Consider the following 288,358-nt stretch of genomic DNA (forward strand, 5'->3'; position numbering starts at 1 on the left):
TGGGCGTCCTTGTCAAGTTTAACTTCCTTTACACATTTCCCTGGGGCAGTTGATGACAATCCTGAGAACCTGGGCCCTTTTGATTCTTGGATTGGGTCTGCTCCCCCAAAAGCCCAATTTTACCCATTCCAACTCTCTCTCTTTCACACACACACACACACACACACACACACACACACACACACACTGCTGGCTTAGAGAGCTGGAATCGCTTGTGAACTTTGATGTTTAAGGAACTGATTTTGCTTTCTTGGGGATCCGTTTTGGGGGACTCGCCTAAAGGACCCCTCTTTCCGAAGCACTTGATAACACCAAGTTTCATTGCCAACAGAGGATCCTTGGAGAGGTGGGGTTGCCATCTCAGGCCTGTTAGCAATCCCTCTCTCTGAGCCTCAGTTTCTCCATCTGTAAAAATAATAGGGTTGGGCCTCTCATGAGTTGCCTATTAGCCAGTTGTTTGTGTGATTAAATTGCATTTCCGGGCTGCTTGGGGAAATCTGCTCCTGGCAGCACTGGGCCCAGCCTGCTGTGCTCTCTGTGCAGGTGTGAACGAAGGAAACATCGGAGCTTGGGTGGAAGCTACGGGCTGCTCCCCTTTTCCCCTTCCTCATATTGTCCATGGGGGGCATCACTAGTCAACCCCAGAATGCGCCTCAATACCGCTCTCGCTGTTTGATGCTGTCTAGGTGGTTCAAACTCACGGTGCCTTCTTCAAATTGAGTCTACTCATGGATGCACGTTAACGAATGGAATGAGACCCTCTGACCCTTGAAGATTATAACCACCTTGCAGCTCAGAACTTTTACGAATTGAGCAGAATGGCTGGGATTTTTTTAAATCATTTTATTAGGGGCTCAGACAACTTTTTTCACAATCCATACCGACATCATTTGTGTCCAGCACATTCGTACATATGATGCCACCATCATTCTCAAAACACCTGCTTTCTACTTGAGCCCTTGATATCAGCTCCTCGTTTTTCCCCTCTGTCCCCGCTCTCTCCTCCCCGCTACCCCTTGATAATTATAAATAATTATTATTTTATCATATCTTACACCATCCGACGTCTCCCTCACCCAGTTCTCCGCTGTCCGTCCTCCAGGGTGGAGGTTACATGTAGACCTTATCATCTGTTCCCCCTTTCTCCCTCACCCTCCCTCCACCCTCCCTATATCGCCACTCTCACCACTGTTCCTGAGGGGCTCATCTGTCCTGGGTACCCCATATTTCCAGTTCCTATCTGTGCCCGTGTACATCTTCCAGGCCAGCCGATTATGTAAGGTAGAATTGGGATCATGATAGTGGGGGATAGGAAGCATTCAAGAACTAGAGGAAAATTGTATGTTTCATCGTTGCTACACTGCACTCTGACTGGCTCGTCACCTCCCCACAGCCCTTCTGCAAGGGGATGTCCAATTTCCGCCAGATGGGTCCTTGGTCCTCACTCTGCACTCCCCCTCATTCACAATGCTGTGGCTTGGTTTTTTTTGTCTTTGATGCCTGATACCTGATCCCTTTGACGCCTTGTCTTCTCACAGTGCATTTTCCATATGGGCTTTGTTGTTTTTCAGTTAGAAGGCCCCTTCTTTATCTTCCAGCCTATGGGACCCCAGATTCTATATATTTTGACAACTGGGCACCATCAGCTTTCTTCAGCGCATTTGCCCATGCACCTACTTTGTCTTCAGCCTTCGCGTTGGGGTAGGCTGGTGTGCTTCTTCCTTGTGGGCTGTGTTGTTTCTTGGCTAGATGGCCACCTGATTATCTTCAAGCCTTTAAGACCCCTGATGCTATATCATTTGATAGCCGGGCACCATCAGTTTTGTTCGCAACTTTTGCTTATGCACCCACTTTGTCCTCAATGATCAAGTTGGGACAGGCCGATGTGCTTCTTCCATGTGGGTTTTGATGTCTCTCAGCTAGGTGACTGCTGTTTATCTTCAGGTCTTTAAGACTTCGGGTGCTATATCTTTTGGTAGCTGGGCACATTTGCTTGTCCACTTTGTTAGAACAAAGTGTTCCTGTGTTGAGGGAGTACTTGAGCAGGGGCCCACTGTCAATCTGTTTCCTTAATACTAAACCTATAAATATATGTAGATAGATCTATTCCCCCCTTGTCATAAATAAATATATTTACATTTTATGTCTGTATTTAAATCTCTAACTACCCTTTGCCTCCTAGTTCTTTCCTGTTTCTTTGTACTTTCCTCTTGTCCCACTATCATGTTCTGCCTTCATTTGGGTTTTAGGAATTCCTCTCAGTTACATTGCCCTTGATCCAGCCCTGCCAGACCTCCCACACCCTACAACAGATGACAGTTCCGGGGGGGACATGGGGGTAGAGGAGGCGGGGGTGGGGGAGGAAAAGAGTGTTAACAAGCCCAGGGACAGGAAATAACAAGTGATCAAAATCTGGCTGGGAATTTTTATTGAGGCTGACAGACTACTGTCAACTGGTGAGGGAGGCCGGCAAATTCCAAGCCCAGGCAGAAAAGGAAGATTGGGCAGTGCCCCAGGAAGGCCCAGGGCCACTCCTGAGTGAATCATTTTGCAATGAAGGTCAGATGCCCATGATGCAGACTAAGGAGTGGGTCATCATGAGACCCATTAACAACCAATCCTGCTGAGTAGTCCCAAGTCTGGGGGGTGTTTCTGGCGCTGGCAAAGCTTCATGGGCTAGTTTCACTAGGAGATATCCCAGGCTGGATCAGAGATTTGCAGAGGGAAGTGTCGCTTAGCCCTTTGATATCACCCAAAGACAGTAGGATGACCCATTGGGAAGAACAGTGGCAGAGGACAAGGGGTGGGGGGGAGGGAGAGTTAGATTGGCCAGAGGCAATCTTCTGCATGTAGACCCTTCTCTACAATAGGGCTCTCTCTTAGACTAATACAGGAGGCTAGGTGGTGAACAAGTGAACCAGAGAAGAGAAATAGGTTGGCAGAGACGGGAGAGGTGGGCAGGGCAAAAACGTGAGGGGTTTTGAATGCCAAGAGGATGAGTGTGGTAGCTCCTGAGCAGTGGCCTGCTGGCCCTTGTGCAGCAGGAAACCCTCCCTGCTCTCAGACCTTGGTTTCCCCACTACAACACGCCGGCTTCAAGAAGACCCGCCGAACATGTCCTGTGGCCGTCGGTGTCGTGCAGTCGTTGCAGCAAGAAGGAAGAGTAGGGAGCCTCGCATGGTGGGTGGGAGTTGGAGAGGGATGGACGAGAGTGATAGAAAGATGTGGGAGAGGAGGAGGTCCGTGTACTGTGCTGGCAACGTGGACTGTGCTAGAGGCCTTCCAAGGAGGGGTTGAGCTTGTTTATTTGTTTGCTCCACCGCATTTACTGAGAACTTCTCTCCTGCTTTCATTTTATCATGACCCTATTTGCAATAGTGACCTCGCGTATTCCTCCCCGAAATCGCACGAGGAAAGCATCGCCAATGGTCAAGGAAGGAAGCAGGGACCTCAGAGAGGTTCGATCGCTTCTCCAAGACCACGCGGCCAGTAAGTGGAAGGTCGAATGCAACGTTATAGGAAAGAATGTGTCACCACGAATGATAAATGGTACTATCAAGAGCACTCACATTTATGAAATACCTAATACGGGTCAAGGAGCCCTGGTGGCATAGTGGTTACGAGTCAGGCTGCTAACTGCAAGCTCAGTGGTTGGAAACCTTTACCACCCCACCCCACCCCGCAAGACAAAGATGAGGCTTTCTACTCCCATACAGAGTCACAGCCTTGGACCCGTAGAGGGTGGTCTACCCTGCCCTATAGGGTGCTAGGCAGTGGCATCAACTAGATGGCAGTGAGTTTGGCTTGGGAATATGCATCAGGTAGAATTCCAATTGTTCTTTGTGGAGTATGCGGTTTAATCCTCGCTCTTCTAGGAGTGAGAAACTCGCTTTACCCCCATCTTCACCAGGAGACTACTGTGCACAGATGTTCAGCCATCAGGCTTGATTAGAACTCAAGCATTTGCCTCTGAGATCACTGTGCAAGGTGGGAAGAAAAAGAGAGGGAAGTCGGAGGGAGCTGGAGGGGGAAGGAGAGAGAAAGACTGGAAGGGTCATGAGGCTATCAGGTGACAAATAAGGTGTGTGGAGGGAAGAGGTGAGAGAGACCATGTTCTTATGAATACTGTCTCTCCTGTGCTGTAACAGACAGGTACAGATGCAGGACTGGGATCCGTAGGCCTTGAGACCAGGACTGGGAGCTCATTCCAAGTACCCTGGGGTAGAGACCCTCAGGACGCTTGGGACTTACGTAGCATGGTTTCCACCCTGTCCTTGAGCTTCTGGTGTGCTGTCAGCAGCAGGCTCCTGGCAGTGGACACTGCCTGTCTTGTCCCCTTGCTGGTAACCATGGTGGAACTTATATGACAGTTCTCACAGAGTAGGCTCTGGGGTGGGAGTGCTAGGATACCGAGGCACTCCATCCAACACACCAGACTATCTAAAAGGTTAGAGTCCTTCTGGGTCATTTTACAGATTAAAAAACCTGAGACCCAAAGAGGGGAAGTGGCTTGCCTGGGAACACAGTGAGTTACAGACTGGGCAGTCGGCCTCGTGATGTTCCCTCCCGACTCATGACTTTGTGGAAGGAAGGAAGGACTGGTTTGGGAATGTGGCACCTTGAGGGAGGGATTATATGGTGGGTAGGGAGGTGGGGGAAGAGGTTGAGTAGTTGGCTGCTGGGAGGAGACTATGGTGTGGGCAGCTGAAGGGGCAGGGGTTCTGGTCTTCAGGTGGGCCTAGGAAATAGGGGCAAGACACCTCCCCTTCACACCTGATGGCTGTTATATGGTGCAGCCGTTGTATAATTACCACTTGAGGGCAGTTCAAACAGCTCATTGTCTCATAGTTGGGTGGGAGACTGGAAGTCTGCCCCCCAGTGGAAGGTTTTCCCTCTGTGTCTGTTCTGGAGGAAGGTGCTAGTCTCAGAGTGAGCTTCTGGTCTGTGGCATAGCATGTCTCTCCCCTCTTCTCTGTTTGCCTAATCTGCTCTTCTTCTCTTGTATGAGATACTCCTTCAAGACACCCTCCTACACTAATTCTGTCTCCTTAGCCTAACAGACACTCATTCCCAAATGGGAGTATAATCCCAGGCACCAAGATTAGGCTCTGTGACACATATTTTGGGAGGAGACACAGTTCCATCCATGGAGGAGCCTTGGTAGTGTAGTGGTTATGCATCAAGCTGCTGACCGCAAGTTTGAAACCACCAACTGCTCCAAGCAAGAAAGATGAGGCGGTCTATTTTCCTAAAGAGTCATGGTCTCAAAAGCCCACACAGGCAGTTATTGGCTCAGCGATGGTGAATTTGAGGTTTTTTATGATTCAATCCATAACACATAACCCTCATGTCTATCCTCGTCCCAGCCAAGGATCAAGGACACGCTCTCATTCATTCAACCAGTGTGCACTGAGCACCAACTATACCCAGGGCCCAAAGGCAGACACTGATAGCTCAAAGTATTACTAGAACCCCAAAGAACTCACAGTCCAGTGGAGAAGACAAAAACTAAACCTGAAGCCATTTGCTGTGGAGCCAACTCTGACCGTAACGACCCTATGTGTCAGACTAGATCTGTGCGCCGTTGGGTTTTCAACAGCCGGTTTCTCAGAAATAGAATGCCAGGCCTTTCTCCCAAGGTGCCTCATCATGGACTCAAACCTCCAACCTTTCGCCGGGGACCTAAGGGAAGAGTTTTCTTCGCTGTCATTGCGTTCATTCTGAATCACAGTGACCCTGTGAACACAGAACTGCCCCTGTTGGTTTGCAAGGCTGTAAATCTTCATGAGAGCTAAAGGTCTCCTCTTTCTCCCACAGAATGGCTGGTGAGTTCGAACTGCTGTCCCTCTGGTTAACAGCCCAGCCTGTAACCCCCTCCACCCCCCAGAGCTCCTAGGGGAAGGGAGAGACTGATAAATAAACAAGGATCGCACAGATCTTTGACGGCTAGTTTGGGATGCGAGCCTTTGTTTCAGAGAGAAGCAGCTGGCCTGAGCACTTGGAGGAGGAGCAGTTTGGTTCATTTTCACAGGGGCGTTTGGAAACCATCCAGGTTCATGTCTATCTTCTCACCTTGCTTGCTCTATCCTTAGCACGCCCTCACCTGTGTGCGTCAGTTTCCCCACCTCTAATGAGGGTTGGAGAGAACACTGGTTGGGGCACAATTGAGCTGTGATTGAGCTGTAATTATCAGAATGGTTGCTTCCTCTGCAGAATCCTGCTCATGCCAGGCCGTGGGGCGTGATGCTGGTGAGTGTCCACCGCTTATGTCATTCATTACCAGAGGAGCAGCTCAAGGACAGGTTACAAGGGGACCAGGACAGCGGCCTCCTGGATTGTAGAGCAGGTGACGCGTTGGGAGCGGTAGAGCGTGGCCTCTCAGTCAAACGTGTGCAAAACCACGCAGATCAGATAGGCGTTTTCTGGGGCTAACAGAAGGCGAAGGTAAAGGGCCAAAGGAAGAACTCTCTAACCTTTGGCAGTGGGAAAGCTGCTCCTCCGAGGCAGCCAACCAGAGCGGTGACAAAGTGCCCACCAAGCGCTCTCTTGGGGCAATTGATCCTAGGCAGGAAGTGGTGAGAGCTGGGCCCTGAGAAGTGAGTCAAGGAGAACAATAGGCTTGCTGGCTCACCCACCTCTCTGCCCTTCTGCGATGTGGACGCACATCTCTCCCAGGGTGGCAGCTGTTGGCTTGGGCAAGGAAAGAGGAAATCCAAGCTGACTCTTCAGGGCCTGAACCGTGACCCACGGTCCAGAAACCCTCACCCAAACTAAACCCGCCCGCTTGCATTCAGCCCTGGGCCAGCCAAGGTGGAGATAATTACCACCTAATAGCTTCATCCTCTGCTCCTGAATCACCCCCTACAAAAATAAAAATAAAACAAGACGATCGCATCCTGTTGTGGCCTGTCTTCTCATAAGTTGTGGCTTGGCGAGGCACACCCCACGGGAATGCCGGGGATCCCAGCTGGTCTCAGGCAATAGGTCACTTTCTTCTCACTTCTGGGGCTTCGTGTCTATGTCCGTATCATGGAAAGCGAGGCTTCTAAAGGGGGGGTTGCAGCTCTGCTGATGAGAGTGATTGCTGTTAGCTGTCTTCAAGTCAACTCTGACTTATTTCGTACAACAGAACAAAAGGCTGCCCTGTCCTGCGTCATCCTCACCATCACCGGCCTGTTTGAATCCATCGTTGTAATGATTGTATCAATCCATCCCCCTAAGGATTTCCCACACCCTCATTGGTCCTCTGCTCCATCAAACAGGATGGCTGGCATTTATTTGATCCCCGCTGATCACACGTTCAAAACAAGAGAGTCGGGAAATGTTTTGTTGTGATTCAGAACTGGCTTTTCTTGGCCTGTTTTTCGAATTAAATTGCCGGGCCTTTCTTTCTAGTCTGTCTTAGTCCGAAGCTCCACTGAAACCATGAGTGACCCTACTGGTATTTGGAATCCTGCTGGCATAGCGTTTGGCATGATAGCATCCCACACATTATAATAGTAAGGCAAACTGGCAGATATTACCCTTGACAATTCCATGTACAAGGTTAATGCTACTCCTGTAAAGAGTTAGAGTCTCGGAAACACACAGGGACCATTTTACCCTGTCCTATAGGGTGACTGTGAGTCAAAATAGACTCGATGGATGGCAGTGACCCGTGTTTTCATTCTAAACAGGCTTGAGAGTCTGTTCTACCCTGAAATGTGAGAATTGGCAAGTCTGGTGGCCAAGTTCCCTGGTACTGTTGTTCCGGATCCTGCCCCAGGGGCGCTGTTGAACACTCATTCTGTATGATTGTTTCTCAGTCATATGCCCCCTCTTGAAATGAATGAATACGGACACATTATTTTGGGGTACAGTCAAGTCTTTTTGATACACAGGTAAAGTCTTGCAGAAGGTAATTTAAAAACAATTTCAGGAGTATATTGACAGGGAACTTCCAGAAATTTGATGCAGATTCAGAAAAGGAGCTGGGAGCAGGGCGACCATTGCTGATATCCAATGGACCTTGGCCCAAAGTAAAGACCACCAGAAAGGTGTTTGCCTGTGCCCTATCGGCCACGCAAACTCTGTGGATCAGAACACACCATAGGCAGTCTTGAGAAGAAAGGATTGCTAGGACACGACACTATGCTCCTGCAGGACCTGGACAGAGTAAAAGGCAGTCAGTCTTCTGACCAGAACAAGGAGACACTCCTGGCATAAAATGGCAACACTCTGTGTCCTGCTGAAGTCCTCTCACTGCACGTATTCAATCCAGGTGCTGGGCAAATACGGAGAGAAGTTGGACTCTAGGAAGAAGAACCTGGCATTGGATCCGAGGAAGCGTCATTGAGAAGCAACAGCATGCAGCTGACACCACCGCCTTGCTGACTGAAAGTGATGATGACTTGAAGCGCTTAGGACAAAAAGCAGAGACTGTCGCTTCAGTCTGGGTTATACCGCGACACGAAGAAAACGAACTCCAACCACTGGATCAATAAGGAGAAATATTGAAACTGTGAAAGATTCATTTTACTTGGCTCCACAATCAGCGTCTGGGGCACTTGAATAATTTCATGGCAACTTGATAAATCAGTGTAGGGGTGGCGTCTAGCCTGTCAATCAGGTCGCAGCCTGATGATGCCTCTGTGTGGGCGTGACCTTCTCATGAGGATTCTGGGAACTTCCTCTCTCTCTCTCTCTCTCTCTGCTTTCATCTCCTAAGCCCTGCGAGAGCCCTGAAGATGCTTCCACCACCAATGAATCCTTAAGACTTTGCTCCCATTGGGCTGCGATCTTCCTGCATTTTGCATCATTGCATGTGCTGCATAAGTCTGAAGAGGGACTTATGAACTAGCTTTAGACTTATGAGACAATCTAGGACTTATGGGATTGATCTGGACCAGGCTGGAATTTTTTTCACAATATCCAATTGCTTTTTGATATAAAGCTCTCTCTTACACATATATGAGTGTCTCTGGATTTGTTTCTCTAGTCAACCTGGCCTAACACAATGCCCATGGAGACAGTAGTCAAGAAACCAAGTCACATGGTACATTGGGCAAATCTGTGCCAAATATATATTTTAAAGTATTTTTAAAAAGCCAAAGATTTCAATTTAATGTATAAGGTGCCCTGACCAAAGCCATGGTATTTTCAATGACCTCCCAGGCAGGCAAAAGTTGGAGGATGAATAAAGAAGATTAGAGAAAAATTAATGCATTTTGAACTTGGTTTGGGTGAAGAATGTTGACAATACTAGCCTGCCAGAAGAACAAAGAAGTCCGTCTGGTGAGAAGTACAACCAGGGCGCTCCTTAGTCCTGAGCATCGTGAGCCTCCACCTCGTGGACTTGGCACATGTTATCAGGAGAGACTTGTCCCTGTAGAAAGACATGATGCTTGGTGAAGCTGAGTCAGCAATAAAGGGACAAGCCCCTCAGTGAGGTAGTGGAGGCATGGACGGGCCTAGCCGTGGGGGTGGTTGTGAGGATGCGGCGGTGGCTTTTGTGCCCGAGGCCACTACAAGGGCTTGGTGGACCTCTAGCAACAACATCACGTGCAGGGAGCATGGGAGCTCCCAAACTTGAGACACAACGTTTGAGTCTGTGTGTGTAGCCTACTCACATGGTCAGTCCCTATTTCTAAAGCACGGAGCCAGGCTAGGACTCTCAGCCTCGACCAGCCTAGAACAAACCTGTTCCCAGGGATCCCATGGCAACTGTCTAGACTCCTGAAGAGGCTGCTGCCAGATCTTGACTGAGAGGGTATAGAGGCGGATGGAGACATGTGGATAGATTGGGGGCACATTTTTGGGGGTACTGTCATTTGGACTTCCTGGTCCAAATTGGATAAGACAGAAGAGGGTATGGGGGAATGAAAAAAGACCCCTTAGCACAAGGGCCAGTGGGATGCCATTTCCTGAGATGGAGAAGCTTAGGGGAGGAAAGGGCAGGCTGGTGTGACGGAAAAAATCAAGAACTCTGCTCTGGGCATGTTAAGCTGTCGACTTTGCGAAGGCGACAACGAACGGAGATGTCAAGTGGCTGGTCGAACATAGCGTTTGGAGTTCAAAGAGAAACTTGGAGTGAAGGTGTGAACTTGGATGAGATTAGCAGCAGATCTCAAACAAGAGCACTTTATTTTACCAAGTAATAATAATAACTTCCAGTGATATTGAACCACAAAAAGTAAGCGCTTATGAGCCCCATTCTTTCCCTCCTGAAATGCTCCTTATACAAATTGTCCCACCTCTTCCCAGGCTTTGAGGAGCCTCCTTTGTTGAGCCACAAGAGATCCCTTATCCCAGAGACAGAGGGATGTAAAGGAGACCACTCAAAAGATCTTTTTTTCCCCCAAAATCAATCTGTTCTAAAGTGACTCTCTTCACTTCTTGAGGGAGACGAAGCTGGTGGAATTTCTGAAATTCTACCTCACTGTGGCCGCCTGAAAAATCACCCAAGACACTGGCTTCAAGCAACAGTGATTATTTCATGCTGTTATCATTCATGACTCTGGGGATGAACTTGGCTTGGCTAGGCAGCTCCTGCTCGGGGTCTCCTGGTGGTTGCTGTCAGACTATGCTCAAGGTAGGGGCATCCCAAAGGCTTCTTCTCTGGTACCTCTGACACTGGTGCTGGGAACCTCACATGGCTGCGGCTTCCTCTTGTATCTCCATGTGGTCCTTCTTTGTGGCTTCTCCTGTGTGGTTGTTTCCATATCGGACGTCTTCGATAACAACTCGAGACAAATATTTATCTTGTGCTTTTCCTGAGGGAGAGATTGCCAGTGAGAAAGTGTTTCCTTTTTATATCCTAGTTTCAGAAGCCATATATAGCATTCACATTATACCATATGGATTAGTCCAATTAGACCCAAGTCCCTGCCCAGAATCAAGAGAGGAAGGATCTAGATTCCACTCCTCAGTGTGTGTGTAGGGAGTGCGGGGGGGGGGGGGTGGCTAACACATTGGAAGAACCTGGGTCGTGGAATGGATCTATGCCAATGTCTATATCTATGTCTATGTCTATATCTATGTCTATCTCAAGCTCATGACTGTCAAGTCAATTCCAATGTGATGGTTTTCTGAGGCTGTGAGTCTTTACAGGAGCAACGGGTCTCATCATTCTTCATCACAGCTTGGGGGTTCACAAAACTGATCTTGCTGTTAACAGCCCAACACATGGTACCACCAGGCCTCCTTGTTTGTACCTATACTTATATCTAAATCCATCAATTAGGGGACTCCAAAAGATTCATGCAAATGAAGTTAAAAAACCATGGAGTTCTTTTACAGACTTTTCGAAGCCTCTTCTGTTTATATCTATGTCTTTGTATCTGTGGCTTTATCTGCCATGACTATGTCGATCCATACATTTATATTTATCCAGCTATTGGTGACGTTATCTTTAAAAAATACAGTGGACTACACATGCCATGTGACAGAAGAAGAAAAGGAACAGACATCTGTGGAGAAGCCACTGTGTGTGTGTGTGTGTCAGGTGTTGCTCACACAACCCTCTGACTCAATCCCGTTCTTAAATCTGAGAGCGCTGTGGTCATAACCATTTCTTGGACATGAGAATGAAGTCACTCTCTTATGACACACGGTGAGAGAGTGCATGTCGGTTCTAGGATTCTGACCCAGATCGCAGGGACGCCAGGGTTGATAGTTCTGCTGCACTAGAATCCAGAGAGAGAAATAAGAGGAGCACGTGGGTAGACACAGAGGAGCCTCAGAGAGATGGGAAGGGGCGAGCCTCATGATGAGGTTCTCAAGAATCAGGTGGAGGGGTTGCGTCTTCTCCTCGGGGAAGAAGAAGTACTTGAAGAAGTCATGAAAGGGCCGTTTATGGGGCCGTCCACAAACGTTGGACGACGTGAATGGTGACCCTGGGACCAGTTCCGTTCCACTTCTGAAGTAGGACTGGGAAGAACTCGCGGTAGGGCCCTCCTCAGGGCGCCCAGCCTATGCAGAGGGTGGCGGGCATGGACCGTGGAGAGAAGTATCAGGGGAGTAGGCAAGGAGTGGAAACACATAGTATCAAAGAGTGGCTCTCACCTACCCCAAAGAGGCAGGAGAAAATGCTATTAGCTGAGTGTCTGTTTTGTGCCAACCACCATTCCACTGGACTTAACCGGGGCAGCTGGCTTGAGTTGGCCCTGTCAAGAATTCTGTGCCGTTGGACCTACAGTTTCTCTCCATGCTTAGAACAGGACACTGAGACTTCGAAAGGTGAAATGCCACGCCCGACGTCACAAGAAATCACGGCAGAACTAGGATGAGGGCTCTGCTTTGTGTCGCTTCAACGCCTTATATTTCCACTTGAACCTCTGATGACTCAAGAGTGAACCATTCCTGGTCTTCACCCATTATCGCCAAGGAAGCAAGGAGCAAAGATTCTTGGAACCACAATTACTAGTTGTACGGCCCCGACCAAGTGACTTAACCTGTAGGGGCCTCGGATTCCTTATCTGTAAAAGGGGGCATGATCATAGTATTTACTGCATATGATGGTAAAGAAGATTGAATAAGTTCGTAAATACAAAGTCACAGGAGAACAGTGTCTGGTTCCTGATGAGTACCATTGGGAAGGCTAGTCATAGGATTCTTATTCTCATAGATGGAGGGAGATGATCTTCATGCCACTGGGACCACCTCACCCAGCCTCTGAGTCAGGTTATGCAGCTCGGAAAGAAGAGCTGTTATTACCAGAGAAAGGTCCTGAACCCTACCCAGTCACCAGAGTTTCAAATTGAGAAATTCAGCGAGCATGAATTGACCGCCACAAATCTGGATGTGGAAATGATGTCATGTTTGCAGATGCCACTTAAATCAATTAACTGAGTAGGAATCTCACTTGGCCCTTTGGTAATTCGATCCCAGTTACAGGGGCTCCCTCCATGTTTCAGGCGTACACTGCCATGTCACAAGCTACTCCAACACTCTGTGGTCCAAAAGAACAACCAGCATTCTTTTGCTCCGGGGTCCGTCATGTGGACTCAGCAGGGCAGGTTCGTCTCTGCTCTGTCTAGCACAGCGCTACAGCTGAATGGGGAGAGCAGCCTGGGGGAAAGGATACTGATGGTGGCTGTACAATCGGTTGAAAATAGGACATTTCATTTTATAAAAGAGAAAGAGTGAGGGATCAGGGGGAACCTCATTGAGAAGGTACCTGAAGACATGAAGGAGCAAGTCGTACAGGTATCTGACTGGAGGGGGGAACAGGGTAGGAAAAAGCTCTGAAAAGGAGGGTACCAGGAAACAGTACCCCAGCCAGAGTGGCTGAACAGGAGAGGGGGTGTCTGACCCATCTAGATCCCACCGACCACATCACCTCCCCAACACTTCCAACTTTCTCTCAAATTTTAGAAGCTGCCAGGCTGCCCACTGCCCCACCTTCCATGGTTCTTCCTAGAGGTCAAGCCATGAGAGCCTGAATTCTGTGGTCCCGGGCCTCCAGAGGCCACGCCCTTGTGTAATATTCCCAAGCTTATGCTTGAACGTTTGAGATTGTCTGCTTAACGCCCACTTCCTCTGCTGGACAGTCCGCTGCCTGAGCACGGGGCTGGAGTCTTTGTTGCATTCCTGTGTCTGCCTCACGCGGCATGATGCCTAACACATATTCAGGTTCCATGTACGTTTCCTGAATAATAAACTCGACACAAACTGGAGAAGGATACTTGGACTGAGGTCAGATGTGCCTTCAAGTCAAGACTCTCCAAGTCAAGACTCAATCTTGCTGCCACCTTGTCACCCTGGGGACATGGTCAGGTCCCCGGGTATGTTCGTTCCACTCAGCCTCCTTTGCCTTGATAGCATGGATGGAAATGATCACATGTCATCTGAGGGCCCCTCTGCGTGGCATCTCTCACACCTGCTAGGCTGGAAGGTAAACGCTCTTGTGCTCAAGGAGCTCTAGATGACCTGCAGTGATCTTCATAATCACCCCACAAGAGGTATTGCTAATCCCATTCTACGAAGAGGAGAATTGAGATACGGAGAGATTAAGTAGAGGATAGTTCAGTCCCTAGATGGCTGAGTCGGGACTGGAACCTAGGACCGCTGACCCCAACTACTGGGTCCGTGCCCCCTGTTCCACGTGGACTCACTGTCCCTTCACTTTGACCATCAGTGCCAGACACCGTCTTGGCACAGAGCACCTATGTGGCAAGCAGTGGCAGAATTAGCAAGTGACTGGCTGAAAGAAGCAAATAAAATGGAAAGTCGGGCGACAGGTGAGTCACATTTCAAGGGCTCAGCCTCATGTCTCTGTGCTCTTCCTGCCCAGGAGTCAGAATCACTAAGGTGGACTGGCAGCGGCAGAGGAATGGCACTAGCCACCACACCCAGGAGTTCCCCAGCCCCAACCTGGTGGTCCGCAGGGGTCAGGCGTTCACCATCCTAGTGAATTTCAGCAGAGCCCTGGAGAGCGAGGAGGCCCTCATCTTCACGGTGGAAACAGGTAACTTCTCAGCGCACCTGCAGCTGGTCTGCAGTCCAAGAGGCTTAGCTGTGACTCATCCAACATCCTGTGTCAGCGCTCCAAGCGAGCACGTGGCGGAAAGCAAGTCCTTGTGGGTGGTCATTGATAACCGCTTTCTGGGGATGGATGAGATGGGATCTGTGGCAGCGAGGGCTCTGGAAAAGGACATGGAAAACCATTGCACACCTTCAGAGCCCAAGCTTGTCTACCCTTTCCTGGTTAGACCTAGTCCTGAACTTTGGTCTCAAGGATCCTTTATTCTTTGGTTCAGGAAAGGCAAGGAGCCAGGGCAGCCTGGTATAACTTGGGCAAATCCTTTTCCCCAATAGTCTATCCATTCAGGCCCACAGCTTCTCCACTTCTCAGGAGCCAGGCTTTCTGACCCTCTTCCCACCTCCACCAGGACCCCAGGCTTCTGAGGCTCTCCACACCAAAGCTGAGTTCCAAACCTCGGGGACGGAGCAGGACACTGCCTGGAAAGCAGCTCAGGAGACTCAGACCCAGAGCACCATGACCGTCAGCCTCACCAGCCCTCCCAACGCTGCCATCGGCCACTACCAACTGAGTGCCCGGCTGTCCTCCCACCGCAAGCACAGCAACCGGAAACTGGGCGAGTTTGTGCTTCTTTTCAACCCATGGTGCCCAGGTAGGAGTTGCCTGGCCCAAGGCAGATACATTCCTGGAAGCTGTTTGCAAAAGTAGGCCTGCTTTGGGGAGAGGCAGAAGGGGCCCAAGAGGCATGTTAGGGGCAGGGAGGTGACTGCCAAGAGCTGGGCCAAAGGCTGGCCTTGGCAGTGGTGGACACTGGGTAGAGGAGCCGGCAGCGGGTGCTACAAAGGAGACATAGAGCTTGGGGGTGTCAGGGGTGTGTGTGGGACGGTTAGAATCTAATGTGTAGTGAGGGGTGCCAGATGGCCAGGAGAAGCCCAGGAGTGGGTAAGAACCTAGATTTGGGCATCTGGTAGACCTTAATCAGGTACGGCTCCTCTATGTTACTTGCTTCCTTTCTGAATCTTAGTTGGTTCGTTGCGATGTGGGAAATAATCACAGCGCCTACCTCCTAAGATTGTGGAGAAAAGTATAGAGTTAACTCTTGTCAAGTGCAAAGTACACTGTAAGGCCTCCGTGAAGGGAAGCTGGGACCTTATCATTAGCAGGGAGTCTCCTTCTTAATACTCCAGAAATCCAAGGTTGCCCTGGACATCGAGGAGGGTGACCCCAAAGGTGTCACGACTCCGAGCTGGGCTGGGGTTCGCCCCATGATAGAGTGGGGCTTGGAGACTTGGCAGAAGTGTCTCTTCCTGTCCCAACAACCTCCAGGCTGACCCCCTGCTGTAGCCGCTTCCCCAGGCCACCACGGCCAGAGCCCCAGCCCTCACGGGGCCTGATGACTGCTTTTCAGAGGACGATGTGTTCCTGGCCTCGGAGGAAGAGCGACAGGAGTACGTGCTGAATGACAGCGGCGTCATCTTCCGAGGCGTGGAGACGCACATCCGAGCCCAAGGCTGGAACTACGGGCAGGTCTCCAGGGGCACAGGCCAGATGGGGCGCGGGCTGGGCGATGAAGTCACTGCTCCCCAGATGGAGACACGCTAGGCGGGTTCCTAGCACAAACCCATTCATTCGTTCAGCTATCGACAGTGCCAAGGGGAGGCACTTTGGACACAGCCTGGAAGCAGACTAGCCCTGTTCTGCTGTGGAAGGAATGAAAGTTTAGATGAGAGGATCTCAAGCCTTAATGGGTCCTGAAATCCCCTGAAGACCTCATTGACACAGGTTGCTGGGTCCCTGCTCCCAGCCTCACTGATTCTGTAGGTCTGAGGTGGGGCGGGGCAGAGCGGAGCCGAACAGAAATTTTACATTGCTAACAAGCTCCCAGGCACTGCGGATACAGCCAGTCTGGGAGTCCACGTCTGAGATCCGTTGGCTTAGATGACTAGACACAGTTCCGAGTGTGCTGGGGGGAGGACAGGCAGAGAGGAGGAGCATGGAAGGAAATTCCATCCAGGGACTGGGGCAGCATCTTTGAGCCAGGTCTCTGAAGTTGGACAGGATTTGGACAGGCCGAGGGAAGAATGCGTGCATGGAGGTGGGAAGCGTGAGGGCTAGCTGACAGGTTCTGTTAAAGGTGGATCTCCTGTCTGCCCGAGCCCAGGTGCCTTACAAAAAGCAGGGTGGAACCTCAACAAGCATCAGGTTGTGAGCACAGTCAGCATTGCCCTGCGTGCCAGGGGTTGAGGATTTGGGGTGTCGGTGTGGGGCATGGATGCAGTGCTCTGCTAGAGAGATCAGGGCCTGGCTAAGGGACTACTCAGTGCCCACCGGTTCCTGGGCCTTCCAGATCCTCAGAGGCACAATCTTCATTTTTGTGTAGAAATCCCTCCTTCAAACCAAAGAGTAACTCAAACCTATGCATTTGAAAACATCAGGTAGAACCAATGAGTATATTGGTGAAGTACATGGGGCTCAAGAGTTGTTGTGACTGCCCTGTGGGCAACGAGCAGCCACGGGAGGTTCATGAGCAGGAGAGAGGCATGAAGAAGATTGAGCTTCGGGTCCTGAGGTGACGCTGAGAACGGACTTTGAGACTTGCTCTGTGACATCCCTGGGGCTGGGGTCAGCGGGAATCCTCCACACTTCAAGTGACCTGGGTGAGGTCTTTGGGAGGGTCTCGCGTATGTGAGAGGCACAGGCCCCTAAGCCCAACTCTCTTGGGGTGGGGACAGTTTGAGGAGAACATCTTGAACATCTGTCTCTCCATCCTGGACCGAAGCCCCAGTCACCACGACAACCCAGCCAGCGACGTGTCCCGCCGCCATGACCCTGTCTACATCACCAGGGTCATCAGTGCCATGGTGAGGCGCCCCCTGCTGGTCCTGCATGCACTCTCTCATCCTGGGATTGTTCCCAAGGCGCTTCTGTTTGTATGCTCTATTGCTACTTAGCAAACCACTCCCAAATTCATAAGCATAAAACTGCCCTTGATTGAGCTGATGAGTTTGTAGATCAGGAACTTGGGCAGGGTGCCATGAGGGTGCCTTAGGTCTGCTCCATCTTGGAAGGATGACCTGGTATAGAAGCCTGGGGTCGTTCGATCTAGGCTATATATATATATGAAGCCTCAGTTCTGGCTGCGGTGCCTCCTTGGCTGTCTTCCATGTCTTGTCTTCTGAAGGTGGAATCTCCAAGATGGCACTCATGTCTGGCAGCAGGGCTGAGGTGGTTGGGGCTGGTCAGCCACTGCTCTTTCTCCGCATGTAGCCTCTTGATGGGCTGGCTGAGGCTCCCTCGAAGCATGGCTGTCTCAGGGTGATCGGACTTCTATAGTTCCAAGAGAAAAGAAGTCGGCTCAAGGTCACAAAGCCTGGGTTTGGAAACTGGTCCACCATCAGCATTGGTCAAAGGAGCTATACCCCTAACCAAAACTAGACCCACTGCCATTGAGTCCATGTCAACCCACAGCAACCCTTGAGAACAGGGTAGAACTGCCACTGTGGGTTTCCAAGACGGTAACTCCTTATAAAAGTAGAAAGCCTCCTCTTTCACCCATAGAGCTGACTGGTGGTTTTGAGCTACTGACCATGTGGTTAGCAGTCCAATGCATAACCATTATGCTACTAGGGCTCCACCCAAAGCACCTATAGCCAAGCCCACATTCAAAAGGAAGGGACATAGACCCATGTTTCCATGGGAGAAGTACTCTCTTTAACCCATCACTACACTCAAGCCAGAATGCTTCCTCCTTGAAAGGGAACCAGCAGGTCAACAAGCTCTATCAAAGGCAAGTATCAAGGTCAGGATGGGCATCTACGATGCCCAAAGTAGACAAAGCTTAATTGTTAAAATGTTTGATATTAAACCTCAGTTCCTAAAAAGCAATGATTAATCCAAGCAGTAGAACCCTGAAGTCCTAAATGAGACCTGGGGGCATAGTGAGTTAAGTGATGAACTGCTGACCAGAAAGCCAGTGGTTCAAACCCACCAGCTGACCTGCAGGAGAAAGATGAGACTATTTGCTCCAGTAAAGATTTACAATCTCCAAAACCCTACCAATCAGTTCGATTCTGCCCTATAGGGCCACTAGGAGTTAGTATTGGCTTGATGACAGTGGATTTGTTTGGGTTTGGAGACAAAAACCCAGGCTCCAAATCAAAATGCTAAATCTTCAAAAGGGGGTCACCTTTTTAACTAACTTGATGTGCGATTTTGGACTAGCCCCTTAACCCCTCTGAGTCATGGTTTTCTCATTGAAAAGGGGGGGGGCAACAGGGGTAGGGGTAGGGGGTGGATATCAATAGATGCTACATCATAGACTTAATCAGGCTAATTTGTCTACAGAGTCCCTAGGTCAGTGTTGGCACTTAATAAATATTTACTCACTGTTAGCTGTCTCTCGAATTACAGCAGCATCAGTCCCAAGAGATAGATCACTTAAATCAGGAAATATTAAAACCATACATCAGAAGATGCAAGTGGAAGATAATTGAGAAAGAAAAATGGTGCTTAAAAAAAGAGTAAGCAATTCAAGACAATAGATGCCCTCCGTTTTAAGGCAATTTCAAAATAAAGAGTGGGCTCATGCCATTGGGTAGGCTAAGGTTGGAGATGCTTGAATGGTGGTAAGGTTTCTGGAGGGGAAGCCAGGCAGCAACCTCGAGGGAGCCCTGGACGGTTGTAGGCCTGTGCCCACCCCACCACCCACCTCACCCCTCTCCCAGGTGAACAGCAACAATGACCGGGGCGTGGTGCAAGGCCAGTGGCAGGGCAAGTATGGCGGTGGCACCAGCCCACTGCACTGGCAAGGCAGTGTGGCCATTCTGCAGAAGTGGTTCAAGGGCAGGTACAAGCCTGTCAAATACGGCCAGTGCTGGGTCTTCGCTGGAGTCATGTGCACAGGTAACCTAGAAAGAATGTCTTATTGCCTCCCTCCAGCCCCCCAACACACACCCAGAGTCTGCCCCTCTTTGTATGTATTTGTATATATTTGCAGAGATCAAAAACTGCATTTGAAAACATTTGTCATATGATGAAACAGAAGCCTGGTTGATGAGGGGAAAAACCGGGTAGTTCATTTGCATGATTTTTTATCTTATATATTGGGGTCACACCTCCCATGTTTCCACCTCGCCATATGCCCTTGGGTGAGTTCTGTGGACGCCTAGATCTTAGGTTCTCCCCTGGAAACGGGACAGGTTCTAGTCCGTGCCTTGCATGGTCTGCCAGCCTCAGTCAGTCAATTCTAACAGAGATGCCAGTGTCCCCCAAGACCCCTACAAGGGTGTGTTAGACGGGAGGCCCAGCTCAACCAAAGCAGACTAGCCAGTGGAGACGGGGAGGAACTTGGGCCTGAAAGGAGGCTCTGTCCCCTGTATGTTGTCCCGGCCTGCCCCTGGCGCCTTCCCAGCCTCTTGCCCTTCAGTCCTTAGGTGCCTGGGGATCGCCACGCGGGTTGTATCCAACTTCAACTCAGCCCATGACACAGACAGGAACCTGAGTGTGGACAAATATGTGGACTCTTTTGGGCGGACCCTGGAGGACCTGACGGAAGACAGCATGTGGTGGGTTGGGTATACCTGACCAGGGCTCCCGGGGTTCCTCAGCAAGAATGGCCGGGCCTCGTCTTCCATCAGGTTGACTGTGCCACTCTGCTGAGTCCAAGCCAATTCTGTGGAGAGTGAGTGGGGCCTGCTGGAGAGACAGGTGGGGCCCGGAGAGGCAGGACTCCTTTCTTTGTGAGATTCACAGGGAGCCATTGGACACACAACTCACACGTTAGAACAGACCCCAAGATTCAATTGCCTGGAAACTTGACCCTGAGCTCTGCACTCTGGGGATTGGAGGGCTCCCTAAGATTCCTGGGCATTCCGGGGGGGGGGGGCTTATTTCCTCCACATTGTCACAGGACTCCTGCTCCCCTTCCATGCCTGGGCTAGGGGGGCTGTGCTCCCTGGGTGCAAAACAACCTGCTCCCTCCATTTAAACAAACCAAGACTCTAGACACAAAATTTAACAACTCAGTTTGGTTTCATCGATAAACACAGGAAATGCATCCATGTGGGCTAATATTTTAAAGGTTCAAAGTGGGCCACGGGGAAAAGTCTCCCTCCCAGCCTGTCACCCAGGCACCCAGCATCCTCTCCAGAGACAAAGCTTGGCTCGTTTCTCACACATCTTTTCCAAGAGAGGCTGCACAGAGAACAGGGTATACGTGTCCACAGTGGCCCTCCCCACTTTTACCGAGCTGCGTGCTATCTGCGGTTCTTCATTGTACATTCCACACATCCACGGCAGTGCACAAAGGGTCTCCACAGAGCACAGTGTTCAGAGTCGACATCTCTGTGAAGACCCTTACCCAAAATGACGATTCACACACAAGAAAGTCCAGCACACGAACATTTCCCCCTGTATAGTCAACTTCCAGAAAATCAGGGCAGATGATAGACAGACATGCAGACAGCCTCTGTATGCAAACCTTAGAGCGTCCTGCAGCCATCCCCCGGGGAGCACGCCCAGTCATCTTTTCTTCTACCTGATCTCCAGCCTTTCACCTCAGTTCCTCTCTTCCTGCCCTCACCCCCCTTCTCCTCTTCTTCACACAGGGGCAACCCCCACCCCAAAAGGAGAGACCACCTTCTTTTCCCTTCTCTATGCACCCTGGACAGATACTCCTTTATGGGGGAGGGGGGCATCTGTCACCACCCAGATTGTTCACAAACGCTTCGGAATCAACTTAGAAGTTTCCCAGATCAACCCAGTCTCTGTCGCTGGCTGAAACCAGGACAGGCGATCCCGGTCCGTGTTCCTGGCAGCCAGGCCAATGAGTTTGGAGTTTGAAGCTCTTGCTCATGTAGGTCTCACTTCCGATGAGACAATCTCCTCTTGTGAAGGTTCGTCCCCCAAATCCCCACTGAGCCAGGCGGAGTGGGTTTGTTTTCGGGGATTTTTGGTTTTGATTTTAAGATGTCATTGATCTAAATAGCTATCACCAGCGGTTATTCTCTGACCCGAGGGCCCCTCTTTCTTCCCAACATCTGGGGTACTTACATGTCTTTTACTTACCTACATCTGCCTGCCTCCCCAGCAGCGGGGCAAGGTCTTCTGTCTAATTCGCAGCTGGATTCCTGACACCTTGAACCGGGTCCCTGACACTTTTGGAATATGTGCTTCTTGGAAGGGTGAATCAGTGACCCAGAAGGTCTTGGCAGGACCTCCGGCAGAGTGCCAGGCCCACATAGAAGCTCCCCATCCTTCGGGCTCGGGTGCTCAGCCTCGGCCACTGAACCTGTCCTCCTTCTGTGGCAGGAATTTCCACGTCTGGAACGAGAGCTGGTTTGCCCGGAAGGACCTGGGCCCCTCGTACAATGGCTGGCAGGTGCTGGATGCCACCCCCCAGGAGGAGAGTGAAGGTACGGGCTCGGTGGGCAGGTCCCAAGGCCCCTGAGCTTTCCCACCCACAGTGCGCATGCCCACCCTGTCTGCCCAGGTGTGTTTCGCTGTGGCCCAGCCTCCGTCACCGCCATCCGTGAGGGCGATGTGCACCTGGCCCACGACGGCCCGTTCGTGTTTGCGGAGGTCAATGCGGACTACATCACGTGGCTCTGGCACGAGGATGAGAGCCGAGAGCGCGTGTACTCAGACACAAAGAAGATTGGGAGACTCATCAGCACCAAGGCGGTGGGCAGCGACGCCCGCGTGGATATCACCAGCCTCTACAAGCACCCAGAAGGTAAGGGCAGCGTGGTGGCCTCTGTCACCTCCCCACGCTACCTCTCCTCAGGAGGACAAGGGCGGGCCAGGGCCAGGGTCGGTCAGGAAGGGATGACAGCAGCCTCCGCTCGGCATTGTCTTCTGACCACAGGAAAGCCATGCACTCTGTCAGAACAGAAGCAGAGAGGTTTCGGTTGAGACCGTTTGAACCAGAGAAACTCAGCGTCCACACGGGAAACCAAGCTCTTCAACATGTTGGAGGCGAACAGGCGCATTTATAGGGGGAAATCGGGGATTTAAAAACGCACGACTTTTCATTGGAGTGTTGACCGTTAGCGAAGCTGAAGGCAGCTTGTCCTGAAACAAGAAAGGCTGGGCGGATGTCTAGCATGGGCTGCAGACCTTCGTTGTAGAAGGGCATGACTGTCCCGCAGTTGCAGGATAGCCTTTGCTGGGCTTTTGTAAGTAAACTATCTCTTGGCATGAGATTGCTGACAACTACTTGCCTCAAGACCACCGAGGCGATGCCGTGCCAGCCTGCTTTTATCTGAACACAGAGAAAACCATGTCCTTAGATCACACTTATGTCTGACCGCAGGGAAGTACAAGGACTACACAGTGGTGTCTAGGCTCAGCTCCGGGCCAGCCGTCCCTGCTCCATCGAGTGTTAGGGGTTAGGGTTAGTGTTAGGGCTCTCTCATATTTCCTCTTCTTGATCAAGGATTTCAGGGGAAATCCTACATAAAGAGCATCATTTGCCGCATGGACTTGTTTTCTCAGGTTATTAGATGGCTGTATGTTTTAAATAGGCCTTTTAGCTGCTAGATACTATCCTTGTACCAATCGCCGGGCACCATCTTTCTCGTCTTCGCCGTGCCATTGCTGGGACTTCGGCTTGTGTTCTCTGAGGAGGGACTGGGTAGAGAGCCTAGCTACATCTGAGGAGCAACTGACTCCTGAGAAAGGGGACTTAGAGTCATCAAATTCAGCAGAAAAGTTCCTGTCTTTTCAAGCCATGTGTGCATGGCTTTACGTTTCCCTTTCCTTTTAGTTTATTTTTAGTAGCTGGCTTGGCATATCCATGCACACGCCGCGTCATCCCATAGTTCGATCCTCGTAAGCAGGGTCGCGCAGTCATCTGCCACACGGACTGGAGAGCGTGGCCTTCTTTCTTGTCTGCATTGCGGCGTGTGCGTGACTTTACTTGGAGACACTCTTTTCACATCCGGGGGTGAGAACATTGATGCTGTGTTCCAATCGCATTTCATCTTTCCAACGATGACAATGACCCACCATTAGCATCGTTACTCTCGTTAGTAAAATGGACCTGATCCATGAACCAACTCCTTGAGGAGCCAACTACGTTGAGGAGGGTTGAATCTGGCACAACGTGTATAGAGTAGAACTAAACAGCTACGGTGGGCTCTGAGGATGTCTTGGGTTTGGCAAGGCACAGGTCTCCGTGCTCCATGACCTGACTGGCTCTGTGCATTGGGTTAAACTCGAGCATGCCACGTGGGTTGATCCAGTTATCCAGAACGATGCCACCGTCTAGCTTGAGGGGCTTGTTTACAGGTGAGAGAATCTTTGATAGCAGCACCTGCAGTAGAATTATAGTTTAAGATGGGTGCTGCTAGACGACCTGAATTCTCCTGCACAGACTTGGGAGGAGGATGGCATAATCAGTATTTAGTAAGGTTGCTGGCACTACCAACAGATTGGCCTAATTTAATGAATATTTTCACATGCCTTATTAATATGGGTTACATCATAGAGTAAAATACTTCAGGAAAACTTCATACCAAAAAAAAACCAAAATCACTGCCATAGGTCAATGCAGACTCATAGCGACCCTGTGGGGCAAGGTACACCTGCCCCTGTGGGTTTTCAAGAGTAGAAGGTCCCATCTTTCTCACAGGGAGCAACTGGTGGTTTCGAACTGCTGACCTTGCTGATAGCAGCCCAACGCATAATCACTATGCCACCAAGATGCCTAAGGAAAACTTCAGAGTGGAGAAATAATAATAATAAATGAGACAATAAGGCAAATATCTAAAAACAATACCTGTGATAAAAATTATTCCCCCTTTACTTACTTTCATGGAAAAAAATAAGATATCAAAACAAGGGAAAACTTGTAATCAGTAGCTGACAGCTAAAAGTCAGAATAGCTGCAATGAGAAAAAAGAAAGATAAAATATCAATGTGAGTGATTTGCATAAATTGATCTTACCAATAAATAAAAACTAACCAGAAGTAATACAGGGGAGAAAAAAAAGGCCTGACACTGATTTGATTCAGACTCATAGTGACCCTATCTAGAGTTTCCGAGGCTATAAATCTTTGCAGAGCAGCTGGCTGTTTTGAAATACCAACCTTGCACTTAGTAGTACAACAGTTATGCAACAGTGTCACCCGGCTCCATGGAACAAAACTGTTGGGTTAATGATATGAATTTGGCATGCAACATGAAACAAGATTCACAGGTTTCAGGTGATTTCATAGAAATAAAGTATACTAGAGAAACGTAGTAGAGAATTACAGACCAAGCTGACATTGGAAAGTACAGTAACTTGCAGATCTATCTTGTCCTGTGGCTGGGGCTAGAAGTCTGCTTCTCAGCTGTCTGCTTCTAGCCAGTAGAGCATTTAGATGACCAGTGTCGTCCTTCTGGGTTCGTTAACATTCTTAAGTTGAGATAGGTGGATATAGAATTCCCTGGAAAATATTCCAGGGAGTATTTTTTTTATTTTATTAAGGACTCTTACAGCTATTATCACAATCCATACATCCATCCATTGTGTTGAGCACATCTGTACATTTGTTGCCATCATCATTCTCAAAACATTTGCTTTCTACTTGAGCCTTTGGTATCAGATTCTCATCTTTTTTCCTCCCACACCTTCCCGCCCCCTTGATAATTTATAAATTATTCTTTTTTTTTCATGTCTTACACCCGACCGCTCCCTCCTTTCACCCACTTTTCTGCTGTCCATCCCCCCGGGATGGGGGTGGTGGTGCCATAAGTTGATTATTGTGATCGGTTCCCCCTAACCCCCACCCCCCCATTCCCTTACCTTCCTTGTGTTGCTGCTCCCTTTATTGGTCCAGAGGGGTTTATCTGTTCTGGATTCCCTGTGTTCTGAGCTCTTATCTGTACCAGTATACATGTTCTGGTCTAGCCAGATTTGTAAGATAGAAATGGGGTCATGGTAGTGGTGGGTGGGTAGGTGGAGGAAGCATTAAAGAACCAGAGGAAGGTTGTGTGTTTTGTTGGTGCTATACTGCACCCTGACTGGCTCTTCTCTACCTTGTGACCCTTCTGACAGGGGGTGTCCAATTGACGACTGATGAGCTTTGGATCTCCACTCTACCCTCCCCCTCATTCCCATTGATGCAATTTTGTTGCTGTTGTTCGTTTGTTTTGTTTTGCATCTTTGATACCTGATATTTGATCCCATCGTCCGTAGATAAAACTACCTGGACATTTTTTAAATAAAGATTGAGGTTCCGGTCTGGCTTCCTTAAAAGCCTCCTGGCTTTGAGAAAAATATGTTCTAGAATAAAAGGCAGTGTGTTCGTGTGACTAGTTGTGTTAGGTTAGAGTCCAGATAGGACATAAGCCTAAGTCTTCTAGTCATTATTTCATGAGAGTTGAGTTCATGAATTCCAAGTAGGTTATATTTTAAATTCAAAAGGACTACAGAGAGAACTTTAGTCGAAGGCAATTCTACAGACTGTCAATTTGGCTATTTGCCACTTTGAGTTTATAAAATTCCATTAGTTTCTCTACTTATCCACGAGAAATTAGTAGAGGCAATATCATCTTTGACCGATTAGAAGGATTTTACAAATTTCTTGAATTATCTGGCCCAGAACTGAAATCGTTTGTCCCTACAGAGGGTTTGGGGGCTCTCCAAATCAGAATAGTGTTTTCTAAATGTTTCTTTGCACAAAGGTCCCCCTGCCATCGAGTCAATGGTGACTCATAGTGAGCCCTGTGGGTTTCTGAGACTGTCACTATTTATGGGAATAGAAAGCCCAGTCTTTCTCCTGTGGAGCTGCTGGTGGTTTCAAACTGCTGACCATACAGATCGCAGCCCAACTCGTAACCACTACACCACAAGGGCTCCATAAGGTGGAAGTAGCATTTTACAAGGAAAAGTTTGATCCAATGTGAGAATGAACAAGTCATGATTAGCACATAGTTACATACACTGGATGAGCTATTTGCTCAGAAGGTAAAGGGTAGCGGCAAGGGGACATGTCAAGATACTTTCCAGGATTGTAATAAAGGAAGCGAGAATATGATTTATCAATATTCTCAACAGCCTTAAAAATATCACCCGCCAGTATTTCTTCAGAGTTTCAATTGTTTTCCCATGTCTCGTGTGAAAATTTATGTGTGAGGCTTGAGCCATGGGAATGTGAAGAAATTTTGAGAGAACGACTCTTTGGTTAGATCCTATCTATATGCCAGTTTTTTGGTCTTGAAGACTGAGACAGTTTATTGTGCCAGCCTGGCCAATAAACACAGTGGGATTCATTGAAGGGAGGAGAGATAAATGGCTTAGTGAGCCTCGCCTTTCTTGTCTCTCGCTCTTTGATCATCGGACCATTGTGCGGCTGCCTTGCTTGTTCTGTGCCTCAATTTACAGGCTGCACTACCTGTGGGACGCCTAGCCTGTGGACTGTGTCGCTGTAAGCTGAGGCCCCTTTAAGACCACATGATTGGAATGTACATCTCTGGATCTGGGGTCTGACGGTTGGTGACCTGCCTTGCTGTTTGCTGCCTATGCTGGGATAGCCTAGCTCTCTCTCTCTGCAGAGGACTACCTGATGGCCCTCAAGACTAGAAGGAATGCCAGTGTCTCACAACTCTCTCACGGGAGTGAGTTGCACTGAGCCATTTGTACTGCTTTGTAATTTAACTGTTCATTTCTTGTATTACTTATCTATCTGTATATAATCTAACAGTTCACTTCTTGTGTTGCATCTATATATATAAATTACTAGCAATCTGGTTTTGTCTCTCTAGAGAGCCCTGTCTAATCAAGGATAGCCCAGCTTCCCCCAGTGGAGAGAGCTAATGACTGCCGTCTGAGGACGCTGTCAGAGTTTACTTCAGTAAGAGTGTAGCCCTCCATGAATATATTATGGAGACCAAACTCTTGTTCTTCCTTAGTGAAATCCTGTTTAAATACTCCTTTAGTTATTTCTAGAGGAGCCCTGGCGATGCAGTGGTTACAGAGGCCAAGTGATAACTGAAAGGTCACTGGTTCAAACCCACCAGCTGCTCTGCCGGGAAAGATGTGGCCGTCTGCTTCCATAATGAGGTGCAGCCTTGGAAACCCTATGGACACAGCTCTTCTCTGATTTACAGGGTTTCAATAAACTGATAGGGACTCAATCGCCGTGGGTTTGGTTTGTTCTTTTAGTTATTTGTGGAGCAACTCAAGTTTGGGAAGCAACTTGTATCACCGCCATGTCAGCCAATTTATTTCCAGTGTGGGGTATTTCTTTAGGCGGAATCACTTACATTTCTATTGCTGCAGTTTCCGGAGGGAGCGAGGGAGCCTCTAGGAGGCCTGCCGCTAGAGGATCATATTAAATCGGAGTTCCAGGGGAGGTTAAAATTGTCCGTTTCCATATCACTCGAGAAGACTGAATGACTCCAAACCCACACCTTGAATCTCTATAATTTTGGCTGACTGTTCTGCTGCTGATTTACAGGCCCTACTAAGGGCAATCAATTCAATTTGTCATACTGAGGTCACTTCGGGAGGTGTTCTGCTTGCTAAGTGAAAGAGGTGAGTTAATATCCTTCTTGATCATGGGAGCCGGTAGGGTTTATTTTAATACAAGAATCATCCACTCATTGAATTAAATCAGAGTTAGGGAAAGGAGTCTCTTTTAAAATCCTTTCTAGGGAATAAACAGTGTTCTGTACTGTCAATCATAAGTAGGGCGCTTCTTTTTGTTAGAAGCAGGGAGATGTCTGGTTGGATTTAAACAAGCTACTATGTGCAGCCAAGTACTGTATGCTTCCGGGAGAAATATCTCATACCATGTAAAGTGCTGGGTTGGTGTTGAGTAAAGAATAGCAAGCAGACATGCAAAAAGGTGACGAGGTCTCCCCAAACCAGCCGCCATTCTTACCAGAGTGATAAGTGATACTGATGGGAAAATCAGGTCAAGAGGGGGAAAGACAAGGGAACTTGTGTTGGTAGAAAAAGGGGGAGGACCAACCTTCTAGTGGGGAAAAATGACTAATGATATTTTGTGAACCCCAAGAGGGGAGGATGTCTGGTACTGTGCTCCCACAGGGTCCATTGGTCCATTGGTCCAAATATCTGCATCACCATAGGTCATAGAATGCTAGGCATTGAGCCCTGGATCTTTGAGGTGCATAACAAACCCCAAAGGCCATACCAGAGGGATGTGATGCGGAAACGCCACTAGGGGAACTGAGCTCGATCTCAAGCACATTGGTTCCGTGAGGCCTTAAGGCTGAAATTACAAAGAATATGAAGAAGCACAAGGCAGCTGTACGAAGAGCATGGATCTGTCGGAAGGCAGACCAGCATTCACTTACAACTTCCATGGCACCCTAACCGATTTGTTAAGATATGTATTATTCTGGCAGCCCTGTGCCTGAAATCGTCGGTGAATATACGGTAAGCTTTGTGCTACCACCAGTTCCCATTGTTTATGCAAATAGTGTCCAGGCATGTAAGGCCTTCCTCTGTGCAAGTCACTAGTCCGTGAATTAGGATTTGTAGTTAGCCCACCGTGTTTAACCTCCCTTTCTCAATTCTGGCTTAAATACATGACCATGGGCTAAATCAATTACGCTATAAACAGAAGGGCCGTTTCCTCTAGGGAGATGAATCAGTAAGATGGCGAACCAGAGGCAGATAGAAAACAGAGATTTAGGAATAGATTTGGAGGTTCCACTCAATACTAGCTCTAAGAATAATAGTTCTTATGACATGGCCCAGCTTGACAAGCACCTCCGTGAAGTCAACATGAACGATATGGTGGTCTAGCAACGTGTGGTGGAGAAATTGGATGATTACCAGTTATCAGAAAGAATAGTCACTGTGGTCTTAAAGGCTTATTATCAACCAAGCAGCCACCTGATGATTGAAATGTCAAATAAGCCCACATGGAAGAACCACACCAACATCTATAATCCAAGGAGTGGAAAAGACGTCATCCAAAGCTGAAGGAGGGAATGGTATCGATGTTTAAATTGTGAAATTCTGGCCTGCAGAAGGCAATGCCAGCGGGAGCCCAAAATACATTCACGGGATCTACACGAACAAGCCTCCAGTGATTCCCCTCCGACCATAACTGAGAGACGGGAATAGCCTGGTTGTCAGACAGAGAATATTGGAGGGATGATTCGAGTAGATTCAAAGGTAAATCTGACTTGAATGGTTAGTACCTTGTCATTTGATCTCCCTTTGCATACATTTTGAGCTTTATCTGGTTTATTAATATTTTCTGGGGTTTTTTGGTTTGATGTTTACAGATTAGGGTTTATCTCTGCTGTATTTTTTGTTATTGTTGGTAGTGTTTTTTTTAATCTCTGCTACGGATCTTTCTATGCTTTTTTTGGTATATGAAGCCCAGGTTGGGTGAATATTTAGAGACAATAACTGGAACAAGGGTTCCCGGCTGGTACAGCAGGGGAGCGAGGGAGATAATGGGGAGCGGATATCAAGGAGTGCAAGAAGGAAGAAAATATGTTGAACTTACTGTGGTGGTGATGGTACAACAGAACCTGATATGACTGAACTGTTAAATGGTATGACATCTGGATAATATCCTAATAAAATGATTTGGGAGGGAGAGGGCTAGGAATGACAGAAACTTCATGCAGCACAAGAACCTCAAGGAAATGTCTAAGTACTGCCTCTGCAGTGGCTACCACCAGCCAGCCAGAGCTGCAGCTTCCCTGAGGCAAAGGGTAACCTCAAGCAATGAAACATAGATAGTGGAGCTTCGGTTGAGCTGAAATGACTGAAGATCTGTAAGCAGAATCTGGGAAAGATACGTTACGTAGGGAGCTCCATGAACTATTGAGGCACCGCCATCCAAGTTACCTGCTGGTTGTCCCAGGTAGAAGTAGACAAATACTGGTGTTCATGGTGCATGGGGATCCTGAAAAGTGCACCTCAAAGATCTATGACTTGAAAGCAGGTTTCATTGGAAAAGACTTTAGAGAGCAAGAGACAGGAATTAGGGAGTCTTGGGAATCTAGAAAGCACTATGATTAATTGCCTGAAGATCTTGTAAAACCGTCCAGCCTTAATTGCTGGGCTTTTTTATGGGTAGACATTACCAGGGGAAAGGGGTATTGCGTAATCTGGTACAAGGAGCAACAATTTATTTTAAAAATGAAATGATGAAAAATCGCTACACAGCCTCGTTAGCCTCCCTTCTAAAGGGATATTGGGAAGTCTGGGGCGAGAGTTTTCAGGAGTCAGATCTTAACGAGCTCAGTGGACAGAATTCAAGTAGCATCTGTGATGTGTGACCCACATCCACAAAGAAAGGAGAGTGAGTTAGAGACCCATGATTGTGGGGTGGGCAGTTGGGTGAGGGGACACAAGAAGGTCCTGCGTATAGCAAAGGGCCTCTTCTGTCTGTGAGCCATCTAAAGCGGTAAGAAGCCCTGGCGGTCTTGGGGGCTCACACTGAGCTGGTAACCACACTCTGTGGTTTGAACCTACGACACACTCCAGGGGAGAAATGGGAGGCGGTCTGCTCCAGAAAGATGAAAAGTCTCAGGGACCCGCAGAGCAAGTTTTGGTATGAATCAGAGTCCACTCTATAACAGTGAGTGTGGGGGTGGGGGTGGGGGTGGAGGGTGGTTGTTTGTTTGTTTGATTGATTGATTGATTGATTGATTGATTGATTGAACTGTAAGTGGTAATTCCTTTTTGACAAAAGAGTTGCTGTGGTGTCTGGATTAAGTTTAAAAAAAAAAAATGGATGTCTTGACAAGTACCCGTAACTGGAACACAGAACTTGGAAATAAGAAGAAGGGTCAGTATTTGAAAATATATATAGCCTTAGTTATAGAAATCATGCTAGGGATCATGATGGAATTTTGTAAGATCAATGACTTATTCATTGCAAATACCTTTTTTCAATAACATAGATGACAACAATACATGTGAAGTTCACCAGATGAAATGCACAGGAATCAAATTGACTACATTTGTGGAAAGAGAAAAAGTTCAATGACAGTAAGAATAAGGCCAGGGGCCAACTGCAGAACAAATCATCAATTGCTCTTATGCAAGTTCAAGTTGAAGCCGAAGAAATTTGAAACAAACCTGCAAGATCCAAATGCAACCTTGAGTATATTCCATCTGAATCTAGAGGCCATCTCAAGAATATATTTGACAAGTTAATCCTAATAACAGAAATCCAGAAAAATTGTGGAATAGCGATAAGGACATTATATGTGGAGAAACCAAAAAGTCATTAAAGAAAGAAGAGACTAACATAGACGTCAGAAGAGATTCTGCAACTTGCCCTAGAATGCACAGGAGCTAAAGCAAACGAAGACATGGTGGAATGAAAGAGCTGAACAGAAGATTTCACGACAAAATAAAATATTTTAATGACGTATTCAAAGACCTAGAGGGAGGAAAGGAAGACTACACTACATATTCCTCAAGCTGAAAGAGCAACCAAAAATAACTGAGCCTTTAGTTGCAATATTGAAGGATTCCATGGGCAAAAAAGTTAATAATGCAGGAAGCATAAGAGGAAGGGGGAGAAGTATATACAGACATCACTGTACCATTTAACCATTTCAACAGGTAGCTTATAATCAGTTGTATTAAGGGAGGATGTCCACGGTACACTGAAGGTATTGCTGAAATCAAGGCTCCAGGAATTAATGGGGGACCGATTGAAATGTTTCAACAATTGGATACAGTGCTGGGAGCACTCGCTTAGATATGCTAAGAAATTGAAAAAGCAGCTACTTGGCCAACTGACAGGAAGAGATTCATGTTTGAGCCTATGCACACATACACACACACACACACACACAACAGAATGTGGAAAATATAAAATAGTATCATTAATATCACATAACATTAAATATTTTCTGAAGATGGTGTTTACATGGTTGCAACAACACATTGACAGGGAACTACAGAAATTTAAGGCAGATTCAGAAGAGAACATGGAACACGGAATATCATTGTTCATGTCAGCTGGACCTTGGCTGAGAGCAGAGAATAGCACAAGGATGTCCACCTGTGTTTTTGGACTATGCACAGACACTCGCTTGTGTGTATCATCAGAAATTATAGAAATCATGTAAGGAATGAGAATTCCCAAATATTTCATTGTGTCTCTACAAAGACCAGGAGGCTGTTGCACAAACAGAACAAGGGGGCACTGAACGGCCTAAAACCAGGAAAGGTATGTGCCAGGGTTGTATTTTGCATGACATTTATTCAGTCTGTAAGCTAATAAGTCATCCAAGAAGCTCGTCTATGTGGAGAAGAATGCAGCATTCAGAGTTGGAGGAAAACTCATTGATAAGCTGAGATATGCAGATGACACAATTTTGCTTGCTGAAAATGAGGAAGACTTGAAGCACTGACTGGTGAAGATCAAAGACTGCAGTCTTCAATGTGGATTGCAATTCAGTGTAAAGCAAACTGAAATTGCCACAACCTCAAGATAATTGGAATTAAGAGTTCAGAAATAAACTTATAATTATGTTCCATTGACTTCAAAGGTACCGAGAGTACCAAAGGGACTTCAAGAGGGAACCAAACAATCCAATAGGAAAGGAATAATCGTCTTCCCAACAAATGGTGCTGGGGTAACTGAATCTCCACATGCAAAGCATGAGGTGGGACCCCTATCTCACATCACACATCAAATTAATGTAAAATGAATTGTAGACCTATCTATGAGCTAAACTAGAAAGCTCTTAGAAGCAAACATAGGAGTACATCTTTGGAATACTGGGTTGGACAAGACTTCTTAGATACAACTTCTGGATGAATACAATCAAATTGATCTTTTAGTTAGTAGATGCTTACCCTGTTTCCTCAAAAATGAGACAGTGTCTTATATTAATTTTTGCTCCCAAAGATGCGCTAGGTCTTATTTTCAGGGGATGTCTTTTTTTCCATGAAGAAGAATACGGTACACATTTATTGTTTATTGTTTTATTAAAAGAGACCTCGTACTTCCTGTCTGCTCCGGCTGCGCTGCGGCCAACAGTGAGCTGCGTGGCAGCACCTGCTGCTACAGTCCAGAGTCCAGCGTTACGGTAGCTTTGGGGGGGCTTATTTTCAGGAAGGTCTTATTTTCAGGGGGTGCCTTATATTTCGGTGAGAGACAAAATTGTAAGTAGGTCTTATTTTCTGGGGTGTCTTACTTTTGGGAAAACAGGATAACTATGATACCCAGGGACTTCTCCTTAGTTATTAGGGAAATGCAAACCAATGCCACTCCATTGGAATACCACTTCACACCCATTAGAATGTCTATAAATTTTAAAAAACAGATATTAATAGGTGTTAGTTAAGATGTGGATAAACCAGAACTCTCATGCATGGCTGGTGGGAGTGACACGTCCCTATGGCAACAATCATGGCATAACTCTAGAGAATAGCCTGACAGTTTAAAATGTCAAACGTACTTATCATGTGCCCCAGCATTTCTACTCACTGGTATACACTCAAGTGAAATAAAAACATACATGCCAGCAAACCTTGAGTATGAATGTGATGGCACAAACCTTGAAAAGTGATGACACAAATGTTCATCAATGCATACAGAAAATGTGGTCTCACCATACATTAAGGAATTATTTGTCATTAACAAGGATGAAATGCTGGCATGTACTACAACATGAATGAACCTTGAAAACATTCAAGTAAGTAGGAAAAAAATGAAAAGCCAGTCATAAAAGACCACACATTGTAGGTTCCTTTTACGTGAAATTTTCCGAATAGGCAAATTAGAAATACGAAGTTGTGAATTAGAAATTTAAAGTTGTGAATTAGAAATACAAAGTTGTGAATTAGAACTGGGGAACATGTGGGAGGAGGTGGGGAAGAAAGCAGGAAGTTACTGTTAATGGTCATGGAGTTATGGGGCTTGGGGGGGATCCCTAGTGGCATAGTGGTTGCAAGTTGGACTGTGATCTGCATGGTCAGCAGTTCAAAACCACCAGCAGCTCCTCAGGAGAAAGACTGGGCTTTCTACTCCCATAAACAGTTACAGTCTCACAAACCTACAGGGGTCACTACAAATCGTCACTACAGATCAGCAGTGACTCGGTGGCAGCGAGTTTTGTTTTTTGAGTTTTGCAACAAATTAGATTTTGGTGACTGTTATATGACTGAAGAGTCTGAAGAAAGCAATTGATTGTCCTCTTTAAATGGGTGAATTATATGTCGATACTTGAGATAATAAGTAACTTAAAAAATCATTTTATTGGGGACTCACAACTCTTATCACAATCCATACATCCATCCACTGTGTCAAGCACACTTGTACATTTGTTGCCACCATGATTCTAAAAACATTTGCTTTCTACTTGAGCCCCTGGTATCAGCACCTCATTTTTCCCCTCCCTCCCCTACCCTCTCTCCCTCGTGAACACTTGACAATTTAGAAATTATTATTATTTTGTCATGTCTTACGCTGTCTCATGTCTCCCTTCACCCACTTTTCTGTTGTCCATGCTCCAGGGAGGGGGTTATATGTAGATCATTGCGATCGGTTCCTCCTTTCTCCCCCACCTTCCCCTTACCCTCCTGGTATCACTACTCTCATTACTGGTCCTGAGGGGTTTATCTGGATTCTGTGTGTTTCCAGATCTTATCTGTACCAGTGTACATCCTGTGGTCTAGCCAGATTTGTAAGGTAGAATTGGGATCATGATAGTGGGGGTGGGGAGGAAGCATTAAAGAACTAAAGGAAAATTGTATGTTTCATCAGTGCTATACTGCACCCTGACTGGCTTGTCTCCTCCCTGTGACCCTTCTGTAAGGGGGTGTCCAGTTGCCTACAGATGGGCTTTGGGTCTCCACTCCACACTCCCCCTCATTCACAATGATCATTTTTTGTTCTTTGATGCCTGATACCTGATCCCATCGACACCTCGTGATCACAGAGGCTGGTGTGCTTCTTCCATGTGGGCTTTGCTGCTTCTCACCTAGATGGGCACTTGTTTACCTTCAAGCCTTTAAGACCCCAGATGCTATATCTTTTGATAGCCAGGCACCATCAGCTTTCTTCACCACATTTGCTTATGCACCCGCTTCATCTTCAGCGATTGTGTCAGGAAGGTGAGCATCATGGAAGTCAGTTTAATAGAACAAATTGTTCTTGCATTGAGGGAGTACTTGAGTAGAGGCCCAGTATCCATCTTCTACTTTAATACTAAATCTATAAATATATGCACACAGATCTATTTCCCCATCCTCATATATAAATATATTTACATATGTACATGCCTTTATTTAGGCCTCTATAAATGCCCTTTGTCTCCTAGTTCTTTCCTCTATTTCCTTTTACTTTCCTCTTGTCCCACTATCATACTCAGCCTTCATTTGTGTTTCAGTAATTCCTCTCAGTTACATTACCCTTGATCAAGCCCTACCAGACCTCCTACACCCTCCTCACCATCGATTTTGGATCAGTTCTTGTTGCCTTGTCCCTGGGTTTGTTAACACCCACTTCCTTTTCCCTGCCTCCCCCTCTCCCATGTCCCCCCTGGAACCATCGGTCCCATTGTTTACTCCTCCATATGGTTTTCTCCTCCAGATTGTTTATCCCACCTGTCTTATGTAGATAGAGTAGCAGATATAATAATATACACAAAACCAAGACAGTGCAAAGCAAAGCAAATAAAGAAAACAACAACAACAAAACCAAGGACTAAAAAAATGAAAAGCCTGTAAATAGTTCAAGGTCTGTTTGTTGACCTTTAGGAAGGTTTTCCGGTTGAGTCTGATGATAGGCCACACCCTGGCCCCAGAGTCTATTTTTTTGTTTTCTCTGGGGACTTTGTTGCTCTGTTCCCCTTGCTGTTCTGTTGCACGTCCTCAGTGTTTCTCGTCTGTGTGGTGGGGTCAGATCGGGTGCAGTTCCTGCACTGTATCTCCAGTGTTGTCCCCGTAGCGCTATGGGTCGAGTCTCATAGTGGGGCCGGCCATACAATGTATCCTGTGCATTGGCTGCTCTGAGCGGGAATATCATCCTCAGAGCTTGGGAGGCCAGGATGTGCTCCACTCTCTCTTCCTCTCCCTTCATTTGCTCCTGTGTGCTCTGATCAGACATGTCCCTCTCACTCAGCTGTAGCTTCAGTGCTGTCCTCTGAAGTGAATTCTTCTGGGGAGAGGGTGCTGTCCACGTAGTTGGGATTGGGGCCATCCCCTCAGACCTCTCTATTGATTCCCAGCTTCATGCTGGTATGTTGCATTGACTGACTTCTTGGAGCACTGAAGATAGTAAGCAACTTTTTTGTCCCCATGGAGCCCTTCAGCACAAGGTCAAGTTTTACTAGAAACTTTGGAGAATATGCTTGGGAAGGAATGGTGTGAGAGAAGCTAAAAAGCTAAGCAAGTGGAATGAGCTAGAGTTTGATTTGGGAGTGGTAGGGGGCAGAGGCAGCCTGGACTGGTGATGGAAGTTGGTGGTTGGCTATGGGAAGGTTGCCACCACTGTCTCAGAAGTGTCATAGTCCCTTGAGCATGAATGAGGTTGGAAAAAGAATTCAAGACATTGAGGAGGACTTAGCTCTGGTGGTGTAGTGACTATGAGTTGAGGTCAACAGTTGGAAACTACCAATCACTCCTTTGGAGAGATAGGACTTTCTACTCCCATGAAGAATTACAGGCTTGGAAACTCACAGGGGCCAGTTCTACCCTGTCCTATAGGGTCACTATGAGTCAGCATTGACTTGATGACAGTGAGTTTGTTTTGTTTCGTTTTAGTGACTAGTCAGTTGTCAGTCGCAGGTGGGTTTCTGGCTTGCCCAACCAAGCAGCTAGTGGAGCCCTTTACTGGAGAATGCTTCAGCAAAAGATGGTGTCATTGGTGAGATTTGAAGCACCTGTAGTCATTTGGTGTAGCTGACCTGTTTATGGATATTGGCCTGAAGCTGAAGAGAGAGTTCTGTGTGAGCAACGAGAAAGTATGAGATCAGATATTCTAATTCAGGTCTTCAGGAGTCTTGCAGATGGCACCCAGTAACTGAAGCAGAAGCCAGAGCTTACGTGGTGGAGACCTGTGAGAACTAGCACATACATTCCCTTCCAAAGCGGACAGCACTCACCTGCGGGCCATCATTGCCTTGTTGTGTGTCCCGGAGGCCATTCTAACTCAGTGACTCGATAGGGCAGAACTCCAACTGCCCCATAGGGTTCTCCAGACTGAACTCTGTAGGGGAGAGGAGCACCAGGCTGGAGTGGCTGGCGGGTTCAAATTATTGTCCTTTTGGTTAGCAGCCGAGCACGGAACTATTGTCACCCGTGATTTTTAACTGCTGCGTAGAGAGATGGTAATGGAGCCTGTTAAATGACCCCTTTTGCATGTGGAGCCAATCTGCAAGGTGCAGCCCCTGCCCCCTCACTCAGTGAGCTTTCTGGTAAACAAGTCGCTCTACTTCTCTGTGCCTTGGCTTCCTCATCTGTGAAGTGGGTTTGAAAATAGTACCGACCTCCTAGGAGGGGGAAAAAATAGCTCTCAGGGTTGTAGTGCTTGGCACGTGCAATTGTATGAGAACATTAGTTACTGTAATCGTGTGAGTTCTTCGGGCCGTGGTCAGGGAAGACAGAAGTCTGTTTTCAGGTAAAATTTCTTGACTTGCAATTGTTGGCAACTGCATAAAACATTATTTAAATCGTCTGGAAACCGGAGTGGTCTGAGGGATGCATATGGCCTGGGGTGGTGGGGGAGAGTGACGGTCTCCCCCCTGAGACAAAGGGAAAGGAGAAGAGAAGGGAGTGGGGTGAGAGGAAAGAAAGATGCTCTGCTCTGACGTCATGTGATGGCCTGCAGGGTCCCGGAAGGAGAGGCAGGTGTACCGGAAGGCCGTGCGGAAGCTCTTCAGCGTGGAAGCCTTCGGAAGAAGGGACCGCGTCCGCAGGGCCGGAGGGCGCGGTGTGTGGCGGGATGACCTCCTGGAGCCCGCCACAAAGCCCAGCATCACCGGAAAGTTCAAGCTGCTGGAGCCTCCTGTCTTGGGCCACGACCTGAAGCTGACCCTGTGCCTGGCCAATCTCACCTCTCGGGCCCAGAAGGTCCGGGTCAACCTGAGTGGCACCACGATCCTCTACACCCGCAGGCCGGTGGCAGAAATCCTGCATGAATCCCATGCTGTCCAGCTGGGGCCTGAGGAAGGTAAGGCCATCGCGCGGGCTGGGCTTCCTCTCTGCCCTGCATGCCCAGGGAGGGAGAGGGCATCCATGAACATTGTGCTCAGTGCCCGCTCTGTGCGCCGCTGGCCTCCGTGGTCCAGATGAGTGGCTGGCGGGTTCGAATTCCCAACCTGTGGACTAGCGGTCAAGTGGTTTAACCACCGCTCCTTCTTCCAAGTCAGAGCGGCCCTGTGAAACTGAGTGGAACTGCTCCACCGAGGGGTCCTGGCTTTATTCGGAACAGGAGCAGATTGCCAGCTTTTTTCTGCTAGGGGGCTGCTGGAGGGTCCAAACGCCTTACCTTTTGGTTTTGCAGCCTGTGTGAGGGATGGGAGACGCCAGGTGTAGACGTGTTCTACAGAGGCTCTTTAGTGAAGCCGTAAACATCACAAAGTCATCCCAGAGGCGTGAAACCATCCGCAAACACAGGCTACAGAGGCCAATGGACTCCACTGACACACGGCCAGAGGGTCAATTAGAGATGGTCGCAAACCTAGGTGATGATCACAAGATGATGATGGGCAGCAGGTCAAGTCGTCACTGCTGCAGGTAGGACTATAGAAGTGGAGAAGGACCATGGCTGGGACAGGTACACAATCACAGATGTACAGGATTACAGGGTAGTTCTAGACCTATCACGTGACCGTGTAACCATACGCCCCTGAATCTTAGTCACCAGGACCTCAGCTCTTAAATTAACATGCAGCTATTTTTATAAATCATTAAGGACATGACCAGACCGGTTCCCTGCCCCTCCCTGGCTTGCCTGGGAGGTGTAATCTTCTTTCAATCACACTCTGCATAAGTGCAAACAGCTCCTCCCTAAATTTGCCCCTGGCCTAATGGTCAGAAAGAACTCAAGTGGCATCTGACTCTATGAACAGACTTAACCTAGAGTTGAACTCCTGCTGTAGAACTTAAGCACTAATACACCCTTTCTCTAACCTTGGGTTTTATTTACATCTTTGATCGCCGTTAGGTTGGTCTACTTTCTTCTGTAAGCTGGTTGATGGCTCCTTTTAGCTGGTTCTTATTTTAGGAGAAGGATTTTGTTTTGAAAACAGGTGTGTTGGGCACATAATCTAGACATCATGCAACTTAATAGTTCAGTCATATCAAGAAGAGTTGCGCAATCATTAACACAATCAATTTTAGAGCATGTTTCCCTTATACTCATTTTTCTTAGTTCGACAGCCCGCCCTCCCTACACCCCTGCCAAACCTCCAAGAAGCCATTAATCTAGTTACTATCTTTATAGATTTACCTGTCCTGGATTTCATACACAGAAAAAAACATACACATAAATAAATAAAACTGACAACAATAACAAAGGAAAACTTCAATCAAAAGAAAAGTAGGAAATACCAAAAACCGAGAACAAATGTAAAATGGATCAAAGGGGACCCAATGATAAGATTACACTGTAGCTTAACTGCATCTGCCATATTGATTTTGCAATGCTTCCTGCCTGGCAGCAAGGCGATTCACATCCTTCAGCCATATGGTCACGGGGAACTCCTCAGAGACTTAATCCATGTGGGGACCCTGAAAATGGATTGGGGGCTTCCATTGTCGTCCATAACCTTCTGCAAAGCAAGTATGCACAATTTAAGCCCTGATACCATTCCCTCCTTCGGATTTGGATTATATTATTTACAATCCTTGGATCACACAGACTGGTGCACTTCTTCCGTGTGGACTTAGCTGATGCCTTGCTTAGATGGCGGCTTGTTTGAACTCAAGCCTTTACAACCACAGACACTATTCTTTCTGATAGCTGGGCACCATCTAGTTTCTTCACCACACTTAGCTATAAACAGTCGTATCTTTAGTGAGCTCTTCCTAAGGGTGAGCATCAAGCAGGGCCAAGTCCTAAGGACTAATTGCTCTTATATTGGGGCTAGAATGAAGTTGCTTTTACTGGGGACTCTTACAACTCTTATAACAATCCATACAATAATTGTATCAAGCACATTTGTACATATGTTGCCATCGTCCTTTTCAAAACATTTTCTTTCTATTTGAACCCTTAGTATCAGCTCCTTTTCCCCCCCTTTCCCCCTCCCACCCTCATGAACCCTTGATAAATGATAAATTATTATTATTTTCATAACTTATACCATCCACTGCCTCCATTCACCCACATTTTTGTTGTTCATCCCCCTTGGTGGAGGTGGGGGAGGGGGTGTTTATGTGGATCATTGCAATGGTCTCCCCCTCCACTCCCCCACTTCCCCCTACCCTCATGGTAGAGGTGCGCCCATTACTGCTCCTGAGGGGTTATATGTCTAAGAATCTAGACACTATCTTTTTGTTGAAAGCTGGACACCATCTAATTCTTTCACCAAGCTTTACTCCAACACCCAGTCTTCAGTGATCAGCTTATGACGCTAAATATGTGACAGGGTCACATTGTAAGAATTATATGGTCTGTGCTTAAGCTACTAACCGTAAAGTGGGAGCTCAGGTCCACTTATAGTCTCTATCATGTGTGTGTGTGTGTGTGTGTGTGTGTGTGTGAGAGAGAGAGAGAGAGAGAGAGAGAGAGAGAGAGAGAGAGAGAGAGAGAGAGAGAGATAAGAGAGAGAGAGAGATAAGAGATCCCATCATGGGCAGCATATTAGCTTTCTGAGAAATTACATCCAAAGCAGCCTTCATACAGCATCTGATCATTCTAATATTATTAATCCAGTAAACTGTATAGCTTCAAATACTAAGGGGAAAGATATACAGAAAAAATTGGGGGGTTAAAAGCTTTACCTATACAAATGAACAAAAATATGCCAATAGTCTATAAGGAAAACATAGACTTACCAGTCAAATAAACCCAAGCTGCCAACATAAAGCAACCTCAAAAACAATAACGATTTCAACCAAGCCAAATGAGCTCAGAATGAGCAGTCTTGTCCACAACTTTGGGAAAGCTACTGAGGCGTTTCAGCTTCAAGTTTAAAGTTTCCAGGTGACTGGCAAGTTCAAAAGAGGGCATTAGTTCCTTGAGCTGATGGCAGTGTATGAGGACAGGTCCAAAAGTACTGCTACGAAATCCTGGAAACCTTTCTTAAACAAAAGTTTGGGGGAGCTAGCCCACAACCAGATGGGTCCTAAGGGACAGTTGTGTAATTGAAGGGAACAAATAAAAAGACAAAAGGTTTGGGGTGCTCGCCTCCTGCTTGAAACCACGTCCGAGTGGGAGAGAGAGGATGTGTTATTTCACCAACTTAGTCTCGAGCACGCAAGGCCTCTCCCCTCCACCCCCCCCCCCCCCGCCCCAGACAAACACAGACACCTACCTACGTAACAAGGTGGGCAGTATCTTAACCCTAGAGGCCCCTGAGATCAGAAGGGGAGGAACCTGACGTCAGTGCTGAGGGCAGGTTGAGGGGAGGGACGGTCCCCTGAGCAGGGAGAGCAGTAGCGAGAACTCTGTTCCTGTAGATAAAGCTGCCAGCACATCGTGCTGAGCCCCTGTGCTTGTAACAGGTACCATCAACGGGAGCATCGTTGATCATTAAGAGGTATCTAAAATGGGAGGATATTGTGGGTATGATAGTTTCAAAAGTAGGAGAGCGTGACTGGGACTCCTCTCTAACTCACAAATGTGAAGGTCACCTTTCCCCCAGAATCCTGGCCTCCCAGGCTACCTTAATTATGAGCCTGGAGAATTGGTCCGCCTACACTCTCTCTTCCACAAAATATCAAATTGTGAAGCTGTTGTTTTTCAACATAGACTCCATCTAGGTGCACACACTCCTGAAGATGGTGTTTCCATCGCTGACTCTTCCCCATCAGGATTCTCTGCTCTTCCGTCTGCACTGCCTCAACATTTTTTGCATCTCTGAGTGACTCAAACCATGTGACTTTTGAATGTTCATTGCACTTTCAGAACAGAAAAGGGGGTTGGGGGAAAAGAGCAGGGGTATAGGGTAGGTGGAATAAGATTTCCCTATGAAATTCTCCTAGAACAACCCTAGTAGCAAAAAAATTTTTTTTACTTGCCCTGTTAGCTAAGGTTTAATGCCCTCCAGTTTAGTTGCATGTGGATTAGTGAAAGAGCAAGGTTCATTCTTCTCTAGCAGAATTCTAATGAGTCCTTTAAGTGACGGCTCCTCCAATACATATAATATTTTGGTGTGAAAGCAGGCAGCCTTGGAGATTAAAGGCCTCTTCTACCTATGAAAAATGTTATGATATTTTTACGAGACAGTCTCAAGCCCAGGTAGCCTAACGCCTAAAACCTAAGTGGAAGGCTTTTCTGTCGAGGATTATAAAAGGTGTATGTTCACCACATTACACAGGGTGGACTCCTCTTGCTAGAGACCCAACCAAAGCATGTGGTGTGTTCTTCCCAAGGACACACTGCCCTTCCCTTGTGTGCCTGACAGCAGGTGTCACTCCCTCAAACAAGAATAGCACCTAAAACAAAATGGAGTCCAAGCCATGCCTTGTGTCATCCCCTCCAGGTAGGCCAAAGGTTCTAAGATTTTAGGTGCCCTCATATATTTTCTCCTCCTGTGATCATGAATCCCCACAAAAATTCTCTGATCACTAGCTCGAGAGTGCCACTGCCCACCCAGACACACCGATTCTCTTATTTTAAATTAGGGTAACTGCAGAGCAAGGTCATATCTGATGGATCATAGTTTCCCCAAAGACTGATTCAGTGGGGAGGAAAATCTCTGAGAACTTCGTTTTGTCGAGATATGTAATTTTCTGCACAGCCAGGAGAGTGTCCATTTGATTATATGCATTAGATAAGCATGTCATATAATATTGTCTTGAAAACCACTTAAAATCATCCTTGCTTTACCCTAACATCCAGTCTGATTTTTGGAGTCAAGGTCTCTTAAGAGCAAAGTGGTCTTATCAGCATATCAAGGACCACTGTTTGAAGCAAACGTGGTTTCTAGACTCTAGTTTTTCCAAAGATTCGAGTTCCAGTGGTCTGTGTTGGTTCCACAAAAGCCAGAAATCCAAACCCATCAACTCCCATCGAGTCAATCCCAACTCATAGCGACCCCATCGAGAGTTTCGCAGGCTGCAGACAGCCTCCTCTTTATCCAGAGGAGCAGCTGGTGGGTTGAACCACCAACCTTGCAGGTAGCCATCAATGTGGCCCCAGACTCCTTAGGAATCTGAACAGTTAAGCAATTAGCATAAGAACCCAGGAAACTATGGCCGTAAGGTCTTTGTACAGAAGGAAACAAGTCCCATGAGTGGTCCGTCTATAGCTAAGCAGCATCGGTGACTGCTTTCATGTGCCTGGAATGCCAGGGCCTTCTGCAACACCGCAGATCGGATATGGATGTGGGTACAGTGATGTTCATCTTGTAAGGCACAAAGCTGTTCCCCTGACGACTGAGCGGAAAACCTGGTGTCAATCTATTTTATAACATTTTAACTCAAGCTTCGGACTGGTCCTAGCTATGCTGTTGAGAGTTTTGCTAAGCTTGGCCACACAAACCTCTAAGTGGAAAGTTAAAATACTTACACCCACTTCAATTCCAGTTATTTCCTTTAGTACAAGAACCAGCTGTCTCGTTAACTAACACCACCATGCGGGCTATAACATAGTCTACAGTAAAAAAAAATCGTCTCTTAATTCCTCAAATTAAAACACATATATTCCTTCTCTGGGCTCAGTCTTCTCATATTTAATAGCGTAATAAGAACCAGTTCAAATCTACAAGTAAAAACAACAAACCTACTTGTTAGATAATTTAAAACAAAGGATGAAAAGGGGGGTTTATACATCCAGAGACTGGGGCCTTAAAACACAAAGAGTATACCCACTTAAAACACATCTTAAATTTTGGTCCATTAATTTCTATCTCTCATGATTTCGGATCAGCTACAAATTAGTAAATCCATCCCCTTCAACACCAGGGTTCTGGGAACCTGGACTCTTGTCTAATAGGAACCATTCCCAACACCACCCACAGTGCTTTCTTTAGTCCGATGCTTGCTTTTCTGTTAGAATGTTGTGGTGGGATGCTTCCACAGATCAGCAGTGCTTGTCTGGAAATGACAAGGCTTGATTGGTCCAGGATTCTCTCATACGGACATTTTTCAATGAAATACCTGATGGAAATTAATTGCAGACATAATGTGAAGCCAAGTGAAGTCAATGTAAGATCAAAAGGAACCTTAGATGAAAATATCTCTCAACATAGCGATTAACTTTGCTTGTTTAAAGCTTCCGATACAATAATAGAGGACCAGACATAATACCAGAGGATGGGCCAGTGGTGGCCAAATAATATGTCAAAGGTCATCCCGTTCTCTAAACACCTGAATGAAGCTCTGCAAGTGATTCCTCCCAGGTAATGCGCCACTGGACCGTATGCTGCCAGATTCAAAAGAAACAACGTTGCCGTCAAACTAGCCATCTGAATTATACCTACTATCTTGTGTTTGCCATCTAATATTAGGGGGAAACACAAAAGGAAACTCTAGCCTATAATTTTCTAACTCCAAGAGTTTCACGTGATGTAGATGCTTTCATCAGGTGCCATCGCGTCAGGTCCAAACTGTAACCACCCTGTGCACCACAGCTGGAACCACTGCCCGGTCCTGCGCCCCCGCACACCTGTGGTGCACGAGCTATGCACCTATAATACCTTTCAGAACTTTCTTTTTATAAAACATTTTATGGCTTTCCATGAAGCTTCAAGTTGTCAGGAGTTTCTCGTAGGCCACAAGAAACAGCACCTAAAGTATTTAACTAATGTATGAAGGGTAAAAGCCCTCGCTCTTTTTCAAAAACCATGTGGTTTCATGAGCCATGTGATTTGTTCTGACTCAGGAATCTACTCTTGCCTTACAGTCAGATTACATCAGTAAGGAATGAACTCGTCAAGTCAAAGAAAATGTTACTACTTTAATGACAAGAAACCCAATTTTTTTGTCTTATGTGCTATTGAACATTAAAGGTCCTAAAAATCTTATACTATTAAACTTTACCCAGACAGATGAAACTTTGACTATATCAAATGAATTAAATTTCCTTTAATAAATCTTTTAAACAGTATCCTTAATTCTTACATCTTATAACATGTGAATTGGTAAAAGTGAACACGCAGAATAGCAGATTAGAATGTATACATTCGTCCTTTAAGAAACAAAAAGTATATGAACTTAAATTATATTTATTGCCTCAAATATAAATTGCCTAAAGATCTTGAAATGATTTATATACCACAACATATCATTACAGCTGAAAACATACCTTTAACTATTCCAAGTTTTCATTCAAGCCTTTGCCATTTTTCCTATTTTCACAAATGTAAATTTGGGCCCTCGAGATTCCTTTCTATGTTTACACCTTGTTCGGAGTCTTTCAAGTTTCCGTGGGGCTGTCTGGCCTCAGACACTGGCTCCCAAGAAGCCTGAATTTTGCCTCGACCTACTTGTCTTTGGTTCACATTCAAAGACAAGCATTAGTTCTCTCAATTCATATGTTCACTTTCAACCAAATAGTTTGAAAGACGAAAGATAACCAATTCCTTTCTCTTGATAAGCAGGATCTTTGCGGTTTGTTTTCGGGTTTGCTTTATTTTATGGCTAGGGGAAAAACAAAACAAAAAGCTCCTTAGCTATTTCTCTCCCCCATTTAACCTTGCTCTGTGTAGAGGCCTGGTCGTGTAGTGGTTACACATTGGGCTGAGATCTGCATGGTCAGCAGTTTGAAACCACTAGCAGCTCCTCAACAGAAAGACCAGGCTTTCTGCTCTCTTCAACAATGCAGTCTCGGAAACCCACAGGGGTCGCAGTACATCAGCATTGACTCAATGGCAGTGAAGTTTGATAGGTTTTGTTTTGGGTTGTTTTTTTTTTGAGGGGGAGGGAAGGGAGGAGTTTGTTCTGTAGGAGCCCCGATAGTGCAGTGTTACTTGTTGGGCTGCTAGCCACAAGGTCAGCAGTTTGAAACCACTACCTACACGAGAGAAAGAAAAGGCTTTCTAATCCCATAAAGAGTTAAAGTCTCAGAAAGCCACAGGGCAGTTCTACCCTGCCCTACAGTGTTGCTATGAGCTGGAATCTCCTTGATGGCAGTGAGTTTGGGGAGTCCTGGTGGTGTAGTGGATACTTGTAAATAGTCAGCAGTTTGAAACCACTAGCCACGCTGCAGGAGAAGGATGAGGCTTTCTACTCCCATAGAGTTACAGCCTTGTCTCAGTGTCATAGAGCATCAAGTGGATGGTCTGCTCTCTTTCCCCCCTTCTTGAAAGAGTGACCCAACCAATGTGAGGTCTCCTCTTTCAATGTGGTTCTTATGAAGTGCACGTTAGGGGAGGGGGGCTGGTCGGCAGGCATTCTACCCCTTTCCTTGGGAATTGATCACTAAGATTTGTTTCATTGGTACTTGACTCACAATATTTGTCCCTCCGTGATTAACTTCACTCGGTGCAGTGGTGTCCAGTCCTTCCACGTCATGCCGTGTTTCATGCTCTCACCACTGTTTTAGGGATGCATGGCATCCCATTGTGTGTATGTGCCAGTTTCTTTAGCCATTCCCCCACTGTTGGGCATTTGGGCTGCTTCCAGTTCCTTGCTGTTGTGAACTGTGCTTCTGTGCACATGGAGAGCACGCTTCCACTCGTGTGGTGTCTCTTATTTCTTTGGGGTCTATGCCTAATTGTGGTCTTGCTGGATCATACGGGATTTCAAGTCCCAATTGCATGAAGTATCCCCATATTGTTTTCCGTAGTGGTTGGAGTGTTTAGACATCCACCAACAATATATAGGAGTTCCAGTCTCTCCACATCCTCTCCAGCATCCCTTGTTTTCTGTTATTTTGGATTGGGCCAGCACTGTGAGTGTAAAGTGGTATCTCACTGTGGTCTTCATTTGCATCTCCCCGATGGCTAGTGAGCGTGAGCATTCTTCCATGTGTTTGTGAACCGTTTGCACGGCGTCTTTGGTGAACTGTCTGTTCTTTTTCCCATTCTTAGTTGGATGTGTGTTATTTTCTTATGGAGCTCTCGTAGAGTTCCGTGCATTTTGGTAATTAGATCGCTGTCCGATGCGTTGTCCTTAAAAATATGTTCCCAATCTGTGGGCTCTCATTTTATTCTCCGGATGAAGCCTTTTGATGTGCATAACTGATGTCAGCATGTCCCAGTCATCAATCTTATCTTCAGCTGTGCGTGCCTCCTTCATGGTACTTGGTAGTCTATGTGTGCCCTGCAACGAGACTCTTAAGTTTGCGCCAGTTTTCTCATTGATGAGCCTGTTAGCTTTACATTTAGGTCTTTAATCCACCTTGCGTTCGTGTCTGTGCATGGGGAGAGATATGGGTCTTGTTTCATTCTTCTGAACATATAAATCCAGTTTGACCAACACCATTTGTTGAAGACCCAGTCTTTGTCCCATTGGATGTTTCGAGGTCTTTAGTTGCTGATGCATTTATGTCTGGGTTTTCTGTTCTGATCCATGGGTCTATGCATCTCTCGCTGTACTGGTACCAGGCTGTTTTGACTACTGGGCTGTGTAGTAGATTTTTAGGTCATGTAGTGGGAGGCCTTGTGTTTGGTTCTTCTTTTTAAGAAGTTCTTTGCTTATCCTGGGTCTTTGGCCTGCCCATATGAAATTGATCATTAGTTTTTCCATTTCTTTAAATAATGTACTTGGGATTTGGATTGCCTCATATCTGTAGATTGTTTTAAGAATTATTAACACTTTCAATAATACTAAGTCTGCCTATACATGAGCATGGGGAAACCTTCCACTTATGTGGGTCTTTTTAGAGTTTATCATAATAATGTTCTATAGTTTTCTCTGTGTAGGTCTTTTGTGTCTTTAGTTAGGTTTATGTCAAAATATTTCATCTTTTGTGTGGTCATTGTAAGTGGTATTGTTTTCTTAATGTCTTTTTTGTAGCTCTCTTTGCTGGAATATAATTTATTTCTAGTTGTTAATTTTATATCCTACTACCTTGTCGATTGCCTTGATTGTTTCAGTAGGCTTTTTGTGGGCTTTTAAGATCTTTGCGTTTTTACGGTGATCAATAACAGCATAACATTCTTAAAACAACACAATACAAAACAAGGCAACACATTCACATATCCAAGTGGCTACATAATTTCAAACTATTTCTTTGAGTCAGCCAGTCTTCAAATTATCAGAGCTCTCTCTTGGATCCAGTATGAGAACCCTTGCCTCAAACCTGGGACAGGAAACCCTTGCCCCAAAGGTGGCTGCTAGCTTGACACAGGATTTGGGGCAATTGAATGTTCACTGTGTGAAAACAGTGCCTATGGTGCTTGCATTCAGCCACTGAAGTGCTTGAGAGAAGCCTAGCCTGGCCTTTAGGTGTGACTTTCCCCATCTTACCAAGCAACAACATGTGTCTCAAAGCTTCTTTAAAACAGGCCAGGGACTGCTGGTACCTCCTGCTAAGCTAGTGCCTGGCTTCCCCTGCAAGGTTTTTGTTTGTTTGTTTTGAGGGGTTGTGTGTGTGTGTGCGTGTGTGTTGTTTTGTTTTTGCAAATTTAATGACTTCGCCCCATAGCTACGCACACCAAAAGTCAAACAGTAACACTCGGCAGCAGTGAAATACTGCATTCAGTTTCTCGGCGTTTCCGTCAAAGGCCGAGATTCCTTGTCGTGACCTTCACCGATGTGTATAAAATCTAGGTTAATAAAAGCAAAGCCCTAGACCAAGCAGCTACAGAAGAGCCAGCTAAAGAATGAGCAAGCCATCATTCTCCCGAAGCACACAACACAAACAGCAAACAAATCTCCCAGGGGAAAGAAAGAACACATTTTCTTTCTGAAAACACAACCAGACAGTCCGCTCCAAAAAACCACTCAAAGCCGGGACACTCATTTTCTCAGGGCGATCACTGAAATTCTACATTAATTCTAGTATTCTCAGGTTAAAGTGCAAACGCCAAACCAGCATCCCAGCAGGGGGCGGAATCCAGGCTCAATGACCAAGGATGTTAATAATTAGGCTGAAATTCAGTTTCTCGTGTTCAAATGAAATTGCTGGCAGGGAGTTGACCTGAGATTCTATTTTACTACAGTAAGAGCTTCAAGTATGGCCATTTGTTTTTCCAGATTGTTCTTAATGAGTCTGTGCCATGCAGGTAAGTACAGACAAGTGGCGGTCTGTTTATCAAAGAGGAATCCTATCATGGCACGCTGCATTGTCCCAAGAGAGTTCATTTCCATTGGGAAAGAAGGCTCAAGTCTCTTCAAAGTTTCGGACTCTGAGATGCCATAAAATGCTGACTGGGGGGCACCGCAGGGTTTGAGCCGTGTATTGTTGAAACCATGTGCACCTAAGAGCTGCGGAGCTGTGGTTTTGAGCCTCTGAAGCAGGCATCCTAAGGCGCCGGGTCTGTTCTCTGGACCTGCTTCTCCTGACACGGAGTCTTTGGTGCTTTCCTGGCTGCCAACCACCCAACTTGCATTTACTGGTCATCCTGTGTCCTTTGTGTCTGTGGCTTGTAAGCTTTGAAGTCCATGAACTTGAAAATATCTAGGACCCTACTTCTATTCAGGAAGAACCTTGCCTGACTGTCACCAGTGGCGAAAAATGAAACTCTCATAAGAGACAGGTGAGGGGGCAGCAAAGGAAAGCGTACCAGGCTAGGCTTCAGTCCTGAAATGTGAAGATCTGAAAATACCACAGACAGTCCTCTCCAAGGAAATGCTCGAAGCCATCGCGTCGATACCGACTCGTAGTGACCCCATAGGGCGGGTAGAACTGTATAGGCAGGGTGAGATTCGGAGACTGTCTCTGTTTATGGAGGAGACAGCCCTGGAGGGGTTAAAATGCAATGTGAAGACATATGCAAGAGCTACATCCTAGAATCTAATTTTTGTTTCTTACAAATCCAACAGCGGCTTTTCCCTGCGTCCTTTGGGAAATTGCAAAGACCGCCATGCCCACACCAGTCAATGACAAGCCATCAGACAAACGGAGAGAATGAAGAGGTCTCAGAGAGGGGGAGCCAGCAGACACGCAGAGCATGCACACTTCATAAGGGTTTTAGGGCACTGCACCAAAGCACAGGCTTCACAACCCAAGAACCTACCAAGTGCCTGAAGCCTGTGGAAAACATTGGGGTGCAAGAAACCCCTCACCCTGAGCCCCAGGGGTACCTCTGAGATAGCTGGCTTTGGATTTCATCCTTGTTGTCATTTATCCTCATGGGGGAAAAGGTCCCAGTTTTAAACATGTTCTCTAGAGACCCTTTGATGAAGCCTTAAGCAGAGCTATGTTAGTCTGGGCTGACTAGAGACACTCATAGGTGTGTGAGAGAGATCTTTATATCAAAGAGTAATTCTACATTAAGAAAACCTCGCAGCCCTGCCCAGATCAAATCCATAAGTCTAATATTAGCCCATGATATTAGTCCAATACCAATCTCTAAAGTCCTCTTCAGACTCGTGCAACACAAGCAATGACTCCAAATGCAGGCAGATCGCAGGCCAGTGGGTGGAAAGTCTTGTGGATCCAGTGATCGTGGAAGCATTTCACTGCTGCCAGGGATCTCCACATGGCTTCTTCAGCTTCAGTATAGCTCCTTGTGTCTTGTCAACAGGAATGTCTCCCAGGGAGAGAGAGAGAGAGTGTGTGTGTGTGTGTGTGCGTGTGTGTGTGTGTGTGCGTGTGTGTGTCCTGCCTCCAGCGAGCTGTTTTTCTCCTTAGCACCTCCATATGAGGTCATCGAGCTGTGACCTGATTGACAGGCTAAACTCCACCTCTTCACTCTTAATAGTCTCAAGTTGGCACCAGATTATGCGACTACCACAAGAACAAGGACAATCATCCAAGATAAGGGACATTGTCAACATGCACACCGTAGTTTGCTGACTCGTGGCCATTGAACTGGTTCTATTCAGTGGAAATCATCACAAAGTCATGACTGGTGGCAGGTCAATTCAGCAGTGCCACAGGTGGTGGGGTGACAGAAGTGGGGACAGGACCATGTTGGGGGCAGATGCAAAAATGTTAGAGGTTTGGTTCCACGCTTTGATCACATGGCTGTGTGGTAGTCGGGCTATGGACCATGCAGTCTTGGCTCTTAGTCGCCAGGCCACAACTTGTAAAGGGAATACCATGATCTGTGTAACTCATTAAGGACGTGCCCAGGCAGGTTGCCTGGTTCTTTGTGCAAGCCGAAGGATAAACTCTTCTCCTCCCTAGCTTTTCCCTGCACATGCCTCAGCATAGCTACCAAAACCACACTCACGGCCGTCGAGTGGACTCAGAACGACCCAATAGGACAGGGTAGAACTAACTGCCTCTGTGGGTTTCCGAGACTGACATTCTTTAAGAGAACGGAAAGTCTCATCTTCCTCCCATGGAGTGGTCAGTGGTTGCCAACTGCTGCCTGTGGTTGGCAGCCCAACACATAACCAGCCTGCCGCCAGGTCTCCTCAAGCACAGCCACGTGGCTGGTTTAGTGGTCAAATGGTATCAGGGCACATATCAAGACTAGCAGTGGAGTTAGGACTCTGGCTGTAGACGACAGCCTTCCACAAACCAAGTGCTTCCTAATTGAAGCCCCCCAAACAAGCCCAGCACTTAACCATTGCACCACTAGGGCCCCATCTCCTTATTAACACTCCTTAAAACCAGGGAGACGGCTGTGTTAACGGCTTAGAGGTTCTGAATTTTATTGCTAGCTTTTTGTTTCATGACCAAGTTAAAAAGCAAAAAAGCCCTCAATATCAAAGTAAGATTTTCCCCACTTTGACATAGTAATAAGCGACTACAAAGCACCAGGTAGTAAAGTGACCCAATGGGAAAGGAGGTGAAAACCTTTATTTATCCCACTCAGTGTGAATACTTCCTTGCCAAGTAGAATAAAACCCTGCTGGGAGCTGAAATATACCTTGTGTCTGTCACCTTTCTGAATCCCAAAAATCCTGGGGCCCCGCTGGCTCCCTGTGACCTGTAGGAAAGGAATGGGCTTGTACCAAGTGTTTAGGAAGTACTTGCACGTGCCAGGACCTGACTGGAGAGGTCTCCATGCAACGGCTGTAACTCCCCCAACCAGCCTCTGCCAAGCACTAGTGAGGACTCCATCTCTCGGGAAGAAGAAACAAGCCCAGTGTGTCGCAGTTAGTGCATGTGGTAGTAGCCAGGCCACGCCTGGGAGTGTAACGCCTAACACAGGGCACACCGTAGGGAAATGGCAAAACCAGGGTTCAAAGCCAGGGATGCTAACCCCGAGAGGACATTTACCCCACTGGTTTTGACTCCTGCCTGCTGTGCTTGGTCAGATGAGCTGAAGCTATCGATTTATTTTTTATATGCCTAATGATAATGTATAAAGAGTCCTGGTGGCATAGTGGTTACTCATTGGGCTGCTAACTGCAAGGTCAGCAGTTCAAAACCACCAACCAGCTCCTCAATAGAAAGATGAGGCTGGCTAGTACCCTGAAGAGCTACAGTCTCGGAAACTCACAGGGGCAGATCTACCCTGCCCTATAGCGTCACTAGGAGTCGGCATCGACAGGATGGCGGTGTTTGCTCTTTGGTTTTTGAAAGACAGTGTTTAAAAGGACCCCTGATGGCCTAGTGGTTGCTGGTTGGACTGTGATACACAAAGCCAGCAGTTCGAAACCATCAGGGACTCCTCAGGAGAAAAACGGGGTTTTCTCCTCCCATAAAGTGCTAGAGTCCTGGGAGCCCACGGGGCCTTCTACCCTGTCCCCTACGGGCCCTAGGCGTTGGCATCCACGGAATGATGAGGAGTGCTCCAAAGGATGTTCCCCTTAAAACTTTTCATTCCTACTCCACTGCAGAATGGGGGCTTCAGTCTTTCTTTCTGGAGGGTTCGCATCATTTTAAGGACCCCTTTCTAGAGGCATTAAAATGAATAATAATTCCAGGGAAGTTCTTTTATTTCATCGCACTTGAACACAACCCAGTGTCTGAGTCAATCCCGACGCCTTGTGACCCCTGAGCGTCAGGACAGAACTGTGCCCCCCACGCTTTGCAATGACTGACGGTCCAGAGGTAGATCGCCGGGGCTGCCTTTCCCGGTGACAGTGGATGGAGCCAAGAGCAAAGACCTCTGTGCGAGCCAGAGACCGAAGGCACTTAATATACCAGATGATTAACTAGACTGGTCCCATGGGGTCATCTTTGCCTTCGCTTCAGAGTCTGTCTCTCAAGTTTTGCATACCTTTCTGAATCCCGAGGATTTAGCTAAATAAAGATACTGTTCCTCTGGATATCAGTTTCTCAGGGCTGGAGCGTATGTGTTTTGACAGGGTATGAAAACATGTGCAGCAGGTGTCACGCACATTTTCAGCTTTTTTGTCATTTATTTCTCTAAATCACAAAAAGTAGCACTTCATAACCAACTACTAATTAGCATACGCTCTCTCCTGACGTTATTTTTTTCGCTCTAAAAGCCATACATATTCATGAAAGATTTAGAAAGCGCAGAAAGAAAAGGGGAAACGTCACCTCTGATCTGCCACCCACCTGCAATGGTGAGCATGTTTTCCTCCCAATATTTCTGACTGTTTGCTTTTTGGAAAGCATGGCTCTAATGATATTGCAAATACTCATTAGTACCTTGCTCTTTTCTCGTTACATTGTAATTTAAATATATATTTTAAGCATTTCATAAACACTCTACCAGACGTTGTCATCTCAAACTAAATCGGTGCATGGTGATTTATTTTATCCTTTCGTTTTGGTAATTATCAGCTTATTGCTACTAACAGTAACGCTGAAGTAAAGATCTATGTGCAAAGACTCCCCAAGCTTTTTTTCTGGGTGTTGGGCTATTTTGTTGCCATAGATTCAAAGTGGAATTACTGGACCAAACGGTGTGGCTATTGAAATACACGATTTCATCTTTGCAGAGTTGGCCAAGGATCCCCAATCTATGAAAATAACTGCTTTTGCCGGGGTCCTCTCAGCACCCAGTTCCACTCTCCAGGGTAACCGGGGTCCCCCCACCACTCAGTTCCACTCTCCAGGGTAACCGGGGTCCCCCCACCACTCAGTTCCACTCTCCAGGGTAACCATGAAGCTAGTTTGTTGTGACCTTCTAATATTTTTCTCTTTACATAAAAGTACATATGCACATCTCATAAATGTTTATATTTGTTTTAATTCACATCTATTTGCTTTTCTCTTAAAAATCTATCTTGGAGATTTTTGAGAACAATTCCATTTTTCCTTTAACGTCTTCACATGCCACTGGATGGGATGAGTAGGTATGTGCCTAGCAGAGTCTCGGTCCATGGATATTAAAATTGTTTCTCTTCTTCTTTTGGCGATATGCCTAATGCCCGCCCGTAGCCTGCATCACTTTGCACATACCAGAACATTCATAGGCTAACCCAGTTGCTATCAAATGGCTTCTGACTTGTGGTTACTTCGTGTGTGTCAGAGTGGGACAGTGCCGACGGTCTTCAAAGGTTGATTTCCAGCATTAGATTACCAGGCCTTTCTTCCAAGGTGCCTTCAGTTGGATTCAAATGGCCAACTTTCCAGTTAGCTTCCGAGTAGAGCTAACCACTTGCATCCCTAGGGGGCTCTTGAGACTAGATTCCCATCATTGCCCACAGAGAGTATGTGAGTGTGCTCGCCCCACCCTCCTTGAAGTGGCTCCAACTTGCATCTCCATCCTCAGAGTGTGAGGGCACCTGCTTCCCCACATCTTCGCCAGCACAGTGGTTTGATTTTTTTTTTAACTTTTTAAAAATCATTTTATTAGGAGCTCATATAACGCTTATCATAATCCATCCATACATCAATTGTGTAAAGCACATTTGTACATTCGTTGCCCTCATCATTCTTAAAACATTTGCTTTCCACCCAAGCCCCTGGCATCAGGTCCTCATCTTTACCCCTCCCTTCCCACTCCCTCCTCCTTCATGAGCCCTTGATAATTTATAAATTTTTTTTTTCATATCTTTCCCTGTCTGACGTCTCCCTTCACCCACTTTTCTGTTGTCCGTCCCCGAGGGAGGAGGTCACATGTAGATCCTTGAAATCAGTTCCCCCTTTCCAACCCACTCTCCCTATGCCCTCCCAGTATCGCCACTCACACCACTGGTCCTGAGGGGATCATCCGCCCAAGATTCCCTGTGTTTCCAGTTCCCATCTGTACCAGTGTACATCCTCTGGTCTAGCCAAACTTGCAGGGTAGGATTTGGATCATGACAGTCAGGGGGCAGGGAGGACAGGAAGCATTTAGGAACTAGAGGAAAGTTGTATTTTTCATCGTTACTACATCGCATCCTGACTGGCTCGTCAACTCCCTGAGACACTTCTGGAAAGGGGATGTCCAGTGGCCTACAAATGGGCTTTGGGTCTCCACTCTGCACTCCCCACCTCATTCACTATGGTAAGAGTTTTTGTTCTGATGATGCCTGATACCTTTGTTCTGATGATCCCTTTGACACCTTATGATCGCACAAGCTGATATGCTTCTTCCATGTGGGCTTTGTTGCTTCTGAGCTAGATTGCTGCTTGTTTACCTTCAAGCCTTTAAGACCCCAGATGCTATATCTTTTGATAGTCAGGCACCATCCGCTTTCATCACCACATTTGCTTATGCACCCATTTGTCTTCAGCGATCGTATCAGGGAGGTGAGCACACAATATGATTTTTTTGTTCTTTGATGCCTGATAACTGATCCCTTTGGCACCTCGTGATCACACAGGCTGGTGTGCTTCTTTCATGTGGGCTTTGTTGCTTCTGAGCCAGATGGCCTGTGTTAGGGTTCTCTAGAGAGATAAAACCAGATTGCTGATAATTATATATGTAGATATATAGAGAGATATAGATAGATATATAACAAGAAATGAACAGTTAAATTATAAACAGATAGATATATAATACAAGAAATGAACAGTTAAGTTATAAACAGATTGATATATGATACAAGAAATGAACAGTTAAATTATAAAGCAATACAAATGGCTCAGTGCAACTCACTCCCATGAGAGAGTTGTGAGACACTGACAGTCCTTCAAGTCTGGAGGGCCGCCAGGTAGTCCTCTGTACAGAAAGAGAGCTAGGCTGTCCCAGCACAGACAGCAAACAGCAAGGCAGGTCACCAACCGTCAGCAAGGTCACTAACTGTCAGTCCTCAGCTCCAGAGATGTAAATTTCAATCATGTGGTCTTAAAGGGACCTCAACTTACAGTGTCACAGTCCACAGGCTAGGCGTTCCACAGGTAGTGTGCCCTTTAAATTGAGGCACAGAACAAGCAAGGCAGTTGCACACCTGTCTGATGATTAAAGAGCGAGAGACAAGAAAGGGGAGGCTCACCGAGCCACTTATCTCTCTGCCCTTCAATTAATCCCACTTGTGTTTATCGGCCAGGCTGGCACAATAAACTATCTCATGGCTGCTTGTTTACCTTCAAGTCCTTAAGACTCCAGACGCTATATCCTTTGATAGCCAGGCACCATCAGCTTTCTTCACCACATTTTGTTGTTCATCCTCTTTGTCTTCAGCGGTTGTGTTGGGAAGGTGAGCATCATAGAATGCCACTTTAATAGAAGAAAGTATTCTTGCATTGAGGGAGTACTTGAATGGAGGCTCAATGTCCTTCTTCTACCTTAATACCAAACCTATAAATATATGCACATAGATCTATTTCCCCATCCTCATATATAAATATATTTGCATATGTACATGTCTTTAGCTAGACCCCTATAAATGCCCTTTGCCTCCCAGCTCTTTCCTCTATTTCCTTTTACTTCCCTCCTGTCCCACTATCATGCTCAGTCCCCACCAGGGTTTCAGCAATTCCTCTTGGTTACATTACCCTTGATCATGCCCAGCCAGGCCTCCCATACCCTCCTCACCACTGATTTGGATTGCTTGTTGTTCCCTTGTCCCTGGGTTTATTAACACTACTACATTTCCCCTCACCTCCCCGTCTCCCATGTCCCCATTCCCCTCCAATTGTTCATCCAGCCTATCTTATGTAGACAGACCTGCGGAGATAATAATATGCACAACAACAAGACAGAGCAAACCCAAGCAATAATATACAACAAAACAACAACAAACTAATGACAAAAACAAAACAAGAAAGAAAAGCTTGTAGTTAGTTCAAGGATTGTTGGCCTTTAGGAGTGTTTTCCAGTCCAGTCTGTTGTGGCACCACGCCCTGGCCCCAAAGTCCACCTTCATCATTCTCTGGGTACCTCACCACTCCATTCCCTTGCTGTTCTGTTGCACCCTCTTAATGTTTTGCCTCGGTGTGGTGGGATCCGATCAGATGCAATTCCCTCACTGTGTCTCCGGTGTTGTCCCCTGTAGGGCTATGGGTCAGTGAGAGATGTCATGTCTCATAGTGGGGCCGGCCATGTGGTCCTCTCTGTGGACTGGCTGCTCTAATCGGGAAAATGGACCTCACAACCAGGTAGGCCAGGATGTGCTCCACTCTCTCCTCCTCTCCCTTCATATACTCCCAAGTGCTCCTATCAGACAGGTCCCTCTCCCGGAGCTGCAGATTCAATGATGTCTCTTGAAATAAATTTTTCTGAGGGGAGGGGCAGGTGTCCACTTAGTACTTGGGGTTAGGCCAGCCTACCAGACCTCTCCACTGGTTCCCTACTCCACGCCGGCATGTTGCATTCACATCTTGGAGCACCGGGTTGAAGTCTGGTCCCTCTTTCCCTGGCCAGCACAGTTTGTTATCCACCTTTTTTTTTCTTAATTAAAAAAAAAAAAAAGAAAGAAACTATTCTAAGGCAACAGCTGGTGCTTACTAATGTGAAATTTCCTTCTCATAAGGGTAGTGATTTTTCACATGCTCAAAAGCCACCTGTGTGATATAGAATTTCTGTGAACTTTATGTTCCTACCCTTAGACTGTTCTTAGACTGACGTTTCGGTCTTTATCTACAGAAGAATAAAAGAAAGCAGCTCCTGGTATGTGATACGTGGTACCTATTCCCTGTCCCCAATGTTTAGTTCCTTTTTTGATTTTGTTCGTGGTACTTTTGTAGAAGCAGTTTCTATTTAGATCCAGTTCCCTAACTTTGGGAGTTAAGGAGTTATATGTTTCAAAGTCCCCCTCACTCTGCACTTTTCAAACACTCTCCCATGTGTCCTCCATGTAAGAGGTTTAAGACGGCGGAAGCATCTTTACACTGGGTTTTTAATGAGAAATGTCTTTCCCCAAAGCCTTGATTGTCATATTAATTTGGGCTTCGTCTTTGACAAGAATAAATGTTTACTTTTTGTGTGATTAAATCTGGCGTGCATTTTCTCTATGATCCGTACGTACTATCTAAGCTCTGGAAATGTACCATCTTCTGAGATTCGATGCCCGTCTGTTATTGTTTAGCTTTCCTGTGGTGTGGTTTTGGGGGGGGGGGTTTCCACAAAGTATAATTTACATGCATTAGAAATTCACTTGGGGTAATGTCCTGAGAGTTTAACAGATGCACACAGGCGCACGAAGCACCACGACTCTAGCGGGCAGGAATAGCTTTAGGAGGACTCTGAATCAAGCCCTCCCTGACCCCAGCCCCCGGCAACCTGTCTCCATCCATGGAGCTTTGCCCGTGCAGAAGGTCATAGATGCAGAGTGGCCGTGTGGATTAAGCCTCCCTTGAACTCGCTCAGACCAAGGACTCGGGAGGTGACTAGCCTTGCCCCCAGACAGAGTGCGTTGGAAAGTGGATTGCTGCCTGTCTGGTTATGTTAACATTTATCAGATTGTCATTTTTCCCCCCTTTGGGCCTGTTTTTCATTTGGTCTAGTTTCTAGTCTACTGTGTTTGGGGGTAAGGTTTGTCTGTGTTTTATTTTGTTGCCCTTGTTGGGAGTTTGTGGATGTTGTCTACTTGCTTTTGTATGATTTTCTCTATAGGATAGGTCCTTCATGGGGCTAGGAACTAGATAATAGGTGTCTGTCAGACTCTGTGAGGAGCTACCAAGCTGTCTACCCAAGGGACTCCTCATCCCTCGGGAGTGCGCGTTTCCAAGTGCCTCAAACCCTCACCAGCACTAAGAGTGTCCGTTTGGGTTGATTTTGTTTGTTTGTTTGTTTGTTTGTTTGTTTTGGGATTTTCTGTTTTATTTTTTTCCTGAAACAAGTGTTTTGTGTCTTCAACTGGTACAAATAGTTAAATGCTCAACTCCTAGAAGACAGCTTCTAAGTTCAAGTCCACCAGAGGCAGCTTGGAAAAAGAGTGATGATCTGCTTCTAAATGCTGAGGCATTGGAAATCCCCTAGCACACAGTTCCATGGGATGCACTTGGCCTGGAGATGAGTCACAAGCTGCTCCACAGAAACAGGTGTGATTCTTTTGGTAACAAGTACACGTTAGTTGCTGTCAAGTTCAGACTCAGGGGCCCCAGGGTGTGCAGAATAGAACCGTCCCACAGGGTTGTCAAGACTGTGGTTTTCACACACAAGTTGCGGGTCTGTCTTCTAAGACCACAAACAAACAAATACACTGCCATCTAGTGGACACTGACTCATAGCCACCCTGTAGGACAGGGTCCCACTGCCCCTCTTAAGTTTCTGGGAAGGTAACTATTTTATTTCTCTCTCTCAAATAAATAAATCATTTCATTGGGGCCTCTTACAGCTCTTATAACAATCCATACATCAATTGTTTCGAGCACATTAGTACATATGTTGCCATCGTCCTTTTCCAAACAGTTTCTTCCTGTTTGAGCCCTTGATATCAGCTCCTCTTTTATCCCTCCCTTTCCCACTCTCATGACCCCATGATAAATTAAAAATTATATATTTTTTCAAATTTTATGCCATCAGTCTCCTTCACCCGCACTTTTGTTGTTCGTCTCCTATGGAGGGTGAGGCAGGAGGATTATATGTCAATCATTGTGGTTGGCTCCTCCACTTTCACCCCCTTCATCCCCCACCTTCCTCCTACCCTCATGGTATCACTACACCCATTACTGTTCCTGAAGGGTTTATCTGTCCTGCATTCCGTGTGGTGAGAGCTTATCGGTACCAGTGTACATGCTCCAGTCTAGCCAGATTTGTAAGGTGGAACTGAGGTCATGATAGTGGGAGTGGGGAACATTAAAGAACTGGAGGAATGCTCTGTGTTTCATTGCTGCTATACTGCACCCTGATTAGCTGTCCCTTCCTAGTGACCCTTCTGTGAGAGGATGTCCAATTGTCTACAGATGGGCTTTGGGTCTCCACTCCGCCCCCCTCATTTGCATCAATGTTTGTTTTTGGTCTTCTGATGCCTGACACCTGATCCAGTCAGCATCTCGTGATCACATAGGTTGCTGTGCCTCTTCCACTTGGGCTTTGTTGCTTCTCTGCTAGATGACCGCTTGTTTAACTCCAAGCCTTTAAGAGCCCCAGGTACTATCACTTGAAATAGCCAGGCACCACCAGCTTTCTTCATCACTTTTGCTTATGCCCCCATTTTGACTTCAGCAATTGTGTCGGGAAGGTGAGCATCACAGAATGCCAGGTTATTACAACAAAGTGTTCTTGCATTGAGGGAGGACTTGAGTAGAGGCCCAGCGTCCGACCCAGTAACTCTTTACAGGGGTAGAAAGTCCTCTTTCTCCTGTGGAGCAGCTGGTGGCTTCAAACTGCCGACTGTGGGTTAGCAGCCCAATGCATAGCCTCTATGCCACGAGGCCTTTCAGCTAGTAGTTGAGTATTGGAGCCCAGGGGCTCCAATAGGTCCAAGGGGCTTCCAAAAGTTCATGGGAAAATTCCATTACCTTTTAATTCTATTCTTCCATGAACTTTTTGAACCCCCCTCCGATAGGTGGTTGTGGATAACGACTCACGATGACCCCGGGGAGGTCGAGTGAGAACTGCTCCCGCCTGTTCCAAAGCTGTGACCTTTCACAAGCAGGGTGCCAGGCCTGTCTTCCCAGCGGCCACTGGGTGGGTTCGGACTATCAATCTTTCAGCCAGCAGTCCAGTACTTAACTGAGAGCTCTGTGCAGGTTCATAGCCATGTACCACACATCGTATGTCTGGGAAGCACTCAACTGCATGCATGCCCATGGTCCCAATTGGAGAAAGGGCCATAGCAAATGCAGTAGCTTCCTGCACACAGCGCGTGTATCTCCTGCCTCTGTGTACAAAGAAGTTGTGCTGCCAGGTGGATAACGGTCTGTCCTGATAGTCATAATAAACACCTGTGTAGCTGGTTTATGTATGTACTGTATTGTACTTTCTGTCATTATTTTATTGTAAGCTTTCGCTACTTGCAAATAAAATGTGGGCTGCGTAACAGTGTGTGCTTCGATTTGTAGGCAGCAGCAGCCAAGCTCATGTATTAAAGCATCATTGCTTCTCAAAATATTGCCATAAACTGTATCAAACACAGCACATCCAACGCTGGCGAGAACAACAAGAGGCAAAGGAGAACTACTGATGTGGGCGAGAAACAAAGGTTATAAAACAACACAAAGGCATGAGATCAGTGGTGTCTATCGTTTGTGATTTAGGCACGTCTGTAAAAATAATCCTCTAACCATGCTCCTTCAATGTGTGTGCTGAGCAAATCATCCGAGGAGCTGGAGGCTCTGAAGAAGAATGCAGGATCAGGATTGGAGGACGGCTCTTGAACAACCTGCGATGTGCAGAGGATAAGACCTTGCGTGCTGAGAGGGAGGAGGAGCTTCAAGGGAGGAGGACTTGAAGCACTTGCTGATGAAGATCAGGGACTACAGCTTTCAGGATGGATTGCGACTCCATGTAATGAAAATGAACATTCTGACAACGGGGCCCATAGATAATCATGATAAATGGAGAAAAGATGAAAGTAGTCGAGGATGTTCCTCTTGCTTGGATCCAGTCAATGCTCATGGAAGCAACAGTCAAGAGCTCAAACAACACATTGCATGAGGTAAATCTGCTGCACAAAACCTCTTTGAGATAGTTAAAGCTTATTGTGCCAACCTGGCTGATAAACACACGTGGGGTTAATTGAAGGGTGGAGAGATAAATGGCTCTGTGAGCCTCGTCTTTCGAGTTCTCAGGTCTCTTGCTTTATGATGGTCAGACCATGGTGCAGCTGTCTTAGACAGTTCCCTGCTTCAGCAAGGCTCACTTCCTGCAAGACATCCCCAAGGAGAAGCCGCATGGACCTGTATCAGATGCACGCAAATTGCTTACGTCATGGATTGAGGCCCAAACACAAAGCTGAATCCCTCCCACCATGTTCGCCATCACTGCTAAGGCCTGAAGCTTCTTAGAGATGCTTACAGCAAAAGCAGAGCAAGACTACGATGTGGAGTTTGCGTCAGCTCTGTGTGGTTCAAGCACACTTCAAACCATTCTTCACTGTCCAATGTGAAAGTGAGTCTAATCCCCTTACAGAAGGGTCACAAGGAAGAGACAAGCCAGGCAGGGTGCTCTGTTGAAACATACAACTTTCCTCTAGTTCTTTAATGTTTCCTCCCCCCACCACCACCACTATCATGACCCCAATTCTACCTTACAAATCCAGCTAGACCAGAGAATGTACATGGGTATAGATAAGAGCTGGAAACACAGGGAATCCAAGACAGATAAACCCCTCAGGACCAATATTGAGAGTAGCAATACCAGGAGGGTAAGGGGAAGGTCGGGGAGAAAGGGGGTACCAATCACAATGATCTACATATAACCCCCTCCCAGAGGGACAGAAAACAAAAAAAGTGAGTGAAGGGAGACATCAGGTCAGTGTAAGATATGAAAAAAAATAATAATTTATAAATTATCAAGGGTTCATGAGGAATGGAGGTTGGGGGAGGGAGGAGGGAAAGGAGGAACTGATACCAAGGGCTCAAGTAGAAAGCAAATGTTTTGAAAATGATAGCAACAAATGTACAAATGTGCTTGACACAATAGATGGATATATGGATTGTGATAAGAGCTGTACGAGCCCCCAATAAAATGATTTTAAAAGTTTAAAAAGATAGAAAAGAAATAAAAGATCAAAATGTATGTTAAAAAAAGCGAGTCTATCTGCGAATGCAGATTTGAAGGCAGAAGGAGAGTTCGTTTCAACTTTTGTTACTGTTGGGCGCCATTGGGTCCATTCCAGCTGACAGCCCCGTGTGAACTGGAGACTGAACCGCGCCTGGCCCTGCCCCGTCCGCACTGTCCGTCGCCGGCCTGTTGGAGCCCCTGGGGCAGCCATGACGTCAGTCCATGTGGTTGAGGGGCTTCCCTTGGAAGCCTTAGATACACTGCTTGTCTGGGAGGGTATTTGTCCCAGAGCATCTTTTCCTGTGGACGAAAGCCTCCCTGTTCTGGACGGGAGTGTCTGAAAGGGCCACGCCAACACCAGGCTGTCAGGCTTTTACAGACAAGAGTGACCGTGTGTTCCGGAGGCACTGTCGTTGGCTGCAAGTTAAAGCCATTTGTTATTTGGCACCGTGAAAACCCCAGGGCTTTCAAGAACATTGATAAACAGACTTGACCCGTTTCTTACAAGTGCAATAAAAAGCCCTGGCCGGTCCTCACGCGGTTTCCGGGTGTCGGTCTCAATTTCTGTGCCAGTGGGAGTGGAGAAGTACTGCCAGGAAGAGGTGTACCTTCCAAGACTTTGCTGAAGGTAGGAAATGTTCCCGGACCTTCGCATTTCATCAAAGTGTTCTTCCAACACCTCTTACGCAGCCAGTGAACCAAGGACTCACGGCCAAGTGAAGAGGGGCGACCTTTACCCAGGCTGTGCTGCGACCAATAGCAGTGGCAAGACACTGCTGCAGCTTGGGAAGTAGAACCTTGTGTGGGCCTGAGAGGGTCTCGCCAAAGCAGGCACGAGTGGCCTGAGAGCCGGGGTGAGATTTTTTTGGGGGGGCGGGGAGCAGGGACTGCAGAAACAGTATGGGTATGACTTGGGAATTTGGAAAGGATGATGAAGTTGCGAGGATTAACAGAGAGGCTTTTTACGTGGTTAAAAACAAACAAACAAACCTGAACCTGGCTGTAGATCTACAGATGATGAGAACATTGAAGAACTCCTAAAGGTGGTTCCTGGGGGAGCTAACAAATGAAGAACACTCTCACTAGCGCACGCGCAACGAGCTGGAGAAAGGGCAAGGAAAAGAGAGGGGCACGGTGCAGAAGAGGTTGACTGTTATGCAGGGAGCCACAGTCATTGCAGACCTCAATGGTTTGCTGCAGAATCCTGAAGAGATGGGCCGGAACGCCGAATGGCTGTCACTGACAGATCAGTGCTCATGCTTCATGCAGTGGCTGCTGCACATGAAGAAATCCATGAAGCAAAGAAAGAGAAAGCCACTCTGGACATGGCCCTGAAGAAACAACATCTCCTCATGGAGCTCCCTCGGCCATTGCAGGAGGACGCATTACCAGCGTTGGCGACATTCCATCCATGGCAATGATTCAACATGACCCTTTCAGTGAAACATTATGAGAGGGTTGAGGACAGTGGATGTGGACGATCCTGTGTGTGTGACTGGGAAGTTAGACGATTGTAATGTCAACTTGAAGAGGTATGAAGGTGTAGGGGTAGAACTAACCTGTCCATCAGGTCACAGTCTAATGATGCCCCTTGGGTGTGTGGCCTTCTTGTATCTAGAGAAAGCAGGGACTCTCTCTCTCTCTCTCTCTCTCTCTCTCTCTCTCTCTCTCTCTCTCTCTCTCTCTCTCTCTCTGTCTGTCTGTCTGGCTTGGCCTTCCTGTTACGGGGATCTGCCACCAGCCCGGAAAGCTGTCAGCACGCTGCCATGGATACACCAACGTTTGATCCCTGCGACTGCACCCGCCAGCCCGTGATTGTCCCGGCTCCCACCTCACCATCTGTGCCACCAGTGTGCAGCTGCGTGAGTCTGAGGAGGGACTTAGAGACTAGCATCGGACTTTCGGAATTGAATCGAACTGGGCTGGGATGCCTTCTTGATAGACAACTGCTTCTTGATACAAAAGCTCTTCCTTACACGTAGGTGAGTGTCACTGGATTTGTTTATCCAGGCAACCCAGCCAGCACAGTGATATAGGTTACGAAAGTTGGGAGTTCATTTTAATTTTAAAATGAAATAAAACCTTTTTAAAGTTTATGGAATTGGTTTATAGAAACAAATTGTTGTCATTGTTGTTAAGCACCACCGACTCAGTTCCGACCCATAATGACACACTACACGGTCCTGTGCCTTCTTCACAATTGCTCCTATGCCCAAGCCCATTGTTACAGGTCAGTCCAGCTCCTTGATGACCTTCCTCTTTCCCATTGTCCCTCTATTTTCCCAAGCATGACATCCTTCCCCAGAGGCTGATCTCTCTGACAGTTTGTCCAAAACATGTAAGACAAAGGAGCGCTCTCACTGCACTTCTGAGACAGAGCAGTTGGTCCTCCTAGCAGCCCATCGCACGTCCGATGTTCTTCTCCAGCCCCACAATTCAAATCCATCGATTCTCCTTTGGTCTTCCATATAAATCAATAAGGAAAGAATGTGTTGTACACTCTGGCTCAATCAGCTGTAGTGTGTATTATAGTGCAAATACAATAAGGGAGACCGGGCGGTGGAGTGGTTACACAGTGGGCAGTTCAAAACCACCAGCTGCTCCCTGGGAGAAAGGTGAGGCTTTCTACTCCCGTACAGTTACAATCTCGGAAACCCACAGGAGCAGTCCTACCCTGTCGTCGAGGGTTGCTAGGAAACAGAATTCATTCCATGGCGGTAGGTTTGGTTTTACAGTGACTTATCACAAGTTCAATGACTTGTACAGTCAGAACTGTACAGGAACCCCCTCCAAGGGCACCCAAAGTTGTGTTAACCCTGCAGGCTCCAATCATTATAGGTGCAGACCACATGTCAGCCTATGTATACAGTCGTGCATATTTAAAGTGCATTATCCTATTCTACAGAAGCCTTGGTGGTACAGTGGTTAAAGCATTCATTTGGCTGCTAACCAAAAAGTCCAAGGTTTGAACCCAGCTATTCCGTGGGTAGCCGGTATGGCTGTCTGTGTCCATGAAGATTTACAGCCTCGGAAGCCCAGTGGGACAGTCTACTCTGCCCGAAGGGTTGCTGGGAATGTGAATCAACTCAGTGGCAACGGGTTTGATTTTGTGTTCGATTGTGTATACACTACTGTACAGCACACAATACTAGTGCACTTCAGAGAGCTCATGGGAAATTCAAATGAAAAGATAATGGAATGTTCCCATGAACTTTTTGAAGCTCCCTAAAGGTACTTCAGCATTTGAAACCACCAGCAGCTCCGAGGGAAAAAGACTGGGCTTTCCGCTCTCATCAAACTGTTACAGTTTCAGAAACCCACAGTGGTGGCTATGAGTCAGCATTGGCTCGATGGCAGAGAGTTTGGAGTTTTAAATGTATTAGCTTATTATGATACTTAGGTTTATTGTGCCAACCTGTCAATAAGAACATGTGGGGTTGATCAGGTCACAGTTTGATTGGAGGGCAAAGAGCTAAATGGCTCTGTAAGGCCCACCCCCATCGCTCTTGCTCTCTGGTGATTGGACCAGTGTGCTGCTGCTTCAGCTAGTTCTCTGCATCAACAGCTGTGCTACATTACCTGTGCACCAAGACAACTGTGAATCAGGTCGCTAGAGCTTGGGGCTCCTTTGAGACCTGCTTCGCCACGCTGCTGTTGCCTACATCACTTGAGCTGGAGGCTGTTGGATTCTGTCATCTTGCATGGCTTAAGTTCGATATCCCATCTGGGCCTGCTTCACTAAGCTCCCGAGCTACTGACTGTGCTGACCCACCCTGCTGTTTGCTGGCTGTGGGCAGGCTGCCTGCCTTGCCTGAGGGAGGACTCTGCTGTCTGCTTCCTTGGCCTTGGACTTGGCAGCCCACGTGAGTTGAAAGATTTCTAGTATATTAACTGTTCCAAAAGAGTGAGTTGAACTGAGCCCTCTGCACTGCTGTGTGGACTAATTAGCTGTTACACTCCTTCTCCCTGTATAAAACACACAAACACACACACATATATACATACATATATAATCATAAGTATCCTGGTTTTGTTTCTCTAGAGAACCATGTCTAACACACCCATATACAAGGGGACTTCAACGAATTTGTAGAAAATAGAATTGAAAGATACAGATCTTGGATTGTGTGTGTGTGTGTGTGTGTGTGTGAGACGATGTTAAGCCCTCTCATCATAATGTACCTTGCCAGATACATTAGCTAGTACTATATATAATATCTTTTCTATGTATTCAATAGAGGGGCACTATAGTGTCCCATATAGCTTTGCTAAGTCCTGTCGGTCTGAATTATGAGTGAGTTCCCTTCCTAAGTCTCTCTTTAGGTCAAATTTGCACATAAGTTAGGTCTGGCTCACTAAGATCAGTGAAATGTTTGACTTAGTACTTAATATGGCAAAAAATCTTTAACATATACTACAGTGTTAATAATAATAACATTTTGATACATGTTGCAAAGTTGAACCCTTTTTATTATAAACCATTGTAAGCACCGGATTTTTAATGTCATAAGTTTTACAGGGGTTGATTCACAACTACAGGTTGTATATAAATAAGATGTTTATTACCCAGGGCTGCCTGTATATAAAATAGTGTTCACCCAATGTCCAAGGTACATGATGTGAATGGTAAGTGATGTATGACTGTAGTGGTATCTTATTGGGGTTTTAATTTGCATTTTCATAATGATTAATGACGTTGTGCATCTTTTCATATGCTGGTTTGCTACCCATATATCTTCTTTGGGAGTTATCTGCTCAACTATTTTGCTCATTTTAAAAAACACATTGGTTATTTTCAGTTTCTCTCATTATTATTACGGCTATTTATATATTCTGAATACAAGTCTTTTATAAGATGTGCAATTTGCAAATATTTTCTCGCAACCTGTGGGTTACATTTCATCCTATTACAGTGTCTTTTGAAGTGTAGTTCTGAATTTTTATGAACTCCAACCCCTGTGGGGTGATTTTTAAATGCATACTGCATAACTTGGTCCATTGATTCCTAAAAACCTCTTTAAAGATGTTAACATGCCGTAGACCCCAGCTAGCCCCATGAGTGGGAGTCTCCAGGTAAGAGGGCCAGGAGAGCGTCTGATTCTGGAAGAGCGCTGGTACCCTAGTGGTCACTTGCTGTACTGCAGTCCACAAGGTCAGCAGTTCAAAACGACCAGTCATTTCTTAAGCGAAAGACAGGGCTTTCTACTCTTGTAAAGAATTATAGTCTTGGATTCTACCCTGCCCTGTAGGGTCACTATGAGTCGGCATTGACTGAGGAACACTGTTGTTTAACCTTTCTGAAGTAATCATGTCAGAAGCAAGGTCTCATTCACCCTGCCGGCCAGCCAAGTGCCCTCTTGCCTCGCATCTACCTTGTCCTCCAGCTTAGTAGAAATCGTCTTCTACTTTAACAGCGCAGACGTCTTAAGGAAGACAGGGGGTTCTGGGGCTGTGCTATGAATTAAATTGTGTTGTCGATAGGCCATGATTCTCAGGATGATGCTCTCATCCTCCGTTTTCATGACCTGATGCAGTGATCCTTTTGTGGTAAATTCTAACCTCTGTGAAGTTAATGAGTGAGGTTGCCATCTAGAGGACTCGGGGATATTTTGTGCCATTCTCTTGTGAGATTTCAAAGAGATCAAGTAGCAAGCATTGATCAGAGAGATCTACTACCACTTAGAAAGGAGAGCCATGAGCAGAGCATGTCCTTTGGACCTGAGGCTCCTGTGCTGGGAGCCTCCTAGACCCTGGAGACTCACAGAGAAAGTCTTCCTCTAGAGCCGACGCTCTGAATTCAGACTTCGAGCCTCCTACACTACGAGAGACCCAGTCTGCTTGTTAAAGCCATCGAGCTGCGTCTTCTTTTCATCTCTAAGCCTCAACCTTTGCATTGGTAAAAGGGAGACATTTTCTGCCAGCGGTTTTCAAACCTTGCATGCATCTCAGGGTTATATGGAGGAATCATGAAATTACAGCTTGCTGGGTCCACCTTAGGAGTTTCTGATTCAGTAGGACGATGGTGGGGCCTGAGAACTTGCATTTCTTTATTATTATTATTAATCATTTTATTAGGGGCTCATACAACTCTTATCACAATCCATACATACATCAATTGTGTAAAGCACATTTGTACATTCATTGCCCTCATCATTTTCAAATCATTTGCTCTCCACCTAAGCCCCTGGCATCAGCTCCTCATTTGCCCCTCCCTCCCCTTGATAATTTATAAATTATTATTTTGTCATATCTTGCCCTGTCCGACATCTCCCTTCACCCACTTTTCTATTGTCCATCCCCCAGGGAGGAGGTTATATGTAGATCCTTGTAATCAGTTCCCCCTTTCCACCTCACCCTCCATCCACCTTCTTGGTATAGCCACTCTCACCACTGGTCCTCAAGGGATCATCTGCCCTGGATTGCCTGTTTCCAGCTCTTATCTGTACCAGTGTCCATCCTCTGCTCTAGCCAGATTTGTAAGGTAGAATCGGAATCATGATTGTCAGTGGGGGGGGACATATAAGAACTAGAGGAAGGTTGCATTTTTCATCATTGCTACACAGAACCCTAATTGACTCATCTCTTCCTCGTGACCCTTCTGTAAGGGGATGTCCAATTGCCTACAGATGTGCTTTGGGTCTCCACTCCATATTCCCCCTCTCATTCACAATGATAGGATTTTTTGCTCTGATGGTCCCTGATAACTGATCCCTTTGACACCTCGTAATCACACAGGCTGGTGTGCTTCTTCCATGTGGGCTTTGTTGTTTCTGAGCTTGATGGCCGCTTGTTTGCCTTGAAGCCTTTAAGACCCCGGATGCTATATCTTTTGATAGCCGGGCACCATCAGCTTTCTTCACCACATTTGCTTATGCACCCATTTGTCTTCAGCGATTGTGTCTGGAAGGTGAGTGATACTGATGCTGCTCCTCTCAAAACCCCACTTTGAGAATCACTGCTCTACTAGCATAAATTGTAGCAAGGAGTCAATGATCAAACATACGTATAACATATGTTTCTATGCCTTAGTGCACATTTGAGGAGCCCTGCTGACATACTGGTTATGCAGTGGGCTGCTAAAGGCGAGGTCAGCAATTCAAAACCACCAGCTGCCACTTGGGAGAAAGATGAGGCTTTCTACTCCCATAAAGAGTTAAGAGTTACAGGATCCACAGTAGCCTGTGTGATCATGAGATGTCTATGGGACAAGGTATCAGGCATCTAAGACCCAGAACAAAATCACACCAAGGTGAATGGGGGTTGGCGGTGAGGAGTGGAGACCCAAAGCCCATCTATAGACAATTGGACTTCCCCTCACAGAAGGGTTACAGGGAAGAGATGAGCCAGTCAGGGTGCAGAATAGCAATGGTGAAACATACAACTTTCCTCTAGTTCTTTAATGCTTCCTCACTGCCGCCCCCACTGCCCCACTCTCATGACTTCAATTCTACCTTACAAATCGGATTAGACCAGAACATGCTCACTGCCACAGATAAGAGCCTGGAACACAGGGAATCCAGGACAGATAAGTCCCTCAGGGCCAACAATGAGAATAGAGATACCAGGAGGATTAGGGAAGGGTGGGGGGAGAAGGGGAGAATTGATCACAAGGATCAATCTATAACCCCCTCCCAGGGGGGTGAACAACAGAAAAGTGGGTGAGGGGTGATGGAGGACAATTTAAGATATGAAAATAATAATCTATAACTTATCAAGGGTTCATGAGTGAGGGGGGGCAGGAAGGAGGAAAATGAGGAGCTGATACCAAGGGCTCAAGAAGAAAGAAAATGCTTTGAAAATGATGATGGCAACATATGTACAAATGTGCCTGACACAATGGATGTATGGATTGTGATAGATGTAAGAGTCCCCTATAAAAGTATTTAATTAAAAAAAAAAAGGTTATAGGCTCAGAAACCCACAGCGCAGTTCTGTCCTGCCCTACAGGGTCACTGTGAGCTGGACTCTACTCGATGGCGGTGAGGGAGGGAACATTTACTACCGATGATTGCATTGTTAATATTTTTATAAAGTTAACTTTTAAACCCTCAGTAAAAGTTAGCTCTATAATGATTAATTGTTGCTGTTGATGTTAAAATTCTCCCAGCGATGGACTTAGAGAGCCCAGAAACAGGCAGAGCTTTAACACATGGGTCACCCCACGAGCATTCAGAAAGCGCTTGTTATGTACAAAGCCCTGTTACAGAGAAGGTGCCCCAAGTCGTTGCCCTTTAAGAACCTCGGTCATGGGTTGCAAGCTCAGATGGCTTGAGAGGCAGAAAGGAAGTTGTGGTGGGAGCACAGTAGGGAATGGTAGGGCCTGTGGAAAACAGGTGGGACACATTGCACCTCAAGGTACTTAAGAAAATATAGGGGCTAACTTACACATACATACGCAACACACTTGGAAAAATAGTGGAATTTTCCCACTAACTTTTGCAAGCTTTGCCCCCCCACCCCGTGTGTGTGTGTGTGTGTGGAGAGAGAGAGAGAGAGAGAGAGAGAGAGAGAGAGAGAGAGAGAGAGAGAGAGAGAGAGAGAGAGAGAGAGAGAGAGAGAGAGAGAGAGAACGAGAACGAACGAACCTGGGGTAGTGACCGGTGGTCACAAGAATACATCAGCGAGGTGCTTGTGATTAGAGGGAAAAGGGAAGGAGGGAGAGAAGGCCAAGACCGTGGAGCTCAGAGTGCAGGAGGCATGAGATCATCAGGTGTGGGAACCAAAAAGGACCCTCCATAGCTGGTGGGGGTGACAAGTACCGCACTGCATAGCAGGACTCATTGGGAGAAGCTAAGTAGAAGTTGACCTCCTCACTGGATCAGGAGCTTGAGGCAGGCCTTGGCCTCCCTCTTCACTGTGCCTAGCACATAGTAGGTTCTAAACGAGTGACCTCTTGAGGTGGTAAATGATGGCGCTGCCTCAAATCATTAGGGAAAGTTTAGCTATGTCTCAGGGAATTTTTCTGCTATCAAAGTACCTGACTGGTGGGGATGTATCCCCTCCATCTTGATTCCTTGATTGATTTGCTTATGTGATTTTGGAACCAAAAAAATATCCTCTCCAAGCCTCAGGCTTCTCCATGTGTGAACTGAGGATTGTAGTGCCTCTCTCACGATGGTTGCAAGGACCAGAGATGAGATGGCTATTGGTTGGGAGTTCCCCTCCTTCTCTGGGGTACCAATGAAGACTACTGGTCTCTTTCTTTCATTTGCTCACTCTTCTATCCATCCACCCATCCATCCATCCATGTACCCACCCACTCATTCATTTACTCACCTACTCGGTTTGGACTTGTTCACTCATGCGCTCCTTCCTTCTCTCACCGCCCCGTCACACGTTTGCCTTCACTCATTCATTCACTCGTGTATCCATCCATTCCTTCCTTCATCCACTTGCAGTCACTCATTTTTCCTTCAGTCATCCACTCCCTCCCTCAGATTGTTTTTTTCCTTGATCATGCAAACTGCTGCCTCTGCTGTCTCTTCCAGAGACAAAGATCCCCATCACAATAGCTTACTCTCAGTATAAGGAAGACCTGACGGAGGACAAGAAGATCCTGTTGGCGGCCATGTGCCTTGTCACCAAAGGAGAGAAGCTCCTGGTGGAGAAAGACATCACTCTGGAGGATTTCATCACGATCAAGGTGACTCCTACCCTCGTGCCCCAACCTGCTCCCAGCAGCCCTCTTCAGGGCGAAGGAGGTCCTAGAAGCTGGGGCCAGGCGCTTCTCACTCCAGCCTCAGTTCTCAAGGGTGGGAGGAGTCCTATGAAGGCAGGGGCTTGGTCATGATGATGAACATAGGGGTAGGTGGAGGTAAGGCGCAAATGTCCCCATTTTCTGAGCCGGTGAGGACCACAGGTTCCCTGAGAGTGCAATGTGAGGGAAGAGGGTGACTCATGGGTATTGCCCCTGCAGGTGCTGGGCCCCGCTGTGGTTGGGGTGGCCGTTGTGGTGGAAGTGATGGTGGTCAACCCCCTCTTGGAGAGAGTGAAGGACTGTGTGCTGATGGTGGAGGGCAGTGGCCTGCTCCAGGGACAGCTCAGCATTGAGTAAGTACCTTCCTTCCTTCCTTCCTTCCTTCCTTCCTTCTTCCTTCCTTCTTTCCTTCCTTCCTTCCTCCTTCCTTCCTTCTTTCCTTCCTTCCTTCTTTCCTTCCTTCCTTCTTTCCTTCCTTCTTTCCTTCCTTCCTTCCTTCTTTCCTTCCTTCCTTCCTTCTTTCCTTCCTTCTTTCCTTCCTTCTTTCCTTCCTTCCTTCCTTCCTTCCTCCTTCCTTCATGGGATGGGCCAGAGAGAAGCTGCCAGGGTGGAGGAGTAGAAGGAGGCTTCTAGACCCCAGGAGCCAGCTTCCCACACGCATCCGCCCCCATTCGTGTGTTCATGATCTCATTCAATCACTCTCTAAATCACAGAACTGATCACATCTATTTACTTATGCATCCCCTCAGTCTCTCCCATTTGCTCACTCTTCCAGCCATCCATCCATCCATCCGCTGATTTACTCATGTATCCACTTACTCATTCATCTACTCGTCTACTCAGTTTGGACGTGTTCATTCATCAATTCCGTCCTCTCACCATTCCTCCACACGTTACTCCTTCACTCAGGCATCCGTGTGTATCTATCTATTCCTTCCTTTATTCACTTTCAATCATTCATTTTTCTTTCATTCATTCACTCACTCAGATTGTTCTTGGTCATACTAACCCTACTCTGGGCCACCGTCAGTTGCTGAGAATGCCAAGGTGAACCAGACAGAGTCTGCTGGAGAAGGGCTCTGACAGGCCCATCAAATGAGAATAGTACAGATTCAATAAACAGAAGGATGGGCTCAGACCTTGGGTTGGATGGAGTGACCTCAGTGAGGAGGGAAATCTTTTATATTATTATTAAATACTTTTATTGGGGCTCTTACATCTCTTATCACAATCCATACATTCACCCATTGTGTCAAGTACATTTGTACATATGTTGCCATCATCATTTTCAAAGCATTTTCTTTCTACTTGAGCCCTTGGTATCAGCTCCTCATCCCCCGCCCTCTTCCTCCCTCATGAGCCCTTGGTATCAGCTCCTCATTCCCCCCCTCTTCCTCCCTCATGAGCCCTTGGTATCAGCTCCTCATCCCCCCCTCTTCCTCCCCCATGAGCCCTTAGTATCAGCTCCTCATTCCCCCCCCCCTCTTCCTACCTCATGAGCCCTTGGTATCAGCTCCTCATTCCCCCCCCTCTTCCTCCCTCATGAGCCCTTGGTATCAGCTCCTCATCCCCCCTCTTCCTCCCCCATGAGCCCTTGGTATCAGCTTCTCATCCCCCCTCCCCCCTCCCCCATGAGCCCTTGGTATCAGCTCCTCATCTCCCCTCTTCCTCCCCCATGAGCCCTTGGTATCAGCTCCTCATCCCCCCTCCCCCCTCCCCCATGAGCCCTTGGTATCAGCTCCTCATCCCCCCTCCCCCCTCCCCCATGAGCCCTTGGTATCAGCTCCTCATCCCCCCCCCTCTTCCTCCCCCATGAGCCCTTGGTATCAGCTTCTCATCCCCCCCTTTTCCTCCCCCATGAGCCCTTAGTACCAGCTCCTCATCCCCCCCTCTTCCTCATGAGCCCTTGGTATCAGCTCCTCATCCCCCCCTCTTCCTCCCCCATGAGCCCTTGGTACCAGCTCCTCATCCCCCCTCCCCCATGAGCCCTTGGTACCAGCTCCTCATCCCCCCTTCCCCCCTCCCCCATGAGCCCTTGGTATCAGCTCCTCATCCCCCCTCTCCCCTCCCCCATGAGCCCTTGCTAAGTTATAGAGTATTATTATCATGATTATTATTATTATCATATCTTACATCGTCCTCCGTCAGCTTTCACCCACTTTTCTGTTCTCCGTTCCCCTGGGAGGGGGTTATATATTTATTGACTCTTGTGATTGATTCTCCATTTCTCCCCCCACCTTCCCCTTACCCTCCTGGTATCTCTATTGTCATTGTTGGCCCTGAGGGGCTTATCTATCCTGGATTCCCTGTGTTTGGGCTCTTATCTGTAGCCATGTACATGCTCTGGACTAATCTGATTTGTAAGGTAGAATTGAGGTCATGAGAGTGGGGGAAGCAATAAAGAACTAGAGAAAAGTTGTGTGTTTCATCGTTGGTATACTGCACCCTGACTGGCTCATCTCTTCCCGGTGACCCCTCTGTGAGGGGATGTCCAGTTGTCTACAGATGGCTTTGGGTCTCCTTTCCCCGTCTCCCCCGCATTCATATGATTTTCTTCTGGGTCTTAGATGCAATACCTTAACCCATTGACATCTCATGATCACACAGGCTGGTGTGCTTCTTTCATGTGGGCTTTATTGCTTCTCAGCTAGATGGCCACTTGTTTATCTTCAAGCTTTGAAGACCCCAGAGACTTTTTTTATTAAATACTTTTATTGGGAGTGGCGCTTTATCTTTTGATAACCGGACATGACCAGCTTTCTTCACTACATTTGCATATGCACCCATTTTGTCTTTAGTGATATCAGGGAGGTGAGCATCATAGAATGCCAGATTATTAGAACAAAGTATTCTTTTGTTGAGGGAGTACTTAAATAGAGGTCTAATGTCCAACTGCTACCTTAATTCTTAGCATATAGATATAAGTACATAGATCTATTTCCCTCTTATTATATATAAATATATTTACATACATACATGCCTGTATTTAGACTTCTATAAATGTCCTTTGCCTCCTGGTTCTTTCCTCTATTTCCTTTTACCTTCCTCTTGTCCCACCATCATGTTTGGCCTTCATTCAGGTTTAGTAATTCCTCGCTGCTATATTGCCCTTGATTAAGCCCTATTAGGCATCCTACACCCTTCTCTCCATTGATTTTAGTTCACTCACAGTTCCCTTGTCCCTGGGTTGGTTGCCACCCCCTTCCTTCCTCCCATCTCCCCTTCTCCCATTTCTCCCTGGGACCGTTGGTTCTGTTGTTTTCATCTCGGAATTATTTATCCCACTTATCTTAGCTAGATGGACATGCAGAGTCATTAGTAAGCACAAAAACCAGGCAATGCCAAACAAACCAACAAAGGAAGACAAAACCAACAAGACAATATCAACAAGGACAAAAAAGGAAAAGCCTATCAATAGCTCCAGGTCTGTCTTTTGACCTTTAGCAGTGTTTTCCAGTTGATGGGGTGACACACTCTGTCTCCAAAGTCTATTTTGATATTCCCCGGGGATTTCATCCCTTTGCTCCACTTGCTGCTCTGTTGCACACCCTTGGTGTTTCACCCCAGTGTGAAGGGGTCACATTTGGCACAATTCCCACACTGTGTCTCCAGTGTTGTCCCCCGCAGCACTATGGTTCAGTGAGAGACATCGTGTCTCATGGAGGGGCCAGCCCTGTGGTCCTCTCTGTGCATTGTCTGCTCTGAGCAGGAATATTGTCCTTGGGGCTTGGTGGCCCAGGATATGTTCCCTTCACTCTCCATCGAGGAAGGAAATCTTAAGGTATATTCAGGGTATGGGGATGAGACTAGCCTGGTGGGGTGGGAGGAGTGGGAAATGGAGGAAGGAAAGATTCATTTGGAAGCAGGGTATCCAGGTTTGAATGTCAAACCAAGAGGTATGAACTTGAGATTGTGGGAGGCCTGGCCTGCAGGCCAACCAGGAGAGCAGACTAATAGTCTCCTCTTTCCTTGTCCCTTTTCCCCAGTGTGCCCAGTCTGGAGCCTCAGGAGAAGGCCTGGGTCCAGTTCCACATTACCCCCTCCAGGAGTGGCCCGAGGCAGCTGCAGGTGGACCTTGTCAGCCCCCACTTCCCAGACATCAAAGGCTTCGTGATCATTCACGTGGCCGAAGCCAAGTGATGGAACAGAATGAGGAGGAGATGGCGTCTGCCTACCTTTGTTTCTACCACACGACAGCCAGGAGTCTTGGGGTTCAGGCCTGCTTCAACCTCAGCCTCCATTGGTGAATGTGGCAAGTTCCTTTCCCTTCTGAGCCTCAGTGTTCCCATCTGTAAAACGAGGTGCTGGGCTCAGGAAACCTTAGACTTTCTGTCAACTCTGGATGATGTAAGTACCATGGGAGCCTCTGCCCCCCGTCATCTCTTCATTCTTGCTGCTGGGAGGCTGGCGGAACCCAGCCACCTTTGGCTGACCTACCCCGGTCAACTTACTCTTCCCCTGGCCGATCACCCAGACTCCTCGCTTCTCTCTTTGCTCTTCAAATTCCCCAACCACATCCCGACCCAAGAAGCTTTTCCCAAGCCCTTAGAGAGAACCTTTAGTTGTGAGAGCCGAAGCCTTAATAGCCCCACCACTTCCGTTCTCCAGTACGGAAGAGCTGCAGCCCAAGGTTATACCACAAGTGAGAGGCAGAGTTGGGCCATCTACTCCATGTCAGTTTGACACCAAAGTCACGTTCCTGCAAGTAATTCGGTGTAAAGCAATTGGGCGATTTTCTCATCTTGAAGAGGCAGGCCCAAGGCCAAGAGACTGCTTGCTGCTGCCTGGAAAAAGCTGAAGATGAACAGGGGCCACCAGACCCAGATTCCAGTCCCCCAGAAGCTGCAACCCCAAATCTGACCTCATTCTGCTCACAGAGATCTCACCCAGCCAGCCCAGCTCTGCCCACTGGCCCTTTATGCCTTTGAAGTTTATATGGGGTCAACTCTGCAAGACATCCTCAACAGCACAAGCCTTTCATGTCAAAGTGGAGCAAGGACCACTGGGACAAAGGCCAAAGAAAGGCCACCAGGCCCTGCAGACAACTGCATTTAGAATTCAACTCCCAACATTTCCCAGGCAGCCAAAGGCATTATAATTAGCCATGTGATTTAAATTATGGAAACGGCAACCCAACAGGCTCATCTGCAGATCGCGTCTGGAGTAGCTCTTGCAAGAAGAGGGTCAGGTAAACACTCGGGAGACCCTCACAACTAAGCTCCCTGCCATCGAGTCAGTCCTAGCTCAGTGAGATGCTGTCAGGCAGAGTGGAGCTGCCCCTGTGGGGGGGTCTGTGATTGCCGATCCTTACGGGAGCAGAGAGCCTCGTCCTTCACCCTAGTGGCAGCTGGTGGATCGGGATCACTAACCAGGAGGCTAGCGGCCTCACCAGGGCAGTGCAAATGGTCAGTGTGCTCTACATCTGACTGAAAGTCCTTACAGAGGCTCCTCGGGTGACCTACTTGCAAAATCTCAGTCACCGAAATCCCTTTGAAGTACAGTTCTACTCTGATCCCTAGGAGGTTGCCTTAAGGAGGAGTCAACTCAACATTAACTGGCTTGGTGAACACACACGGTGTTTGGTGGAGGCGCCTGTGCCCAAGACTAAGGGACTAGTATCCACCAGGAAGGCATCTCTCTAGGGGCTCACACAACTTGGGGCTCACTCAACAGGATTGAGCTCCCAGGGGTGGACTTGGAAAACCCAGGCTCATGTAGCAAGTCATGACCTTGGCCTGCTTTGGATGGCCCTCTCTAAGGGGCAGCTGGAGGCCTGAGCAGATAGTCACTTCCTCAGAATCGTGCGGTAGAAAGGGACGTTGGAGAGAACCTGGTCTCCTGGTGTGAGTGGGGGGCACTGAGGGGATCAGGGTTGCCTGTGGGTGGCTGAGCTTCCACACAGCTCTTTTGTATTGGGTCCTCATAGTTGAGTTCAGGTACTACTTTAATGGAACAAAAGTGACCCCAGAGATTATTCCAACCATGTTGAAAGCAGAGGGCTCCTCAGCAGCCAATGGTTGGGGATGGACGAGGTAGGGGCATGGAGAGACTCAAAGACCAAAGGGTCATTTTGGAAACTGCTAAGACCAATGTGCAAGTGGGGATTGCCTTTCAGGTGGAGAGCGACAGCCTGGCGATGTCCTAAAAGGGAAAGGGCAGAACAGGTGAATCCAGGACCAAAACAAGTCATCATTAGGGTTGGCTGGTTGAGGAAACCTGACGGGACTTTACTTGCGGCTCAGGTATCTTACTGCTTCCATTCGGGCTCCCCTTGTCTCTTCAACTCCATCTGAACCTTAACAGGGTTTCTTGACACCATCAAGCAGGGATAGGAATTGGCAAACTTTGCTCAGTAAAGGGTCAGATTGTAAATGTTTCAGGCTTTGTGGGCTACCGAGTGTCTGTTGCAGCCACTGGGTCTGTTCTTGTGGCATGAAAGCAACTGTAGGTAATAAAAAGAAACCGCCTGGCTACATGGTGATGAGGGGCTCTGGTGAGGCCAGGGTAAAGCCCTCTGTGGCTAATCAAGAGGTCAGTGGGTACAACCCACCAGCTAGCTGCTCTGTGGGAGAAAAGACCAGACAATCTGCTTCCATTAAGTTTGCAACCTAGGCATCCCAGTGGGGCAATTCGACTGTCCTACAGGGTCACCATGAGTTGGAAGTGATTCAGCAGGGCATAGCAAAAACGGATAGCAATAAAACTTTCTTTATAACTTCCATATCATTGTGTGCTCACCTCCCTGATACGATCGCTGAAGACAAATGGGTGCATAAGCAAGTGAGGCAAAGAAAGCTGATGGTGCCCAGCTATCAAAAGATACAGCGTCTGGGGTCTTAAAGGCTTGAAGGTAAACAAGAGGCCATCTAGCTCACAAGCAACAAAGCCCACATGGAAGAAGCACACCAGCCTGTGTGCTCATGAGGTGTCGAAGGAATCAGGTATCAGGCTTCAAAGAACAAAAATTCATATAGTGAATGGGGGGTGTGTGGAGTGGAGACCCAAAGGCCACTGGACATCCCCTTACAGAAGGGTCTCGGGGAGGAGACGAGCCAGTCAGGGTGCGATGTAACAATGAAGAAACATACACTTTTCCTCTAGTTCCTATAGCTTCCTCCTCCCCCACTATCATGATCCAAATCCTACCTTGCAAGTCTGGCTAGACCAGAGGATGTACACTGGTGCAGATGGGAAGTGGAAACACAGGGAATCCAGGGCAGATGATCCCCTCAGGACCAGGGGTGTGGGTGGCAATAGTGGGAGGGATGAGGGGGGTGGATTGTAAAGGGGGAAACGATTACAAGGATCTACATGTGACCTCCTCCCCTCTCCCTGGGGGACGGACAACAGAAAAGTGGGTGAAGGGAGACATCAGACAGGGCAAGATATGACAAAATAATTTCTTAATTATCAAGAGTTCATGAGAGAGGGGAAGGGGGGAGGGAGTGCAAAAAATGAGGAGCTAATGCCTGGGGTTTAAGTGGAGAGCAAATGTTTTGAGACTGATGAGGGCAATGAATGTACACATGTGCTTGACATAATTGATGTATGTATGTATTGTGATAAGAGTTGTAAGAGCCCCTAATAAAATGATTTCAAAAATAAAATACAAAGAAACAACCAACCCTTTCTTTATTAAACTAGCCAGCAGAGCAGACTAGGCCCACAAGGGGTGGTTTACTGGTGCTGCTGTAGAAAGATGTGTTGACTCAGCTGTTTGTTCCAGGACTGAGCTCTGACACCGGAGGGCTCCCTGTCCCAGCTGAGGATTAAGCCCAAACCTAGGCAAAGGCCAAGTGCTGAGCAGACTCCACACCAGAACTGAAACAAGGTTGGATTTTAGCCCTGGTCTCAGGCAGTGCTAAGACATGGAGCCATGACTGATGAGGCTGGGTCCTGACCGTGAGGCCAGACTTAGCTGTGACTATCAGCCTTAGCCCCTACCACAGCTAAATCCTGATTTAATCTTGGCCCTGGACTGAGATCTGACCCTGAACTGAGCAGTGATCCAGCCCCAGATAACCTGAAGCCAGCCCAACCCAAGCTGAGCCTTTTCTCCAGTCTACCTCCGACCTTAAACTGTGCTCTTACTCCTGATGAAACCCTGACTCCAGACTGAGCCCTGCTCCTGACCTGACAGCCCTAATCCCAGACTGAGCGCAGACCCCACACTGAATGCTGATCCGGTCTCAAACTGAGCCCTGACCTCAATCAGACCCCAGCCATGTCAGGCTTTAGGCCTGGACCCCGGACCTCTCTTCCCTGTCAGAATTTCTCAAGTTGGGCCCCGTGCACCCCTCTGATAGTCTAGATGTCATGGACCAGGGGTCTCCGTTCACCTTGCTTTCCCCTTGAGTCACTGTGGCAGGAGCATTGAAGTGTGGCGAGCCTCCAGGTCCTCCTGACTCCTCCATGCTGTGACCATTCACGTGCATGACCTGGTCCTCAGGGAGGAAGTACGTCTCCCATTACCAGGCTGTGTTTTCCCTCTTAGTAGACATTTGTCAGAAGCAAAACGAACCCTGCCATGTTCTCGCCAGCAGAACAGGAGCCAGTCTATGGTGGGCATAGAAAAGAACAATCCTTTCTAAGGGGTCTCTTAATCTCCATCAAGGTGCGCATCACCCCGGTGGGCCCAGACCCCCCAGTCCCCCATCTTTCTCAGTTGCAGCTCTCCCAAGCTGAGTTTTCCAGGCAGCTGATTCTGAGCTGGAGTGTAGGACAGACAAGCTCACTACCCTCCTGGGGAGGGGATTGCCATCTAGTTTGTGGAGGGAGAGATACATGATCCCAAACTTTTCTGAATACCTGATGTGGCGGTCACCTAATCTGGTGTCAATTTAAGGATTAACAGTGTAGGGGTGGAGTCTAGGCTAGCAATCTGGAGATAGCCAATGAGACAGGCTTCTGTGTGGGCATGGCCTTCCCCTAAGAATTCTGGGAAATCTGGTACTTCCTCCTTGGAGGCAGATACCTCTCTCTCTCTGTCTCTCTGTTACTCCCTGGGAGACATTGCAGAAGACAAGCCACATGGACCCAACCAGACTTCTGAAGCTGGAGAAGCCACAGAGAGACCCCTGCCAGCACTGAGATGCTTACAGCACTACTGGACCCAAAGACTTTCTACCCACTGGCCTGTAATCTTCCTGCTTTCAGTGTCATTGCATGTGTTGCGTGAATCTGAAGAGGGCTTTCTAGAGTGGTATCGGACATATAGGCTAATATTGGACTTATGGCCTTGGACTGTACTGGGCTGGTATGTTTTCTCAATGTTCAATTCTTATGTATATAAATATCTTTCTTATACACATGTGTGTCCATGGATTTGTCTCTCTAGTCTATCCAGACTAACATATCTAAAATGAGGAATCTATTTCCACCAGTAAACAAATTCATGAATAAATAAGCCAATTAAATTGAGTGAGAAGTACCAAGAAATAAAACTGACAGGCACCTCTTGTCCCCACTAGTGGAGAAGCACTCCCTTAAACGAGGCATCGCCGACAGCCTCTCTGAAGGAGTGGCATTGGCGCTGAAATGTGAGTGACCATGAAAGTGATAAAAACAAAATGTGTGTGCTTGTTGTTTCAGGTGCTTTACATAAGATGGTAAGTGGAACAGATGGCTACAAAAAAAAAAAAAAAACTCCGTGAAAAATATCAAAAGGTTCCCAAATTGAATGTGGTAGGGTCTGTACAACTCTTAATGTGATTGAATGATCGGATTGTACAGCATGTGATGTATGTGCCAATAAAATGATCCTTTAAAAATATCTCAACGTGTGAAGCAGTTGTTGGTCGACCTCACTCCCCGCTGGACCCCGGCGCTCCTGAGGCGGTGTTCCCATCTTGTCGCCCTTCCCTGCAGAATTCTGCGCTGCAATTTGCACCACGTCACGGGGCAGCTTTCACATCTCGAGGGACTCACGTCGTGGTCCTTGAAATGTCCTTATAGCTTAGGGCTGTACACTAGATGGGGTGAGGTCTCCCAATAAATTCTCCCGGACAGCACTCGCGACCTTCCGAGAACGAGCAGGTGCCCGGGACGGGAATAAATTCCTCCTTGCAGCTTCCCTGACCCTTTCCTCGCCAATACAGCTTTCGATTTTCTTACACCGTATTCATATGCAGTGCTGTGCGCATTCTGTGTCCCTTTAGAAAAATCGATCCAGACTATCCCTCTGGCGCCCCCCAAATCCATCGCCATAACCTTCGGCGCTGACCTCTCTGCCAGGAGTTAGCAAGCACTGAAAACTGGGGGGCAGGGCCATGAAGTCAAGTCCATGCATTTGCTCATTCCCCAAGGGAGCAAGGGTTGCCGGGGAATTATTAGAAAATTGGAACTTATCCGTTCCACGGTCCTGACTTTCCTCCTTCAGACCTCTTTTGGTCCCTGAAACTCAAAGAACAATTGGAGTTCAAATTAAAAAAATAAAAACACTGCCACAGAGTAAATGCCACTCACAGTGACCCTGTAGTCCTGCCCCTGTGAGTGTCTGAGAAGGTAAATCTCGAGGGGAGTAACTCCCCTCTTGCTCCCCCAGAGTGGCGCTGGCTTCCCTGTTGCCCTGGCAGTGAGCAGCCCCGAGCTAACCACCATGTGCCAGGGCTCCTGCAGTTGGGGGTAGAGGGTGCAGACCAAATGCAGGCCATGCCAAGAACGCCGGCTCATATTCTGATGTTTCTCTTTCACAGAGGTTCCTATGAGTTTGTAGCAAGACTTTTACTTACCGGGGGGGGGGGGGGGGGGGGGGGGAAGAGGACCTGATGCAAGGGGCTTAAGTGGAGAGCAAATGCCTTGAGAATGATTGGGGCAGGGAATGTATGGATGTGCTTTATACAATTGATGTATGTATATGTATGGATTGTGGTAAGAGTTGTTTGAGTCCCTAATAAAATGTAAAAGAAGAAAAGAGAAAAAAATAATTAGGGCAAAGACTGTACAGATGTGCTTTATACAATTGATGTATGTATATGTATGAACTGTGAAAAGAATTGTATCAGCCCCAATAAATTGTTAAAATTAAAAAAAAAGACTTTTACTTACCATTGTACGAAGGATAAAGTTGCTGTGAGCATTCTTGCACAGGCTCTCTGTAAAAATATGTCAGCTTTTCTATTTATAAATTTGTAGGAGTACAGTGGATGGGTCATCGGGTTTACATGTGTTCAGCTTTATAAACCAACTTCCTCCAATCCCTATTCCTATATAGGTCTTGTAGGAAGATCAGAACGACAGAAAAATGAGGGAGAAAAAATAACTCAGAATCCCCCACACCTGTGTTTACCGACAGAGTAATACTGCCACCTACTGGATTGTTAGATTACTTTCACATTTTCACCGTTGGCATTTTTTTAATACCATTTTTAAACTAGGTAATACACCACGAGGTTCAATATTTATAAGGTTTAGATTGTACTCATTGGAAACTCTCCCTTTTTGCCAGTGGGCATAAATAAAGTGTTTTTATAATACAATCAAAATACATATGAGGGGGCTTCAAAACATTTATGAAAAAGTTGAATTAAAAGGTAACAATTTGTCTACAAATTTTAAAACAATTTTTAAAATTCTAAAGATTTTGACATAATGTACTTACCATACAATTTAATGTTTTAGATATCTTAAAGAGAATTGTGCAATCACCACCACAGTCAATTTTAGAACATCTTCTTCATTCTTTTTTTTCCCCCAATCACTCTTATTGGGGGCTCATACAACTCTATCACAGTCCAAACATCCATCCGTGTGTGTCCAGCACATTTGTACATTTGTTGCCCTCAGCATCTCAAAACACTTGCTTTCTACTTGAGCCCTTGGTATCAGCTCATTTTTCCCCTTCCCCCGCCTCCCCACTCCCTCATGAACCCTTGATAATTTATAAATTATTATTATTTTGTTATATCTTATACTGTCTGACATCTCCTTTCACACACTCTTCTGTTGTCTGTCCCCCAGGGAGGGGGTTACATGTAGATCCTTCTAATCGGTTCCCCCTTTCCACCCCACCCTCCCATCACCTTCCCTTTATCGCCACTGTCACCACTGGTCCTGAAGGATCCCTTTTACATTTGTTCCTTTGGAAGTAACAATCTTCCCTATAAGCAATGAAACCGGCCACTCCTTGCCGACAGCTTTCCAGAGAAACGTTATGCGGATCATTGCCCAAAGTTGTAGAGTCTACGGTCAACGTTGATATGAGGTGAGGGTTGATTTCTCACATGTCCACGCTGCCCGAGCTTCTGCAGCAGCCCATCCCCTCTGACTTCACAATTACTCTTCCTCCCTCATGACTCCCCTCCTGCCGTGGGTGCCCTGCTCACTGTAAAAGCTCACAGAATTCACACAAGGTCAAGGGCATGGCTTCACACAGTTTAGGGGGCTGGTAGGTCCTCAAACTATGAGTCAGTGATCAGTCTGGAGACTATGAATTCAAATCAGCTAATGAATGCTAACAACCAATTGCTGTCTCCGCAGGCTGTAAAACCCACCTCCCTGCCATCAAGACCATTCCTGCTCTGGGAACTCTCCAGGACAGGGCGGAACTGCCTCTGAGCATTTCTGAGACTGTAGCTCCTTCCAGGAGTTGAAAGCCTCATCTTTCTCCCGAGGAGTGGCAGGTGGTATCAAACCACTAATCTTGAAGTTAGCACCCAACTCGCTATGGCACCAGAGCTCCTTCAGCAAGCTCTAGAACAGAGGTTCTCAACCTGTGGGTCTCGAACCCTTTAGGGGGTCAAATGACCCTCTCACAGGGGTCGCTCAATTCATAGCAGTAGCAAAATGACAGTGATGAAGTAGCAACGAAAATAATTTTGTGGTTGGGGGTCACCACCACATGAGGAACTGTATTAAAGGGCCACGGCATTAAGAAGGTTGAGAACCACTGCTCTAGAAGTTGCCGAATCAACTTGGCTCAAGAGCCAGAGGTCAGATGATGGTGATCCAGATGCCAGATCCAGAGTGAGAGAGAGAGCTACGCTGACACATCCATGCATATTGGATGGAGACCACACCCTCAAGGAGGGGCCTTCCTTGACCGAGGCAAGGCAGGGTGTGAAGGGTGGTGCCTGGTAAAGATACGTCCCATCGTAACCAGCCTCATTAATATGATGGACAGCTGCTTCCAAATGGCACCATAGCCACGGGCACAGAGGCAGGATTTACAACACATTACACCACGGAGGACTGCGGGGAGAATGGAAGGCTCCCCGGCGGTGTCGTGGTGACATGTTAGGCAGCAGTCCACATGGTCGGCAGTTTGAAACCACCGGCAGCTCCTCGGGAGAAAGACTGAACTTTGTGCGCCTGTAAACAGTACAGTCTCGGAAACCCACAGCGAGCGGCTGTGAGTCAGCGCTGACTCGCTGGCAGTGCGGTTTGGTTTGCTTTTTGGAGGTTTTTTAGGGTTAGAAGGCCGTACTGAGTAACTCATTGCACGATATGCATCCACCTGGGTTTAGTAAGTGAGTTCTTCCTTTCTAGTTCCCATCTTTGAATCATGAATATTACTCCTAAGATTTTAGAAAGCCCAAAGAAAAAATATTTCTACCCAAAATAGTTATCGCTGCATGATTTTCAACAAGGAAACTCTGTGATATGTTGAACTCCCAAAATAAGAATGGCCAAGTTACATCACACCCACCAAATGTACATCCAGGAATGAAGACTTACGTAACGACATAAAGAGTATCTACCATAGAAGGTTTGTGTGTGTTTTTTAACCCTAGATGTCACCAGGGATCCCAGACGCGCAGTGGTGATGCATCAGCTACTGTCTGCGAGGTCACCAACCAGCTCGGACCACAGCTGCTCTGGTGGAGAAAGACGAGGCTTCCTACTTCCTTAACCCACAGGGACAGTTCTACCTTTTCCAGTAGAACTCCAGTGAGTTGGAACTGACGCCATGGGAGTGAGCTTGAGAGCTCACCAGAAGCTCCACGCACTGTGTCCCCCCCCCCTTGTGTTTAGGAATCACTGAATCAGTTCTAACGCAGTGACCTTGCACAGTAGAACCAAGCCCCGCCTGGCCACGCCCCATCACAACCATCGCGAGTCGGAGTCCAATGTCTCAGCCACTTTGTCAAGCCATGGCGCTGCTGGTCTGCATCGTTTCTGCCTACTCTCTACTTTACCACGCATAGTCCTTCTCCAGGGATCGGTCCCTCCTGAGAGTGCGTCTAAAGCACATCACAGTCATGTCATCTCCATGGGAATATTAAAAATAAAAAACAAGCAGACACCCTCAGGCAGAAGCATCAGACTGTGCTAAATAATCAGAGATTGTTAGCCACCCAGGACCTGCTTAATGAAGAAAACAGTAGAAAAGGCAGCAGCAAGGACACAGTAGGAAAGCTGTGGCCTTTTGTTACCGGAACACATTCCCCCTGGGCCGGGTCAGTACTACCTCGAAGCGGCAGCCTGCATGACCAGCATACAGCCTGGCCTTGGTTCTGAATGGAGCAGACCACTCCTCTGCAGGAGGACGTTTGGCCAAGCCTGTCATCTCGCTGACTAAAATACGACAGCAAATACGCTTGCAGTGCCCGTCCTAGCAGAGAAAGGAAGAGGAGACAGGTGCAGGGAGAACGGAAATCCTGTAATTGCCTGATGCGAGAGAGGACGCCGTGTCCCACCAACGGGACCACAGAGCCAGTCTGCAGACTAGAAGGGGCCTTGCCTGTTGTTACCAAGACAGGAAACTAACTTTTACAAAGTTAGTAAACCAACAGATTACTTAAAGGAAACCAAAAAAAAAAAAAAAGCCAGAAAACATTGAAGAAGGGAAAGAAGCTGATTTCCAAAGTGCCCATCTATGAATTCAAATGTCCTATTTTCACACATACACACACACACGGCACATAAATAGGAAAGGATAGCCCAGTCAGAGGAACAAAAAAAAGAACCAGATACCATTGCTTGAGAAAGTCAAAGCATTGAATATAATAAAGATTTTTTTTTTAAACTTTGAAACACAAAGGCCCAAAGAGAACGAGGACAACAACGTCTGAACCAAATGAGCCTGTTGACAGAAAGTACAACAGAGAACCACACTCTGAAACACAGATCCCACTGGAGCAGTTCACCAGCAAAGTTGAGCGAAAAGAAGAAAAAAATCAGCCAACTTGAAAGTAAGTTCATTGAAACAACTCAACATACAAAAGAGAAAGAAAAATGAGTAAATAAAAATGAACAAATCCCAGCAGACCAGCATATGCACTATGGAAGTCACAGACAGAGAATAAAGAATGAGACAGAAAATCTATATATAAAGAAATAATGAATGAAAACTCATATTTGATGAAAGACATGAATTTATACTTCTAATAAATCCATCAAATTCCAAGTAAGATAAACCCAAAGAAATCCACACCAAGACACATTATAATCAAAATGTTAAAAGGCAAACATAAACATAAAAAAGAGAAAATAAAATATTTAAAGTGATAGAAAAGGAAATTGTCACACACAAAGAATTCTCGATAAGATTAAGTGCCAATTTTTCTTCAGCAACCAGTGTCCAGATGGCAGTGGGGTGACATATTTAAAGTGTTGAAAGAAAGAAAAAAAAAACCCTGTCAACCAAGAATTATGTAGCTGTCAAAACTGATCTCCAAAATGAGGGTGAAATTAAAATATTTCCAGATAAGCAAAGCCAAGGGGATTTGTTACCATACAAACTGTCCTGCAAGAAATGTTAACAGGAAACTTTTAGGCTGAAATGAAAAGATACTAGAAAATATTATTGTAAATAAAACTACACGACTAAATATAAAAACTAGCATCATTCTATTTTTGGTTTGTAACTCTACCTAAACAAAATATAATTCTACCTCTAAAGTGAACCAGGGATCTATATTAACTTTTAGATCTATATTAACTTAATTTTAAGCCCTAATCTAAGAACAATTAGTTCTTATAATGTGGCCCTGCTCAGCACATGCCCTCATGAAGTGATCACTGATGACATGGGACTACAGCAGAGTATAATGAAAAAAATCAGATGATGCCTGGCTACCAGAAAGAATCGTGTCTGAAGTCTTAAAGACTTGTCTTAAAACAAGTAGACATCTAAGTGAGGTATAGCTAAGTACACCCTGAAGGAACACACCAGCCCCTGGGATCCTAAGATTGTATTTAATAAAATCCAAGATCAGAGACGAAAAACGTAAAGCTTATTAAAGCTTAAATTCTGAGCACCCAGTTTACCGAAGGCTGTGGCTGATGGTGGAAGTTCAAAAGCCATTTGCAGACTAAACCTACATTGCATTCCTTGGACCCATTCATTGACTAGGGATGTGAACAGTCTTGCCCTCAGACAGAGTGCATTGGGAAGCAGATGCGTGCAGACATGTTTGCTGTTGCCAGGTGCAATTGAGTTGGGTCAGACCCATAGCGACCCTTTTAAGCACAACAGAATGAAACACTGCCCAGCCCAGCACCACCCTCACAATTGTCCCTGTGCTTGGGGCCCATTGTTGCAGCCACTGTGTCAATCCATCTCCTTGGGAGCCTTCCTCTTTTTCCCTGCCCCTCAACCAAGCATGATGTCCCTCTCCAGGGACTGGTCCCTCCTGACATGTCCAAAGGATGTGAGATGAAATCTCATCGTCCTTGCCTCTAAGGAGTACTTTAGCTGTACTTCTTCCAAGACAGACTTATTCGTCCTTTTGGCAGTGCATGGTACTTCCACTATTCTTCACCAACACCGTGCAAATGCATCAGTTCTTCTTTGATCTTCCTTATCCAGTGTCTGACGTTCACAAGTATAGGAGGCAACTGAAAAGACCATGGCTTGGGCCAGGTGCACCTTAGTCCTCAAAGTAACATCCTTGCTTCTCAACACCTTAAAGAGGTCTTTTGAGGAACTAGAGGAAAGAACTAGGAGGCAAAGGGCATTTATAGAGGTCTAAATACATACATGTGCATATGTATATATATTTATATATGAGGATGGGGAAATAGATCGATGTGCATATATTTATAGGTTTAGTATTAAGGTAGCAGATGGACATTGGGCCTCCACTCAAGTACTCCCTCAATGAAAGAACACTTTGTCCTATTAAACTGGCATTCCATGATGCTCACCATCCCAACAGGATCGCTGAAGACGAAACAGGTGCATAAGCAAATGTAGTGGAGAAAGCTGGTGGTGCCCGGCTATCAAAAGATGTAGCATCTGGGGTCTTAAAGGCTTGAAGGTAAACAAGCAGCCATCTAGCTGAGAAGCAACAAAGCCCACATGAAAGAAGCACACCAGCCTGTATGATCACGGTGTCAATGGGATCAGGTATCAGGCATCAAAGAACAAAAAAATCATATCATTGTGAATGAGGGGGAGTGTGGAGTGGGAACCTGTGGTAGTCACCTAAATTAATTTAAGGATTCAGTGTAGGGGTGGAGTCTAGGCTGTCAATCTGGAGATGGCCAATGAGGCTTATAAGTGGGTGTGGCCTTCTCCTGGGAAATCTGGTAATCCCTTCTTGGAGGTGAGACACTATCTCTCTCAGTTCACTCCCTTGGAGACCCTCTACTGACAAGGCTGACTTCCTACAAGGCATCCCTGAGGAGATGTCACATAAACGTACGCTGATGCTTCTACCACCACTGACTTTGCAGCCACTGGCCTGTGATCGTTCTGCATTTGGCGTCATTGCATGTGTTTCGTGAGTCTGAAAAGGAGTTTATGGATTGGTGTCGGACATATGGGCTAATATCGGACTTACAACTTTGGACTGGACTAAATTGGGATGTTTCCTCAATGCTCAATTCCTCTTGTATATAAATCTCTCCCTTATATACATATGCATGTTTATGAATTTGTTTCTCTAGTCTACCCAGACTAACACAGGACCCAAAGCCCATCTGTAGGCAACGCACATCCCCTTACAGAAGGGTCGTGGGGAGACAAACCAGTCAGGGTGCAGTGTAGCAACAATGAAACATACAACTTTCCTCTAGTTCTTAAATGCTTTCCATACCCCACCACCCCCCACTATCATGATCCAAATTCTTTTTTTTTTTTTTATCCCAATTCTACCTTACAAATCTGGCTAGACCAGAGGATGTACACTGGTAAAGATAAGAACTGGAAACACAGGGAATCCAGGACAGATGATCCCTTCAGGACCAGTGGTGTGAGTGGCAATTCAGGGAGGGTAGAGGGAAGGTGGGATAGAAAGGGGGAATCGATTACAAGGACCTACATATAACCCCCTCCCTGGGGGACAGACAACAGAAAAGTGGGTGAAGGGAGATGTTGAACAGTGTTAAGACATGACAAAATAATAATTTATAAATTATCAAGGGTTCATGAGGGAGGAGAGTGGGAGGGAGGGAGGGAGGGAGGGAGGGAGGGAGGGAGGGAGGGAAGGAAAAATGAGCTGATACCAAGAGCTCAAGTAGAAAGCAAATGTTTTGAGAATGATGACGGCAACAAATATACAACTGTGCTTGACACACATGGATGGATGGATGGATGGATGGATGGATGGATGGATGGATGGATGGATGGATGGATGGGTGGATGGATTGTGATAAGAGTTGTACGAGTCCCAATAAAATGATTTTTAAAAGAAAAAAAAAAGAGGTCTTGTGCAGATTTACCCAATGCAATATGTCTTTTGATCTTTTGACTGCTGCCTCTGTGAGCATTGATTTGGATCCAATCGAGACGAAATTCCCGACACCTTCAACCTTTCCTCTACTTATCATGATGTTACACAACGGACCAGTTGTGAGGATTCGGGTCTTCTTTGCACTGAGTTGTAATGCACACTGACGGCTTCAATCCCTGATCTTCATCACGTGCTTCACGTCTTCCTCACTTCCCGCAAGCAAGGTTATGTCATCGGCATATCCCAGGCTGCTAATAAGGCTTCCTCGAATTCCGATGCCGAATTCTTCCTATCATCCAGCTTCTCTGATGATTTGGATAATTATGGTGACAGAACTATATATAATGAGGCTAAAATTTAGCATATTACCATTTGTTTCCCCTTTTGATCCATTTTTAATTTGTTCTAGTTTCTATTATCTTCTGCTTTCTCTTAGAAAAAAAATTCTAAGTCCATTATTGAACACATAATGTACAAAGATATAATCAGTGGCCTGGGGTGATGAGCTATGTGAGAGCAGAGTTGTCATATAATATTGAAATTAAGTGGGTAGCAATTCAAACGAGACTGTTAATAGTTGGGGAGGTTCAGAGTCATTCCCATGGTAACCACCAAAAAATTGAAAATTGTGATAGAAGTCCATATCAACAGTCCATCAAAGGCCTGTGAGAAAAGCTGGGGTTTCTTGGGGGAATGAGGGCAATCACTCATGCAAGGGAATTCACAACTTGATGTGTGCACCCGGGGTCACACGCATGTTCCAAGAAGACGGGAGAAACCCTAAACCTTCACCTCAAGCGAGTCTCTAGGTTTAGTGCGAGCAGGGGCAAGGGTAGAAGGGCGGCCTCAATCTTCACACTGCTCTCAAGACTGAGAGGTGTTTTCCCCCTGGCACTCAGGGACATCTGGTGTCCAGAATGACATTATAATATTCACATAGCCAGATCTCAACGGCAACAAAAAAAGATCACATTTCCTCTACTAAAAACAACCCTCCCAAAAAAAAGCCTAAGTAAGATATTATTTCCATGAAAAAAAAAACTATCACCAATATTTTATTAATACCTCAGTGGCTATAATGACAATCTACTGTTTAAAACATAACTTTTTAAAAAATAAAAGATTTTTAAAACCTTTATTTTTTCATTTAGAAGTAGAATTACATCTTCATAACTGACACAATGATCATAGGTTCCCAAACTTATTTGACCTACTACCCCTTTTCAGGGAAAAAAAAAATTTTTACTTGGGGCTCCTGGCCATTAAAAAGTTATACCATATATAGCCCATAATCCAGAATAAAGTCAGGGTGTCTGCTTTTGTAGGGCTCCTAGATCGTTCCAGAGCCCCCAGGGAGACAGTATGGCCCACTCTGGGAAACACTGCACTAGATGATAAACTTAAGAACAGAGCATGGTGGTTACATAATCGGGTGTCAATTTGGGATTTGAGAGGATTAAGAGTGAAGGGGTGGAGTCTAGTCTATCAATCGGGTCATAGCCAATGAGGCCTCTGTGTGAGCATGGCTTTCTCCTGAGAATCCTGGGAACTCTGGGATTTCCTCCTTGGAGGCGGAAGACATACTTCTATCTCTTGGCTCACTCCCTTGGAGACTCTCTAAAGACAAGGCTGACTCTCTGCGAGACATTGCTGAGAAGCCACATGGACCTACTGATACAGCCCTGGGTGCTGGATAAGCCCTGCCAGCACTGAGATGCTTACACCACCACTGGATTCACAAGACTTCCCACCCACTGGCCTGTGATCCTCCTGTCATTACATGTGTTTTGTGAGTCTGAAGGTGTTATGGATTGGAGTTGGATATATGGGCTAATACTGGGCTTATGGACTTGATCTGAACTGGGCTGGGAGGTTTTCTCAATATTCAATTACTCTTGATATAAACCTTTCTTATACAAGTGAGTGTCCATGAATTTGTTTCTCTAGTCTACCCAGACTAACACAGAGATTGCACCTTTTACATCTGTACTCTTCAAGCCTGAAATAGTAAGTATTAATAAGGTTGCTATAAGTCCTAGTCCATCTGAGCACAAGCCAATAACTTGAAATTGGCCCTAAGTTGCGAAGAGACCAAAGAAAGACACTGGCAACTCCTTGGTAAATAGAATGCAATAAAGGAGTTTTAGTTCAGACTTCCTGAGGCAAAGCCCAGAGTGGTGAGGGAGATGGGGGTTTTATAGCCGCGATGAGCAGTGACCTCCAAGACCATCTGGCAAGTGTTACATAAAAACGACTGAGTAAGCGGATGTGAGCCAGCAGCCAGCCAACGGAGCTCTCTATATCCAGCTTTGCCAATGCCTATTCCCCTACAGTCTACCACTTGACGCCAGCTTCCCAAACTGGCACACACTCCTTCTTGTAAAAGGTTCCTGGGGGCCTGAGGGGAGGCATTAGAACTTTGTAGGTAGGGGCAGCAATCTAGGCAAATACAACAAAGCAATGCCAGACCCAGGAAAAGACCGACACCAACAACAGCCTGTACCAGGAGAGGAAAAGGAGAGTCTGTCGGCCACAGCAGACCAGCAATCAGTTGTGTTCAGGGTCACATCTGCTTCATCTTGCAGCCTAACAGATTGGTAATGTGGCCTAAACTCACTGCCGTCAAGGCAATTCTAACTCTTAACACTGAGGGACAGAGCAGAATGGCCCCTGTAGGTTTCCAAGGCTGCACATTTTCACTAAAATAGAAAGACTTGTGTTTCTCCTGCAGAGCCGCTAGTGTTCTGGTGGTTTGTCACCCAATGCATAACCCACTACGCCACCTCACTATAGCACGTGCCCTGAGAAACTGTCAGAATGTCCAGTTGGTCCCATCATGTCTACATAGGCAAAGGAGGGAGCAAAAACAGCTACATGATAATCTCACCACCAGAGAGCACTGTGACTGGTCCACCTGCCTGTGACCTCAGAGTAATTCAGAGGTTATAATATGGACTCCCAGAGGTCCTTGCTGTCAGCATTATCCAAAAAGAAGGCTCCAGAAATTGGCAGAGTAACAATTGAAATGTTTCAACAAGCTGAGGAAGCCCTGGAAGCACTCACTGGTCTATGCCAGGAAATTTGGAAGACAGCTACATGGCCAACTGACTGGAAGAGATTGCTATTTGCACTCATTCCAAAGAAAGGAGACCCAACAGAATGCTCAAATTATACAACAGTCTCCTTGATAGCACAAGCAACAGTGCATTGACAGGGACCTGCTGGAGGTCCAGGCTGGATTCAGAAGAGAACATGGACCAAGGGGTATCATTGGATAGTTTGGACATGTTGTCAGGAGAGACCAGTCCCTAGAGAAGGACATCATGCTTGGTAAAGTGGAGGGGCAGAGAAAGAGGAAGGTCCTCAACAAGATGGATGGACACAGTGGCTCAGACAACGGGCTCGAGCACAGGAACAATTGTGAGGATGGCACAGGACTAGGCGGTGCTTCCTTCTATAGTGCATCGGGTCGCTATGAGTCGGAATCAGCTCAATGGCACCTAACAACTTCCCTGTAGCACAGGGCCAACCCCCACATACAGTGTCTTCTCCGATTGCATGGCAGCCAGGGCCACAAGGAGCCGCCCTCCAGCCTTCGGGTGCTGTTCGAAGCAAGGTCTGCCCATGTGGTTTTGAAGCCATCTAGCATCTCGTCTGTTGGTAGTTGGACACAGGAGCCCAGCCTACTACTTGGCAGGGGGACCTGGAGGGAGACAAGGGAGCCCATGGGGTTTTACCCATACGTAGCCCATTTGGATACTAACCAACCCAAACCATACCAGTGTGATACCTTCTTGTGGCTGCACCCAGGAGGCCTTGCAGTCTCTCAGCAAAATGTGGGTTTCTGCAATAGTCTAAGGCCAGGAAGAGGCAATGCTGCGCCCCTGCCTCTGGTTATATTCCGCTTGGTCAACGAGCCAGGACTGCACCCACATTTCCCACAGCAACCCACCCGACTGGCCAGAGGCTTCCCATTCCCTGCCAAGTGTTGAAGGCAGGCTCTGGAAGGGTGAAGCCTCTGGCCAGAACTGAAGGGGTTGCTGTGAGCAGATAGACTTCATAAGCCTATGACGCCACCCGCACGATGACGACTGGGGGGCTACTTGGGGCTCTAAGTCTGGCACAGGGCCAAAGACACCCTCCTAAAGAAGCGAAACCCATGGCCACCAAGTCTATTCTGACTCACAGCGACCTTTCAGGGTGCTTCAGATTCTAATTCTTCATGGGAGTAGAAAGCTTCATCTTTCGACCATGGAGTCGCTGCTGATTTTGAACTGTTGACCTTGCAGTTAGCAGGCCAACACATAACCACTATGCCACCAGGACTCCAAAGGCTGTCTAGTGGGTGCTTAATGCATCAACCTCAAAGCTTCAGGTAGCACTCTGGCCCACGCTGTCAGGGAAACGGTGCCTGGTAATCCTCCCGCCTCTCCGCCACTGGCTGAGTTCACGGACTGCAGTTAGCTTGCGAGTTCAGGATGGTGGGACAGGTGCAAGCACACCAGGCCATTTTGTGCAGCACTGAATCACTTTATTGCTATGCCTATTTCCTTACCAACTGTGCTGGGGGGGTTGTGCCAACATGGCACCTCTAAGATATGGGTGGCGTTTAGCCTATCAAGTTGCAGCTTGATGACCTCCTTTGGAGGTGCCCCCGAGAGAAACGGCTCTCTGGAGGCTTCCCCGCCCCACCCTGGTCCACCCTGCCCCGCCTTCACTGTTCTGCTAGCAGACCCTGATGGTGGCCAGAGCACACCCTGCAGATGCCTTCGCCGCCGTTGGATCTGAGACTTTGCCCCCACCGGCCTGTGATCCTCCTACAGTGTGCATCATTGCTCCGGACTGCTGATTCAGAAGAGGGCCTTATGGACCAGCATCAGACCTCGGGGCTTGAGTTGGACTAGGCTGGGCTGAGGGGCTATGGACCAGCATCAGACCTAGGGGCTTGAGTTAAACTAGGCTGGGCTGAGGGGCTTATGGACCAGCATCAGACCTAGGGGCTTGAGTTGGACTAGGCTGGGCTGTTTTCCTGATATATCCTACTTCCTGATATATAGCTCTTTCTTTTTTTTTTTTCTTTTTTTTTTCTAAGTCTAATTTTGATACACAATTGCTCAGTCTCCGTAGAGACTGTCAAAAATTGCCAATGCCGACTATATTTCAAGTCGTCACGGCGGGGTATTGGGAAAAGTTTTCAATTAGCAATAATCGCGCCTCGGATAAACCTCACTGGCTACGATATTGCCACTGCGCAAAGCTAGCTCTTTCTTACATAAGTGTCACTGGATTTGTCATCCCAGCCAAGCACACCAACCCAGGCACCATGGTGCCCACTTTTCTGGCAAATAGCCCCCCTTTCTTGCTACAGTGAACTAGCGTGTCCAACAGCATCTGCTTCTTGGCTCCCCGATGGAGAGGAGCAGACTGGATTGCTACGTGGAACAGGTCAGCGTGCAAGCTTCAGGGGGATCCCAGATGTCCTGCAGCAGGTTTCCCCACTGTGTCACTGCTCCTGGCCCTTGGCCAGTAGTTACCCACAGGCTGCCTGCCACACAGCTGTCTGTACAGAGGGTCAGGGCCCATGGGGGATTCATATAGACTTCAATTCTGCCCATTGGCTCTGTGCTCTGAGCTTGAACTGTGTACTGGGTACCTACCGGCAATGGGCCCTCCGCACTCTCAGCAGAAAGGGAAGGATGGCCTATGTCCAAGGTCCATCTCAAGATTAAGCCCTTTGTGGGTGGCACCCAGTGTTTGCACTCGTACAACCAACACTCACTTTTTCACCAGCTTGCTCCTGTCCTTGGCCCCAGTTCAAGAACTCAGCTCTAACAGTTGGAAAAGTGGCTTCTAGTACTGGGCCCAAACCAGAAAAACAAACTCAGTCACCAAGCCAATTCCGACTCACAGGGGCCCTAGAGGGCAAGGTAGAACTAACCCGTGTTTCTGATTTGTGAAACTGCACCTCTGCTATGGAAAGTCTCCTCCTGTGGAGTGTCTGGTGGTTTCAAATTATTAAACTTGCAGTTAGCAGCCAAACGTGTAACCACTACACTCCCAAGGCCCCTTACTGGACCAAGTGTATATAAATGACCAACACCCCAAGACTCACCAAGAACTGCCCTTCTTCTGGCTTCCTAGGGGTGAAGGGAGCCTGCATGCAGCACATGGCTCCTACTGGACAGATGACTCCTAGGGGTTTTACACATCCCCTTTCCCTGCACCTTTTGGGGACTCATGGGCCACCCTCTCTGAGGGGGGGTTATTAGAGCCATAGGCCAGTGTTTCCCAAAGTAGGTGATAGCACCCCCTGGGGAGCACTGGAACATCTTCTGCACCCCCCTACACTGGATTATGAGCGCCAGTACAAGTTTTTCATGGTGCAGGCGGGGTGGGGGCAAGGGGAGATGTATAAGGTCAAAGTGCTCCTTAGAGGCAAGGATGGCAAGACTTCATCCGACGTAGTTTGGGAGAGACCCGTCCCTGGAGGACATCATGTTTGGGAAAGTGGTAGGGAGTGAAGAAGAGGAAGGCCTTCAACGAAATGGATGGACAGTGGCTGCAGGAACAATTGTGAGGATGACACAGGACTGTAGGGTTTTGCTGTCAGAGCGGACTCCATGGCACCGAACAAGGGGGCACCTAAGAACATTCCCTTCTGAAAAGGGGGCAGTAGGCCACACAAGTCTAGGAACCTGAGGAGACACCTTCAACCTTTTAATCTTCACTGTGTCTCAGATATCCGAAACGGAGCACATGACCTCCCCACTTCCCTTCTTCTCAAGGGTAAGTGCTCTTTCCATGGCACCAGAGGACATACAGTAAAACCGTTAAGGTGGAGGCTGACCACCACGCTGACTGGTGCTCACAGGTTTCTCCATTGTGAAAGTACAACCCCCACCCCCTCACCCACCTTCCATTGTGTACTACTTGTAAGGGCAGTCCAGCCTACTTAGTGGGGGCTGGGCACACAGCTAAACTTTCTCCGTACTCTAGCTCAAGCTCACTTGCCTGTTTCCTCTTCCACCTCCATGTCTGCACACCTAGCTGCTCACCCTGTGCTACATCAGTAATGCCCCCCCACCCCCCATTGCCCACCCTTTCTAACTGCAGCTCCTTTCTGTGCCTTTACTGGGCAGCAGTGAACAGGAAACCACCCAGAGGTGCACAGGTCTAGCCGCTTCGACTCGCTGCCCACACTTTGCTATCACCACCTTGTATGCCTTCAAGTTTCCCAGGCATCTTCATATTCGAGCACGGCCCAGGAGCATATGCCAGGTTTCCTGATGGGTGCACGCGGGTCAGACCTGCCCCCTGGAGACAGCTAGCCACCAGGGGTCTCCCCCAACAGGTCACATCTCCCAGGATCAGTGGCCCCTACGTGTACCTCTAGCAGGTGCTTTTCCCTTATCAGCTATCTTTGATCTATCAAATGGACTAACCCCAAAACCACTGCCACGGAGTCAACTGACTCTTAAAGGGCCCTACACAGTATTTTCAAGACTGTAAATCTTTATAGGACAAGATATTATCTGTCTGCGGTGTACGGGTTGCTGGGTTTGAACCTCTGACCCTGTGGTTAGCAGCCTAACACCTAACCCACATCAACATCAGGTCTCCTCAGGCACAGATCAAGAATCTTCAATTTACCGTAAGGTGTCAAGAGGCCCAGGGAGTGTGGCAATGCCATGATGGTAATAAAATTACCGAGGCAAAGCCCTGGGGGTGGGGGTGGATGGGGGCAGGCTTGGGGTCTCCACACCTCCGTCCAAAGGGAAGCAGGGACTTTTTGTAGCTGACAAAACTGGCATGAGACCAGGGCCCCAGACCGCCAAGGCTACTCTAGCAGTGAGATAAACATGACAACAGCCAGTGTAGTCAGTTGGCCTTACAAAAGCCTGCCCCCCCCCAAATGGCGAAGAGGAACCTACAACAGCATGGCTCTAAGGAGCTCTAGTGGCCCAACAGTAAACGCTCAGCTGCGAATCGGAAGACTGGTGTTTCCAGCCTACACGGGAGCTCCACGGAGAGAAAAGAGCCTAGTGATCTGCCCCAGGAACTCACTAGTGGTTCTGCCCACGGGGTCCCTGTGCCCCAATCAACCCGACAGCACTGAACTGTGCTGCTGTGTCCACCTCACCTACAAAGCTTTTGGGTGGAAGCGGAGGTCCACGACCCCAAAACTCAAGTCGCCTGTATGAGCGTCACACAGGAGTCATCCGGCCTGAGTGAATTCCAGCATCAGTTTATTGAATGCACAACAAAGTCTCCAGTGTTCCTATAAAGAATCAGCTCTTTTTAGTTGAAGCTTCCTCTTGTATACTTTTATAACATCTATAAGTCTTATGTATAATGTATGTAAGCACAAACACAAAATGATTTATCTATGTATTTTTAAAAATCCTATTCGGATTCATGGCAACTTTATATATAAACCAAACGCAAACCACTACAATAGTCAATTCCTAGTCATATTGATTCTGTCGTGTTTCCTCAACAATCAGTCTTTCCAGGAGTAGGTAGCTTTGACTCTCCCCCCCGCCCCCCTCGCAGAGGGGCTGGTGGTTTGGCACTGCCCACTTCATGGTTAGAAGCCAATCCTAACCCACAGCGCCCCCAAGGTTCCTTACCTTATGTACGAGTCTTGACCTAAGGTTCCCCTCTATGTACAAACCTAACGTATAGACATCCTTAGAACATGAAAAGCGGCAACATACCTACCACAAGCCGACTCATACCTATTTTAATGCCATGTCTCCTAACATTCTCCATGCTCTTGTATGAATGTGCTACATTCAGCAGTCCCCTCACTTCGTGGCCATCTTTAAGATAAATTACTTAAAGTGAAAGTGTTGGGCAAAAACATTAATTTCAACAATTATCATCTTGCCTCCTACTACTCACCAACAGTATGAATTTAACAAATTCAAAGTCTCATCAAATTGGGACCTTTGTCTATTTGATGGGTGAAAATATCTCACTGTAGTTTTTTCTAATAATGAAGTGTATTTCTGAGAATATGCGATTAAAAACCCTTTCAAAAAGCAGTTGTAAAGAGTAGAATTATGTTTTCCAAAGTAATCCTGGGTTCTATTGCACACTGAATATACCAAAGACTTTCCTAAAAATAACCAGATGCATTAATAATATTCTCTGAAGAATTTATTACAAACTGTCGTAGGCCACAAGGAAAATAAAAAGAACTATGTACAGCCTTACAGGAAACAGGCAGGGAGCTGAGGAGGACCAAGATGAGTCTAGGGCCTTGGTGGGCGCATTCCTGGGGGAGGGGGCCCTGCAAGGGAAAGCAGACAATCCGGTGAGACTCCGTCAACTACAGCTTAACAAACAAACAGGTCTGTGGTAAGTTGGCCCTGGGGAGGGCCCACGCCTCTGTAGAGCTACCTCCACAACTGTGGCCAAGGGCCAAAGGAGGCCTGAAGTAAGAGCAAGAAATTTAGTCAGAGCCTGATCTGGAACTTGGATGCTCCCACCTCCCCCACTCCGGAGGTGTATCAAGTGCGATGGATACAGTGTAAGTGCCTGCCTGCCGGGGATTTCCCTAGGACTGACTGGGCTCCTACCTCTATAAAATCTACTCATGGAAAACCTGAACTAGAAGCAAAGGAGTCACCCGATTTGGCAATGGAGTATTTAGGAGTATGTCTTAGACTGGACTGGGCACCAAGACACTGAACTCTGCCTAAGACTATTTCCTCATCTAAAAAATAGGGGACTGATCTGCCAGAATTTCTCAAAGAGGAGTGAATCAGATTTACAAAACCAATAGTAAAACCAAATAGATAGCTACTTCTAGAGCCACCTCCTAAAAATGTCATATGATCAAACCAAAGGGCATGAGGCAATTCTATCACCTGTCTTGGGGACCCTTCCCAATGTCCTGTGCCTTGGAGACACAGCCTGGGGTGTTGAGAAGTACCCTGAGCACTGCTCAATGGGTTCTAAGAGGGGGGGTATGGCCAACTTTTAGAAATGTTTGTTTCTGCTTCCTTTTCTGGACAGTTTTCTTCTAAGACTTTTATTTCCTAGGCTTCAGGCCTGAAAGCTCCAGAGGACGTGGTCTAAACCCATTCTTCCCTCCCGTTTCCACCCCAGCAAGGCTCCAGGGGAGTCAGTCACAATCACCAATACAGACACTCACCTCGCATCCCTGGGGGAGGTGGCCGCATCCCTGGAGGGGGCATGCCCATCGGAGTCCCCCGTCCAGGGGGAATGCCCATTGGGGGACCCATGGGAGGCCTCATACCAGGAGGTGGGCCCATCATGCCTACAAAGAAAAAGTCACAGAAGAGAGCTCAGGGGGAAGTTTGAGAAGGCAGCAGGCACCATAAAAGCTAACCATCAAGTTCTGAGACAGATGGACCATTCCACCCCCCACCTCCCCCCAGCTTCTTTTAGCAAACTGGGATTTCAGCCAGAGCTGGAGCTCCCACTGACTCCTGTTCATGCTGATCAGCCAGCTGGATCTCAGAGTAATCCTGCTTATTTACACAAACTCATCATCAGTTTCAGACAAGGTTGCATTTCATCATAAATCCAGCTAGGGCATCGTGTAATCAATTAGCATGAGTCTCTTTCTGGGAGGCTCACCTGGAGGGGGTGCCCCTCGGCCCATAGGCGGTGGAGGACCTGCACGGCCGGGTGGGTACTGGGTCGGGGCCCCTGCAATACTGGCTGTGGCAGCAGCGGCGGCAGCAGCAACAGTGCCTCTTCCTTGGGGAGTCATCACCTAGGAAAGTGGAGTGCAGTGAATCACCCCTTGCCCTTCCCCATTTTAATAAAGAAACAGCAACATGCCAAACCCCCTCTTCTGAAGCTTTAATGCACAGCTTTAAACCCCCTATCCGAAAGCTTCTGCCTAGAAAGATCAAGCTCGAATGCCCAGTCTCCACCTTCTACACACTGTCCAATTAAATGGGGAAACCTACATTTTCATAGCCAACTGACAAGAGGGTCCCAAAATCCTCCCAGCAAATTGATTCTCAGTGACCTCATACGGGGTTTCCAAAACTGCCCATCTCCATGGCTACAGCCAGCCTCCCCTTTTCTCCAGCAGAGCAGCTGGGGGCTTTAAACTGCCTTGTAGTTACGTTGTCCAAATGTCGCTGTGGAATCACTTTGCTAACTGGCTTCTGTACATTTTTATGATCTCTTTAACACCGTCAATGTTATTTATTATGAGGACAAGCCAGAAAGTGTTGCTATTATAGAAACTTCTATCAAACAAAAATATAAAAATACGAAACTATTATTTCGGCAGGCTCCAGAAGTCCAGACATCTCTGAATGCTAAGCTTACATGTCTAATACTTCCCTGAAGAAGTCAACTGATACCAGGTACCAGACTGAAAGGATAATTTGGGGATCCTTGAGGGACTCAAACAGCTGTCCCTTTAAGATGTTTTCAGTTGGGGGACAAAAAGTCTGAAGGGCAAGATCAGGGCCAGAGGGTAGAGGGCCAAGGTTTCCCAATGAGAGCTCCTCAGCGTGGCGCTTGCCGACAGATGAGAAAGCACTCGGCAAAGGAATTCAATGCCCCGACACGACTCCCCTGGCCCCTTTCTCACCACCTCGGCTTTCAATCTTCTGAACACTTCAGAAGAAGCAGTCATCCTACAGCCTTCAAGAAACCTATCAAGATGATCCCTCTGGAATCGCAACTACAGCTGCCACAACCTGAGCTGACCTCTCTGCCGTGAAGTGCACTGGCCCAGCAGATACCCCTGAAGGTTCTTTTGACTGGACCTTGTTCTCGGGATTGTATTGGTAAATCATAGACTCATCCCTGCTGAGAAAAACATTATATAAAAGCACCCCCTTTGTTTCGATCATGCGGAACAGGACTGGAGTGCCAATCTGTGCGGACTGATCGCACTGTGCTTTTGGCACCCAGCCAGCACAAGTGCTTGCTCAAAACAGAAAATGCCAAACTCCGAGATCCGCAACTTCAGTACTATTGCAGCACCTGAAATCCTAGTCTCCTCCAGCCAGCTTCCATCTACATTCGGCCAGGGTGACGGGCTTCCACCGACTCACCTCCGGGTCCTCCCAGCCTTCCTCAAGATACTCACTCCACCCCCAAACGGTCTGAAGTGGGGCATTCCTATAAGCTTGTTACAAAGTTCCAATCATTTGGGGAACTGTCCACTTGCATTTGGTTAAGAATTTTACATCAGCTGTGATCCTGAAATAGGTTTTCCATGGCACAACACGCATCTTCCTCTGAAGGTGCTTGAATGAGTGTAAGACGAGCGTATAACTGAGATAACCTTTCTTCAGTTTCTGATGGTGGCAGTGAAATGTTTAGACATAACTTGTTTGGAATAAACCTATGCATGTTAAACGGGAACCTTTATAGCAATACTTTTTGACTCACCTTTGTATAATGACAAATTTACCTTTTCACAGTTGACACTAAAGGCCACAAACAAAACACAAAGAAATACTGAGAGCCCGAAAGTCAAAGGATGGTCATTCTAGCCACTTCAGTAACTGGAGCCCCTCTATGGTCTCTTTCAGACTACAGGTTGGTACCTCCCCAACTCACCTGTTGGGATGGACCACCAACTCCACGGACAGGACCAGCAAGTCCTGCAGGAGCTTGGGGCATTGGAACGCCCGCTGGAATTCCTCTGCCAGCTGCCCTACCGATCCCCGGGCCTCCAGCAGCTCCAGCGAGTGGGACTCGGGCAATGCCAGTCTGAAAAACAAAGCAACCTCCTTAGATGCTCCGTAGTCTAGAGAACTGGACGTGCAAGGGAACTCCAGCCAGTTCACAGGGAAATGGAATTAAAATATTGTGGGGAAAACTCTCTCATGCACTTTGGAAATACCACTGCCAAGGCAAAACCCTCAGACTTAGGGAGCATGAAAACAGCTCTCTCCACCCATTTGTGCTAAAACCACTACTTCTCTTCTGTATAAGGTTCTGTGCCTAGCAGTCACCCAGAATCAGCCTAGAAGAGCCTGTTAAGTCTAAAGAAGCATGCTTCAACTCAACCACATATATGCATGCCTATGAAAATCAAGGCAAGAGCAAAGGGCCAGGGCCCCGTTCAAATGGTGCAGTTGATAAGCACTAAACCTAGTAAAAAGAGACAAGTTCAGTGCCGGCTTTGACCCTCATTGGCCAAGTTAGAGTGAGTAAATAAGCCCAAGAGGCTGAGACAGTTTTCCTGAGCTGCACAAGATGTGTTATGGCAAAAATCAGAAGCTCATAATGGGCTACAAATAAATTAGCCAATTCATAGTGGAAATAGGTAAGACGTCTCACAGTGAAGGCTATTTCTTTAAATCAGAAATGCCTGCGATCATTCCTTTCACAGTAAGTATCATGAGAAAAACTAGAGGGTAAACCCTAAACCCACTGCCACTGAGGCCATTCTGACTCAGAGAAAGAATTCCTCCTCTGGGCTTCTGGAGACTAAAACTGTTAAGTGCACAGACTCTTCTGGGTTTGAACCCAAACCTGTTACCAGAGGAGGCCTGTGAGGCCTGTGCCGAAACCGAGATCCCAACGTGGAGCCTCCAAGGGCCTCACGGAAGGCTTCCTGGCTGGCTCTCACTGGCACCCTGGGCTGACTTACATCTTTGGGAGGCGGCCCCTCCACAGTCATCGAGACCAGGTTCTCTCCTCGAAGCAGCACCAGGCCAAGGACTCGCTTCTCTTCTCTTTCCGCTTGCTTAGAGTTCTTTGGTCTGAAGGGAGATTTAGAAGAAACCAAAAAAACAAAGTGAGAGAGAAAGTAGAGTTTGGACTCACCTGCTACGGAATGCCCAGATTTGCTCTTCACCAAAAGACAAGGTACAGCAGGCCTTTGGGTTTATGAAGCTTTAAGTCTTTATGGAAGTAGACACATTCCTCTTCTTCCCATGGAGAAGCTGGTGGGATCGAATCTAAGATCTTTTGACTAGTAGCTCAGTGCATAGGCCACGACGCCATCATCTTTCCCCAGACTGCCTTGGCAAGGGCTCTACGATGGCTACGTTTCACAGGACTTGGGTCTTTGGTTTAGGTTTAGTCACGGCTTCAAGAGATATCCAAATCAACTGGCCTAGTATGGTTAGTGCTTCTGTTCTGCTTCCTAATTAATCATGTAGTGCCTGGGGTCTTCAAAGCTCGCAGTGGCCAGCCATTGGAACACCAGAGGATGATCAGGAACAGGAGGAGGACATGGAACAGGTGGCAAACTGTCTCCCTGACTGCCTCCTTTCTTCTGAGACTGGAAGAACTACATGGTACCCAGCAGCCAGTAATCATTCTGATCAAAGATTCCATCTCAGAATCCTGCTCCGAAGGGAGAAGTGCCGAATCATATTCCTAATTCTGTGGACCCTGGACTTTCAAGAGCCATCAAGGGTACCTGAGCCCCTAGAAACTATTGCCACCAGATGTTTAACCTCAAAATAAAAATATTCCCACAAGTCATCTTAAATCCAAACATTACTTCAGCCTAACTAGTTACAAAAAAAGGTCTACCCATCATGCCTTTATACAAACTATTTACAATGGATGAAACTGACGACAACGACTTGAAGTATTAGACAAACCTTAAAGCACAGTGAGTTTATAAGGTGGAACTCAGAAAAAAGTGAAACTGATTGCATAACTTGAATATAATCAGTGTCATTGAACTGCGTATTTACACACCGTTTAATTGGTATACGTTCTGCTATGTATATTCTCAACAACAAATTGGGGGGTGGGCCCAGGCCTGGCTCAAGGCTTCCACAGAGCCACCGCTATCATCTGTCAACTTTTCTTTGCTGTTACTGTAACTTTCTGCTCCATAGGCATTTGGGGCCTCTATTTTTTCTAAAATATGAGCAGGCATTATCCTTTTCATTACGAAGAAACTAAAAAGTCCTTCTGGGAATTTAATTTAATTTTTTTCTCATTAAGACTTCCGATATTTTAAAGGCATATTTTCCCATGTTTTTTTTTTTTTAAAGAAACAGGAGACTCTGGGGGGCTAGTTCTGCATTGACATCCAGCCTGCCCGAGGTGTGGCTGGCACTGCAGCAGTGCATCCCTACAGCATCTCTGTCCCATGCCCCATGGCTTGAAGCCACAGAAGAAACCGCACGCCCAAAGGGAATCCAAGGGGTTCATCACCACGAGTAAAGCCATCTCAACATGCCTCAGATGGATAGCAGTTAGACTATCTTTGAATGAGCCTGCAGCTTAAGCTCTGTGACTCTTCAGGCAAGGGAGCCACCCAGTGACCTGGGAAATTGCAGTAAAAGTAGAAAATGTCTCCCAACGTTTTTATATACGCCAACAAAAATCTTGACCACAAGCCCACTTGAGCAGCTCAGCACTTACGCTGAAGAGGGTCAAAGGCTTCTTAAAGAAGTTTCAGACCAGGCTGCAGTGGGAAAGGGTGTTAGGCTACAGCTTTACAGAGGCACTGGGGTCAGAGCCAAGCTCTACCCGCTCTTACACACTTGTGGGGAGAACCAGACGGCCCTTTACCCCAGTACCCAGGGGCAGCCAAAGTAGGGGGGAGGGGCCCTACCAGGCCCCTTACAACTTTTACTTTATAAGATTTAGAACACAAGACTTGCTGGACTAAGGTCAATTTTTTTGTGGCTGATGTCCCCACATAAACCTGCCCTCAAAAAGAGAGCCATGGGGAGGAATAGGCTGGCTACATCAACACCTGTCACTGGGTTCACCCACTCAATTTCTTCCTCCCCAGTGCCGCTGATTCACCCCTGCCCCCAGTTTCTTCCTCACTTGATCTTCCGGAACTCATCACAGTCACAGAGGATCAAGTTCATGTGTTTGTCGAACGCCTTGAAGGTGCCAATGAAGATGCGACCATCTTGCAGGATGCACCTCATCCTGTAGTCGATGTGCTGCAGCATCTTGCTGCTCTTGCCGACAGTCTGCAAAGAGAAGCCAGCAAAGATGAGTCTCCAGTTGGTTTTTAAACCACACCCCTCAGCGCTTCCTAAACTTTGGCCATGCTGTTTTTCATCCACGGATCTATCTTTCTTGACAAGTCTCAGCTTTTCCTGCCACCCCTCCCCTGGAATTCTTTTATGCCAACTGGTGTTCATGCTAGATCACTGCCCACTGCTCTACTATTCTCTTCATTAAAACCAATTTTCACAGATTATAACTTCCTTCACAGTGTGTCCAAATCAAGTCATTGGTAGTGAAGTTGAGGTTTGTTTTTTGGGGGGTATTTTGTGCTATGGTTTTCAGGGGTGAGAATAAACATTTTCCCCAAACTAATCAAATCCACACTAGAGCCAAGCCATGTGCCATGGTGTAAGTTATAGTGTGTGGCAAGTGCTCTGACACCCAAATCCCATTAAAAAGACCGAGCAAAGGAGAGCTGGGATGGTCCTAAGGAGGCAGAAATTTAATCAAGAAGCTTGACATCAGAAAGGAGCTGATACTCCTAAGAGGCAAAAACATGAGAACCTCTCAATTCAAGCCTGCCTCTGGTTGAGGTAAGCTTTCTAAGGGCCAGGGTGCTAGTCAACTGAAAACACAATGGCCTTTATGAATACCATACATACTAGCGTATAAGCTGAGTTTTCCAGCACATTTTTTATGCAGGTTTTGTGGTAAAACTAGGTGCCTCAGCTGATATTCAGGTCAGCTTATACTCAAGTATATACGGTAGTTTTGTTACACAGTTGACTGTGAAAAACACACATTTCAATTTCCTGATGCTATTTTGGTAAGTTCTGTGCATATCCACGTAAGAGGCCGAGTGCTGGTAATCATGAGCAGTTTGTCTCTCCTCAGGCAAAAGTGAAATACTAGCAGCATTTGTGCCACTGTATTAGCGACAAAGGGGGAAGGGGGATCTGCATGTTAGTGGTCCCACACAGCCGAAATCTGTTCAAGGCTCAATGCAGGTATCTCTGCCACAAAAAGAGAAAAAAAAACACAGAGCTTGCTACATATATTTCTAAATTAGCCCAATCATCATCTACTTTATATTGTGGCTTCTCATGTGATATCAGGTCTTCTCCAATGTAGCTTTGCTAAAATAAAAGGTCTAAAATTGCTTATGGCAATTACAACTCTTTTTAAAACATTTAAACTGTTGAATTGTATGGCATTTAACATACATGTTATGAAATCTGTTAAAAAAATTTAAACAAAAATTTTACAGACATCCCAATGTGAGCCAGGGGCTCCAGGCAGTTGTATTTCTCTCCAGAAACACATGGCCTAGCATTTGATCTACACACGGGCCTCTAACTCATCCAATTATTGAGTGCCCCCTCTATACCAGGCTCAGACAAGGGCAAGTTTCAAATCTACAAATGTATAGAATGTATACATCAGAAGCCTGACTCTGCCAGTCCCTGCCCCATCCTGGGGATGTGATTCTTCAGTACCCCCTTCTGGGACTATTCCACCAGAATGAACTGAGCCTTTGTGGAAACATTCAGTGAACCTTCTGCCTTGTGTCACGAAAAGCACTGATCATTCGTTGTCTCACCTACTCTTTGTCATGGATCCGTGATGAATTCTACTTTAGAGGTGAAGGCTGGGAGGGAGTTCAGGCGATCTGGCCTGTCTCACACATTGGAAACAGAGCCCGAGTAGTATGCCTTTCTTTCCAGCAAAGCTCCAAACAGTATCCCAACAGATTCCCGCCTTCCAGCCTCACTCATGATGGAGCAGCTACAGTGGGCTTTCCCCAGGGAGCTCGTTCATAATGAGCCAGTCTTGGTCCAAACCATTTGTGACATGCTCCATCACAAGGATCAAGAACACACAGAGCTTTATTATCCAGCCTCCGGCGAAGACCACCCTCCTCCTTTTCCACTCCAGGAACTCCGCTCAAGGTGCCTCCACCAGGAGAACCGTGCCCCGCCCCTCCACCCGCGCCGTTCCTTTGACCTAACCCTGAAACACCGCGTTGCACTGTGAGGTTGTGTGTACCAAGGCGGTAAATAGACTTGATTCTGCAAGTCAAGAGTCCGGAGCACTCGAGACTCAACCACAGAAACGCGGAACAAGTTCAAGTCTCCTTCCAAGCCTTCTCAATCACCGCCCGTTGCCTCTTCCCCATTCATTAGACCATGGAAGACTCCGGTTTTCTGCCCCCAGCTCCACTTGCCCCGGTCTCTACAACTCCAGCCCAGCTCGCTGGTCTTTTTCGTAAGTCCGAGCCTTTTCTCAAGTCCACAAAGGCATTCCCTGCGATTCTACTGCCTGGGCATACAACTACCTATTCAGCAAAAGTTTACTTAGTGCCCACTGGGTGCCTGGCACTGTGGCTAGGGACGCGGCGCTACTCCCACCCCCGCCGAGGGTCCTGAGCGATCACGCCTGATTCTGGCCTTCCCTTTCACCAACCCGCCAAAGGACCCGGCTCCGGGTGTCTTCCGTTCAGACCAAGCGGCTGCGGCCTTCACCGCCTACCGGGGCTCCAAAGCACCCTTTCCACCCGCCATCTATCTCTACAACAAACACACAAGACCCCAAGTTATCGGCCCGCGAACTCTTACCATGGTGGCGGTTCTGATGGCTCAGATTCTCCCCGGATTCGCCTCAGCAGAGGCCTAGCCGGCCCTTAAGAATCGGATTCCCGCCGCCGCTACCGGAAATGCAGCCTTCGGCAAAAGGCGCTCGGGTAACGCGACTTCCGGTCCCGGCGTAGCTTACTTCCGGTCCCGGCGTTTGCTTACTTCCGGTCCCGGCGCTTCCGTTCCGGGCTCTCTGCTGCTTTGTAAGTTTAGCGCGGGCCTTGGGTTCTGGGCGCTAACATCCAACCATTCATCTTTCAGTTTTGCTGAGAGAGCTTTCGGATCCTCTCGGGACACCTTCCCTCCTTAGATCCGTGTACGATCTGCTCCGCCCCCTGCTTACCTCCCTTTCTTCACCTCCTAAGCCTGTACTCCTTCCTTGTCCTCTAGCCACACTGCCCCCCTTGCATTCATTTGAACATCTTGAGATGCTGACCCAAGTCGTGTGTCTTTGCTGTTGGTGTGCCTGTTACCCAGGCATGGCATTGTACATGCCCTCAGCTCCTTCAAAACGTAAGCTCAAATAACAGTGCCATGCTGATCCTCTTGAAAAGCAGCCCTCTGCACCCACCGCAGCCCCTATCCCAGCTTTATTTTTCTCCTTAGGTTTGTCATCTGAACACTAAATTAGGAGTCTGGGAGTATAGCCTGTGGGAGAAATATGGGGCAGTAGGCTTTGAGACAGGTTAGGAAAATAACCCCCTTTTTCAAACTCGGGTGACTTTAAGGTTACTGCCCCAAGCCAACCACACCTGCACCCAGTTATCTTTAAACTTCATGGCATTTTACAGTAAACTATGGCATCTTAAATTTCATCAGAAACTCACAGGGACGGTTCTACCCTGCCTTGGAGGATCTCTGAGTCAGAATCGAATAGATGGCAGTGATTTTTGGAGTTTTGCAGGATTTTTATTTTTAGTTCCATTCCTTTGCCCTGAAACATTCAGCATTTGGCCAGCTCAGATTGGACACATGGGCAAGAGTAAACCAGCTATCTGTAATCTCAAGCTGAACCCAAAGCAAGAAACATCCCAGCAGACTTGAATCTGAGAAACTGGCTACCCAGCACGTGTATCATTCCATAAGTGAAGATGCCCCACCCAAAAGCTTTTGATGTAGATTCTACCCAAATTACCTGTGGATTCAATTCCCAGAATTCTCCACTGACTTCCATGAATACAAATCAGGTCCTTCGCCCTTAAACTCCCTTAAAAATCTCTTCTCTTCCGTTGGTAGGAGCCCTGGTGGTGTAGTGGTTACACATTTGGTTGCAAGGTCAGTTCAACACTACCAACAACTCCACTGGAGAAAGATGAGATGTGGCTTTCTATTCCTCGTAAAGAGTTCCAGTCTCAGAAACCCACAGGGCAGTTCTACCCTGTCCTATAGGGTCACCATGAGTTGGAATCGATTTAATGGCGAGATTTCTTTCTTTCATCCCTCGTTCAGCGAGATGTGGTCTGTGTTACATTGGGCCCCTCCAGGACTCACCTTGCCAGGTGCCGCTCAATCCAGTAGGCTTTTCCACATCTCCCCTTGCAAGGTGCTTCTCTCATAAGTCTTTTTGCTTGCTCCCTAAACTTGGCTCCCTGCTTTGTTATTTGCAAGGAACCTTGCAAGCTTGCTCCGCTAGCAGTTTCCGCAAATACTGCAACCTTGGTTAGCCACCAGGAGCGCTGTTGGTTTACTGGATTATGTATTGTATTGCTGACAGCAAAGCAGCAGTTCAAACCCACTGATCATTCCACCAAAGACGGATGATGCTGTCTGCCCCAATAAAACCCTAGGGGCAGTTCTACTCAGTCCTAGTAGCAATTAATTGACTCCACAGCTCAGAGGAACACTATTTTTTTTTATTTTATTTATACCCACACACTAGAATCTAAGTTCCACAAGGGTAAAGATTTTTGCATATTGCCCACAGCTACAGGGCCAAGTCCCCAAGATCAACCTTCAACTTTCTCCTCCATTCATTATGCTGCTGCCACACTGATCTTAGCATTGGGCTTCCGTTAAGGACAGCAAGAAGTTCAAACTCACCAGACCACCCTGAGGGGAAAAGATGAGGCTTACTGCTCCCATGAAGATTAAGAAACCCCAAGGGGCAGTTACACTATCCTTTAGACTAACTGAGTTGAAATTGACTTGATGGGGGGGTTGTTTGTTTATTCAGCCCCCCCCCCCCCAGATCTTCGTGTCTCTGCTCCTAGACAGCTCCTCAGAAGGGCTTTTCCTGACCATCAGGCCAAAGTGGCCCCCATCACTCTCAGCCCTGGTTCCAGCTTTTTCTTTCTTCATGTCAGTTATCACTTTAATGTTACATTGTCTCCTTCCTCATTGGGTTCCTGGTCCATCTTCCTCATTGGAATATCAATCCTAAGAGGGAACAAGGAGCCCTGGCTGCCAACCAAGAGATCAGTCATTCACTTACCGACTGCTCCTTGGGAGAAAGGTGCGGCTGTCTGCCTCCATAAGGATTACAGAAGCCTTAAGGGGGCCATTCTACTCTGTCCTATAGGGTCTCGGGGATACAATGAATTCTCGAATGTGAGTTTTCCAGCCATGGTCTCTGTAATTCCCACCAAATGACCCTTTCTTGGTGGGTCTGGGTGAGATAAGGTGGGGAGACACAGACAGGATTCAGTTGTGTGACTGTTAACAAGGTTAACAATTTAGGTTTTACCAAAAAAACCACACTCGCTGTCATTGAGCCCATGCTCATAGATCCCCGTGGTCCTGAGACTATAACTGTTCATGGGAGTAAAGAGCTCAGTTTCTCTCCCACCAAGCTGTTGGTAGTTTCGAACTTCCAACCATGTGAATCACAACTACATGTGTAACCACTACCCCAGGGCTCTTAATTTATATTACACGTAAGTAAAATTTTGCCCAAGGTAATTAGAAATGGTCATAGCAGTACATAGACAGTGAACTTGGATTTCCAGGCCAGATTCAAGAGAGGCAGTGGAAGGAAGGCTATTACTGCTGATGTCAGATGGATCTTGGATGAAAACAGAGAACAGCAAAAAGGTGTATAACAGGGAAAAAAACTGAAATGAATTGTCTTTCTTCCAAATTCTTGCCCATGCTCCCTGTCCCTGGATAGCTTCTGTCTGTGTCCTCTGGTGGGTGAGGTGGGACTTGCAGCTAAAACAATGGCCACACTCACTGCAAACAAAACTTCTCAAAGGCGTGTGTCTTCTGATGTCTGAGGAGGTTTGACTCTAGATAAAGCAGTGGTTTCCAGACTCGTTTAGCCTACCACCCCATTTCAGAAAACAGATGAAATGATGAAACAGAGATAAACAGCTTCTCAGACTTATATTTTCTTCTTGTCTTCAATTCCCCCAAGGCTACTGGCAACCACCCTTACCGCCCGCCCCACTCCTGATCGTACCAGAGCCCCACCGGGCGCAATAGCATCCACTGTGGGAATCACTGGGTTCGGGGGCAATAGCGTCCACTGTGGGAATCACTGGGTTCGGGGGCAATAGCGTCCACTGTGGGAATCACTGGGTTCGGGGGCAATAGCGTCCACTGTGGGAATCACTGGGTTCGGGGGCAATAGCGTCCACTGTGGGAATCACTGGGTTCGGGGGCAATAGCGTCCACTGTGGGAATCACTGGGTTCGGGGGCAATAGCGTCCACTGTGGGAATCGCTGGGTTTGGGGGCAATAGTGTCCACTGTGGGAATCACTGGGTTAAGCCTCAGCCACACTCACTGTAATCACAGGGTTTGCTCTTGTGAACCCGCTGATGTCGACTGAGGTTTTGCTTAATCCTGAAGCCTCGCCCGCACTGCTTGCACACATAGGGCTTCTCCTTGGAGTGTGTCCTCTGGTGCCTAAGGAGGCCTGACTTCTGGGTAAAGCCTTGGCCACACACACTGCACACATGTGGCTTCTCCCCTGAGTGTGTCCTCTGGTGAATGATGAGATGTGCTATGCGCCTAAAGTCTCGGCTGCACTCCTTACACGCATCCAGCTTCTCCTCTGAGTCCTCCCTCTGGCGCATAACTAGGCCTGACTTCTGGCTGAAGCCTCGCCTGCACTCCAGGCACAAGGACGGCTTCTCCCCGGAGTGTGTCCTCTGGTCTGTAATGAGATTTGACTGGCAGTTGAAGCCTCGCCCACGCTCCCTATACACATAGGGCTTCTCCCGGAAGAGGGGCCTCTGGTTTGTGATGAGCTCTGGTTTCAGGCCACAGTCTGGTCCATCCTCTCCAGAGGTGACTCCTCCAAATCTTGAGGTCTCTAAATCCTTCAACCCCGTGTCTGTTTCTGCAGAGCTCACCCTCAGGGCAGACTTGGGCACTATTCCTACCACTGTGCTGCCTCCTTTGGGGCTTGGTGAGGATCTCTGGGGTGGCCTGGAGAATGCCCTTGAAGTCTCTCTCTCCCACAAGTATGTCGAGACATCTTCTGTCTCTGTGTTCTCACTCCTGCAGCTCTGAGGAGACTCCTGCTGCTCTGGCGGCTTCTGTTCCCTGGGCTGGAGCTCCCTGGATGGAAGTGATGTTCTACACAGAAGCCTGAGAAGAGCTGAAGCTCCTGCTGGCTGAGGAACTGCTGACAGGAGAGAGCCAGCAGGTGGGAAGCACAAGGGTCAATTCCTGGCTTTGGATCTGCTGGAGAGAGAAATCTTCCATTAGCGTAGCCGTAGTGGGTTGGCTGGGCTGTCCCACCTTCTCTTAAGACACATGGTATCGTATTGGTGGAGCCACCGATGAAAACAACAGTGAAAGTGCTTGCCTCCCAACGGAAGGGTTGGCAGTTTGAATGACCAACGCTGCTAATCTGCTCCCCGAAGGTCACAGCCTTGACATCCCCACGGAATAGTTGGAGTCACTGGGTGTTAGGATGTACTCAACGGCAAGGCCAACACAGTGCTTCTCCCCAAGGCTTCACTGATATAACATTTCTACAAGTGCAGTCCACGTGGAGCCCTGGGACCCAATGGTTAGAGGACTTGACCACTAACTGAAAGGTCAGTGGTGCCACAGGGGAAAGACGTGCCAGTCGGCTTCTGTGAACCTTTACAGCCTTGGAACTGCACCCTGCGGAGCAGATGTCCTGGGATCGACTGGACCGTAGTTGGTTTGGGTGTTACACTAGAGGTGATCCATAACCAAGCCCTACAGTAAGTTAGCCCGGCTAGAGACTGGCTTCTGCCTGGCACACCGTGGCTTCTACTATGGTGAGCCCCTTTCTTCTGCGAACCCCGCATTTCCGTCACCTCGCATGCGCGTGCAGAATGGGTGAGCTGAATGACGGTGCTGGCAATGAATGCCGAATGTAGTATGACTGCCCAAAGACGTTAGGCAGTTCCTGTCTGGGAGGAAGTACAGCCAGATGCTCCTTAGGAGCCAGGATGGCAAGAGTTATCAGGAGCAGCCAGCCCCTGGAGCAGGACACCCTGCTTGGGGAAGTCGAGGGTCAGTGGAAAAGAGGCCCTCCACAAGCTGGAATGAAACTGCAGTGGCAACAACGGGCTCCAGCCCAGCAGGGATGGTGAGGGTGGTGCAGGATCAGGCAGTGCTTGGTGCTGGTGTCCACAAGGTCCTACGAGGGGGCGCTTAAAAAAAAAAGGACAAATGCGCCTTGAAGGAGCTTGTGTAGTAGACACTCTTCCCCCAGGCGAGCATTGAGCAACTCGCTCTGAGTTAGTGCACCCAGTGGCATTGCCTGGGAAGGTTCTCTCTGGTCATTCATAATTGGAAACCATCTCTATGATGGATGTGGAAATTCCCTTCATGACTTTCTTATTACAAAAGAGGATTAATAGAAAAAGTCACTTAGGGTGGCAGCCTTCCCAATATAGGACACAGGATATACATGGAAATGGCATCTAAACTCGGGGGGTGGGGGGGGGGGTGGTGAGGCTGGGGAAATAATGACCAGGATCAGCCCAAAGTGGATTCCCATTGATTCCAACTCCTAAGTGAACCAAAGCAAACAACCAAACTCACCTGCTAGTTGACTCTGACTCATAGTGGCTCTATTGGACAGGGCAGAACTGGCCCCATGGGTTTCCGAGACTGTCACTCTGTATGCGAGGAGAAAGCCTCATCTTTTTCTAGTGGAGCAGCTGGCAGTTTCAAACTTCTAACCTTAGAGCTAGCTGCCCAACAGGTAACCCACTACATCACCAGGGCCCCTATTCATAACTCATAACTGAATGTAGTAGATTAACGTGGCCCTGCTAGTCATAATTCCTGATGTGGTGTATTATAATTATGGATTCTATGTCTGTGGCTATCTTCCCATTTTGGAGGGTGTCCTCTACTATACAAATGGGCAGGATCAGGGTGTGACTTCAATAGAAGGTACAAACCAAGTGACATCCTTCATTTCCTCGAGGGCATCTTTAAAATCACTTTAGTAAACGTTGCGACTTAAAACACCATCCTTCATTTTCCTTGTGGGTATATGGTTAACTGAAAGACAGACCTGCCCCGATCAAACCATTTCTCGAGATAAGAGCCATCTGGGATATAGAGCAAAGTCACAGAGACATTTGGAAGGGCACCTCCCAGATTTCTGTCTGAAGTGGCAGAGGCGGCAGGGACTGGATGAACCAGAGACTCAGTGAAGCAGCAGCAAGACTACCCTGCTATGCCGTCTCCTGATCTGGCCTGAGACTGGGAGACAGAGCTTCCTGGCCCACAGAGGCAGAAGCCAAAGAACCACGTGGCTGAGAGGCTGAGGACCAGAACAAGGCTTGGTTTCTGGCTTAAAAGTGTTGCTGAGGACCAATGACTGTATCCTTACTGTTTGCTGATCCTGACTTGTGGCGACCTATTAACTTCCCCAAAACCCCTTAATTGTGAGTGTTGTCCGTGAGTTCTCCGTGGCCACTGCATCGAATGGTCCAAGCCAGCACTGAAGCAGAGTGCCGTGGGAGATGTCTGCATAGGGAGAGAAGGATGGAGTGAGGAGGCATGTCTGACCCCTGCCTCGTGGCAGCAGGAAAGCCAGAGGAGGTCAGCTATAGCCCTGGTGCTGTTTATGGCAATAACAACCTATTGGATAGAGAACTATGGAAGCAGACAGTCTGTCACCTCTTCGCCTGCACAGTGTTAGGTGGCTTCACACTGCTGAGTGCTTCACCACTGTACCACCAGGGCTCCTCTGGCACTTAGTAGGAGGTCAGTAAACACCTGCTGCATTATTATAAAGGAAAAGGGGAGTTTATCCTCACCCAAGGAGAGCAGATCCCTGCACACCTGCAGCATCACTTCTCTGTAGAGGCTCTTCTGCTGAGAGCTCAGTCTCTTCCATTCAGACTCTGTGAGGACCACTGTGACGTCCTCGAATGTCACCGGCTACTGGAATAAGGAAGGAACCCGTGCTCAGCACATCACCATCAACTTCCCCACTGAGAGGCGTTTAACTGGTGGCCCTAAAGAGTCTGGATCTGAAGAAGCTCATCAATTTCCACAGATTTTATCACAAAGCCAAGTGGTTACCAGTCATGTCCAGAAGAATCGAGAGTGTTAAGCCCTGGGCTTTACCTTAAACACATCTTACAAGTGCACTGTCATCTCATCGGGTTGGTGCTGATAGCCACCCTATAGGTGTGGGTTTCCGAGACTGTAACTCTTCACAGGAGCGGAAAGCCCCCTCTTTCTGCCAAGGAATGGCTGGTGGTTTCTAACTGCTCGCCTTGCAGTTAGCAACCACTATGCCACCAGTTGCAGATTAAAGGAACTGAAATGCTCCTTTGGACTTCAAGAAAGTGACTTTGGGAATTCATGATGAAAGAGCTCGACAGGCCAGACTAGAAAACAAAAGGCCCCGTTGGGTTGGTTTATGCGAGGCATAAAGATGGTGAAGATTTAAAGGAGAAGATGGGAGGAAACTTCAGCTGTAGAGAACAGAGAGAGTGATGAGGTCAGTTAACTCAAGGGGGTCTACAACATCACTACTTTTCTTTATCTATTTCAGTAGCCTTTTCTAGCAAGGCCCTAGCGCTTCACTCATTACGTAAATCTGTACTTCACAGATGCAAAACATTTGGCAAAATAAGGCAGTAACACTGCACAAAGGGCCCTTGCAGATAACAAAATTTCAAAATAAAAACAGGCACTTTAACTAGTTAAGGTGGAATCAACTCTGACTCACGGTGACCCTAAGGATGGAGTAGACCTGCCTCTAGGCTTTCCACGGCTGTAGCATGTATGGAAGCAGGCAGTCAGGTCTTTCTCTCACAGAGAAGGTAATAGGTTCGAATCACCAACCATTCAGTTAATGCCGAAATGCTTGGTCAGTTCAAACTACAGTTAACAGACAAATGCTGGCTTACTGCAACACTAGAATTGCTCCAAACAGTTTATTGAGGTATAGTTTATAATTCACCCACTTCCAGTACCACAATTCCTCACTTTGCACCCTTCCAACAGGTGCGAATTTCCGTTACCACGGTTTTGTAGAAGAACCCCCACAATGGTTCAAAATTCAGTTGCTTTGGTACATGAACTGTGAGTGATTGCATAAAGTACAAACTTTTCTGCTAGCTCTTCAGCTCACAGCCACTACTTAAAATAGAGGTGCACAAGTGTTCAGTAATGAATCACACCTTTCAAAGTCCAACTGACCTCAGGGGAGGGGGGGGCCGTTCACTCCATCCCAACCACTGAAGGAAGCCACACACCAAGAGCTTCCCAGACCTTGCCCTATGCATTTATTTACATCCCTTCTGCTATCGAACGCTGCCATCATGAACACAATATTGTTTCTAAGTTCTGTTCATTGATCCAATAAATTACCAAAAGGAGCCAACATGTCAGAAGGGAGGGAACCCAGTCACCCTAATTTAATAAGTACTCTTACAACAGTGTTCTGTGAATTTCTATGGAAATTCATGATCAATAGTGGGAGAATCTCTTTCTCTCTTCCCCTCTCTCTCTGGGAAGGTAATTTCCCTTCTGTTGGTTGGTAAACTAGCAAAGGGCAATGTGGTAGTTACATAATCTAGTGTCAATTTGAGGATTCAGAGTGAAGGGGTGGAGTTTAGCCTGTCAATCAGACCACAGCTTGATGACCTCATTTGGTTGCACTAAGGAGATAAATCGCTCGCTGGAGGCGGGACACATGCTCCCTCCCTGGGAGACATTCCTTCCTGTTGACACGACACTGGAGCTACACTAGAGTCCTGAAACTGAAGAAGCCACGTGGAGACCCACACCAGCACTGAGATACTTACACCACCACTGGATCCACAAGACTTTCCACCTACTGACCTATGATCATCCTGCATTCGGTGTCATTGCATGTGTTTCGTGAGTCTGTAAGAGAACTCTATAGATTGGTATCAGACATATGTGCTAATATTGGACATATGGATTTGATCTGGACTGGCTGGGATGTTTTCTCATTATTCACTTGCTCTTATATATAAAGCTCTTTTTCATACACATATGTCTGTGAATTTGTTTCTCTAGGCAACCCTGACTAACACAGGCCTTAGCAATAAGAGAAAGCCCTGGATCCCCAGTGGGAGAAGAAACTCTGTGTTGAGCGGATAATCACACCATTTTGACCAACTTCCTGTTCTGCCTTTGGTTACCTAGGCCTCATGCTATGAGCTACCTGGGTTTTAGATGGCGTCTCTTTGAGGTGTACAGCAGTCTTCATAGGTCCCATCAGAAGGAGCCAATTTGGAAACCCCACAAAGTGAACTGGACTTTACGTTGCACACACCTGTTGCAGATTAAAGGACCAGAACTACTCCTTTGGGCTTAAAGCTGGAACGCTCTACTGTGAGAAGCGGGGAGCTGGCTCTCCCAAGGTCATGGACTTCAAAGTCAGTGGACTTGGGTTCAAATCTCTACTGCTCTGAGGTTGTCCTGTAATCGATAACTTAAAGACTACTGTATATTTCCTATTTTCCTATTTGCTTTTTATGAAGTGTCTTAGTTCTGCAGACAGAAAGTTTCACCTTCGTCAATGTTTTCCCAGAAGGCTACGGATGACAGTGAAAACCCAAAATTCACTTTCAGAGTCCCCAAGCAGACTAAGCCGCCATTGAATTCCTTCGGATCATTAACCACAGGTGTAGATAACCTTGCCCTCGGGAGCCCTGATGGCATAGTGGTTACGAGTTGGGCTGCTATCAGGCAGGCCAGCATTTCAAAACTATCAGTCGCCCAGTGGGAGAAAGACAGGGCTTTCTGTGCCCAAGGACAGTTAACGGTCTCAGAAACCCACAGAGGCAGCTGCACCCTGTTCTGTAGGGTCACTGTGTGTCAGCATCCACTCAAGGGCAGTGTTTGTTTTGGCTTTTTCCTTTGTTTTGTTTTGTCACAGTGCATTTAAAAGTGGATTACCTCCACCCACTCCAGCCAGTCCAGGGAGAGGCAGACTCTCTTAGGGACTTCCCTGGGCGTGTCTTTGCTGGACAACAATGGAGGTTTATAGTCATCAGTCATGCCCTGACTGCTTTGGTTGGAAGGCCCTGGACCATTCTCGTAACAAAATATAACTGGGATGTGTTGATTGGCATCAATCATGAGTTTGTCATGGCTTCCTTTGTTCCGTGCCTTATTTAACCAGTGTCCTGAGAATGACTCCTTGGATGCCACTGTGACCTCATGCTAATGGTCTCCCCCATCCAGATGTGTCTTTGGGTTAGCCTTGTCCCTGAAGACTTAATAAATGTTCTCCTTTAAAAAAAAAATCAGAACAAAAACCAACTTGCAGTTGGCATCCTGAAGGGATACAGGAAAGCCACCATGCCAGAAGCTAGAGAGCCTAGGAGGTTTCCCAAGCTTATGGTTGGCATCCGAAGGGATCACCAAACCCCAAACTAAATGCACTGCCATCAAGTGGCTATCCAGTCAAAGCGACTCTACATGATAGGGTAGAACTGACCCTGGAGTCAGGGGGTGGAGACTGTAAATCTTTATGGTAGCACAAAGCCTCATCTTTCTCTCCCGTAGTGCTGGGTGAGCTCAAACAGCTGACCTTGGGGCTAGCCGCTCAACCTGGAACCCATTACACGCCACCAAGGCGCTTTGAAGAAGTAACTGACCCCCCAGACTTGTAGCCAGTAGATCAGAAGGGAGTGTCGTGCGGACTCTTAAATTTGGAGCTGGAATCAGCCTACCTGGCAGTCTGAAGAACGTTAACCTGTGGGACTGGGCCTAGTTCTAGGAGGCCAAGGTCACCGAAAGAAGTGCTGTGTGGACAGCTGGTGTCAGAACTAAACAGAAAAGATGAAAAGTGAATATTTTTATATTTCGAGATTCAGCAACACAATACCATATTCCTGTCAGTAACACTGGCCATTAGAGATGATTGTTGAGACTACATGATGGTACCTAAGAACCTATTGTTATGATGCTACTTCTGGAGGTTAAAAAAGTGCCATAATTTAAAAGTAAACACGTCCAGTATGCCACATGGTATCATTAGATCATATGTGTTTAAATGTGTAGTAAAATTTAACAAGGCAAGTAACAATTTTAGTAATCTCTGTTTTTCAAAAATATTCCTTATGTCATGAATTTCCTGGATTCTTACTATTACCTATAATAATATTTTCCTAAAAAGATAAACAGAATGCAGAATCTATTCTAAAATGCCTAACATGGTACTGATGCCAAGGCACAGAATGGCCAAATGTTGATCGCCTTCTGTCTTCTCCAGACAGAGAATATACGCCTATCCACTGGGAAATGAGCCGGCGTTTTAGAACAGTAAGGTCGCTCCCACTCACCACTGTTGCGGGCTCCCCTTCTCCTCTGGGGCCAGCCTGTCTCCTTCCAAGACAACCCTAAGGGAAGAAAGACAAGCTGTGAGGAACCAGACCTCCCATAATGCTCTTGGAGTACCTCTTCTGAACCAGGGGACGCAAGGAAGGAACCACATTACTCAGCGAAAACCATTTAAGCATTCTCACCTGAACCTGAGGCTTTGGTCCCCTCTTCACTTCTCCAGCCCCCCAGCCACTCTCACCTTCTGCCTTATGTTTGTGAGTCCATTTCTTCACGTTCTGCATATCCTCCCTTTGCTTTGCAGAAGAAATCTCCCAGTCCTGCTCTGCTAGGGCAGAAGAATACGGCTCCATGTTGGCCCCAGATTCAGTACAGCCACTGCTTTGGAAGTCTGCTGCAAGCCCATTGTACGTCATTTCATCTCCAGATGGAGTTCTGCTGCCTGGGCTGACTTCTTCACACCTCAGTCTGAAGGCATCTCTGGTTTCCACACATCCAGGTCCTTCCTGTGGGACGGAGAAGCCGCTTGACCAGCCGTGGACCTTGGAGTGCTCTAAGCCCAGGCCTCTCCAGCCGGGATCCTGGCCTATCACACCCTCCCCTCCTCATTCAACAATCACAGAGCCTCTGTCTGTGGGGACCTGCCTCCACAACCTTATGGGCCCAAGGGGTGGGGCGCAATTGAGGGGTAAATGAAAGTGACATCAGACAAGATAGCGCGTGCAAGGGTTCACCTCTTTCATGTTGACCGGAACCAAAATGAGGGAGTAATTGAAGGGAAGAAATTAACAATAGGGGGATGAACTAGGGGTACACACGAAATAGGAAAGGGAGGCACTTGAGGCATACATGTAACAGGAAGGCACATACATAACCAGATGGGCGGGCTCTAGAGTCAAGATAGCGACCTAACCTTGGTTTTCTAAGCTAGCTTGACCAGAGATGTCTTTGAGCGCTTCTCCAGGGGCACAATCTATGGTCCTTCTCAGAAGGAAGTAGGCCTTACTTAGGGTTAGATGGTCTGATTGCCTTTGATGAAAGTCTATTTCAAATGAGGCAGCTCTATCTTCTTTAAAAGCCAACCACAAAAGTCTCACATCTGGCACAGAAGAATGCGGGCAGCAGCTGGCGCACAAAGTCAAGTATTTACATCAGAATACAGTCAGTCCTGACATCTGGCTGCTCTTGAATAGAGATGTTACCTTTTGTGCCACAAGCTGTATTATTATTTTTTAAAAATAATTAGCACTTGTTCGACTCTTACTACATATCGAAAACAATTCCAGACACTGTTCTAGTTCAGAGGACTAGTTAAGAGCACTGTACTAGTTAAGAACAAACATGAGGTGCTTGACCCAACCCAGTCAATTTCAAACCTGTGGTAAACTTCATGTCCTAGTCAACTGGAGCTCAGCCAAAGTCGCTGCTGCTCCTGTTCTAAAAAGGCAGGGGTCTGGTCTTCCACTTCGGTAATCAGCGGTCCGCTAACAGACATTGGTCAAGAACGTCTACGCAGCTTGTCCTGGTGAGAAAGTAGACACTGAGTCCACAGAAAGTCACCACACAGAAGTGATCGTGTTACATTCTTTTAAGATCCTCCTCTGTAACTTTTATCCTCTTTTCTGAAGTCTCTGTGCCTGTTAAGACCGTCCTTTTTTAGCTCTGTTTGACAAAAACCGGAGTTCTCCGGCAATTCGGAAAACTGCAACATCCTGCCTGGATACTGACCTTTCTTTCTTCCAGTCTTGCCAAACGTTTTAGCATTCAATCAAATTCTTTATTTTATTTCTAGCAAAGTGTAAGTCTGGAGCTACATGACAGCTCCCCAAAGCCCCGTGAGTTAGGTATTGTGGTAAACTGGCACCAAGGTCATAGGAGGGTAAGTAAAAAAGTGTTCCCACAAAATAATTCAAACCTTTATTGAACAAAACTATGAAAATGTGAAGCTGCCCCTTTGTCTCGCTCCATGCACTTCTGCATGCGGTGTTTGAGAGACTGGACAGTGTCCTGACCAAGCCTCAAGGACGACATTCCTGCTCAGAGCAGCCAATGCACACAAAGGACCATAGGGCCAGGCCCACCATGGGACACGACGTCCCCACACTGACCCACAGCACTACCGGGGACAGCACTGGAAACACTGTGTGGGAAGTGCCCGGTCTGACCCCCACAGCGGGGTGAAACAAGAAGGGAGAGCAACAGAGCAGCAAGGGAGCAAAGTAACAAAGTTCCGAGGGATCCTGAAAATAGACTTTTGACTTGGGGGTAGGGGGGTGGGGGTGTGGGGAACAGAGCTTGGCACCTCATCAGACCCAAGACCTGGAACAATTTATAGACTTTTTTTCCCCCCCATGACTATATAAGATAGGCCGGATTGTTTACAATCCTGAGGGGAAACAGGACCAATGGTTGCTGGGGTGGGGGTGGGGTGGGGTGTGGAAACACATGGGAAAGAAGGAGATGGAGGAAAGGGAACAGGGAGCCAACAAACCCAGGGACAAGGGAACAACAAGAGATGTAAAATCATTGGGGAGGAGGGGTAGAATGCCTGGTGGGTTTGATCAAGTGCAAAGTAGCCATGAGGAATTACTGAGAGCAGAATGAAGGTCGAAAGTGATAGTGGGATAGGAGGAAAGTAAAAGAAAACAGGGGATATGACAAAATAACAATCTGTGGATTATCAAGGGCTCATGAGGGAGGGGGGAGCGGGGAGGGAAGGGAAAAAAAAGAGGACCTGATGTGGAGGGCTTAAGTGGAGAGCAAATGCTTTGAGAGTGATTAGGGCAAAGAATGTAGGGATGTGCTTTATACAATTGATGTATGTATATGTATGGATTGTGATAAGAGTTGTATGAGCCCCTAATAAAATGTTAAAAAAAAGAATAAATGCATAATCCAAGAAAATCTGAAAAAAGAACCAGGGGAAACAATCACCATAATCGACATATTAACACACACGCACACACACCCTGAGGACGAACAACAGAAACGTGGGTGAAGAGAGACAGCAGACAGTGTAAGACAGGAAAATAATAATAATTTATCAAGGGTTCACGAGGGTGGGAGGGTAGTGGAGGGAAAGAAAAAAAGAGCTGATACCAAGGGCTCAAATTGAAAGAAAATGCTTGAAAATGATGATGGCAACATGTGTACAAATGTGTGTGATACAATTAATGTATTGATTGTTTTAAGAGCTGTAGGAGTCCCCAATAAAATTATATATATGTAAAAGCAGTGCTTCCATTACTAATTTTTGCTGAGGATGACAGTTTGGGCATCCTTGAGAGACTCAAAGCATGTTCCTCCTAACTATTCATTCCATTTGGGGAACAATAAGAAGTTTAAAGGAGCACCATCAGGGGTGGGGCTGGATGGGGTTCCGCTTTCCCGTGAAATCCTCCTAGTTTAGTCCTTGCTACCTTAGACGAATGTGCAGGTGCAGCATCAAAACCAAACTCACTGATGGCTATTGAATCAACTCTGACTCTTAGGGACCCTACAGCACAAGGTAGAACGACCCCTGTGGGTTTCTGAAATCCGGGTATAAGGCATCATGCAAAAAAAAAAAAAGATATAAGTGTGTGTATGTATGTGTATATATGTGTATATGTATATATGTATGTATATATATATATCATATTAAATGAAGGGGGAAGTGCAGAGTGGAGACCCAAGGCCCAAGTGTCGACCAATGGAGATCCCCTCATAGAGGGGTTTAGGAGAGGAGATGGGTTAATTAGGGTGTGAGGTAGTATCGATGAAGAACACAGCTTTCCCCCGGATCCTGGATGCTTCCTCCCCCCAACTACCATGATCCGAATTCTGCCTTGCAGGGCTGGATAGGACAGAGGCTGTACACTGGTGCATATGAGGGTTGGAGGTACAGGGAATCCAGGGTGGATGATACCTTCAGGACCAAGGGTGTGAGGGACGATGCTGGGAGAGTGGAGGGTGAGTGGGTTGGAAAGGGGGAACTGATTACAAGGATCCACATGTGACCTCTTCCCTGGGAGAGGGACAGCAGAGAAGGGGGGAAGGGAGACTCCGGATAGGGCAAGATATGACAAAACAACGATGTATAAATTACCAAGGGCATATGAGGGAGGGGGGAATAGGGAGGGAGGAGGGGAAAAAAAAAGAGGACCTGATGCAAGGGGCTTAAGTGGAGAGCAAATGCCTTGAGAATGATTGGGGCAGGGAATGTATGGAAGTGCTTTATACAATTGATGTATGTATATGTATGGATTGTGGTAAGAGTTGTATGAGTCCCTAATAAAATGTAAAAGAAGAAAAGAGAAAAAAATGATTAGGGCAAAGACTGTACAGATGTGCTTTATACAATTGATGTATGTATATATATGAACTGTGAAAAGAATTGTATGAGCCCCAATAAATTGTTAAAATTAAAAAAAAACATTAAAAAAAAAAAAGAACGCCTCGTGGTTCTACTGAGGAGGGCTGGCGACTTGGAACTACCGACTTTGCCGTTAGCAGCCCAAGGAGAATCCACGAAGACACCAGGTCTACTTGTGGGCACTGTCAGTCATGGGGGAAAAAATCTCAGTGCAGCTTTCCTGGTCAAACTCTCCGATGCAGTTTCCTGTTTTTAAAAACTCCATAAGCTCTGCAATCATCCCGTGTCCTTCAAGAAAATCTATCAGATGATCCCTGTGGAGACCCCCTAGTCGCCTTAACCTTCTGAGATGACATCTTTGCCCCAGCAGATGCCCTTGGAAACCATCATCTTGATTTATATATTTTTTGGAAGGCATGCTACTTACTGCCACTGAGCCGATTCCCAAGCGGGACTCAAAAACCAAACTCACTACCACGGAGTGGATTCCGACTCATAGCGACCAACAAGGTAGAACTATCCCTAAAAAGCTCCATCTTTCTCCAGGGGAACGGCTAGTGGTTTCAAACAACTGGCCCCGTGGTCAGCAGCCCAAGAAGGAACACACTTCGCCCCTCAGAGGGAAGTCCCTCGCAATCTTACTGCCACCTATTGCGACTCCCAGCGACCCTTACAAGGCAGGGTAGAACTGTCCCTGGGTTCTGAACTGTTAACTGCTTACCAGAGTAGGAAAAAACCTCTCAAACTCTAAACTCACTGCCTTCTAGTCAATGCTGACTCACAGCGACTCTCAGAGACTGTAAGTGTTGATGGAGTAGAAAGCCCAGCCTGTCACCCTCGAAACTGTTGGTGGTTTTGAACTGCCGACCATGCAGATCGCGGCCCAACGCTGAACCACACCACCACCAGGAGTCCACTGAACGGGATAGAAAGCCCCTGTCTTACTACCAGGCGAGCTGGGTGGTTTCAAACTGCTGTCCTCGAGGTTGGCAGCCCAGCGCATAACCAGGAGGACCCCAGAGAAATCTCTCACCCCTACCGAAAGGAAACACACTTTGACAATCACGCTAAATCCTGGATTCCCCAGGGAGGATGATCCCTTCAGGACCAGGGGTGTGAGTGGCCATACTGGGAGGGTAGAAGGAGAGTGGGTTGGAAAGAGGAGACCGATTACAAGGATCTACATGTGACCTCCTCCCTGGGGGGCCGACAACAGAAAAGGGGAGAAGGGAAACGTCGGACAGGGCAAGATATGACAAAATAACAGTTTATAAATTATCAAGGGTTCATGATGGATGGGGGAGCGGGAAAGGAGGGGGAAAAAAAGAGGACCTAATGCCAGGGGCTTAAGTGGAGAGAGCAAATGATTTGAAAATGATGAGGGCAATGAATGCACAGAGGTGCTTTACACAATTGATGTGTGTATGGATTGTGATAAGAGGTGTATGAGCCCCTAATCAAACGTTGAAAATAAAAATCCTGATTCCCGTCAGGGCTCCGAACAGCAGGAACGACTCCGTTTTACCCTCCCTCCCCCCGCATCTCCCCCCACCCAACAACCCGCCGAGGTCGTACAGCCCTGTGAGCGCCCCCACCCACGGGGGGTGATAGTCTATTTGCCCCCGGCTGACCCAATTCCTTTTCCCGCAGCGGGCTGACTTCCGCCCCCGCCCCTTCCTTGAAAATACCGCGCCACCAACCCGGAACGACAGTCCCCAGAATCCTCGGGGCCGGCCGCTCCCATTGGCTGGCGCAAGACCTCCCCACACAGACCAGAGCAATCCAGTCCGGAGACAACCGATCCCGTCTCTCCGGAAATACCTCCTCGGCAGACAGGCAGCGCTTCCGGGAGTTCCGGGAGTTCCGGGAGCGGAGTGGCCCTCGGTCCTCGGCGCCCGAGGCCACGTCCATGAGCGCGTCTGGACGGCGCGGCTCGTCCTCCCAGATCGCCACCCGGAAAGCACGTTTTGACTTGACCGTGTTGCCTGAAGCGCAGTTAGGTTCCGTGCGTTGACGCTCTGTCGATGTAGCCACGCCCTCGCCATCCCCGAGCGCCACGTGGGCTCGTTCGCGTGCTGCGCACCCGTTTGTCTTCAGCCACCTGAGCGTGCCTTGGGGGAAGCTCGACTCCCCAAGCGGTCTCCCCCAAATCGTCGTTGAGCCCGCCACCCTCGAAACAGGCACTTTGCCCCAGCTGGTTTTGTGGGTTTGTTTCCCCACTGGTCCAAGTCCCTAAAGTTAGTAAACTCGCCCTGCGCGTGAAGAACCGGCTTCTCCTAGTCGGACCCCGGATCTTTGGTCTTTTCCTAGGGCTAAGCCGGCCTTTCTGCATCCCAGCAACTGGGGTTCTGGACAGCAAGAGTGTTTTAGCCCATGGAAAGAACGCTTAAATGGTGTATGAAAGCTTAAACTCCGAGTTTGCAGACTGTTATAGAACAGTGAAAGCCCCAAATCCATTTGCAGCATCTCCACACGGATTAAGCCTCCCTTGTATTTCTTCTGACCATGACCCAGGGCTATGAACAGTCTTGCCTCCAAACGTAGCGCATTAAAAATGGGTGACCTCCACGCAGCCTAACCAGCCCAGGGAGGAACATTGTTCTTTAAGGTCTTACTTAGGTGGGTCCTTGATTGAAACTGCCATTAACTTGTTGAATAGTTCAATTGATAAGCCATCATTTACTGAAGCCTTGTTTTGGGCTAATGCATTCACGTGATTTAAACTTCTTCCTTCAGTACCATTGGTGGTGTTGAACAGTTGTCCTTACTCATGCTACCTCTTGAAATGGTTGAATGTCAACAGTTCTTTCTGGTAAAAGAAACTGTGTATTTGACATTTTGCCCATAGAATCTTTCAATATTGCAACCTAAGACTTGACTTTTCCCTTTCTTTAATTCTTTCAGTTTTAAGATAAACTGAACATATCTTACAGAGTATCTCAGTGTGTTCCTCCTTTGGGGGCAGAGTTCTTTCCCATCGGGTGGGACAAAAAACAAACAACAGCCTGGCATTTGTCTTTCCCAGTATGTGCTTGCCTCGTGTCTGATCTTCTAACTCAGAAATCTCTAGGTGTAAAACACATCCGACATTGGTTAAAGGAAAACAAAGCAAATCTATTGCTTCAGAACTGATTCTGACTCCTAGCAAACTCATAATAATAGCGTGAAATTGCCCCATACGCTTTCCCAGGCTAAGTTCCTGCAGCCCTACTGCCACCCCTTGTCTCCAGAGGAGCAGTGGGATCCAACTGCTGATCTTTTGGGTTAGCAGCTGAGGACTGAGCCCCTGTGCAACCAGGCCTCGTTAACATAACAAAAGCCCGGTTCCCAAATAGTATCACACCGCAAATAGAAGGATTAAGATTCCAGCACATTTCCATCTTAGAACACCACCCTCCTCATAGTACTAGCCCAAAGCTTGCAGGGATGCCCAGCTACCCTCTAGGTCTCCATAGGCCCTGTGTTGTGCTCTGCACCACACACCTCCCCTAGCAGTGAGCTCTTCTGTGTGGGTTAGTAGGTGGAATGCAGCAGCCTTGTGATCCCTCCAGCTGACATGATCCCTGGGGTGTAACCTCTCTGTAACGGAATCCTCTCCATTGTGCTGGTTTACAACGTGCACTGAGCAGCCACGGGGTGTTTTGTAAGCAGATATCCATAGCTAATTATGCTCATATATATATATATTTGTAATTGGAGACATAAATTAACATGATGCACCAAGAAGCCTCTGCATTAACAAGGGGCGTTGTGACAAAGTGGGCTACTGTAACTGCTGGGTGAGATTTTACATGTATTTTTATTGACGTTGACATCTTGGGTCTAATTTTCTCTGTTCAAACCAGAGCCATGAAAGGGAATTACAGCAGAGCTTCTGGCTTTAAGCCTTTGCAGAGGAATATTATGACCCTTCAAAAGAATGATCAGTTTTGTTGAGGTCCAATAAATGTAGCTCAAGTATTAGTGAGCTAAAATCCAATGGTAGGCAGAACGAAAGTAAATCAGAGCATGATCTTACCCGCTAGGGAAGCAAGAAGACTAATGGGGACCATTGGTAGCCATGTGGGAATCACAGAGAGTGGCAGAATGGAGGAAGACCCCTAAATAGTGAGACCAACCAACTCCAGCTTACTGCCATCAAGTAGATTCTGACTCATAGTGACCGTATAGGACAGGTTCGAACTGCCCTTTGGGTTTCTGAGGCTATAATACTTTACAAGAGCACACACCTCAAAAAACAACTCATTGCCACATTGATACTAAAGAATCAGAGAGGGAAAGGATAAGGAAGCTCAGCATTTGGTACTTCCACCGACTCAGCTCTATGTTCCATGTACTTGCACTGTTGGTACATTTTAATCTATAGCCTTTTGTCCTGTAATAAGCCATAAACCCCCCCCCCCCAACTACCATGATCCGAATTCTACCTTGCAAGACTAGATAGAGCAGAGGTTGTACACTGGTGCAGATAGGAGCTGGAGGCACAGGGAATCCAGGGTGGATGATACCTTCAGGACCAGGGGTGTGAGGGGCGATACTGGGAGAGTAAAGGGTGAGTGGGTTGGAAAGGGGGAATCGATTACAAGAATCTACATGTGACCTCTTCCCTGGTGGATGGACAACAGAGAAGGGGGTGAAAGGAGACACCGGTTAGGGCAAGATATGACAAAATAATAATCTATAAATTACCAAGGGCTCATGACGGAGGGGGAAGCGGGGAGGGAGGGGAAAAATGAGGACCTGATGCAAAGGGCTTAAGTGGAGAGCAAATGCTTTAAAAATGATTAGGGCAAAGAATGTACAGATGTGCTTTATACAATTGATATATGTGTATGTATGGATTGTGATAAGAGTTGTATGAGCCCCTAATAAAATGTAAAAAAAGACAACAGAACTAAATAAAACATTAAAAGAAAATAAAAAAATAATAATAAATAAATAAACCATAAGATATCATGAATGATATTTTTTAAAAGATTATCTTATGGAAGATAAAATATATGTATTTTAGGACATGTGATTTGGTTTCATTACCTTAAAATTAGGATTTTGTTTTCCTTTAAAACTTGCAAATGTACAAAATGAAAAAGTTTCGCATCACAGACATGGTGAGATCACAGAAAGCAAAGAAAGGGCACTTTTGTTGAGGCAATGCCCTGAAAGAGAAACAAAAGAATGAAGCAGCAGTTCTCATCCTGTGGGTCGCAACCCCTTTGGGGGTCGAACGACCCTCTCACAGTGGTCGCCCGATTCATAGCAATAGCAAAATGACAGTGATGAAGTAGCAACAAAGCTAATTTTATGGTTGGGGGTGGTCATCACAACATGAGGAACTGGATTAAAGGGTCACAACATAAAGGAATCTTACCACAGGCTTGAAAGATCTCAGACACCAGATGCCACCTGACAATAATTCTGATTTGTCAAGGATGAACTATTGACTCATGCTATTCTATATTTCACCATAATAAAGTCTCCTATCAGCAATCCTTAAGGAACCCTGGCAATTTTTGTAGTAGGTTACACGTTGGGCTGCTAACCACAAGGTCTTATGGACTTGACCTGGCCTTGGCTGGGATATTGTCTCAATACTCAATTGCTCTTGTATATAAAGCTCTTTCTTATACACATGAGTGTCTGTGGGTTTGTTTCTCTAGTCTACCTAGACTAACACAGATAGCAACCAAACAGATGCTACATGGAGACCATCAAGGAAGCAGGGAACAAACATGCCACAGAAGCTGGAAGGAAGCAGGATCCTCCAACAGAGAGCGAGAGCTGCAGAGAACCTTCACCTGTAACCAGTGCTCTGAATTCTGACATCTAGCTTCCCAACCTGAGAAAATAAACTTCTGTTCCCTAGAACCACCCACAGTATTACTGTTTCTATTATAGCAGCACCACATAACTAAAAACAACAACAAAACTTCAGTGCCATCAAGTTGATGCTGACTCATTAGCAACTCTAAAGGACAGGATAAAACTGCCCCTGTGGGTTCCCGAGACTAATCCTTTATAGGAGTAGAAAGCTCACTCTTTCTCCCAAGGAGCAGCTGGTGGTTTTGAACTATGGACCTTGAGGATCTGAGTCCAACACATAACCACTACACTACCAGGACCCCACTACACAACTAAGAAATCCTGTCAAAGGAATTGACTACCTACTCCAGGGACATGGTATGTCCAAGATCAGGAGTATCCCACCTCCATGGAGCAGAATGTCAATGGAAATATAAACTAAAATCACATTTGGAAAATTGATGACTTGATCCCAAGTGGACTCTGAAGAGTCACAGGAAAGGGCTATAAAGAAACGTGGACATCAGTGTGATTGTGATCACTAAATTAGCTAACAAGAAATATTTCCCATAGGTGTACAACCCCACTGCCATGATATCATTGGAAACCACTAGGCAGGTGGCTGGAGTTGGAAATTGTTTTGGGGCATTCCATATTCAGTGGATAAAATTTCTGAAGGGCAGTAAAACCTTTTGGAGTTGATAACACCATGAAAGTTATTATTCATCTTTGGCTTCTAACCCTCTGTTTATTTGAGAGTTTTGTCCCCCTGCTCGACACCTTGAGTGTTTTGTGTCCTTAACAAAATGCCTTTTGTTTCCTCCATAGTTTGCCTAGACTGGTCATTGGTCTCACCCTCCAGTTGGCCTCCTTCACATTTACACACTAGCAAAGCAACACCAAATGACCATGCCAGGTTTCTTACCTAGTTTCTTTCATTACTTCCACACAGAATGCCTAGCCTTATATCTTCATTTTTTAAAAACTCAACGCAGCATACTACTTCCAGGGGGTTTCTTCTTAAAGGTTTAGATGTGGATTTTCTGGTCACTGAGCACATCCAGGTGAACAAAGCCCCCAAGCTGGGCCGCTGGACTTACAGAGCCCATGGTTGGATCAACCCATACGTGAAGTCCCCCTTCCACATTGATAGGATCCTTACTGAAATGGAACAAATCGTTCCTAAACCAAAAAAGGAGGTTGCACAGAAGAAAAAGATTTCCCAGAAGAAACTGAAGAAGTAAAACACATGACTTGTGAATAAATTAAGTTTTTTTTAAAAAGCTAATGAAAGTAAAACAATAGGTTTTAGCTTCGAAGGTAAACAAGCGGCCATCTAGCTCAGAAGCAAAAAAGCCCACTTGGAAGAAGCACACCAGCCAGTGCGATCACGAGGTGCCAAAGGGACCAGGTATAAGGCATCATGCAAAAAAAAGAAAAAAAGATATATGTGTGTATGTATATATGTGTGTGTGTGTGTATATGTGTGTATATGAAATGAAGGGGGAAGTGCAGAGTGGAGACCTAAGGCCCAAGTGTCGGCCAATGGAGATCCCCTCATAGAGGGGTTTAGGAGAGGAGATGGGTTAATTAGGGTGCGAGGTAGTACCGATGAAGAACACAGCTTTCCCCCAGATCCTGGATGCTTCCTCCCCCCAACTACCATGATCCTAATTCTACCTTGCAGGGCTGGATAGGGCAGAGGCTGTACACTGGTACATATGAGGGCTGGAGGTACAGGGAATCCAGGGTGGATGATACCTTCAGGACCAAGGGTGTGAGGGGCGATGCTGGGAGAGTGGAGGGTGAGTGGGTTGGAAAGGGGGAACTGATTACAAGGATCCACATGTGACCTCTTCCCTGGGAGAGGGACAGCAGAGAAGGGGGGGGAAGGGAGACTCCAGATAGGGCAAGATATGACAAAATAACGATGTATAAATTACCAAGGGCACATGAGGGAGGGGGGGAAGGAGAGGGAGGGGAAAAAATGAGGACCTGATGCAAAGGGCTTAAGTGGAGAGCAAATGCTTTGAGAATGATTGGGGCAGGGAATGTATGGATGTGCTTTATACAATTGATGTATGTATATGTATGGATTGTGATAAGAGTTGTATGAGTCCCTAATAAAATGTAAAAAAAGAAAAGAGGAGAAAAAAAATGATTAGGGCAAAGACTGTACAGATGTGCTTTATACAATTGATGTATGTATATGTATGAACTGTGATAAGAGTTGTATGAGCCCCTAATAAGTTGTAAAATAAAAAGAATTGTATGACCCCCAATAAAATAATTTTTAAGTCCAAAAAAAACAAACAAACAGGTTTTAGCTTCTAGATCAGTGGTTCTCAACCTGAGGGTCATGGCCTCTTTAGGGGGGGGGGGGTCTAATAACCGTTTCACAAGGGTCGCCCGATTCATAACATTAGCAAAATTACAGTTATGAAGTAGCAACAAAAATAATTTTATGGTTGGGGGGAGGGTCACCCAACATGAGGAACTGTATTAAAGGGTCGCGGCATTAGGAATGCTGAGAACCACTGTTCAGCTTTCTTCACTACATTTGCTTATGCAACCATTGTTGCTTCTCAGCTAGATGGCTGCTTGAAGGTAAACAAGCAGCCATCTAGCTGAGAAGCAACAAAGTCCACATGGAAGCAGCACATCAGCCTGCTCACTTTTCCGGTACAATCACTGAAGACAATGGTTGCATAAGCAAATGTGGTGAAGAAAGCTGATGGTGCCCGGCTATCAAAAAATATAGCATCTGAAAAAAATATATATATAGCATCTGGAGTCTTAAAGGTTTGGTAAACAAGCAGCCATCCAGCTCAGAAGCAACAAAGCCCACATGGAAGAAGCACACCAGCCTGTGTGATCACAAGGTATCGAAGGGATCAGGTATCAGCCATCAAAGAACAAAAAAAAAAATCAAACATTGTGAATGAGGGGGCGTGCGGAGTGGAGACCCAAAACCCATTTGTAGGCTACTGGACACCCCCTTACAGAAGGGTCTCGAGGATACCAGTCAGTCAGGGTGCAGTGTAGCAACGATGAAACACGCAACTTTCCTCTCATTCCTAAATGCTTCCTCCTCCCCCCGCCCCCCACACACACACTATCATGATCCCAATTCTACCTTACAAATCCGGCTAGACCAGAGGTTGTACACTGTTACAGATCAGAACTGGAAACACAGGGAATCCAGGACAGATGATCGCTTCAGGATCAGTGGTGAGGGTGGCGATACTGGGAGGTTTAAGGGAGGGTGAGGTGGAAAGGGAGAACTGATTACAAGGATCTACATATAACCTCCTCCCTGGGGGATGGACAAAAGAAAAGTGGGTAAAGGGAGGGGGGAACAAGGAGGGATGGGGAAAATGAGCTGATACCAGGGGTTCAAGTAGAGAGTAAATGTTTTGAGAATGATGATGGCAACAAATTTACAAATGTGCTTGATGCAATGCATATATGTATGGAGTGTGATAAGAGTTGTATGAGCCCCCCAATAAAATGATTTATTAAATTTAAAAAAATTTTAATATCCCAATGTTTGAAAACTTATTGAGGCTTGTTTTGTGACCTAACATATGTTCTGTTCTGGAAAAGAAACATTGTGCTGGTGTTCATTGGCATATTCTGTATAAGTCTATGAGGTCAAGTTCATTGTGTTGTTTCCTTATTTTATGTCTTTGTTAAGTTTATCTCTGTTTCATGTCTGCCTGATCTGCTATCTTGATATAAGTTCTGTGTGTGAATCTTTTATAAATAAGCCATAAGAATAAATGACCTCAACAGCCAGTGTTGTGCCACAGTGGAAAGAGCAGTCTTACAGAGAGAATCAGCTTCCATTCCTGGACATACGCACATCACACAGACTCACACAGCATTGCTTCACGCCTGCAAGAACCTCACACTCCTCCAGGAGAGAGGTTGCTGTTGGTACTAGGTGCCATCGAGTCAGTTCTGGCTCAAATGTAATGTATAACAGAACAAAAGAATGTTCTGTCCTGTGCCAACCCATGATCATTAATATGTTTGAATCCATTTTTCCCCAGCTGTTGTGTCAATCCATCTAATTCGGGTTTCGCTCATTTCTATTGAACCTTTACTTTAGCAAGTGGACATGAGAAAAACAATATGGTGTGGAGTGATGTGAACTCAACACAGAAATAGCATTTGAGACGACCCCATATGGACCCACAGGACACCCTGGTGTGGACATATCTGCCCTAATACAACTTTTGCCTCTTTAAGAAGGATGTTAAGAAAAGTCGAACAAACTTCATTTCCAAAGGACAAATCCGTCTGAAGGGCCTCAGTTGCCCAGGTGCAGCTTTCTGGCTTGGTGTGGTTCTAGGTGCTTCTTGAGAGTGTTAGTACTGCTCCCTCTGGACCTTGACATCTCTGTGACAGGGAGGGAAAGAAAGAAGACATTTTTGCACACCCACCGCATGCATGCATACAAAAGCAAGGGAAGAGAGCACGGACTGAAGGGGTCTAAAAGGGTCCAAAGCATGCAGCTGGTACCTCCTGCAGGTGCTCAGTGGGGACACCTTCCGTTTGTTGGGGTTTATCTGCCCTGGGAAGATTCTCTGGCCAGCTTTAATTTACTTAACCCTCACAATAGAGGATTGTATCAAGCAGGGTTCACCACAGAATCAAGAGTAAGGGATATATCCCTATAAAACCCAAATCCACTGCCATCAAGCCAATTCTGACTTATACTGGAGGTTGGAGATTGTGTGTGTGTGTGTGTGTGTGTGTGTGTGCATGTTTTCTGGGGCTGTAAATTATTCTGGGAAAAGACAGCTTCTCCTTTCTCCCTCTGAACAGCTGGTGGTTTTGAACTGCCATCCTTATGGCTTACCCAACAGTGCTCTTATACAAAGGAGTTTCAAGAAATTCATTACTTTTCCGTTTTCCCATGGACATGTGTGTGTGTGTGTGTGTGTGTGTGTGTCCTACAGGTATTGTCTCTCTGACTTATCCCAGTGCCTTGTCCTAAGCAGGAAGTCAAGGCAGTTGTAGGGAAGAGCCCTGGGCTGTGCCTCTGGCCTGCTCCTCACACCTCCCTGGGCCAAATGCAAGTGGTGCAGTTGCCCAGGGAAGAGCTGGCACTCCAGGCCTCTCCAGGGCCCCTTCATGTTTAAATGATGCCTGAAACATGAGGCTACTCAGAGTCTTTGCAGGAAACCCAAGCAGAGGAGTGAGCAGTTGGATTGATGGGCCAGGAACGTGCCTCCTCCTTTCCCTGACTCTCTCCTAAACCTCACCGTCAGACACATTCAGTCGCACCCAGGTCAGGCTGCCTGCCGTCAGGCCCAGGAAGGGAGGCCTGCCACCATGGGGCCAGCAGAGCACCTTAGACTACAGGTGTGAGCAGAGGAGTAGGCTTTGAGCCTGTGTGCGGAAGCAAGCCCAGCTCACCATGAGCAGCCAGCTGAAGGTCCTGGAAGGGGAAGGTGAGTCTATATCTCCCTCCCCTTTGGACGCACATGAGGGGGTCTTGCCAGCTGCAGGGTGATGGGAAAGCAGATGGGATCCTTCCAGTCCCAGGGACTGGGCTGAGATGCAGCGTCTGACAGCTGCTCTCTGTGTGACCTCAGTCTGGTGATCTGAATTCTCTCTGTCTCATTCGGGAGCTGTAGATAGCTATCCTGGCAGGGCTACTGTAGGGATTTAAACAACTGAGAAGTCCTTGTAGGGAGAGCAGCAGACAGATCTCCTGATTCAGGTTCCAGATGTTCCGATGTTTAGAGTCCCTTGTCCTAGAAATCTCTTGGCATATTTCCGAGTGTATGTCTGTGGCCCTGGATGGTACAACTAGTTAAGTGATTGGCTGCTAACTGAAAGGCTGGCGGTTGGAAGTGACCCTGAAACACATTGGAGGGCCTGGAGACTGGATTCGGAAAGGTCACAGCCATTGGAAACCCCGTAGAACACGCTTCTACTCCCAAATGCATGGGTCACTATGAGTTTGAACCAACTTCAGGGCAAAGAGGTGGATTGCCTGTTTGGTTTGGTTTTTCTATCTGGGGCCAGGGGCCAGAGGCTGTGGGGGATGTTCTACCTTAATGAGTTGTTCAAGATGTCAGGGACATGTCGCAGACTAGAGGCTTGAGAACTGGTTGAGTCCAATAATTGGAGCCAGATTTCAGTCTGAGGCCACTGAGAAGGTCCTACAATGAAACAGGGGTATTGCAGGGGTATCCCAGGGGTCAGCACTTATCCCTGCTCCCCTCTCTTACAGCAAAGGGTGGAGCCAGAGGACAGGCCAGGAGTGGCTCTCCAGGCACAGGTAAGGTGGGTGTGTGAGTCTGGGTGGACTAGAGAAACAAAGTCATAAACACTCATGTGTATAAGAAAGAGCAATATTGAGAAGATATCCTAGCCCAGTCCACATCAAGTCCATAAGTCTGTTATTAGCCCATCTGTCTGATACCAATCTATAAAGTCCTCTTGAGAATCACAAGACACACACAATGATGCTGAGTACAGGAAGATCACAGGCCAGTGGGTGGAAAGCCTTGTGGATCCAGTGGCAGTGGAAGCATCTCAGCGCTGACAAGGGACTCAACGTGGCTCCAGAGTAGCTCTTTGTGTTTTATCCACAGGAATGTCTCCCAAGGAGTGAGCGTGTGTGTCCCGCCTCCAGTGAGCTATTTATCTCCTTAGCATCTCCAAATGAGGTCATCAAGCTGCGACCTGATTGACAGGCTAAGTCCCACCCCTTCACTCCTAAGTCTCAAATTGACAACAGATGATGTAACTACCACAGCGGGGCAATGTGTTCTTGAAAAGCCTGCAGCACGCACCCTCTCTGGTCCAACCTGACAGCCTGACACCTCCAGCCAGTTATTCTCTTTCATCTTCTTCATCCCCTCCCACCCTTCCTCTCACCTTCTTGTTCAACACAATGCATTGACCTCTGAGAGACAAGTAATTAAGCTGGGGAATGGGTCAGAATCCACATTGTTGTGAGAGGAGACATGAAAGCAGGGTCCTAGAGCAGTAACCCCTTAAGTAAAGCCCTGAAAAACTATGACTACTCACAGACTGTGGATACGGACACCATTCCAGGACAGACTCCAGAAGAGACACTCCTCACCTCCCCAAACTACTAGGTGTCAGTCACCCTCCACTGGGATATCAAATGGCCTCAGCTCCTCAGCAAGCAAGGGAGGGCTTGACTCCAGCTGGGCTAGATGGAACCTACTGGCCCAAGAAGCAGCTAGAGAGCTCAAGGAATCCCCACGAGGAAGAGAAGCCCTCAGCTGTGACAAGGAGGGGTCAGAAACCATATCCAGGCTGTGCATCTCATGTCTCAAGAGATGGTGTGTTATGATCCCGTTCTCCCACACCCGAGACACAGTCAGGTCTCCTCCTCACTTACAGGGGAAGAAGCAGGCTCTTTGTTAGGATGAATTCTTGGGACTTAGAAGCTATCAAGCACCTCTCTCATTCTGAGGGGGAGGGGCTTCATCCTGGCACCCACCCTAGTGCATGGAACATGGAGGAGCTGGGCCCAGGATCCACCCCAGCAACCTGCCCTGGCAAGCTCTTTCCTGTCTATCTCTCCTCAGTGCTCGCCCCTTGATGGAAATCTGAGTCACTGGTGAGGCAGTCCCATGACAAGGGGAGAGACTCAAGGGCAGGTGGCTCCATGGATCTAAGCGGGGAGGACAGTGGTTCCACTGTTGGGCCTTACTTAACAACACAGAGGTTATATCGGACCTTGTCTGGCTTCCCTGTGCCACAAGGCAGAGGTCAAAGAGCCGCCCCCCCCCTCCATCTTTCTGTATCTCTTCTGACAGCAATCATTCCTCCCACAGCACGACTTTTCTGCTGGGGTCGCTCATTTGTTGCAATGGCCATAGAACTCAGACAAAACTCCCGATTGTGAGGGCTTGTGGGGGAAGTTAACAGGTTCCACAAGTCAAGACCAGTGCAGAGTAAGATACAGTCGCTAGTGCCCGGGAGCACCTGTTCTCAACCAGCAGCTAAGTCTCTTTGATCACCAGCCTCTCAGCCACATGGCCCCATGTCTTCTGCCTCTGGCCCAGAAGGTCCTCCATCACTCTTCCTCAGTCTCATAGTCTCGACACTGCTCCTAGGCTCTGTTTCCCAGTCTCCTTGCCTCAACCTCTGGCCTCAGCCTGACTCCTTTGTGATGTCCCATGGTTTCTACACCACAGCCTCTGGGGCCTCTGGTCTTGGCCTCCACCACTTCAGACAGAAATCTTTTTTTTTTTCTTTTTCAGTCTCCCTTATTCATTGTCCAGCTTCCACATGCAATATGAAGTGATTGAAAATACCAAGGCTCAAGCCAGGTGCATCTTTTTAAAAAAAAAATCATTTTATTGGGGCTCTTATAGCTCTTATCACAATCCACATATCCACCCATTGTGTCAAGCACATTTGTACATATGTTCCCATCATCATGTTCAAAACATTTTCTTTCTACCTGACCCCTTGGTATCAGCTCATTCCCACTCCCTCCCTCATGATCCCTTGATAACTTATAAATTATTTTTTTTTATGTCTGACACTGACCACTGTCTCCCTTCACCCACTTTTCTGTTGTCTGCCCCCCTGGGGGATGTTATATGTTGATCATTGTGATTGGCTCCTCCTTTACACCCCCACCCCCCCAATCTTCCCTCTACCCTCCTGGTATCATTACTCTCATTATTAGTCCTGAGGGGTTTATCATGACAATATATGTGGGGGTGGTGGGGTGGTGGTGAGGAAGCATTAAAGAACTAGAGGAAAGTTGTGTATTTTGTTGGTGCTATAGTGCAGCCTGACTGGCTTGTATCTTCCTTGTGACCCTTCTGTAAGGGGACAGACCAAAATCTTGAGCATACCTCACTGATGTCTGTTCCTATGGACCTGAGATCTATCTCTGAGATGGCTCTTATACACAGGCTTTGAGGGAGACATGGTTTTGTCTTTCAGCAGACAACAGGAAAGAAAGGAGGGTGACTTCGTTCACACCCTCGAGTAAAGTGGAGACTCAGAATACATCCTACCTTAATCTTGTCCGTTGGCATAGCAGAGACCTCTCTCCAAAAAAGCGATTATAACCACAGGCCTAGAGGCTAGAATTTATGACACATCACATAGGGGATTCTTCTTAGAAGGGCCATGTATATTGATGACATCTCAGACCTCGATACTCTTTTCTGCACCCTTGACCCTCCAGCTCCTCCCTGAGCTGCTGCTGGGCTATGATCCCTCTTCCACACTTCACCTGTCTTCCCTGGCCACTCCTTGCCTCCTCAGACAATGAGAAAGAGTGAAGGAAGTACACTGTGCTCCAGTCACCAGGCAGAGAGCTCCCTTGGTGCAGGCCTATGGAGGCGCCCATCTGGCTTTTTGGTTTTTGGTTTATTCCCCCACGTTCTAGTCCCCTTGTTCTCCAGTTACAACCCCAACCCAACCAACCCAACTCTCCTCTGTCCAGCTGAAGGGGCTGGGTGACCCCTAGGCAAATAGTCTCTGAGTAGCACTGATGAACCAATCTATCTTAGAAAACGTACAGCCAGAATGCTTCTTCGCAGCAAGGGTGGTGAGACTTGGTACTTTGAACATGTCTTCAGGACAGACCATGTCTGGGGAAAAGACACCAGGTGTGGTAAAGTAGAAGGTCAGTGAAAAGGAGGAAGACTCTCAGCGAGATACAGTGGCTGCGACCGGAACAACACTTGGGAGGCTGGTGTAAAGCCCGGTCATGTTTGGGGCGGTGTAAACAGGGTCGCGATTGGTCAGAACCAACCCCAGGCGCCTACTAACAACAAAGGAATCACATGGAAAGCCACTTTGCCTACAATGGAAACATTTTCTCACTGAGATAGGCACCTAGACATGTTCTTCCTTTCCCTAGGGAAAAGGGTAGCTGGGAAATGCAGTGAAGTTAAAAGTTAGAAATCTATTAAATCAATGGAAACAATAAAATCAAGATTTCTACTTAAGGATTTAAGGATGGGGGAAATGGCAAATGAGGAGTTACAGTTGAATGAGTACCAAGTTTATATATATATATATATATATATATATATATATATATATATATATATGCCATTGAGTTTCATGTCCATCAAAACAGAACTCTGCTCCATGGGGTTTTCCATGGGGTTTTCTTCAGAAGCAGGTTGACACTCAGTTTTCTTCAGAAGTGCCTGAGTGGACTCCAAACTCCAGTTTTTGGTTATCAGCTGAGAATGTACCACCCAGGTCTCCAAATTTCTGTCTAGGGCAATTGAAAGATAAAAGATGGAAATGTATAGTGGTGGTGGCTACCAAAAATCCTAAATGCAATCCACTGCCAATCAAATTGATTCTGATTCATGGTGACCAAAGAGCAGAAGAGAACTCTGTGGAAGTTGAGAAATGAAATTATAACATGAATTACAACTTGGAAAAATTAATAACTTCTAAGTTCCATTAGCAATGCCTGGAAGAATGTTTGGTACGACTAATAACAAAAAAGAAACTTATTTTCTGAGTGGATTGACACATCAAAAATTCAGAAGATGATGTAAGCAGGCATTGAGTTTCTTATCCAGGCTTTCCACACAATGTGGACCTGGCTTTGGATGGAAGTCCAGGATGCCCTTCATCCGTGTCCCTTCCAGACACCACTCAATATTGTAAGCTCCTGTGGCTTCCCAAGGGGCTGGCTTAACCCCAGAGAAGCTCTCCAAAGGCGACCTCCCTGGTGATACTTGTTTCTGCGTCCATCTCGACTCTAAGGGCACACGCAAGCCTTTTAGAGCCAGAGATGGTGAGGAAGCATCGACAAATCCATCTCTCGTTGCCTATTTCTGCTAAGCTTCCTATCTGGGATGAGTTATTATCATGCTCACATGGTCTTTCTGTCCTCGGTCTGACCAAAGATCCTCTTTCCACACAGGTTGAGGAGGAGAGGGGGTTGGGGTACAGGAGGGAATGAAGAAAGCTGTTCCATCACACATACAACGAACTATCTCGGAATTTGTAAGTAGTACTCACCACTTTTCAAAGCAGTTATCTGATCGGTTCCTGCAGTAATTGCAGTAATCGTTTGAGAAGGGCAACACTGTTCCTGACGGCTCGTTTTACAGCCGAGGATATCAAGTGCCCAGGAAATGGAGACTGTGCATGGTGGGATCCGACCAAGAAAACAACCACAGCAAACAGGCTCTCAGGGCCCTCCGGGGACAGAGGACAAGTGTCTCCCACTTTCCATCAACCGCTTCCATGTTGCTAACATGGCCCTTTGAGGTTAACCGCACTCTACAAAGTGCATTACCAATCAAGCGCCCCTTTTAGGGCAACCTCCTTGTGTTAGTTTCCTAAATTACGGCAAACGGAGCGGCTGAAGACATCGGGAATGTACTCCCTCATAGCTCTGCAGGCTAGAAATTGGGGTAGAAGAATTGGTAGGGCCAGGCTCCCCTGAAGGTGCTAGAGGAAAAATTTTCCTGGAGTCTTGCAGCCCCTGGTGGTTCCAGGAGTCCCTTGATTTCTGAGAGCATAACCCCATCTGTGCCTCAGTCATGATTTTCTTCCCTCTAGTCTTCTTGGGAGGACACCCGTGACATGATGGGATCGCTCTATTCCAGTGTGATCTCGTCTTAACTAATTACGCCCACGGTGACCCTGTTTCCAAAGAAAGGCACGTTCTTTTTTCCCCTTCTTTTTAAAATCATTTTATTGGGTGCTCATCCAACTCTTTTCACAATCCATCCACGCGTCCATTGTGTCAAGCACACTTTTATATCTGTTGCCCTCATCATTCTCAAAACATCTTCTTTCCACTTGAGCCCTTGGTATCAGCTCCTCATTTTCCCCCTCCCTCATAAACCCTTGATAATTTATAAATTATTATTATTTTGTCATGTCTTACACTGTCGGATATCTCCCTTCACCCACTTTTCTATTATCTGTCCCCCAGGGAGGGGGTTATAGGTCGATCCTTGTGATCAGTTCTCCCTTTCTACCCCACCTCCCCTCCACCCTCCCAGTATCGCCACTCTCACCACTAGTCCTGAAGGGATCATCTGTCCTGGATTCCCTGTTTCCAGTTCCTATTTGTACCAGTATACATCATCTGGGCTAGCCGTATTTGTAAGGCAGAATTGGGATCATGATAGAGGGTGGGGAAGAAACATTAAAGAACTAGAGGAAAGTTGTATGTTTCATCATTGCTATACTGTCCCCTGACTAGCTAGTCTCCTCCCCGAGACCCTTCTGTAAAGGGATGTCCAGTTGCCTACAGATGGGCATTGGGTCTCCACTCTACATTTCCCCTCATTCACAATTATATAATTTTTTGTTCTTTGATGTCTGATATCTGATCCTATCTACATCTCATGATCACATAGGCTGGTGTGCTTCCTCCACATGGGCTTTGTTGCTTCTGAGCTAGATGGCCGTTTGTTTACCTTCAAACCTTTAAAACCCCAGATTCTATATCTTTTGATAGCCGGGCACCATCAGCTTTCTTTACCACATTTGCTTATGCACTCGCTTTTATCTTCAGGGATCATGTCAGGAAGGTGAGCATCATGGAATGCCAGGTTATTAGAACAAAGTGTTCTTGTGTTGAGGAAGTACTTGAGTCAAGGCCTAATGTCCATCTGCTGCCTTAATATTAACATAAATATAGGTACATAGATTTATTTCCCTATCGTTGTATATAAAATTATTTACATAAGTACATGCCTGTATTTAGACCTTTATAAATGTCCTTTGCCTCTTGGTTCTTTTCTCTATTTCCCTTTCCTTTTCTCACAAAGTCATATTCTAAGATCTGGAAATACATGAATTCTTGGGGGACACTCTCTAGCTCAGGACATTCCCTTCTTCATTCTCTCCCAACCTGACCACTGAGACTCAATTCTGTTTTGCTCACCCGCACTCCAAACCACTAGGCATTTCCATCTTGACTTCTCATGCCCCTGTTCTAAACCCCCATTCCTCTACCAAAACCAACACCTTTCTACCTCTACCGCCTCTTTCTTTGGGCAAATTCCTACTGATCCTTCAAGATTTAGAGAAATCATCAGCTTTCTTGGAGCGTTTCCCACCATCCAAGCCAGAATTCATCAGGCCTTCTCTGTAGTCCCAGTTTTTCTATTAGTCCATCTTTATCCCCTCTTTTTACAAACAAAATACTTTTAAATCTAAGTTATGGTCAAAGACTAGCTCCCTAAATATCACCAAGGTGAGAATAAGAAAAGGCTGAACTGATTGTCTTCCATGGGCACAGCATTGTCCGTGTCTCAGAGGGAGTGAAGATTGGAAGTTTTATTTAAGGAAGAATTTTCACAATGGAGGCTGATTAGGACTGGTGAAGAAACACAAGACAATGATCCAGGATGAATGACAGCAGCAAGGCGAGGAATGTAAGAATCTTTGGGTGCAAACGTACGAATGAATCTTATCATTGAAGACTCGTTGGATCTTTGGGGAAAATCCTGTAATGAACAATCCAACCATTTGTCTGGGTAGAAGAAAATTGAAGTCATAGTGAAGACCAAAGGAGATCTGATGGCATGGTAGAATAAGCACCGTACTAATTGCAAGGTTGCCAGTTCAAACCCAGCAACCGATCCTCAGGAGAAAGTTGAGGTTGTCTACTCCCATAAAGCGTTACAGTCTTGGGCACTCTATCTAGGACCACTGTAAGTCAGAAATGACTATGGCAGTGGTTAGTGAAGATAAAGGAATAAAAAAAGGTCGCCTTATGTAGAACAGTGTGGTTTCCGTTCTGTGTTCAAGCTGAGTGTAGGGTGTTTGATTTTTAGTCACCAATTGAATCATTCTTCACATCAAACTGAAGAAGGAGCATTAATAGCTGGAAAAATTAAAACCATATTTCACTATCGTTTGAGGTATTAAAATCAAGTATTTGTCAATAGTTTCCAGTGCTTTCAACCTCTTTATCGGGTGTTTTCTACATAATTGTGTTGTGCTGGGTTCACTCTTTGTTGGCTCACTTGGCAGACAGTGGTTACGCGACAGCATTTGAAGCTCTGTAGATGACACGTCCTAACACTGCCATGCAGACAGATGCCAAGAGAATTTGTATCATCTACTTCTCAGCTAGACGCCAAGAGTATCCAGATTCAAACAAGAGACTGGATCTCATTTCCAAGCCAAGGAGTCCACAGAACGAGAAATGAAGTAACACATGCGTAGAATGAAGATAGCAGTAATGGCAGAACCTTTTTAACGTCCGTAGAGGGGCTGGGGGGGGGGTGAATAATGACCAGGGCCAGCCCAAAGTTGATGCCCATGACGTAGACGTGAGCGCCTCTGCTCTCCAAATCTTTTTTCCATTTTGACACCAGCTGCCTTTCCCACAGCACGCTCGACTCCTCTGCTGGGCCCAATAATTCACTGCAATGGCCACACCGAGCTTATAGACCATAGTTGCAATTAAGTGGTTTCTTAAGGAAGTATCAGGGTATAACTCGGGATCAGGAAACATGCAGGCCAAGTCTGGAAGGCTTCTCCAAAGAGGAGAACACATCCTCCCTTCTTCTGGGAAGGACAGCTTCCTCAGGCCTCCACCAGGTAAGCAAGAAGGCCCGTCTCTCTGTGGGGCTAGTCTCCTCTTGGCTGCCTGAGCACAGACTACCTCTGGACCCTAACAATAGGTGGGTCTGCTTTGGGTGTTACTGCCATCAGCATCTCCGCTGCTAACTGGCCCCGCTCATAAACGGTCTAGCAGTTTTGCCAGTGCTTACAGCTGCGTTCCCAGCAGCAGGTTCCTGCCCTCGGTCACCACGGACTCTGCCATAGAGACCCTTCCCAGCTATTACCACTGGCTCTGCTGCAAGGTCCCTACAGGCCTCTTGCTGTCTTCAGGGTTACAGCCTTGACCCACGTCACAGATCTTTTAGGAGCCTCTTTTGTTCCTCTCAGCTTCTTTTCTTGTCTCTTTTCCTTTCTGATTTTCTCCTCTTTCTCTCAGCTAACTTTGGTGAGTTGGCTGCATAAGCAATCTCCTGGCCAATATCAAGATAGAGCCCTCTCGCCATGATCACAAACTGATCAGTCCTCCTCCGTAGTCTTCAGACACTCTGTCTGCATCATAAACCCAGTGCCGTTCCAACTCGAAACAATTCTATATAGTTTCCAAGACTAAAGCTTTACAGGGCAGAGAGCCTCATCTTTCTCTCACAAAGCAGTTGGTAAGTTTGAACCACTGACTTTGTGATTAGAAGGTCAATGTCTAACCCACAGCACCACCAGGCCGCCTTTCATCTGCACAGTAAGCTATAATAATTTACTTGCCTAAGTTTATTGAGCAATCTTGGCCAGGTGCACAGAATAGACCAATCACAAGGCAGGCTGCATTGTAGGCAGAGGTGGGGAGCATCTGCCCTCAAGCTGTGAAAGGCCCATGAGATCAATGCCAGCTAACATCTTGAGTCTCACCAGGAGAAACTAACTCTACCAGTCGTCACATTAGGGATGTGTTAATTAAATGTTTGATCAGTATGGCCTGAGAATGACGCTACGTATATCCACATGGCCCTTGGCAGAAATAAGGGCCCCCTGCTCTAGGGTCAGACAGAAAGTATCAAGCCCAGATAATATCAACCAACCTGGACAAAAGTAACAAACTTTCTGGGGTAGAAACTAGTACAAAGGGGTTGGGGTGCAGGGGGCAGTGGGGGGGGGGCGTTGGTTGGGGGGATGCGAGCAATTTTTCAAGCTGCTTTTCCAAAGAACCAAAGCAAAAGGTCACATAAAGAAACTCAAAAGTCTTGAGTCTAATTATCTGATTTTTAAAAAAATCTATATTTCCTGAATCATTGCTTGGGGACTTCTTCAATCTAAACGTTGTGTTCATATGAAAGATGTCAGGAAAGATTGCAGGGTTGTAAGTAAAACATCCCTCCCCTCAGAGAGCACAGCACCCCCCCTCAAGAGAGCGTAAGTAGTGCAATCAGTTGCACACTGGACTACGACCCAAAAGACGGGCGTTGGAAACCGCCCAGGAACGCTTTGGCCGGGCCCTGGCGCTCTGCTTTCACAAGGTCGCAGCCGGGAAAAGCCTACGGAGCCGAGTCGGAATCAATTCCATGGAAACTGGTCTGGTGTTTGTTTCCCACTGGAAGATTCATCTTCTATCTAAGGTACCCGTGTTCCGAACCTCCGCCCATCCAATTTCATGAACTTCTCAGAAGAGGAATCCGATGGTTTTAGTGGCATTGTCTAAATCACCAGCTATTTTTGAAGTCTGAGCATGTAGGACTCACCCTACTATCCAGGCCTCTTGCCCAGCATGGCATGAAGAATCCTTAATGGACCAGTGAGAAATTCAGAACTTCTCCAGAATAGTTAAGGCTTCGGTTCTTGCACCAGGGCCCCGTTTTTCTCTTCCTGAAATGAAATTATCTACTGATTTCTTTTTTCTCAGAGGGCAAACAGATGAGCCAAATTGTATGCTTGGGTGTGCCAGAGACAACCTTGAGATTAGGTATCAATTTGTCAAGGTGACAAGTTCCTGTTCAGTTGTGGGTAGTAGCCAATTGGTGTCTGCTGCCACAGATCCAATGCCAGTCATCGAGAGCCATGCAGATAGCTGTGTTTGAATAGAATATGCCAACGAGATGGTCAAATAACGCTGGTAACAGTTAGGCACCGCGCATCAAGAATCATTTGGCCTGCTCTGACCCCACCACACCGAGGCGAAACACAAATGGCATGTAACAGAACTGCAAAAAAAGCAGAGAAATGAAGTCCTCAGGGAACACCAAAAATAGACTGTGGGGGCCAGGGTTGGGCACCCCATAAGATTAGCCAGAAAACACTCATAAGAGACAACAAATATACCTTGAACTATTTATAGACTTTTCTCTCTTTTGTTGTTGTTGTTGTTATTGTTGAAGCTTTTGGTTGTTTTCTATTGTTGCTTTGCTTTGCTCAGTCTTGTGTTTGTGCATATTATTATCTCTGCATGTCTATCTAGAAAAGATAGGCAGGATAAACAAGTCAGAGGAGAAAACAACAGGATGACAATTCTGGGGGGACATGGGAAAGGGGGAAACGGGGGAAAGTAAGTGGATGTTAACAAAACCAGGGACAAGGAAACAATAAGTGATCCAAAATCGATGGTGAGGAGGGTATCAGAGGCCTGGTAGAGCTTGATCAAGGTCAATGTACCCTAGAGGAATTACTGAAATGCATGTGAAGGCTGAACATGATAGTGGAGCAAGAGGAAAGTAAAGAACTAGGAGGCAAAGGGCACTTATAGAGGTCTAAATACAGGCATGTACATATGTAAATATATTTATATATGAAGATGTGCATATATTTATAGCTTTAGTATTAAGGTAGCCGATGGACATTGAGCCTCAACTCAAGCACTCCCTCAACACAAGAACACTTTGTTTTATTAAACTGGCATCCCATGGTGCTCACCTTCCCAACACGATCAATGAAGACAAAGCCAGTGCATAAGCAAGTGTGAAGAAAGCTGATGGTGCCCACCTATCAAAAGATACAGCATCTGGGGTCTTAAAGGCTTGAAGATAAACAAGCGGCCATCTAACTCAGAAGCAACAAAGCCCACATGGAAGAACACACCAACCTGTGTGATCACGAGTTTCCAAAGGGATCAGGTATCAGGCATCAAAGAACAAAAAATCATATCATTGGGTGCACACTTCCCTGATACAATTGCTGAGGACAAACAGGTGCATAAGGAAATGTGGCAAAGGAAGCTGATGGTGCCCGGCTATCAAAAGAGATAGCGTCTGGGGTCTTAAAGGCTTGAAGGTAAACAAGCGGCCATCTAGCTCAGAAGCAACAAAGCCCACATGGAAGAAGCACACCAGCCTGTGCGATCACGAGGTGTCGAAGGGATCAGGTATAAGGCATCATCAGAACAAAAAAAATCTTACCATAGTGAATGAAGGGGGAAGTGCAGAGTGGAGACCCAAAGCCCATTTGTCGGCCACTGGAGATCCCCTTGCAGAGGGGTCTAGGGGAGGAGATGAGTCAGTCAGGGTGCGATGTAGCACCAATGAAGAATACAGCTTTCCTCTAGTTCCTAAATGCTTCCCCCCACACACACACACACTATCATGATCCAAATTCTACCTTGCAAGTCTGGCTAGACCAGAGGATGTACGCTGGTGCAGATAGAAGCTAGAGGCACAGGGAATCCAGGGCGGATGATCCCTTCAGGACCAGGGGTGTGAGTGGTGATATTGGGAGGGTAGAGGGAGAGTGGGTTGGAAAGAGGGAACCAATTACAAGGGTCTACATGTGACCTCCTTCCTGGGTGCAAACAACAGAAAAGTGGGTGAAGGAACACGTTGGACAGGGCAAGATATGACAAAATAGTAATTTATAAATTATCAAGAGTTCATGAGGGAGGGGGAGAAGGGAGGGAGGGGGCAAAAAGAGGACCTGATGCCAAGGGCTTAAGTGGAGAGCAAATGCTTTGAAAATGATTAGGGCAAAGAATGTACAGATGTGCTTTACACAATTGATGTAGGTATATGTATGGATTGTGATATGAGTTGTATGAACCCCTAATAAAACGTTTTTTTAAAAAAAAAGAACTGTAAGAGCGCCCAATAAAATGATCTTTAAATAATGAAAAAGTGTATGTATAGTTTAACATAAATAGAAAATAAATTCTTCTAACCTAAAAAAGAAGCAAAACAAAAAAGTCAAAATACACAAGACTTGTAGGATTGTTGAAAGGATAAGACAATGGATATCTAGCACATAACAGAGTATCCAGCATACAGTAAGCACTCAATAAAGTTATTCTTTATTTATTAAAAAAAAATCAATGTTGCCCTTTTTCTCTGCCACGCTAGCTTGTACTTGGAGCCTGTAGTCTGTAATTTACATCCTCTGTAATTAGTGACAAAAATTACTTACGCCATTTTTTAATTTGGTTTCTTATGTGTCTTGAGCTTCTAGAGTCACTGCGAGTTAGAATTGACTGATGGCAGTGAGTTTGATATTTTTTTAAGCCTTGTTGGTTCTTCTCCTTCACTACTGGAGGCTTTTATGTTTTATTAGTTTATTGTCGTGAGCCATGTTTGGGCGAAGGAGGAAGGCACTGGCCCCCTCCAAACAGACCCCAAGGGACATCTGCCTTATTGAGTTTAGAGCAGAAGATTGGGATCCTCTCTCTTTCTACAGGCAGGGAGGGTGGTGGTGAAGGAAGACTGGGGTCCTATCTCTTTGTACAGGGAGAGTGTGTGATGGTTAAGAAAGGAAGCTCTTTTACTGGGGTTGTTTCCCAATTCACATGCGCCATCAGCCTGCCTGTCTCCAGATAGGGGCAGGGATGGTGAGGGAAATGGTTTTCCAGGCCTACATAGTTGGTGGTGATTTGCTGACTCTTGCCTGCCTACAGCTCCCCATTGCTCCCTTAAGACTGAGCCCTGCTTCCCTGTTGTATTTGTGGGGAGTGTCAGAACAACAGTCTGTTTATGCTACTGTCTTCCCAGAAATTCCCCGAAAAATTACAGAGGGTTTCTAGAAATGGATAAATACAAATTTTACAGAAAAAAAAATCTTGAGAGAAAACATGATTATTGGGAGATGTAATACACCTAACACACCAAGAATATACCAGGCATATAAGATAAATATGTCAAAGGAGAGAGATTCCGTGAATAAGGCTAGAGTAGATTCTAAGCATCTGTATTTTAATAAAACTCCATTGTTAATGATGTACACCCCCAAGGGAAAAGCACAGGCCTGGAAGATTTTACATTCAAATGAAAGAAGTAGGATTGTGACCAAAGACAAAAATTTAATGATCTATAAGATTGAGATTGCTAACTGTGTTGTTGCTTCCTTGCATCAGGCAACCACAGGTTTCTGATAAATGCAAACAGATCCCTGACAAGGACACTAGCACGCCTCTGGGACCTTCTCAGATAATTTCTGAAACGTTTCAGCACGTTGCCTGTACAAGTTACCTCGACAAGATGAGCCTATCGTCCGATCTGAAACCTCTTCCCAAGCAGCTCCAATAGTAGCATATCTAATCATTCTCGGGGGTTCTGACACCCTCTTTTAAATAGGAGAATTAACAAATAAGTGACACACAAGGTACATGAGTTCTTTTGCTCCATTTTGCATTGAGGATTCAATCGGAGGAAGAAAAAAAGGAAAGTTGTTGGATTGGAACACTTAATTGGGGGTTGTGGGTGCCTCAGACCCCATATTTTACTGTTTATCTTAAAGCTGCCGTTGAGTTGGCTCCCATGCCCGGTGATCCCATGGGTCAAAGTAGATCCGTGCCCTGCAGGGGCTTCAGTGGTGGATTTCTCAGAAGCAAAGCAGCAGGACTTTACTCCAAGGCCCCCTGGGTGGGTGGAAACCTCCACGCTTTGGGTTAGTATCCAAACACATTAACTGCTTCTTCCACCCAGGAACTCGAACATAGATGGTGACATCATGATCAAGAATCTCGGTGCTTTCAGTTTCAAAAGTTGTCTTCTACCCATTGTGTGTACCTTAAAAAAGAATAGCATTCTGCTCTTGTTTCACCATTCAATATTTTATCTTATCTCTATAAGGATATGTCTTCTTCATATGTAGTCTGAGCTTTCTAAACTGCTTTTTAAATTCAAATGGGTTTTGTCCATTTTGGATGTTTTATAATCCTTGGTTGCTTGCTCATATTGAAGAATGGGAAGCAAAAAGCCAATGGAAGCTCTGAGCAAGTGAGTTGGGTGCCATGGCTGTGGTCCTCGTCTAGAGGGAGCAAGCAGACCCTTTGTTGGAAAATGTGCACGATCAGCCCTTCTGGCTAGTCAAGTTCTCCAGCGAAGACCATTTCCACTTCCTACTTGAAAGGCAAAGGTCTGGCTGCCATCCTGGGGTCTGATGCGGATTCGGGTTGACTATGAGATATTTAATAATGCATTGCTTCTATCAGGCTGGGTTCTCTGCAAAGCTTTATAAACTTAAACCTCATATGGAATCACATAACTCATTGGAGGTGGTGGTGAAAATTTTGGCAACAGTAGTAGGTTTCTAAGTGCACAGTGACCAAAAGGTAATTCAAAGTAAAATGCATAATGCAGCTGAGGTGTTTCTGGCAGCTCCGGGCCATGCTTCAGTGCTTAACTTCACTACAGCCTCGATTCTGAACACACAACATGCTCTGTCACAGACGCTAAGCTTCATATTTATTAATGTCCACTCCCACTTGTATCACCCATTGCTATCAAGTCACTTCTGACGCAGGGCTTCTTAAACAGTCCCATGTTCAGCCTGTGTTTCAGGCATTTCCATGCTGTAGACAGGAGCTGCAGTGCTTCTGCTGGTCAGGTTCAAGTAGCGTCTGTGTATTGGACACGTTTCAAGTAGTGTCTGCATGATATGGCAGGAGGGGCGATCATGGGCAGTTGATTTTACTTGTGCCTTCAGATCATATTCAAGCCCAGTCTCCTTTAATGATGGAGGGCTGCGGTGCATGCTTTATTTTATGACTTTGTAGAATAAACCATACTCAGTTCATTATGACCAGCTCAGGCCACATGGTGACTTAGTTGGCTCATCATTAGGCATCCAATCTCTGCTAATGTCCGTAATCCGTGGAGCGGATTACCAGGACTTTCTCTTTCAGGGTTCCTTAGCACATATATTTGGGGACAAAATTCACTCCGTAACAAATGGCTCAGCTCTGACCCCAAGGAGCTACAAAGCCTGGCCAAGAGGAAGACACATGCTTCCCCCACTCAGGTTAGAGTGTTTGGGCCTGGGGGCTGGGGTGGAGAGGCAGAGGTGAGACAAGGGAGACAATTTTTTCTAATTCCGGAACACAGGATTCCGCAAGACTTTATTATTATTAATTGGGGTTTCATACATATGTCATCCCATAGTTCAATCACGTCCAGCAAAATTGTACAGTGGTTACCACAATCAGTTTCCAAACATTCTTTTTCTACGTGAACAACTTGACACCACCCCCCTCACCCCGCCACCACCACTGTGGTCCACAAGACTTTTTTATTTTTATTGTGAATTAGGCAGGAGCTTGCATTTCATATCATCAATGGTATGCAACCGTTGGTTGCTCTCTGGACTCGAGGTGGCTGAGGTTTGAACTGTCCATTTTCTGCCCCTGCAGGTGACAGGCCTGAGAGAAGACCCTCAACGAAGCAGGCGCCCAAGGCCGAGGGGACATCGGTCAGGAGAGGAGCCCAGTCTGGCAGGAAGGAGCAGCCTGTGGGCAGCTCCAGGCCAAGGTCTCCCAAGAGGAAGCACGCAGAGCATAAGAGACGCCCAGAGGACCGGGGCCCAGCAGAGAGGACCTGCAAGGAGAGGAGGAAGAGGGATGGGAAGGCTTCCTTCAGGGAGCAGAAAGCAACCCCAAAGAAGGAAAAAGAGGTTCTGAAGAAGGAGGAGATGTGGAAGCAGCTGAAGAAACCCAGGTTTGTGCCGCTCTAACTCCGGGGTGTTTCTGCCCTGCCTCCTCACTGCCCTTCAGGGTCCATCCCCCTCCTGGTAAGGGGCTGCTGCCATCCTGGTTGTGAATCAAGGCTCCCTGCTTTTTCTAGTTCCCAGTCGTTCTCTGCCTTTGTCATTGCCCAGCATGCTGGGGCAGAAGCAGGACGAGGATCCCAAGCCTCCTGAGCTGGGGTGGTCATCGCACACTCTCTACCCCGGTGCCCAGCTTGCCGCGGTGCAGATGGACGCGCTGTGTGGGGAGGTGATGGGGTGGGGGTAGGGGTGGGGGGGTAGACAAGGTCCCGTTTCTCATACATTTTAACTGGTGAAAATTGGATTAGCCTCACCTAGATAGGGATAGAGGGAGGGAACTGAGTGATGGAGGGAGGGGGAGAGTCAAAAGAATGGTGGAGGCTTTACATTTTCTTTTGGGATAAGAAATATTTAGCCTGCTGATATAACAGTGGAAAAATTGGAGGGAGGTATCCATCTTTGAGAAGTTTCCCATAAACATCAATGTATTGGATGATTAAAAAAAGAAAGAAAAAATATTGCCTGGTGACTCACTGCAGTTCTGGAAGAGGAGGACTGGGAGCCAGGAACAGAGTTGGATCTGGGACGTCTCCGAGGGCTAAACAGGAGGCCTGGTGGTGTCGGAGTGACATGTTGGGCTGCTCACTCCAAGGTCAGCAGTTCAAAACCAGCTGCTCCTCAGGAAGAAGCTGAGGCTTTCTACTCCCATAGAGATTTACCGTCTTGAAAACCCACAGGCGCAGTTCTGCCTTGTCCTCCAGGGCCGCTCTGAGTCAGAATTGACTCGATGGCAATGAACTGAGAGGGCTTTAGACACCCCCTTCTTTCCCTGTTGAGACCTGTCTCTTCTATGAAATGTGGCATCCGTCTAGACCAGGGGTTGGCACATGTTTGAGACAAAAAGGCCAATCCTATTCCTCCCAACAATCTAAAAATTATCCGAGAGCCATAAAAAATATTCTTACAAACCAATGAAGTCACCATTAGCTGAATAATCTCCTTGAACTGTTTTCCATTTTACTTCAGAGCCCCATGGACGCACCGAAAGAGAGCGGCAGTTTGCCAGCCCCTGGTCTAGAAGAACATCAAAGGTTCTACCACAGCTCCGAAAGGCTAGGGTTCTGTGCTTTGGTTGACTTGTTTTGTCTCCTTGGTTGCATTAGCTCTAGCACATGTGTGCTCGTGCATAGAATCAGTTTATGGTATCAGAACGTTGGTACCAGCCACTAATGCCGATGCAACATCTCCCTCTTATTGCTAAGCTATGCCTACCTGTGGTTTAGGATGTGAGACTCCCCTGCAGTGGTACTTTGGGCGTAGCAGGTCGCAGGATTGTGGTGAAGAGTTGTGCCCAAGCCCTGAGTTAAGTGTGCTTCTAGATCCCTGCACAGTTACAGAGAGACCGTCGGGGCACCACCATACTGCTCCTCTTTACAGAATCCCTCAAAAGCAGCCACTCACTTATTTTGTCACCCCCGTCAGTCATCCCTGGCCCACGTAAGGCTCTCCCACCCCCACACCCATTATCTGGTTGTCCTTAAGGAGTCTTGATGGCACCATGGATTAAGCATTCTGCTGCCATCTGCAAGGTCGGCTATTTGAATCCACCAACTGCTCCGTGAAAGAGAAACGAGGCAGCTGCTTCTGTGGATAGTCATCACTCCAGGGGCTGTGGAGCAATTCGACTCTGTCCCTAGGGACCGTTTTCCATTGGAATCAACTCAAAAGCCATGGGATTTGGGAGCTGATTATCCTTGGACATGAGGTAGAGGAGTCAAGGATGAACAACGTCCTTCACAACTTAGAGGAAATGTGAGTCTTTCGTGGATGGTCTGGGGTCGTCCTGGACTTCAGAAAGAGGCTGCACCATCCTAAGTGGATAACAGGTGTATGGATGGCTGATCGAAAGTAAGGGGTACAGAAAAGGAACAATTCCTGCAATTCTCAGCAAGTGTGTCCCGAGTGCCAAGGCGGGGCATAGAGAATGGACAAAGTCCCTGTTCCCCAAGTGTTGACAGATAGCAGGGGAGAGCAGAAGTGAGCATCAGTAGTCAAGACAACAGCAATGTGTGCACAAGAAAGGATTTAATGGGTGATTGTATTGGTGGGATGATGGGCATCAGGTCTCCTTCAGGGAGTGAGTGACCCCCGGTCTGAGGAAACACCTCATGCTAGGACTAGCAGGTTTTAAAAACCACTACGTTCTAGAAATTCCAGTGTTCAAGGAGTGGAATCGCTTCCTCCCCTGAGTCCCTACTAAGGGCTTCCCTTTGCTTCTCAGAAGTTCACCTGAAGCTAACACGCAGAGGCTGCTTCAGTGCAAACGGGCCTCTCAAACCTGAGGTCACCCACACCTGCTTCCAGAGACCTCCATTAATAGAGCTTTCCGAGGTTATCCAAGCACTGCCTTTATCTAGCCCCGCCTTCCCTCACCCTTCTGGCCTCCGTCCAGCTGAGCTGAAAGGCTGCTGTTGCTACTGCCTTTGTGGCCCTCCCAACACAACTGGACACAACGCCACCCCGTCCCAAGCCATCCCCGTGGCTGGTGTCCGGTTCCCATCGGCTCATTGTCAGAAGTCGGTCCAGGCCTTCCTTCTGACTCCACCTGCGCCTGGAAGCTCCACTAAAGCCACTCAGCAGCGTGGCAGCTCCCAAGCACCCACTGCCCAATGGCGGTGGCTGCGCATGAGGTGCTTTGGCTGGTAATCAACTTTGGGTCTGTAGCGTGGAAGGAGAGAGGTTTGTCAGTGTCACCAATGTCCCCAAGCTGAGAGCCAAGAGCCACCCTTTTTATCAGTGAAGAATCCAAAACAGCCTGGCAGCTTTCTCTCTCTCTCTCTCTCTTTCTCTCTCTCTCTCTCTCTCTCTCTCTCTCTCTCTCTCTCTCTCTCTCTCTCTCTCTCTCTCTCACACACACACACACACACACACACACACACACACACACACGCACACACGGATTGTGTGGCAGCTGAGCACAGTGCATTGTCTGTGGAAAACAAGGATACCTTCTAACAGGAAGTTTTCTAGTTTTACTATCCACCGTGGGAGCTACGAACTACCTGTGCCTGGGAAGCCCTTGAAACGTGGCACCTGGGGCCACAGAACTGAACTTCCTGTTTCCCTAAAATTTAAGTTGATGTTAATACTACCAGGTTGGCACAAGAGTTGGTAAATTTACTTAACATGGATAGATGTACTTTGGGAACTGATTGGACTGAACTCTGAAGCTTAAGGGAAACAAACTAGTCTTAAGGGAAACAAACTAGTCTTAAGGGAAACAAACTAGTTTTTTGCAGATGCAAATATCAAAGGGAAATGATGTTCTTGTATGTTATCCAGTTATTGAACACTCTTAGAAGAATTCAGGTGTGCTATACCTTTAGCTCAGATAAAACCCCCGAGAGTTGGGAGCCTATATATGGCAGATATTCAGAGAAGAGACACTCAGATATTTGCCTTCAATAGAAAGGACTAGAGAAGGGCTAAGACTGCACACTGCCAAAAGTGGGAATTTTGCAAGACCTGGAAAAGCAAGGCAGTCCCCCTGAGCTCCAGTTCTCACAACTTTCTCTGTATAAGTTGTGTAGAATCTAAGTACAGATCACACAGGTCTGGTGCAAACTTAGCCTCTGGATTCAGATGGACTGCAAGTGCACAGGAGCCCGGGGCTGGGGGTTGGGGGGCGTGTAGTGGGTGACAAAGTGGGCGGCTGACTTCAAAGTCACCCGTTCCCAAACACCAGTTGCTCCGCCACGGAAGATGAGACGTTCTGTCCCCGTAACATTTACTGCCTTGGGAACCCAAAGGCCAGTGCTACCCTGTCCTATCGGGTCGCTCCAGTCAGAATCCACTCAAGACACGCAGTTCTTCGTGCTTGTTTCCAGGAAGTGAAAAACAAAAGCTAGACTTCAAACACAACATCACAAAGATGGCAAAGTATCTCGTTAATAATTTTATTGACCACAAATTGAAATGGTCCTGTCCTGGTCTCGCCTGAAATAAAAGATAAAATTGATTTTATCCATTTCTTTTATATTAGTTTGATGTGGACATTTTAAAATCACAAGGAGTGGCTTGCATAGTATTCCTTTGGGGTAGCTCTTTGCTAGACCCACCTGTCTGGGAAGAAGTACAGCCAGCATGCTCCTTAGAGGCAAGGCTGGCAGGACTTCCTCTGACATAGTTGGGTGTGTTGTCAGGAGAGACCGGGAAAGTAGAGGGGCAGCAGAAAGGAGGACGGCCCTCAGGGAGCTGGATGGACACCGTGGCTGCAACAATGGCCTCAAGTGTGGGAGCGCTTGTGAGGAGGGCCAGGGCTGGACAGTGGTCTCTGTGGTGCGTCAGGTTGCCATGGGTCTGACCAACCTGTGGTCCCTACCAACAGCAATGCGAGACTGTGCTGGGGGGACATTCAGAAAAGTGGAGAGTAAGGAGGCGACCCTCCCTAGGGCTCAGCTTACAGGACAGTTTTGTCTTCCCCTGGCAGGCGGTGGGAGCCACCGATGGCTTCCAAGCAGGGCAGGCCATGCACAGAGCTGTGAGCATCAGTCACACAGCCTCGCTGGCCTGCCTTCATGCCGCCCCACCCACCGAGCCTCTGAGAACCAATGAAGAAAGTCACTGTGGAGTCATTCCCAACTCCTGGCAATGCCACGTGTGTCAGAGCAGAACTGTGACCCGTTGGTCTGTCAACTGACGTTGATCGACAGTCCCTTCTTCTGGGGCACTTCTGGGTGACCTTGAACTCCATTCACAAAAGATCTCCGATCTGTTGGTGAACTTCTGAGCATGATAACCATCAGCCCCATCCAGGGACTCCCACCTCCTTCTCCATTCATCTGTGTCTTCCCTGATCCCCCAATCCCAGTTCATCCTCCTTGGCTTCCAGTGCCTCTGGCGGGGAGTCTCTGTCTGAGGAGGAGCTGGCCTGGATCCTCGAACAGGTGGAAGAAAAGAAGAAGCTCATTGCCACCATGAGGAACAAACCCTGGCCCATGGCCAAGAAGCTGACGGAGCTCAGGTAGGCAGACTGGTCGGCCAGGGCTTTGCTGCTCCAGCAGAGCCCATAATGTCCAAAGGCTCCGCTCCTTCTGAGGTGAGTGGGTGTCCTTTACTTCTCCTCAATCCCTGGGGGCTTGACAGGTACAGGGATTCACGTTCCACTCGCCCTTAGTCCCTGGCTGTCCTCAGCATTAGGTATAGTGCTTTAAGGGACACCGTTAGCGCCCTGGCAGACATGACCATGGCTGTCCATGAGGCCCTGTTGTCCAGCAGCACAGAGCGGGGTTTTGGGGAGAGACCGAAGACTCATAGCACCCAGGCATCCCTCAGATTCTTACCTGACCATCTGTGCCATCCTATGTCCACCTCGTCTGTGCCTCCCGCACAACCCAGCACATTCATCCGTTCCTAAGAAGTGGCTTTCTGTGGCCCAGCCTCAACAAGTTCTGATCTCTTCCTGTAATTTAAGCCTCAGACCGTCTCTGCGTGACTCGCTCACATCCGTAATGATTTAAACAGTGATGGGAGTGGGGAGAGGACGTCTTAGCTAATCTCAGGGCCCCACGAAGCAACCGAGGGCCCAAATGACCCTGGAAAAGTAACATCCTATGAACAATTACAAGCCACCTAGTCATGCCACTTGACTTGATTTTATCGTGGTGAAACATGCGTAACAAAACTGGTGCCATCTCACCCATTTCTACATGCACAATTCTGTAACACTGATGGCATTTTTCCGCTCGTTCCCACTGTCTATCCTGCCTTTCCCAATCACTCCCCCGCCATCAGCGTACCCTCAAAGCTCCCACGTCAAAACTCCCTTTCCCACTCCATCCTGCCACGGGGAGCCCCCAATCATCTTTGGTTTCTACATTTTTTTTATATTACATAAATGAGATCAGGCATTCTTTGTCCTTTTGGGACTGACTTATTTTGCTCAGCATGATGTTAAGGCTCATGCGTGTGCACTTGACTCCTCTTTCAACTTATAGGAAAGGCTGGCACCCCAGCACTTATGAGCTGACTTTGTACGGGAGAAGGATGGGGGGAAGACTACAGAGAAATACAAGGCACTTATTCAGCATGTCTCTGCTGAAGTCTTTTCATTGTGATTTGGGTGGAAGTTTAGAAAGCAAACTGGTTTTCCATGTGACAGTTCATCCACGTTTTGATTTTTAACCTTTGACATTTGCAGCCCCACAGAGTGACAGCCTTCTTCCCACTTTCTCCCTGTGTTTTACATCCCTCCTCCTTGCCTACCTCTCCCCGCCTTCTGAGCTTCATCCCTGGTAAAATGCTGACCTTTGGGCTCCTATGGTTGGTTATTCTAAGGAGTATGTTCCCCCATGCCCGCTCCATGTTACTGCTCATCTTAGAAACCTATCACTTGGCTGAAAGTTGAGGCATGCGGGTGAATTCTGTTCTAGACTTGAAGAATGTCCATGAAGTCTTTATCAGAGCAGCAAGCCTGGTCTTTTTATTATTTATTTTGAGTTCTCTTGCACATTCCCCGCCCCCTCTACCTAGGACCTTCTCTGTGAGTGCCTTTAGAGCAGTCAACTGTGGGAGTCGGGCACCATCTAGTTCTCCTGCTCTCAGGGTTGTGGAAGCTGGTTCACGTGGTTCATAGTCCTCTGGCTTTGTTGTAGCTTCACATCTTGGATTTCCTCCACATTTCTTTGCTCCAGGCGGGGAGAGATTTCATCGTGGCCTCTCGGATGCCCACTCACAATCTGCTGGCATTTTAAGGGCAAGGGCAAAAGCCCCGTTGTTTTAACTCCTGATTTTCTATTAAAATGCTTCCACCCTACATTAGAACTTTGTGTGGGAGGGAGGAATAAAGTATGGTACGAAGACTATAAAGACGCTGTTTTTTTTAAGTCAAGGAATTCTATGATGATTTTAGCCATTCAATTCTGGACGTGTATAATTTGATTTAAAAGCAAACATGAAATGGGCAAACGACTTTTAAGGAAACATTTCTGCCCTCCATGACCATTGCCCCCAGACCCCTCTTTTGTGTTCCTGCCACGGGATTGGGAGCGATGTTTGTTCTCCTCTTTCCTCTGTGCCTCTTGTTGGCGCCATGACAGTGGCGCTTCACCAGGTTTTCAGTGACTGTGATTTGGGAAGCAGATTGCCAGGTCTTTCTTCTGAGGCACCTCTAGATGAATTCAAACCCCCAAGCTTTTGGTGAGCTGCCCAACTGCTAATTCTTTGAGACACCTCATCTTCCTGGTTCCTTTCCTACCTTCGTGTCCTCCGCATTTGCAAAATCCTCATTCTTTATTAAAACTGAACTTTTATTTCAGACAATAGGTCACTCCTAGGACATTATCTCAATAGGTTCCCTAAAAATATCTGTTAAGGGGCAGGGAAGAGCCACCACCCATCCCAGGCCATCACGGTATTCCAACCACTACCGTCCTCACTTAATAATTGCCACATAATCCGCTCCCCCTGATTTCTTTTCAAGTAATTCACTCTCCCTTTCTTCAATAGTATTTTTTCTTTTTTAAAACATTTTATTGGAGGCTCTTACAACTCTTATCACAATCCATAAGTAAAGCAAGGACGGCTATTTTTGTTAACCCCATGCACTCCAGGCAGCATATTAAAGAGTCTGGCTTCGCATACACACTCCAGACCGGACAAGGGTTCTGTAAATACTGCTTGCTCCTCAGTCGATGTGAATGGTCTCCTGCCGGTCATGGTGGGCCTCCAGGCCCAGGGTAGACCAGCCAGCGCTGTCCAACAGAGCATTCTGCCAGGACGGGAACGGGCTGCCACTACGCCATTGGACATGGCAGTTGCTGGCTACAAGGGCTGTTGAGAGATTGGATGTGGTCAGCGCTAACTTTTTCTCATGTAACTGACATGCACATGGTTGCCTGGGACTAGAGGCGACAGTTTGGAAGCCGCAGCTCCACACAGTGGACTGGCTTCCCTCCCAGTCTCCTCCTCCAGAGCCCCTGCTCCAGCTCCCTCAAATGGTGTCATTGCTGCCACACCTTAAACACATCTCTGGCTGGAATCCCCCCAGCAAGAAGTCCCCCTGGCCCCATCACGATCGGGCCGAGTTACACGCTGCCCCTTAGTCCTCTTGTTTGGCTGCAAACTCTTCTTTGCAGAACGGCCTTGTTCCACTTTTAATACCGGTTCCCGCAACCGTCAGCAGGGATGGCGCGGCCAGCTGTCACTAACAGAAGCCCATCCTCGCTCGGGTGTCACCTGAACACATCTTTTATTAACGGTGGGAAAAGAGCAGCCCTGGCATGTGTGGAAATGAGATCTCCAGCTAGCTGGAAGTCTCGGGGGGCCTGGGAATCCCTGGTGACTGGTGGGATGCCCAGAGAAGAATCTGACATCTCTGCCCTGCGTCTGCAGGACCGGGTTCTGCCCCTGTGGTGGGCACTGCGGAAAAGGCCCATGTCTCCTCCTCATGAAACCAGGTCCCCGTGAACAGTGGGTCTCCTCTCTTCAGGCTGCCTCCTTTCCGTTTTCTACTCTCAGCGTCTCCCACCAGACTCCTTCTCCTAGGCTCAAGTGTAAGCTCTTGGGCATCTGGGTCCCCAGGGGTTCTGCTTGGAAGACCTTTGCTTTCTGCCAGCTCACCTGGCTAATGCCTGTTGTCGTGAGTTGGGACCAAGTTGGCGACACTCAAGTATCTCCCAGTCCTTGGCTACCTTCCCCAACCTGGGAAGCAGAGTCTCGTCGATGGAAAGTAGTACCGACATCGCACCCCTGCCGAGGTGCAGGGTAAGGAACACGCAAAGGCCCTCTCTACTGCTGGCCCCTCCGCCCAGCCACACTTCCAATTACAGCACGGATCGATGTTGATTGCAGCAAGGTGCCAACACCCTCTGTGTGGCTCCCTCAGCCAGGCACCTTTCATGTGTGTGGCACCGGAGAATGTCCTTAGGTGCTTTCTCTGATACGCACTTGGACTTGTTCCCTTAGGTGAGGGGCTCTCTTCCGCATGATGGTGTCTACCGTGCCGGGAGAAGGACTTTGGGTATACCTGAGTTAATAGGAACTGCTCAGTGGTGCCCCTTCAAATGATGCCATGCCTGTGACACCTTAGATACACCTCTGATTGCAATCCCTTCGGCAAGCAGCCCCCACGGCCCCTCCACAGTCAGGAGGAGGGACTCGCTGCCCCTCAGTCCTCTCATTTGGCTGCCAACTCAGCTTGGCAGAACTGCTTTATTCCCCTTTTCATACTGCTTCATATATATATATATATATATATACATGTATATACATATACATACATATATGTCAACATTTGGTAAGTGCTCTTTATGTACCAGGCACGGCTCTGAATGCTGCACGTATGATAGCTCATTTAATCCTTACAACCACCCTGTGACGCTGATGCTATCGATGTCATTGTCGTTGTCGTTGTTAGGTGCCATTGAGTTGGTTCTTACCCATGGCCAGCCTGTGCACAGCAGAACGAGACACTGCCCAGTCCTGTGCCACCCTCACAACTATTCCTGTGCCTGGGGCCGATGGTTACACCCACTGTGTCAATCAATCTCCCTGGGCGCCTTCCTCTTTTTCCCTGCCCTTCTACCAAGCATGATGGCCTTCTCCAGGGACTGGTCCCTCCTGACAACATGTCCAAAGGACGTGAGACGAAGACTCACCATCCTTGCCTCTAAGGAGCACTCTGGCCATGTTTCTGCCAAGGAAGATGTGCAATGCTCTCGTTACTGCCCCCCTTTTTCACTGGTGAAGAAATTAAGGCACAGAGGCTGCTTGAGGTCACATCGTGAGTTAAAAGGCCAGGCCAGGCCATGGTTTGAACTCGGGAATTCCGGCTCCAGAACCTGCATTTTTCATTCATAATCACTTCTCCAGAATGACCAAATATTCTGGAATGTACCCCGTTGCATCCCGCATGATTTTCTCTCTGGAAGAAACCAGAGATCCTCTTTGCTAGAAACAATGGAATGGGGCTTCCCTGCCTCGAGCCCAGTCAGGCAGCCAGCTGGTCTGGGCACAGCTGTTGGAAATACTGTTAGAAGGCTGGCATGACGGCAAACCTGGGTTCATGTCTCTGCCACCTGGGTGGTCTTGCCTTCCTACTCAGTCCCTCTCGGTCCGCTTCCCTTCCCTTGACCTCTCTGAGCTCCGTCAAAGCTGTGTCTGATAGTTGCTCTGATGGAGAGAGGAGCAGGAGATCAAGTACCCAGTGCCCACCGTGCCACGAGTAAAGGGCGGTTGCCGTTATTGTTACAACTTGAACCTCTTTGGTCCAGACACTGCAGAAATGAGGCTACGGTACACAGGTGACTCAGAAGCCCATGGACGTCCCAGGCAACAAGTGGTGCTGGTGTCAGAGCTGCTAGTACAAGTAGCTCGGGGATGTTTGCCTTCATCCTGCCTTCCCTCTTGCGCCCCAGCTCTCTGACCCTGCCACCCCCCTTCTCGATGTTTAAGGACACATGTGATTACGTTAGCCCCCTGAGAACAAGTCAATATTGTGTCTGTTGTATGCTATTCTGACCCATATCAACCTTACAGGACAGAGTAGAACTGTCTCATAGGGTTTCCAGGACTGGACGCTTTACTGGAGCAGATGGGCAGGTTTATATTGGGCTGCAGAGCCACTGTTTGGGAAGCTTCAATGGACAGACAGTCAAAATGGTCTCCCCTCGTGGAACTTACATTCTAACTAGGGGTATTAAACCGCATGAGGCTTTCCGTCACAATGCAGCCTCAGAGTTCACATTTCTTTGGGGTAGGTATGAATTCCTGCCTTTGTTTCCTACCCAGGGAGGCCCAAGCCTTCGTGGAGAAGTATGAAGGAGCCTTGGGAAAGGGGAAAGGCAAGCGACTCTACGCCTACAGGATGCTGATGGCCAAGGTATGTGGTGTCCCCGCCCTGCAGAGGGGCTCAGCTTTTGAGTCTGTACCACTGACACAAGGACCAGCAGAGCCTCCCCAGTGTGTGTCCAGTAACCTCAACAGGGGTAGATTAGCCAATAAGCAAGGTAGGCACCGGCTGAGTTGTGCTTACTTACTAATCTGTAGTGCACAATGTTACCTATTATGTGTTGTTGGTTTTAAAAAAACAACTGGTGCATACCGTGCTTACTAGATAATCCATCCTGGCCCCAAATCCTGAGTTTGAGGCCCAAATGACCATTCCAGTTCATCAAGGAATGGAATCCAATTCTATCTGACCCATTTTTCTATATTTGTCTGTGAGACCTTCAGTCTATCTGATACTTGTTTCCTCCTTAGTGAATACCTCAATTCACCAAATTAATGATTTGAAAACCACCACGATCTATTTTCCAAATCCCGAGTCAGGATACATTGGTTGATTTGATGAAGTGCCCAAAGGTCCTGGCATCACTGGGGTCCTATGGGTAAGACGGAGTTCCCAGGTGGTGCAAATGGTGAAGGCCCTCAGCTGCTAACAGAGAGGCTGGAGGTTTCCACCTGCCCAGAGGTGACTTAGAGAAAGGCCTGGCTCCCGACCTTCCAAAGCTCAGTTGCTGCAAAGCCAATGGAGCACAGTTCTGCTGGGACACATGTGAGACGGCCCTGAGTCAAAGGAGATGAATGGTAACCGAGTGAATGATAGCCAGTGATACCCATAGGTAATCAGCAGGGCTTTTGATTCTAATTGGACATTTAATATGTGCCTTAATGAAATGCCCTCCTCTACCCACTAATTGGGGGGAAACTATCCTTTTCATTCTCTTAATTTCTTGCATCTGGCCAGTTTGGGGGTTTCCGTGGTGAATAATTGTTGGACCCGAATGGTTTAGTCACTGAGTAATTATAGTGCTTGTTGATGCTGGCTGCCCGATTGTCCTTGTTATGCAAATGGTCCTTAGCTACACTTCTGGGTGGACTAGAGAAACAAATTCATAGACACTCATATGTGTATAAGAAAGAAAACATCCCAGCCCAGTCCAGATCAAGTCTATTAGTCTGATATTAGCCATATTCTGATACCAATCTCTAAACTCCTCTTCAGACACACGAAACACACGCAATGACGCTGAGTGCAGGAAGCTCACAGGCCAGTGGGTGGAATGTCTTGTGGATCCAGTGGAAGTAGAGGCATCTCAGGCTGGTGTAGGCCTCCACGTGTCTCCTCCAGTTTCAGGGCTCTAGCTCTCTCAGCCTAGCTCCATGTGGCTTGTCAACAAAAATGTCTCCCAGGGAGAGTCTGTCCCACCCCCAGCAAGCTATTTATCTCCTTAGCCCCTCCAAATGAGGTCATCAAGCTGCAAACTGATTGACAGGCTAAACTCCACCCCTTCACTCTTAATAGACTTAAGTTGACAACAGATTATGTAACTATCACAGCTTCCATACCCATCACATTTCAGTTTGTCACACTGGTGGCTTGTGTGTGGCTGGGATGCTGGAAGCTGTGTCACTGGTATTTCAAATGCCAGCAGGGTCACCAAAGTGAACAGGTTTCAGTGGAGCTTCCAGACGAAGAACAGACTATGAGGAAGGACTCGGCTGCCCAGTTTGGAGAAAGTAGCCCCCCAAAACCTTGTGCATAGCACAGCTTTCCAAAATAGAAGAACACACTCAGCATATCTTAACCTGAAAGAAATCGTTAAAAAAATTCAAGCCTCAAGTTGCGATCTTGAAAGATTCTAGGGGCAAAACATTGAATGATACAGGAAACACCGAAAGAAGATGGAAACAGAATCCCTATACCAAAAAAGAACTAGCTGACATTCACCCATTTCAGGAGGCAGCATACGAGCAAGCACCAATAATACTGAAGGAAGACGTTCAACTTTGCGTTGAAAGCTTTATCAAAAAAAAAAAAAAAAAGAGCAAGGTTCCAGGAACTGGGAGTACAATACTGGGCTCGAGCACAGGAACAACCGTGAAGATGATGCAGGAGGCAGCAGTGTTTTGTTTGGTTGTGCATAGGGTCTCTATGGGGTTGGAAATGACTCAATAGCTCCTAACAGCAACAGCGTCTCCATACAGGGAACCCCGGTAGTGTAGTGAGTTTTGCGTTGGGCTGCTAACCACAGAAGTCAGCAGTTCCAAGCCACCAACTCCTCCAAGGGAGAAAGATGAGGCTTTCTACTTGCATAATGAATTATCATGGCCTTGGAAGCCACAAGGGCAGTTCTACCCTGCCTTATAGGGTCACTCGATGGCAGTGAATTTTTGTTTGTTTGCTTTTCGTTGTCCACTTAGCAGTTGTACACTGAACCCGTTTTTCCACAAAGAAGATTATGTTCTTCAAATATACCTCTGACAAATATTTCCGTTCAATCACTTTTCTGTCCAAATACTTCCAGCTTCTTCCTTAAGGATGACTCCCTATCGTCTGTCCTCTATGATTCTCTTCTCTGCTGGTTTTCAGTTCTTTGCTGTCTCTCTCATGGCATTCTCAGAAATGTCTCCATTTATTCTCGGCATCCTTGATTCATTGCTTCTCAGCATCAGGGATTGTCTTCGTGATGTACAATGTCTATTTTCATTCTGTTACTGGACTTTGAATTTCCTTGTAATCCTTTCTTGCTTCTCCTATATTCCTTCAAAACCCCCAAATTGTCACCCTTTGCTTTAGAAGTCATGTTCCTCACATACTGAGCCATTTGATAAAAGTATTTTTATCGATCCTGGAGGCAGTGCAGGGTGCCCAGTGCCACAGTAGGTTAAACACGAGCTGCTAACCACGAGGGCAGCTGGTGATTCAAACCTGCCAGTCTGGAAGGGAGGCCGGTGAGCTGCTTGCTCCTGTAAAGATTACAGACTGGGAAACCCTCTGGGGCAGTTCTACTGTGTCCTTAAAGGTCACTATGAATTTGAATGAACTCAATGGCAGTGGGTATAGAGGAAATGCATCAAAAATACCAAAGGGTTCTATCCTCTTTCCCTTATTCTTATTTTTTCTCATGTATTCATCCACACCTGGATTTCATCCACAGGCCCTATGCATAGCTTTCAGTCTGCCATTTGGCTAGACTGCTATTTGAACCTCCTTTCCTGTGAATAATTGTGGGAGAAAGATGAGGCTTTCTACTCCCGAAAAGAATTACAGACTTGGAAATCCACAGGGGCAGCTCTGCCTTGTTCTACAAGATCGGCTAAGTGACTTGACTTAATGGCAGTGATAGGTAGGTAGGTAGGTAGGTAGATAGATAGATAGATAGATAGATAGATAGATAGATAGATAGATAGATAGATAGATAGATAATTTTCACTAAACTCCCTGCCATCTAGGCCATTCTGTCTGTCTTCTGATGGCCGTGATCGTGGTTTGCTGCATCCAACTAGAGAGCATAGCTCTCATTCTGCGGCTTACTCGGCGGCTGTTTGAAACCCTCTTTCCTAATAATCTATATACTCAATCCATTCCAAGTTCAAACACCAAAAAGTTCAAGGAACTGACTATATATTTTTCCCATAAAAATAATGGAAAACCAAATAATTGCTTCTGAGGCCCCAAAATTACACCTACGAAGTCTTCTTTCCAGGACTTTAAATCACCACGGAGGATTTCCGCCTTCTTGACTCTCACTGTCTCGGGACGCTATCTGCTAACAGTAACTTTTCAACCTCTTCAATGGTCTGGGTCTTTGTTTCGTGGGTAACGATGCCACACCTTTCACAACGTTAGAGGCTTTAATCACATTTACTCCCCCCAAAAAGTTGATTTTGTCCCCTTAGCCAGAGTGTCGTCAGCTGCCCAATTAGACAAGCGGCCACCTGACTTCACTTTACCATGAGTCCTTTCGTTATCTCTGCGGTGGCTCCCAAGGCCTTCTGGGCTGTACTGCTGGTACCACTGACTCTCTTTGGACGGCTATGATCGCTTGCCCAATGCGCAAACACGACGCACCACGACGGATGCGTTCACCGCGTGTTGTGAGTGAGAGTGGCGCTCAGAGTGGAGCATTGGTCATTTGTGTCCTGGTGAGACTCCACGGCTCTCAGAGATTCACTCTGGGCCGGTACAGGGTTTTTTGTCCAGTGAGTTTTCAGTTCAACTATTGAACAAAGTTACTAACACTGAGCAGATTTCCCCCCATGGATTTTTCTGTTCCAACAATACAACTGAGGTGCTGCTGTACAGAGGAGCCCTCACAGGGCAGTGGTTCCGAGCCGGTTTGCTGGAACCGCAAGGTCAGCAGCTTGAAACCACGAGCAGCTCCATGGGAGAAAGACAGGGGGCGGGGGAGGGGGGCTTTCTACTAAACCCACGGGGCAGTTCTGCCCCGTCCTGTCGGGTCAAGATGAGTCACCATCGAAGAGATGGCAGTGCGTTATTAGTGACGTTCCTGCGCATACCCGGAGAACAAGGCAGCATCCTCAACTAGCAATCTGGTCCCACGGCCAGCAGCTGCCACTCCCAGCACGCAGGAAGGGAATTGGGACTTTCTCCTGCGCACAAACAACCCAATTTCCTGACTCTCTACACGAGGGAAGGCTAAGAACTTCAACATCAGAAGTTCTCCCAGGCCTCGCTCCCTGCCTCTGCCTGCCTCTAGGGTGGTGGTTCTCAACCTGTGGGGCGCAACCCCTTTGGGAGGGGGTTGGTGTCAAACGACCCTTTCACAGGGATCACCTAAGACCATAGGAAAACACTTATTTCCAATGGTCTTAGAAACCGAGATACGGCTCCTCTCTCTGTCTCCATGTGGGTCCGTCCACATGCAGACACGCCCACTTATGACACTGTGACCCACGCTACACCACGCGTCCAGACAAAATTTCATTTATCTGTAATTAGAAAGAAATATTTCACAATATAGAATGACATTGTTTTTGAGGTTCAATTTGTAACAATGAAAATGCATACTGCATATCAGGTATTTATATTATGATTCATAACAGTAGCAAAATTACAGTTATGAAGTAACAATGAAAATTCTTTTATGGCTGGGGGTCACCACCACATGAGTAACTCTATTAAAGGGTCGCGGTATTAAGAAGGTTGAGAACCCCTGCTCTAGAGCATCCCTTTTCCGACAGAGCTACCTCCAGCCTAAGGGCCCTCTATAAGTGGCTGCCAAGAGACTAATTGGCAGGCTGACTCTCCAGAGGCCTCCCTTGGCAACGTCCCTTACTCAGGCTGGTCCTCTGCCTTGTACTGATTTTATCAGCACTCTGAGAGGGGATCTACCTCTCAAGGGACGGCTCACATTAATAAAGCTTATGAGACTGATATATAAAACCAAATGCCAGATTATTAATTTACAAGGAGAAATAACTGGTGCAAGAACCGGGAAACTTGAAGCCCACACAGTAGTACATTTTATTTTTGATGGAAGAGTTCATGGTATGGGAAACAAAACCATCATCCTATTTCCAGTACATCAATTTACAGTAAAAAAGATATACTGTCATAGAAACAACATTCTCACAGTCCAGGTGACTGGCAAATGCTATCCGTATAGGTAGCACTCCAAAGGAAGCCACATAAACAAATGGTCTTTTAAAATCTTTATTTCCAGTATTGCTTCTTTATATTTATTTATTGTTTTACTGTGGTTTGGATGAACATTTACAGAGGAAGCTAAAGCAGTTTATAATTTTTTTGTGTTTCATGGCATTAGTTGCAATCACATCAATGTAACAGACACACGGCATTTTCCCCATTCCCTCCCCAGGCCCCTGCTTCCATTCAGTCCTTATTTCCTGCCTCTTCCTAGCTTTTTGTTGTTGTTTTAATTTCTTTGGTTTTATTAGAAAATATGGCTCTTGTGATCTCAGATAATTATGTGAAACAAAAAACAGCAGCATTACAAAACATAAAATAACAGCAATAAATATATTTATATATATCTCAATAATTACACTGCATGAGAATGGATTAAATACACCAGTCAAGAGATAGGGAGTGGTGGATCATAAAACAAGACCCAGCAATATCCTGTCTGCAAGAGACACACCTTAGACACAAAGACAAAAATAGACTAAAAATCAAAAGATAGAAAAAAAATATGTCAAGCTAATGAAAACTTAAAAAGAGCAGTTGCAGCAGTATTGTTTAATGAAAAAAATGACCATAAGGCAAAATCCAGCATAAGAGACAAAGGACATTATGTAATTATGTGATTATTAATTGAACCAGAGGACATAACCATCATTAATACTTATGCATACAGTGAAAGAGCCTCAAAATGTATTAATCAAACTCTTACAAGATTGAAAAGAAAAATAGATAGTTTACAATAGTAATAGGAGACTAACAATTTCAATGAAAGATAGAACAACTGAAAACTCAACAAGGAAACACACACACAAAAAAATACAATCAACCAAATTGACCTCATAGACATATACGAAACACCCACCCAACAACAACCAAGAAGCAAACAAGTCATATGTTAGGCCACAGAGCAGGATTTGATAAACTTAAAATTATTGAGATAAAGCATCTTCTCAGATCACAATACTATAAAACTAGAAATCAACAATTGGAAGTTCAAGGGGGTGGAAATCAAATCCACGGAAATTTAATAATATCTTGTTTTAAAACTACTAGATAATAGAAGAAATTTTAAAAATTAAAATTAAAAATGTCTTAAATCAAGGAACAATAAAACAAAGCATGACCTTTGAGACATAGCAAAAGTAATACTCAGAGATAAATCTATTGCAACAAATGCGCACATTAAAATAAATAAATAAGCACCTTAGCCCAACATTTCCAACAATCTGAGAAAGAAAAATAAACAGTGAAATAAGCCTACAACTGCTAGAAGAAAGTAAGTGATAAATATCAAATCTGTAACATTGAAATAGACAGCAGAGAAACAATAGCATCAAGGAGACAGAAGTTGACTCTGTGAAAGGATTAGCACAATCGGCAAACCCCCAACAAATCTAACAAAAGAAAAGAAGGGAAAGATGCGAATGTGAATCAGAAATGAAATGGTGACATCACAACAAAACCAAGTGAAACAAAAGTGATAACATCGGAACACCATGAAGGGCTGTGGGCCAGCCAACTTGAAAGCCTAGAAGAAATGGACACATTTCTAGAAGCACACTTCGTTCTTACACTAACATGGACTGAAGTACCAAATCTGAACAGCTCCATAGCAAAAGAAGAAATTGATTAGGTTATTAAAAAAAATTGGGGGGCCCAGTTGGCTTCATCGGTGAAATCTATCAAACATTCAGAGAAGAACTGGCACCAACTTAAACTATTTCAGAGTATAAAGAAGGATAGAAACTTCCTGAGTTCATTTTGGGAAGCAAGCACAGCCATGATAGCAAAACCAGACAGAGACATTACCAGAGTGGAAAGAGATAGACCACTGTCTCTCATGAACACAGATGTGAAATTTCTCAATAAAACCCTAGTCAATAGAACGGATCCATTTTTTTAAACGTTTTATTAGGGGCTCGTACAACTCTTATCACAGTCCATACATATACATACATCAATTGTATAAAGCACATCTGTACATTCTTTGCCCTGATCATTTTCTTTTCTTTCTTTCTTTTCCCTTTTCTTTTTTTACATTTTATTAGGGACTCATACAACTCTTATCACAATCCATACATATACATACATCAATTGTATAAAGCACATCCATACATTCCCCGCCCCAATCATTCTCAAAGCATTTGCTCTCCACTTAAGCCCTTTGCATCAGGTCCTCTTTTTTTTTTCCCTCCCTCCCCACTCCCCCCTCCCTCATGTGCCCTTTGTAATTTATACATTGTTATTTTGTCATATCTTGCCCTATCCGGAGTCTCCCTTCCACCCCTTCTCTGCTGTCCCTCTCCCAGGGAGGAGGTCACACGTGGATCCTTGTAATCAGTTCCCCCTTTCCAACCCACTCACCCTCTGCTCTCCCAGCCTTGCCCCTCACACCCTTGGTCCTGAAGGTATCATCCAACCTGGATTCCCTGTGCCTCCAGCCCTCATATGTACCAGTGTACAACCTCTGCCCTATCCAGCCCTGCAAGGTAGAATTCGGATCATGGTAGTTGGGGGGAGGAAGCATCCAGGATCTGGGGGAAAGCTGTGCTCTTCGTCGGTACTACCTTGCACCCTGACTGACCCATCTCCTCTCCTAAACTCCTCTATGAGGGGATCTCCAGTGGCCGACACTTGGGCCTTGGGTCTCCACTCTGCACTTCCCCCCTCATTCAATGTGGTATATATATAACGGATCCATTTTTTAAACGCATCATGACTAAATGAGATTCCTACTTCATTGCAAGAATGGTTCATCATGAGAAAAAGAATCATTGTACTTCATCACATAGATAAAACAAAGAAAAAGAATTACACGATTATATCAATGGACAGAAGAGGTATTAGACAAAATCAAATACCCATTCCTCATAAAAACACTCAAGAAAATGGAAAGAGAAGAGAAAAATCCTTAATAAACATCAGCCTGTATATCCTGAGACCAGAAGTAGACGGTGCACGGCCACATTAGTGGTGTAAGATAGTGGACTGACTGGAAGGAAAATGTGGGACAAAACTCAAAATCATAAAAAAGACTAGAGCTACTTAAGAGAAATTGGTGGAACCTGAGATTATGGCCCTTGGGGACCCTCCAGGCCTGAAAACCAAACCTCCATGACTTGCTTTCCTGCCAAATAATAGGGGGGGAAATCTATAAAGTTAACAATAATACTAGGGAGGTAAGCACCACTTAGAATAATCAATCACTTGAGGACAAATAGGCAGCATTTGCCCCAAGTTCAGAAGACAGGAAGGAAAAGCAAGGAGGAATATAAGTGGAAATGCAAGAGGAAAGTGGAATCAGTGATACTCCATTGCGGTGATTGCAGTCTGATGTGAAAGAAACTATGTATGAATTGTTCAATGGAAAAATTATTTGATTTGTAAACCTTCACCCAATTCACAATAAAAAGAGTTTTTCTAAAAAATCTTAAACAACCACTTCTTGCAGCTTGGATCATGAACGAGAGGGGAGGGAAATGTCAAGATGACAGCCTCACCTAGACATCAACCTCATGCAGACGCATCATCAAGATGCCTCTCCAGGTCCCAAGTCAGCATGTTAATGTACTGAGGGTGTTGCCCCTTTTATTTCAGAAATGGGTCAAGTTTAAGAGAGACTTTCACAATTTCAAGACTCAATGCATTCCCTGGGAGATGAAGATCAAAGACATTGAAAGTAAGTATTCTGGCATCATTGTTGTTCGGTTGTGTTATTGATTAATTTTCCAATGGCCTCGATTGTATTCTTGGCCTTATGATTAGAATATTTTGTAACCTCCATTATACTGGGGCCAAGGGAGCTTTCAGCCAATCAGACTAAGATTTAAATTCTGGTTCTTAATTACTAATGATGAGAACTCAGACATATTGATGAATCCCACGGAACCTTGGGTTATTTGTCTAGGGAGAAAGGAAGGTCAGGATGCTGGTTCCACAGACTGGTGTGAGAATGAAATGTGTACTGCACATAAAATGTTTAATGCACGTTAATTTCCTTCTGCAGCACTTACAGCCCAGCATAATTCCTCTCTCTTTACAGGTCACTTTGGTTCTTCAGTGGCATCATATTTCATCTTTCTTCGATGGATGTATGGAGTTAATCTTGTTCTTTTTGGCTTAATATTTGGTCTAGTCATAATCCCAGAGGTAAGAAAGTAATGTCCTATATCTTTGGGTAGTCATAATGTGATGGGTTACATCTTAGGTTGCTAACTACAAGGTCAGCAGTTTGAAGCTACCAATTGCCCCACTGGAGAAAGAGAAGGATTTCTACTTCCATAAAGAGTTATTCTTACAAACCCACAGGGGCATTTCTACTCTGTCCTATATGTCCTATATATGCAAAACCCAGCCAGATTCCTTTACACTGTTGCAGGAGAGAAAATATCTCACAAATTCAAATACAATATAGAGAGACACATTTGTTAGATCTTAAGCATGATAAGTAGTCTGCATGAGGAAGACCATGAGCATGAGGCCATCATGGCATCTAAGGATTCACAGAAACATGACCATTTATATAGGACATGGAGTGCAAAATAAACGGTCCCCAAATTATGATTGGTGGCAGATCAGTTCATCACAGTTGCAGGTAGGACTATAGAAACAGCAAAGGGACTTTAATTGGTATTGGTACACTCTTGCAAATAAAAAGGCATACACGATTGGTACAGGCCTCTCTAACTAAGGCAGCCATGATTACGGGGACCCTATGGTTGGGCTTGAATACATGGCATAAGTACACTACCAAACATAACTAAAGATGCACAAATAGTAGATGACAAACTACATGAGCAGAACCGCCTGAAAATTAGACCCTTTCATCAAAAGATCAATAATAGAACTCAAATATTGGGGGGAAATTTGGGGCAATTATATCTGGAGAAAGGGAGTAATCTCTAAAATTTATAGAAACTTCAGCACCTTAAGAATTGTAGGGGGAGGTCAGATGCTTACAGACGTCTCTGCCAGACTGCTGTCTCACCCCACCACAGGGGTGGGCCTGCTCTCTGCTGCTGGAGACAATGGATTACTTCTCCCTGAAGCTTGAAACCATTAGCTTGGTTGCTGTAGGTGGGGTTTCCAATGGAAATCCAGCTGCCATCCTGACTCTGGGACCCGCCCATCTTGTCACATGCACACCCCAATCCCTCCTCTTCTGATTGCATGTGTGTCCCTAGACATACCCCCTCTCATTGCTATGTAACCTATAGTGCAACCCCTTCCTGTGACGTATGTCTACAGGCCCGAGTTAGCAATAGAGATTCTCTCTTCCTCTTGCCCCCGCCAGCTCGCTCTTTTCCCCCTCGCCTCTCTAGTCCTCTGTTCCCTTTCTCCTTGCCCTCCTTCCCCTCCCCCTCTCTCCATGTGGACCACCAAGCAGGGCTGAGGTGAGCAATGCTACCATGTAATGTGTCTGACTGCATTATTGTAATGTCTCTCCTATCGCTCATGCTCTCGATGACTTTAATAGGATATTTATATATCTCAACTGTACAATTGTGCTTACTGAACCTGTGGGTAGTGGTAGGAGGCTGGCCCCCCAAACTCTTACCACAAAGAATAAAACAATTCATCCTTTTTAAAAATGGGCAGAGGACATGAACAGACAGTTCTCCAAAGAAGGCATTCAGGTGGTCAACAAACATGAAGAATTTCTCATAATTATTAGCTATTAGAGAGATGCTGACCAAAGCAGCAAAGATAAATGATCATGTCACCCCATAACTAATAGAAAAGCTAAAAAAAATGTTAAACACAACAAATGCAGAGAGAGTGTGGACATACTGGAACCCTTACATACCGCGGGAAGTACTATAGAGTGGTGCAATCACTGTGGACAGTGGGATGGTGCTTTCCTACAGATGGAACTAGAAATGCCCCATGATCCCACAGTCTCACTACTTGGTATATATCCTAGAGAAACAAGAGTCCCGACACAAATAGAAAGGTGCATGCACAGCCACGTTCATCATAGTATTATTCACCATGGAAAAAAAAACTTGGAGGCATCCTAAATGTCCATCCGCAGTAGAATGGATAAGCAAATGATGGTACAATGGAATACTCCATAGCCTCAAAGATAATGAGGAATCTTCTAAACTCCTCATAATGGGGATGAACCTAAAGGACATTATACGGAATGAAATAAGTCAATTGCAATAGGAAAAATATTGTATGAGACTACTACTTGGAGTGGGTACTGAGGTGAAGGAGAACAAACTGTCAACTAAGAAAGATATCAGCAAAAAAAAAAAAAAGATGGCAGCAGAGGAAGGGCCTGGAAGGAACGCAAGAGTTAAAGCCAACAAAGGTCAGTAATGTCATAAATATACAATCCTGAAATATGGGTGACATACACGCAGATGCATAGGTTGACATGAAAGCTGACCAGGTTTGGCAAGGAGAATGAAAGCATACTCCAGAATAGATTCCCGTTTGACAGTGAATTTTTCACACCTGTATTTACCTCTGTAGCCTTCAGTGTGGATTACTACTCAATGTGAAGATGAACAAACTCCTCGAAACTGGTCTAACAGGTCACATCATGATCCATGGAGAAAAGGTTGACGTTGTCAAGGATTTTGTCTTGCTTGTCTCCACAATCAATGCTCACGGAAGCTGCAGTCAAGAGATCACAAGATGTGTTGTATTAGATAAATCTGCTACACAGACCTCTTGAGAGTATTGAAAATCAGAGTTGTTATTTAGAGGACTAAGGTGCGCCTGATCCAAGCCATAGTATTTTCCATGGCCTCATGCATTGTGAAAGTTGGACTTTGACTAAAGAAGAATTGATGCATTTGAATTGTGATGCTGGTGAAGAATATTGAAAGTGCCATGGACTACTAAAAGGAGAAACCAATTTGTCTGGAAAGAAGTATGGCCAGAGTGCTCTTTAGAGGCAAGGATGGCAAGACTTTGTCTTAAATACTTTGGGCATATCAGGAGAGACCAGCCCCTGGAGAAGGACATCGTGCTTGGTGAAGCGGAGGGGCAGCGAAAAAGAGGACAGGTCCTCAGGGAGATGGACTGACCAGTGAGGGCAACCACGGGCTCAAGCCCAGCAACGAGGATGAGTCTGGCCAAGGACCGGGCAGTGTTTCGTTCTGTTGTGCATAGAATCTCTGTGGGTCGGAACTGGCCAATTGGATCTAACAAAAACAAGATTTACCTTTGCTGTATATAGATCCATGAATACAGTGGAACATCTGGGGAACAACGTTTTAGGAAAACTTCTCAGACATAATCAAATATCTTAAAAGAATGAGTGGCTGGGCCTGGGGGCTCAGGACTCTGGTCTCAGGAGACCTCAAGTTTGACTGTCATAATATAAACCACAAAAACAATATTCGACAGCCTACTTTGTAGGATGAGTAGCATGTGGAGACTTAAAAGTTGGGAATGGCCATCTCAGGTGGAATTATTGACGCTCCCCATCCAAAGGAAAGAATGAGGGGGAAGTCAATGCTACATGGGAACAATTGAGTCAATGGACTAATGGAGTCAACGAATATCAGTCTCCGTGATGCCTGACGAACGAGACAGTGCCTGGCTACCACTGCCAACTACGCTGCAAATAATCATTTAGAGGGTCCTGTGTAGAATGGAAGACAAATACGAAGCAAAACTCAGAATCATATTAAATTGTGAACACCAATTTTGCAGAAAGCTATGGATGACAGCGGAAGCTCAAAATTCATTTGCAGGGTCCCCCCACCTGGATTCAGCCTCTGGTGAACCCCTCTGCCCATAGACCAGGGATGTGAATAGAGTGCAGTGGGGGATGTTTTGTTTGTTTTTCTGTATTTCATTTTCTGTGTTTTCCTGCATATGAAAGCTAGGTTGGGTAGAGCTCTTGAGAAAGTGACTACATTGATGGTTTCTTGGGTGGAGTGGCGGGGCGGGGGGGGGGAATGGGAGGTGCAGGGGGGGAGTGGGGAGCTGATGACAATGAGTACAGGAAGAAGCAAATGTTTGTGCTGCTCTTTGTAATGTGGAGGACCAATTGAATTTCCAGATCTGTGAAGTGTCTGCTAAGAAACTGTCTTAAAAACTCATAATCTTAAGAGACCAGCCTGATTGGTCAGACAGAGACTGGTGGCACTCCCAAAACTATGACCCCTAGACATCCTTCTGTTCTGGAACGGAACTCACTGCCAGGGTTTAATTTCCAGTCCAACAGTAGCTAGATCGATAAGAGGGACAATGATAGACCTTAGACTAGTCCATCATTCGAGATAAAAAAAGGACAGCGTTTACACAAGGACAAAACTCAGATGGATTAAGAAAGTAGAATGGAAACAAGAAACACAAGGAAGAGGTGGGGTAAGTGATGTCACACTGTGGGCATTGGAATCATTACATGAAACAACCATTGTAGGAATTATTGAAAGAAAAGTTGATTTGTTTTGTAAACCTTCACTTAATATAGCATGCAAAGGCAAAAATCTATATCTGTAATATGTTGGAGACAACCTATATCATATAACATTAAAAATAGCTCATAAAGTTATATTAAGATAAATAATTGGACTAATATATATATATATGACTAAGAAGGAGCTGAAATGAACTATATGACTAATAGTAATTATCTTTGGATTATGATTTAATAGGTAATTAAAATTTTTCTCTGTATATACAAATTGTTCTTCTGTACTTTAAATTTTTTTCTACAAGGAGTGAGGGTTACTTTTAAAATCAGAAAGGTACGATGCTATTTAAAGAAGAAAATGGGCATGCCCTGTGCTAAGAAGAAAAGTATTTAACCCAGTATGTAAATGTCTCTGTTTGTTTCCTCTAGTTACAGTTGTGTCATTCTGTCCCAACACCAGGTCCTGATGGGCATGCCCTACGGAAGTATACCCAGGAAGACGGTGCCTCGAGCTGAGGAAGACAGAGCCATGGACTTTTCAGTTCTTTGGGATTTTGAGGTATTATTCCCAACATGCGACTGCATGCACCTCCATTTTCATGATTGTTAAAGCCTCACGGTTATCTGGAGAAGGATGCGATATTGCCTTGAATCTTGAAAAGCCAATGCTTTAATCAAGGAGAATCTCCGCACTATGCAAAACGAGCTGCCAGACCATGTCCCCAACAGCCCTTCTGGAAAGGCTTCATAGGTTCCTCTCTCCAGCCCTGCTCTGATGGACGTGAGTTCCATCATTTAACACCTCTGTGTAGCATAGTCTTATCACGTGGTTCTATCTCCCATGTTCACATCCAGACCCACAACTTCCACTCCAGCCTTGCCCCGCTTTCACCTGCCATCTTACACCGAACATCTCACTTGTTAAACAAATTCAACATCTAGCCACCAAAATCCACTTCCCTTTCCTCCCTTTCTGCTTGATTGGCACCACCATTCATGGAATAATCAAAATCTGAGTCTCGTCTTACACTTCTCACCAGCTTCTTCACCAACACATCCCCCCACCACATCTGATCGATCACTAAATCTGAACGGAACGACCAGACTCTTGAATCTGTCCCCCTTTCTCTATTCCTCTTACCTCTGCTTTACTTCTTTCTTTTGTTCAACCTGTTACCTCACCGTGCCCAAACTGCTCACCGCCATCTAAATTTACCCCTGCCCTTTGTGGGTTCCTAACACCCCCAGTCCTTCTAGAATATTTACCCCTGCCCGTTGTGGGTTCCTAACACCCCCAGTCCTTCTAGAATGCAGATCTGACTCTGCCACTCCCCTACCTGCTATGCTCCCTGATTCCCTGCTACCCAGAGGGATGAAAATCAGGATCTGGCCATTACCTCCCTCGCTGGTCCCCCTCTACTTGCTCCCACTGAATGCTGCTGTTTCATCGAGTTTCGGGGACTTCTCTGGCTGCATCGCACTCTTCTACTGCCTCTCTGCCTTTTGCTCTTGGTCCTCTGCCTGCAGTGTCATTGTTGCTAGTTGTCATCGAGTCCAATCTGACTCATGGCAATTCCAAACGCCAGGAACTGTTCCGTAGGGTTTCCAAGCTGTGGCCTTTCAGAAACAAATCGCCAAGCTGTCTTCCAAGGCACTGCGTGAGCGGGTGCAAACCACCATTCTTTCACGTAGTCGCTGTTCACTCAGCTCTTGCACTAGCTGGGGCTTCCTCTGCCAGCGACACCCACCTCCTTTTTCAGATCGTCGTACTCACGGGTGCCTGGGAATTTGATTCTGCAGCTCCAGGGAAGCCGCCGGCCTCCTCCCATCTCAGAGATAGATTTGAAATCTCTCAGAAACTGGTGAAAGCATGTTGGAGCATTTCCCCAAGTTACTTAGGACAGTGATGTCCAATTATACCACTACTAAGTTGCTCCTTTAGTCTTCAGTTCCCAAGGACTCCAATTGAAGCATCCTATCTACCAAAAGCAGAAAGATATTTTCTCAACAATAATTATGTTCCTATTTTATACAGGCAAGGAGGTGCCCAAGTCCCAAATTAATATAACTATATACAAATAATTGCCCCTAAGAGGTGTACCTAATTACCCCTAAACCTAATTATACCTAACTAGGGGTCCTCAAACTTTTTAAAACAGGGGGCCAGTGCACTGTCGCTCAGACCTGTTGGAGGGCTGAACTGTAATTAAAAAAAAAAAACTATGAACAAATTCCTATGCACACTGAACATATCCTATTTTGAAGAAAAAAAACAAACAAACTGGGCAAAATCACTCAGGGGGCCGGCTAAATGTCCTCGGCAGGCTGTATGTGACCCGAGGGCCATAGTTTGAGGACCCCCTGAAAACCAACTTTAAAGGCGGTTTAGACTCTGAGTCTCATCGTGTATAATTTTCTTTAGAAGCTTGGATATGTTGGGAATGCTCACCTGGCTGTGGGGTGAAAGAATTTGAACCTATATGCGTGTCTGATCTCCAATATCAACAACACTCCTCTTGCCACTATATCTGTATAGATTCCTTATGGTGGGGGAAATCAAAGAAAAGACAGAGAGGGGGACATAAAGGAACTCTGGAGAAACTGGGATAAGTCAGGGAGCAAAGGGTGGGGGTCAAGGCCATCCAGACCCCTTCTCTTGACCCTCGCGCCCTGAGATTCCCATTAGAACCCCGGCAAAGCAATGCCTGACTGATGACAGTCCTTGCTGAGCTCACAGATCTAACTCCTGTGGCTTTGCTGTCACCCAGGGCTACATCAAGTACTCTGCTCTCTTCTATGGCTACTACAATGACCAGAGGACCATCGGGTGGCTGAGGTACCGGCTGCCAATGGCTTACTTTATGGTGGGGGTCAGCGTTTTCGGCTACAGCCTGATGATTGTCATTAGATCGTAAGTATGACTAGTCAGGCGTTTGCTTTTCTTCACACCAACGGACCACTAGCTAGGCTACTCCTCTACTGTTTCCCTTCTTGTGGGGTGTGCAGAGAGGAGAAAAGCAACCAATTGAGCAAACAAGACAGATGCCACTTGTGACATGTGGTCTGAAAGACAGAAACAGAATAATGTGGAAGTTCTGGAGAATGGGATAGAAACTCCTTTTGATACAGTTGAGCTCCGAAACCTCTTCCCATGCTGGAAGTTGGAGGCAGAGCATTTCGCCAGAGGAAGACCTTGTACAAAGGTCTCAAGGCAACGACTAACCCAGTAAGTCCCAACCTAGTGAGATCCACAGACTGTCCCAAGGTCAGTGAGGCTGAGAGGGGGCATGGTTCCCCTGCACAGGTTGGCCAAGCCTATGTATGGAAGCACTCTCCTGCTCCTCTGATACTAGCTGACATGTCAGGACCAAGCCCGGTGCATATGAAGATGACCAAAATCATCGCTGATGAGTCAACTCGGACTCATGGCAGCCCGTTAAGTCCATGTAGAATTGAGCTCCACAAGGTTTCCAGGGACAGGGACTTTTGGGGTTTTTTGGTTTTTTGTTTGTTTTTTAGAGTAGATTGTCAAGCCTGTCTTCCAAGGTGGCTCTGTATGGTCTCAGACTTCTAGCCTTTCCGTTAATAGTGAAGCTTGTTAATTATTTACACCACTCACGACCTCCTCCTATATCATAGAAACAGGAAAATCTGTGTGCAACACATAGATCTGACTGTGATGAACCATAGAGCCTCTGTGGCCCCAAGTTTTCTTGTCTCAGAACAGAAATGATTGCTCTATATGTCTGTGCCTCTTAATTCATATCCTCTGAAGACAGAATTCAGCCCAGTTCCTGAATGGCCTTCTTCTGAGGCAGGGGACCCCAGTGAGCTAAGTCTAGGGGTGGGGAAGCACCGTCTCCTGCACAAACCTAAACACCAGCGCCCATCCGTCAGCAGGAGCACAGGATCGGCTTAATGACAGTGGGGTGTGTGTGTGTGTGTCTTATAGGATGGCCAGCAATAGCCAGGGGAGCACAAGCGAGGGGGAGACAGATAACTTCACATTCAGCTTTAAGATGTTCACCAGCTGGGACTACCTGATCGGGAATTCAGAGACAGCAGACAACAAATATGCCTCCATCACCACCAGCTTCAAGGTAGTCAACTCACAGCTGTCCCCACTTCCTGGGGGAGCTCTCGGTCCCATCAGTCATTGGGCATCGATGGAAATAAGATGCCCAAATGACTTGTAGCAATGGTTTTGCCGGAGATCCCAACCCTTCCTCTCACACCTGAGAAAGAATGCTCATGGCTGGTACGCCCCATCTGTCACAGGTGTTGGGATCTTATCCCATCTGTTGCTGCCTGCTGCTGTGTGCAGCTGGAGGAAATGGAGAGACTCCCTTGCAGCAGCAGTGATCAACCTTTATGCATGCCGGAATGATCGAAGGAGCTTTAAAAATCTCCTGGTTCCCACCTCAAAGATCCTGATGTCACTGGTCGGGGAGAAGGTCCTGGCTTTAGTGTTCTTAAAAGCTCCCCCAAGTGATAAGAACACCCAGAAAGAGTCGAGCACCTCATTTGGGGGAAATGGAGATGAAGGAATCATTCCTATGCTACTTAGCACTTCATTTATCTCAGGTCCAAGTAGAGGCAGGTGGGAACTTTGGCTCTTCCTCTAAAGCAGGGTCCTCAAACTTTTTAAACAGGGGCCAGTTCACTGTCGCTCAGACCTGTTGGAGGGCTGGACTATAGTTTAAAAAAAAAACTATGAACAAATTCTTATGCACACTGCACATATCTTATTTTGAAGTTAAAAAATGGGGCAAAAACACCCGGCGGGCTGAATAAATGTCCTCAGAGGGCTGTGTGTGGCCCGTGGGACATTGTTTGAGGACCCCTGCAGGCAACCAGAAAGGAACAAAGAAGATGGATGGATGCAAGATAGTTTAATATGTGGGAAATATTGGGCCTTTTCTCCTAGTCTATTAGCAATGGGTCGAACGTACTTCCATAAGAGTGTTCTTACATATCGCTTCTCGGCCTTTTGGCTAAGATCAAGTGTGAAGAGTATTCTTACAAATTAGTAAAAAGTATGGACTCGGGAGACCGGCTGAAGCTAGGGGACTCCTTGAGACAATCACCCTGGGGCACTCCTTAAAACTAGGACTGAAATGATCCCCTGAGGTCACCTTTCAGTGAAATAACAAATTGTCACAAAACAGTAAGGGGTTTTATCTGTAAGTATAGAACTCCATTACAAAGCCATCTGTGTATAGCACACAAAAGTAATTTACTTCAATTACTTTGAAGTAAAGATGAGAAGATGAAGGGACAAGGAAATGAGAGTCCTGGTAATAGAACAACTAGATGGTAAATAAAGAGAATGTTGACACATTCTGAAAATGTTACTAATATCACTGAACAATTTTTGTAGAAACTGTCAAATGGAAATCTAATTTGTTGTGTAAACTTCCACTAAAGTGCAATAATTTTGTATATTAGAAAAAATGTACTTACATATTATACAAACTATGTAAGTTTATTTGTATTAAGTACCTGGTGAGCTAGTTAAACCTGAACCCAGACACTGTAACTGTTAGTCATCAGAAAGTCTCTTGCCAGGCCTCGTGTGCCATCTTGGCTCCACCCCTGACTCCTTATGTCCTTTTAGAGAGCTACTGAAGTAGGATAGATGGTTAATAAAAATACATAAATAAATCAGTGGGGGTTTTGTATAATAACAGTAAACCACTAGCAGACAGCTTTTAAATGTAATTCAAAATCGCATAAAATAAATAACATAAATTTGAACAATAGCCAAGGCAAAAAAAACCACAGAATTGCTACACCAAAAAGACCAAACAGAACTGCCGAAATTAGAAACCAGCTGCCCTCCTGTCATGATGACGAAGACAGCCGCAGGTATGTTGAAAGAACGTGCTCCGCGGGGCTTTCAAGGGCTCCCTTTTCCAAAGTGGACCCCCGAGCCTTTTTTCTAAAGCATCTCTGGGTGGATTCCAACGTGCAACCTTCCAGCTAGCCGCCAAGCGCATGAGCCATTTGCACCACGAAGGGATTCCTGGAAGAATATAAGTAGAAAGATGTTCCCTGCTCGTGGATTAAAACAGGGGTCACAAATGTCGTCTGCTACAGATTTCTGTAAATACAGCTTTATTGAAACAAAGCCATGCTCACTTGGGAATGCATGGCTCAGCCGTGCTCATTTGCGAATGCGTGGCTCAGCCATGCTCATTTGCATATGCATGGCTCTGACCGCTTGCATGCTGCAACCGCACATTGAGTCATTGTGGAAGCAGTATGTGGCTAGAAACGAAAAATATTGGTCTGCTCCTTATAAAGTTTACTGGGCCTGGATTACAAAACCCAGTGTTATTAATATTAAATTTTAGGCTATTTCCCTGACCTAACTCATTGGGTCTCGGAACCTGCCCAGGGGCTCAAGATAACCCCGTCCTTCTCTGCTCTCCCTTCCCTCCTGGGAGTTCTTTGCCTGCCTCAATAAAATCTTTCTCAACTCCACAAAAAAAGAAAAATTAAATTTTAATCTAATCCAATTTGTTACTGAAGTCTCCCTGGACCTTACTATCTATAATACGGTTAATAGTCGCACCTTCCCTATTGATTAGTTGCTGGGATTCAGAGGAATAATATATGGAAAACGTTTAGCCCACATTTGCCATATGCTATGCATTCAACAAATCTAAGTTTTTGTTGTTGTTGTTGTTGTTGTTAGGTGCCATCCATCAACTCGGTCCCAACCCATAGCGACCCTATGCACAATGTAACAAAATACTGCCTGCTCCAGCTTCATCCCTACAATTGTCCCCAAGTCTGAGCCCACTGTTGCAGCAGCTTCATTCTATTTCTTTGAGGACCTTCCTCTTTTTCGCTGCCCCTCCACTTTACACAGCATGATGTCCTTCGCCAGGGGCTGCTCTCTCCTGACAACATGTCCAAAGTACGTAAGACAGAGTCTTGCCATCCTGGCCTCTAAAGAGCGCTGACTATGCTTCTTCCGAGGCAGATAAGTTTGCCCTGTCAGTCGCCTGTGGTACTTACAATATTCTTCTGCAGCAGCACAAATCAAATTCGATTTTTCTTTGGTCCTCCTTGTTCAGTGTCTAACTTCCACATGCATGTGAGGCGAGGGAAAATGCTATGGCCTAGGTCAGGCGCTCCTTAGTCCTCAAAGTAACATCCTTGCTTTCGGTACTCTAAAGAGGTTTTGTGCAGCAGATTGACCTGATGCAACATGTCTTTTGATCTCTTGACTGCTGCTTCTATGAGCATGGATTGTGGATCCAAGTTTTGATTAGGACAAATACCAAAAGAGTAATACTCACAACAAAACAGGTGTTCTTAAAGAAAAGAACTAATTCTCCCTAGGGTATCAGGTCATTGCATGTATTTTTATTTCACTGATGGAAGTATGGGAAGCACTATTCTTGGGAACCCAACCGCAGTGGTTCTGGTTGGGTCCTGGTCTGACATTATTCCCTCCTGTTTAAGGAATCAATAGTGGATGAACAAGAGAGTAACAAAGAAGAGAACATCCACCTGACAAGGTTTCTCCGTGTCCTGGCCAACTTCCTCATCATCTGTTGTTTGTGCGGAAGTGGGTACCTCATTTACTTTGTGGTGAAGCGGTCCCAGGAGTTCTCCAAAATGCAGAATGTCAGCTGGTATGAAAGGAATGAGGTAAGAACATCTCTGATGATGTAAATGTGCAGGGCAGATGCTGAAAGAACAGCAACCCCACTACTATTGAGCTGATTTATTGCAAATTTTAATTACAGGATCTGTTTTGAAAAGTGAAATTGCATCCTTTTCCACAAACATCTTGAATAAAAAATAAATGCCTGTTAGTAAACCTTGGGGAAGAAGCCCCAATGAAGCAGTGGTTGAGTGGAGCTCAGAGGTGTTACATCATTGGGGGGTCACCCTCTTGAACTTGTGTTAAATGTTTTATTCTGTTCTTCAGTACATGAAACCCAGGATGGATGAACCTAGAGAGAGAGCAAGACAAATAAGGTCTTGGGGGAGTACAATGGGGAGGTGAAGGGGAGAGATGATGTCAAGGAGTCCACATATATCAGTCTGGGTAGACTAGAGATACAAAATTCATAGACCCTCATATGTGTATAAGAAAGAGCTTTATATAAACAGTCATTATATATTAAGAAAACATCCCAGCCCAGTTCAGATCAAGTCCATAAGTCCGATATTGGTCCATGTGCCAGATATCAGTCTATAAATTCCTCTTCAGACTCATGTAACACATGCAATGATGCTCGATGCAGGAAGATCACATGCCGAGGGGGAAAGTCTTGTGGATCCAGTGGCGGTGGAAACATCTCAGTGCTGGCATGGTTCTCCATGTGGCTCCTCTAGCTCCAGGGCTCTGGCTTCATCAGTGTGGCTCCATGTGGCTTGTCAACCGGAATGCCTCCAGGGAGAGGGTGTGTCCCACCTCCAGGGAGGAAGACAGGAGTTCCCAGAATCCTCAGGAGAAGGCCATGTCCGCACAGAGGTCTCATCGGCTGTGACCTAATTGACAGGCTAGACCCCACCCCTTCGCAAGTTGACAGATTATGTAACTGCCACACCATATACAAAAAGAATGTTTGGAAACTGATGGTGATAGCAGTTGTACAATTCTGCTGGACATGACTGAACTATGGAATGAGATGATATATGGATTAAATCCCAAGTAATAAAAAAAGAACGGCATCAGTTGCTAACCAAAAGTCAGTGAGTAGAACCCACGCTGCTCAAAATAAATAAATAAAATAAGATCGTTTGCAGCCTGGGAAACCTTACGGACGGGCCGGTTCTACCCTGTGCTGTCAGATCACCATGAAAGCTGCACATCGGCACACAACACAACAGGCTTTGCGATCCCAAGGCCACTTTCTCGCTCTCCTATCAAGTCTACCACTCGACCAGCACTCCACTGTCTGTGTGCTCATTTCCCTAAACTCATGACTATGTTGCATGTTTCTTCCATGCAAGGAAGAAAACAAGACAAATGACTCTTTGCCGCAGAGCAACCACCTTGTTTCGCTGCTTCCCTGTAGAGCGAACGTAGAAAGAGTCCCTAGAAAGAGTCGCTGTGAAGTCGATTCTGATTCATGGACAATGCTGTGTGTATCCACTTACTCAGAGTCTTTCCGTCTTGAATCCACATCTGTCGGAATTATAACGATGAATACCTGTATGCTCTCTTTATCCTAGTAGCCCCACTATTGAGATCTGGTCTAAAGAAATCAGAAGAACTGGTGTGTATTTATCATAGCATTGTTCTGATGTATGTTTATGGTCAAATGGGTGTTAAGCAGACCTCCTCCTCCCTGACACCATGTGTTTCTTCATGTAGTCCATGTTTGGGGAGTGTTCGCTTCGCCACCTTTCCCGATTTGAAACCACGCAGTAGATGCTTGTTCTGTCTGAGCAGCTGCCTCTTGATGTATGTACGGGTACCCTATGAGTGTAATTAAGGCTTCTGAAATTCCCATTTTTTTCCACTGATGTCAGCGATAGTATCCCGAGTTCTAAATCCACTTCTGAATCTGCTTAAATTTCTGGCAGCTTTCTGTCAATGTACAACTACACTGATTTTTAATTATAGTCAATAAAATTTTATTTGCATATGATAGTAGTCAATAATTTCCACGCTTTATTAGGTCTTTTTAAAAATAGACACAAATATGAATCTCTTCCAATCAGTTGGCCAGGTAGCTCTCTTCCAAATTTCTTAACATACACTATTGAGTGCTTCCAGCGCTACATCAGCTTGTTGGAACATTTCAATTCATATTCTGTTAATTCCTGAAGTCTTGGTTTTTGTTAGCACATTCAATACGACTTAAACTTCTTCCTTCAATACAACTGATTCTTGATCAAATGCTTATTAACAACCTGCAATATTCAGATGACACAGCCTTGTTTTCTAAAAGTTAGGAGGACTTGAAGTACTTGCTGATGAAAAATTTTAAATGCAGATTTCAGTATGGATTGTAATTCAATGTAAAAAAAAATCCTTACTGGTGGACCAGTAGGTAACAATATGATAAACAGAATCAAATATGGTAAACTTGGAATCAAAATCAATGCTCCCAGAACCAGCATTCAAATCAAGAAATGAAATAATTTATTGCACTGGGAAAATCTGCTGCACACAACCTCTTTAAAATATTAGGAAATATATATGTTACTTTGAAGACTAAGGTACACCTGACCCAAACCCTGGTATTTTCAATCACCTCCTATGCATGTGCAATTTTGTGACATTGAGTAAGAAAAACCAAAGAAGAATTGATGCATTTGAATTATAGTGCTGATGAAGTACATTGAAAGAACCATGAACTGCCAGAAACATACACAAATCTGTCTTGGAAGAAGTACAACCAGAATGCTCCTTAGAAGCAAGAATGGTTATACTTTGTCTCACATTTTAGACAGGTTATCAGGAGAACTAGTTCCTGGAGAAGAATGTCATGCTTGGTAAAGTAGAGGGCCAATTAAAAAGAGGGCGACCCTTGATGAAATGGACTGACACATCGTTTACAACCATCTCCTGAAACAACAATTGTGAGGAGGACGCCGTGCCAGACAGTGTTTCAGTCTATCGTGCATAGAAGAGCTGACTGGAACTGACTACATGGCCCCTAACAGCAACCGTACAATGAGTGTGCTAGTGAAAGCCTTTCAGCTTCGTTATTGCCCCTGGATCTTCGGGAGTCATGCAGACAGAGGCCTCCAAATAGCTGCGTAAAAGGTTGAGTGATCGCTTAGCAATAGCCACAGCATCCCCCAAATCCCATGAATGTCTTCGTTATTTTAAATAAAAGTGTTGCTGTAATAGCTTCTTTTCTCTGGGTGTCAAGAGAAATGCCTCCTACAAAAAATAAATGACCTTAGCATTTGGCATAGCGTTGAACTAATTGTGACTTTGTTCTTGAAGCTTTAGGTCCACCAGCAGTTAAATGTTTTAACAAAGCGATGCTGTCTTCTAGGCAGGCTTTCTGAAAGGAGGATGTGTTAGTCCAGGTAGACTAGCGAAACAGAGCCATAGAAACTCATATGTGCATAAGAAAGAGATGTAACAACAGGCATGTACATATGTAAATATATTTGTATATGTACATATATTTATAGGTTTAGTATTAAGGAAGCAGATGAACATTGGGCCTCTACTCTAGTATTCCCTCAACACAAGAACACTTTGTTCTAAAAATCTGGCACTCTGAGATGCTCACCTTCCTGACATGATCACTGAAGACAAACCGGGTGCATAAGCAAATGTGGTGAAGAAAGCTGATGGTGCCCGACTGTCAAAAGATATAGCGTCTGGGGTCCTAAAGGCTTGAAGATAAACAAGCGGCCATCTAGCTCAGAAGTGACAAAGCCCACATGGAAGACGCACACCAGCCTGTGTGATCATGAGGTGTTGGTGGGACCAGGTATCATGCATCAAAGACCCAAAGCAAAAAATCACAATGTCAATGAGGGGGGAAGTGTGAAGTGGAGACCCAAAGCTAATCTGTAAGCAATTGGACATCCCCTTACAGAAGGGTCATGGGAAGAAGACGGGCCAGTCACGGTGCAGTATCGCACCAATGAAACATACAGCTTTCCTCTGGTTCTTTAATGCTTCCTCCACCCCACTATCATGATCCTAATGCTACCTTACAAATATGGCTAGACCAGAGCATGTACATGGGTACAGATAAGAGCTGGAAACACAGGGAATATAGGACAGATAAATTCCTTGGGACCAATATTGAGAGTAGCCATACCAGGAGAGGAAGGGGAAGGGGAAGGTAGGGGGAGAAAAAGGGAACCCATCACAATGACCTACTATAAACCCCTCCCAGGTGGATGGACAACAGACAAAGGGATAAAGGGAGACATCAGACAGTTCAAGACATGAAAAATATTAATAACTTATAAATTATCAGGGGTTTATGAGGGAGGGAGGGAATGAGGGAAGAAGGGGGAGGGAGGGAAAAAAATGAGGAGCTGATACCAAGGGCTCAAGTAGAAAGAAAATGCTTTGAAAATGATGATGGCAACATATGTATAAATGTGCTTGAGACAAAGGATGTATGTATGGATTGTGATAAGAGCTGTACAAGCCCCCAATAAATATTTAAAAAATAAAGAGATTTGTATACAATCAAATACAATATACAATTGAGTATTGAGAAAATGTTCGAGCCCCATTCAGATCAAGTCCATAAATCCAATATTAGCCCATATGTCTGATATCAATCGATAATATCCTCTTCAGGCTCATGAGGTACATGCAATGGTGCCGAATGCAGGACAATCACAGGCCAGTGGGAACAAAGTCTTTTGGATCCAGTGGTGATGGAAGCATCACAGCACAGGCAGGAGGCTCCACGTGGCTCCTCCAGTTTCCAGGGCAGGGGGTCTATCAGCATAGTGACCGCTTTCTTGTCAGTAGAGTATCATCTCAGGGAGTGAGCAGAGAGAGAGACAGTGTCTCCCGCCTCCAAGAAGGAAGACAGGATTTCCCAGAATTCTCAGGAGAAGGCCATGCCCACACAGAGGCCTCATTGACTATAATCTGACAGACTAGACTCCACTCTCAAATGGACACCAGATTATATAACTACCACAGAGGAAAACATGAATAAGTCATCAACTCATTGTAGCAGAGGAGATTGATTTGGAAATGGCAAACATGGCACATTTGCATGCAAAAATAAGAAAGCAATATGCGAAAGTTTCTGTAATGTCATAGTGGCAGTCAGAGAACATTGTCCATTGTTCTAAGTAAAGTCAAAAATTGTTTTCCAGTATCTTCCTGAATTCTGAACGTATCACACACACACACATAACGAAGGCCTATCACATGTGGTCATATATGTCAAATCGGGGGGAATATTGGAGAATAGGTAGTTTATGTGAATTAATGACGATTTAGAATTTAAGGGGTGGCAATAAAGTTGATGGCACATTATTCTCGAACAAATCTCTCACCTTGATTGTTCATTGTCTTCACCAGAAGGACTGCAGTGACAGGTGCAAGGGATGCTGAAGTCTTTGAAAAGAAAATCCTGATTAATAGGAATCAATGCTTCCTTTGCTTCTCAATACCCACCCATTAAGTGGGTATTGAGGAATCATAGACAAGCGCTGAGATGTGTTCCCGTGAATTTTGATTGGTTTCATGGACAGAACTCGGCCAGTGTCTGTAGGGGCAGTGTCCCACAGACTCACACAGCTCTTAGAAATTATATCGGGGACGAGAGTCTGCTAGGATACATTTGGAATGTCCGAGGAAAGGCGTATATGTGAGCAATAGCTGTTCCTTTTAGAACCGAAGGTTTCAGAAGCATAACGGTATACCCTCCTGTTCATTAGACTGTAAATGGCAGTTACATTTAGATAAAGCATCTTTCCTATAAATTAGAAGGAGTATCAACACGGAGCATAAAATGATGTAGATCCTCTATGGGGCCAAGAGTTATTGGCACAGGTGGACAGTAAACTAGTGTTTACTCTTTGTTTTCAATTTCCACTATTTCCTTAGGGCTTTTTATTCCAGCCCAGCGACTTTTGTAAAGACGTGTTTATAGCCGATAGGTAAACTCCTCCTTCGTCAATGAAAAAGTAGTGTGCACATCGTCTCTCCTTGAGGGCTCAGGGCCTCCCTAGGAAAAGTTCCTGTATGTCCCCCCAGAGCCACTTCATTCTGATTCGGGGGCGCAGAGATGGTTAGGGTGGAAAGCTTGAGCTTAGTATTCAACATAAAGCATTTAGTTTTCCATTATCTCACACTAATGATAAAGACCAGTTTTAGGTTCGTTGGAGAGTTTAATTCTCCTTTCTAGGTAGACCCTTACAACTGCTGTAATTGAGGGGTTATTGATTTATTTATCTTCATAGTCTGGTTTATTTCCAAAGTTTGGGAAAACTCACGAGTTAAATTTGTCAGTTCAGTAGTAGGCACAGCCTTCCCATCTAAAGGATGTCTTTTAACTAAGGCTGGAATTTCCGGCTTAAAGGCAAATATCCATATTGCACTAAAGGCTCTCTTAGTCCCTTCATCTAAAGTAGGGTTGGGAATATCTGGCCCTCGGGCCATATAAGGTCCAAAGGTCATCCATACCAGCTAGCATCACACACCTCACCAAAGAGAAGCAATTCCAGCCATCACATTAGGGGTCAGTTAATTTAATGTTTAACCAAATATAGCAGGCTAATTTTTATGTTGGTAATTTTGTATGGCCCTTGAATGATAAATATCCATATAGACCTTGGCAGAAAAAAATTTTTTTCCCCACCTAAAGGGTCTAACCTAGAATGTTCTGGAAACTTCTGGAATAATTAAGCTTGATAATTGTATACATTTTGGTCTCTATCTTGTATGCAAGAATAAACTTTTGTTTAAGTCATAACTAAACTCCTTGAGGGAATGAGTTGCTGGCCTTGGGGAGCAGGACCATAGTCTCAGGGGACATCGAGGTCTGTTGGCACAACATAGTTCACAAAGACAACATTCTACTCCTGCTTGGGTGAATAGTGACTGGAGCCATAAAACTTGTGAACAGTCATCTAACGTGCACTTACTGGCCTCTGAAAAGGAGAGTAATGAAACCCGTAGCCCTAATCTAAGAACAATTCAATTATGACATGGCCCTGCTCAATGCTTGCCCTCATGAAGAGATCACTGAAGATATGGGTACTACCGCAAAGTGTGGTGAAGAAACCAGATGGTGCCCGGCTATCAGAAGGAATAGCATCCGGGATTTCAAAGGCTCATCTTAAAACAAACAGTCATCTAAATGAGGTGTCAGCCAAGTCCACACTAAAGAGGCACACCAGTCTGTATGATCCAAGAATGATACATAATAAAGTTCATGATTTCATCACTTCTAATCACAAGAATCTGTCTGGGAGGAAATACTGTCAGAATGCTCCTTGGAAGAGAAGATGGCAAACCTTTGTCTCATGTACTCTGAGCACATTATGAAGGGAGATCAGTCCCAGGAAAAGGATAGCATGCTTGGTAAAGCAGAAAGTCCGCAAAAACGAGGAGGCCGTCTAACAGATGGATTGGCACAGCCGTGGTAGCAATGGGTTCAAACATGGCAATGGTGAGGAAGGCCCAGATAGGGAAATGCTTTGTTCTGTTGTACCCAGGCTCTGAGTCAGTCGACTTGACGGCACACAACAACAAGAGAAGCAATCATGATAGCAACTAGTCACCCACACCATAGGTGGGGCATGTGTTGACAGTTCAGGGCCACACAGAACACTGTGAAGATGCCCAGGCATTGCCAGGGACACAAAATGGACATGGGACGTGAAGATGAATGGCTCTAGGAACGAGGGCACTGTGGCTAGGCGAAGAATATGGATGTCCCAAATGACTCAGGCTTTCCTCCTTTCTCAGGTAGAGATTGTGATGTCCCTGCTGGGAATGTTCTGCCCCCCTCTCTTCGAAACCATTGCAGCCCTGGAGAGCTACCACCCCCGCATTGGACTCAAGTGGCAACTGGGGCGCATCTTTGCCCTCTTCCTGGGGAACCTCTACACATTTCTCTTGGCCCTAATGGATGATGTCCACCTTAAGGTAAAAGGTACAAATTCCCTCCTATCCCAGGGATTGCTAGAGTTCTACTTTAATATAATACTTTTCTTAGACATAATACCTATTAAATAAAGTTTGGGAAGTCCAGAAAAGTAAAATAAAGAAATCATTTCTCCAGAAACCTATAATCCCAGGATCATCATGTTTAACATTTTGCTGCTGGTTTGTGTTTTGATTTACTTTGTTTTCTGATTAAAGGGTTTATTAATGAAGTTAGCAGGTTACAATGCAGGTGAGAAATGATTGGGATGTAGCTGTTCGTTTGCTGATATTTTTTTCTTTCTCTTAGAGTATCTTTTTTTTTCACAGAGCTTGAATCATGTATCAGTCATTTAGTACACTTAATTGTCATTTAATAACTTATCAGCTGCCTCTTCCATGTTGTTTCATAACTTCCATGAATGTTTAATCACAGCTGAATAATATTCCTTGGTGTGATGTGTCATGCTCGACTTAACCCTTCATCAATCCTCACCAGACAGTTATGGGACATGCATTTTGTCTGAACCTGAGTGTGTTAAGCAGGGTTCTCTAGAGAAATGAGGCCAGGACACTTATGATTAGATAGATAGATAGATAGATAGATAGATAGATAGATAGATAGATTTATACAGAAATAATGAATTTAACAGCTAATTAGTCCACACAACAGTACAGAGAGGTCAGTTCAACTCACTTCTGTGGAACAGTTAATGTACTAGAAGACCTTCAACTCACATGGACTGCTGGATCCAAGGTCAAGGAAGCAGACAGCAGAGTCCTCCCTGAGGCAAGGCAAGCAGACTCTGCCCACAGACAGCAAGCAGCAGGGTGTGTCACCAACAGTCAGGAGCTCAGGAGCTTAGCGAGGTGGGCCTGGACGGGATGTCAAATGCAAGCAATGCAAGGCCACTGAATTCACCAGCCTGAAGTTCAAATGAAGTATGCGCCAGCAGCAGGTCTCAGAGCCTCAAGCTCTAGCAACATGATTTACAGGCTGGCCTGGCCCACAGGTGGGGTAGCTCATGGATTAAGGCAGAAAACTTAGCTCCAGCAGCTGCTCGAACGCTCCAGCACACTCCGATCACCAGAGAGCAAGAAAGATGGGGGCAGGCCTTAGAGCCATTGAATCTTTGCCCTACAAACAAATTACGACCTGATTAATCCCAAATGTTCCTATTGGCCAGATTGGCACAATAAACCTAAGGATCACACTGGGGAACAGCAGAGTTAAGGCAGGGTCCTGTTCCAAGATGTTCACATTCTGAAACAAGGCAGACTGGCCGATGCAGCCTTTATTTTAACACAGTTTCAATGAGGCAAACCCAGCACAGCAGGAAGCCCACAGAAGGGGCTGTGGACTCCCCAGGAGAAATATGAGCAAGAATTGGAAAAAGCAGAGGAGAAGCTGGTACAAGTGGGGCATTGTGGGATGGCTGAATAAGGAAGTCGAGAGGAAGAAATGAGCAATGAAACTGGAGGAAAGTCCCATCATGTTGCTCTTCATCTCCACCTCTCCCTCCTCATTAAACTGTATGAAATACTCTCTGAGGATATGGGAAGCTATTGGAAGGTTCTCAGCAGAGAAGTGGCTGGAGCGTCCATCCCTTCCATCCTTAACTTTAGCTTTCCTCCTACCTCAGTCGAATGTTCTCTCACCTCTCTCCATCTTGTACCCTTTGTTGAACTAGTTCCTAATCCTCGCGGAGGTTTTAGCCTCCAAGAGGTCTCTGTGGGCCCCGTGGTCTGATGCAGATCCTGCTCAGCCCCCAGAGCAAATTCCCCACCGCTCACATCACTGATCTGCCTATTCATGTCTGTGGACTTCATGAGGGAAGTCCCAGCTTTCTTGATCACTCCTGTATCACCAGAGCCTTATAGGCCCATAAGAGACCACAAATAAATTATTCTCAAAAGATGAATAATGGATGGATGGATGGATGGATGGATGGATGGATGGATGGATGGATGGATGGAGAGATGAGCTGAATGGGGAAAAACTACCCAGCACAGATGTTAGCCTAGATGAGAAAGTACTAGTTTCATAGGTACTCAAAGATCCCAGTTAACTGCCTTCTTCTCCTGTGTAAATGGAAGGCCTGGGAGGGCATTTCTGGAGAGATTCTGACACTGGGGTGGAGCGGAGATTAGGTGGCAGGGGTGTGACACACACATGCTAACTTTCATTAATTTTCCTTTGGGCATGGTGGGCCCATTCCTGCTCCCTCCAAACCTGCGTCTCCTTCTTCCTTTCCAGCTTTCGAATGAAGACACAATAAAGAACATCACTCACTGGACTCTGTTTAACTATTACAACTCCTCCGGCTGGAACGAGAGCGTCCCCCGGCCACCCTTGCCTCCTGCAGATGTGCCCCGGGGTTCTTGCTGGGAGACAGCTGTGGGCATCGTGAGTAATTGTGTTTCTCCCGAAAAGGTGAACCTTGTTCTCAGTCCTTTGTATTTCCTTTCCCAATGTTTCTAAGTCACCAAAATAACGAGTCAATATTTCTTAAGGAAATGCTACCGTTTCACCCTCTCCACCCCCACTTTTTTCCCCTACTATCCCACATTTTTCTGTAATGCTCCATACACCACGAGAATACCACTTGGATTTATTCAGTCTTAATACAGGCTTCATTGAAAACCTTGGTTTTTCCTGGAAATTATAAATAACTTTTCCTGAAAATTTGGTGCAAGATTTTGTGCGTATGTGCATCTCTGCGTTTTTCTATGAAGAAAACGCCATGGTTTTCATCAGCGTCTCACAGTTAAGAGCTACCATTTACCCCTCATGTACTTTCTGTACTGCTCATTCTGGTGGGTGGCTTGCACCGTATAAACTAGTGGGCCTAAAATCATTTGCCTTCTTTGGCAGAGTTTCTATATTTGTGAGTATATATTATGAGTTTCTATATTTATGAGGATTGATCTTCCTCAACTCCTCCTTTCTTTCTTGCCATCTCCAGCCCAGACTTCCCTGTTCTCTTTCAATCTTCCTCATTTTTAATATGTAGAGCAGCTCAACTTCCTCCACTCCAGCATTTCTAAACCCATCAGCGTGTAACAGAGAAAGACAAGAGACCTCAAGGCGACAACACCTGACAAAATCCACCCTCTTTAGAAGGCCACCACCAACACCGGGCATCGCTGAGTTGAACCCGCCCATGGCAACCCCATAGCAGGACTGTGCTCCATCAGGTTTTCACGGATTTCTCAGAAGTAGGTCAGCAGGCCTTTCTTGCAAGGCACCAATGGGTAGACTTGAATTGCCGACATTTCGGTGAACAGCCAAGCCCATGAACCATTTGTATTACCCAGGGAATCCCTTTAGAGGGAGAAGGGAGAATTACTGGTAAGATTCCATGGAAATATTCCACAGCACAATTTCATTTCCTACCTCACGCTCCGTGAGGCATCTTGCCTGCCCTCCTTGCCAACAGCCCTTCACTTTTCCACTGCTGCTGAGAGCCTGGTTCTGTTTGCATGTGTGGGTAAGGGAGGTTTTGAGGCATCGGGAATTATGCTCTGTATCCTTCGCACCTTCCCCCAAGCTTTCTTCATCTCCTGTTAATCTCAGAGTGGAAACTTGTGTGTTGACATATTTAACTTGAGGGCTTTCACCTGAATTCTGACTCAGAGGAACTTTGAAAAGCACCGGCTGTTCATCCAGCAAGCGTTATTAATCACCTGGGGGTGGGGGGAGACATAAAGGAACAAAGCAAGCCCTTTTGCCCCTAGGAGCTTAAAGGTGGTGATGATGTGTACATATTTTCAATTCCCCCCCTCCAAAAAAATTCATGATCTATACTGTGCAAAAAACAGAGTCAGGTCTTATTTCTCCGCTTTTGGTGTTTCATACGCATGCCTTTGTACAAAACCTGATACGTATCTGAATATAAGTCTTAGGCTAACTGAGGGTGGAGAGAGCCAACTTTGCCCCCTATCACCAACAGTCTGATTCTGTCTGAGCCAGCACAGACTGGCACTTGGAAGCAGGTGGGGTAGGCAGAGACGAACCTTCAGCTCCTGTTTCTGTGCAATACTAGTGAGAACCGCTATCTGTGCACTGGGCGTCTCCATTGCGTCAGACCATTTGTATCCATAGCCATTAGGCTTCCCGATAACTCCGTAGGTTGGTTTATTATCAGTGTCCAGGGTTCATGCATCATTCCAAGGTCATACAATTAGGAACTTGTTGAGTTGGGACCTAAACGAAGCATTCGCCAGAGCCTGGGGTCCTTTCTCAGCACCCACACCCTACCACCAATACTCAGGCGGCCACAGAGCTTAATCCAGGCTGCTTGGGGTGACATCATGTGGCTGCAGGCAGGCGGGGAGAAATGGGCAATGTGCAACCCTGACCACCACATTTCTCTGTGTTCCTCCTGGTAGGAATTCATGAGGCTGACGGTGTCTGACATGCTGGTAACATACATCACCATCCTGCTGGGGGACTTCCTACGGGCGTGTTTTGTCCGATTCATGAACTACTGCTGGTGCTGGGACCTGGAGGCTGGATTTGTAGGTTCTGGTTTCACAGATACTCCACAAAAAAAGGGGTTCACCCATCTTGTTTGATACTCACAGGAAGATTTGCTCTCCGCGCTTCTTTAGACGTGCCGTGCCAGTCTCTGCTCTGTGAAGTAGCGAAGTGTTTAATCCATACTTCCTTTGTGTGTTCTATTTTCCTTGTATAGGAAAACTCTGCTTTTCTCAGGTGACTGTATTTCTTTACGGTGAATTAGCATTTTTTAAGATCATTTTATTGGGGCCTTGTACAACTCTTATCACAATTCATACATACATCCATTGTGTCAAGCACATTTGTTGCCCTCATCAGTCTCAAAACGATAATGTGACTTTCTTATCTGGGAAACAGAGGCACTGGAGTGGACCAGTCACTGCAATGCTCAGCAGAGGGTTGGTAAAAAAAAAATGCCTAAACAATATCAACTTTCATTGTTGTTGTTGTTGTTGGCTGCTGCCATCAGGTCGGCCTCTGATTTGTGGTAACCCGTGTACAACAGGATCGGGCCGGTGTGATCCAAAGGTTTGTTGCTAGCTTATTTTTCAAGGGTAGATTGCCAAGATGCATTCCTACTCCGGTTTAGTCCGGAAGCTCTACTGCCACGTGGTCAGCCTCCTAATGACAGGCAAGGCTCCACTGGCAGACGTGTGGTGGCTGGACATGAGGCGCCACGGACAGGAAGCAGATCTGAGTCGCCCACAGAAGTACAAGAACTCTACCACGGAACCCCGCTGTCCCCATAGACTGTCATTAGAGAAGCCGACATCCTGGGATGGGGTAGCAAATCTAGAGCGAAATAGTTCAGAAAACTCTAGAACACCCCAACAACACGCTAACTGGTGTCAGTGTCTTCTGGATTATGCCGAGGGAAATCTCTTAGCTCTTATACCCCCACCCCATGATATTCCTCTACCCACCTAAGTCTGTGTCGTCTCCTTTCGGTAGAGGCCCTCTCTGGTCTACCAGAAACGCGGGTCCAGTCTTCTATCCTGTGCATGTCTCTTCCCTGACCCTTGACTCTACCATGAGGTAGGAGGCCTTCCTCTTAACTGAGCTCCTGAGCGCACACCTCACTTGCCTGTGTAGCTCTCCTCTAGCCTGCCTCAGGATGCCAGGCCCAAGGAGGGGTGGTGTGGTGGTGGTGTGGTGGTGGTGGTGGTGGTGGTGGTGGTGGTGGTGGTGGTGGTGGTGGTGGTGGTGGTGGTGGTGGTGGTGGTGGAGGTGGTGGTGGAGGTGGTGGTGGTGGTGGTGGTGGTGGTGGTGGTGGTGGTGGTGGTGGTGGTGGTGGTGGTGGTGTGGTGGTGGTGGTGTGGTGGTGGTGGTGGTGGTGGTGGTGTGGTGGTGGTGGTGGTGGTGGTGGTGGTGGTGGTGTGGTGGTGGTGTGGTGGTGGTGTGGTGGTGGTGGTGGTGGTGGTGGTGGTGGTGGTGTGGTGGTGGTGGTGGGGTGGTGGTGGTGGGGTGGTGGTGGTGGTGGTGGTGGTGGTGGTGGTGGTGGTGGTGGTGTGGTGGTGGTGTGGTGGTGGTGTGGTGGTGGTGTGGTGGTGGTGGTGGTGGTGGTGGTGGTGGTGGTGGTGGTGGTGGTGGTGGTGGTGTGTGCGCGCGCCAAGTCACAGGAACATTTAGTATCTTCTGGGAACAACATGGTCTTTCCCTGCCCAAAGTGGCCCCCAGCCTCAGGGGAGGGCCAAGCCCCTCAGGTGGCAGCGACGCTGCCCCCTGGAGCAGGCCCGTGGGGCGGCAACGTTGTGGGTGGCAGGAACAGGGTCCTCGGCTTGCCCGGCAGGCTGGCAGTCTCAGGGGCCTGGGCTTCGTAGGACTTGACCAAGCGGGCAAACTTTGGGATACCTCCCCCATCGCAGCGGACGCTGTAGGCTTTGATGACCTCTTGCTGGATCCTGGGCCTGTTCGGCTCGATGCCGCGGGCCGGGCCGAAGCGGACGCCATACAGGGCTAGGGAAAGGGCACGTGCAGCGAAGCCGCGGGATCCTGTTTTACTGGTGTGTGTGTAGGGGTGGGAGGGGTGTGGGGGAAAAAACCCAGAAAATCTGCTAGACAAATTCTAAAAGAGCTGTAACCCTCCAAGTAAGGGCTTTGATAGAGGTTTCTGTCGTGTTCGTTCCTCTTAGTCGGTACACCCAGCTTTAGACAGCCGACGCAGCTTCTCAGAAGCTAGGAAAATTCCACAGTCTTGTCTGAGATAAGGGTGGTAGGAGGACACAATCTTGCTAAGATGACATTGTCTTCAAATTAACTTCTCAGTTTAATAAGGTCCCAAAATAATACTAAATTTCATTAGGAAAATACCCCTGTGGATATAACCAGGAAACATCTAGAAAGAAAGATGAGTAGAACCAATACTACCGTTATATTGAAACAGTATAAAGCTACCACAACTAAAACTAGCACTGGGGAATAAACAAATCTATCACCCGAGCCATAAAGAAGGCCCAGAAACAGATAGGCTCTATATTGGATTTAAGGGCGTAAATGCAGTGAGACATCTAGGTGAACGTGTCCTTCACTCATTTCATGAAAATCAATAGACCTCTAAGTCAATCAAAGTTTTAAACATCAAGACAACTAAATCATTGAAATCTAAAAGAAATCACATATGAAACCATTTATAAATCTTAGAGTGGGGAAGGTTTTTCTAGCAGGACACAAAGCCTGGTAGATAAAAATGTTAACATTTAGTTTTGAGAATGATGATGGCAAACGTACAAATGTGTTTGACACATGGATGGATGGATTGTGAAAAGAGTTGTATGAGCCCTCAATAAAATGATTTTTTAAAGGGAAAAAATGTTAACATTTAAATTTCTAAAGTTTGACCTTCATGCATGTGAATTACTCATGCTTTCTGGGAGGATGATTGGGAGAAAGAAAGAAAGGAAGGAAGGAAGAAGGCAAAGGCAGAAACCCATTTGAAGGGTTTATTTCAGAGCTCCTGGGAGGCAAGGGAGAGCAGAGGAAGGGACAGGAGCATCCTGAGCTCCCGGGTGAGGTTCACGGGCCCCCAGTTGGGACCCTGAGAAGTCACACTGTCCGGGCGAGAGGTGGAGAGTTTTATAGCCCGGGTCTGGGGGCAGGGAGTAGCTGGGGAGTTTTCCACTGCTACTTTGTTGTCTGCGGGTCCAGAGCTAAGCAACAGCGTTCAAAGTTATCTGTAACCGGTAGTCTTCTGCACCTGGACCTGAAGGCACCGAAGGGGAGGAGGGGGTGGGGGGAGGGAGTTTGGCCTCTCAGTGTCCTTGGAGTGTTTTCACCAGCTCTGTCTCCTGCCCACCTGCCCTGCTGACTCCCACTTCTGCCGGACACCTCCTTTTTTTATCTATGTACACCTGCCCTTCCTTTCTCTCTTTCCCAAGATCTCATTCCTCGCTTTCTCATCTGTCACCCTTTGTCTACAATCGGGAAAAACAGATTTGCATATGCTGCATGGGGGCCTCCGACTCTCTGATGCTCACCAACTTTATGTCCTTTCAAATACCGGACAAATCACCACCATTCTGAACATCAGAACCAGACTGAGGACTTGAATCAGGGCAAGGTTTTGTCCTTCCATGCTCTGCTCTCAGGGATGATAAGGAGGAGAAAGGGGAACTGAATAAGGAATTCATAGTTTGGTTTGAAATTTTCAAAAAACATATTTAACTGTTGATTTAATCACTGGTAGTTTATTAATAGATTTACTCCTTGGTTTTAATTTCAAGGCACCTTTCTGAGTAGAGAATTGATAGAATGCTTTCTTGGGTGTCAGGCACGTCCCAAGAATACACTGCCAGCCTGAGAGCCTAAAGGGGTAAGAAGTTCATGTTGGGTTTTTTTTATATTTTAAAATATATTAGAAGTTTCAATTTTAAGGATATTCCATTTTTTCTTTAACAGTTAAAAATATAGACTTGTTAAAGAAAGAGAATTCTGAATCTAAGATTTCAATGCTGGCTGATCTTCAGAATGGAATAATCTTGGCTTGGCAGGTTAGCTGGTAATGGGATCTGGCTGATGCCACCTAACTCTCTTCTGTCTTGCTCTCTAGCCCTCGTATGCTGAGTTTGACATTAGTGGAAATGTCCTCGGTCTGATCTTCAACCAAGGAATGATCTGGTGAGTTGCTGCTTCAGCGAGGAACCACTGCCTTCAGGAGTCCAAAGCCCAGCGTCCTTTCCCAGCCCTGTCATTTCGATAGGCCGGCTCAGCTTGCCCTCGGCAGCAAGAAGACTTCACAATCTTGCCTGAGAACAAGCTTGGGAGCCACTGGCAAATCATCTTGCCTCTCGGGCTTCTTTCATTCCCATGAAAAATAGGGGTCAGGACTAGATGAGAATCAGGATGTGCTCCGCCCTTCATATGCAACCATGGAAATAAAGGAGGGTCAGGGGGAAATGGGGACGCGGAAGCCTGGAAGTAAACAGATGGAGGGATAGGGGGAAAGAGGGAAGAAAGGGAGAGAGGAGGGAAGCTAAGGAACTCCCTCCTCTGAAAAGGGAGTTCAAGGAGTCCTCGTTACACCTCATTCAGAGGCTGGAGCTTCCAAGGGCTGGCTCCCCGCAAGCCATTGTCCAATCTGCTTACCTGAAGGACTTCAAGAACTTTTCTGAGTGTGTTAGTCTGGGTTGACTAGAGAAACAAATTCATAGAGACACTCATGTATGTATAAGAAAGAGCTTTATCTACAAGAGCAAATGAATAGTGAGAAAACACCCCAGCCCAGTCCAGATCAAGTCCATAAGTCTGCTATTAGCACACATGTCTGATACCAATCTATAAAGTCCTCTTCAGACTCACACAATACATGCAATGATGCCAAATGCAGGAAGATCACAGCCCAGTGGGTGGGAAGTCTTGTGGATCCAGTGGCATTATAAGCATCTCAGCGCTGGCAGGGGTCTCCACGTGGCTCCTCTGTCTCCAGAGATCTAGCGCTATCAACTCTATCCATGTGTCTTCTCCACAGGGTTGTCTTGCAGGGAGTGAGCATGTGTCCCACCTCCAGTGAGCTATTTATCTCCTTCATGCCTCCAAATGGGGCCATCAAGCTGACTGACAGGCTAGACACCACCCCTTCACTCTGAATCCTCACATTGGCACCAGATTATGTAACTACCACACGGAGCATCAATCTAGGAAGCCAAAGAGAAACCAGCAAGAGCTGCGTATTCTGTGGCTCTGCAGTGGTAAAACTGGCCAGAATTCTGATCAATAAAGCTCGGGTGTCTCCCTCGTCTGGTGCTATGGTTTGATGATAAATGCCCTTGATACCTAGGAGGCCTGTAAGTCCAAACTCATCCACTCCATTCCCTTTGTCATGGGACCAACCCGGTGTCTGGTTTCTGTACTTCCAGGATGGGCTCTTTCTATGCCCCAGGACTAGTGGGCATTAATGTGCTGCGCCTGCTGACTTCCATGTACTTCCAGTGCTGGGCTGTGATGAGCAGTAACGTCCCCCATGAGCGTGTGTTCAAAGCCTCCCGATCCAACAACTTCTACATGGGCCTCCTGCTGCTGGTGCTCTTCCTCAGCCTCCTGCCTGTTGCCTACACCATCATGTCCCTCCCACCCTCCTTTGACTGCGGACCATTCAGGTGCAGGGTCTTGGTTGTATTGTGGGAGAGCAGTTACTCACTTGGGAAGTTTGCCCAGAAGGTTCTAGCTCAAAATCCTGCTTCTGTTTCCATGTCAACCCACAAATGGTCATGGAACTTTAAGCAAATTATAAGGCTGTTCAACACGTTGTGTTTCTGAAATGATCAATTTTCTCTGTCGGTCCTCACCAAGGAAAAAAGACAGGGCTTTCTACTCCCATAAAGAGTTACAGTCTCAGAAACTCACAGAGGCAGTTCTGCCCTGTCCTATAGGGTCACTGTGGGTCAGCATCACCTGGATGACAGTGAATTCGTTTTGGGGGAAGGACAGGGGTGGGTGGGTTTGGTGCTGACCAATGTGGTTGCCACAAGTGGTGAGCTCTTGAAATGTGTCTAGAGAAACCAAGAAACTGAATCTCCATCTTTATTTCATGCTAATTCATTTTAATTTTAGCAACCACAAGAAGTTAATAGTTATTATGCTAGACAGCATGGCTGTCATCTTTTCATAGGAGTCCCTGGGTGGTACACTTGCTACTCACTAAACGGTTAGTGGCTTGAGTGTTCCCAGAGGCACCTCAGAAGAAAGACCTAGTAAGCGACTGCAAAATCCCAGCACAGGTCTCCTCGGACACACCTGGACTTGCCATGAGTCAGACGGACGCGCTGGCAGCCGAACAGACAGACCTCTTACTGTAGGGGTGAGCCATTACCCTGGATTACTTTCCATAAGACAGGGAGGGAGATTTCTGAACATGAAATCTCTGCAATTCACAAGTGCCGGGTAGATATGAAACAACTGCAGTGGACTCCTAAGGCAGATGTTCAATGAAGCCCCTGTGCTCGGCAGGACACTGGGTTCTGGGTGGATGTCAAATTGATCGAAGAGATCGAAGAGAATGTATAAGACAGATAATTATTCGGGGATGTAAACCGAACAACGACATGTAGCCACCGCTCTCTGTCCAAGCGTGTGGCCTTCAGAATGGTGTGGTGCTTATGGGTTGGGCGGCAATCCTCAGGGTCAGCGATTCAAAGCCAGCCCTGCAGGAGAGACGGGCTTTCTACTCCAGCCGACAGCGACAGTCTCAGAGACCCACGGGGGTGTCGCTGGCAGGGAGTAAGCCCCCCCCCCACCGGTAGTCCTCTATGTCAGCAGTACTCAACCTGTGGGTTGCGACTTCTTTGGGGTTCAAATTACCCTTTCACAGGGTCACCCGATTCCTAACAGTAGCAAAGTGACAGTGATGAAGTATCAACAAAAGTAATGTTATAGTTGGGGGTTACCACCACATGAGGACCTGAACGAAAGGGTCGTGGCATGCAGGAGGTTGAGAACCGCTGCTCTTTGTGATCCATAAAAAGGAGTTCTGTGTGTTCAGCAATTTGGAACATGTTGCCCCTGTATCTGCCACTGTATCGCTTAAAAACAGCACCCACTCTGCTCTAAGGCTCTGAGGAATCCTGCTGTGAGATGCTCTTCAGCCAGTATCTCCCATGCCTATTGCTTCATGCACCCATGAAAGGGACTGGACTGAGGCAAAGGGGTGTCAGCTCTGTGCTTACAGGAAGCTGAGAGAACCCCTTATATGGTGCCCCAGTCACCTCCCCACTCCCGACCCTGCCTATCAGTGTGGAGGGGCCCACTCGCGGCAATGCAGATCTGGACCTGTTAGTTTAGAAGGGATTGTCTAGGTGTAAGGCTCTGGGGGCGTGGTGGTTACGTGTCGGGCTGCTAACTAGAAGGTCAGCAATTTGAAGCCACCAGCTGTTCCACGAAAGAAAGACAAGGCTTTCTACTCTCATAAAAGTTTGCAGTCTCGGAACCCCACAGGGGCAGGTCTGCCCTGTCCTGCAGGGTTTCTCTGGGTTAGGAAAGACTCCGTTGCAGTGAGTTTGGGGGTTTTTTGGTTGTTTTTTATAAAGGTCTACAATTGGCGCCCCCATAGCAAGTGCACAGGAGTTCAGAGAAGACATCAAAGGTGTGTCCACAGGTGATTGGAGCAGGAATCCCACAGAAAGGAAAGAGGCAGGAAGGTGCTACTGACCTGCGGAACTGTAGACGGTCTGAAACACAGGGGGCAGGGAACGTGGGGTAGAAATCTCACGTGGTCCTGGAAAGCAGGGCTCTGGGTGTCCATGCCAGGGGCCCTTTGCTCAGGCACATGTCTCCCCAAAGGTCAGTGGGTTGGCCTATTTCCTGCCTAGCCCTTACCACCTCCCCCACCCTTGCCTTACTGATACCTGGAGGGCCCTGATCACTCACACCTGTGAGTTCCATTTTTCCAGGATTTTAGGTGAGCCTGAACATGAAACTCATCACTTCTCTGCGTAAAACTCATGAGTTGTCCTGTTCACCCCTCAGCCGTCTTCAGATGTCCTCTCAGAGAGGCCTTTCCTAGAAAACCCTAACTAAAACGTCACAAACACACACACAGAGTGTATCTCTATTTTTGCCTATTGTATCTCCATAGCCTACCTGGTAGACCACTTACTGAGCTACTAACTGCAAGGCCAGCAGTTCGAACCCACTCGTCATTCCTCGGGATAAAGATGAGGCTGTCTACTTCTGGAAAGATTTAAAGTCTCAGAAAACCGAAGGAGCAGTTTGACTCTGTCAGAATTGACTTGATGGCAGTGAATTTTGCTTTAGGCTGTTTCACCGTCTAACATCCTGTACCTTATGCTTTTTCGTCTTGTTTGTTGTCTATCACCACCCGCAGGGTGCCAAGGCTACCCACAGTGACCTTTGCCTCTAGCATAGTTGGCTATGCGTTGGGCTGCTAACCACAAGGCCAGCAGTATTGGCAGTCTCAGAAACCCACAGGGGCAGTTCGAGTCTGTCCTGCAGGGTCACTGTGAGTCGGCATCAAGTGGATGGCAGTGAGCTTGGATTTTTGAGTTTATGTACTCAGCAGTGGCACTGTTAGTAAACATTGGGCTGCTCACCACCAGATCAGCAGCTCAAGCCCACCAGCCACTCCACAGGAGAAAGATGAGGCGGCCTGCTCCCGTGAAGCCTGGGCAACTCTATAGAGAAGCACCCTGAGTAGGAATCTGCTCAGTGGCAGCGGATTTGGTGTGGTAGTTGGTGTTCTTTGTGGCTAAAAGGGAATGTTTTATGTATGGTAGAACCAGTGAGAACTCAGTTAGACAGGGGTGAGGGGAATGGGAGGCGGGGAGGGGTAGAGAGGGAAGATATGAGACCTGGACCAAATCCAACTGCAGCCAAGATGGTAACATAAATGAGTGAGGTGGGGTGGGTGGGAGGCATTGCATAGCATATGGTTAAAAAGAGTGGCTGGCACCCAGCCATGTCTGCTTGCTTATAGATGGCCTGGCAATGTTCTCATTACATCAGCAGAAATGGATACTTGCCACAGAGAAAGTCTGGCCACCTGGGTGATCTTAAGCAACTTCCTTAAAATCCTCTGCACATCAGGTTCATTGCCTATGAGGATCATAATCATGCCTAGGCTTTAGGGTTGTCATGAAGATTGAAGATTATGTGTGTTGTCTGTGAAGTTCAGAGAGAAGTAGGTGGGTCCAACGGAAAGGGCATATGTGTTTCTTCCTTCTCAGTCCTGCCCAAGTTAGGGGCACATAAAGCTCACAACGAATCATGCTTATTCTTAAAACAGGTAATTCAGGTCAACCCAAAATTCTGCTCCATCCCATGGAACAAACCTGGGGACGGGCTGTATGCGTGCCAGCACTTGGTCTCCGTGGCTTGAGACTCTCAGAGGACTTTAAGGGTTGTGCTGAGCATGCCTCTGAAGGCCGGGCAGGAGAAGGCAGGGGACCAGACCCTGATCATCCCGAGTGGTCACTCACTGACAGGGACTCGCCGAAGTCACTGCCATCGAGTCAGTGCCGCCTCTCCATAACCCCGTAGGTCAGGACAGAACTGCCTCCATGGGATTCTGAGACTCACGCTTTTTGTTTTGTTTAGTATGTTTACTATGAAGTGTAAGAGACCGGCTCTTATCTTACTAATTGAATGGGTTCAAGAGGGTACAATTTGCAGCAAGGAGAAAACTTTTTTTTAATTGGAATTATATCATTTTACTTTTGTGCAAAACATAGGCTTTTCTTTTTTTGTCATTGCCTTCTTGTTGTTGTAGCTATTGTTTTATTTTCTATTGTTGCTTGTTGTGCTTGGTCTTGTGTTTGTGCTTATTGTTGTTTCTACAAGTCTATCTGGATGGGATAGGCGGGATACACAAGCTGGAAGAGAAAACCATGGGATGACAGTTCCGGGAGGGACATGGGAGACGGGGAGGCAGAGGAAAGTAAGTGGGTCTTAACAAGCCCAGGGACAAGGGAACAACAAGTGATCCAAAATCGATGACGAGGAGGGTTTTAGGAGGCCTGGTAGGGCTTGATCAAGGGCAATGTAACCGAGAGGAATTACTGAAACCCAAATAAAGACTGAACATGATACCGGGTCAAGAGGAAATAAAAGTAAATAAGGAAAGAACTAGGAGGCAAGGGCATTTTAGAGATCTAAAGGCAGGCAGGTACATATGTAAATATATTCATATATGATTACGGGGAAATAGATCTATGTACATATATTTATAGTTTTAGTATTGGGGAAGCAGATGGAGAAAACTTTTATACAAAAGGGATAGCTAAAAGTTGAGGCCAAGGGGACCCTGCAGTAAGACACTCCAGGCTTAAATACACTCCCGGGACAGTTCATCGTTCTTTGAAGGTTGACAAGGACGGATTAGCACATCAGGGAAGTTATTTACAGACGGGAGAGGAGGACAAGGTTGGGCACAAGAAGTAACTGAAGTGAACAGAGTGCTGCCTTCTGCAGCTTTAGTCAGGGAGCAGGGGCAAGTGCCGGGACTCACTCTTGATGGGAGTGGAAAGCCTCATCTTTCTCCAGGGGAGTGGCAGGTGCTTCCCAAGGACTAAGACATTGCCCACTATCCCACAGCGGCTCCTTCTTGAAGGGGACAGTGGTGGGAGATAAAGAAATATCCAAGGTACCATGGATGCTGGGTCTGTGCCAAGCATGGCATGAGGCATGTATTTAATCCTCCTGTAACTGTGCTGGGAGGTGAGAAGTAGTATCTATCATAAAAATCTATTGAAATGTTCTTCTGCCAATGCTGATTTGTAAGGAAGTTTTATGCATTTAGCTTTGAAAACGCCTTTCCACACAAATAGACACTTTCAGCCACTCATATCTATCCATAAAAATGATTTCAATTGAGCAGAGTTATCTCTTGGGAGGCATTTATAGAATTCTTGAAGATCTGTTGCAGGCTGAAAGCAAACAGACTTGAGGCTCTTACTGATGAAGATCAAAGACTACGGTCTTCAGTACGGATTACCCCTCAACACAAAGGAAGCAAAAATCCTCACAACTAGACCAGTAAGCAACCTCATGATAAGTGACAGATATATTGACATTGTCAAGGACTCATTTTACTTGGATCCAATCGATGCACATGAAATCTCAAGTCAGATGGCATGTAATACTGTGCCAGACCTCTTTAAAGAGTTAAAAATGGAAGATACCACTTTGAAGGCTAAGGGATGCCTGATCCAAGCCATGCCGTTTCAATCACTTCATATGCATGCAAAACATTGAACCAGGCAGACAGCATCAAAGGAAGATGGAGGAAATACACGCGGTCACTGCACCAACAGGAATTGGTCTGTGCTCACCTATTTCAGGGAGTAGCATGTGATCAAAGCCCGATGCTGTGGAAGGAGGAAGTCCAAACTGCACTGAAGACATTGATGAAAAACAAGACACCAGGAATTGATAGAATACCAATGGAAATGTTTCAACAAACCATTTATCATGATGTTGCCTATTGGTCCAGTTGTGAGAATTTTGGTCTTCTCCAGTGGAGTGACTGGGGAGTTCAAATTTCAGGACTTGCAGTTAGCAACCCATTGCTTATCTTCCAGGGCTCCCTTAGGTTCAAATACTTTTGAAAATTACCTGCTGATGACTAAATGCAATGAATAGCCATAGCTGACGATGCCCTGTCATGCTATGGGGCTGTGTATGACACTTGGATGATCTAGTCACTGTTGTAACTACATCATGTGATTTGCAGTGTGATGCACAGTCGTGTTAAGCAAAGAGGACCATAAACGGTCTTGTCACAATGAGTGGCACTGTAGCATGAAAGCAGCCATGGACGATAAATGAATCAGCGTGGCTGTGTGCCAGCAGGACCTTAATTACAGAAAATGGCATGGGAATTTCATCTATCCATCAGAATGAGCCACACAATCCAGTCTTTGATTTTTCTTTTCCAAGCATTTAAAAGTGTAAAAGTCATTCTTCGTTCATAGGCCATACAAAGAATTTGGCCGAAGAACTATAGTTTACCAACTCTTGATCTACATTTTTCACAAGAGACAAATAAATGAGGCTGCTAACGACAACGTTTGGGAGATACTTATCATTTACTAGCCATCAGACTTAATGTCTTGTATGTAAATTAGTTATTCTATCTTCTAAACAATATTCTGAAGAAAAGTCCTACCACAATATTACATCATGTTACAATTATACGTATGTATTATTGTACTAGATTATAGAGATGATGAGAGTAAGTCAAGGACATTTGCAGTCTCTTGCCCACAGATCTCAAACCTCTGCTGTACTGTCCAGTAGAACTTTCTGTAGTGGAGAGGTAGCCCTTATCTGCTCATCCAGGGTAATTGCTTCCAGCCACATGATTAGTGAGCGCTTGAAATGTTCATAGTGTAACTAAGGAACTGAATTTTTTATTTCAATTGATTTGGAGTTTATTTTTAATAGCCATGATGAACTGTGCAGCTCTGGTGAGGAGACTCCGAGTGTGAACACAGGCATATGTGTTATGAGTTCAAATCAATGACCGCCACTATAATGTCTTGATGATTTAGAAGAGTCTTTATTCGGTTATCACTGGGCCGCTAGAATCTAAAAGCGATTCTTTGATTGCAGTCCCGAGTATACATTTCAGTCCATCTTTAAAGACAAAGATTCATTTATCATTTGCCTAGGACTTAAGCAAGCATGGACAGAAGCAGAAAAGAAAATCAATGTTACTATTCCTTACATTCAGTGAGCATTACAGGGTACTACATTTATTATAACAAGCTGGTTCCTGGTTACAACATCAAAAGCAACAATATTATTAATTACAATGTTCTGATATCAAGAATATGAGAGTATATTCTAAAATCAGTCACTCGTGGGTCTTTCCGAGATGGGAGAGGTTAGGAGGCAGGTCATTCAGCAGCTAAGAAAAATGGAGTTTATTTTGCTAGTCGGCTTCATGTGACTCCCACAGTTAATAAGTGGGAGGCACAAGGATTTAAACCAGAAGTTTCAAATCCTAAACACACCTTCGAAATTGCCAGCCAAGAGCCAACATAACTGAGCGACTTCTGGGCAAGCATGACTGGAAGTCGCTCTTCGTAACAGCCCCTAGAAATTTGAAAATCATAAATACCATGGTCAGCAGGTCAGGAATCAGTTCACATACTAGATTTATTATCTGAAGACTCCTGATAAGGATTTTTGAAAGCCATCATGAGCTTGTCCATCATGTCAGGCCCTGGAGAACTGTCCTCACACAAAGGGACCTAGAGAAAGCTCAGTGCTGGGCTTAGAGCTGCGTCATGGACAACTTTCTCTGGTCCACTCCAATGTCTAACTACCCAATACAGGGTTTCTAAGATGGTATTCATGGGCGCAGATAGCCTGGTGTTTCTCGGAACCACCAAACTCTCAGTTAGCAGCCCAGTGCCTAGCCCACGGCACCACAAGGTGATTGTCTCACTAGGGCATGGGGGAAAACCCATTTCTATTCTATTTTTCTCAGGACTATATCAGACACAGAGCACCAGTGTGATGTGAGAGACAGTTGGGTACCACGGACACCAACCTGGTGAGCCAGTGTGCTAATCCACCTGTGAGCCTGACCAGAAAGGCAGGCCTTTCTTTTTATCCATAGTCCTTCACAGAGGAGTCTGTGGCCGAGTCCTGTACCTTCGAGAAAGTCAGCGGTGAGCGATGGCTTTGTACCTGTGCCACAGAGACCTGGTTCTGTGTGACGCAGGAGCTTTGCCAATCCCTGTAACCCATCCTCCCCTCTGTACAGTGGGAAGAACAGAATGTACGATGTCATCCAAGAGACCATTGAAAATGATTTCCCGACCTTCCTAGGAAAGATCTTTGCTTTCCTCGCCAATCCAGGCCTCATCATTCCAGCCATCTTGCTGATGTTGTAAGTTGGCCAGAACGCATGGCTCTTTGCTACGTGGAAACTGGCCCCTTACTGCTACTGGCCCCTTACAGTTGAGAGGTTGCTTGATACGTCTTTCTTTTTTTACATCTTACCCTCAGAAGCAAACCCCATGAAAAGATGCAAAATTCAAGTCATCTATTGGGAGGTGGTGGGAAAGTGGGACCGGGAAGGGGGGGCTCGCTCAGTGTTAGTCTTGCTACCACTTGCTGACTTGACCCTGCTGGGGAACTGTGGGGGACACTGCAGAGCATGTGTGGCAGAGCCATCCCACCCTAAAGGTAGAGACTTGGGTCATTTGTAGACCTACCCCTGTTAGTCATGGAGGAGGGAGGGCTTCCAGGAGAGGGGCATTAATTTCCATCCATTTTGACCATCTCTGTGTGTGCACTCTGAGAACTAGAAATGGGTATGTCTTTAAAAGTGGAAAAACTCAACGGAAGAGAGAAAGGAGACAGAGGGAGCAACCGCCAGGACCTTCTCTAGTGGTGGGAGGCCTTTAGGATGGTAGGATTAGCCCCTGCCCTGGGCCCTGAGGCAAAGGCCCAGCACTTGTTCCGGGAATCCCCTGCCTTTGTTCCTTGGGAAAGAGCTGGGTTCTTGCCCCTGCTCCAGATGGTGAGGGCTCAGGAGGCACATTTCTCTCTTGTAGCCTGGCCATCTACTACCTGAACTCAGTTTCCAAAAGCCTTGCGCGAGCTAATGCCCAGCTGAGGAAGAAAATCCAAGCGGTGAGTCTGGCAGGAGCTTCGTCCTGGAGGCTAAAAAGATGTCCTGTCTGTCTCTCCTCTTGTTTCTCCGTTTGCTCCGTAAGTCCAGTTGTATTTGCTAAATGGTTTCCTTTAAAGCTCGTCTAACAGCATCTGTGTTGAAGCAAGCAGCCTTCTGTTATTCAGTAGCATGCATTCATGTTCCAGAAGCACTTGGGATGACATGATAACAGCGGCATAAACTATGAGAGGTTAGAACAAATGAGGCCGATCTCACTCAGAAGGCGGGAAGGGGTAGGAAGGAAAGAGGAATGGAAATGGGAAACACAGTGGGGTAGAGGGATGGAGGGATGTTACATTATGGGGATTGCAGTCAATGACATGAAACAAACTGTGGATGAACTGTTGCATGGAAAATGGACATGCTCTGTAAGCCTTTGCCCAATCTGGAATAAAATGTTTAAATGAATTCTGAGAGATTCCTCCAGAAGAGAGGAGAGTTAATAGATTCAACTAACGCACTTACCTAGTAAACCCAGTATCCACACTGATCCATGTAGACTTAAACCAACACTGTAAGTACTGAAAGAAATGTTGTCCAAACAACATATTTTGGGGCCCTTTTGCCTAAGAGGTCTCCTGAGTTCCATCACACACGGGTCACCTCTCAGCATCCCAACAGACTCCTGACTCTCTCTTCCACTCATCCAATTCCCCTCACCTCCTATAGACCTCAAAGGACAGGTCCCAGACCCTGTCTCCTCTGTGCTCCGTTTCCAACTTCCCTGGAGCGAATCTTGACTGCCTGCCAGTTTCCCATCTACAACCCCTTCAATTAGGCTCACTGAGCTCCTGCTCAAAGATTTAAAAAAACCAAAATCATTGAATTAGAGGGTTGGAAGGACTGCTGTTCTCCCCTAACCAGGTATTCGTTCAAAGACTGAGGGTCTCAGCTTGCCTCTGAGTCAGTTGTGATAATCAATGATTTAGGGAATGTAAGAGATATTGAGATGCTGAAGGTTTGGTGTCAGAATTTCCCCCTCCAGACTGGGGTCCTGCCTTCGATTCCTGGCTGGTGTACAGCCGCTGCCACCTGTCTGTCTGTACATGGAGGCTTCCATGTTGCTATGTTCTGGACAGGTTTCAGTAGAGCTTCCCAACTAAAATGGACTAGGAACAACAGCCAGAGTAAGAAGAAAGGTGTGGAAATCGACTTCTGCAAATTAGTTTATGAAACCCTAAGATCACAATAGTTCAATCTGCAATCCTGGGATGGCACAGGACTGGGCAGCATTTCACTCTAATGTGTGTATGAATGCCTTGAGCCAAGGGCTGACTGGCTGGCAGCTAACAACAAAGTCACCCCCAAGAAGTGCAAGAACAGCACTTGCTCTCTGGCCCTCACACGTCTGTGCTCTGAGCTCCAACAGCAAACCAACAGTGAATTTTCTTTTTTTGCAGCTCCGGGAAGTTGAGAAAAACCACAAGTCTGTCAAAGGCAAGGCCACTGTTAAAGATTCGGGAGACACCCTTCCAGGAAGCTCCAAAAATGCCACCCAGGTCCAACTCACCAAAGAAGGTACATCTCCTTCCACGATGGGTGCTTGTACACCACCACATAGAAAGATGCCAAGAGCTTAACTCATGGAATCACGCCCGTCTGTAGTACGACGCTGGGCAAGTTACGAAGTGCTATTTTCTTATCTATAGGAGGGGGGTCATCATAGCATCCACCTCAGAGAGTGGTGAAGATGAGATGAGACCATGGATTAAAGTGCTTTAACAGAAATCCTGGCACAGATAGAAAACCAAGCAAGAGTAGCTGATGGTAATAGGCCTGGCAGTAGTAGGGATAGAAATATATAGAAATACCCACTCACCTACAGTCCCTCTCGTTTCTGTTCTCTTGAAATTCCTGACCTGGAATTCCTGACCTGGCCCCCGCAGTGACTAGGTGATGGCATTCATGAATTGCAGACAGGAGACCCAGGTTCAATTCCCAGCCAAGGCACCTGATATGGACTCACCACCAACTCTCAGGGTGGCTTTCGTGTTGCCTCATCCTGAACAGGTTTCAGAGGAGCTCCAGGCGAAGGCAGACTAGGAAGAAAGACCAGGCGATGGATCACAACCATCATGCCGGTAGAGCAGGACCAGGCAGTGTTTCACTCTATTGTGCAGTCACCATGATTCATGATCTGAATTATTGGCAGCTCACCAACACCACTAGCTCTGGTGGCACAGTGGTTAGGCACACTGGTGCTACCTGAAAAGTTGATAGGTCAAACCCAGCAGTTCCTCCCTGGAGGACAATGTGGCAGTCTGCTTCTGTGATGAGTGCAGCCTTAGAAACCCTGTGTTGTTAAGTGCCGTTGAGTCCTCTCCAACTCATAGCGACCCTATTACTCCAGAAGGAAACATGCCCAGTCCTGTGCCATCCTCACAATTGTTCTGGTGTGTAAGCCCCTGGCTGCAGCCACTGTGTCCATGCATCTTGCTGAGGGCCTTCCTCGTTTTAGCTGCCCTCCACTTTGCCCAGTAGGTCCCCGGCAGTGCAGTGGTTATGCACTGGGCTGTGGGTTTGCTCGTGCTAGCTAGCTTTTGCCACTAACTTGAACTAGGAGGAGGGAAGCAGGCAGGGAAGGGAAAGGACTGGAAATTGGACCACAGTCCAACAGTTTCCATGGTCTTGCCTTTCCATGATCATCTTTGACCCTGGCAGCCACCTGTGAGGCTGTTATTATTATTGTCCCAGTTTCGCATCTCAGAAAACTCAGACTCAGGAAGGCTCAAAGCCAATTCTCCATACAACTCCAAACTCGCCATCAAATTGAATCCGACCCATAGTCCTGCTGTTTCCACAAGTCTGCTTAAGCAACACTGGGCTAAGCTGCCTCAGGCCCTTGAGGGCAATCTGGCAGCCGTCCTTGATTAAACAAAAGTAAAATCAGCAGGTCCTTCAGGGCAACCCCCGGCAGCTCCAAAGCCATCCCTGGAAACAGGCGCACACTCTCCCACATCACTGTCTTTGTCTTGGTTCGTTTTCCAGGAGCCACAACTCACCCTGCCAGCCAAAGCCAGAGCCTGGAGAAGAAGGCGCAGGGCTCGAGCGCCTCCAGTTCTGCCGACAGGACTCTGCTCCCTGCCACCAGGCATAATCCCGTACCCCAACCCCCTGGAGTCAGGTCCAGCTCTGGCCAACTCCGGCCTCAGCCTCAGCCTTGGAGGTCGGCTTCTGGAAAGAGTGTGAGGAGACCATCCCCCTAACACCAGGGACTCTCAGGAGCAAGACTTCTAGGGCAGATCCACAGGCCCCCCCCCCCCTCTCTCTCTCTCTCTCTCTCTCTCTCACACACACACACACACACACACACACAAGGATTCATCCCCAGTGAGACACAGGCACATGGCCATCACCCCCAATAGCTCAATAGCTTCCAGGGCTGGAGCACTAGCTGATCATAGGAGGTACACACTCTCTCTCTCTCTCTCTCTCTCTCTCTCTCTCTCTCTCTCTCTCTCTCTCTCTCTCACACACACACACACACACACACACGGTGTACTTTCTTCTTGCTCCTCTCACATAGACACATTCTCTCCCTTGTCACTTACAAAGGCAACTTTGATTAGCCTTGGGCCCTTACTGGCTCCCAAGAGGAGTCAACAATGACTTTATCGGTGTGTCAGGGCATATGGGACTTCCCCCCACTAAGTGCACTTCCCAAGACCTCTACACCTTGCACCCACATTGATTTCCCTTGATTCTAAGCTGGGGAAGGTGGGCAGAAACAGACCTCCAATACCACCATTCCACCCCCCACCCCCACAGTGCTCGTTTGGGGAGACAGGTTTCTGCCGACTCCATCGTCTATGAGAAGAATGCAAAGGGGCCCCCATTTCCGGCTGTTGCCTCTAGCTGAAGGAGAAGAGGAGGTTTGGATGGAAGGGAAAGATGTCAGTGACAATAAAGACAAATGAACCTGGTGATCCCTGGCCCCTGGCCCACAGGGAACTGAGCGCAGGAAGCACAGGGAATGCATTGATCTGCCAAGCAAAGGAGCAGTGCTTCTTCTCAGCCTGAAGATGCTGAAGGCAGAGAGACGTTTTCGTGCTCTAAATTCTAAGAGGCGTTTGATAACCTATTTATGGTGCAAAGTCAAAGACAGTTCGTTGGGAGAACGTGGCAAAGAAAATACAGATCCTTGTGTCTGGGTGATGCTGTGTTGTTGTTGTTGTTGTTGTTGTTGTTGTTGTTGTTGTTGTTGTTGTTAGTTGTGGTTGAGTCAGCTCCAGCTCCTAGTGACCTCATGTATGACCAAACGAAATGCTGCCTTCACCACCCTCATGATCTTTGCTAGGTTGGAGCCCATTGTTGTGGTCACCGTGTAACTACCTCTCATCACCAATCCTCCACCAATCCTGGCCTTCACACATCCTCCGGTTTACCAGCCACAACCTTCTTTTCTAGTAACTGGTCTTTCTTGATAATGTGCCCGAAGTAAGCAAGCAGACGTCTCACCAGCCAGGCTTCGGAGGAGCCATTCCACTTGGTTCTTCTAAAATTGAGTTGTTTGATCTAACGGTCCACGGGATGCTGAAGGTTTTTGGCCAACACCACATGAGAAGTCACTGATCGTCTTTCCTCCTCTTTCATTGCCCAGCACTCACATGAGTGTGAAGCAAAAAGACTGCAGCGTGGGTCAGTGGCAGCTTCATCATTAAAGTCACACCTTTGCTTTAGAAAACGTCGAAGAGATTGTTTGCAGTCCGTTTGTCCAATGCGGTGCATCGTTTTATGTCTTGTCTATTGCTTCCACAGATGTTGCTTGTCAATTCAAGTAGAATGAAATCATTGACAAGTTCAGTTTCTTGTTCATTTGTCATGATGTTTATTGGTCCAGTGGTAAAGATTTGCTCTCTTTCTTTCTTTCTTTCCATCCAAGGTGAGCCATAGGGGAAAATTATGGGTAAAATAATCCACTCAAGGGCAGGTGTTGTATGACCCAACTTTTATAAAAGATTTAGAATTGGTAAATGCATAGAGACCAAAGTTTATTGGTGATGACAAGGGCAGGTAGGAGAGGAAAACAGGGAGTTCGTGCTTAAGGGTCATTGAGTTTTTGCTTAAAGATTATGAATAATTTAGAAACAGATCGTGGTGATGGTTGCACAGCATGAGGAATGTCATTGTCTTCGAATCGCACACACAAAATGATTGCAATATTGTGTTATATGTGTTTTACCGCAATTAAAAAAGACTAAGGACAGATTGAGTAGGAATTTTATCCATTTTGATTGCAAGGGGCAAAAAAACACTCCAATATAAGCTCCCAGGGCAAGATCGCCAGGTGTGTGAGTGCCATCAGATTTGGTGAGCCAGGCTGTTTCCAGGCTCTGGCTTGCTCTTGGCAATGGTCCGCTGCAGTTTTGTGCCATGTCGTTTATTCTTCGATGCAGTCTTCACACGGAAATGCTGAAGAGAGGGGCAGGGTTAGAGCCAGAGTGAGGTACACCGAGCATATAGATACAGCGAAAACCGTAAGATCCAGAACTTGCCGACGCTGTCGCTTTTCTGGATCTTGCAGGTTTCCCATTTTCGAGTCTGACCACCATTCTAGAACACTTTAGCCATGGAAATTCTGTGTTTCCCTCCTCTGGCAATTTGCCCTTCAGCACTGACCCCAGCTTTCTCAGGTTGTGCTGCATTGTGTCTCTGCCACCTATCCAGGGAGCACTGTGGCACAATGATTCAGGATCCAGCCGCTAACTGAGCTGTTTGCAGTGTGAACTGGCTCAGCACCTCTGTGGGAGAATGCCCCCAACATTCCATTCCCAGAAAGAGTAGAGCCTAGGCAACCAGGGGACAGTTCTGACTGGTAGGTCTCTAGGATGGGAATCTACGCCCAGGCCCAGAGGCAACATCATCTGTGAGTGTGAAATGCGCCCTTAGGAAGGACCCAGCCTCCAATTCTGTGAAGATGCAATGAGTGATGCGCGTAAGACTGTCCGCCAAACATTCTGCTAAGTGCTCCAGAAATAAGAGCTATGCATGGATAGTTAAGATCAAATATCCTCAGCTCAGATTATGAACATAAGCCATATCAAATATGAACAGAACTTTTGTCTTAGAACCCTACTCCACCACAAACAAACTAAAAGTTAAAAAGAACTCAACTCCTGGGCTTCAGAAGCTGCGCCAGGTAATTATGGCCAAAGAAGAGGACACGCGCTGGGCTAAATGACCTTCCAGGTTGCCAGCCAGTTCCCCTGTGTGTGTTGTTGGCTTGTGTAGTAGACTTGTTCCGTGCTATCTAGTCCATTCTGACTCATAGCAACCGCGTGTGCAACAGAACAGAGCAACGCCTGATCCCATGCCATCCTCACCACGTTGGTCATGTTTGAGACCCTCGTTGCAGGCACTGTGCCAAGCCATCTCCTTGAAGGTCTTTTTGTTGTCCTTCCCCTGTACCAAACATGATGTCCTTTTTCAGGGAATGGTCTCTCCTGACGACGTGTCCAAAGTATGTGAACATTCTCACTGTCCTTCTTCCAAGACTAATTTGTTTCTTCTTCCGGCAGTCCATAGTATTTTCAACATCCTTTATCAGAGTCATAATTCATATGCATCAACTCTTCTTTGGCTTTCCTTATCAATGTCCAACTTTCACATGCATATTTTGCAACTGAAAATACCATGGGTTGGGTCAGGCACATCTTAATCCTCAAAGTTACATGCTTGCTTTGCAGTACCCTGGAGAAGTCATGTGCAGCACATTCACCTCCTGCAACTCACCATTTGATGGCTTGACTGCTGTTGCCTTGAGCATTGATTGCGGATCCAAGCAAAACAAAACCCTTGACAATTTCGACCTTTATGCCATTTCTCATGATGTTACCTACTGGTCCAGTTGTGAGGATTTGGGTCGTCTTTATACTGAGTTGTAATCCATACTGAAGACTGCAGTTCTTGGTTTCACCAGCAAGGGGTTCGATTCCTCCTCACTTTTAGCAAGCAATGTGGTGTGTCATGTGCATATCGCATTTTTTAATCATTTTATTGGGAGTCTTATAACATTCCATCCATCAATCGTATCAAGCATATCTGTACACATGTTGCCATCATCATTTCTAAACATTCAGCCCACGGATACAGCCACTGTGTCAATTCATCTGTTGAAGGTCTGCCTCCTTTCCACTGCCCTGCCTCTCTATCAAGCATGATCTCTCCTTAAAACTTGTCCCAAGTATGGGAGACGACGTCCCGTCATCCTTGCCCCTAAGAACCATTCTGGCTGTCCTTCTTCCAAGAAAGATATATTTGTACTTTGACTGTTGTATTGGACAGGGTTCTCTAGAGAGACAAACCAGATTGCTAGTAATTATATATAAATATATTTATAAAGATAGATATATAATTCAAGAAATAAACCATTATATACAGATAGATAATATAAGAAATTAACAGTTAAGTTATAAAGCAGTGAGACGCTAGCAGTCCTTCAAGCTTTGAGAGCCGCCAGTTGCTAGTCCCCTTCTGTAGAGAGAGCTGGGCTATATATACCCAGGCAGCAAACAGCAAGGCAGGTCCCCAACTGTCATCAACTGTCAGTCCCCAGCTCCAGAGATGAACATTCCAATCGTGTGGGCTTAAAGGGGCCTCAACTTACAGCGACACAGTCCACAGGCTAGGCATCCCACAGGTAGTGTACCCCTTTGAACTGAGGCACAGAACAACCAAGGTGAGGCTCACCGAGCCATTTATCCCTCTGCCCTTCAGTTAATCCTACTTGTGTTTATCGGCCAGGCTGGCACAATAAACTGTAGCAACTGTCCATGATACCTTCAGTATTCTCCATAAACCCTGTAGTTCAAACGCATATCGCATTTTGTTAACAAGCCTTCCTCCGATCCTCATGCTGCATTTTTCTTCATATAATCCAGCTTCTTTGATTATTTGTTCACCATACAGATTGGATCAAATACAACCTTGACACATTCCTTTTCTCATTTTAAACCATGTAATATCCCCTTATTCTGTTGAAACAACTGTCTCTTCATCTGTGTACAGGTTCCCCGTGAACACAATAAATCATTCTGGAATTCTCATTCTCCTCAATGAGATCATCAGTCAAACTCAAGTAAACATGTCTCCAGTATCCTTTGTTATCAGCCAAGAGCCAGCTGACATCAGCAGTGACAGCCCTAGTTTTGTGTCCCTTTCTGAATCCAGCTTGAATTCCTGGCAGCTTCCTGCCAATGTACTACTGCAACCATTGTTAAGTGATCTTCAGCAAAATTTTACTTGCATGTGCTATTAATGATATTGTTCAATAATTTTTTGCCTTCTGTGGGGTCGCCTTTCTTTGGAATGGGCACAGATACGGATCTCTTCCAGTCAGTCAGCCAAGTAGCTGTCTTCCAAATTCCTTGGCATAGGTGGGTGAGTGCTTCCAGTGCTTCATCAGCTTGTTGAAATCTTTCCGTTGGAATTCCGTCATTCCTGGAGCCTGGGTTTTGGCTAAAGGCTTCAGTGCAGCTTGAACTTCTTCTTTCAGTATCAATGGTCCTGGATTATCTGCTACCTCTTGGAATGGTTGAATTCAGACTCGTTCTTTTTGGTACAGTGGCCCTATGTACTCCTTCCATCTTCTTTTGATGCTTCAAGCATTGTGCAACGTCTTTCGCATAAACTATTTTAAGGCTTGAATGTTTCTTCAATTCTTTCAGCTTAAGATATGCTGAGCATATCCTTCCTTTTTTGTTTCCAGGTCTTTGCACATTTCACTATAATATTTTGTCTTCTTGAGTTGCCTTTTGAAATTACCTGTCCAGCTCTTTGACTGTATTATTTTTCATTTGTTTTATATTCTCAACCAAGAACAAGTTCAAGTCTCTTCCAACTTTCACTTTTATCTTTTCTTTCTCCCCTGTCTTGTAATGACCTTTTGCTTTCTTTGTGTGTGATATTTCTTATGTCATCCCACAGCTCATCAGGTCTTCTGTCATTAGGGCTCAATACATCAAACCTTTCCTGAGATATGCGTGAGATTCAGGTGGGATACACTTGAGGTTGTGTTTCGACTCTCATGAACTTGTTTCAGTTGTCTTCAACTTCAACCTGAACTTACACATGAGCAATTGATGACCTGTTCTGCAGTCAGAGCCTAGTTTCATTTTGTCTGAAGCAATGGAGCTTCTCCTCATCTCTCCCACAGATTAGTCCACTGGCACTGCTCCTCCCCACACAGATTTATTCAAATAACACGACTACGACACCTGTGACTAACTCTTCCCACTTTACCTCGGCTGCCACAAGCCCACCTAACGCCACCACCAAGGGAAAGGGAGGCTCCCTGCAGTGTGCGGCTAGTCTCTTCATGGTCGCATTCTCCCTTCTACATCTCTACTGTTAAGAGACTCAGGCCAAGAAATACCTCTACTTCCCTATCTTTTCTACCCAATCCACACGGTGGCTGCAAGTCCAGCGTGCATGGAAAACCAGATCTTCCTTCAATCTGCTGTTTCTGCACCTGCTTCATCGACTCAGAAGATGTTGAGAATCTCAAATTTCACTGATTGCTGATTAGAAGAACACACGAAGAGTTTGACGAGATGATGAAAGCCATTATCATGAGTTCCATGTACAAGGTGAAGAGTGACAGAATCCAAAAATTAAGAGACGGGGTCTTTAAATGTGGACTGAGAATCATGGACACTGAAAATGCTACCTTATGGGGGAGGGGCGGGAAATAGTTTTTATCTTTTCTAGAGATAAATGATGGGATATGGAATTGAGGTTCATTTGTTCTTGAAGTCTATAAGGCCATAAAGTGATTAGGTAATAAAAAAAAAAACATGTCCAAAAGTACCAACGAAAGTTCGGGGAAGGGGACCCGGGGCGTGTCTACATTTTAGTAAAGCTCTGAGGAATTGCTAGAAGCCTGTTCAACACAAGCTCCACAGTTGGAAACCTCCGGCTGCTCAGTGGGAGAGAGGTGAGACTTTCTACTCCTGTCAAGAGATCGTCTCGGAACCCCCAGGAGCAGCTGTGCTCTGTCCGGTAGGGTCACTTGGAGCCCAAAGCTGTAAGGTGTGAGCTTTCAACTTCAAGGGTTTTCTCTTGCACAAACCAGTGTGAGGTATCGCCAACTTGTGGTGACTTTATGGAATTGTCCCTTTTTGAAGTTCTCGCTAGTCACTGAATTTAAATAGTACACTCCATGCCTCTAAGCCCCCACTAATATTGTCCGAAGTAAAAATCCTGGGATAATTTATGCCAAAATGAACACAGTTAGTCATTGGCTAAGCTATATGAAGAAGAAGCGATGAATAATGGTGCTTGATCCTTCTCAATGGTTGAACGGTCTTAAATACACAGATCAAGAAAGGGGTCTTGTATGTTCCAGGCTAGAAAGCTTGGCCTGGAACACAACGGGAAGTCCGCCACTCCCATCAGACTGCCTGTCCACGCAGGACACTGTTCCAGTTGTCTTCCTTGAACACCACTTCCAAATTAATCTTCAATCAAACACTGTTGTTCAAGAGTCGCATCAGACCCTGCTTTTCAGGCAAGGCTCTTTGTGTTCTGGATCCTTCTGTCCACTGTCCAACTAACCACTCTCCAGGTGGAATTCACATCTCCAGAAGTTGTTCTTTCATTTCTGACTTTAGCTTGCACGCTCTTTCCATGTCTAAATGGCCCACACACTCTTCCAGGAGCAGCTAAGATCCCTGGTCGCTCTGAAGGCTTCTTCAGGAGTACAAGGCTGACTTCTGGTCAGCCTCCCCTGCCTCTGCACCCAGGCACTAAAACCTCCCAGGATTGAAAGGTCTCTGAAGCCAATCCAGCTCACCCCACGACTCACTCCCTTAGGTCTCTGTTTAAGAGTCACTTCTTGTTTTTTTAATAATTTTTTTTACATTTTATTAGGGGCTCCTACAACTCTTATCACAATCCATACATATACATAAATCAATTATATAAAGCACATCGGTACATTCTTTGCCCTAATCATTTTCAAAGCATTTGCTCTCCACTTAAGCCCTTTGCATCAGTTCCTCTATTTTCTCCTCCCTCCCCACTCCCCCTCCCTCGTGAGCCCTTGATAATTTATAGATTGTTATTTTGTCATATCTTGCCCTATCCGGAGTCTTCCTTCCCCCCCCTTCTCTTCCGTCCGTCTCCCAGGGAGGAGGTCACATGTGGATCCTTGTAATCGGTTCCCCCTCTCCAACCCACTTAATAATTTTTAGGGGCACATACAATGCTTATCACAATCCATAAGGAGTCCCTTCTCACCGAGGCTCTTTCTGCACCTATGTATAAGCAATGTAACACTCCTCACACTTATTCACGTAGGACAGGCTAAATACTTACTTGTTGTCTACCTGTTTAGACTGTAAACCCCATGCTGGAAGAGACTTGACTTTATTTATTGCTTTATCCCAGCACCTATAAAGATATGTGCATGCAGTTGTCGTGGCTAGTCATCGTTGAGTCAGTTCCAACCCATAGCGACCTTATGCACAACAGAGCGAAGCACTGCTCAGTCTTGCCGTCCTCACAGCTGAGCTGTTCCCATGCTTGAGCCCATGGTCGCAGCCACCGTGCGGATCTGTCTCCTTGAGGGCCTTCCTCTCTTTCCCTGCCCCTCTACTTCACCAACGTCCTGCTCCAGGGACTGGTCTCTCCTGACAACATGTCCACAGTGTGTAAGACCAAGTCTCACCCTCCTTGCCTCTAAGGAGCACTCTGGCCACACTTCTTCCGGTTAGATTGGTTTGTCCTTTCAGCAGTCCATGGTTCTTTCAATATTCTTCTCCAGCACCACAGTTCAAATGCATTGGTGATTCTTCTGTCTTCCTTATTCAATATCCAACTGTCACATGTAGATGAGGCAACTGAAAAATACCATGGTTTGGGTCAGACACAAGCCATAGGCAACTATCCTTATCAAATGTATAGAAGAATTGATGGATTGATTCGGTAGCTTCCTGAATTAGTAATCATCTCCTCGTCTGTAAAGAGAAGGCTGGATCGCAGTCTCTGAGGAGTGCTATAGCTCAAAACACGTTTTTAGGGACCCAAGAAAGACCAGCTGACTTCGATTGGCTTGTCTGGGCTCTAAGAACCGTAACAGATGTAGCCTCGAGTTAATGTCTCTGTTCAAACCACCCTCTGCCACTCCACGCTTCAAGTCTGTGAGGTCTACACATTCAAACCAGGGTCCCGGGATCAGGGCACACATAGAGGTGCCCTGGGGTGAAGTTTGCACCAGCGCTTAAAGAACTGGGGTGAAGTTGACAGAAAGTGGAATGAATGCATGATTCGGTCAGTAAGCCTGAGGCTAAGAAGCTCACCAGTTGGTGGCTTGAATCAATAACCACCTCCAATTCTTTCCTCTATTTCCTTTTACTTTCCTCCTGTCCCACTATCACATTCGACCTTCATTCGGCTCTCAGTAATTCCTCTCAGCTACACTGCACTTGACTGATTCCCACCAGGCATCCTATGCCCTCCTCACCCTCAATTTTAGATCTCTTAGTCCCTTGTCCCTGGGCTTGTTGGCTTTCCCCTCCCTTTCCCCCACCTCCTCCTCTCCCCTGTTCCCCTGGAACCATTGGTCCCATTGTTTTCTCCTCGGGATTGTTTATCCTGCCTGTCTTCTATAGATAGACATGGAGGGGGGGGGAGTGAAAAATAGCCTAGGAATAGTTCCAGGTCTGTCTGCTGACCCTCAGAAATGCTTTCTGACCAGGTCTGATGCGGTGCCAAGCCCTGGCCCCCAAGTCCGAAGTCTAGTTTCAGGATCCCTCGGGGACTTTGTTGTTTTGCTCCCCTGGCTGTTCTGTTGCGCTCCCTTCATGTTACACCCTGGTTGTGGGGGTGTCATACCAGGCGCAATTCCTGCACTGTCTCCAGTGTTGTCCCATAGCACTGTGGGTCACTTAGGGGATACCGTGTCTTTTGGTGAGGCCGACTCTATGGACCTCTCTGTGCATTAGCAGCTCAGAGCGGGAATGTCATCCTCAAAGCTTGGTGGGCCAGGTCCCTCTTTCCCTCTTAGTTTGCTTCCAGGTGGTCTGGGCAGACCTGCCCTCTCCCCGGGCTATACCTGCATTTGGGTTGAGATTTGCTGCTGGCCATCAGTAGGAGAGGCAGGTGTTCTGAGTTGCTGACCTCATCAAATCATCACGATCTTGGGGACATCAGTGTGGGAGCCCAGGGACCCCGGAATGAGGGACCATGAGCACACCAGTGTCTTCCCCTGCTCTGTCACTGTGTAATCCAGTGGGGTCCTCCCCTCCCCTGCACTGGATGCCTGTGGTCATCAGGAACCCACCAGCTCTTGCCCTGCTATCTCTTGTGTGACCATGGTCACCAGGAGTACGTATGACCGCTGCAGCCTTGGCAGCCTCACGGTGCCCAGGCTCTAGGAAGGCACAAGCCTTATCAGTGTCCTGGTCCTTGCTCCTGGAAATCGATGGCTGGGTTCTTCTAGTGCTGAGCCCAACGGCAATGGCCTCTTGTAGCTCCAGCACGCTATCGGCTGGGGCAACTCTTCTTGCTCCAAGTGGCTCTGCAGATAGTACCTCCACCACAGCTGACTGGAGGCAGAAGTGAAGCCGTCTGGCCACAGCTCAAATGGCAGCTGCTCTCAGCACAGAGCACCATGTGTGCTTCCTCTCCCCACCTGTCCCCACCACCTGAGCTGCCCAGCAGGTAATTTGGCTGGAACTGGAGACCTGCAGGAGTCAGGAACCTGGTGCTCTGTGTGTGTGGGGGGGGGGAGGGGGGGGGGCTGGCACAGGGTCACTCTGGGTAGAAGCTTTTCCACTGTCACCACCTGGGCCATGACTCTAGGAGGACCCCAGAACCTATAGGGGTTCTGTATGAAGAAACTGTTGGGACATGCGTTCTGTATGCAAAGGCCCAGGACAAAGGGACCTGTGAGCCTTTCTGGCCACCTCTGGGATTCATAAACACTGCTGTTGACCAGGAGCCTCCTGGTGGAAGCTCAGGGTGCTGCAGCCAGGCTGCATGGTCAGGCCTGTCTCTACCTAGTGCACCTGCAGCCTGGGCTCTATACTCCCGTCTGTACAGGGCTGAGCATGCACGACCCGCCACATGAGCCACCAAAGCTCTGCCTACAAGTCATCTGCTTTATTTAAGCGTTGAGGTCATTTTGAACAGTGTCTTGGTGGGGTTTTTTAAGGCTTGGAGATCAACAAGTGGCCATCTAGCTGAGAAGCAACAAAGTCCACATGGAAGGACAGCAGCCTGTGTGATCACGAGGTGTTGATAGAATCAAGTATTGGACATCAACGATCCAGAACAAAAAAATCACATCAATGTGAATGAGGGGGAGTATGGAGTGGAGACCCAAAGCCCACCTGTAGACAATTGGGCATGCCCTTACAGAAGGGTCACAAGGAAGAGATGAGCCAGTCAGGATGCAGTATAGTACCGATGAAAGATACAACTTTAGTTTGTTAATGCTTCCCTCCCCACCACCACTATCAGGACCCCAATTCTACCTTACAAATCCGCCTAGACCAGAGCATGTACATAGGTACAGACAAGGGCTGGGAACACAGGGATCCAGGACAGATACACCCCTCAGGACCAGTGGTGAGAGTAGCCATACCAAGAGGGTAAGGGTAAAGTAGGGAGAGAAAGGGGAGATTGATCACAGTGATCTACATATAACCCCCTCTCAGGGGGATGGACAACAGAAAAGTGGGTGAAGGGAGACATCGGTCAGTGTAAGACATGAAAAAATAATAACAATTTATAAATTATCAAGGGTTCATGAGGGAGGGAGGGGGAAATTGAGCTCATATCAAGGGCTCAAGTAGAAAGAAACATTTTGAGAATGATGATGGCAACAAATGTACAAATGTGCTCGACACAATAGATGTATATATGGATTGTGATAAGAATTGTGCGGGCCCCCAATAAAATGATTAAATACAAAAAGAAAAGCATCTTGGTATAAGGCGCGAACGTGACCAGACGGACAGATGCAGTGTCAAAAGCTGGGCTGCACCGATGATAACTTGCTCGGGTGACCATAAGCAAGCGATTCGGCTCTTTGAGCACCAGTCTGCTCAACTATGAGGATGGAGAGGAATCTAATGGAAAAGAGGACAGGCAGATGGGCAAGGGGCTCAAAGTCTTCGGCGGCGGCAGCAGCGCTCTGTGACTCCGTGTTGGTCCAGCCTTCTGGGTGCTGGACCCTCTGCCTGTTCTCACCTTTCCGGAGACTCCTTTGTGCGCTGTAGACAAGGAAATGGTGCCAACTCCTCTGTGGGGCCAAGTGTCATTCTCACCCCGAAGCTGGCAAAGGGCTTACACAGCCTGGTGGGCTGGACCCTGACTGGGCACCATGTCTCGAGGCACTTTTTCTGGGCAGTCCTCTGCATCTCGCCCACAGTGGGTCTAGGGTTTGAGTCCAGGCAGCCAGACTGCAGAACCTGTGTCCTTTTCCTGTCCTAGATTATCTCCCATGGACTCGGGTGATCGTAGACATGGTAACATGTAGACACAAACCTAGAGCCAAGCCCTGTGCCTCGTATGCACTCAAAGTTCCACCCCTTCAGGACTCTCCAGTGGCTGAGTAGTGAGGAGAGGGGTTTTGTGGACTGAACACAGGACAATGTGTAAAGTGGAGTCACCTTTGTAACAACAAGTCTTAAAATCCCATGTAGCTTGTGAACAAGCCATTGCATTTACATAATTTGTAGGGTGGGGAGGCTCATCAAAGTCTCCTCCATCAAGAAGAATATTCCACCCTGCATTGTATTGACCTGCATTTGGGAACAGTGAGTCTGTTACTCAGGGACGATGGCGTTGGCATGTTTCAAACAATCTTTTACTTTTTCTACTTGAGCCGACACACATGGTGTCAGACTGAACCAGTCTGGGCATGGGTTTCAGTGGTGGCCTGAGCTGGGGGAGGGCAGTCAGGTGTCACATCTGGATTGCTTCCGCTGCCATTTAACCCTGGGGCCAAGCTGGAGAGGAGGAACCCAGAAAAGCTAAAAATCTTCCCCGTCTGGATATGTACCCTAAAAAAATAAAGAATACAACATGAGCGGACATATGGACACGTAGGTTTATTGCATCAATCTCCATAATAGCAAAAAAAGTGGAAACAATTTTAAAAAAAACCTCTGAGTATAGAGGAATGGATAAACAAACTCTGGTACATTCCTACACACAAATATTATGATTAATAAAAAACAATAGTGACTCTCTTAAAGACATGGACAAAACTAGAAAATACTATGCTTAGCAAGGTTAGCCAAACTTACAATGACAAATAGTTAAGGACACTATTATTAGAAGGAAGGACAAAGGAAAAGAAAACTGGTTTTCAAACCTAATGATAAGACTTTGAAGGAGGCCAGGGCTGGAGCCAGGGGCCGGGGGCAGAGAGAGGCAGAAGAGTGGGGAAAAGAACCACATTTATGGAGGGTTTAATGGAATACTATTACTGATTTAATGAGATGATTATGTAACAACAGAATAAGAGGGGGTATCCCCCAAAATGGAATTTTCCCCAAAGCTATGTGTTTCATTTTTTCTTTACAAAACAACCTTAGCACCTTCAAAGTACTTTCTATTACACTTAATATATTTATCAAATTGGCAATTCCATTCTTGAAAATATTTTAAAAACTCATCTGCTCGGATGGCTGACAGCACCTCCCTCATTTTTTTCTTCACCTTTTCTATGTTGTCAAATCTCTGTCCTTTCGTGTCCCTCTTCATTTGCAGAAACAAAAAGATGTCACATGGAGGGAGGTCAGGTGAGTAAGGTGCGTGGGGCATGCTGTTTTTAGCCAAAAGCTGGCGCACTGTGACGGCTGCATGAGCTGGCGCATTGTTGTGGTGGCAAAACCATTCCCCTGCCTGCCACAAATCAAGCCTTTTTATTTTTTAAATCATTTTATTGGGGGTTCGTACAACTCTTATCACAATCCATCCATCCATTGTGTCAAGCACATTTGTACAATTGTTGTCCTCATCATTCTCAAAACATTGTCTTTCTACTTGAACCCTTGATATTAGCTCATTTTCCCCCTCCCTCTCTGCCACCCACTCCCTCATGAAACCTTGATAATTTATAAATTATTTTGTCATGTCTTACACTGTCTGACGTCTCCCTTCACCCACTTTTCTCTTGTCCATCCCCCTTGTAATTGGTTCTCCCTTTATCCCCCACCTCTCCTCCACCCTCCCAGTATCGCCACTGTCACCACTGGTCCTGAAGGGTTCGTCTGTCCTGTATTCCCTGTGTTTCCAGTTCCTAACTTTACCAGTGTACATCCTCTGGTCTAGCTGGATTTGTAAGGTAGAATTGGAATATTTTGGGGAGGAAGCATTTAAGAACTAGAGGAAAGTTGTATGTTTCATCATTGCTACCCTGCACCCTAAATCAGGCCTTTTTTGTCACACACTGTTACGCAACCTTTTCAGAACCTCTAAATAGAAAGCTTGATTAACAGTCTGACCTGGTGGAACAAACTCCAAATGCACTACGAGTTAACATTTCATCCATTCGGGAAGTTGACAGATGTCCAGAATGAGGTTTGTCATCAACCAACATTTCACCTTTTTTGAAATGAGAAAACCACTCATACACTTGAGTTTTTCCCATAGGGCTGTCCTTGTAAGCTGTGTTCAACATCACAACAGTTTCTGTGGCATTTTTCCCAAGCAGGAAACATTTCACAGATGTGTGATGTTCTCTTAAATTGGCCACCACAGGAAATTAAGTTCAAGCAAAACAGCTTTTACGAAAAAATTCACTGTGATCAGAGAGAACTTTCCCAGGGGAAGCCACTGGGTGCACTAACTCAGAGTGAGTTACTCGATGCTTTCCTAGAGGGAAAAATGCATATTACAAACGCTCCACTCTGCCCAGTGCAATTCTGGGTTGTTTTTTTAGGGGAATCCCCTAATTGTTCTTAGATTGAGGCTAGAATTAAGTGCAAGCCCCAAATCCATTCATCTATCTATGATATAAACCATATGTCTCTGGTTCCCTTGAGGTCTCATTATTATTACATGATTGAAACCATTGTCAATCATCCCCCTGGGGTATAAAGTAATTCTATTGATAGTGTCCTTAATTTATCCATTGGTAGGGAATTTGATGCACTGTTGAGAAAAGGGAATTATACAAGTATAGGTGAGCTCCACACCACATGACATGAATTGTTAAATTCTTAAGTGGCTGGGCACTGTTTACACTAACAATGGGGACTGGTGATGTGGCCGAATTTTCAATAACAGCCATTCACAAAGGCAGAACCACAGAGGGCATGAAACTAGTAAATATATGATGGTCCTGGTCCTGGTCCACTGTTCATTGGACATCCTCAAAACAAGTACCATGAGTTCTCTAGCCTTGGGATAGAGCAGACATCTTCTTCTCTGGGGAGTTCCAGCCTTAAGTCCAAGGGCTTCAGGTGAGCTTGGTGCAAGGCCCAGTTCACTTACTGGGATTTCCAAATGGAGTCCTGCTGCTGTGGCCTGTGCAGGATGTTGTGTGCCTTGAAAGGACACTCTAAAATCCCAGTAATTTATAGCACAAGACATGGGTTACCAGGGGCTGGAAAGAAACTAGGTTACAAGTGTCTAATTAGGAACCTAGTGCCAGGTTTACTCTCCCTTTGAGTTCTCCCCGCTTACACACCAGCAGAAGTGTGCCCTTGCCACTATGACTTGACTTGACTTGCCCCGGGAGGGAATGGGTTAAGTGAAACTCCATTCCTTAGTCTGAAACTGAACTCTTCCCCAGGGCACAATTTTCAGTCCAACACCTGACAGGTCTATAAGGGTCTTGATAGCATTGGGGAAGTGTGCACACCTTAAAATAATCAACCTGAGATCAATCGAAAGGGCAGCATTCAACTGAGAACAAAGTTCAGAAGGGTTCGTAATAAAGGAAGAATGGAAACAGGAAACAAAGAAGGCTCACGGCTTAGTGAATTACCTTGAGGGGATTCTGATGAATGAAACAAAATGTGCATGAATTATTGAATATAAAACTGATGATATGCTGTGTAAACCTTTTCCCAATTCGTGTGTGTGTGTGTGTGTGTGTGTGAGAGATGGAAGTTTTCCTGGTATTTTCTCTCTCTTTGGTAATAACTTTATAGACAATACCAAATGTGTGAACAAAAAAAGGGGCGGGAGACGACAAACTGACTTTCTTAAAACTAAAACTTCTGCTCTGCAAAAGACTAGAGTGGTGAAAAGACAGATTAAAGAATGGGCTAGAACTTGGATCAGACCTCTGTGATCAAAGACTTGTAGCCAAAATAGGTGGCACGTTGTTAAGGTTTAATCCTAAGAGAGCTGACAACTTTAATATATTGTCCTCAGAGAATGGGTGTGTCAGAAACTAAACTGATAAGAACCAGCACTACACTTGATCTTACCCAAACGGCCATAACAAAGTCACCGCCATCAAGTGGATGACAACTCATAGGGCAGGGTAGAACTGTCCCTGTGAGTTTCTACGACTAACTCTTTATGGGAGTAGAAAGCCTCGTGTTTCTCCCACAAAGGCCATAAAGTGACTCGCATGTGCCTTTCTGTAGAGGTCATGAATCATTCATGGAGCAATGTGCAGGTGTCGTGTTGACAAGGGGTGGAGCTCTGTGTGTCCACTTGTCAGGGCCCTCATTCTCAATGGTTTGGCGATTGTGTGGTGACATAGCCTTCCCTCTGTTTTGTGATCTCACATAACAATGCAGCTCGCCTCCATGATGTAATCTGGTGTAACCAGATCATTTGTTGTAACAATTTCCGTGTGTGTGTGGGGGGGGGTGTGTGAGAGAGACATTTGCAAAATTCAGTATTCCTTGCTCTGAAAACTTGACCAGGCTCGCCATCGGACCTCTGATTTGGGAGACCAAAATCAGTATTCTGCCCTCTGACCTGGTGAGCTTGGGCTCATCAGCCCCTGGGAGTATGGTAGAGGCCCTCCAGCCTGATGTTTGGCGCCAGCACTTGGGACTTCCCAGAGTCCCCAACCACAGGAACCGCTCCCTTGATATAGCTCTTTCTCTTCTGCTCTGCTTCACGAGTTTTGCTGCTCTAGAGAATGAAAATCTCCTTTTGGGCTCCTCATCAGGGTTGCCCTTGACCCTGAGCTGGCGGTTGGTCTGCACATTCAGGTGGACACTGGGTTGAGGCCCCTGCAGTGACGCCCATGGCAGCAGAAGCAGTGCCAGCAGTGCCTCTTCCTGCATGCTCACCACCTAAAAGGACCAGGGTGGGGGAGAGGGCTGGCAGCTGGCACAGTGCGTTAAAGCACGCACACTGGCCTCTAAGACACCAAACTACCTCACCTACATGGCTTCAGACTCCCTAAGGAAAACCCTAGTGTGATGCCCAATTTTCATCTCTGAGAAGAAACCTACATGGTCATGAACATCACTGAGATACTTGAGTCTGTCTCAAATGCTCCTGTGGAACCATTTTGCTTAGTTTGCTAATGTACATTTTATACATCTCTTTAATAGCATCATACATTAATAATAACAAATTATAATGGCAGGGCTTGTGTGGCAGTTACATAATCTATCAATTTGAGTGAAGGGGTGGAGTCTAGCCTGTCAATCAGGCCAGAGCCAAAGGCCTTCTCCTGAGGATTCTGGGAACTCCTGTCTTTCTCCCTGGAGTCGGGACACACACTCTCAGCTTTGCCTGAGAGACATTCCTATTGACAAGCCACATGGAGCTATGCTGATGACAGCCAGAGCCTTGGAGCTGGAGGAGCCACGTGGAAACCCATGCCAGCACTAAGATGCTTCCACCACCACTGGATCCACAAGACTATCTACCCACTGGCCTGTGATCTTCCTGCACTCAGTGTCATTGCATGTGTTCAGTGAGTCTGAAAGGGAATTTATGGACTGGTTTCAGACATATGGGCTAGTATCAGACTTAGGGACTTGGACTGGGCTGTTTTCTTAATATACAACTACTCTTTGATATAAAGCTCTCACTCACACTCATAGTTGTGTCTCTGGATTTGTTTCTCTAGTCAACCCGGACTAATACAACTTGTCTTTTTGCTTGATACTCAGGCCACATATAAAACAGAAAAGCACTGGAAGCCTGAACATCACAGGATGGTCATTCTGAATGCTTCCAAAAATTGTGGACCCTGGATCCTCTATTTGAGATTCGCTGTGGCAGTCAGCTAATCTGGTGTCAATTTAAGGATTGAGTGTAGGGGTGGAGTCTAGGCTGTCAATCTGGAGATAGCCAATGAGACTTCTTTATGGGCATGGCCTTCCCCTGAGAATTCTAGGAAACCTGGTACTTCCTCCTTGGAAGCCGAAGACACACACGCTCTGCTACTCCTTGGGAGACATTGCAGAAGACAAGCCACATGGACGCAACCAGACCTTGGAAGCTGACGAAACCACAGAGACGCCTGCCAGCACTGAGATGCTTACAAACCACTGGACCCAAAGACTTTCTACCCACTGGCCTGTGATCTTCTGCATTCGGCATCATTGCATGTATTTTGTGAATCTGAAGAGGACTTTATCATTTGATATCGTAAGTATGGGCTCATATCAGATTGATGGACTTGATCTGGACTGGGCTGGGCTGTTTTCTATGTTCAGTTGCTCTTGTACATAAATATACACGTGTGTCCGTGGATTTCTCTAGACTACCCAGACTAACACATTCACTCACCGCCACTGAGTCAATTCTGACTCACAGCAACCCTATAGGGCAGATTAGAACTACCCCTGGGGGTTCTGAGACTGAAACTATTTTGGGGGATAAAAGGCCTAGAGACTAGAGGCTAACTCCCCCTAACTGCTCACTGTTGGGATGGCCCAAGTCTTGCATGACGCAAGGGCACTGGACTACCAGCTGGACTTACTCTCACTGCTACCTCTTCACCGGGTTGATGTACATGGTTCATGCCTCCAGCTCCTTCAAGACTCACAATAACATTTTTCTAAACAAGGACTTCCCTGGCCATCCTGCTAAAACTACAACCTTCCCATGCACCTGACTCCTAACCCTAATTTATTTCCTCCCTTCACATTTATTTCCATCTAAGTACTGCTAAAGGAACTCTAGTGACACTCTAGAAGCCTTGGTGTAGTGGATTGAGCTGCTAACCACAAGGTTGGCAGTTCAAACCCACCGGCTCTAATGGTGGACTTCAGCCAATAGCCCACTATATTGCCCACTGACCTTGGATTCATTCGACTAGGGAGCTATGAACCTGACATGCTGATGAGATACATCTGCCTTTGCCTCCACTAGCCTGTAGGCTTCCTGCTTCCAACAGCCCTAGCAGATACATGAGTCAGGTAAAGCCTCAGCTTACCTAAGAACTTGAACCTGACTGAACTTGGCCACTTCTAGAATTGTGTGTACCACTTGCTATAAATTTATTTCTTTAGATTCCTCTATGTGTCGCTGGTTTGCTTCTCTAAAGAACCCAGCCTCACACACCATCTGTCAGGGAAAACCAAGTGTCAATGCCCAGTTTACATCTGTGAGATGGAAACTGCATTTTCATGTGATGGACAAGGCATAGTATTTTATTTCAAATGTCCCTGTGGAGTAAGTTTGCTCCCACAGCTGGCTAATATACATTTTACACACCTCTTTCAACAGCATCCTAATTTCATCGCAACAAAACTTATGGTAGGGCTTGTCTTTTTGCTTGATACTCAGGCCACAAATAAAACGTAAACACCGAGAAATTGAACATCAGGATAGTGGACCTTTTCTATCTTCTGAGAGACTGGAGGCTGACAGCTTCCCCTAACTCCCCAGTTGCTGGGATGGCCCACGTCTCTTCCCTCAGGTTTATGATTCATAACCCTAGCTCGACTTAACTTCAAATATTTTCTCAACAGAGTCTCATAGTTATCCTGCTAAATCAAACACCTTCTCACCCCTCTAAACCCTTAGCAGGGCCCTGGCCATGTAGTGTTAACACACTGGGCTACTAACCCCAAGGTCAGTAGTTCAGAGCCACCAGTAGCTACACAGATGAGGCTTTCTACTCCTGCACAGTCTTGGAAACTCACAGGGCCAGTACTCTGCCTACAGGGTCGCTCTATGCCGAATGCATGGCAGTATCCTTCCATAAAGATTCCAATCATGGAAACCCTCTAGAGCAGGTCTACTCTTATCAACTGGCTGCTAGAGGTCAAATGGACTTGATGTTTTTTTACTCAACACCCCCACCCTGCCCCACCCCCAGATTGGAACTACCAGACAGTAAGGATTTGTCTTTGTGTATTCCCCACAGCTACAACCAGAAAAATGCTTAGCACAAAATAAGGGCTAATAAGTATTTGTTGAATAGACTGATTTTATCCAGTGCCACGACTTTAAAATACTACTAATGTGCTAAGAACTGTTCAATTTATTTTTCTAGTCCTAAATTCACCATTCAACTTTTTAGCCTTTAATATCTATTGGCCTGTATTAGCTAGAAGCCCGATGTTTTGGGGTGTTGATTTGATCTTCTGCTTCTCGGTGTCTGATATCCATTCTGTGGACCTGGAAAACCCCAGCTGGGCAAACTAGCTGGAGCTTAGGGAAACACTGCAGTGAAGTTACTGCCCCAGGACAGAGGCTAGAGCCAAGACACACAACTGTCATAAGTAACGAGGCCACCTGGATTCCAGAGGACCACCAGAAAGGGTCAGGGCTGAAGGGCCAGGTCCTCGCAGTGAAAAACAATGGAGGCAGTATGGCAAGGCTGTCTCAAAGCAGTTGCTTGAACAATGTGTAAATATCACCTCTACCCAGGTGGCAACTTGACAATGGTAGATTACGTGCCAACTTGTGAGGGCCATGATTCTCAGCAGTTGGCCTGATATGTAAGCTGTTGCCATCCCTTCATTCTGTGAGTGGGATTACATCGACAACTTGATACATGAAGGAAACAAAAGGACACTTAAGACAAGAAAGAACCAAAATGGATGTCAGAAGAAACTCTGAGAGTTGCTTTTGAACATAAAGCACCTAAAGAATTGATGAAGTAAAACATCTGAACAAAAATTTTCAAAGGAAAGATCAAGAACACGAAGCAGAGTATTAAGAATGCAAAGTCCTGCAGTTGGAAAGTGAAAAATAAAGAACATGTTCGGGATATATCAAGATAAAATACGTGAACGAAAAAAAAAACCCTTCAAGACACAAGTTGCAATATGGAAGGATTTTATGGACAAAGCATTTGACTCTGTGGATCAAAATTATGGCTATCCCTGAGGATGATGGGAATTCCAGACTTGTCTTGTGCTCATGCAGAACTTGTACATGGATCACAAGGAAATGACGAGAACAGAACAAGGGCATAGAGCAGGGTTCAAAATTTTTAAAAAAAAGATGTGCAGGTAGGCTATAGCCTCTCACCATACTTATTCATACTTATGCTGAAAAAAATCTTAAGAATGAGCCATCAGGATTGAAGGAAAGCTTAACAACCTGTGAGATGCAGATGACACCACCTTGCTTGCTGAAAGTGAGGACTTGAAGCCCTTGCTGATGAAGATCAAGGATCACAACTCAATGTGAGGAAGACTCACAACTGGACCAATAGATAGCATCATGATCCTTGGAGAAAAGGTTGCAGTTGTCAAGGATTTCGCCTTGCTTAGATCCACAATCAATGCTAATGGAAGCAGCAATCAAGAGATCGATGTATTGCATTGGGTGAATACTACACAAGACCTCTTTAGAGTATTGAAAAAGCAAGGAAATTACTTAGAGAACTAAGGTGGGTCTAGCCCAAGTCATGGTATTATTTTCAATAGCTTCATGTGCATGTAAAATTTGGACATTGAGAATCGATGCTTTTGAATTGTGGTGCTAGTGAAGAATATTCAAAGTATCATGGACTGCCAACAGGACAACCCAGTCTGTTACTGAAGTATGGCCAGAGTGCTCCTTAGATTCAAGGTTGGTGAGGCTTCCTCTTACATACTTTGGACATGTGGTCAAGAAAGACCAGTCCCTGGAGAAAGATGTGCTTGGTAAAGAAGAAGGACAGTGAAAAAGAAGAATGCCCTCAACAAGATGGATTGACACAGTGACCACAATGGGCTCAAGCAGAGGAACAATTGTGAGGATGACACAAAACCAGGCAGTGGTTTGTTCTATTGTGTATAGGGTCACTATAGGCACCTAACAATGGACAAAATAGTGAATGATGCAGGAAGATGGAATACACAGTCACCCAACCATTTCTAAAGGTAGCGTGAACCCATAGTACTGAAGGACGAAGAAGCCCAAGCTGCATTGAAGAATTAAAAGAAAAATAAGGTTCCAGGAACCGTCAGAAGAACACTTGAAATGTTTCAACAAGCTGAAGCAGCTCTGGAAGCACTCATTTGTCTATGCCAAGAAATCTGGAAGACGGCCACCTGGCCAACTGACTGGACAAGATCCATACTTGTGCCCATTCCAAAGAAAGGTGACGTAACAATGCCAGATTCTCGCATAATATCATGAATATCACATACAAGTAAAATTTTGCTGAAGATTTTTAAAAATAGCTCCAGTAATACATTGAAGGAACTCCCAGAACTTCAAGCTGGATTTAGAAGAGGACATGGCATTTGGGAAATCATCAGATGGATCTTGGTTGAAAGCAAAGAATATTAAGATAGTTGTGTTTTATTGACTATGCGGGTCATGACAATGAATTACACTGAGAACGGGAATGACAAAATTACCTCATTATGGTCACGTGGAACCTCATTCAAGGTTTCAAGAGAACAAGAGAATGCCTCATCTGCCTGTGAAAGCCAGATATTGAATACGACTGAAGAACTGATGCAATGGAAGCATGGTGTTGGCAAGACATACTGAAAGTACCATGGGTGGCCAGAAGAACAGAGCTGTCCAGAAAGTACAACCAGAATGTTCCTTACAAGTATGGATGGCAAGACTATCTTACATACTTTGGACATGCCATCGAGAGCAGTCCCTAGAAAAGAACACCATGCTTGGTAGAGGATCAGCAAAACAGAGGAAGCCCCTCAATGCCCTGGACCGACAGTCACTGCAGTCATGGATGCCAGCACAGCCTAATTCGCGAGGGCGGCACTGGACCAGCTCGCTCTTCTGCTCGAGGTCTCCAGAAGGCGCTGAGTCAGAACCAACTCGATGCTGCCTAACAGCAGTAAGACAGATGAGTAAGCTCTTGAGCGATGATTTTTCAGAAAAAGATTTCACTGCACCAACAGCCCACCAAAGCTCAGGGAAGAATCAGTCTGGAAATTCCTAAGCCAGCCATTCTGAGGACACTTAAACAAAACATCATTTTCTATTTCATTTGGCTATGAAATGTGGGGAAACTCAACTAGTGGTATCTTCACCTTCACACAAAGTACAGGCGGTCAAGAGTCTTCTGAAACTCCAAGGTGGGCAAACCAGTGATTTGTGGTGGCAAAATGTTTTCTGCAGTTAGGTTGATGGACAGTGGAAAAGTTTCACCTACAAGTGCTGCCCCACAGCTTCTCTCCCTGAGAGTGTCTTCTGGTCCAAGAGGAGGTGTTATTGCTAACGCACCTCCCATTCTCCCTGTCTACGTACTGCTACTCCCTCCAAAAACAAAGCTCTTTTCTGATGTATCAAGGACGTGATCTTTTCCCAAATTGTTGCCATTCTCCATTCCCGTACAGCGCTTCTCTTCCGGGTCCTCTGGTGGGTGAGGCAGTGTGCGTTACAGCTAAAGCAATGGCCACGCTCACTACAAAGAGAAGAATTTTCACCTGAGAGTGTCTTCTGATGTTGGTAAGCTTTGACTTGCAGCTAAAAGCCCTGCCCACACTCCTTACACACGTGGCTTCTCCCCTGAGGGGTTTCTCCTCTGGTGGGGAAGACCTGACTTCTGGCTGACACCTCATCTAAATACGTTTCCTGGTGTCAGGTGAGAGTTGACTTGTGGCTGTAGCTTTACATCCTCAATGCAAACATAAGAATTCTCTCAAGTCCTTGGTACATAAGGAGGACATGTTTCCAGGTAAGGCCTCACTGACAACGCTTATACACACATGGCTTCTCCCCAGAAGTCTGATTTCTGGCTAATGTCTTGCCTACACGCCAGGCACACCGAAGGTCTGCCCCCTGAGTGTATCCCCTCAGGTCTCAGAAAATCTGACTTCCGATTAAAGCCTTGCCCACGCTGCAAAAAGACATGTCCCCTGAATGCGCCCCGCTGCTGCATAAAAAGGTGTGATGTTGGCTAACACGTAGGCCACACTCACTGCAAACATAAGGCTTCCCGTGTGTCGTGTCTTCAAGTGTTTTTAGTCATCCACATGCCAGGCACACATGTGGCCCCTCCCCCTGAATGCTTCCTCTGGTGCATAAGACTGACAGTACTGACTTCTGGGTGAAGCCTCATCCACACTCCAGGCCCAAGTCGGGTTTCTCTCTGTAGTGTGTCCTTTGTGCACAAGGAAGCCTGCCTCCAGAAAGCCTCGCCCACGCTCCTTACACACACTTGCTTGTCCCCTAAGCGTGTCCCTGGCTGCAGACGTGACCTCACTCCCTCTGGGGAACAGCCTCATCCATACTCCAGGCGCATGGAAAGCTTTGATCCTGAGCAGGTCCTCTGGGGTCTGGTGATGGGTAACTTGTCACGACAGCCTTGCCCACATATGGCTTGTCCCTCAAGTGTGTCCTCTGGTGTTTCAGGACATTTGACTTGGAGCCAAAGCCTCGCCCACACTCCAGGCACACATAAGGTTTCTCTCCAGAGTGTGTCCTCTGGTGCCTATTAAAGGATGACTTATCGATAAAGCCTCGCCCACACTCCAGGCACACATAAGGTTTCTCTCCAGAGTGTGTCCTCTGGTGCCTATTAAAGGATGACTTATCGATAAAGCCTCGCCCACACTCTAGGCACACATGTGGTTTCTCCTCTGAGTGTGTCCTCTCATGTTTGCGGAGGCCTCTCATGTTTCCAAAGCCTCGCCCACACTCCAGACACACATGAGGTTTCTCCCCTGAGTGTGTCTTCTGGTGCATGAAGAGGCCTAACTTGCGGGTAAAGCCTCGCCCGCACTCCAGGCACACGTACGGTCTCTCTCCTGAGTGTGTCCGCTGGTGTCTGATGCAGGATGACTTATCGATAAAACCTCGCCCACATTCCAGGCACACAAACGGCTTCTCCCCGGAGTGTGTCCGCTCGTGTTTGCGGAGGCCTAACTTCTGAGTGAAGCCTTTCCCGCACTCCAGGCACACGTAAGGTTTCTCCCCTGAGTGTGACCTCTGGTGTCTGATGAGGATGGACTTATGGTGAAACCCTCGCCCACACTCCTTACATACATGTGGCTTCTCCCCTGCGTGATCCAGCCGATGGACATAGAGGGCTGACTTCTTGGTAAAGCCTTGCCCACACTCCTTGCACACATGTATCTGCTCCAAACCTGAGTGTGCCATCTGGTGCACACGGAGTGTTGATTTCTTGGTGAAGCCTCGCCCACACTCCTGGCACACATACGGCTTCTCCCCTGAGTGTGTCCTCTGGTGCCCATAGAGGCCTGACTTCTGAGTAAAGCTTCGCCCACACTCGTTGCACACATACGGCTTCTCCCCGGAGTGTAACCTCTGGTGCACATAGAGGCAGGACTTCTGGCTAAAGTTCCGGCCACACTCACTGCAAACATAAGGCTTCTCATTTAAGTGGGTCTTCTGGTGTTTGATGAGATTTGACTTGACATTAAAGTATCGCCCACACTCCAGGCACATGTAAGGTTTCTCTCCTGTATGTGTCCTGTAGTGCCTGACGATATCTGACCTACGCTTAAAGCCTCGCCCACACTCACTACAGACATAGGGTTTCTCCAGAAAAGGGGGCCTCTGGTTTGTGAAGGGCTCTGATTCCAGGCCACAGTCTGGTCCATCCTCTCCAGAGGAGACTGCTCCAAATCTTGAGGTCTCTAAGTCCTTCAACCCCATGTCTGTTTCCACAGAGCTCATCCTCGGGGCAGACTTGGGCCCTACTCCGACCACTGTGCTGCCTTCTCTGGGACTTGCTGGCTGTCTCTGGGGAGGGATAGAGAATCTCCTTGAAATTTCTCTCATCCCTGTCCTCTCCCACAAGTATGTGGAGACGTCTTCTCTGTCCCGACCTTCGGTGTTCTCACTCCTGCAGCTCTGAGGAGGCTCCTGCTGCTCTGACTGCTTCTGAGGCCCTGGGCTGGAGCTCCCTGGATGGAGGTGATGTTCTGCACAGAAGCCTGGGAAGAGCTGAAGCTCCCGCTGGCTGAGGAACTGCTGACAGGAGAGAGCCAGCAGGAGGGAGGCACAGGGGTCGATTTCTGGCTTTGGATCTGCTGGAGAGAGAGAGAGAGTAGCTATAGAGTGGGTTACTCTAGCAGATTACTGCAGTTACAGTTAGGTTAAACGTGACACCTTACATTTATCTACCTCTTATCTGATACATAATTACTTCAGTTTTTAATATTTTCAGCTTTGGTTTCTTTTCTTTTTTTTAATCATTTTATTGGAGGGCTCATACAATTCATCACAATCAATACTTCCATCCATTGCGTCAAGCACATTTGTACATTTGTTGCCACCATCATTCTCAAAACATTTTCTTTATATCATTGGGTGCACACCTTCACGATATAATCACTGAGGACAAACGGGTGCATAAGCAAATGTGGCGAAGAAAGCTGATGGTGCCCGGCTATCAAAAGAGATAGCGTCTGAGGTTTTAAAGGCTTAAAGGTAAACAAGTGGCCATCTAGCTCAGAAGCAACAAAGCCCACGTGGAAGAAGCACACCAGCCTATGCAATCACGAGGTGTGGAAGGGATCAGGTATAAGGCATCATCAGAACAAAAAAATCTTACCATAGTGAATGGGGGGGGGGGTGCAGAGTGGAGACCCAAAGCCCATTTGTCAGCCACTGGAGATCCCCTTGCAGAGGGGTCTAGTGGAGGAGACAAGCCAGTCAAGGTGCGATGTAGCGCCGATGAAAAATACACAACTTTCCTCTAGTACCTAAATGCTTCCCCCCTCCCCCCTGCCACTATTATGATCCGAATTCTACCTTGCAAGTCTGGATAGACCAAAGGATGTACACTGGTACAGACAGGAACTGGAAACAAAGGGAATCCAGGGCGGATGACATTCAGGACCAGTGGTGTGAGTGACGATACTGGGAGAGTAGAGGGAGAGTGGGTTGGATTGGAAAGAGGGAACAAGGATCTCTATGTGACCTCCTCCCTGGGGGACAGACAACAGAAAAGTGGGTGGAGGGAGACGTTGGACAGGGCGAGATATGACAAAATAATAATTTATAAATTATCAAGGGCTCATGAGGGAGGGGGGAATAAGGAGGGAGTGGAAAAAAATGAGAACCTGATGCCGAGGGCTTAAGTGGAGAGCAAATGCTTTGAGAATGATGAGGGCAATGAATGTAGAGATGTGCTTTACACAATTGATGTATGTAAGGATTGTGATAAGAGTTGTATGAGCCCCTAATGAAACGATTAAAACAAAAAAATATACATTTTATTTTACTTGAGCCCTTGGTATCAGCTCATTTTCCCCCTTCCCTCCCCCACAAACCCTTGATAGTTTATAAATTATTAGTTTTCCATGTCTAACACTGTCCACTGTCTCCCTTCACCCACTTTTCTGTTGTCCACTCCCCATGGAGGGGGTTATATGTAGATCCTTGTGATCAGTTCCCCCTATCTCCTCCACCTTCTCCTTACCCTCCTGGTATCGCTACTCTCATTATTGGTCCTGAGGGATTTTTCTGTCCTGGATTCCCTGTGTTTCCAGCTCTTATCTGCACCAGTGTATACCCTCTGGTCTAGCCGGACTTGTAAGGTAGAATTCAGATCATGATAGTGGAGGGGAGGAAGCATTAAAGAACTAGAGGAAAGTTGTAAGTTTCATCAGTGCTATACTGCACCGACAGCTCATCTCCTCCCCTCGACCCTTCTGTAGGAGGGGTGCGCTTTGGGTCCCCACTCCACACTCCCCGTCATTCACAATTATATCATTTTTTTGTTCTTTGATGCCTGATACCCGATCCCATTGACACCTCGTGATCATACAGGTTGGTGTGCTTCTTCCATGTGAGCTTTGTTGCTTCTCAGCTAGATGGCCGCTTGTTTATCTTCAAGCCTTTAGGACCCCAGATGCTATATCTTTTGATAGCCAGGCATCATCAGCTTTCTTCACCACATTTGCTTATGCACCCACTTTGTCTCCAGCGGTTGGGTTGGGAAGGTGAGCATCGTGGAATGCCAGTTTAATAGAACACAATGTTCTTGCATTGAGGGAGTACTTCAGTACATTGAGGCCCAATGTCCATCTACAACCTATAAATATATGCACATAGAGCTATTTCCCCATCGTCATATAAAAATAATTTACATATGTACATGCCTGTATTTAGACCTCTATAAATGCCCTTTGCCTCCTAGCTCTTTCCTCTATTTCCTTGTACTTTCCTCTTGTCCCACCATCATGCTCAGCCTTCATTTGGGGTTCAGTAAGTTCTCTAGGTTACATTGCCCTTGCTCAAGCCCTACCAGGCCTCCTACACCCTCCTTGCCACCAATTTTGGATCACTTGTTGTTCCCTTGTCCCTGGGGTTGTTAACACCCACTTCCTTTACCCCACCTCCCCCTCTCTCATGGCCCCATGGAACCCTCAGTCCCATGATTTTCTCCTCCAGATTGTTTATCACCCATATCTTCTTTAGATAGACCTGCAGAGATAATAATATACAGAAAAAACAAAGCAGAGCAAAACAAAGCAACAAGAGAACAAAACAGCAACAAAAAGAAAAGCCTGTAAATAGTTCAAGGTGTTTTTGTTGACCTTTAGGAGTGTTTTCCAGTTGAGTCTGATGGCCCTGGCCCCAAAGTCTATTTTTGGTATTCCCTGAGGACTTCGTTGCTCTGTTCCCCTTGCTGTTCTGTTGCACGTCCTTAGGGTTTCACCTCAGTGTGGTGGGGTCAGACCAGGTGAAATCCCCACAGTGTGTCTCCAGTGTTGTCCCCTATAGGGCTATGGGGCAGGTGAGGGACATTGTGTCTCGTAGTGGGGCCAGCCCATGGTCCTCTCTGTGCTTTGGCTGCTCTGAGCGGCAATACGGTCCTCAGGGCTTGGTGGGCCAGGATGTGCTCCACTCTCTCTTCCTCTCCTTATGCTTTGTTTACAATTGAGGTTTTACTCTGTTTCATTGTCATTGTCATTGGGCCATTTCTTTGTTATTTGTTTTGATTTTGTATGTTTTTCTGTACATGAAACTCAGGCTAGGTAAATCTATGGAGACAGCACCAGGATTCACAGTTTCAAGGCACAGGGCAGAGAAAGTGGGTAAGAATGGAGAGCTAACAATAACGAGCACAAGGAAGAGGACATGTCCTGGAATTGACTGCGATGATGCTTGTACAGTTCTTATGAATGTGATCGAACTAGTGAAATATTATGAATTATATACTGGTGAGACTGTTAAAAAATAATTAAATTTTGTCCATAAGGTTTGTAGTTACATAATTTCAAGTCAACTTGATGACATATAAAAGTGTAGGGGTGGAGTTTAGCCTGTCAGTCAGGTCACCGCCTGATGAGCTCACTTGAAGGCACAACCAAGATATGTAGCTCTTTGGAGGCCAGCCTCTCTCTCTTTCTCTACCTTCACCTTTCTGCTTGCTGGCCACGCTGGGGGCTGCCAGATCCCTGCAATGTTACCACTGCCATTAGGTGGACTTGGCACCCAGCAACCTGTGGCAGTCCTGCATCTTACATCTTTGCATGTGACTGCGTGAGTCTGAGGAGGGACTTGTGGACTATTATTGAACTTACGGACTTGAGTTGGACTGGTATAAGTTCTCTCCTATACATCTAAGAGTGTCTCTAGATTTGTCTCTCCAGTCAGCCCGGCCTAACATAGGGTCCTACAGGCTGGAATCATTAAGTTAGCAGTTTAACAGGCCTTTCTTCTGTAGTGCCATGGGATGGGTTCAATGCATCCATCTTTAGGTTAATAAAGAAACACAAACTCTTTAAAACACCCAGAAACCTTTAGTACATGAAAAAAAAAAATCTCACTGCCATCGAGTCATTGCTGACTCATAGGGACCTCTATGAGTTTCTAAGGCTGTAACTGTTTATGGGAGTAGTAAGTCCAGTCTTTCTCCTCAGAACTGCTGGTACATAGAGATCCGAAATTACTCCTTGTCACAGAATTGACTCTGACAGAGCCCGTAAACCATCACAGAGGCAGGCTGCCATGTCTTCCTCCTGAGGGGTGAATGGTGATCTTTCCGTCAGCAGCCAAGTGATTCTTCACATGTGCACCAGGAGGGCGCCTTTGGTACTTCGTTGGTGGTCAGTAATATATGCCTACTGAATTATTATGTAAAGGAGAGAAAGAAGAGCACATCCTCACCCAAGGAGAGCAGATCCCTGTACACCTCCAGCATCACTTCTCTGTAGAGGCTCTTCTGCTCAGAGTTCAAACTCTTCCATTCAGCCTCCGTGAAGACCACCGTGACGTCCTCGAAAGTCACTGGCTCCTAGAATAAGGAATCAATCAGTGCTCAGCACATCACCAGAAATTTTCCTAATCCCTGAAGTTTAAGGGTAACCCCAAAGTCAAGGATAATGAAGCTTATTTATTCCTTTGCAGAGAACACAGCTCTCCGTGTAAGCTTTTCCTGGGCATGACTCTGTACCTGGATGTGTGAGAAAATCTGTGAGCCACACGAGTTGTGTACAAAGCACATGCTGGACCGCAAACACCTATGACTTCACAGGAGAAATTATCTATGATTCAATTTGAAAGCAGTATTCAAGAAAGTGATTTTGAGAATTCAAGATGGAGGACTTAAAATAAACAGGAGCGTATAGGATGGGCAAGAAAAGAATAAAAGACATTAGAGTTGGGGAGGGGGGTTGTGCTAGGCATAAAGCTGGTGACGATTCAAAGGAGAGGTTGGAATGAACTTTAAACCCCTATAAATACCCTTTGTCACCTAGTTCTTTCCTCTATTTCCTTTTACTTTCCTCTTGTCCCACTATCATGCTTAGCCTTCATTCGGGTTTCAGTAATTTCTCTCGGTTACCTTGCCCTTGCTGAATCCCTACCAGGTCTTTCACACCCTCCTTGCCATTGATTTTAGTTCACTTGTTGCTCCCCTGTCCCTGGGTTAGTCAGCACCACCTCCTTACCCCATCATCCACCTCTCCCATGTCCCCCAGAACCATTGGTCCCATTGTTTTCTCCTCCAGACTATTCATCCAGTCTATCTTATCTAGATAGATCTGTAGAGATAATGATTTGCACCAGAATTTAAATTCTTGACAACTTCAATCTTTTTTCCTTTTATTGTGACGTTATCTATTGACTCTGCTGTAACTTCACAATTTGAGTCATGCCTCACCAAAAAACTGAAAATCCCAAAAGCTTTATCCCCATCCACTTCATCAGGGGCGACTCTGCTTTGAGGAGGCAGCTCTTCCCAGACAGACTGTGAGTGTCTTCCAGAATTGAAGGTCATCTTCCAGCACTGTACCAGACAGTGTTTCTCTGCTGTTCATTCAGTTTTCAGTGGCCGGTCTCTCAAGAAGGTGGCTCTGATGGTATATGAAATACTTGTGGCATCTTCCAGCATTACAGCAACATTAGAAGCCGCAACACTACAACAAACTGACAGTCACCTTCCCCACATCCTAAATGGAATGCCTAAGCCTGGCCCTGGGAAACCATATGTGTTACCGTGGACTCACCCATGCCAGGTAAGTGTAAACAATTCAAAAACAAACAAACCTGTGATGAAGTAAATTTAAATTTAGTAAATTCCACTTGATTTTATAAACAAGTCACTTCAAACTCAAGAGTTTCTCATTTTGCACAGTTCCAATATGCACAGATTTCAATTGCCACAGTTTAACTAAATAGCTGCAGTCCCGCAAAATGGTTCAAATTTCTAGGAGCCCTGGTGGTGCAGTGGGTACACATTAGTCTGGGATCGCACGCTTCCCACTAGCCGCTCCTCCAGAGAGAAAGACTGGGCTTTCTACTCCCATAAAGAGTTCCAGTGTCCGAAACCCACAGGGGCTTGTTATGAGTCAGCACTAACTTGATGGCGGTGAGTTTTGGTTTTCGTTTCTTTTCTTGTGGCAAATTAACTATGATAAGGTCAGATTTTTCAAATAGCTCTTCAGTTCACAGGTCACTACACAATAATATGAGGGTGCGTTAAAAAGTCTCTGGAAAAATGGAGGTAAAAGACAACAGAATTTTTTCACAAATTTTTTGAAGCATCCTCATATATATGTGCATCGAGATCAGGAATGAATCACATCACTTCTTTCAAAATCCAGTTAATCTGAAGGGAAGAAGGGATCCATCCAATCTCTCAGGACGATTAAAGAAGTCCACTGAAGCACCACACCAGGGACTCTCCCAGACCTTGCTGTATCCATCTCTTGATTTATAGCCTTCATTTGCTACAATGAACCTGCCATCATAAATGCAGCAAAGGAAGCACTCTGCTTCCTTAAAGACTACAGCCTCAGGAACACTATAGAACACTTCTACTCTGTCCTACAGTTACTATGAGCCAGAATCAACCGCATGGTGGGAGGAGGGATGCTCAAGACGGGCCCTTGTAGACGACTACTGGCATTACATGATAGTACCTAAAAATCAGTTTTTACTACAATCTCTCCTTTGTCTATTAAACAGCTCAATATTAAAAAGTTTACATGGAAAACCATACACAAGAAGATACCATAAGACAGTATGCATGTGGCTGTGTAGTGAAGTTTAAAAGTACATTTTAAAACTTTAACAAGCTCAGTTTATTTTTTAAAATATCCTTTGAGTCTTTTTTTTATTATTAAAAAACATTTTATTAGGGGCTCATATAACTCTTATCACAATCCATACATATACATACATCAATTGTATAAAACACATCTGTACATTCTTTGCCCTAATCATTTTCTTTTTTTGTTTTTTAATCTTTTTTTTAAAATTTTAACAATTTATTAGGGGCTCATACAATTCTTATCACAGTTCATACATATACATACATCAATTGTATAAAGCACATCCATACATTCCCTGCCCCAATCATTCTCAAAGCATTTGCTCTCCACTTAAGCCCCTTGCATCAGGTCCTCTTTTTTTTTTCCCTTCCCTCCCCTTTCCCCCCTCCCTCATGTGCCCTTGGTAATTTATACCTCGTTATTTTGTCATATCTTGCCCTATCCGGAGTCTCCCTTCCCCCCTTCTCTGCTGTCCCTCTCCCAGGGAAGAGGTCACATATGGATCCTTGTAATCAGTTCCCGCCTTCCAACCCACTCACCCTCCACTCTCCCAGCATCGCCCCTCACACCCTTGGTCCTGAAGGTATCATCCACCCTGGATTCCCTGTACCTCCAGCCCTCATATGTACCAGTGTACAGCCTCTGCCCTATCCAGTCCTGCAAGGTAGAATTCGGATCATGGTAGTTGGGGGGAGGAAGCATCCAGGATCTGGGGGAAAGCTGTGTTCTTCATCGGTACTACCTCGCACCCTAATTAACCCATCTCCTCTCCTAAACCCCTCTATGAGGGGATCTCCATTGGCCGACACTTGGGCCTTGGGTCTCCACTCTGCACTTCCCCCTTCATTTAATATGGTATATATATACATATACACATATATACACACACACTTATATCGGTTTTTTTTGCATGATGCCTTATACCTGGTCCCTTGGCACCTCGTGATCGCACTGGCTGGTGTGCTTCTTCCATGTGGGCTTTTTTGCTTCTGAGCTAGATGGCCGCTTGTTCACCTGAGTCTTAATATTAATCTTGGGTATCAGGAAAAGGGGGCCCTTTTCATGCATGACATAGAGGTTACAAGTTGGACTGAGATTCTCAAGATAGGCAGTTTGAAATTATCAACCACTCCTCGGGAAAGAGGCTGGGCTTTCCATTCCTGTAGTGAGTCATCGCCGCAGAAACTCACAGGGGCCGTGCTCCCCTGTCCTATGGGGTCGCTATGAGCAGGCATCTACTCGATGGCAGTGAGTCTGGTTTTCAGGAGAGTAAGAAGGAAACTCAGACTATATCTCACTGTCATCCTGTTCATTAGCATAAGCGAGAACTCCCTCCCAAATGGGATTATAACGACAGGCATAGACTTTACATCACAAATGAGATGATGGCACTGGAGTGATAACTGCCTCGGGGTGTGACAGGGAGGAGAGGGTGGGAAAGGGGAGCTAGCAACAATGAGCACAAGAAAAAAATGCTCTGAAATTAATTGTAGTGATGCTTGCACAAGTCTTTTTAATATGATTGAACAATTAAATTGTATGAAATCGGTGGTGAAGAGGGTGTGGGAGGCCTGGCAGAGCATGATCAAGGGTAAGGTAACAAAGAGAAATTGCTGAAACCCTGGTGGGACTGAGCATGATAGTGGGATAGGAGGAAAGTCAAAGGAAATAGAGGAAAGAGCTGGGAGGCAAAGGGCATTTATAGAGGTCTCGATAAAGACATGTACATATGAAAATATATTTATATATGATGATGGGGAAATATTTCTATGTGCATATATTTATAGGTTTAGTATTAAGGTAGCAGAAGGACATTGGGCCTCCACTCATGTACTCCCCTCAATGCAAGAACACTTTCTTCTATTAAATTGGCATTCTATGATGCTCACCTTCCCGACACAACCGCTGAAGACAAATGGGTGCATAAGAAAACGTGGTGAAGAAAACTGATGGTGCCCAGCTATCAAAAGATATAGCATCTGGGGTCTTAAAGACTTGAAAGTAAACAAGTGGCCATCTAGCTGAGAAGCAACAAAGCCCACATGGAAGAAGCACACCAGCCTATGTGATCACGAGGTGCCAAAGGGATGAGTTAACAAGCATCAAAGAACAAAAAAAACATACCATTGTGTGCTCATCTCCATGATATTATCGCTGAAGACAAATGGGTACATAAGCAAATGTGGCGAAGAAAGCTGATGGTGGTCGGCTATCAAAAGATACAGCGCCTGGGGTCTTACAGGCTTGAAGGTAAACAAGTGGCCATCTAGCTCAGAAGCAACAAAGTCCACAAGGAAGAAGCACACCAGCCTGTGCCATCACGAGGTGTAAAAGGGATCAGGTATCAGGAATCATCAGAACAAAAAATCTTACCATAGTGAATGAGGGGGGGAGTGCGGAGTGGAGACCCAAAGCCCATTTGTAGGCAACTGGAGATCCCCTTAAAGCTCGAGGAGGAGACGAGCCATTCAGGGTGTGATGTAGCAACGACGAAAAAGACAACTTTCCTCTAGTTCCTAAATGCTTCCTCTGCCCCCCTCCCCCCACCCCCCAACTATCATGACCCAATTCTACCTTGCAAGTCTGACTAGATTAGAGGATGTACACTGGTATAGATAGGAATTGGAAACACAGGAAATCCAGGGTGGATGATCCCTTCAGGATCAGTGGTGTGAGTGGTGATACTGAGAGGGTACAGGGAGGGTGGGTTGGAAAGGGGGAACTGATTATAAGGATCTACATGTGACCTCCTCCCTGAGGGACCGACAACAGAAAAGTGGGTGAAGGGAGATGTCGGACAGGACAAGATATGACAAAATAATGATTTATAAATTATCAAGGGTTCATGAGGGAAGGGGGAGCGGGGAGGGAGGGGAAAAAACGAGGACCTGATGCTAGGGGCTTAAGTGGAGAGCAAATATTTTGAGAATGATGAGGGCAATGAATGTACAAATGTGCTTTACACAACTGATGTATGTATGGATTGTGATCAGAGTTGTATGATCCCCTAATAAAATGATATAAATAAAAATTGCATGAAATGTGAAGTATATGCCCACAAAACTATTAATCAATCAATAAAAATAGGGTGGTAAACAACAGAAGAAAGGGCAGAAAGATTTTAAAATGCTCGGTTCTGGAGTGCAAGACAAATGGGACAGCGGGTGGCTATTTCTGACAAAATTCCTTTAGTAAATTTTTAAAAATCATTTTATTGAGAGCTTGTTCAACTCTTATCACAATCCATATATCCATCCACTGTGTCAAGCACATTTGTACATTTATTGCTCTCATCATTCTCAAAACATTTGCTTTCTACTTGAGCCCTTGGCATCAGTTCCTCGTTTTCCCCCCCTCCCAGTACATGTTTTTTAACTGACTGCATTTATCAGATTCATGAAAGCATTGAATATAAAGCTACATATTTTTCTCAGAAACCCACAGGGGAAGTTCTTCCCAGGTGAACCGACTCGATGACTTTGTTTTCATTTTTGTGTTTTCTGTATGAGCTGGAGGGACAACAGCAACTCAAAGCACTACCTGAGCAGTTGTGCATCCCAAAAGGAGGGCGCAAATGGCTGCCCACGCGAAGGCTGCTATCCGGGTCACTCGGCTGTACGTGTGGAAACGTGCATCTGTGTATGTTTTGCTGCATATATTTTCAACAACATTAAATAAATAAACAAACTCCTTAGAAAAAATTTCATCTCTCAACCGGTATCTTTTCCAACAAGGAAAAATTAAAATGCAGAAGTGAAAAAAAATAATTTTAAATTGCCTTAACATAGCATCTGACATAAAGGCCTGAAATACCTTCCCAAAACAGAGAATTCATAACTATTCCCTAGAAAATGAGCCAGAATGTCAGAAAAATAGGCTAAGTCCCACTCACCAGTGTTGGGAGCTTCCTTTTCTCTTCTTGGGGCCAGTCAGTCTCCGTAAAAGACAAACCTAAGGGAAGAAAGAGGCGCTCTGAGAAACCTTGCCTCCCACAACGCTCCCAGGGTCGCGCTTCTGAGCCAGGGACAGAGGAAAGATGGCATCTTCTCCAGCTGTGGCCACCAAAGCAGGCTCGCTTGAACCTGGAGCGCTGGTCCCTCTCTTCACCTCTCCACTCTCCACGGCGCTCACCTTTTGCCTTATGTCTTCCAGTCCATTTCGTCATTCTCTCCACATCTTCCGTGTTATCTAAAGACATCTTCTTCCGATCCTGCTCTCCTTGGGCAGAAGTGTCAGGCAGCGTAACAGTCCCCGTGTCAGTCCAGTGCTGGCCCTGAAACTAAGCCAGAGTCATTTGGAGGTTATTTCACCTGGAGAGGATGTTCTGTTGTCTGGGCTGGCTTCTTCACACCTCAATGAAGAAAGACCCCTTTGTGTCCATGCACCCAGGTTCTGTGGGATGGAGAAGCAGTGTGACACTGCTGCGTCCTGTGTGGGCCTCTCCAGCAGGGGCCCTCTCACAGAGTCTCAGCCCAGACAGAGCCTCTAGCTCTATTCACGTCTACCTTACACACCTTCCAGCCTTTGACCTGGCACCCCTTCCCTGGCAAAACTGTCTTGCCACACACCTCAGATTCAAGCTCCATGCCCCAGGCAAGTTCCTGCTACCCAAAAAAAACAGCCAAAGCCTGTCTAGAAAGCACTCTATTTGTCAAAGTCCTCCCCTTGTGTATTCAGATGACGATGTCAGAAGCTATGCCAACTCTAGAAGGCCCTCAAGATACCTTGGACAGGATCTCAGCTCACACGACTCCAGTCCGATTGCTCCCCGGTTGCTAGTGTTAACGATCCTTGGGTCAATCACTTCTAGCCATGGTGACAGTCTGTGCCGAGCAGAACTGCTCCACAGACTTGTCAGGGTTCTGACCTTTTGGAAGCTGATTGGCAGGCCTATCTTGCAAGGTGCCCCTGGATATGTCAAATGTCAGCTAGTAGTCTAGGGCTTAGTTGTTTGCCTAACCAAGTATCTCCTTACTGCTGCCTAGCACCCCTTTAAGGGAGGCTAAGTTCCCTTAAGAAGTTCTCCTGATTCAGGCCCCAACACTGAAGACATAGCTGCTCATTCCCTCTTCTGTCCAAACTAGACATGTCACTTCAATCACATCACATTATAGTTTTTCTGACTTCCAGCAAGATGGTCAACTAGGTTGACACACTACCAAGACCCTCTATAACAAAAACTAAAAGTGAAAACGATATGGATGATGATCCCGAAACTCTGTGCTTCAAAGAAAAAGATAGAGAAGCAATTGAAGACTAACTAGGAGAAGCAAATGAAGAACAGTTGAGGCAAGGAAATGAACAGGGAGGGTAAACTATCAGTTGGCCTGACACATTGTGGTCGCTGTCAACCTTCACAAGCAGTGCTTCATCTGGACAATATGAAAAATGACTCCACTTGCTCAGACCAGAAAGCAACTATGCCCACACTTCTCAGCCACACCCACACCTCCTAAAGCCCCACCCCCAAGGGACGCCCCCTTTCCTGTGCTATCTGATCAACCTGAGGACAGCCAACACAACCCAAGGCCCTCTCAAGTGCACTGTTGGAGAAGCATACAAAGAACTGCACCCACACTCGGATCCTCTATTAGACCCACTGCACCCACAACACACCAACAAACAGTGCTAAATACAGACACACCACCACGTCTCTGAGACAACAATTGCAGTCCATGTGAAAAATATAACCAAAGAGTGTGGGCAGCTTTGGGTTCACAAAACCAAGTGTTTACATCAGAATACAGTCTGCCCTAAGGGTTACAGGGGGACCAGCCCCACCCAGGCAAGCATAGTCGCCCACTAGGATACCCCAGGAGTTTGGCTGAAGAGCTCCCACCCTTAAGAGCCCCCTCACTGCCTAACAGCTTGTCCTGGGGCTGCAGTTCTTGGTCTATTAGACCAAGGGGAAAATGGCGGTTTGGGGGGGGGAAGGAGCCAGCCTACCCTCTCCTTCAAGTTGCCTTTTCTTTCAGCTGTGACTATTTTTAACTTTGCACATAAGAAAGTTCTTCTAAGACATGAGTCAGTCCAGTCAGAAAGCTCAGGTTCCACCTGCGTCCAACCTGCGGCTGTAGTGGAAAAATTAAAATCCCAGCAATGTTGGGATGAAGAACCAAGCAAACATGGCGCACATCTGGACTAACTATAAAAAGTACGCTCAGATTGCATGACTTCCCAGGAAGCTGTGACTTGTCAGTAATTGTGGCAGTTACATAATTTCCTGTCAACGTGAGCCATGGGGTGGAGTCTGGCCTGTCAATCAGGTCATAGCCAATGAGGCCACTGTGTGGGCATGGCCTTCTCCTGAGAATTCAGGGAACTCCTCCTGTCTTCCTCCCTGGAGGCAGGGCACACACTCTCTCTGCTTCACATTCCTGATGACAAGCCACATGGAACCACGCTGATGGCAGCCTGAGCTCTGGAGATGCTTCCACCACACTGGATCCACAAGACTTTCCACCCACTGGCCTGTGATCTTCCTGCATTCGGCATCATTGCACATGCTGTGTGAGTCAAAAGAGGAATTTATAGACTAGTATCAGACATATTGGCTAATATCGGACTTATGGACTATGATCTGGGCAGGGCTAGGATGTTTTCTTAATATACAATTACTCTTAGATAAAAAAAAACTCTCTCTTACACACATAGGAGTGTATCTCTGGATTTGTTTCCCTAGTCAACCCAAACTAACACAGCAACGTTTTGACAAATGTGGGAGCACTGGCCTTTTTAAAAAGACCGTGTAGTTTGGTAAATACAATTTATCCTTTCCCCTATAAGCTGTACACTCAGAGAGTGAATCGGATTTTCAAACTAGTAACACACATACACAATCCCTAACAGGGAAAAAATCAATTCTTTGTTAATACTTTTTAATATTAATACCCCCTAAAAAACCTAAACTTTCAGTCAGAAGAGTAAAGTTTTATTATATCAGATAAATTTATCATTAATGAGTTCTTCAAACATTGCTGTGGTTTTTGTTTTGTTTTTTGTGTGTGTGGGGGGGGGTGGGAGGTTTGAGATAAGCTCATTTATCACTAAAGACTTCAAATCCATTTGTTTTATTTCCACCACCCCCCCCCCCAACCTTTATTTTAAGCCACTGAGACCACTATTAAGGTTTGAGGGATAAGAATCTAGAGCAGTGGAACCAATTACAAGGATCTACATATAACCTCCTCTCTGGAGGATGGACAACAGAAAAGTGGGAGAAGGGAGACGTTGGACAATGTAAAATATGACGAAACACCTAATTACTGAGTCCATCCTGACTCATCTCAACCTCATAGGGCAGAGCAGAAACTGCACGGCCGGGCTCCTGGGGCAGCAACAGGCAATGGAGTTGACTGGCTGACCTCTGGCAAGCAGCCACTGTTGCTCAAACTGCCATCTATGGGTCGCAGCCCAGGGCTGGACTCACTGTGCCACCAGGCATGTCTACTTAGATTTTACTAGAGTCAACCAGAGTCATGTGCATACCTGGATCAGTGCAGGCTAAACAAAGTAGATAAACTGGTTTGGTGGGTTTTTAAAAAATATTTTTACATATTCTTGCACCCTAACCTCAACAAGAACAAAACAACATGACCCCAGTACCCTCCCCACACACTCCCTACAAAATTAGGAATTACCTCAGCCAAGAGCTGAAGCAGAATGCCAATTTCCAGAAGCTTCTGAGTCACAGAAAACCTGGGCATTAAAGGCCAGCAGGACCGAGAGGATGAACTAACAAGTCACAGCAGAGAAAACACACAGCAAGACTTCATGAGACTTAATAAGAGTTTCTGGAAGCCCCAAGGCACAGGTTTGAAATTCCACAAGTGTAGAATCTCTGAGGGTCCATGGAAATGCAGAGCGGGATGATTTTTATGGCACTATGTTTCCTAGGCCCTCCAGAAAGTCCACTAGCAAAGAGAGCTTTGGATTCCTGTTTTCCAACTACACCACTTGTTTTAGGATACAAAACAGACACTACCCCCGACACAACGGCTGGAGCCAAAGTGGGTAAACAAGTAAATGGGGTGAAGAAAGCTGATGGTGCCTGGCTATCAAAAGAGATAGTGACTGGGGTCTTAAAGGCTTGAAGATAAACAAGCGGCCATCTAGCTCAGAAGCAACAAAGTCCACATGGAAGAACACACCAGCCTGTGTGATTGAGTGGTCCCGAAGGGATCAGTTATCAGGCATCAAAGAACAAAAAAATCATATCATTGACTGCACACCTCCGTGATAGGATCGCTGAAGACAAATGAGTGCATAAGTAAATGTGGTGAAGAAAGCTGATGGTGCCCGGCTATCAAAAGAGATAGTGTCTGGGGTCTTAAAGGCTTGAAGGTGAACAAGCGGCCATCTACCTCAGAAACAAAAAAGCCCACATGGAAGAAGCACACCGGCCAGTGCAATCACGAGGTGCCAAAGGGACCAGGTATAAAGGTATCATGCAAAAAAAAAGATATATGTGTGTATATGTATATATATGTGTGTGTGTCTATATGTGTGTGTGTGTGTGTATATATATATATATACATATATATATATATATATATATACCATATTGAATGAAGGGGGAAGTGCAGAGTGGAGACCCAAGGACCAAGTGTCAGCCAATGGAGATCCTCTCACAGAGGGGTTCAGGAGAGGAGATGGGTCAATGAGGGTGCGAGGTAGTACCGATGAAGAACACAGCTTTCCCCCGGGTCCTGGATGCTTCCTCCCCCCAACTACCATGATCCGAATTCTACCTTGCAGGGCTGGATAGGGCAGAGGTTGTACACTGGTGCATATGGGGGCTGGAGGCACAGGGAATCCAGGGTGGATGATACCTTCAGGACCAGGGGTGTGAGGGGCGATGCTGGGAGAGCGGAGGCGAGTGGGTTGGAAAGGGGGAACTGATTACAGGGGTCCACGTGTGACCTCCTCACTGGGAGAGGGACGGCAGAGAAGGGGGGGGAGGGAGACTCTGGATAGGGCAAGATATGACAAAATAACGATGTATAAATTACCAAGGGCATATTGGGAGGGGGGAGTGAGGAGGGGAAAAAAAAAAGAGGACCTGATGCAAAGGGCTTAAGTGGAGAGCGAATGCTTTGAGAATGATTGGGGAGGGGAATGTATGGATGTGCTTTATACAATTGATGTATGTATATGTATAGATTGTGATAAGAGTTGTGTGAGTCCCTAACAAAATGTAAAAAAAAAAAAAAAAAGAATGACGAGGGCAACAAATGTATAAGGGTGCTTTGCTCAATTGATGTATGTATGGGTTGTGATAAGAGTTGTATGATCCCCAATAAAAATATTTATTAATTAAAAAAAAAGAGAGACACTACCACCACCCCCTGCAATCTCAAATATACCGTATATACGCCAAACCAAGTATAAGCCGAGGTACCTAATTATGACCTGGGAAACCAGAAAACCTGATTGACTCGAGTATAAGCCTAAGGTGGAAAATGCAGAAGCTATTGGTGAGTTTCAATAATCAAAACAAATGAAAATAAAATTACTAAAAATTGAGACATCAGTGGGGTAATGTATTTAAATATTTATTTTTAATACAAAACATAAAAAGGACAAGTTATTTAACATTAGTAAACCAGCACAGTAAGTGGAAAATAGGTTCAACAAAAGCAATAAGGTATCAACAATGATACCTTAAGAGTACCATTCCCTAAGCTCAATCAGCAACCAAGCTAAAATGTAAAGAGTTAAAATCCTTCAAAACTGGATTCATCATCATCATCCATATCCCAATGTAGAGCTTCAGCTGGTGTGAGGTCATCATAGACGCTGTCCTCACTGAGATCGCCATCATCACCATCACTGCTGTCATTTTCATACAAAGCAGTCTTCACTGCCATCCATAGCATTATTAATACATTTCTGGAAGGCACGTCGCACCATGTCTTCTAGAATGCCTTCCCATGCATCTCAAACCCACTTTGCTATTAACTCTATGTCAGGCTTCATGAGATTTCCTCCTTTTGTTAGTCGGGCTTGACCAGATAACATCCATTCATAACACTGACCCGTGTATAAGCCAAACCCATTTTTCAGCACGTTTGTGCTGAAATATTCGGCTTACATACAAGTATATATGGTAATTTAAGGAAAACATTTATTGTCTTAAAATAGACAAAGGTGACACAAAGGCACAGACACATCATGTGGATGAGGGAGGCATAAGGACGAGGCCAGAGTGACAGGAGAGGATTCACAATTGAGAAGCTAGATAAATAGGACCTGGAACAAAGGGAACTGTCACAAATTTATGATTGGGGACAAATCAAAAAATAGTTACAGTTGGGGCTACAGAAGCAGGGACACATACACTGTTAGAAGGGCTTACAAGATTGGTCCAGGGCCCTCTGACCAAGGCAATCAAGGGCATGACTCATGACTATGTAACCCCCTGGATTGTCCCCAGTATCGTGACCTCCATCAGACATAAGCAGGCAAGCCCCTAAGAGAGAGAATGCCTCTCCCTGGACTGGCTGCAGCTGGGTAGAGGTAATCTACTTTCCAAGGTACTTTACAAGATTATCCCTGATTAATGATGAGAAAGGATTCAAGCGGACCCTGCAAATGGATTGTGCACTGTCACTGCCATCTATAGGCTTGTGCAAACCAGGGTGCTCAGAATTTAGGCTCTAATGCACTACGTAGAAGAAGCAACTCCAGACATTGTATAAGTTCACTTCCCAACGGTCCCATGATTTACGTCTTAAATTGAGGCACAAAGAAGTTGTATCTTTCTTAAGACACAGTATTTAAGTGCCTGGAGTTGACTACTAGTTGGGTGCCACTTAATAATGTCAATAGCAACTGACCTCTCTGAGGTGTGACAATTCTCAAAGTACACCTGTTGCTGATTAACTCCCTGCCTGGTGCGGTTTCTGTGCCAATGAAGACATGGAGATGAGGAAGGTAAGTGGCCCCTCTTCCTAGGAGTATTCAGACAAGTACATCATCCTTGGTAAAGTAGAGGGGCGTCAAAAAAGAAGACCTTCAACCAGATGGATAGACACAGTGGCTACAACAATCGGTTCAAATTTCTAAACAATTGTGAGGATGGCCCAGGACCAGGCAGTGTTTCTTTGTTGTACATAAGGGTGTCTATGAGTCAGAACAGCACCTAACAACAAGCAGAAAAGGAACTGGGAAGGATGAGATGCTCTGGTCCAGTTCCCAAACATCAAGTTCTGGTGGTGTAGGGGTCACATGTTGGGCTTCTAATCATAAAATCAGCAGTGCAAAACCACCAGCAGTTCCAAGGGAGAAAGACGTAACTTTCTACTCCCACGGAGAAAAACGACAGCATCCATTCTACTCTGTCCTAAAAGGTCACTCAAAGTCAGAATTAATTTGATGGCACTGAGGGTTTTTTTGAACAAGGAAATTATACATATCCATAGAATGCCAAGTGAACATTTACATTTGAAGGGGGGTGTGTGATTAGGATGTGTTCTTAGCTTGTGATGTGTTTTAAGGTGCAAAAGCAAACCCAATCTCAAATATTGTTAAAGAACATTCATTAAATCTAGTGTGAGACCAAAATGGTGATCTAGGATTCACAATCAGAACACCAGTCAAATAAATCTTGGAACCAAGGAAACTCCCACATTCATGATTGGAGGCAGATTAATATATCACAGGTACAGGTAGAGCTCCAGAATCAGGAACAGGACCATCACTGGGGCACTTATTACACAGCCTAACAAAAAATTCTTGTTTCTTAGTATCTTGTCGTTAAGCCTGTTACTTGGGTTACTGGGGTGCTCGTTCATAAAACTGCGTTGGTTAACCCGAATCCACTCTAGTATCTTGTGTGTAGAATTAATGGAAAAGTTTACATCAGAAATCTGTGCTTTTGGCACAAAATAATACACTTTTCATTTTTAATGTATCAAACATATTATTTAAACACATGAAAATATCCTGATTTTTTTAATAGGTGAGCTGTTTTGCTAGCTTTTCATATTTTCTCTTTCCACAACTGGGCCATTACTTAGTATTGTGAGGAATGTTAAGGAACGACCTCATATCCTCACCTAGAGTTGAGAGATGTAGATGAAACAGGATTGCCCATGAGTTAAATGCTGATTCTGGTGGACTTCCATGGGCTTCACTGTACTAGTCTACTAGATTTAAAATCTGTCCTTAATTTTAAAAAATAAAGAAAAAAATTCTTACACCTAGACTAGACTAGAGATGTTTGAAGTGATCTGGAGAGTTGAGGAACAGTCCAACCGAGGTGGCTGCCCAGCTACCCCTGCCCTAAACCAGAGGTGACCAGCTGAGCCCTAACCCCCAAAGCAGAAGTAGCCAAATGGCTTCCTACACGACAACTAAACTACTAGTCTAAGTCACAAAACAGAGGTCACTGCCACCCCACGAACACTGGGACAGCAGATCCCATACAGGCAGAACCTCTCCTGAGTGGTGACAACCATTCAGAAAAACACTACCTAGATACAGGCTCTGCCGTGCTGTTCACCACCAAAAAGCCCTTAAGTTTATTATGCCAATGTCAATTTCATCTCCAGTGACGCGCGCACACACACACCGCCCACCCCGTCCCTGCAACCGACCAAGGCACACCTTCAATGCACTATCCCCACCCCTCAACTACCACCTGGTTTGTCTATAGCGCCTTCCAAAGGCCGAGAAAGTTGACATGAACCAAAAGTCCTGGATTCCCTCCCACCTTGACGCGGATGTTGTCAAACTGGACAGACTAAGTCCTGCACACCAATAAGGCCAGGGTTTTACTGCCCGATCCACATCCTCACCAACAGAGGGGCTAACAAACTCGGACGGTGCGGTCGGGTAGGCTGCTACCGAAAGTCGTGGACTGGAGCCCACCTGCCGCTCCTCTGCGCCCGCAGAGATTCACAACCTCGGAGACCCTACAGACGATTAGAAATCGACCAGATGGAAGTGAGTCTTTTGTTTTGGGCTGAGCTCATACCCACAGCTCAGATGACCCCGGGTCCCTCTGGACTCTGGAATTGCCCGACTCGGATCGATGAATCAAATTCGAACCTCCACATCCCTCTCTCACCAGCTCCAACCGGAGACTGACGGTCCGCGAAGCGCCAAGCGACTCACAGATGCAAGGTTTCGTCGTTGCCAATATCCTCGGCCCCAAGTGCGTCTAGAGTGGCGCCACCTTCAAGACGAAATACCTGGAACTTGGTCACCGAACCCACAGTGCAGCCGCACCCCGCCACGCCCCAGCCGAGCTGCCCGGCCGGCCCTCCGCACCGCGCAATGACAACCACTAAGCGCCTCCGGGCTCCGTCGGTAACCAGCCGCGGACCGACTCGGGAACTACAGTCCCCAGAATCCCCTCGCCGGCAGCTCCCATTGGTCGGCTCAGGCGCGCCTTCTGAGGCAAGCGGTTAAAATAACTGCACAGGAGCCTGTCGCTTTCCTTCAAATGCCTTTGACCAGACTGGTCGTGGTCCCCAAGTGAGCTCTCCACCGGCCTGTCTACACCTGAGGGAATACGCGCAAGAGCAGCCCGCGCTACAGCTTACGCACACGACCGTCGGCGCGCGCCTGATGACGTCAGAGGCGCTTCCGGTGACGTGCGGCCGCCCCGCGCGCCGGCCGGAAAGATGGCTGCCGACGCTGCTTTGACTGTCGGATCCCAGCTGAGTTCCCTGACGTCAGGTGCGGTTCACCTACGCTTGGCTTTGGCGAGAAAAGGACCCCAAAGTCAAACACATTTTATACGAAAGCCAACATCACTAAAGCAGAGTTGATTCCAACTCAGAGCAAAACTAGGATTGCTAAGACTGTAAATCTGTACCGAGCTAGACGTCTCCAAAACGCCTGGCGGGCGGGGGTGGAAACTCCAGCCTTTGATTGGCCACCCAACGCTTAACCCACCGTGCCACCAGAGCTCCTAACATGTTCTCTAGAGACCGCTTTCGTACGCCTTCAACAGGGTATACACGCAGACTGTTCTGCCTGGTTTCTGAGGCGGTCGAAGCCGCGCCGAATACATCAGATGGAGAAGCTTTCTTCAAAGCCGGCACCCGGAGTCAGCAAGCGCTTAAGTCTCCCTGTCTTGAGCCCAGCATACCTCTCCGCTTTATAATGCATAAGACCATAAGCAGGGGGGGGATGATCAGTCACCGACACATTCACTCACTCAAGGTGGCACGGTGCGGGAGAATTTCCAAAGTTTGCAGTGGTCAGGGTGAGGTGTTCCTAGCCATTGCTAATTTCAAAACTGGCCACTGACCGGAGAAGTCACATTCAATCGAGCGTAAGCAATAATTACAGAAGCTAAGTTCAGCTGGTTAATTATTAAGCACGGGGGCATTTCAATACTCCGTTTTTCTTAAAGGGAATCAAGTCATTGATTTAGGGAGGGGGGCTGTTTTTAAAAGGAAAGAAGTGACGGGGTACCTTTTAGGACTCCCCTGATCGTCCCAATCCTGTATGTACTCTGGTAATGTATGACTGCGTGGCCAAACTTTTGCTGCTGATTTTTGGACTGGGGCACCTTCTATGATTTGTTCCAAGGTTCGAAAGACCCACGGGCCCAGGATGCCTATAGCTAGGATAGCTAATAGGGGTCCTGCCAAAGGGAGGAGCCAGGGAAATATGGAGCTAAAAATTCCCCATCCCATTGGGGATTCCAGCGAAATTTTCCTAACTCTAATTCTTTCTTTTAGTTACTTTTACTTCATACTATGCGTTGTCCCAGGCAAAAGTTGTGAACACGGAGAGGAAGGCAGGAATGCTCACAGTGGGGGGTCTGAATGGCTTGCTGGACCTGTTGGAGAGACTGCAAAGACTTTATAAGTGAATAATTCTGGATTTTTGCCAGGTTTGGTCCTGTACCCGGGGTAAAAGAGGCGGAGATCTCCCAAATATTATTTCATAGGGAGTGGAACTTTCCTGGTACTGGGTGCATCTGGCCTGCAAAAGAGTAATGGCAACAGGTCAGGCCACTTTTCCCAGTAACTAAGATAAGCTTTATTAAGGTCGTCATTAAAGTCCTATTCATTTGTTTCAATGTGACTGGAGCTCTGAGGTCTCTAAGAACAATGAAATTTCCATTTTATTCCTAGGGCTTGGGTCATCCCCTGGGAAATCTGAACCACAAAGCTAGGACCATTATCTGATCTAATAGCTGGTGGCAGTCCTTACCTAGGGATAATTTCATGCAACAACTTTTTTTGTAACCACTAGGGCAGTCTCTCTACAGGTATCAAATCCATCCTCAGAAAGTGTCTACAGAAACCAATAAAAACCTATTGTGGGATCTAGCCCCACATCCAGATGGGATGGGTCCTAAGGGTATGGTTGTGTAATTGAGGGGTAAATTAAAGAAACATGGAAGTAGGCATGCAAGGGCTAACCTCTTCCAACAGAGATCGGAACCAGAATAATCTTCCCCACGAGCTTATTTCATCTCAGGCACACAAGCCCCAACAAGCACATACATAATAGGAAGGGGTTGTACTAGAAGGATACAAGCAACATGAGGGGGACAAGCTAGAAAAAGGCATGCATATGACAGGAAGAGACATAAGTAACAAGACTGACAGATTCTAGAGTTAAGATGGCAGCCTAACCTTTGTTGTCTCTGAACTGGCTTGACCTTAGGTGTCTTCGAGCGCTTCTCCAGAAGAACAAACTCTGATTCTTACTAGAAGGGAGTGAGCCCTCCTTAGGGTGGGACAACCAAGATCTGATAGCTTTTGATGGCAGACAACCTCCAAGCAGATACCCTTCAAGCAGTTGACCTTCGAGTGTATAGGAAGTGACCATGTGTTTTCAAACAGCACTTTAAAATTAGCATTATTATGGGGGTACACAATGGGGGATAACCATTACATAGAAGAACGTGAGTGGGATGCATCTCCAATCCCCAAACGTGAAGGTCTCACTCCCTGGGAGCCGCAGCCTCCCAGACTCCTTACTATATGAATGGTGAGAGTTTGTCCGAGTACACAGTCTTCCCAGTTTTGTTTCCCACCCCTAGTCCCCTGAGCCAGAGGACTTACCTCAGTGAAATCAACCTCCCACCTTTCTTCTCTTTCCCGGAGACCAAAGAAAAATCTTTTTCCTCTCTGCGTTCACTTGAGCACAAACTCTCCACTAGGAAGCAACATTTTGAGACGATTTGGTTAGATTAGGGATGAAAAACCGAGGGCGTAAAAGAGCCTTCATCGCTGTCTCTCCTTGATGTATAACTGAATGGAGGTTTTGCTCAAGGGTCTGCCCAAGTCCCTGGGGTACCAACAGTCACCCGTCCAGTAGCATCCATCACCAGGAGGCGATTCTTTACTTCCTCTTCTTTTGTATAAAGTATAAACCGGAGTGTCCAGTAGCTGAGGGGTAGGAAAAGTCATTACTGGAAAGGTAGGCACTGGTGGGACTGGACTTAGGGTCACTTCTCTGGCTGTTTTATCTGCCAGTCTATTTCCAATGGCACTGAGGGTTTCTCCCTTTGGGTGCCCAGGGCAATGCCTAACAGCCACTTTCTTAGGGAGCCACACAGCTTCAATGAGTTGAAGTATTTCTTGGCTGTTCTTCATAGTCTTTCCTCCACCCATTAGAGCCCTCTCTCTTAGTATAGTGCACCTGAAGGATCACAAACACATATTAGCTGTCAGTGGTTATGTTCGCCCTCTTTCCTTGTTAAGGCTATTAAGCTGGCCGGTTGAGCGGACCATACTGGGAGGGCCTGAGCCCAGATGATTTCCTTATCCGTGATGACTACGACTCCAGCCTTTCTGGTTCCATTGATGACGCGGCTGCTACCCTCTGTGGAGAGGGTTGGATTGGCATGTGTGGGCTCATGAAGCAGGTTTGCTCTGAGGCTCTGGGTTCATTCTAAAATGTTCTCACACTGCTGGAGTGGGCTATTGCTCAAGTCATCATCTGGAAGCAAAGTAGAGGGGCTTAATTTCTGCTGGGTGGAAAAAATAAGTCTGGGTGGTCCAGGAGTAGACTCTGGTACAAAGTCAAATGGCTATTTGACATCTATAGATGACTAGCATCTCACAACAGTGTCTCAACTGGATGAGGTGCAGTTATGAGAAGGTCCTGCCCCAGTGTGAGCTTGTCAGCCTCCTTGACCAGTACCGCTGTGACCGCAAGCATGCTGGTCATCCCAGGGCTATGACATCTAGTTGTTTAGACAGATGTGCAACAGTCTTTTCCATGGACCCAAGTGCTGAGTGAATACCCCTTTTGCCACACCACAGTTCGCATGCACAAATGACTGAAAAGGCCTACATATGTCTGGCAAGGCCAGAGCAGGTGCAGCTACAAGGCTTTCCTTCAGCTGATTGCAGGAACACAGCTCCTTGTTAGCCCCCTGGATGGGCTCATTTTCCTTTGTTGCTTCATCAAGGGGTCTAGCTATTTTAGCAAAGTTGGGGGTCCACAGGTGGCAATATCCAGCAACCCCTAGAAATACCAGAACCTGTCTCTTAGTCTTAGGCACAGGGATGTCGTGTGTGTGTGTCCTGGATAGGTAACACAAGTGGCATATACTTGGGCCTTCTTGGATGAGGTTCAGTACCCCAGTTTTTGGAGTTATTGTAACAAGTGCTTAGTAGTTGTTAGAGCTCATAAGTTGGAGCTGCTAATAACAAATCATCTACGGATTGTAACAATGCACACTGGGGATGCTCAACCTGAGAGGATTTGAGGTCCTCCTGGAGGACTTCCCCAAAGAACATGGGCAGAAATTTGAAACTCGGAGGGAGATGAGTCCAGGTTACATGAGAACCCCCAAAGGTTCAGATGTTTGGGCTTATTGGCACCAGTGTGATACAAAAGAACACATCTTTTAGGTCCAAAACAGCGTAAAACCGATTTCCTGGTGGGAGTAGGCTAAGAAGAGCATAGGTGTTCGGGACTGTAGGGTGAAGAGCTTCCACCTGTTGACTCGCTTCTCTTACATCTTGAACTGGTCTGGAGTGCCTGGTTTCTGAACTGGCAATTGCAGAAGTATTCCAAGCCAATTTACATGGCACGAGGATACCTGCTTCCAGTCAGCGCTGGCTGCGAGTGCAATTTCTTGCCATGCAGCTTGGCTCATAGGGTGCTGTTTATCCCCACGGAGGTTGCAGTAACTAATAGAATTAACTCCACTGGGGGCTGTGCGCTGCCAAGTCAGAAGGATGCAGCTCGGCCCAAACCTCTGGAATTTCTTAAATTAAAGCCTTTCCTATTGGACTTGTGGTGGGGGGATTGACCCATGATGAATGTCTTCTCCAGCCAGGGGAACAGCTATTTCTAACTGGAGGGCAGTCCCTTCCCCTCCATCCTCCCCTGTTGGCTGTTCTACAAGATGGAGAAATGATGGCTCCAAGTTTATGCAATAAATCCTTCCCCAAAGGAGGATAGGGGCAATCTGGTAATACTGAAAAAGAATGGTAAACTTGCTTATGTCCCAAATATACGAGTATTTCAGTAGTAAAAGGGCATTCTTGAGTCATCCCAGTAGCTCCTTGAATTTCAATAATGCACCTACTTAATGACCCCAATGGTTTGGTTAAAACTGACTTTTCAGCTCTGGTGCCTACTAAAAAGTTGACACATTGGCCCCCTATCCAGGCATGAGCCAGAGGCTCCTGGGGTCAAAAGTTAAGGAGCCTTGACCCTGTCAATCTTCCTTCTCTAAGGACAAAATTATCTTTTCCTTCTTCCTTTAAAAAAAATAATCTAAAAAAAATCTTATTGGGGTCTCTTACAGTTCTTATAGCAACCTATACATAAAGCACACTTGTAGCTCTCCCTGGTCTCCATCATGGCTCAGGGTCAAGGTGAAAAGGAGAACCTGCTTCAACATCTGCGTGGGGGAGAGTGGCGACAGGTTGACCTGGGCAGCCAAGGTGCTGGAGCAGCTCACTGGCCAGACCCCTGTCTTCTCCAAAGCCAGATACACCGTCAGATCCTTTGGCATTCGGAGAAATGGAAAGATAGCCGTCCACTGCACAGTCTGTGGGGCCAAAGCAGAGGAAATCTTGGAGAAAGGTCTAAAGGTGCGGGAGGATGAGTTACGGAAAAATAACTTGTCCGATACTGGAAACTTTGAGTTTGGGATCCAGGAACACATCGACCTGGGGATCAAATATGACCCCAGCATGGCTATCTACAGCCTGGACATCTGCGTGGTGCTGGGGAAGCCGGGCTTCAGCACTGCGGACAGGAAGCGCAGAACAGGCTGCATCGGGGCCAAACACAGAATCAGCAAAAAGCAGGCCATGCGCTGGATTCAGCAGAAGTATGATGGGATCTTCCTGGAAAATTCCCGTTTCCAAAAGGTGAATAAAAAGGTTAGTGAGGTGGGGGGGGGGGATCTCAATTGTACACATGTTGCCATCATCATTTTCAAAATATTTTCTTTCTACTGGAGCCCCTGGCATCAGTTCTTTTTTCCCTCTCCCCCCCATTCTCCGAACCTCCTGAACCCTTGATAAATTATATAGTATTGTTAGTACTTTCATATCTTACACTGTCTGCTGTCTCCCTTCACCCACTTTTCTGTTATTCATCCCCCGGGGGGCGGGTAGTACATCAATCGTGGTGATTGGTTCCTCTTTTCTTCCCTTACTAGCTTTTCTTCTCTTTCTCTCCCCTTACCCGCCTTGCCTTTAAGAGGGCACTCCCACTTCCAATGCCCCCTTTCCCTACACAGGGTGCATTGATCCTTTCCCAAAGAGGGGCGCCCACCTCCCTTTTCCCTACCCACCCACCCGTACCCCCAGCCTAGGCGGGATTCACGAAGGGCAGCCGCCAAAACTTTAATTTGCCTTTTCGCATGTTTTTCTTCCTCCTTAGCATTTTCTGAATCTCTATTGTCTAAACCTTTAGTGCCACTTCTAACAGCTGGGTGGTGTGCATACTCGCAAATCCATCTAATTTCTGCATCTCTCTTCTTATGTCTGGGGCAGCCTGGGTAACAAATACCATATTCAGTGCCCCAGCATTTTCAAGGGCCTGGAGGTCAAAGGGGGTGTATGACCAATAGACTTCTGTAGTCATTCAAGAAAAACCCCTGGGGACTCCAGTGGTCCCTGGGCTACCTCAGTAGTTTTAGACAAGTTCATTGGTTTTCAGGCAGCCCCTCTTCGCCCCTCAACTAGGGCCCGATGATGTGCTTCCAGGGCTGAAGCCCTGCCACAGTTTTAGGATCCCATTCAGGGAAAGGAAAAACTCTTTCCGCTCTGTCTACATCTTCCCTCTCGGCCGCCCCCTCATCGTCCCCCCTTCAACCACCCAGCTTCCTTTTACTGCTTTTCCAGCTTCCTTCCTGATTGTCTCCCTCTCCTCCCCCATAAACAAAATTATCAAAAGTCGTTGACAATCATTCCCCATAGGGCAGTGGGTATGGAGTATTGATTCTAATAAAGAAATAAGTGCCTGGGACTTCTTAGAAAAGGGTGGGTGTTGAGCTTTCCAATTATACAAATCGGAAGTCGAAAAAGGTACATACACCAAAAATGGCCAGTCCCCATGGCGTGCCCCATCTGGAGGTGGTGCCTCCCTTCATGGTAAAAGAGGGACGGCTGTTTGGGGTCTCTGTTCTTTTGTTTCTTCAGCAGCTAGGGTCTGCCTTGCCCTCCTTGTGTGACTGGGGGTGAGGATGAGTCTGGTGTTCACTTTCCATGGACCTTGCATGATAATAGAGTGGAGGAAAATCTGCCTTCGCAGGTAGGGATGAGGGGAGCAGAACCTAGCGACTTCTCTTCGTCTTTTGTCTGGCCCTGTGGGGAGCTGGTGAGAGGTAAAAATGTTGGAATATTTGCCTATCGTGCATCCCTTAAGCCATAACGGGAACTGATGGACTAAAACCAGCCATTGGTCAATACATGGGAATTGATCAGGGTGCCCTCGGTGTCCAGTCACTATCAGCCACACCGTCTGGACCAGTTCAGGATCTAATGAGCCCATGTCTGGGCATCCAACTCCAAAAGTTGGCTAGACTGTTTGGCCAAAAGTTCCAAGTTTGTTTTTAGTTTTATCCCACGATCATCAGAAAATCCTCCTGCAAAATTTGGCAACATGCACCATAAGGGTGTTTGTAGAATTTCCCGTGGCCTTTGGCCCTTTTCCCTACTTGTTTTTGCTTCCTAAATATTTCTAACACCTCGGTTCTGAAGCCCTTTGTGCTTTTTCCTCCAAAAGAAGGCATAGCCAAAGGTGTCTTCTAACTGAGTCCTCTGGCTGTGTTGGTCTCCAGGGGCTAGTGATTTTTTCCCTTCTTCATGTGAATGGCGAATGAGGTGACTGAGGAAGACACTCTCTGCGGAGCCCATTAAATCTCAAGGGGTTCTTACATGGACACCCACTGGCCCAAGAGTTAGGAGAGAATGGGAGGAAGATAGTGTAATAATGGGTAACCAGTTCCTGATATAAATAGACAAAAGGGGACAAGAGGTCTCATGGGAGAGAAGAAGAAAGTACATGAGCTACTGCTGGGTCTTGGAGATAGCTTCAAAAAGAAATATCCCATGTGTCTGGGGAAACCAGACTAAGTATACCTTTCACCTTAGCCCTTCTCAGACTCCCGTCTGACATCTTGGTACAAGCGGGAAATATAGCACCTCTAGCAAGCTCACACAACCACCAGGCAAGGCCTATCTGGCAGGATCACCACCACCAGCAAGAGCAATCACCATCCCAATAGTTCAACTGGTCTAACAGCCAGAAGGCAGAGACAATAAATGATAGAGGACAGATAGATAGACCAACCAGGCTCAAACAAATTTGCTGGCACTTGGTCCACTCCTTTGGCACTGTATGGCTAGTCCCAGGGCAAAAACCAAAAGGATAGAGCTTGTGATTCCACGGCAACACCAAGCCATGCAGCTACTGCTGCATTCATGTCACGTTTTCATAATCCCTGACCGTCTAAAGGAATTTGACTGGAACTACAGGACTAGGACAAAACAAAATATATGCAAATCGAATTCTTGGATGGTGTAGTCAAAAAAAGTTCCCAGTCGGAAAAACTCCTCAATGAGGGAGAATAGAGAGTCAGGGGAATCAAGACAGGGACAAGGAAACCACACAGGGTCACTAAGGATAAGACAACAGAGCTGCTACCACTGTTAAAGTGGTGATTGACTATATAAGAGAATTCCCTCCCAGTGCAGCGCAGACTAAGGATGGGAGCCTCCTTGTGGGAGACCAAGCAAATGGTTGCCTGTCTGTGATCCTCTCGGGTCCTTTTGGGTCCTTGGGGAATGGTTGGATTCATCCCCTGTGACCGTATAACCTCAGTCCTGGTCCACTCTCCAAGGAGAGGGAGTCGCCGTTAGGTCTTACAAAGTCCAATGGAATCAGGTGGAACCCCAACCAGATTCCATAACTTAGACCATGGAGTTGCACTTACAGACTACAGACGACTAATCGACTAATCGGTTACACTTGGGGGGGGGGGATGGAGGTCAGATGCTTACAGACATCTTCCCTGAAGGCAGTAGCTGCCAGACTGCTGTCTCCTCACACCACAGAGATGGGCCTGCTCCCTGCTGCTGGAGACAATGGCTTCTCCCTGAAGCTTGCAACCATTAGTTTGGTTCCTGTAGGTAGGGTTTACACCCTACTGCTAATGGTTCTTATGGAGATCCTGCTGCCATCCCAACTCTAGGATCCGCCCATCTTGTCACATCTTCCTGTTGCGTGGATACCCCCAGATCACCCCCTTCCATTACTGTTACCTGTAGCACAACCTTCACCTGTGACTAGGGGGCTTGCATGTCCCCAGAGAATATAAAAACCTTGACGAGCATTAAAGACTCTCTTTCCCTCCACGTGGACCACCAAGCGGGGCTGAGGTGACCATGCTACCATGAATTGTGTCTGACTCCATTTATTTCAATATTTCTCTTCTATCTCTCATGCTTTCTATAACTTTATTATAACCTTTACTTATTATCGCTGTACAATTGCGTCTAACGGACCCGTAATGATGGCTTCCCCTGGCATACACTCATTCACACTTTCATACTTCTTTCACACAGTTTAAGCATTCCTCCCATATCAACCAAAGAAGTAAAAAAAAACCCTCTCACCACATCCAAAGGAAGAATGCTTCTCTTGAGGAGTAGGTTCAGTCTCTGCAAAGTAGTCCGATGCCTGGCAACCTCCATGGGGCTCAGGAACAATGCTGAGGGTGCCTCCCTGGTTGGAAACTGGTACCAGGTGGCTCAGGAGGGAGGTTGCCTCCTAATTTGGCAATGAGCTTGACTATCCTGGACAAGCCCCCATATATTGTACCCCATTTCTGAGACAGTCAAAGCCACAACGAATAAATCAGATGAGAAGTTGTTTTTGTCTGTTTGTTTTTTCAGATGAGAAGTTTTATTCAAAGCCAGCACCCCGAGTCAGCTAGTGCTCAAGTCTCCTGGTCCCAACTACAGCATAGTGCTCAGCTTATAAAACATACAACCACAAGGGGGGAATGATCTATCACTGACACATTCACTTATTCAAGGTTTTGTGGCATTTCCAGTTTGCCTTCATCAGGGTAAGTGTTCCTAGCCATTGTTAATTTCCAAAAATGGCCACTGTGACCAGAGAAGCCCGATTCAATTGAGCATAAGCAATAACTGCAGAAGCTAAGTTCACCTGGTTAGTTATTAAAGATTGAGGTATTTCAATACAAGACGCTTGGTACTGCATTTGTCCTGGGTGCTTAGTGAAGATTGCTCTGTAAGCTAACCGTGTCCATGACCATTTGTCAATTGTTCCTAAGGCTAGTGCCACTTTGGAGACTGGCGCTGGAATGAACCAGGGGTGCTGGGGGAGGAGGACAGCAGCAACCTCAGCAACAACCCTCTCAATGGGGAACAGATGTAGATGAAATGCCCCCAACCAGAGGCATGCCAGTGTCAATTACCATCCAGTTTCTCCAAATGTGTGCCATGAGGGGGCAGCAGAGATCCAGGGAGCCATCAAAAGGGTCTCAGAATGGAGCATCAGCCAGCTGTACCAGCAGGGAGGTAGTGGCTCAAAGCACATTTGCATCACTCTGCATGGTTGGGGAGAAAGACAAGGGGGAAAAAATTTGGAAGGAATTGTGAAAATTATGGAAGTCTGAATCTTCAGACTGATGGATATTTTCTGTTTACTCGCCAATGAAAGGTAAACCTAATATTTCAGGCAATTATTGCTATAAAATTCTCAACAAAGATATCCAAAAACTAGTATTAAGGTTTCTCAATGGGATAAAGGAAAACATGGGGAAATTTTCAGAAGAATTCAGAAAAACAGCAGAGCAAAACACGGAATTTATTAAGGAGCTAGAAACCTTAAATAATAAACCAACTAGAAATTCTGAACTTAATAAAGTAAGAGAAATAAAAAGCCTCTTTGAAAAACACATGAGTAGAATCAAAACCGTAGAAGGAAGAATCAGTGAACTAAAAGACAAAGACTCAGATTATTCAGTTTGAAGAACAAGTGGAGGAAATGAACCGGCCGTGAGGGTTCTGTGGGACAGCATGAAGAGAAATGATATATGCATAATACTAATTCCAGAAAGAGAAGAGAGGAAACCAAGTCCTGAGGGTATTTTTGAAGCAATAATCACAGAAAATTTCCCAAATATGGAAGATGATAGATGTTATTGTCCGGGAGGCTCAGCGAACTCCACATGGGTTCAACCATAAGAGAAACACCCAAAGCATATCATAATTGAATTTACTGGATACAAACATAAAGAAAGACTTGAGACCAGCATGAGATAAGGGAAATGTCACTTACAAAGGAGCATCCATAAGATTAGGTGCTGATTTCTCACCAGTCACCTTGCAGGTAAGAAGGGAACAGAGTGACATAGACAAAGCCTTGGAAGAAAATAACTGTCAACCAGAAATAATACAGCCGGCAAAATTATCAACCTAACTGAGGTGGAATTAGGGTTTTACCAGATAAGTAGAAGTTAAGGGAATTTGTAACCACCAGACCTGCCCTGAAAGAAATGTTAAAGGGAGCTCCGTAGGAAGACACACAACAGCCCAACAATCAAAAGTGTTGATGCTAAGTACTCACTTGAATACATAAAACAAGATAAATTTGCCATAAGATGGGTACTTTGGGCTAAACAATTATACTGTAATTGACAATAACATAAAAATAAAATGGATATATTTGGTATAGATTGGTACAGAGAACTTTCACGTGTTAAAGGGAATCTAAGTGATTTGGTAATAAAAATTACCAATAAATAAATAAAGGAAAAGACAAAGATATATTCCTAAAAAGAACTCAGCTTTGAAGATAAAGAACAAAGAAGCCATCAGTCTCACCAGGGGAGGGGAATGTTTAACAAAATATTTTAAGTAAATTATTCTCTATTAATACTCAATTGCAGTGACTATAAATGGATTAAATAGTCAAGAGACAGTTGTAGACTGGACAAAAAATATGATGCATGTATGTGACCAGGGGCACACCTTAAGCACAGGTGCATTGTGGGAAACTGAAACTGAAAACCCAGAGAGAACATATGCAGACAAGCTCAACATTCACATGCTAAGGTGCCTGAGAGGCCAGGGCTCCCGTGGAGGAAACCTTCACCTTCGTGGCTTGGAGATGCGTCCCACTCACATTCTCCTAAGTTATTTCCCATGGTTTCCCCAGAATATGCCAATCTAAAGGTGCTACTTTCAAGCACATGGCTGCTACTATGTACGTTTGAAGATCAACCTTTTAAAGACTGTCTAAAGCTTATCTGCCTTCAGAAGCAATAGGACCCTATTGTCTATCCGTACCTAAATACGGCTCACTCCCTTCTGATAAGGATTATAGATTGCTTCCCTGGAGAGGAGTTCAAAGACACCCAAGGTCAAGCCAGCTCAGAGATGACCAAGGCTAGACTGCACCTTGATTCTTAAGCCCGCCTATCTTGTTATATGTGCCTTCCTCTCACATCTATGCCTCCAGTACCACCCCTTCCTATTGCAGGTACACCCCTAGCTCATCCCCGTCCTGTCACAGGTATGCCTCTAGTACAACCCCTTCCTGTTACATATGAGTTTACCATGGCTTGCTTGCCCAAGATTATATCAATCTGTGAGTCAGTAAAGTCTGGTCTGGTTCAGGTCATCAGGAAACAGGTGAGCCCTTGCATGCTTTATCTTGTCTGATGTCTCTTTAATTTACCCCGCAATTACACAACCGCACCTTGTACCCATTTAGTTGCAGGGAGGCTGGTCCCCCACAATGCATAAATTGATTAATGTGTAGGGTAGATGCTTACATAATAAGTAAGCAGTAGAACAAAGTGAATGGGAGTGGCAATGTTAATATACAACACATTTTTTTTTCATTTATGGTTTTATTTAGCACAAATAAAACTCGAAAATGGGCCATCTACTCATTTTCTTCACTGCACAGCCTGGCGTTGGGATTGGTGACTCTGATGGCCAGCTGGGCTGCTCTTTCTACAATGGCTTTGCGATTCTTGGAGGAAACGTTGTGAGCAATCTCTGCACAATACGACTTGTTGCACATCAGCAGCACTTCCAGCTCCTTGACGTTGTGGACCAGAAACTTGCGGAAGCCACTGGGCAGCATGTGCTTGGTTTTCTTGTTGCTCCCATAACCAATGTTGGGCATCAAGATCTGGCCCTTGAATCTTCTCAGAACCCTGTTGTCAATGCCTCTGGGCTTGCGCCAGTTGCGCTTAATCTTGACATAGCGGTCGGACTAGTGCCGGATGAACTTCTTGGTCCTCTTTTTCACAATTTTAGGCTTCACCAAGGGTCTGAGGGCAGCCATGATGCCAGTGGGAGATGGCTGCCTCCTCCGTAGGCAGCGCCGAAGAAGAGCTACAACAACACATTTTAACTCAAAATTTATTAGGGGACAGAAAGGAACATTATGTGCATCACTTTTGATGAATGTAACAGTTTGAAAAGGGAATTAAAAAAACACATACATTAGACTTGCATGAGAGTAACCATTTGTGCTTAACAGACAGAGCACACCACTCAACAGTAGCACGGTACACACTCTGCTTCATTGCACATGTGTTTGATGTAGACTATTTTCAGGCACAAAGTAAATTTTAAGAGATTTAAGCCATATAAAGCATCTAATCTGGCTATAAGAGAATGAAGCTACAAGTCAATAGCAAAAAGAATAGGGAAAATAAATAAATCTATGGAAACTTAAACACTATTAAAATTACAAACCTATTAGGCTACCAAAGAAATTAAAAGGATATTTAGAATCTTAAGGATGTATTCAAAGAGGTGAAAATCATTTCATTTTTTAAAATCATTTTGTTGGGGACTCATACAATTCTTACCACAATCCATCCATCCGTCCATTGTGTGGAGCACATTTGTACATTTGAGCACACATCATTTTAGTAGCCTATGTGACAAATTGGGAGGAATATATATATATTTTTTTTTGCTGCAAAAGGAAGCTTTATTGTTTCCATTTGTTCCCCAGCTGGGGAGGGGCTCCAGGGCGGTGGCGCTGCGAAAGGACGGGTTCAGGCAGAGGGGCTAAGGCCGGCCGTGGGGAGGCAGAGGGCCCCTGGCAGGTGGCTTGGCGCCGCAGGTTCCTAGTCTTCTTTGAGAGTGAGCCTCTCGAAGAGATACTCGCCCAGGCCGGCCTGGGGGCTGGCCAGCCTGCGGAGGTTGGTCAGGTGGTCGCCCATCTTCTTGAGGAGTTTCACCTCCTTGTCCAGGAAGTGGTTCTCCAGAAAGTCATAGAGATGAGGGTCGGTGTGAGTGGACCCCGCGGCATGCAGGTCCAGAAGGGCCTGGTTGAGTTTTTTCTCCAGGGCTAGGGCAGCTTCCCTGGCGTCCAGGGTTCGACCCCACTAATCTTGAGACGGCTTCTGCACATCCTGGGAGAGTGCGCGGCCGCCGCGCTGGTTCTGCAGCTTCCAGAGACGCTCGGCCCCTCGCGCAGCTCCTTCGCCAGCTCGCGGAAGACGTGCCCCCGCCTTCCAAGGCCACATCGTCGCGGTCGAAAAAGCAGCCCAGAGAGAGGCAGGTGTCAGAGGCCTGCAGGTGCAGGTTGACCAGACGGTTGACGCCGGCCTCCGTGTCGGGGAATAATTCTGACGGGTCTGAGAGCTCATGATGCGTCGGTTTGGAGGTCACCGCACGCCAAATAAAAGTGTCCGCTGGTCCCAAGAGGAGGGGCTGGCCGAGAAGCTGGTCCCCAAGTTACTTCCGGAAAGAAACCTGTTGGAAAGAAACCTGTTGCGTGGCGGAGGGTTGGCGGCAGGGAGTCCCCTGATCTGTTCTGTTCAAATACTGTTGAAGCAAGACACAGATTCTCGGGACCACGGGGCGAGCTTCGGGAGGAATATATAATGTGGTGTGCTGCCACCCAAATATGATGGTCTTATTGCAGAAAGCACTTGTGAGATTGAACTGTGAGTTGGCCTACCCACTTTATTCATAGACCATTTTGTTGAAGAGTATCAGACAGGGATGGCTATTCACACTTAGTCATCTGGTGGGTATTTCCTCAAATAAACTGCCTGGTTTTTTTTTTTCAAATAAACAATGGGCAGTGTTCATTGTCATGACAAAATATAAATTCCTAAACAGAAATTAGGATTATGGAGAACAGTTTCCTGCCACCAGTTTCTCTTCAGTTGAGATAGATGGTGACATTAACGCCCGTGAATTTCTTGAATAATGTCATGTACCAACATTTAGAGGTAATGCATTACTTGGTGAACCAACATCATCTAAGTGTTGTTAATAAAGATTCATTGTAAGCGAAAGAATGTCCAATTGATTTTAATGTAATAATATAAAAAATGAAACTACCACAAGTTTCGGTATTGTATTGGAGAAGTATATGCAGTAACCTGGAATGATATTAAAATCTTTTTCTTCACTCAAAAATATCTGCTGAAGTCATCTTAAAATTAGCCTGCCTGCCTGAGCGTTATGCTACTTGAACACCAGCCTATGTGGGATCAAGTTTACAATACATATTTGAAAGACTAGATCGAGACCTTATGGAACAATGAATTTGTTCATGAGAGAGGATGCAGATGATTGTACACCTGGAAGAATAATCAGTATGACTAAATTATATGTGTAGAAATTATGTGTTTCTATGAACGATCTCAACAAAATAAAATTGGGGGGAAAGATTCATAGAGGTGGGGGACATGAGCAGGATGCGAAAATGTTCAATGAATTCACAACCTAATTATCATTATTTATGATGGAAGCCATCACAAAAATCACAATTGGCAGCAGATCAACTAATCTCTGTCTGAGGTAAGTCTGCAGAGGCAGGGAAAGGACTTTGAAGGGATGCATATTTTGCTTTTACTGTTAGATGCCCTTGATTCAGTATACGATTTTGAGGTACCAATCCCAACATGTCATGGCACCTCCATTCTTATGACTGTATGACCTAAATGTTGTATGGATAAATGTGAAATATTGCACTGTGTTATTGAAAAGCCGGTCCTTTGATCAAATAAAATCCCAACACTATGCAAAAAGAACTGGTAAGCCACGTCCCCCATAGTCCTTCTAGGTCTCCTTCCTGGGTTCCTCCCTCCAGGCACACCCTGCTGGATGTGGGGTCCTCTCATTTAACAGATGCCTTCACAGTATGATTTCATCTCTCCACTCACATTCAGACCCCAGGTCCATCTCCAACCCTTTTCTGGTTTCATATGACATCTTAAAGTGAATGTCCTGCTTGGTGCTCAAAGTCAACATCTTTCCAACCAAATTCCCCTTCTCCTTTCCCCCTTCCTCCTTTATCGGCATGACTTGTCATCCATCCAGTCATTCCAGTGTGAACTGAGTGTCATCTTACACTCTTCCTCTTTTCACCAACACTTCCTCCAACACATCGAATCCATCACTGGATCTGACCCCCTTTCTCCAACCCTCTCATGTCTGCTTTGAATGATATCTTCACCCTGCCCAAACTGCCCACAACCTGGTAATTTTACCCTCTGCCTTGACTTGATTCCTAAAATCCCCATTCCTTCCACTGCAGAATATACAACTAGAATGAAGATCTGGCCCTGTCCCTCCTCTCCTCGCAGTGGTCATGAATTCCTCGGTACCAGATGGAATGAGATGCAATGTTCTTAGTAGGATTGACAAAGCAATTGTTTGTGACTTGGTTGTTACCTACTTCTCTGGCTCCATTTGCTCTAACTCCTGGTCCAATCTTCTCTGAATGCATTACACTCTTCTACTGCCTTGGCCTTTGCTGGTGGTCTGCGGCCTGAAATGTTGTAAGTTGTCAAGGAGTTGATTTCCATCCATGATGATCCCCTGTGTTTCAGAATATACCTGCCCCTTAGGGTTTCCAAGACTGTGACCTTTTGGAAGCAGATCACCAGGCCTGTCTTCCAAGGGACATCAGACTATTTTGACCAATAGTCCAGCAATGCCTGAAATACCCTTCATTTTTTATCCCCATTCCCACCCCACCATTGATATCACACACAAGTAAAACGTTGCTTGAAATCATCCAACAACGCTTGCAACATACATTGACAGGGAGCTGCCAGAAGTGCAGGTTGACTTCAGAAGAGGATATAGAATGAGAGAGACCAATGCTGATGTCAGATGGATCTTGGCTCAAAGCAAACACCATAGAAATGGTTGCCTGTGTTTCACTGACTATGCAAAGGCTTTCGACTGTGTGAAATAAACTGATTCACTTTGAGAATGGGAATTCCAGGACACTTCATTGTGTTCTTTGGGAACTTCTACATGGATCAAGAGGCAGTTGTACTGTGATAGTTAGGTTTATTGTGCCAACCTGGCCAATAGGAACATGTGGGATTGATCAGGTCACAGTTTGATTGCAGGGCAGAGAGATAAATGGTTCTTCAAGGCCCGCCCCACTCTCTCTTGCTCCCTGGTGATCTGAATGTGCTGGAGTGTACCTTCTCTGTCTTGTTCTCTGTCTCAACCTATGAGTTACACTACCTGCAGGCCAGGTCAACCCATGGATTGTGTTGTTAGAGCTTGAAGCTCCTTCAAAACCTGCTTCGTCATGCTGCTGGTACATACAGTGCTTGAGCTTGAGGTTGGTGGATCCTGTCACCTTGCATTGCTTGCTTTGAGATGCCATCAGAGCCTGCTTCGCTAAACTCCCCAGCTGCTGATGTTGGTAACCCATCCTGCTGCTTGCTGCCTGTGGGGAGATTCGGCTTGCCTTGCCCGAGGGAGGATTTTGCTGTATACTTCCTTGACCTTGGACCCAGGCAGCCCACATGAGTTGAAGGACTTCTCGGATATTATAACTTCCACAGAAGTGAGTTGAACTGAACCCTCTGTACTGTTGTGTGGACTAATTAGCTGTTATATTCTTTCTCGTTGTGTGTGTGTGTGTGTGTGTGTGTCTGGTTTTGTTACTCTAGAGAACCCTGCCTAACAAATGTACGAACAGAACAAAGGAGTATTTCATTGAGCTCTTTGGGAACGTATATATGGATCAAGAGGCAGTTGTGTGAACACAACAAATAGTCCTGCATGGTTTAGAATCAGCAAAGGTGTGTGTCAGGGCTACATTCCTCTCACCATACCTGTTCAATCAGCATCCTGGGCAAATCATCAGAGAAGCTGGCTTATGTGAAGAAGCATGTGGGATCAGGACTGGAGGAGGGCTTATGAACAACCTGCAGTATAAAGATGGCAACCGTGCTGGCTGAAAGTGAGGAGGAACTGAAGCACTTGCTGACAAAAATCAAGGATTGTCTCAACCTCTTTATCCCCTTTGAAAGTGCCCTTTAAAAACATTTATTCCAAAAATAAAATAGAAACACTATTTCCCCTAAACAAGTCCCAGCCCAGTCACAAGTCTGTGGGAACCAGCCCCACAGTTGAACAGGTGCTTAGAAATAGTGTGTGACGTGGAGGAAGAAATAACAGAAAGACGGGTACAAGGGCTTGTCACACACTGGTGTTGGAATCAAGGAAGAGCCCGTGTATCAACAGTGAGTATATGTAGTAGGGCCAGTGTTTCAACAGTGAGTATATGTGGTAGGGAGGTAGGCGAGCCTCTATCAGGCACATCACAGATGGGCAAAGTGTGACTCTGGGATAGCCTGAGTTCTTTAAGAGAACACCTCAAAGGAAGGGTCTGGAAGGTTAGTGAACAATGGTGACAACCTGTGGCAATTGTTTCTTAAGAATAGTGAACAACTGCAGCAGCTGCTCCTAGATAATAACCCTCTTACCAGTGTGTGTGAGAAACCAGGGGTTTGTAGGAGGCGACTTATTTTATAGAGGGCATGCGTGAAGAGCCTGTTTGCTGAATGAATCTTTCTTAGGTTCCTGGATTGGGGCGCTTTGGTTCTTTTCTGCCTGGCACTGAAAGAATTCACACAGCAGAAGCACTTTTGTAATCCAAGTGGGTTTTTCTAGAGGGAAGGGAAAGTTTTAGGTCTCAAAAAGGTACATGATATTTTTGGAAAGTGTGTCAAACCGTGTGCTGAAGCCATGGTGGGTTCGCAAATGGCCGGGAAAACCACGTGGAAAGAACACAGAAAAGGGGAGCATGAATTACACATTTGCACTACTTGGGATTCCCAGAAGACAATAAGGCACGTAGGGCTGGGCTCCCCACCTCTATCTTATCCCACCTGCCCTGGCTGGGGAGGCATAGTTGAGGGTATTGGTTGACCCCATTGGCTAAGTTCAGGGCCACCTGTGTGATGTCATGTGCCTAGGTGGCTTTAGGCTTAGGTTTCAGCTGTACTAGGGAGCTTAGTTTGCACTCAGGTGTCCAATAGCTGCCTGATTTCTCTCTTGTGATCCCATGTAAGTGTAAGGTTTCTTGAGTGGGTAATACCTCTGATCTTGGTCTTACAGGAGAAAGAATTCACACCAAAGCCTGTTTTGAAATACAAGTGATTTTTTAATGACAAACCAAAGAGAAGTTTCAGGTGTCACACTCTCAAAAGGTGTGGGAAACAGAAGGATTTCTCCCAAGTTGTGTCCCCCAAATATATGCCAAACTTAGATGCTTTCGAATGACTGTACACTTGGAGGTCATCAGGATTAGATCAGGGGTCATTCTCCCTAAGAGCTATCAGCCATCTAGAGCAAGCAGTCACCCCTGTTTATCCCACAACAAGTAGGGCCCACTCCCGTCTGATAAGAATAATAGTTGTCAGTTTCCTTGTAGGAGACCCAAGAGAAGTCAAACCCGCCCAAGGGTGGCCAAGGTTAGGCCACCATCATGAATCTAGGGTCCGCCCTTCTTGTCATGTGTATACCTCTAGACCTTCCCATTCCCATGGGCACACCCCTAGCTCATCCCCTTCCTGTCATGCTTATGCCTGTCGTACATCCCCTTCCTATGATGTGTATGCCTATTGTACTGCCCCTTCCTGTGATGTATGGTTACCTGTAATCATGCCCCCTAAGGAGAAATAACGCTTGGTTAGCAATAAAGTTGGGTCTCTCTCCTGTTTTCGTGGCTGGGCTCCCCCCACGAGAGGCTCTCTCCTGCTCTCACAGCTGGGCTCCCTCCATGAGGACCACCAAGTGGGGCTGAGGTGAGCATGCTATCAGGAATTGTGTCTGCCTCCATTATTCCAATCTCTCCTCTACCTCTCATGCTCTCTATGACTTTACTATGATCTTTACTTATTATCTCTGTACAAGGGCGCCTACCAGACCTGTGATGATTTGTTGGGGACTTTCCTCTCCCCACAAAAAGGGAAGTGTGCAGAGCTGCGCTGGGCTCACAACTAGTCACAAGCAACCTCATGGAACAGGGTACCCACTTGAACTAGGAGAGGGATCCCAGAGACCAGGGGTTGAGGGAAAAGGGCAAGAGGACTAGAGCCAGAGAGAGGCAGGGTGGGGGGCGTGCTCAGCAGAGTGCTGAGGGAAGAGAGAGAAAGGGCTGTGGGCCCCAACAGGCCCGGAGCATGCACAAGCACATGCACATGCATACACAGGGGAGACTGACCCTCCCCCTCTGACCTGTTGCTGACCAGGAGCAGGGTAAAAGAAAATAAGAGGAGGTTCTAGAATGTGCTTCCTGCCTTTCTTTTAGCTCACCCCCTGGCTGGGGAAGGGGGGTTGAAGGTATAGGTTGACTCCATTGGTTATGTTAAGCCTACCTCAATGATGTGATGGGGCGGGGCCTAGTTTGGGCCCCCTGGTATACCTCCCACCTGGCTGGGGTGGCAGGGTCGGAGTTGGGGCACTGAATTTGAGCATGACCAGTTAGGGTCTTATGGTCACCTGATTTCTTTCCAACCTCCTACAGGGGGCCTGTGCAGGCATGTGAGGGACAATCCCACTCCTCCTTGTCCCTGAATCTATATCTAACACAGATATTGGGGAGACAACCCCCTTTTCCCCTATTCTGGCTTATGGCTATTCACCATACTCCTGGGCAACTAAGAAACAGATGGGAAACTGAAGCCTTGTGTGATTAAAAAGACAAAAGGAACATATTTGCCTTTAAAGATGCATCTTTCAGGCTAGTAGAGAGGAGCCAGAGGCCCTTAGAGACAGGTTTACATTAGCGTCTTAAAGGAGGGCAGTTAGAGATAAAACTTTCCATCTTCGGAACGCATGTTATCAGCTTTATCTATATCCTGGTGACTGAGGAGGTTTGTCCTCTAATGCTGGTGCCAGTCTTCAAAGCCCTGTGGTTCGGAGTGTACAGACAGGCTGCTTACACTTTTATCCAGGTTCTCAGTTTCCCACAGAAGTCCCTCCTCAGTTCACAAGGGGGAGGGGCTTTCTTGTCTAGGCTTAAGGTGTCCTTCTCACTTCTTGAAGAGAGGCTGCTGCTTTCCCGGCGGAACACCTATGCTTTTCCATAACTCTTTGCTGCTGTGTGCTTGTGTGTGAGCAAAGCGCATCTCTGGATCCTCGCTAGCTCCCTGTGGTCAACAATCTGGGGATGAAGGGCTCAATAGTTGCAGGTCCAGTCCCATAGTCTAATGGAGCCTGAGAAGTAACATGCAAAATTATAGGAAAAGGGAGATAGAAAAGCCAGGTACAGCGGAATAATCTCCAATATCAGGGAGAGTCTAGATTTTATTTAAAGCTGGCATTTTATAGTAATGAGGCCTGCAAGCCTCTTGTTAATATGTACACAATAAGATGAACAATATGTTAATCTTGGAGACAAAGTTGTACATCGCTCCTGAAGAGTAAGGGACAAGTGATGTCTCAGTTCTTAAGATAAGCCCTCTTAAACTGCCTAAGTGAGGAGGCAGGTGCCTGTAGAAGACAGCTTTACATTAGCATTTTAATGGGGGGTAATTGTGGAAAGAACATCCTTCCTAGAATATGTATATTTGGATGCTATCCATCATCTCCAGACTGTAGAGGTGGGCCATGACACTTATGCTGCTTTGACACTGGTGGTCAGGAGTGAAGAACAGCCCACATACACTTTCTTCCAGGTTTCAGTTTCCCACATGGACCCACGTAGTAAACTCCTGGAACTCTCCACCTCTGTTCATGAATAAATAATATCCTAACTTCCCTGAAAAACCCCTCTCTTTTGTTCGTCTGTGCAGCAGTCAACCTTGTTCTAACGAGTCTCCCACGCTTCCTGTTGCAAGTTTGCTCTCTCTAATACATCTTTTTGCTTCTGCTGTAAGATTGGTTCCCTACCTCTTTATTCTTAGCTGGGTGTTAGGCAGAAAGGGGAACTGGTGGGGCAGGCAAGGGAGCAATACCCTGATGGTGAAAGCCATTAAGACTCAGCTTTGAAACTCCTGAGAAGTCTCAGGATCTATGTGTCAGTATTTGTTGATTTCTTCTGCAACTTAACGTTTTGAACAGACGATTAAGAACAAGAACAAGGACGTATGCAAGGTCTGGGAAAATATATTGTTTAATTTTCTCAAGGATGTCTGGCTTGGCAGAAGATGGAGTTGCTATGTGTATCAAGTATGTTTGCTTAACAATGAGATAATAACCCCGGGTTGTTTCTGCATAGATAAAAGGAGTATGTAGAATAAACTCGGGGCTTCAGTATTCACTGCTGCCCTCCAAATACTTTGTGTCTCTCTTTTTACCCTTAATCCTCACTCCCCCTTTCAGGACTGTTCAACTCCTTGGCTGGCTCCAACACCCTGACCACAGGGCTCAGTACTCAACAACTCCTGATGATGGCCTTTGAACCCTGACGCAGAGGGATGGCAGCTGCGATGGCATTGTTCCATTGTTACTGAGTTCTAACTGCCCACCTGGCAAAACAACCAAACCGAAATGGAAAATTCCCCAAACTGCCCCTACCCCAGACCAGTACTATAAAACCCTTCCTCTCCCTCCCGGGCAGTGAGACTTTGTGAGCCCCCAGCTCGGGACCTGTGGACCTCACCCGGGAGCTCAGGATGCTCCAATCCCTTTCTCTGCTCGCCCCTCCCTCCCAGGAACGCTGAAATTAACTTTTTTTTTCTGGGTTTTCCAGAAAACCCAGAAAACCTACTAGACAAATTCTAAAAGAGCTGTAACACTTCTGAAATTAACTTTTAAAACGGTTTTCTATCTTTGTCTTCTTTCTCTCCACTGCCAATTCAATCTTACACTGGGCAAGTGAAGGAACCAAATTTGTGGGGGAGATCCTACAAGTTTCACTTTTATTTTTGTTTGTTTGTTTTAAATAAATCATTTTATTGGGGGGCTCTTACAGCTCTTATAGAAAATCATACATCAATTGTATCAAGCACGTTTGTACATATGTTACCATCATCATTTTCAAACATTTTCTTTCTACTTGAGCCCTTGGTATCAGCTCCTTTTATTTTCCCCTCTAATCCTCCCCCACCTTTCTACCCCCGGGTACTCTTGACAATTTATAAATTTTAATTTTCATATTGTACACCATCCACTGTCTCCCTTCATCCACGTTTCACCCCCCTGGCAGGGGGCAGGGATGAGGGAGGGGAGTTGTATATCAATCATTGCAATTGGTTCCCCCTTTCTCCTCCTTCTTCTCCCACCTTCTTCCCACCTTCATGGTATTGCTGCTAGGTAGCTAGCATGGGGACCGGCGTTGTCCTTCCTATGCCTGAAAATGTCCCCATAGAAGAGGTTGAAAAAAAAATCAGGCAACCATTAGACACCTATGAAGACCCCTAATTGAGCATGTTCATACTCAAGCCCTGAAGTCAGGCGGGAGGTACTCCTGGTGCCCAAACTAGGCCCAGACTCATGGCATCACCAAAGTTGGCTTAACTTAGTCGATGAGGTCAACTAATACCATCAACCATGCGTCCCCAGCCGGAGGTTTGAACTATCCTGACTGTGGGAAGGCCTCACTGTCTTACCCTGCTCCAGGTCAGAGGCAGGGGCTAGGGGAGGGTCTCCCCCATGCGGGCACACATGTGCCCACTCTGGGCCTACTTGGGTCCTGTAGGCCCACATGCTCTCAATCTCTTGGGTTCTTGGGCTTCTGGTCTCCTGGTTCCACATATATGGGTGCTCTTTCCTGCGTGGTTGTTCGTGCCCAGTTGTGAACCTCGTTGAGACTGTAAAACCCCAAATTTTGTCCTGTCCTTCATAAAAATCCACTTGGGTCGACAAAATAATAATTTATAAATTATCACGGGTTCATGAGGGAGAGGGAATTGGGGAGGGAGGGGGAAAATGAGGAGCTGATGCCAGGAGCTTAGGTGGAGAGCAAATGTTTTGAGAATGATGAGGGCAATGAATGTACAAATGTGCTTTACACAATTGATGTATGTATGGATTGTAATAAGAGTTGTATGAGCTCTTAATAAAATGATACAAAAAAAATTTTAAATGGTGACCGGGCCAATTGGAACCTTGTGAGTCTCCAGCTATAAGCAAGGTCAAGTCAGAACAGGCCATCCACAAAGTCAGCAGCAATATGCATCAGTTCACAGGTTCAAAAATTTTATCTTCATCTGTTGGGGTTCTGGTCAACAAGGTTCCAATCAGAATGATTTTTCACATCAAAGAACATGCTTGTCTCCTCATATCACTAGGTCAATATAAGCGGGCAGTATAAAAATTGGATGCCCAAAATCGGGGGTGGGGGGGGGAATGAAAGCATAAGGTAACGCACTTACAAATTTTTTTCTTTTTAAAATATTTTATTAAATACTTTTATTGTGGGCTGTTACATATCTTATCACAATCCATACATTCATCCAGTGTGTCAAACACATTTGCACATATGCTGTCATCATCATTTTCAAAGCATTTTCTTTCTATTTGAGTCCTTGATATCTGCTTTTCCCCCTCCCTCCCCCACCCACTCTCCCTCATGAAACCTTGATAAGTTATAGATCATTATACTCATATCTTACATCATCTTCTGTTGCCCTTCACCCACTTTTCCATTGTTCACCCCCCTGAAAGGTGGTTATATGTTGAACCTTGTGA

General features: G+C 46.4%; 4 protein-coding genes, 2 non-coding genes and 2 pseudogenes across 9 annotated transcripts; 2 read left to right on the plus strand and 6 right to left on the minus strand.

The window, feature by feature from the left end:
- The first annotated feature begins 13,747 nt into the window (after positions 1-13,747).
- TGM6 (transglutaminase 6) lies at positions 13,748-77,319 on the plus strand. The gene is made up of 13 exons (XM_075527966.1): positions 13,748-13,763; positions 14,273-14,446; positions 14,871-15,113; positions 15,870-15,988; positions 17,194-17,322; positions 19,186-19,363; positions 19,887-20,025; positions 21,770-21,873; positions 21,951-22,193; positions 38,240-38,581; positions 72,971-73,125; positions 73,399-73,532; positions 77,166-77,319. The coding sequence occupies exons 1-13, from the start codon at positions 13,748-13,750 to the stop codon at positions 77,317-77,319; spliced, it is 2,130 nt and encodes a 709-aa protein (XP_075384081.1).
- A 19,595-nt stretch (positions 77,320-96,914) lies between these two features.
- LOC142423507 (U4 spliceosomal RNA) lies at positions 96,915-97,055 on the minus strand. Its single transcript, XR_012779141.1, has one exon. It is a non-coding gene; the product is annotated as a U4 spliceosomal RNA (small nuclear RNA).
- A 3,888-nt stretch (positions 97,056-100,943) lies between these two features.
- On the minus strand, positions 100,944-110,436 carry SNRPB (small nuclear ribonucleoprotein polypeptides B and B1). Its single transcript, XM_075563888.1, has 7 exons — positions 110,303-110,436; positions 107,556-107,707; positions 105,403-105,514; positions 104,364-104,516; positions 102,408-102,546; positions 101,959-102,084; positions 100,944-101,091 (listed from the first exon to the last, which is right to left on the minus strand). The coding sequence occupies exons 1-7, from the start codon at positions 110,303-110,305 to the stop codon at positions 101,054-101,056; spliced, it is 723 nt and encodes a 240-aa protein (XP_075420003.1). The 5' UTR covers positions 110,306-110,436; the 3' UTR covers positions 100,944-101,053.
- Positions 110,437-137,618: 27,182 nt separating this feature from the next.
- Positions 137,619-217,424, plus strand: TMC2 (transmembrane channel like 2). The gene is made up of 19 exons (XM_075527967.1): positions 137,619-137,652; positions 154,308-154,611; positions 159,531-159,683; positions 165,449-165,539; positions 174,708-174,789; positions 175,153-175,259; positions 179,951-180,049; positions 182,259-182,401; positions 183,443-183,590; positions 186,967-187,155; positions 194,885-195,064; positions 197,319-197,468; positions 199,454-199,582; positions 203,629-203,696; positions 204,935-205,174; positions 213,304-213,429; positions 214,100-214,178; positions 215,619-215,736; positions 217,210-217,424. Exons 1-19 carry the CDS (start codon positions 137,619-137,621, stop codon positions 217,422-217,424), a joined length of 2,655 nt encoding a protein of 884 aa, XP_075384082.1.
- Positions 201,612-201,668, minus strand: LOC142423594 (U7 small nuclear RNA; annotated as a pseudogene).
- Positions 217,425-241,410: 23,986 nt separating the features above from the next.
- On the minus strand, positions 241,411-263,551 carry LOC142462212 (uncharacterized). 4 transcript variants are annotated; one of them, XM_075563891.1, is made up of 5 exons: positions 263,118-263,551; positions 254,130-254,277; positions 253,891-253,949; positions 247,612-247,738; positions 241,411-243,521 (listed from the first exon to the last, which is right to left on the minus strand). In XM_075563891.1, exons 2-5 carry the CDS (start codon positions 254,194-254,196, stop codon positions 241,726-241,728), a joined length of 2,049 nt encoding a protein of 682 aa, XP_075420006.1. In that variant the 5' UTR covers positions 254,197-254,277; positions 263,118-263,551; the 3' UTR covers positions 241,411-241,725. The 4 variants fall into 4 exon arrangements, with proteins under 4 accessions (XP_075420006.1, XP_075420007.1, XP_075420008.1 ...); XM_075563892.1 differs by having other exon boundaries at positions 254,130-254,271; positions 263,071-263,551; XM_075563893.1 differs by having other exon boundaries at positions 241,411-243,518; positions 263,071-263,551.
- Positions 263,552-276,334: 12,783 nt separating this feature from the next.
- Positions 276,335-276,779, minus strand: LOC142422420 (large ribosomal subunit protein eL32-like; annotated as a pseudogene).
- A 9,626-nt stretch (positions 276,780-286,405) lies between these two features.
- On the minus strand, positions 286,406-286,466 carry LOC142423580 (U7 small nuclear RNA). The gene has a single exon (XR_012779202.1). It is a non-coding gene; the product is annotated as a U7 small nuclear RNA (small nuclear RNA).
- Positions 286,467-288,358: the final 1,892 nt, after the last annotated feature.

This window comes from Tenrec ecaudatus, chromosome 12 (genome assembly GCF_050624435.1).
Source record: "Tenrec ecaudatus isolate mTenEca1 chromosome 12, mTenEca1.hap1, whole genome shotgun sequence".
Lineage (NCBI taxonomy): Eukaryota > Metazoa > Chordata > Mammalia > Afrosoricida > Tenrecidae > Tenrec > Tenrec ecaudatus.

What these genes read in the sequence shown, in the direction of transcription:
- TMC2 (XM_075527967.1), top strand. Translation starts at nt 137,619, where the DNA reads ATGAGCAGCCAGCTGAAGGTCCTGGAAGGGGAAG. An exon ending in CCATCACCACCAGCTTCAAG is followed by an intron (nt 183,591 to 186,966) that starts GTAGTCAACTCA and finishes CTCCTGTTTAAG; the next exon opens with GAATCAATAGTGGATGAACA. An exon ending in TGGATGATGTCCACCTTAAG is followed by an intron (nt 195,065 to 197,318) that starts GTAAAAGGTACA and finishes CTTCCTTTCCAG; the next exon opens with CTTTCGAATGAAGACACAAT.
- SNRPB (XM_075563888.1), bottom strand. An exon ending in TTGGTGGTCCATCCCAACAG is followed by an intron (nt 102,547 to 104,363) that starts GTGAGTTGGGGA and finishes CCACTTTCCTAG; the next exon opens with GTGATGACTCCCCAAGGAAG. An exon ending in ACCTCCCCCAGGGATGCGAG is followed by an intron (nt 101,092 to 101,958) that starts GTGAGTGTCTGT and finishes TTTCCCTTGCAG; the next exon opens with GGCCCCCTCCCCCAGGAATG.
- TGM6 (XM_075527966.1), top strand. An exon ending in TTTCAACCCATGGTGCCCAG is followed by an intron (nt 15,114 to 15,869) that starts GTAGGAGTTGCC and finishes ACTGCTTTTCAG; the next exon opens with AGGACGATGTGTTCCTGGCC. An exon ending in CCAGCTGGGGCCTGAGGAAG is followed by an intron (nt 38,582 to 72,970) that starts GTAAGGCCATCG and finishes TGTCTCTTCCAG; the next exon opens with AGACAAAGATCCCCATCACA.
- LOC142462212 (XM_075563891.1), bottom strand. Translation starts at nt 254,196, where the DNA reads ATGTCTTTAGATAACACGGAAGATGTGGAGAGAATGACGAAATGGACT. An exon ending in TGGAAGACATAAGGCAAAAG is followed by an intron (nt 253,950 to 254,129) that starts GTGAGCGCCGTG and finishes TTCTTCCCTTAG; the next exon opens with GTTTGTCTTTTACGGAGACT. An exon ending in CAGGGATCTGCTCTCCTTGG is followed by an intron (nt 243,522 to 247,611) that starts GTGAGGATGTGC and finishes CTCTCTCTCCAG; the next exon opens with CAGATCCAAAGCCAGAAATC.